The sequence below is a fragment of the Mobula hypostoma genome, chromosome 27 (assembly GCF_963921235.1).
Source record: "Mobula hypostoma chromosome 27, sMobHyp1.1, whole genome shotgun sequence".
NCBI classification, from domain to species: domain Eukaryota; kingdom Metazoa; phylum Chordata; class Chondrichthyes; order Myliobatiformes; family Myliobatidae; genus Mobula; species Mobula hypostoma.
The window spans coordinates 3,533,582-3,779,447 of record NC_086123.1 but is presented as its reverse complement, the minus strand read 5'-3'; the positions used below and the strand labels follow the sequence as shown (position 1 = coordinate 3,779,447).

At 44.2% G+C, this 245,866-nt stretch overlaps 3 protein-coding genes across 13 annotated transcripts; 2 read left to right on the top strand and 1 right to left on the bottom strand.

The window, feature by feature from the left end:
• The first annotated feature begins 17,326 nt into the window (after positions 1–17,326).
• On the top strand, positions 17,327–99,393 carry LOC134338511 (solute carrier family 2, facilitated glucose transporter member 11-like). 7 transcript variants are annotated; one of them, XM_063034382.1, is made up of 12 exons: positions 17,333–17,413; positions 52,499–52,597; positions 59,445–59,605; positions 64,951–65,075; positions 66,796–66,925; positions 73,745–73,893; positions 75,178–75,365; positions 82,652–82,762; positions 84,972–85,073; positions 88,698–88,773; positions 95,336–95,463; positions 95,942–99,393. In XM_063034382.1, exons 2-12 carry the CDS (start codon positions 52,541–52,543, stop codon positions 96,161–96,163), a joined length of 1,449 nt encoding a protein of 482 aa, XP_062890452.1. In that variant the 5' UTR covers positions 17,333–17,413; positions 52,499–52,540; the 3' UTR covers positions 96,164–99,393. The 7 variants fall into 7 exon arrangements, with proteins under 7 accessions (XP_062890454.1, XP_062890452.1, XP_062890453.1 ...); XM_063034381.1 differs by lacking the exon at positions 17,333–17,413 and adding an exon at positions 29,597–29,829; XM_063034384.1 differs by lacking the exon at positions 59,445–59,605 and having other exon boundaries at positions 17,327–17,413.
• A 16,646-nt stretch (positions 99,394–116,039) lies between these two features.
• Positions 116,040–160,394, top strand: LOC134338510 (solute carrier family 2, facilitated glucose transporter member 11-like). Of its 5 annotated transcripts, none has more exons than XM_063034376.1 (13): positions 116,052–116,138; positions 121,742–122,000; positions 129,287–129,385; positions 132,976–133,136; positions 136,105–136,229; positions 138,177–138,306; positions 141,988–142,136; positions 145,843–146,030; positions 148,657–148,767; positions 150,064–150,165; positions 151,100–151,175; positions 156,800–156,927; positions 159,955–160,394. In XM_063034376.1, exons 2-13 carry the CDS (start codon positions 121,938–121,940, stop codon positions 160,168–160,170), a joined length of 1,548 nt encoding a protein of 515 aa, XP_062890446.1. In that variant the 5' UTR covers positions 116,052–116,138; positions 121,742–121,937; the 3' UTR covers positions 160,171–160,394. The 5 variants fall into 5 exon arrangements, with proteins under 5 accessions (XP_062890449.1, XP_062890446.1, XP_062890447.1 ...); XM_063034377.1 differs by lacking the exon at positions 116,052–116,138 and adding an exon at positions 116,153–116,323; XM_063034378.1 differs by lacking the exon at positions 116,052–116,138 and adding an exon at positions 116,370–116,388.
• A 7,445-nt stretch (positions 160,395–167,839) lies between these two features.
• slc2a11b (solute carrier family 2 member 11b) lies at positions 167,840–245,588 on the bottom strand. The gene is made up of 12 exons (XM_063034152.1): positions 245,547–245,588; positions 221,242–221,340; positions 220,285–220,445; positions 214,084–214,208; positions 210,280–210,409; positions 207,952–208,100; positions 206,654–206,841; positions 201,865–201,975; positions 192,155–192,256; positions 179,262–179,337; positions 169,346–169,473; positions 167,840–168,476 (listed from the first exon to the last, which is right to left on the bottom strand). Exons 1-12 carry the CDS (start codon positions 245,586–245,588, stop codon positions 168,273–168,275), a joined length of 1,515 nt encoding a protein of 504 aa, XP_062890222.1. The 3' UTR covers positions 167,840–168,272.
• Positions 245,589–245,866: the final 278 nt, after the last annotated feature.

The window sequence follows — 245,866 nt, the reverse complement described above, 5'->3', positions numbered from 1 at the left end:
CAGGGCGCCGGGTGGGTAATTACCAATTATTATTGGCACCCAACTAAGAAACAAAGGTTATATGTGTGAAAAAAGTACATGATAATTGTGAACTCCTTATCCAAATAAAAATAAAATTTAAAAGAAAAGAAAAACACTGCACCAAACATTTTTATTTAGAGTTATAGTATGGAGTAGGCCCTCCTTGCCATTCGAGCCACACCACCCCAGCAACCCCCGATTCAACCCTGGCCTAATCACAGGAAAATTTACGTATAATGACTAATTAACCTACCGACCGGAACATCTTTAGACTATACTGTGAAAACTGGAGCGCCCACAGAAAACCTGCGCATTCCACTGGAAGGATGTACAGATGACATCGGAATGGAACTCTGACACCCTGAGCTGAATAGCATCACGCTAACTGCTACGCTGTTGTGATACCCCATTTTACCATTCACTGTAATTTACAGACAATGCCTTTATTTCCTGTGGAGCATCAAGAAAGCTCACCTCTGTCCCAGGATACTGACGGACTTTTGCCGCTGTACCATTGAGAGCATACTCACCAACTGCGTCTCGGTGTGGTGTGGCAATTGTCCCGTATCAGACTGCAAAGCACTCCAGCGTGTGGTGAAAACTGCCCAGCAGATTATTGGCACCCAATTGCCCACCAGTATCTACTTTAAACACTGCCTGGGCAGGGCTAAAAGCATTATCAAGGATGCATCTCACCTTAACTATTGACTTTTCACTCTCCTCCCATCCGGTAGGCGCTACAGGAGCCTCCGCTCCCGCACCAGCAGGCACAGGAAGAGCTTCTTCCCTGAGGCTGTGACACTGCTGAACCTCACATCTCAGCGCCAAGCAGCATTGCATCCATATTGTACTGTCTCAGTACTTTTATATTTGTGTACTGTAGCGCTTACTTTTTATTCACAGTTATTTTATAAATAATGGTATTCTTTTGCACTTCTGGTTAGATGCTAACTGCATTTCATTGGCTTTGTATCTGTACTCAGCACAATGCCAATAAAGTTGAATCTAATTTAATCTAATCTAATTAACCCATGACCTCTGGTTATAGTCCCACCCAACCCCAGTGGAAAAACTCTGCTTGTATTTACCCTATCTATACCCCTCATAATTTTGTATCAAATCTCCTCTCAATCTTCTACGTTCTAAGGAATAAAATCATGACCTATTCCATTTTTCCTTATAACTCAGGTCCTCCAGACCCAGCATCGTCCTCATTTTCTCTGTGCTCTTTCAACCTCATTTACATCTTTCCTGTGGGTAGGTGACCAAAACGGCACACAGTACACCAAATTAGGCCTCACCGATGTCTTCTACAACTTCAACGCAGACATCCCAACCTGCAAAAACTCATTTCAGGGAGGTAGCAGCCTCTGCCCCCCCCTCCGCAACCCCATATCCCCCCACCCCCACGGGCACCATGGGCAATAGAAAAGTCACTGTTGCAAACAGTGCAGTGAGCAACACTATCATTATTTTTGACCCCTATTAGGCAGGGTTTAATGTAGTCTGGGGTGACGTACACTTTATATTTTCTTTTTTTGGAACACTCTGACACTCTTGACTTTTTTTGGAACTCTCTTGCTCTCGCGCGCACGTTCTCTCGCTCGTGGTCGCTGTCACTTTTGGATATTAAACACAGCGCATATTTTCCCCGTATGAACATATAAAATCATTGCAACACACCAATATCGCTGAATCAGTGGGAGCCCTGGTCTTGTTTTCCTGCAACAACACGGTCCTATCGAGGGGTGATGGGAGACAGCGATACTCGAAGGGGGTTCCTTATGTCCAGTCTATTCCACAATTTAGTTTTCATTGCATTCATTGCAGAAAACTCCGCTTCACAGAGATATGTTGGAAATGCAGACATCCCACCTCTCCCGGAAGTTCCGGGAGTCTCCCGCATATCGATAGTGGCTCCCTGATGCCAGAAATTATATACAATATCCCGGAAATAGAGTTTTTTGAGAGGGAGAGCGAGCATCCTGATTGGTCTCTCTTCGTGCTAAGAGTGGTTCCCAACCACCGGGCAGCGAGGAAACAATATGATTTGGTGATATGAAATTATATGAGTCGGCTGCACCTTTCCTCATTCCCTGAAACGCACTGTTGAATTTTAATGCACGCAAGGTCATCAGTGACCCGAGACGTGCAAAGGAATGGGTCCGTGACCCATTTGTGAATGTCTGGTGAATCATCCATGTCAGCGCGGGAAAAAGATCAACTCCTCGAGCTTGCAAGTGACGGTGGGCTGAAAAGTATATTTGACATAACATCTCTGCCGGCATTCTGGATCAAAGACAAGGCTAAATCTCCTGAGACAGCCATGGAGGCACTGAAAACGTTGCTTCCATTTCCAACATATCTCTGTGAAGCGGAGTTTTCTGTAATGAATGCAACGAAAACTAAATTGAGAAATAGACTGGACATAAGGAACCCCCTTCGAGTATCACTGTCTCCCATCACCCCTCGATAGGACCGAGTTGTTGCAGGAAAATAACCCCAGGGCTCCCACTGATTCAGCGATATTGGTGTGTTGCAATGATTTTATATGTTCATACGGGGAAAATATGCGCTGTGTGTTTAATATCCAAACATTACTTAAAATGTTATGATGCGATTGACTTATCACCTATATTCTGGTGGTGATTAACACTCCACCCCCAGTCGGCCGGTCCACCAGAATATTGTCAATATTAAACTGGTCTGCGGTGCAAAAACGATTGCGGACCCCTGCTAAGTAGACCTATCAGTTCTCTCTGTGGACGGGCTTTACAGCCGACCTCAAAAATGATGACGGTGTTGCTCACTGCACTGTTTGCAACAGTGACTTTTCTATTGCCCATGGTGAGTTAAAATGTAAAAGACAGGTTGAGGTGAGTTTAACAGGTGTCATTTGTTTATTAGCGTAGCTAACGTTATTTAAACTAGCTGGCTGGCTGCCAAGGAGCTACTCTATTGATGTCCTATGTGATGAGGCCAAACTCCCCGTAGACTTGCTTAAAGTTGTAATAGAATAAACATGATAATATAATATAATATAAGTACATATTTTAATGTCACATTTTCTGCATATACCCAACTTGGTTTACAGATTAGACAAAATCACTAAACAAAGTATTACATACACCCTTGGAAGTCGACCTTGGTGGGGTGGGGGGATATGGGGTTGCGGGGGACGGGGATGCTACCTCCCTGAAATGAGTTTTTGCAGGGTGGGATGTCTGGAAATGGAAGCAACGTTTTCAGTGCCTCCATGGCTGTCTCAGGATATTTAGCCTTGTCTTTGATCCAGAATGCCGGCAGAGATGTTATGTCAAATATACTTTTCAGCCCACCGTCATTTGCAAGCTCGAGGAGTTGATCTTTTTCCCGCGCTGACATGGATGATTCACCAGACATTCACAAATGGGTCACGGACCCATTCCTTTGCACGTCTCGGGTCACTGATGACCTTGCGTGCATTAAAATTCAACAGTGCGTTTCAGGGAATGAGGAAAGGTGCAGCTGACTCATATAATTTCATATCACCAAATCATATTGTTTCCTCGCCGCCCGGTGGTTGGGAACCACTCTTAGCACGAAGAGAGACCAATCAGGATGCTCGCTCTCCCTCTCAAAAAAATCTATTTCCGGGATATTGTATATAATTTCCGGGCGTCAGGGAGCCACCATCGATATGTGGGAGACTCCCGGAATTTCCGGGAGAGGTGGGATGTCTGCATTTCCAACATATCGCTGCAAAGCGGAGTTTTCTGCAATGAATGCAATGAAAACTAAATTGTGGAATAGACTGGACATAAGGAACCCCCTTCGAGTATCGCTGTCTCCCATCACCCCTCGATAGGACCATGTTGTTGCAGGAAAACAAGACCAGGGCTCCCACTGATTCAGCGATATGCAGGAGACTCCCGGAACTTTCAGGAGAGGTGGATGGCTGGCAACATAACATCCCATTCCTGTGCCGAGTACTTCGATTTATGAAGGCCAATGTGCCAAGAGCTTTCTCTGCAACCCTGTCTACGTATGACGCTACTTTCCATGAATTGTGGACTTGTATTCCCAGGTCCCTTTGTTCTACCACACTCCTCAGTGCCCAGCTCTTCACTGCGTAAGACCTGTCCTGGTTCTTCCTACCGATATGCAACACCTCGCACATGTCTGCATTAAATTCCACCTGCCACCTCTCAGCCCATTTTTCCAGCTGATCCAGATCCCTCTGCAAGCCATAATAGCCTTCCTCACTCTCCACTACACCCCCAGTCTTGGTGTCATCTGCACATTTGCTGATCCAGTTAACCACATATCACCGAAATAGATGACAAACAACAATGGGCACAGCACCGATCCCTACGGCTCACCACTAGTCACAGGCTTCCAGTCAGAGAGCAAACCATATACTACATCCCTCTGGCTTTTCCCACGAAGCCAATGTCTAATCCAATTGACTAGCTTACCTTGAATGTCAAGCGTCTGAATATTCTTGACCAACCTCTCATGCGAGACCTTGTCAAATGCTTTGATAAAGTCCATGTAGGCAACATCCGCTTTCTTGGTAACTTCCTCAAAAATCTCTATAAGATTGGTTAGACATAACCCAGCACAACAAAACCATGCTGACTCTCCTTAATCAGTCCATGTCCGTCCAAATATTTATATATCTGGTCCTTAGAATACTTCCCAATAACTTTCCCACAACAGATGTCAGGCTCACTGGCCTATAATTTCCTAGTTTATGTTTAGACCCTTTCTTCAGCAGTGGAACAACATTAGCTATTCTCTAATCCTCTGGTACTTCTCCTGTTGCTAAGGATGATTTAAATATCTCTGCTAGGGCCCCAGCAATTTCTGCATTTGCCTCACATAGGGTCTGAGGGAACAGCTTGTCAGACCCCGGGGATTTATCCACCCTGATTTGCCTCAGGACAGCAAACACCCCACCCTCTGTAATCTGCATCGGGTCCATGTAGTTGATGCCACTTTGCCTCGACAGACTCGGTGTTGTCTCCTGAGTAAATATGGATGTAACTAATTTATTTAAGATCTCCCCCATCTGTTTTGCCTCCACACATGGATTTACTGTTCAGATCTTACAGAAGACCAATTTTGTCCCTTACAATCCTTTTACTCTTAACATATGTGGAGAATCCCTTAGCAATCTGCTTCACCTTGTCTGCCAGGGCAATTTCATGCCATCTTTTAGTCCTCTTGATTGATTTTTTAAGTTTTCTCTTGCATTTCTTATACTCTATAAGCACCTCATTTGTTCCTATCTGCCTACACCTGCTCAGCACCTCCTTTTTTCCTCTTAACTAGGGCCTCAATATCTTTTGAAAACGAAGGTTCCCAACACATGATCCTTATCTTTTATTTTTATAATTGCAGACAAGCTTTGTACTCTCAAAATTTCACGTTTGAAGGCCTCCCACTTGCCAAGTACATCTATGCCAGAAATCAGCCCGTCCCAATCCACACTTGCCAAATCATTTCTGACACTCTCAAAATTGGCCTTTCTCCGATTTATAATCTCAACCTGTGGACCAGACCCATCTCTTTGGATACTTACTTTGAAACTAATGGCATTGTGTTTACTAGATGCAAAGTGTTTCCCTACACAAACTTCTGTCACCTGCTCTGTCTCATTCCCTAACAGTAGATCAAGTATCTCTCACTGGGACTTCAACGTACCAATTAACGAAACATTCCTGGACTCATTTGACAAACTTGATCCCATCTAGTGCTTTTACAGTATGGGAAAAAGCCAGGAGGAGCATGAAAAGGCCTTGGCAAGTAGGATTAAAGAGAATCCAAAGGCATTTTATACATACATCAAAAGCACAAGGATAACTGGGGAGAGGGTAGGATCATTCAACAATAAATGCTTAGATGTGGAGGATGTGGGTGAGGTCATTAATGAGTACTTTATATCAATATTTACCAAGGAGAAGGACGTGGAGGATGGGGTGCTCAATGCTGAGTGTATTGATATGCTAGGGCACTTTGACGTAAAGGAAGAGGTAGTGCTAGGGCTCTTAAAGAGTATTAAGATGGATAAGTCCTCAGGACCTGATGGGATGTACCCCAGGTTATTGAGAAAGGCAAGTGAAGAGATTGCTGGGGCTTGACCAATATCTTCATTTCCTCTCTCGCCTGAGGCAAAGGTCACGGAAGGCTGGCAAGTAGCTATTATTGTTCCATTTTTCAAGAAGCAATCCAGGGATGATCCTGGAAACTGTAACAAGTGAGTCTCACATCAGTGGTAGGGAAGTTATGAGAGAGAATTATTAGGGATAGAATTTATGAGCATTTGGAGAACCATGGCCCAATGAGGGAGAGCCAGCAAGGCTTTATGTAGGAAAGATGTGTCTTCCTAACTTGATTGAGTTCTTTGACACGGGTGATTGATGAAGGTAGAGCTGTGGATGTCTATATGGATTTTAGTAAGGCATTTAATAAAGCTATTCATGGGAGGCTCATCCAGAAGATTAAGATGCATGGGATCCATGGTGAATTTGCCATTTGGACTTGGAATTTGTTTACCCAAAGAAGACAGAGGGTAGTGGTTGAAGGAACCTATTCTAGCTGGAGGACTGTGAAACTGGCTGATTAGTGATAGCCAGCATGGTTTCATTTATGGGAGATCATGTCTCAAAAATTTAATATAATTTCTTGAGGAGATATGATGAGAACAGGGCAGTGAATATAGGACTTCAGTAAGGCTTTAGACAGGGTCGTGCTTGGTAGGCTGATCCATATACGATTTGGGGTGAGGTAGAAAATTGGAAACAAAATTAGCTTTAGTTGACTAAAGTCTGTAACAGATTGTAAACTGCAGGGATTGGTAGTGGGTCTCCTGTTGTTCACCATGAGGTGGAAGAGAATGAAGGCAGCATGATGAGTTAGTTTGCAGGTGATACCAAGACTGGTGATGTAGTGAACGGTGAAGGAGGTAGTCAGAGTTTGTAGTAGGATTTAGATTGACTGGGAAGGTGAACAAGGAAATGAATTTCAGACTTTATCTCAAGCAGGATGCATTTTGGATGGATGAATCACCCCAGGTTACTAGGGAGCAGCAAGGCTCTGGGGAGAGTTAATGAATAACGAAACTATAAAGTACAAAATCTCCATCACGGGTTCCAATCACACGCAGCTTCGTAGCAGAATCATATTTGAAAGAAGTAAAGAAGTAGAGTTGTGAACAGTCTGAGGGACATCGTCTTTGATCGCGTTGGTTGCTGACGCCATCTTCTTCTCTAGATTAATGTGACAGAGCAAGTAATACCATGATGGAACCAGGACCAGTGGAATGAGCTGGGATTACCAAGCCACCTTAGTTAGCTCCATCGCTGATTTAGTTAAAATAATGGATCATTTTAATGAAACAGTTTGGGAAATGTTTGATACAACATTCAGCGTGACTGCATGGAGATTTGTGAAACACTTCACCGTGCAGTTTTTTTCTTTGCTCTTCACAGTGACTGTATGATCATTTATTTCAGTAGAGGAGCATCTAAAACCCTCAAAATGAGTTAAACATGAGAGTATGGCCCCTGAGAGCTGTGAAACCAAAGTTCCTGGCCAAGAAAATTTGGATGAAGGGAGTTGCCAGTGTTCCTGAAATTGACCTTTCGATGGCCCACCCCCAAGAGTTAGGAGACCACGTCCCTTCCTGTGATGAATATTTTTGTGTTGAGAATGGAAGCTGTAATAGGCTCCTGACTGCTGTGTGTGAATGAGACCCAAAATGTCTGCCCAGTAGGGATCAGCATGGTTGCATTGTGGTTAGTACAACACTTTGCAGTACAGGTGTCACAGGTTCAATTCCTGCCACTGACTGTAAGGAGTTTGTACGTTCTCCCTGTGGCCGTGTGGGTTTCCTCAGGGTGCTCTGGTTTCCTCCCACAGTCCAAAGACATACCAGTTGGTAGGCTAATTGGTCATTTGGGCTAAAATGTGTATTCAGCTCTGTCCTCTCTAATCCCACCACCAGAATACCACTTTATATTCAGTTCCGTCCTCTCTATTTTCTCCACCGGAATTCCACTTTGTATTCAGTCCCATCCTCTCTAATCCCTCCACTGGAATACCACTTTATATTCGGCCCCATTGTCTCTAATCCCACCACCGGAATTCCACTTTGTATTCAGTCCCATCCTCTCTAATCCCACCACCGGAATACCACTTCATATTCAGCCCCGTCCTCTCTATTTTCACCACCGGAATTCCACTTTGTATTCAGTCCCATCCTCTCTAATCCCACCACCGGAATTCCACTTCATATTCAGCCCCGTCCTCTCTATTTTCACCACCGGAATACCACTTTCTATGGTTGTATCTATTTAAAGCATTTCTACTTCTGCTTAACAGTTTTAGTAGATGGAGTTAGTTGGGTGACTTCCAATGTTATGGAAACCATTGCTTTTTCCATATCTACACAAAATAAAAACAAAGTAATTCCCAGTGGAAAGCCTATTTTTGTCCTGTCTGTAATGATGAGAATAGGTGGGAAGGATGGAGCACGTGGAAGTGGCAGACCTTTGATCTATTTGTTCATGAGTTGTGAACATCTCTGGCAGTACTGGCATCTAATGTCCTGGAAGGGTAAATTGAATTAAAATAGCTGCCAAGTTTTTGACTAAACTTTTAATTTCTAAAGAGGACAGATGACTATTTCCCGTATGACGGAGCAACTGATGTGATAGATAAAGTGGGGCTGGAGCTTCTGATGTGATAGGTAAAGTGGGACTGGAGCTTCTGATGTGATAGATAAAGTGGGACTGGAGCTTCTGATGTGATAGATAAAGTGGGGCTGGAGCTTCTGATGTGATAGATAAAGTGAGGCTGGAGCTTCTGATGTGATAGATAAAGTGGGGCTGGAGCTTCTGATGTGATAGATAAAGTGGGACTGGAGCTTCTGATGTGATAGATAAAGTGGGGCTGGAGCTTCTGATGTGATAGATAAAGTGGGGCTGGAGCTTCTGATGTGATAGGTAAAGTGGGGCTGGAGCTTCTGATGTGATAGATAAAGTGGGACTGGAGCTTCTGATGTGATAGATAAAGTGGGGCTGGAGCTTCTGATGTGATAGGTAAAGTGGGGCTGGAGCTTCTGATGTGATAGATAAAGTGGGACTGGAGCTTCTGATGTGATAGATAAAGTGGGACTGGAGCTTCTGATGTGATAGGTAAAGTGGGGCTGGAGCTTCTGATGTGATAGATAAAGTGGGGCTGGAGCTTCTGATGTGATAGGTAAAGTGGGGCTGGAGCTTCTGATGTGATAGATAAAGTGGAGCTGGAGCTTCTGATGTGATAGATAAAGTGGAGCTGGAGCTTCTGATGTGATAGATAAAGTGGGGCTGGAACTTCCGGTTGTAACAAGAGCAGCACCGAGATGATTCAGGTTCACGTTCACGTTCACATTTATTTATCACACGCACTTGGAAACGTATGGCAAAATCTGTCACTTACGTTAACAAGGGTGTGCAGGGGTGTTGCCACACATTCTAGCGCCAACATAGGATGCCCAGCCTGCTCGGCAGAGTAACAAAGAACCTACCAATCCAAAAAACAACCAGAGCAAAATAAGGCCCATTCCTCCCTCCCAATGCACCTCCTCAGTGGGCATATGTGTGTGAACAGAGTCCCAGAAAAAGAAGCTCGAATCTATTTTCTGATGCAAATATCTCAGTTCATTCCTGCTTAATACAAGAATACTGGCTTGTCCCATTAAGCAAGGATTTGTGGCACCAAGTTTTCGTTTTCTGTTGTTGTTTGTCATCTGCTGTCTACCAGCCAGTCTGGATGGTAATGTGGTAAACTGGATGAGCACATTAGCAAATGACACTACGTTTGGGGGCATAGTGGACAGCGAGGAAGGCTAGTTCAAAGCTTGCAGTGGGATGTGGACCAGCTGTAAAAATGGTGGGTGGAATTTAATGCAGACAAGTGTGCGATGTAACAACTTTGGGAGGAAGGACAAACCTGGGTAGGACTTACACAGTGAGTGGCAGGACATCCTTCACCAGCTTGAAAGGTTGCAGCAGCATCTCTGGGTCCAAAAAATGGTGCGTATGTTTGTCCTAAATGTTTTTCTTGTTGGACATTAGTAATACAAAATACTGCAAGTCTGATTCATTAGTTCATTTGCAACAGATGGTGGGGTAGCTGCCTGGCCTCGGTTGTTATGTAGACCAGGCCCTGATGCCGCGGAGTTGCCTGTTACAGTCACCCAGGGGAGGAAACACCAGTTATATGGGTTATCATATGAGGAGCAGCTGATGGCTCTGGCCCGTACCCACTGGAATTCAGAAAAATGGTGGGGAATCTCATTGGAACCCATTGAATGTTGAAAGGCCTAGACAGAGGGGATGTGAATGTTTCCTATGGCAGGGAGCCTTGGACCAGAGGGCACTGCCTCAGAGTAGAGGAATATCGCTCTAGAACAGAGATGAGGAGGAATTTCTTTAGCCAGAGGGCGGTGGATCTGTGGAATTTATTGCCACAGGCGGCTGTGGAGGCCAGGTCATTGGGTGTATTTAAGGCAGAGATTGATAGGTTTTTGATTAGACAGGGCATGAAATGTGACGGGGGGAAGGTGGGAGAATGTGGTTGAGAAGGAAACTGGATCAGATGTGATAAATAGCGGAATCAGAAACGAGAGAATCTGCAGATGCTGGAAATCCGAGCAACCCACACAAAATGCTGAAGGAACTCAGCAGGCCAGACAGCATCTATGGAAAAGAGTACGGTCGACGTTTCGGGCCGAGACCCTTTTCCATCGATGCTCCATGGCCTGCTGAGTTCCTCCAGCATTCAGTGTGCGTCGCATGAAATAGCAGAGCAGACCTGATGGGCCGAATCTGCTCCTATCTCTTATGATCTTAAGAGATAAATGATAATTTGGCAGGGTCTAGATGGGCCAAAAGGCCTATTGCTGTGCTGTAATGGTCTATAACTTTGTAACAATTTGAATTTTGATACCAGCCTTAATTTCATAATTTCTTCCTTTTAATGGCATCTGTGGTCCTTCTGCCCAGTTGTAATCCTGACCCCCCGAGGGCAGTCAGAATGCTCTGGTTCTAATAGTTAGAAACAGTGAGAGCACCAGCTCCCAGAGAGTTTGCACTGTGGAGCAGCTTGTCCAAGGCATCAGGAACATGCTTTTCCTCCCACTGGTGCATCTTCCGTCAGTGCAAGGAGGCAGAATGCTCTTCACTAGGGAGAGGTGGAGTACTGAGTATGAATCACATGACATATGTATGGTGATAGTCAGAGGACTTTTCTTTGTCAATGTTATGTTTCTGCTTTGCCAAGACATCATTTTGATGTGAGAATAACTAGTCCAACCTTTTCAGTACTTGGCCATGAAGTCAGAGTTGATGCCGACTACGAAATGAAGGCTATCTTTTCTCTTTGCGTGGTTTCTATTTTAAACAACTTTGAGACAGTGTCACAATTCAGCTTGAAAACAGTTATGAGGCCTGGCTGAGTCATGTATACTTTCTAAAAAAAGAATCTCAGATTGCTGCAAGCAAGTTGGAAGCTATTTGCCCGGCCCTAGAGTGCTACTATTGATTTAAAAATAAAGCCATTTAAATGGGATTAGCATGTTTCTATTTGTAGGAGAGCAGGAAATCTTATAACTACCTAGAGTTATGACACATAAAAAGGTCATTTGACTCAAATGGTCAGAGCCGGGATCAGAGGGCACAGCCGCAGAATAAAGGAGCCTAAATGAGGAGGGATTTCTTCAGCCCAGAGGATAGTGAGTCAATGGAACTCTTTTCCATGGATGGCAGTGGAGTGTCATTGATGGCGATTGATAGGTTCTTGATTGGTAAGGGGGTTACGTGTTAGAGAGTGAAGGCAGGAGAATGTTGAGAAAATAAACAAACCGTGAGTGAATGATGGATTAGGCTCGATGGGCTGAATGGCCTAATTTGCTCCTATACCTTGTGGTCTTACGATCACAGTGCAGCATTCTGCAGTACTTTATACTTTATACTTTATTGTCGCCAAACAATTGATACTAGAGCGTATAATCATCGCAGCGATATTTGATTCTGTGCTTCCCACTCCCTGGAGTACAAATCGATAGTAAATATTAAAAATTTAAATTATAAATCATAAATAGAAAATAGAAAAATAGAAAGTAAGGTAGTGCAAAAAAACCGAGAGGCAGGTCCGGATATTTGGAGGGTACGGCCCAGATCCAGGTCAGGATCCATTCAGCAGTCTTATCACAGTTGGAAAGAAGCTGTTCCCAAATCTGGCTGTATAAGTCTTCAAGCTCCTGAGCCTTGTCCCGGAGGGAAGTATGTTTCCATAGACATGTGACAGATAAAATTACTCATCCCAGCACTGCAGGACTTTCTACAGCATTGCAGAAAGTAATTTAACCCCTTGACCTGAGCTGGTTACTTCCTGTGCAATCCTGTCAGTAACATCTCCAGTGCCTAGCGATTGTTCTTCACTTCATACAATTCCTTTCTGAAAGCCAAAATTAAATCTGCTTCCTCAACACAGTGAATTCCAGATCATAATCACTAAGCGTGAGAATACTCGGTTCACACAGTCATAGAAACGTGGAGCAGGGAAATAGGCTGTCGAGAGGGCTGAGTCTACATTGATCATCCTGCTCCCATCCTCACCCATCGCCCACTGTCACTGACACACTCCCATCAGCCCCTCCATGGCTCGTCTGCACACTTGCGGAAATTGGCAGCACACGGTTAACCCACTGACTGGCACACCTTTGGAACTCAGAGCACCCGGAGGAAACCCCGAGGGCGGCAGAGAGAACAGGCTGACTCTACACAGACAGCACTGGAGCTGTGAAACAGCAGAGCTAATACCTGTGCCATTCTACTGCCCAGCTCCAGCATTTCCTAATCTCTCTGAATTTGTTTCTTCCAGTTCTTAACCCCTCAGCTAGTAGGAGCAATTTCTCCTCATGCATCTTACCAAATACCGTCATGAATCTTCATTTCTCAACTCTGTCTGTTCCAGGGAAACTAACCAAAATTTTCTGGTCTAGTTTCATTACTAAAACCCCTGAACCATTCCGATCAATTTCCCCTCTTGTTAATAATAAGTACTTAATTGATCCCGAGTGGGCAGATATTTTGTTACAGCACCAATATTTAAAAACACACTTAGTAATAATAATGATTATAATAACAATAAATGTAATAATAATAATATTAACTAATAATAAAGTACGGCTAAGTAATTCTTTATTCTTCTCCGCCTACCACAAACACTTACTGCCTAATTACTTCCTGGCATTGTGGTTGTTTCATTAAAACTGGTTCTGTCTCGTTAAAACTTAACACAGAAATGTATAACGTTAACGCACATTTATCAATTACGTTCTATCCTGCTGCTCATTCTAATTGAAGGAACTGCACTTTTTTTTAGTGCTATAAAAGATACATTTTGAAAGATTGAGATTAGTTTGAATTTTAGACTGCGACGATTGGAAAAATCTAGGCTTCCACCAGGTGTCTTGTCATGAAGCCATTGTCCTCCAGGCAGCTTCTGTGGGTTGTGGGAAACGCTGCCATTTGCTCAGGTTGAGTGGTTCCATGCTACTCCTTAAAGCAGCACAGTGGAGGTAACTTGTGACAGATGCCACGGAAGCTTTTACAACAGCGTGTTCCACGGTCAGCGGACTGTACGGTTCACGCCACAGTATCAAGGCCGCCTCTGTCTTAAAACCTGTGGACTTCAGAAACATCCGGTGATCTAAAAAGTCATTGTGGTCATCGAACTGAATTGCGAGAAGCAATTTCAGATGATGAGTGCAGGATGTGTTTACAGAAGGTACACAGTGTCCGGCCTTCGAGCTGCCAGGTGTCCAGACGTGCCAATGTCCATTTGGCACAGGGAGAGCTTATATCTGAAGTGAAGTGATTTTTCAGTGAACCAACAATCTTAAAAACTGCTGAATGATTTTGTATTTTTGCAAAAGCAGTATTACAGATTTAAGTGCCTATGTAATAGGTCTGATGAGCTAAATAAACTCATACTGTAAATTGCAGGATAAATATGTTGTATAAACTGAATATTTATTACTTGCAAAACATATCCATTGTCTGTACAACACAGAAGTAAAGCAGAAGATGCTGGAAATAATTATTTGGCACGTTTGCAAAGCAAGAGGCCTAATCTGTACCTTGCTCTTGTATTTATAAACTGTTTGTTCTTTGGAATATAGAAGTCATGGTAGCAGCTACTGCGATAAAAGAAAGGCTGAAATCAGTCCTGGTTGAATTATGATTCATTACCTCATGAAGTAAATGTCATTGTTTTGCAAACTATGCCCAGGATAATTAAATGACAAAAAGGATCACAGGAAATAAAATAATTTATGGCTCTGATGAATGTTGTTTCCATGGTTGAGCAGGGGCTTTGATTAGGGCATGGGCCTGGAAGTCAACTCAATTGTGTTGTTCAATCTAGACAAAAGGAGTGATAGTTGAGTGGACAGATGGACTGTTAGACAGAATGGTGATTGTATTATAAACACAAGATAGCCTGCAGATGCTGGAAATGGTATGGAAATGGGTCGAAACATCTTGAAAGGAAAGAAAATTACTTAAGGAGACAGCATAAGAAATAGGAGTAGATATAGGCCATCAATCCCCTTAAAGCCTGTTCTGCCAAGCTGACTTTCTACCGCAGCTCGGCTTTCATATTTAATCCCTAAATCCATCAATGTCTTTAACATCTAGAAACTATCAATCTCTGTTTTGAGTAAGCTCAGTGGGCTTCCATAGCCCTTTGTGGCAGAGAGTTACGTGGATTCAGCCCCCTCTGGGTGTGGAAAATCCACCTCATCTCTGTACTAACTAGTCTGCTCCTTATTCAGAGGATATAACCTATAGTTCCAGACTCCTTCACCAGGGAAAACAGCTTCACTGAATCCTCATTGAGTGAACTTTGTAAATTTCAGTGGGTTCTTCTTCCAAACTTGAAAGAACATATGTCTCGTCTTCATCGTGACTTGGTATGGTATCAGCTCTTCCCATGTCCGGAGAGTTGTGGACAGAGTTCAGTACATCACAGAAACCAGCCTCCCCTCCACGGATCCTGTCCACATTTCTCATTGCCTCGGTAAAACAGCCGGTAGATTCTGTCATTGCCTCTTTTCACACTTCCCATCAGGCAGGAGATTCAAAAGCATGAAAGCACATACCAGCAGTCTCAAGAGTAGCTTCTGTCCTGCTGTTATACGACTATCAAAGGATTCCCTAGTATGACAAGATGGACTCTTGGTCTCACAAACTACTTTGTTATGACTTTAAACGCAAACAACAGGAATTCTGCAGATGCTGGAAATTCAAGCAACACACATCAAAGTTGCTGGTGAACGCAGCAGGCCAGGCAGCATCTATAGGAAGAGGCGCAGTCGACGTTTCAGGCCGAGACCCTTCGTCAGGACTAATTGAAGGAAGAGTGAGTAAGGGATTTGAAAGCTGGAAGGGGAGGCCTCCCCCTCCAGCTTTCAAATCCCTTACTCACTCTTCCTTCAGTTAGTCCTGACGAAGGGTCTCGGCCTGAAACGTCGACTGCGCCTCTTCCTATAGATGCTGCCTGGCCTGCTGCGTTCACCAGCAACTTTGATGTGTGTTGCTTGTTATGACTTTGTACCTTATAAGACCAGAAGACGTAGGAGCAAAAATTAGGCCATTCAGCCCATCGAGTCTACTTTGCCATTCAATCATGGCTGATTTATTATCCCTCTCAACCCCATTCTCCTGCCTTCTTCCTGTAAACCGTGACAACCTTATTAATCAAGAAACTATCAACCTCTACTTTAGATATACCCAATGACTTGGCCTCCATAGCCATCTGCGGCAATGAATTCACACTCTGCCTAAAAATATTCCTTCTCATCTTTGCCCTTGCATTCTGAGGCTGTGTCTTGTGGTCCTGGACTTTGAAACTATTAAAAACATCCTCTCCATGTCCACCCTGTCTAGGTCTTTCAATGAGATCTCCCTCATTCTTCTAAACTCCAGTAATTACAGGCTAAGAGCCATCAAATGCTCCCCATGTGTTAACTCTTTCATTCCCAGGATTATTCTCGTGAATGTCCTCTGGATTCTCTCCAATGCCAGCACATCTTTTGGGGCCCGAAATTACTCACAATACTCTATGAGCCCTTTAAAGCCTCAACATTACATCCTTGCTTTTATATTCAGCTCCCCTTGAAATAAATGCTAATATTGCATTTGCCTTCCTTGCTACTGACACAACTAGCAGGCAGGTTAACCTTTAGAGAATCCTGCATTAGGACTCCCTAATTAAGACCCGACTACACCAGTATTTCTTCTACCAAAGTGCATGACCACACACTTCCCTACACCGTATTCCATCTGCCACTTCTTCCCCATTCTCCCAATCTGTCTAAGTCCTTCTGCAGACTCCCTGTTCCCTGAACACTGACTGCCCCCCTGCCTAACCTTGTATTGTCCACAACCTTGGCAGCTTTAAAGCTTCACCGTGCTCGGCGCATGAACACATTACACATTTGGACCCAATTGCAGACAACTCTTCTGACAATCACTGACATTCTGACAATGGCAGTGCTGATAATAAAAAGCAGGATAAAGGCTGTAGAGAACAGAACAGGACTCAGAAAATCAAGAAGCAAAGTCGATTTAAGCGGAGCAAAGAAACAATGAGGGTCAGCAAACATCAGGCTCTTTGCTTCTGAGCGGTTTTCGTAACGTAAGGTAGAGAATAAATCTAGACCCTACAGTATACACATTTAATGTCTTGTTATTCTATTACCTACCATAGAATATGATAAAATTAGGTCTTTCATTTACATCTAATCTGGGCAAATCAGATTAACAGTAATAATGTGGAGGTTAAATTTATTGAGTACTTTAGAGATGGTTTCCTAAATTAGTATATTAAGGAATGAACCAGGGTTATATTAGATCTCGAAACTGTGAGAAAGGGTAATCAGTACAGTCAACGTTTTGGGCCGAGACCCTTCGTCAGGACTAACTGAAGGAAGAGCTAGTAAGAGCTCTTACTAGCTCTTCCTTCAATTAGTCCTGACGAAGGGTCTCAGCCCGAAACGTCGACTGGACCTCTTCCTAGAGATGCTGCCTGGCCTGCTGCGTTCTCCAGCAACTTTGATGTGTGTTGCTTGAATTTCCAGCATCTGCAGAATTCCTCGTGTCTACGTATTAAAGGGTAATCAGTAATCTTTTTGCTAATTGGCCCTTGGAGGTCAGTAATCATTAAATGACAGTTTTATTGAAACTGATTTAGTTTAATCAGAAATCAAGGTTTTACAAGAGGAATAGATAGAGTGGATAGCCAGTGCCTCTTCCCCAGGGCACCACTGCTCAATACAAGAGGACATGGCTTTAAGGTAAGGGGTGGGAAGTTTAAGGGGGATATTAGAGGAAGATTTTTTACTCAGAGAGTGGTTGGTGCGTGGAATGCACTGCCTGAGTCAGTGGTGGAGGCAGATACACTGGTGAAGTTTAAGAGACTACTGGACAGGTATATGGAGGAATTTAAGGTGGGGGCTTATATGGGAGGCAGAGTTTGAGGGTTAGCACAACATTGTGGGCTGAAGGGCCTGTACTGTGCTGTACTATTCTATGTTCTATGTACATCTAAGTTCAGGTATCCATGAAGTATGAGTTGTACATGATAGCATAGGAAACCGATTAAAAGCCGTAATAGGAGTTGGTACAGAAAACTCCCAAAGAATTAATACCTAGTTTATCAGAAACACATAAAAAACAGCAGGACATGTGGTCCATCTGTGATGAAGAAGAGAAATCAAAGGAAAAACCTAAAAGGAACCAGTGCATGTAAGGAATGGGAAAATTTCAGTGAAGTTAGACCAAGCAATGGATAAGAAAATGGGAAAGCAGAATGTGAGGGATATCTACTGATTAAAGATAATGCAGTTAGCATGGATATACTGTATGAAAGGGAACTAATGTTTGACAAACTGATTAGAGTTTTATGTAAATAGCGGTAAAGATAATGACAACCAGCGAACATGGTGCATTTGCTTTATCTAAAGGTCTTTAACAAGATATCACACGGGGTTAATAAATACCATTGAAGCAGATAGAATTAGCTGGTGTGGATCTGGGCTTGTTAGTGGATAGAAAACAGAGAGCAGAAATAAGTAAGATAGCTTTGGGTTGGGAGGCTGTGACCAGTGAGGTTCACAAGTGGGATACTGAGTTTGTGGATGAAATGGTTAATTGTGATCATTTACAGTGGTGAAACATGCTGCTTCCTTCTGTTTCTTATGCTGATTGTGGTCTCCAGTAGTTTTCCAGTGATACTATGTCAGACATCCCACCCTGCAAAAACTCATTTCAGGGAGGTAGCACCCCAGCCCCCCGCCCCCCGCAACCCCATATCCCCCCACCCCACCCTGTCGATCTCCAAGGGTGTATGTAATACTTTGTTTAGTGATTTTGTCTAATCTGTAAACCAAATTGGGTATATGCAGAAAATGTGACATTAAAATATGTACTTACATTATATTATCATGTTTATTCTATTACAACTTTAAGCAAGTCTACAGGGAGTTTGGCCTCATCACATAGGACATCAATAGAGTAGCTCCTTAGCAGCTAGCCAGCTAGTTTAAATAACGTTAGCTACGCTAATAAACAAATAACACCTGTTAAACTCACCTCAACCTGTTTTTTACATTTTAACCCACCATGGGCAATAGAAAAGTCACTGTTGCAAACAGTGCAGCGAGCAACACTGTCATCATTTTTGAGGTCGGCTGTAAAGCCCGCCCACAGAGAGAACTGATAGGTCTACTTAGCAGGGGTCCGCAATCGTTTTTGCACCGCAGACCAGTTTAATACTGACAATATTCTTGCGGACCGGCCGACCAGGGGCGGGGGTGTTAATCACAACCAGAATATAGGTGATAAATCAATAGTATCATAACATTTTAAGTAACGTTTGGATATTAAACACACAGCGCATATTTTCCCCGTATGAACATATAGAATCATTGCAACACACCGATATCGCTGAATCAGTGGGAGCCCTGGGCTTGTTTTCCTGCAACAAGACGGTCCTATCGAGGGGTGATGGGAGACAGCGATACTCGAAGGGGGTTCCTTATGTCCAGTCTATTCCGCAATTTAGTTTTCGTTGCATTCATTACAGAAAACTCCGCTTCACAGAGATATGTTGGAAATGGAAGCAACGTTTTCAGTGCTTTTGTGGCTATCTCAGGATATTCAGCCTTGACTTTGATCCAGAATGCCAGCAGAGATGTTATGTCAAACGTACTTTTCAGCCCACCATCATTTGCAAGCTCGAGGAGTTGATCTTTTTCCCGCGCTGACATGGGAGATTCACCGGGGACATTCACAAATGGGTCACGGACCCATTCCTTTGCACGTCTCAGGTCACTGATGACCTCACGTGCGTTAAAATTCAACAGTGCGTGACAGGGAATGAGGAAAGGTGCAGCTGACTCATACCGTTTCATATCGCCGAATCATATCATTTCCTCGTGGCCCGGTGGTTGGGAACCACTCTTAGCACGAACAGAGACCAATCAGGATGCTCTCTCTCCCTCTCAAAAAAATCTATTTCCGGGATATTGTATATAATTTCCGGGCGTCAGGGAGCCACTATCGATATGCGGGAGACTCCCGGAACTTCCGGGAGAGGTGGGATGTCTGACAAATGACGGTGGGCTGAAAAGTATGTTTGATATAACATCTCTGCTGGCATTCTGGATCAAAGTCAAGGCTGAATATCCTGAGATAGCCACGAAAGCACTGAAAACGTTGCTTCCATTTCCAACATATCTCTGCAAAGCGGAGTTTTCTGTAATGAATGCAACGAGAACGAAATTGCGGAATAGACTGGAGAAAAGGAACCCCCTTCGAGTATCGTTGTCTCCCATCACCCCTCGATAGGACCATCTTGTTGCAGGAAAACAAGCCCAGGGCTCCCACTGATTCAGCGATATTGGTGTGTTGCAATGATTCTATATGTTCATACGGGGAAAATATGCACTGTGTGTTTAATATCCAAACGTTACTTAAAATGTTATGATGCGATTGACTTACCACCTATATTCCGGTTGTGATTAACACACCCTCGCCCCCGGTCGGCCGGTCCGCAAGAATATTGTCAATATTAAACCGGTCTGCGGTGCAAAAACGATTGCGGACCCCTGCTAAGTAGACCTATCAGTTCTCTCTGTGGGCGGGCTTTACAGTCGACCTCAAAAATGATGACAGTGTTGCTCACTGCACTGTTTGCAACAGTGACTTTTCTATTGCCCATGGTGGGTTAAAATGTAAGAGACAGGTTGAGGTGAGTTTAACAGGTGTTATTTGTTTATTAGCGTAGCTAACGTTATTTAAACTAGCTGGCTGGCTACTCTATTGATGTCCTGTGTGATGAGACCAAACACCCTGTAGACTTGCTTAAAGTTGTAATAGAATAAACATGATAATATAATTACATATTTTAATGTCACATTTTCTGCATATACCCAACTTGGTTTACAGATTAGACAAAATCACTAAACAAAGTATTACATACACCCTTGGCAGTCGACCCTGGGGAGGGGGGAATATGGGGTTGCGGGGGGCAGGGGCTGCTACCTCCCTGAAATGAGTTTTTGCAGGGTGGGATGGCCGTCATTTGCAAGCTCGAGGAGTTGATCTTTTTCCTGCGCTGACATGGATGATTTGCCGGGGACATTCACCAATGGGTCACGGACCCATTCCTTTGCACGTCTCGGGTCACTGATGACCTCGCGTGTGTTAAAATTCAACAGTGCGTGACAGGGAATGAGGAAAGGTGCCGCTGACTCTTACCATTTCATATCGCCAAATCATATCATTTCCTCGTGGCCTGGTGGTTGGGAACCACTCTTAGCACAAAGAGAGACCAATCAAGATGCTCGCTCTCCCTCTCAAAAAAAATCTATTTCTGGGATATTGTATATAATTTCCTGGCATCAGGGAGCCACTATCCATATGCAGGAGACTCCCGGAACTTCCGGGAGAGGTGGGATGTCTGCTATGTTAACCCAAACTGATGGGCAGCATGCAATATAGTACTACTAGTATAGATATCATCTTGTTTATTTTAATACCCTAACTCTAGGAATTCCAAGGAGGTTAGTTCAGTAGGTGTTTAGTGGAGAAGTGATGCTCGACCTTCACTCAGTTGAACCAGATGCAGATTTTGAATTAGAACACAGAACATGGTACCTAGAAAATCTACCACAAATTACAGGCCCTTCGTCCCACAATGTTGTGCCGACCATGTAACCTACTCTAGAAGCTGTCTAGAATTTCCCTACTGCATAGCTTCTATTTTTCTAAGCTCCATGTACCTATCTAAGAGTTTCTTAAAAGATCCTATTGTATCCGCCTCTACCACCTTCACTGGCAGCACATTCCACACACCCATGACTCGCTGTGTGAAAAACTTACCTCTAACATCCTTCTTGTATCTACTTCCAAGCACCTTAAAACTGTGCCCTCTCGTATTAGCCATTTCAGCCCCGGGAAAAAGCCTCTGACTATCCACATGATCAATGCCTCTCGTCATCTTATACACCTCTATTAGGTCACCGCTCATCCTCTGTCGCTCCAAGGAGAAAAGGCCAAGTTCACTCAACCTACTCTCATAAGGCATGCTCCCCAATCCAGGCAGCGTCCTTGTAAATCTCCTCTGCAATCTCTCTATAGCATCCATGAACACAGTACTCCAAGTGGGGTCTAACTGTCTTCTATAGCGGTAACATAACCTCATGGTTCTTGAACTCAATCCCACGGTTGATGAAGGCCATCACACCATACGCCTTCTTGACAACACTGAGTTGGAGAAAGCCCAACTTTGATGGTATCAGAAATGATCTGCCAAATATGAACTGGGACAGGCTGTTCTCCAGCAAATGTGTACTTGGAAAGTGGGAGGCCTTCAAAGACAAAATTTGAATACAAACCTTGTATGTGTGTGTCAGAATAAAAGATAAAGATAACCTGCGTTTTCAGGAGATATTGAGGCCCTGGTTAAGAGGAAAAAAAAGAGGTGCATAGCAGGTATACAAGAGAAATGAGGAAAGCTAAAAGAAGGCATGGAGTTGCTCTAGCAGACAGAGTGATGGAGAATCCTAAGGATATGTTAAGAGCAAAAGGTTGGCGAGGGGCAAAATTGGACCTCTGGAAGATCAGAATGGTAACCTATGTGTGGAACCAAAACAGGTGGGGGAGATCTTAAATGCATCTGTATTTACTCAGGAGGTCAATGCGGAGTCTATAGAAGTGGGGCAAAGTGGACCCTGTACAGAATACAGAGGAGCAGGTATTTGCTATCCTGAGGCAAATCAGGGTGGATAAATCCCCAGGGTCTGACAAGGTGTTCACCCGACCCTACGGGAGGCAAGTGCAGAAATTGCAGTAGAGATGTATAGAACATCCTTAGCAACAGGAGAGGTATCGGGATTGGTGGATAGCCAATGTTGTTCTTCTGTTTAAAAGAAGTCTCTAAACAGAATCCAGGAAATTATAGGCCAGTGAGTCTGACATCAGTTATGGGAAAGTTATTGGAAAGTAGTCTAAGGGACCAGATATATAAGCATTTGGTTAGACATGGACTGATTTAAGGTAGTCAGCATGGCTTCATGCATGGTAGGTCATATCTAACTAATCTTAGAGTTTTTTTGAGGAAGTCACCAGGAAAGTGGATGAAGTCAAGGCTGTGAATGTTATCTGCATGGACTTTAGCAAGACCTTTGATAAGGTCCTGCATAGGAGGCTGGTCAAGAGGGTTCAGTTGCTCGGCATTCAGGATCAGGAAGTAAATTGGATTAGACATTGGTTTTGTGGGAGAAGTCAGAGAGTGGTAGTAGATGGTTGCCTCTCTGACTGGAGACCTGTGGCTAGCGGTCTGCCACAGGGTCAGTGCTGGGTCCATTGTTATTTGTCATCTCTATCAACAACATGGATGATAATATAGTTCACTGGATCAGTAAATTTGCAGATGACACCAAGACTGGGGGTGAAGTGGACAGTGAGGAAGGCTATCATAGTTTGCAGAGGAATATCCATTAGCTGGAAATCTGGGCTGAAAAATGGTGGATGGTATTTAATGCAGACAAGAGCCAGATTTTGGACTTTAGTAGGAGCAACTAGAGTAGCCTTACACAGTGAACGGTAGGGCACTGAGGAGTGTGGTAGAACAAAGGGGTCTGGGGATAATAATTCATTGAAAGTGCCACATTCCCTAGTAGCAGATCCAGTATCACACGCTCTCTTGTTGGGACTTCCATGTACTGACGAAGGCAACTTTCCTGAACACATTTGACAAACTCTATCCCACCTAGTCCTTTTACAGTATGGGATTCCCAGCCAATAGGTGAAAAATTAAAATCAACTACTATAAACAAGAGAAAATCTGCAGATGCTGGACATCCAAGCAAAACACACACAATGCTGGAGGAACTCAGCAGGCCAGGCAGCATCTGTGGAAGAAAATACAGTCGGTGCTTCAAGTCGAGACCTTTCGGCAGAACTGGAGGAAAAAAAGCTGAGGAGTAGATTTAAAAGGTGGGGGAGGGGAGAGAGAAATGCCAGGTGATAGGTGAAACTTGGAGGGCGAGGGATGAAGCAAAGAGTGGGGAAATTGATTGGTGAAAGAGACAGAAGGCCATGGAAGAAAGAAGGAAAGCGGGCTGGGGTGGGGGAAGGAGCACCAGGGGGAGGGGATGGGCGGGCTAGAGGACAACATGAGAGGGACAAGGGGATGGGAAATGGTGAAGATGGGCATGTAGGGCATTACCAGAAGGCTGAGAAATTGATGTTCATGCCATCGTGTTGGAGGCTACCCAAACAGAATATAAGGTGTTGTTCCTCCAAACTAAGTGTGACCTTATCCCAACAGTGGAGGAGGCCATGGATGGACATATGGGAATGGGAAGTGGAATTAAAATTGGCGGCCACTAGGGGATCCGGCTTGTTCTGGTGGGCAGGGTGTAGATGCTCAGCGAAATGGTCTCCCAATCTACGTTGGGTCTCAACGATATACAAGAGGCCACACCAGAAGCACCGAACATAGTATATGACCCCAGCGGACTCACAGGTGAAGTGTCGGCTCACCTAGGGTCCTGAATGGTAGTGAGGGAGGAGGTGTAGGGGCAGGTATAGCACTTGTCCCGCTTGCAAGGATAAGTGCCAGGAGGGAGATCAGTGGGGAGGGACAAATGGACAAGGGAGTTGTGTAGGGAACGATCCCTGTGGAAAGCAGAAAGTGGGGGGGGGGGGGCAGGGAGGGAAAGATGTGTTTGGTGGTGGGATCCAGTTGGAAATGGCGGAAGTTTCAGAGAATTATGTGCTGAACGCAGAGGCTGGTGGGTGAGGACAAGAGGAATCTTATCCCTGGTAGGGTGGCGGGAGAATGGGGTAAGAGCAGACGTGCTTGAAATGGAAAAGGGGCAGTTGAGGATGGTGTTGATGGTGGAGGAAGGGAAGCCCCTTTCTTTGAAAAAGGAGGACATATCCTTCAGTCTGGAATGAAAAACTTCATCCTGAGAGCAAATGTGGCAGAGACAGAGGAACTGAAAGAAGGGGATGGTGTTTTTACAAGTAGCAGGGTGGGACAAAGCATAGTCCAGGTAGCTGTGAGGGTCCATTGGTTTATTAGACCAATGGTGGATAAGCTGTCTCCGTAGATAGGGACAGTGAAATCGAGGAAGGGAAGGAAACTTCCTATATCAACGACTATAACAACCTTGTGTTTCTTGCAACAGTCTGTGATCTCTTTACAAATTTATTCCTCTAAATCCCTTGGACGGTTGGGTGGTCTGTAATGTCTGGTAGCCCCATTAACGTGGTCTTACCTTTCTTATTTCTCAGTTCCACTCATAACACCTTACTGGTCAAGTTCTCCAGTCAGACCTGACAGAGTATTGCCATGATATTTTCCTTGACAAGTAATATCACCCTTCCTCCTTTAATCTCTCTCGCTCTGTCATGTTCAAAACAATGGAACCCCGGAATATTGAGCTGCCAGTCCTGCCCCTCCTGCAACCAAGTCTCACTAATGGCCACAATGTCTTAATTCCAGGAGTTGATCCATGCCCTGAGTTTGTCCGCCTTTCCTATGATACCTCTTGCATTGAGATATAAGCAGCTCAGGACACTAGTCGCACCATGCTCAACCTCTTGATTCCTGACTTTGTCTGAGGTCTTAACAACATCTGTCTCCACAACCTCTCCATTAACTATTCTGGCATTCAGGTTCTCATCCCCCTGCATCTCTAGTTTAAATCCCACCGTTCAGCATTAACAAACTATATCCACGAGGATATTAGTCCCCCTCCAGTTAATTTGAAGAAAATTTTGTGTCAACCTGTACTAGGCAATTATGAATACAATTATAATGTATGCAATGACTATAACACACGATCCTTGATAACTTACACGCTCTATCACTGCTAGGCCATGTCTAACCAATCTAATAAAGTCTTTTTTGAGGAGGTTACCAGGTAAGCTGATGAAGGAAAGACAGAGAATGTTGTATACATGGACTTTAGCAAAGGCCTTTGACGAAGTCCTGCGGGAGAGGCAGGTCAAGAAGGTTCAGTTGCTTTCAATCCATCCAACATTGGCCCTGTGGGAGAAACCGGAATGTGGGATGAGATGGCTTCCTCTCTGACCGGAGGCCTGTAACTAGTCCATTGTTGTTTGTCATCTACAGTACATCAATGATCTGGATGATAGTGTGTTTGACTAGGTCAGCTAATTTGCACAAGATATCAAGACTGGGTGTATAATGGACAGCGGGGAAGACTATCAAAGCCTGCAGTGGGATCAGGACCATTTGGAAAAATGGGCTGGAAAATGGAAAATGGAATTTAATATACAGAAGCGTGAGGTGTTGCACTTTAGGAGGACAAACCAGGGTCGGTCTTATATGCTGAGCGGTAGGGCACTGAGGAGTGTGGTAGAACAAAGGAACCTGGGAATACAAATGCATAATTCCTTAAACGTTACACCACCGGTAGAGAGGGCCGTAAAGATATTTTTGGCACATTGGCGTTCATAAATCAATTTTTTGAATACAGGAGTTGGGATGTTATGTTGAAGTTGTATAAGACATTGGGGAGGACTAATTTGGAGCACTGAGTGCAGTTCTCGTCACCTACCTACAGGAAAGATTGAAAGGATACAAGTTTTTACCAGTAGCAGGGTGGGATGTAGCACAGTCCAGGTAGTTTTATAAGGACTTGAGGACCAATATTTGGAAAGCGGTGAAATGATCAGACAAAGTCAGCATGGATTTGTGAAAGGAAAATCATGTCTGACGAATCTCATAGAATTTTTTGAGGATGTAACTAGTAGAGTGGATAGGGGAGAACCAGTGGATGTGGTATATTTGGATTTTCAAAAGGCTTTTGACAAGGTCCCACACAGGAGATTAGTGTGCAAACTTAAAGCACATGGTATTGGGGGTAAGGTATTGATGTGGATGGAGAATTGGTTAGCAGACAGGAAGCAAAGAGTGGGAATAAACGGGACCTTTTCAGAATGGCAGGCAGTGACTACTGGGGTACCGCAAGGCTCAGTGCTGGGACCCCAGTTGTTTACAATATATATTAATGACTTGGATGAGGGAATTAAATGCAGCATCTCCAAGTTTGCGGATGACACGAAGCTGGGTGGCAGTGTTAGCTGTGAGGAGGATGCTAAGAGGATGCAGGGTGACTTGGATAGGTTGGGTGAGTGGGCAAATTCATGGCAGATGCAATTTAATGTGGATAAATGTGAAGTTATCCACTTTGGTGGCAAAAATAGGAAAGCAGATTATTATCTGAATGGTGGCCGATTAGGAAAAGGGGAGGTGCAACGAGACCTGGGTGTCATTATACACCAGTCATTGAAAGTGGGCATGCAGGTACAGCAGGCGGTGAAAAAGGCGAATGGTATGCTGGCATTTATAGCGAGAGGATTCGAGTACAGGAGCAGGGATGTACTACTGCAGTTGTACAAGGCCTTGGTGAGACCACACCTGGAGTATTGTGTGCAGTTTTGGTCCCCTAATCTGAGGAAAGACATCCTTGCCATAGAGGGAGTACAAAGAAGGTTCACCAGATTGATTCCTGGGATGGCAGGACTTTCATATGAAGAAAGACTGGATGAACTGGGCTTGTACTCGTTGGAATTTAGAAGATTGAGGGGGGATCTGATTGAAACGTATAAGATCCTAAAGGGATTGGACAGGCTAGATGCAGGAAGATTGTTCCCGATGTTGGGGAAGTCCAGAACGAGGGGCCACAGTTTGAGGATAGAGGGGAAGCCTTTTAGGACCGAGATTAGGAAAAACTTCTTCACACAGAGAGTGGTGAATCTGTGGAATTCTCTGCCACAGGAAACAGTTGAGGCCAGTTCATTGGCTATATTTAAGAGGGAGTTAGATATGGCCCTTGTGGCTGCGGGGGTCAGTGGGTATGGAGGGAAGGCTGGGGCAGGGTTCTGAGTTGGATGATCAGCCATGATCATAATAAATGGCGGTGCAGGCTCGAAGGGCCGAATGGCCTACTCCTGCACCTATTTTCTATGTTTCTATGTTAATATTACTGGGAAAGGTTAAATGTGTTATGTCTTTATTCCTTGGGGCATAGGAGATTGAGGGGAGATTAGATCGAGGTATACAAAATTATGAGGGACACTTCCATGGAGATTGGGTGAGACTCGAACGAGAGCTCATGGGTTAAAGGTTAAAGGTGAAATGTTTATTTAAGGGGGACCTGAATGGGAACTTGCTCACTGAGGGGATGGTGAGAGTGCGGAATGAGCTGCCAGCAGAAATGGTGAATGTGGGTTTGGTTTCAACATTTAAAAGAAGTTTGGGTAACTTTAAAAGGGCTAAACTGAGGGAACACTCACCATTTCTCAGGGGGATCAGAAGTGGAAAGAGTAAGCAATTTTAAGCTCCTGGGTGTCAGAATCTCTGCGGATCTATCCTGGGCCCAACACGTAGATGCAGCTACAAAGAAGGCACGACAGCAGCTATATTTCAATAGAAGGTTGAGGAAATTTGGTATGTCACCAAAGACGCTTGCAAATTTCTACCGATGTGTCTGGTATTGGGGAGGGGGCGCACTGCACAGGATGGAAATAAGCTGCAGAGGGCTGCAAACTCCCAGCTCCATCATGGGCTCTAGCCTTCCCAGCATCCAGGACATCTTCAAGGAGCAGTGCCTCAAAAAGTGATGTCCATCATTAACAGCCCCAGTCACCCAGGACATGCCCTCTTCTCAGTGCTACCACCAGGGAGCCTAATGGCACACACTCAACAGTTCAGGAATAGCTCCTTCCCCTCTGCCATCGGATTTCTGATTGGACATTGAACCCATGAACACTACTTAAATATATATATACTGTAATTCACAGTTTTATGTTTTTGTATTGCAATGTACTGCGGCCACATAACAACAAATCACATGACATATGCCAGTGATATTAACCTGATTCTGATTCTGACGCGTGAATGGGAGATATGTGGATGTCTACGGTCTAAATGCAGGTCAGTGAGGCTAGGCAGAATAAGAATAGTTCAGCACAGATTATTTCAGCTGAAAGGGCGGTTTCTGTGCTGTACTGCTCTCTATAACTATCCCTCGATGTAGATTCTTGCCTTTATGAAGACATTTCAAAAACCTTTCTATTCAGATGAAGTATGTGCAAACTAACAAGCTGGCTGATGGAGAATAAATCATGAATGAAAATGGTACAACTTCTTCCACAATTCAGTGTGAGTACATGCAGTGGACCTCATTGGGATGGTTGGGTGCATGGAGATTTGCAGGAGTTTGACAGTGACATTTTGCGTGCTGGCTACTGAGATGTGTAGCAGCCCCACTTTGATGCCTTCCATGGCAGTTCTGTGGGTGCGGATGAGAGGCTTCTGTTTAAATGTTCTGAAGTTGCGTCCCTTGCCCACAGATTGAAGCGTCATGAACAGTCTCTGCCCGAAATGTTGACTGTTCGTATCCCTCTATAAATGCTGCCTGACCTGCTGAGTTCCTTCGGCACTTTGTGTGTGTTGCTCAAGAATTACAGCATCTTCGGAATCTCTCGTGCCTTCATTTATACATGACCGAACTGCACAAGATCACCTGCGACGTTGCAGTACTTTCTGAGCACAATGCTGGATATGGTGATCAAATCTGAACAACCGCCTCTCTCAGACGTGAGGGTGTTTTGATCCATAGCGGACACATTTTACGTCCATCTTCCCTCTACTTTACACTCTAAAGCCAAGGCTAGGGACTCATCGTCTGGGGGAATTTAGATCAGTACGTTGACTTTGTGGCTGTGGATAGGACTTGCTGCAGTGCCGTGTCACTCTGCTGCCTCTGATACCGAGTCCGTGTGTGGGGCCAAAAATGGAACTTGAAGGCACTGGTTGTACTTGTAGAGTACTTGGATCGATTGCGACATCACACTCACCTGCGCAATGGAAGAGTCTGGTTCTTCTAAAGGTTAATGGGTATTCTTATCGCAATATGAAGAAAGTGCAACTTAGGTATTTTTAAGATAATTAACAGAGCATGAAAAGAGATTCTGGAACAATCTGCTCATGCACAGACTATATATAAGACCCATGTTGGAACTTAACGCTGGCCATCCGATCCTTCTTTTTCCCTTTGGTGCTTTCATTTAAACTTGCAGCTTTTGTAACTTTTTCCTTACCTGCAGAAATTGGGAGTGGCTTAGGATCAAAGATCTAATGGAAAATATCCTGAAGGAGCTGGTATGAACCATATTATTTTAATCATGCGTGTGTACAGATTGGGTGTTATTATTGACAATCTGTTTTGTGATTGGATGATGTTGTTTCTTCAGCAATGCTTTGATTCATGAAAATGGAGTTGCAGGGCAAACACTGGGACAATTCACCAAGCAATGCTTCTCCTGGGACTCCAGAGGTCCTCATCCAGGAGCAGGGTCCCCAGGAGGCCTGCTTTGCAAGCAGAGGGGCAACACTTTGGCAGCACAGACTCATGGACTGAATCCTTCAATATGCACTGAAAGATAAAGCTTTCACCTTCTTCTCAACTTCTTGTCGTGTTTGACTTGCTCAGTAAAGTACATGGGTACAGAAAGTCTTGGTCTCCATTGGTAATGGGCACAGACCTTCAAACACCGTCAACCATTTACGCTTAGGGAGAGATTGAAACTGTTTAACAGCAGAAGCACAACCAGGAAACCTTCTTGCTATGATGCTTAAATAGAATTATAGTTAGCTACTTTCCATTTTCTGAATACTATTTTCTTAAATCTGTATTTTTAACACACAAGATTTAGTGGAATAGAAATGGTCTTATTACAAGTTAACAGTGCAGGGAGCTGAAATTAAACTAGCTGTTGACCAGTATATTTCAGTGCAGAGAGTTTGTAATGGAGAAGTTATCAGCATGTGAACTCTAATATTTCAACTTCCTGATTGTAAGCACTTTTCTGACTTCTTTAAGATTTTATATTTTTGGATTTTGTGGTTTATTTTGTTAACTACGTCGGAGGAGATCGGGGAGAATGGAGTTATATTGCACTAGGATGCATGCAGTTCAAGAAATTGCTTACACTGTGTTGGGAAATTCTTTTTGAACAATGCAAGAGAGGAGAATAGAATGAAAGAGAGCATGTAGGATGGAGCTTACAACAAATAACGAGAAGGAGAGTGCAGGGAGAACAGAGGAACGTAGACAAAAAGGAAATGCAGGGAGGAAGACAGTTATTGGAAGTGTAGGAACAGGGACAAAGAACAAGTGAAACAATGGACTATTTGTCAGGCAAGTGGGTATATCTCTCCATTAATGTACAGACATTTTCAAGGGCTGGTTTTCAAAAGGAAAAGTGTATTGAGTAATGAAAATGAAAAAGGAATGTACAAAGACTGAGGAACTTAAAGTCAATGAAGAGAAAAATAAAACATAATAAAAAGATACATATAGCAGAAAAAAGCATACTATTCTAATGGTGAGAGATTAGGATGTCTTAACGTACGATTTTCCAAAGACTAGTAAGCAAAGGAGAAAGCTAACAGGATGTAATTGCTTATTTACTGACTTACTGCCTGTTACACCGCTGGTGTTTAGGGCAGCAGTGAAGGTCCCCCATCTCTGGTGGTGTTCAGGGCTTCTCTCATTGTGTCAGCAGCTTCCCCTCAGTTTCCACTACTGTCAATCATGCAGATCCTGGGTGCATACTGTCACACTCAGTTGCAGAAGGATTCTTCATTGTTTCTGTACCAATTTTGTTTGACCAGTCAAGGTTGTAGCCCTGATCTGACCCCCCAAACCTGGAGGACCAGTGGACCACTCCTAGTCCGACTCTAGCCTTTGACCTGTTTGGCGTGGGTGATCCTACCAACAGCCAAAGCATGAAGTCCTGACATAGCTCTGCAGATCATTAAGGCAAGCAAACCTCCAAACCATCGCAAGGTTATGGTCCTCTATAGGAGCTGCTTATTGTGGGAGGAATGATGACAAAGATAAAGAGGTTATTCTTCAGTTATATAGGTCTTGATGAGATCCTGTCCTCAGTTCTGTGTAAGGCATTGATGTCACGACTTAAGAAAGGATGTAAATGCATTGGAAGCAATTCAGAAATTCACTAGTCTAATTCAAGTCATGGACAGGAATCTTGTGAGGCATGGTTGGATGGCCAGAGCTTGTATCCTCTGGATTTCAGTAGAGAGAGAGAGAAGTGAATTAGATATTGAGTAATTTTGACAGGATGAATATAGAGAGGATGCTTCCTTTCATGGGAGAATCGAGAACTTGGGGTGGAGGTCATCTTATTTTAACAAGGGGTTGCCAAACTCAGAGAGATGAGGAGAAATTGTTTTCTCTCAGCTTTGTCAATGTTTGAAATTCTCTTCCTTGAAGAGACAGAGTTCTGGATTTTTTTAGAAGTTGGAGGGGTCAGCAGCTTGGTAATGAAGGGAAAGAGAGGCATCAGTGGATAGATGTAAATGTCTAGTTGAGATTCAGATCAGATTAGCTATGAATTTATTAAATGGTGCGGCAAGCCTGGGGCCGAATGATTGGATTTCAAAGCACATTGTGTGAATGTCAATAAAGTACTTACGAATTTTCAGTGCACAGAGTGCAAGTAGAGTATGGTGGCAAAATTACATAAACTTCAGGGAAGAAAATTATATCGAAATGCAAGGGAATGTCATCAAAACTATTTAGTCATTTTGTACAAAGTCAGAATGTACTCGAAATACTGGAAATACTCAGCAGGTTAGTGGAGAGGAAAAGAGTTTTAGTGTTACTTACCAATAACCGCTCATCAGCACTAGATAACAAATAAGCAAAAATAAATCAAAGCTGAAATTTAAAAAATATGTAATAAGCAATATTCATTTCTACTGGAAAAGTAGTCCTATCTTGTGGCTTTTTCACGCAGACTCGAATGCGGGCATGTAACTTCATGCGGACAGCTTCGATTGTTCAGAGATGTTTTGGAGGGATATAGAGAAGAGTTAAATTGGAACATGGGAGGACTTAATTGGAAAGCCTTTAACAATAGGTTGGCAACTAAATGTATGATTGACCCGTCCTTGTGGTTTCCAACACAGGAGAGACACTGACTTGTGCTGCTTGCTTATTTACATTATTACTGCTAGCAGCTTGTACAAATTCATTGTTTCATTAGTTACACACTTCTGCCACGGACACAAAACTATAGCTGGTTATCACCACTTGTTACTTGTTAGAAGAGACTGGGCCATTATAGACCTGGACCTGCTTGAGTTTGTTCCTCCAAGGCTACCTCCGATGAGTCAACAGCCTTCCACCAGTCATACTGCAGCCATTACAATCATGTTACATAAGACACTGGAGCAGGAAGATACATGCGAAAGACATTCACAAAGGTCAGTAGTTGACCTGTCATAGGAAGGTGCTAACTTTGTGTTGTCTTTTATTTTGGCATTATGGCCCAAATCGTCACTGTGATCAGAAAGTGAGGCAAGGAAGTTGCCCGTATGGTGAATTGTGGTTGAATCTACTGGCATTGCTATTGGAATTGTAGTTTGTAGATAATCTGATCAAAAGAGCTTGTCAAGGTTACCTCTTGCTTTGGCTCCTGCTGCAACTCCCCCTTCTGCTCCTGCACCTCGTCTACCCTCTACAAATCTGCTAGCTGGGGGTAAGACCTGTTGACAGAGCTTTCCCAGAGTCTATTAACAAGTTATAAAGAACCGTGTTTGCAGATTGGAGTAAGTTTCTCAACATGTCAGGGATCAGTTTATTTGACTGTCTCTTTTCTGATTATGGGGCTTACAGTGGATACTGAGGCAACGGGAAACCATTTCCAGAACTATTCAGCACATCGCAGAAACCAGCCTTCCTTCTACACTTCCAGTTGCCTTGGCAAAGCAGCCAGCATAATCAAAGATCCTGTCCATCCTGGACTTTCTCTCTTCTCCTTCCTCACAATGGGTAAATCTACTGACTCTCGCTGCTACTTTGACTATACCTCTTCCCACCCTGTCACTTGTAAAAATGCTATTCCCTTTTTCATTCCTCCACCTCCACCCTATCTGTTCTCAGGATGAAGCTTTCCATTGCAGGACATCTGAGATATCCTCCTTCTTCAAAGAACGGGGTTTTCCCTTCTCTACCATTGATACTGTCCTCACCTGTATCTCCTCCATTTCCTGGACACCACCCTCATCCCATCTTCCCACTGCCAGAACGGGGATAGAGTTCCTCTTGCCCTTAACTACCACCCCACGAGCCTCCATATCCAGCACATCATTCCCTGCAACTGCTGCCATCTTCAATGGGATCCTACCACCAAGCACAACTTTCCCTTTCCCCCATTCTCAGTTTTCCACAGGGATCGCTTTCTCCATTCACCCCTTCCTACTGATCTCCCACTTCTCCTCGCAAGCAGAAGTGTTACACCTGTGCCTTCACCTCCTCCCTGACCACCATTCAGGGCCCCAAGCCCTCCTTCTTGGAGAGGCAACACTTCCCCTGCAAGTCTGTTGGGGTCATCTACCGTATCTGGTGCAGCTGGTGTGGTGAGACCCGATGCTTTGTTGAGCTCCTTTGCTCTGTCTGCATCAGGCAGGATTTCCCAGTGGCCATACATTTTAATTCCGCTCCCTATTCCCATTTTGACGTGTCAGTCTGCGGCCTCCTTTAGTGGCATGATGAGACCACTCTCAGGTTGGAGGAGCAACAATTCATATTTCATCTGGGTACCGTCCAACCTGGTGACATGATCTTCAATTTCTCTGACTGGTAATTTCTCCCCTGCCCCTTTTCTCTTTTTCCATTCCGGCTCCCCTCTTACCCGTTCTCTTCTTACTTGCTTATTATCTCCCTCTGGTGCCCCTCCTCCTTCCCCTTCATGGTTCACTCTCCCCTCCTTTCAGATTCCTTTTTCTTCATCCCGTTACCTTTTTCACCTCTCACCTTCCTTTCCAGTCCTGATAAATGGTCTCAACCTGAAATGTCGACTGTTTATTCCTCTCCATAGATACTAGGCTCCTCCAGCATTGTGTGTGCGTGTTACTCTAGATTTCCAGCATCTGCAGAATCTCTGTTTATCAGTTTCTGTCCTGGTGTTCTAAACTTACTGAAAGGCACTATTGTATGATAGAAACATGGAAATCTACAGCACATTACAGGCCCTTTGGCCCACAATGTTGTATCGACCATGTAACCTATTCTAGAAACTGCTGCCCAGAATTTCCCTACCGCATAGCCCTTGTGTTTCTAAGCTCCATGTACTTATCTAGGAGTCTCTTAAAAGACCCTATTGTGCCTGCCCCGATCACCATCACTGGCAGTGCATTCCACGCACCCACCACTCTCTGTGTGAAAACTTACCCCTGACATCCCCTCTATACCTACTTCCAAGCACCTTAAAACTATGCCCCCAGCCATTTCAGCCCTGGGAAAAAGCCTCTGTCTATCCACACGATCAATGCCTCTCATCATCTTTTACACTTCTATCAGGTCACCCCTCATCCTCCATCGCTCCAAGGAGAAAAGGCCAAGTTCACTCAACCTACTCTCATAAGGCATGCTCCCCAATCCAGGCAACGTCCTTGTAAATCTCCTCTGCACCCTTTCTATAATTTCCACATCCTTCCTGTAGTGAGGTAACCAAAACTGAGCACAGTACTCCAAGTGGGGTCTATCTAAGATCTTATACAGCTGTAACAGTACCTCACGGCTCTGGAGCCCAGACCCCATCACACCATACATCTTCCTAACAACACTGTCAACCCTGTCAATGGACTCTTGACCTCATAATCTACCTCGTTATGACCTCCACTATACTTTCCCTGTACTGCAACACTTTATTCTGCACTCTGTTATTGTTTTATCTTACAATGCTCAGTTGTAAAAATTGATCTGTACAAACATTACGCACGACATGTCTTTCACCTAATTACATATGACAATAATAAACCAATTTACCAACCTGCCACTCCTTCAGTCAGAAATCTTTTAGGATTGCACTAGAGACTTCGAGGGTTAATGTTCTGCATTTCAACGAACTAGCGAGAAAAATAATTTTGATGTTGAACAAAGTTGAACACCTTCATAGTTTCTCAATATTGCAAACAATGTGGCTGGGCTGCCTCCTGAATTGGGCTCTGTAGTAATCGGGGTTAGAGCAGGTTCAACACAAAGATTAGAATTGGAAGTAAAAGTGAACACGGCCACTCTAGGCAGTGTTATCAAATTACAGCTGGAGATGATTTCAAGGGTTAAGGATTAACCTTATTCATGATATACAGTCACATGGATTAGGAGTTTGTTGTGGTGTGTTGGTGTGACATGTAACAGAAAAAACAACATTCAACAATCAGAAGGAATCATTAATTCTATAAAAAATTAGAGGCTAAACACAGATATGGAATAAAATGTACATAAATACAAACACCAGCATGTATTTATAATGTAAACAATTTTTTAAAATGCGGTTTAAAGTGTTTATCGTGCAGTGACTGAGATAATAGACAGAGGAGGGTGTGATGGGCTAATTAGAATGGTTAATCAGATCATCTGTCTGAGGAAAGAAACTTTTAAAATGCCATGAATTTTTTGTTTTACTAAGCCCCATAGAGCTTTCCAGATGGGAGCTTTTGGAACAGGCAGTTTGCAGGGTGGGTGGTGTCTGCAATGATTTTGCAGGGATGGTAGACTGCAGACAATGGCCTTTCCTGCTGAAAATCTGGCGAGAGATCCAAATGTTTTGGAAGAGCTCTCACTTACAGAGGGAGCAAGGTGGAGAATCAGTTCAGAACAGAGAGTGACACCTGTATAATAAATCTCATTATCCTTTTTATCTTCGGGAGCACCCGGCTCAGTCTTCCATCAGCTTTATTGTAATTGCCATGAAATTTTTGTTATGATGCACACCGACTGCACCAGCTTCTGGGGTTTATACGCTCTGACTCTCCGGAATATCAGTAACTGGCACGGACCCTTTAAAGATTCAAGCCCATCCGCTAACTGGCGCCCATGTTTTGGCACCTGGATTTTAATATTTAAAGAGTATCTGAAGTGAGCTTCGGTGCTCAGCTGTCAGCTGTACTTTGGATTCTTGTCTAGTGTCTAGTTTTAAACCTGTCCTCGTTTCAGTCTCGTATCCTGTCTCAATTCTAATTTCGGGTGCTCCCACGCTTGGATCCTTGCCATTCTTGTATGATTGAGCCAGGACCCAGTAGGGGATTGGAGCCTCTTGTCAGCTGTGGCCAGCCATGGCGAGAAGTTTTCTAGACAGAGCCTGGAGATACACGACCTCCAGGTCGCCATGCACCGACTGCCGCAAGGAGGATGCCAGAGTCAATCAAGTGAGGCTGTCGGTAGCATTGTGGAGTCGGTCCATCTGCTGACCCCAGAGAGACTCGGCAGTGACCCGGGTACTTGCCAGGGCTTCCTCACTCAGTGTTCATCGGTGTTTGAACTCCAGCCCTCCCAGTCTCACGTGGAGCGCAGAAAGGTGGCCTTCATGATCTCCCTTTTGACTGGGAGGACCCTGGCCTGGGCCACTGCGCAGTGGGAATGGAGGTGGAAGATCAGCTCTGACTCGGCAGAATTCATGAATGCCATGGAGAGGGTGTTCCACCATCCCACCGGAACCAGCTAGGGGACAACCCGTCAACTGAAAATCCCTCTGCAGGAGCTGAGCCAGCATGTGATCACAACTGCCTTGGATAGTCACCCTCTCGGATCTGGGCAGATCATAAAGGAGATGCCGGTTTTACAAATGAGGACAGGGGAACATGCAGAGGACATTAGTTTCCATATCATAGACTCTCCTCACATACCTCTGATCCTCAGGCACCCTTGGCTGTCCAAACATAACTCTTCCATGAACTGGGAGGAAGGGAGGACCATCGGATAGTCAAGTCTGGGCAAGAGGGAATGTTTTCAGTTTGGTGAGCCTTTCGATTCTCCCAAGACCAGGAGGCCAACTTTTGCTTGGACTAACCTGAAGCCATTAGGAGATTCAGTCCTGCGTCTAAGGGCAGGCAAGCCGGCTCCAGTCATAAGGACCATGTGAGTCCCAACCCTGTCTAGTCAGAGGTGCACTGGAACTGGAAAGAAAGGGTCTCTAATTCAGGAGCAAGCCAAGAAAGCCACCAAGGAGATGCCAAAGAATTCTGGTGGCTTAGCAGCCAAGCCTAAGGGAAACAGTCACCAGGTCCTGTACAAGGGAAAGGCTCCTAGGCATTGATCCTTGAAACCTAGTCTCTAGTCCCAGGAGAACAAAGACTATTTGTAGCGCCTCATTGTCATTGTCTGAGGATACAGATGACAATTTGCCCTCTGATTTGGTCAAGGTTCTGGAGATGGATAAGTACTCTGATTTGGACTCTGTTTCGACAAAAGATTCTAGTGAAACTATGAAGGAGACTCTGAGGTCTGCCGAATTCCCCTGCCACCTAAGGAGCCTCAGGAGGCACCCTTGGAGGGATGTTCGGAGGCAGTTTCGGCACTCAAGCTGGTCAAAGTTCCCTGTGCCTACAAGGATTTGGAGAAGGTCTTCAGCGAGGGAGGGGCTTTGACTGTTCCACCACGTCAACCCTACGACTCATGTCACTGGTGACTTCGATAACCTTGTCAGTCTCGTGACACAAACCTGACTGGAGTGATTCCAGGAAAGGTGGGCACGACTTTGCAGGGATTAATACTTCCAAGGACTTTGAAGAAGAAAGGGAGGTTTGGATAAGGCAGCAGGTTTTCAGGGATTGCGGGATTTCGGGTGTTTTTTTGTTTAGGAGGGTCATAATGGCGGGGTGCTGATCGCGCCTGAGGGGAAAGTATATCAGGCTGGGAGGGGAAGTGGGATGGATAGTGCTGGAGTGGGAATCAGATGAAAGACAATGCACGATTGCATGCATGCACAGGTGCAATGAAAAGCCTGCATACAGCAGCGTCGCAGGCAACGGCATGAGATAAGCAGCATTCACAGAAACATGAATTATACGCATTTTTACAAGCAAGAACGCCATTACAGCAAAAAAAAAGGGGAAGTCCATCTTAGTGCGAGGTGACCAAAGTGGACATAGCGTTGCTAAAGTGTAGTGATTAGGGCTGTGCCAGTTGGTTCAAACACCTCCTACAGATACTAATGATGGTGGGGAGGGATGTGTTCCTGAGGTACTGGGCTGAGTTTTCTGCTCTCTCCAGCTTCTTATGTTCCTGCACATTTGAACTGACATATCAGACCATGATGTAGCTAGTCAGGATAGTTTCAAAGGTACATCTGTTTCTCAGGGTATTCAACGCTTACTTAACCTCCTTTGAAGGTAGAAATGCGGACACACCTTTCACGTGATTGCATCTATGTGTTGGACTTTGGGCAGATCATTGCCCGGGAATCTGAAGCTGCTGATTGAAGGGTGCACGGTATGAGTGTCAGGCACTTCCTTAGCTCAACGTGTCCTTAAAGAGAGGAACTAGAGAAAGATGTGACAATCTAGAGAAAGATGTGACTATGTGTGGATAGTCAGAGTCAGACACCTTTTCCCAGGGCTGGAATGGCTATCACGAGAGGGCGCAGTTTTAAGGTGCTTGGAAGTAGGTACAGAGGAGATGTCAGGGGTAGGTTTTTTATACGGAGAGTGGTGAGTGCGTGGAATGGGCTGCCAGCAACGACAGTGGAGGCAGATACAATGGGGTCTTTTAAGAGACTCCTGGATAGGTACATGGAACTTAGAAAAATAGAGGCTATGGGTAACCTGAAGTAATTTCTAAACTAAGGACATGCTGGGCACAGCATTGTGGGCTGAAAGGCCTGTATTGTGCTGTAGATTTTCTATGTTTCTATCTTTCCGAAGTGGAAACGTCAAACACTAGACAACGTAGAGTAGCTTAGGGTGAGAGAGTGAAAGTTTAACGGAGGTGTGTGAGGTAAGTTTGTTTTACACAGACAGCGACAGGTAGCTGGAATGTGTTGCCAAGGGAGGGAACAGAAACAGCTAAAACTATAAATTTCAAGAGGCGTTGAGACAGATGTATGAACAGAGAATGGAAGGATATAGACCATATGCAGAAAGAAGGGGTTAGCTTCATTCGGTGTCATGGAGAGCACAGACATGTTGGGCCGAAAGGCCTGCTCCTGTTCTGTATGTCTAGGTTTCCATGTAATGCTATGACAGGGGCAATATGACCTGGGGCTTGGGTAGTGTTCCTCAAACCAGGGGCTGCAATATTTTGCTCATGGTTGGTGGGGGGAGTTTTATCCTGGAGGCATCACACTCCTCAACTGGTTAGCAATGACTTTGACTCATTCTCATCACTTCCCATACCAGGCCAACTGGTGATAATGCCGGGAGAGGCAGGAAATCCAACTCAACTTGCAACACTTAAACCAGCAAGTAACACACACACAATGCTGGAGGAACTCAGCAGGCCAGACAGCATCCGTGGAGAGGAATAAAGAGGCTGAAACATCTACTCTTTATTCCTCTCCATGGGTGCTGCCTGATCTCCGAGTTCTTTTGTGTGTGTTGCTCTGAATTTCCAGCATCTGCAGAATCTTTTGTGTTTAAATGAGCACCTCCTTGCAATACTTGGCAATCAAGCTCACACCATCCCACGAGGAAAACTTGGATCAGAGCTTCACTGTAGAACATAGAACATAGTATGGTACAGAAAATTGAGATAGTAAATTGGATTAGACATTGAAGAACCCAGAAAGTGGTAGTAGATGGTTGCCTCTCTTACTGCAGGCCTGTGACTAGTGTTGTGCCACAGGGATCGACACTGAGTCTTGTTGTTTGTCATCTATATCAATGATCTGGATGACAGTGTGATTAACTCGATTAGAAAATTTACAGATAACTCCAAGATTTGGGGTGTAGTGGACAACGAGGAAGGCTAACAAAGCTTACAGTGGGATGAAGGCCAGTTGGAAAAAACGGCAGATGGAATTTAATGCATTGGATAGTTTACAATGACCAGTTAACCTACCCACTACGTCTTTGGTCTCCGGAAGAAACTGGAGGACCCGGAGAAAACCCACACATTCCACAGGGAGAACATAAAGAAACTTCTTACAGAGGACGCCAGGACTGAATTCCTAACTCCGACACCCCAAGCTGTAATAATGTCATTCTAACTGTACGCTACAGTGGCGTAAGATGTTAGTGAGGCCTAATTGTAGTGCTGTGTGCAGTTCTGGTTACCTACCTACAGGAAAGATATCAATAAGATAGAATGAGTGCAGGGAAAATTTACAAGGATGTTGCCAGGACTTGAGTTACAGGAAAAGGTTGAAAAGGATAAAACTTTATTCCCTGGCGCATAGGAGACTGAGGGGAGATTTGGTAGAAGTATGCAAAAATATGAGGGGTAAATGCAAACAGGCTTTCTTTTCACTGAGGTTGGGTGAGACTAGAAATCGAGGTCATGGGTTAAGGGTGAAATGTGAAATATATAATGGAACCTGAGGGGGGACTTCTTCACTGAGAATGCGCTGTGGGTGTAGAATGAGCCTCCAGCAGAAGCGATGGATGTGGATTTGATTTTAACATTTGGGAAATTCCAATAAGTACATGGGTGCGAGGGCTCTGGAGGTCCAAATGAAGGTCGATTGGACCAGGCAGCATAATAGTTCACCATGGGCTAGATGGGCCAAAGGGCCTGTTTCTGTGCTGTAGTGATTTATGACTATACAACAGGCCCTCTGCCCACAATTTTACGCTGAGTTCAAGGTGGTAGTTAAACACCTAGCTAAATTAATCCCTTCTGCTTAAACAATGTCTGTATCCCTCCATTCTCTGCACAATCATGTGCCTACTTCAGAACCTCTTAAACACAATGATCAGATTTGCCTCCTGTGTCACCCCGGCAACACATTCCCAGGCACCCACCATTGTCTGTGTGAAAATACTTGCTCACACACCTCTTCTGAAATTTCTTCCTCCTCCCTTATCCACATGCCCTCTAATATCCAGACATTTCAACCCTGGGAGCAATACTAGCTGTGCATCTATTATTTTTTGGATTAGAAGTGTTTTTATATCTTAATATCTCTCTCACTGTAAACCATCCACTTCAAGGTTGATAATTATCACCTCAATACCTCAAAACATGTCCTCAACTTTGTTTGTGACTGTGACAATGAAAAGGCCCCGTTGAAACCAGCAACAATATTGGTGCTTCTGTCTATTAATCAGTTTACCATGTTGAGAATATACATAAAAATAAATTATTTGAAGCAGTCGCCTAGGATATCGGAATAAAAATCTACCTGTGAAGGCCTGTCCGTGTGTGGGAGATTATCTCTCTCTCCATTCTAGTCATCCCAGCGCACAAGGTTACTGGGTATCATACTTTTGTTGCTGGAAATGCTTTGACAAAATGTCTCTTGTCATTTTTCATTTCATTTTAAAATCTTTTTATTAATATAATCTTCTACAGCTATAAAATAGAGATTCAGCAAATTAGTATATATATAATTAATAAAACTGAAGAAAAAACCCATATATATGCTAATGGAAAAAAAATTATAAAAGAAAAAGAAGGAAAAAAGAAAACCCCAGCTAACTAAAAAAAAACCCACTAACTATAAAACAAAAGAAAGAGGAAAAAAACCCATTAGGAACCAACTCCTGGAGTGATACATCTTACAATCATTTATTTATATAAAGAAAAAGAAATCAACCACCACCAAATCACATTTATATAACATAAAATTGGAAGGAAACCACGTAAATTGATTCAAATTAAATGATAATATTTCACAAAAGAGCCCCACCTTCTCTCAAAATCAAATTGGGGATCAAAAGTTCTACTGATTTTTTTCCAAACTAAGACATAACATTACTTGTCTACGCCCACCTGGACAAGCCAGCGAGCACTGTGAAGGTCATGTTTTTTGACTTCTCCGGTGCGTTCAACACCATCCGCCCTGCTCTGCTGAGGGAGAAGCTGACAGCGATGCAGGTGGATGCTTCCCTGGTATCATGGATTCTTGATTACCTGACTGGCAGACCACAGTACGTGTACTTGCAACACTGTGTGTCTGACAGAGTGATCAGCAGCACTGAGGCTCCACAGGGGACTGTCTTGTCTCTCTTTCTCTTCACTATTTACACCTCGGACTTCAACTACTGCACGGAGTCTTGTCATCTTCAGAAGTTTTCGGATGACTCTGCCATAGTTGGATGCATCAGCAAGGGAGATGAGGCTGAGTACAGGGCTATGGTAGGAAACTTTGTCACATGGTGTGAGCAGAATTATCTGCAGTTTAATGTGAAAAAGACTAAGGAGCTGGTGGTAGACCTGAGGAGAGCTAAGGTACCGGTGACCCCTGTTTTGATCCAGGGGTCAGTGTGGACATGGTGGAGGATTACAAATACCTGGGGATACGTATTGACAATAAACTGGACTGGTCAAAGAACACTGAGGCTGTCTACAAGAAGGGTCAGAGCCGTCTCTATTTCCTGAGGAGACTGAGGTCCTTTAACATCTGCTGGACGATGCTGAGGATATTCTACGAGCCTGTGGTGGCCAGTGCTATCATGTTTGCTGTTGTGTGCTGGGGCAGCAGGCTGAGGGTAGCAGACACCAACAGAATCAACAAAGTCATTCGTAAGGCCAGTGATGTTGTGGGGATGGAAGTGGACTCTCTCACGGCAGTGTCTGAAAAGAGGATGCTGTCTAAGTTGCATGCCATCTTGGTCAGTGTCTCCCATCCACTACATAATGTACTGGGTGGGCACAGGAGTACTTTCAGCCAGAGACTCATTCCATCGAGATGCAGCACAGAGCGTCATAGGAAGTCATTCCTGCCTGTGGCCATCAAACTTTACAACTCCTCCCTTGGAGGGCCAGACACCCTGTGCCAATAGGCTGGTCCTGGACTTATTTCATAATTTACTGGCATAATTTATATATTACTATTTAACTATTTATGGTTCTATTACTATTTATTATTTATGGTGCAACTGTAACGAAAACCAATTTCCCCCTGGGATCAATAAAGTATGACTATGACTATGACTATGAAAACCATTGAGTTAGTGTAGGAGCAGAGGTATCTTTCCACTTCAGTAAAATAGCTCTTCTTGCCAACAATGTGACGAATGCAATTATATTTCTTGCAATATTTACAGGTCAGACATTTTACAAAAATATATTTCTACGTTTCCATATATGCAAGAATCTGATTTGTTGGACACTATTTTGAATATGAATCCCTTAGTGAGAGGTTCCATTGGTAGAATTTATAATTTATTTTTACTACAGAAAGATAACCTCTCACTAAAGATTAAATAAGATTGGGAGAGAGAACTTAATATGACTTCTGTTAATGAAGACTGGTCACGAGTTTTGAAAATGGTTAGTTCTTCTTCAATATGTGCCAATCATTGTTTAATTCAGTTTAAAATTGTTCACCGCTATTATTTAACAAAGGAAAGGCTATCCAAAATATTTCCTAGTAAAGATAATTACTGTGATAGGTGCAAAAATGAAGTAGATACTTTGTCACATATGTTCTGGTCATGTCCCTCGTTGAAATCTTTTTGGAAATCTTTATTTTCTACAATTTTTAAAGCTTTGAAAATTAATTTACAACCTAATACATTGACTGTTCTATTTGGAATAGTTCCGCATCATATTCAGGGTATTTCATTTTCAAACCAACATGTAATTGCATTTGTCTCTTGTGATTTTTAATTAACCATGGTAAAAATAATATTGTATCGAGCTTCAGTGTGGCAGTGGCAGCTGCTCTCTCAACATTTAAGACATATCTAAATGAACCAAATACACATCTCATTAGCCGACACAAAACTTCATCCAAAATCTTACTTCCTTAACTCCTTAACTGCCACGGATTCCTATTCATCCAAACATCCCCATCAGTTCCATTGGATGTTTTTATATTGAGTTGTTGAAGGAAAAAAAAACCCTAAATCCCCCAATCCCAAAGCAAAGGAATTAATGGACTAAGTGCTATAGGAAATGGGTTTTGTGGAGATAAATGCTTGATGGTAGAGGGCCAGAGAGCCTGGAGTCTGATCAATACAGAACATCAGAACAACGTAGACAGAGAGATTCTGCAGATGCTAAAGATCACACAAAAATTACTGGAGGAACTCAGCAGGTCAGGCAGCACCTATGGAGGGAATTAAACAGAGTCATCCTGATGAACGGTCTCAGCTGGAAAGGTTGACTAATTACTCCCTTCCATAGATGCTGCCTGACTTGAGTTCTTCCAGCATTTTGTGTATGTTGGCAAGATGTGATTGGTTCATGTGTTTGTTGTGGAAGTTTGTTGTATTTGTTTCATCTCCTCTTACAATGGCAGTAACACTTTGGGATATCTTTGTGACATAAATACCATGTAAATTCAAATGTCTTTTTCTCCTATAGTACTTTGAATCTTTTATGGCATGCTCATTGGCATAAATCAGTCTCGCTCCAAAAGAAATGAGTTCAGATTACTGAGTGCAAGTAAACAGACAGAGGGTAATGTTGGGAGAAGCATAATTAAAATCACTGGATTGTACTCCAAAGTGTCAAGAGCTGAATGTTCAAAGTATAAGGTTGAATCGTGATCTTAATAAAAGCTCCGCTTAACTAGTTCCTTTACTATTCAACTTTGTTTACCACTTCCTCATAAGTATTAACTCGCAAAGTGTGTTTATGTAATTTCCAGTCCATCTGTTCTTGTTATTGAAAACAAGCTAACTGCTTAGGTGGTCACGCTTCCCACGGACAACAGCACAAAGGATTTGTTCATTTCCATCCACCCACCATTCAGCTGATCATTCCATAGTCACTTATGAAAGTGGACTAGGACATTAAATCTGCCAAATCAAAGGCAATCACCTTACAGTCCAAAACACCTGTAAAGGAATTATTAATTGAAATAGCTAACTGGTTTTATGTCAGTCTTTCCCTGCCCGTGTAGCAATGGGATGAACGAGCAGGGACCAGCATGTGGTGACACCCCCTCACCCACCTACCCAGGGATTACTTATTCATGCACTGACCTCGGCTTCATCTCTCATCGTATCTGTGTGATATAAATTCAGAGAACTACACTGAATACACTATGTTATAAAATACACTATATCATAAAAGTCACTTCGTGGGAAAAGAAAGCACTTCCAATGTTTTCCACACCTGTGCGTTCCATTGTTATTTCTCGAAGCTGATTGTTTCTTTCTTATTCACGCACAGTATGCACTAGTTTTAATCTCTTCTAATTAAACTTGGAGCGTGTAGAATATTGAAAATTCAATCTGTATTGCAGCTGGATTCCCAGAAGCACACTTGGTGGCCTCTTTATTAGGTACAGGTGTGGTCCCCTGCTGCTTTAGTCTGTCCATTCCAAGGTTTGACAGGTTGTGGTTTCAGAGACACTCTTCTGCACACCACTGTTGTAATGTGTGGTTATTTCAGTTACTGTCGCCTTCCTATCAGCCCACAGAAATGCTGCTCACTGGATTTTTTTTGTAATTCACACAATTCTCTGTAAACTCTAGAGACTTTTGAGCATGAAAATCCCAGAAAGTCAACAGTTTCTGCAATACTCAGACCACCCCATCTGGCACCAACAATCATTCCACAGTCACAATCACTTAGATCACAGTTATTCCTCCGTCTAATGTTTTGTCTGAACAAGAACTGAACCTCTTGACCACGTCTGCATTCTTATATGCTTTGACTTGCTGCCACATGTTTGACTGATTAGATATTTACATTAACAAGCAGATACACAGGTGTACCTAGTAGAGTGTGTAACTACAATTTGAGAGGGAATTTGGCCCATTATACTTGTACTGTACTGGCTATCTAACAATCACTCCTCTGACCTTTCCCATTGTCCTATACTTGTTTTTCCCTTTTGTCCCACACTAAAGCATTTCTTATGGAGAATCCATGAAAAATGGGACTATCGGTAAAAAAGCAATGCCATTAATCTAGCTCCTGCACTTACCACATATTGTCCAAAGGAAGGTGAATATGTGTATGGAGAAAGATCCAGAGGAGATACATCTGTAGTCTCTTATCTGAATTGGGATTTTGGACATGTGCTGAGAAGTAGCAAGTAATATCCAAACTACCCTGATGTCGGACAACAGCCAACCATGACACAATGGAGGTCGACCCCGAGTTACCCACCTTCAGTACCCTGGCGTCACCACTGACCAGAATCTCAACCAGTGCAGCCACATTAATCCTGTGGCGACAAGAGCAGGTCAGAGGTTGGGTATCCTGTGGTGAGTGACACTTCTTTACACCTCAGAGCCTTTCCGCCATCTGTGAGACGCAAGGCAGGGAAATGTCGGAATATTCTCCACTTGTAGGATAAGGGCAGTGCAGGCCTGGAGCTCTCTCAACCATTCCCTCCCTCCACCAGCATCGCACAGCGTCTGCAGAGTGCGCCGTCTAAAATGCACCCCCTGCTCAGCAAATCCGTTAAAGTCCACCGTTGTATACCAAACCACACGTGCCTTCTCCCAGCCACCCACAAGCCACTCTTTAGGAAGGGAGACTCTCTCTTCATTGCCGTCTTCCCATTAACAATTTGCTCCAGGGCTTCCAAAGTCTGGCTGTCAAGTGCTTGCAGTTTAGCTTATTGTCAGTATGAAATATTGAAACATGTCAATCAAAGCTGTGTGTGCAAATGGGGTGATCCTGATAGGTATTATGGTTGTCATGGGTGAGGTAGGCTCGTAGGGTTTGCTTCTGTGCTGACAATTCTGTGATTCTATCATTTAATCAACTGGTGGTTTGGACATTTGCATAGCATTTGACATAGTGTGCACCCTCTTGGCACTTTCTGAACATCTCAGCTGTATTTTGTACACTGCCTGGTGTTTTGACATGTTCTCTTCATATTCCTCACAATATTCCTGCATTTTGACCATGATTGGTATGTTGATAAAAAAAATAGTAACACTGCTAATTGCATCATCAGGAAGGCAACTTTCATCATAGGATAGAACATTGACTGTGGAAGTGTGGCTGAGCTGAGCTGTTTTTTTATGAAGGTGCAATGGAATTTTGCTAATGTTGAGTTCACATGTTCATTCCTGGTCTGTGGGTGGCATTGCTCAGGTTGCCATTTATTGCCCATCATCTCTTCACATGGGCTGCTTGGCTACCTAAGGGGGAAGTCCAGAGAAAACTTTTCTGGTGTGGAGCTCTGCGCGTGGTGTGAACCACTATAATAACCATGGCATTCCTTAAAAGAAATCCCAGCACCAGTTCAGTTTGGATTCAGATTCGGATTCGGATTCAGATTCAGATCGAGCTTCAGATTAGGATTCAGCTTTGCTTTGGATTCAGATTCGGCTTTGAATTCAGTTTCAGATTCAGCTTTGGATTCAGATTCGGCTTTGAATTCAGTTTCAGATTCAGCTTTGGATTCAAATTCAGCTTCAGATTCGGATTCAGCTTCAGATTTAGATTCAGATTCACATTCACATTCTCGAAATGAATTCTAGCATTGGATTTGCCTTCCTTACCACCACCTCAACTGCAGGTTAACCTTTAGGGGATCCTGCATGAGGACTCCCAAGTCCTTTTTCACCTCTGATTTTTGATGTTTTTCCCCATTGAGAAAATATTTCTTCTACCAAAGTGCATGACCATACACTTCCTTACACAATATTCTATCTGCCACTTCATTACCCGTTCTCTCAATCTGTCTAAGTCTTTCTGCAAACTCCCTGCTTCCTCAACACTACCTGTCCCTCCACCTATCTTTGTAATGTCCGGAAACTTGGTAACAATTCTGTCATCCAAATTATTGAGATACAAAGTGAGAAGAAATGGTCCCAGTACCGACCCCTGCAGAACACCACTACTCACATACAGCCAACCAGAATAGGCTCCCTTCATTCCCAATCTTTGCCTCCTGCCAGTCAGCCAATCTTTCTATCCATGCTAGTATCTTTCTTGTAATATTATGGGCCCTTAACTTGTTAAGCACATCATATGCGACACCTTGTCAATAAGCAGCATCATATGTGACCACCTTGTCTGAAAATCCAGGTAAACAACATCTACTGACTCTCCTTTGTCTATCCTGCATATTTACTCACAGAATTCCAACAGATTTGTCAGTTAAGATTTTCCCTGAAGGAAATCATTTTGATTTTGGCTTAGTTTATCACGTGCCTCCAAGTACCCTGAAACCTCATCCTTACTAATGGACTCCAACAACTTCCCAACCACTGAAGTTAGGCTAACTTGCCTATAATTTCCTCCCTTTTGCCTCCCTCCCTTCTTAAAGTGTGGAGTGACATTTGCAATTTTCCAGTCCTCCAGAACCATTCCAGAATCTAGAGATTCTTGAAAGACAATTAACAATGACTCCACAAGCTCTTCAGCTACCTCTTTCAGAACCCTGAAGGTAGTCCATTTGGTACAGGTGACCTATCTACCTTCAGACCTCCCAGCTTCCCAAGCACTTCCTCCCTACTAGTAGCAACACTCACTTCTGCCCCCTGTCACTCTTGAAATTCTGGCATACTGCTGGTGTCTTCCACAGTGAAAACTGATGCAAAATACTTATTATGTTCATCTGCCATTTCTTTGTCCACTATTACTACCTGTCCAGCTTCATTTTCCAGCAGTCTGATATCTACTCTAACCTCTCTTTTACTCTTTATACATCTGAATAAACTTTAGGTATCCTTTTTATATTATTGGCTATCTTAACTTCATAGTTCATCTTTTCTCTCATGACATTTAAGTTGCCTTTTGTTATTTTTTTAAAACTTCTCAATTCTAAAACTTCTCACTAGCTTTTGCTATATTATATGCTCTCTCTTTTGCTTTTATGCTGATATTGACTTCCCATGCCAGTCACGGTTGCTCCACCTTCCCTATAGAATACTCCTTCATCTTTGAGATGCATCTATCCTGCATCCACCGAGTTGCTCCCAGAAACTCCAGCCACCGCTGTTCTGCCATCATTCCTGATAGCGTCCCCTTCCTGTCAACTTTGGCCTGTTCCTCTCCATGCCTCTGCAATTCCCTTTACTCCATTGTGATACAGATACACCTGACTTTATTTTCTCCCTCCCAAAATGGAGGAGAATTCTGTCATTCTATGATCACTGTCCCCTAAAAGTTCCTTTTCCTGAAGCTCCTTAATCCAAGCTGGTTCATTATAGATCATCCATTCCAGAATTGCCATTCCCCTAGTGCTCTCAACCATAAGCTGCTCTTAAAAAAACATCTCTTATGCGTTCTACAAATTCCCTGTCTTGGGATCCGGCTGATTTCCCAATTCACCTGCATACTGAAATCCCCCATGACTATCATAACATTGTCTTTATTGCATGCCTTTTCTATCTCCCATGGTAATTCACATCCCACATCTAGGCTACTTTTTGGAGGTTTGTATATACAAGTCAGAAGATGCAAGATACAGGTCAGAAGATTGGATGAAGGCTCCAGCAGTTTCTGCTTGCAGTCTGTCACTGCTATATGCTGTTCTACTTTGGGACTTACTAACTGGAAAGTTCTTCAGTTTATGATTCTGTCCTCCAAAATCAACCGTGCTTCTAGCCAGTCTGTTCTACTGCACAACATGGAAAATAGCCCAAACATGCGCTGTTGTCCAAAAACAGAACAAATCTAGTGAAGTTCACCAGCACCCGATCAGTCTTCTCTTAATCATCTGCAATCTGATAGAAACTGCCATGACCAGTTCTCTTGAATGGTCATTACTCATCTTGGCTGGATCGCTGATGCCCTGCTGGACTTTCACACAGACCATTCGGCTGCTGACTATCACAGTCGTGGACCAGGTGTCAACCAAAGCGATGACTTACTGAGGTGAGACTGGAGTAACAGCTCTTGATGCCAACATACCATCTGACAAGTGTGGCACTAAGGTGCCTCAGCAGAACCACTCCAGCGACTGGAGTTGTACTCTTCATGGAGTCAGTTGGCTGCGTTGTCAGAGATCATTTATCACAACCCAGAAGGCAGTGTCCTGCGATTAACCATTTCAGCTCTTCTGCAATGATCAGAAGGTCAGGAGAAAGCTGGAGATTGCATAATATTTATTTCCATTCTGAATTCCTCAGCAAATGAAGCAGAACATGCTTTCATGCATCTAGACAGTGGTTAGGCTTGGACTGCTAAATTACACCTTATGGCACTACAGCACAGTACAGGCCCTTTGGCCCATTATACTGTGCTGACCTTTTAACCTACCCCACCCTTCCCTCCATTTTTCTATCATCCATATTCATGTGCCTACCACCTAGAATTTCTTAAATGTCCCTAGTGTATCTGCCTCTGCCATCACTCCTGACAGGGCATTCCACACACATGCCACTCTTTGTATAAAAAGCATACCACTGATATCCCCCCTATACTTTCCTCTAATCACCTTAAAATTATGCCCCTTATATTAGCTATTTTTGCCCTGGGAAAAAAGTTTCTGACCATCCATTTGATCTATGCTTCTATTATCATCTCGTACATCTGGATCAAGTCACCAACTTTATTCCAGAAAGAAAATCCCTAGCCCACTCAATTTATGCTCATAAGACATGCTTTCCAGTCTTGACAGCATCCTGGTAGATCTCCTCTGCACCTTCTCTAAATCTGCATAGCCCAGAGGCACCATCTCTGACAGAACTGATCTTAATCATCTACCCTTAACATTCAATCCATTGCCATTGTCAATGACCAGGAGGTAAACTGGCCAAATCACACGATACTCCAAGAACAGGTCAGGGGCTGAGTAATTTGTTCCCTGGTGCCTCATGTCCAAAATGTGGACTGTGATAGATTGTACTCCGGCTACCTGGATGAAAGCACCCTCAGCTACTCCTGAGAACCTCCACACCACTCAGGATGGGACATCATGCTCAACTGGTGCCTTATCAATCACTCTAAACATTAACTTCCCCCACCACCAGGGTAGAGTGGTAGAGGTACAGGGCTGAAGGAGGGGTGGGGAAGAAATTAATGGAATCGACGTCCATGCCAACAAGTCAGAGACTACCCAGATGGAATATGAGGTGTAGCTCCTCCAACCTGAGAGTGGTCTCATCATGGCATTTGAGGATTTTATCTCACAAATAACCTGTCCCGCTCCTAACTAGAAGCATGGATTATAATGATAAAAACTGTAATATTCTGTATACCAACAATGATGTTCCTCATTTTTATTTCTAATGGGCAAAAGAGGGATCAAAGGACAAAGGGAAGGGGTTTCTGAAGACTTATACATAGAGGGGTGAACCACTCTTTGCAACTTAGATAATCATTTCTTGCTCAGGCTGAACATTAACCAGAAGTGAAACACGAATAACCTATAATCACCTTCATATAAAACTGACAAATCTTAAAATTAGAGATGGTCTTTGAAATGAAACCAGAAAGCAGTTCCACCAGATATAATTTCACAGGAATTTGTAATTCTCTTCCCAATAAAAGCTGTGGATGCTGTGCCCATGGGGTCTTTCAGACTTGAGAGGATGTTTTGTTTTCCAGAGTAGGGTCATCAAGGGATAAGGAACTAAGGCAGAAAAATGGAATGGAGATACTGATCAGTCACAGCGTAGGTTTAAGGATCCGAATGAGACTCTTGCTTTTATTATTCCCAAGCGAATTTTTCAAGATCCAGATGTTCATATAGCAGAGAGCTTGTGTAAGAGATGGTAAAATGATCTCAGGTACTTAACATCATCAGTAAGTTAAATCTGGGCCTTTGCTGGGAAACAAATCCTGATCAGCATCTAAAATGTGTTGCCAAGAAATATAAAGAAGGGCAAGACCAAAGACCCATGGCATCATAGAAGATGCTCTAATAGAAATCGGTCACGGTTGGTATTATAGAAATATGAGATCAAATGAGCTCAGTATCTTTCAGCAAGTATGAATGTTAATTCCTACAATGGCTACGTTTATGAATAATGATACTTTCTCCACATATAGTTCCATCTGAAGGTTCTCCTGCTGCTGATCATTGCTACAGGGATGGGAGGAACATTTCAGCATGGTCTCAATATGTCCCTCATTAACGCACCATCAATTGTGAGTAGACCTGCCTTATTATTGCTTATTAGTAAGGGACAATGCAATGGCATTGACTCATTGGTAAGATGCAGTTTATTAAGGACCTGGTCCACTCTTAGAGCATAGAACATCAAACGTTACAGCACAGTTCAGCCCATGACCTTTTCAACCTACGCTAACTTCAATCTAACCCTTTCCTCCTACACAGCCCTTTATTTTCTATCATTCATGCACCTGTCTAATAGTTTCTTAAAAACCCCTAAAGTATCTGCCTCTACCATCAAGGCCCCTCTATGCACTCACCGCTCTTTGTGTAAGAAGCGTCACTCTAACACTCCCCCCTATACTTTCTTCCAATCACTTTAAAATGATGCCCTCTCATTTCCACCCTGGGAAAGCCTCTGGATAGCCACTTGATTTATGCTTCTTATCATCTCATACACTTCCATCAAGTCAGCTCACATCGTCCTTTGCTCCACAGAGAAAGGTTCTAGCTCACTCAATCTTTCCTCATAAGACATGCCCTCCAATCCAGGCAACATCCTGATGAACTGTCTCTGCACCCCCTCTAATGCTTCCACAGCATCCCTATTATGAGGCAACAAGAATTGAACACACCGGGCTGTATAGAGTCACAACACTACCTCTTGGCTCTTGAACTCAATCCACTGACTTAACAAAGGCCAACACACTATAGGCCTATCAAATTGCACAGCATCTTTGGACGTGGACCCGAAGATCCCTCTGTTCAACATTGCTAAGAATCATGCCATTCACCCTGTACTATGCCTTTAAATTTGACCTTCCAAAGTGAACCACTTCACACTTTCCTGGATTGAACTCCATCTGCCACTTCTCAGCCCAGCTCTGCACCCTGTCAATGTTTCGTTGCAACCTATGACAACCTTCAGTGCAATCCACAACTCCACCAACCTTTGTGTCATCTGCAAACTTACTAACCCATCCTCCCATTTCCTCATCCAAGTCATTTATAAAAATCACAAAAAGAATCACATCTCCTTTGCCAGTCCCTAGGCTTTAAAGACAACTGCTTGCATGGAGTGGCAGGTCCGTGTTATTTCAATGTTGCAAGTGTGCAAAAATCTCTGCAAAATTCCAGGAATGTCAGGGCACAATTAATCAGAAGTTTCAGTGCTGTGATATTTATTTAAAATTTCCCTCCATTTATCTTAATACGTTGGAGGTGTTAAGGCACAGGAGGACAAGGGGAGGCCATTCAACCCTTTGGGATCCTGCAGGATAAATGGCTTGTTCCTGACATGAGGGCAGAGTTTGGAGAGGTTGGTAATTTGGTCAAATTCTCATTTTGTTGTACAATTAAAAGCCCTACCACTGAACCCACTGCTCTAGTTGTGATGATGATTTTCTCTTGACAATGTTAAAAAGGGGAATTTCTGGCAGTGATGAAAGAACAGTGACTGTGTCTAAGTCAGGATGCTGACTGATTTGGAGGGAATGTGAAGTGATGCTATTTAATTCATAATCCTTTCTTTATACTAATCATACCAGGGATCATTATCTCAATATACCCAGATAACAGCCTGTTATCTCTTGTGGAATTACATGAGCCAATCTTTCTGACGTAGCCGGCTATATCTGCATTTTTAATGATTATTATCACCTGGTACTCATTGTTTATGAACCCGTGAATTCTTCTGTTTTTTTAAACTCAATCGTTTCTTCCCTTCTGAAGAACACATGCTGGGCTGCTTTTATTTTTAACTCAACCATCTCTGCACGTGCTGCGCTGTATTATTTTTTAGTTCGAGCGTCTCGCTGCAGTTCAATAGGTCGGTAGTCGTCTCGGGTGTGCTTTAAAAATACCTCCTCGCCAGTGTTATGCTTTGTAGCTTCAGAATGTTAAACTGATTGAATGGAAGATATGGGAGTTAGAAATGAGAGTCTAATTTCGAATTCACTTTAAGCGAGACGTGTGCATATCACATGGTATGCAATTCACATACTTTTACATAAAATCCGCAATGAATTACAGTATATGGAAGATTTCTCAAATTTTACTGAAATATTAAATACACAACAGAAGGAATGACTATATACTGTATTGACAAGTCAGGGTGACCTGTGAGCCAGAGGAGAAATTATAGAATATACCTGTAACGTGCTCCTGGCACTCTTGGTGTTAGGGGAGAGAGACAGATCTAGGAGGTGTCAATGAACTAGCCTGGGCTGTCATAGAGGAATGCTGGAGTGGAGTCTATATTGTTATTTTTCTTGTAGTTTTTCTTTCTTTATGCTAGCTTGTGCTATATATTTGTATATGCTCAAGTAGATTTTCAGTAACTTGAAGCATAGCTAGTTCTGTCATCCTGTAGTTTCTTTGTAAGCATATGTCATGGCAGCATAAATCAAGACTGTCCTTGTTGTCTCACAGGCTCTTTGTTATGTTTTGAAACTCTAAGGCATAAAAACTAATTGAAAGTAAAAGGTAGCATGGAGATAACATGCCAAGTTTGATTTTTTTTAAGCAAGGCACACATGTATGGCATGACAGCATAATGAATCATGCCATTCACATATTGTTACAGATACTGTAACTCCTAAGGAAATATTTACGTAAAGGATCCTTAATTAAACAATATATTTACTATATTACTAACATATTAGACAATAGACAATAGGTGCAGAAGTAGACCATTCGGCCCTTCGAGCCTGCACCGCCATTCTGAGATCATAGCTGATCATCTACTATCAATACCCGGTTCTTGCCTTGTCCCCATAACCCTTGATTCCCCTATCCATAAGATACCTATCTAGCTCCTTCTTGAAAGCATCCAGAGAATTGGCCTCCACTGCCTTCTGAGGCAGCGCGTTCCACACCTCCACAACTCTCTGGGAGAAGAAGTTCCTCCTCAACTCTGTCCTAAATGACCTACCCCTTATTCTTAAACCATGCCCTCTGGTACTGGACTCTCCCAGCATCTGGAATATATTTCCTGCCCTATCTTGTACAATCCCTTAATAATCTTATATGTCTCAATCAGATCCCCCCTCAATCTCCTTAACTCCAGCGTGTACAAGCCCAGTCTCTCTAACCTCTCTACGTAAGACAGTCCGGACATCCCAGGAATTAACCTAGTGAACCTACGCTGCACCTCCTCCACAGCCAGGATGCCCTTCCTTAACCCTGGAGACCAAAACTGCACACAATACTCCAGGTGAAATACACAACAGTCCTCCCTGCTTAACTGTAAACTCCAACTCAATATAGAATGCATCTTAACTTATATAAATATATACTGTGTATACAATATACTATATAATACAACTATTATATAGACATCTTCTGCATAGTAATTTTAAGTTGTCCCATTCAGGCCTAAAGATTTAATCACTGTGAAGGCTTTCTTACTCTTGTGGATAATGTCTTTCCTGACGGGTGGTGGGGGGTGGGCTGAGGGTCACTTTGCTTGGCAGGAGAGACGTGGATGTGAAACATTCTCAGTTTCTGGGGCCTCCATGATGGTTGTAGGAGTTGACTCTGGACTGCAAGAAGTGGTTCTGGCAGCTCTGGGTACCTTTCTTCTGGAAGTGTTAGGATCCCAAACAGTTCATGGCAAGCTTCACTGGACGATGTGGATCATAATGTGTGAGTACAGTGTCTGACGTCACCATTTCTTACACCTTTTGGAAAGACACCTCACACTGCTTTGTCCATTGCCATTTTTTTCCTAATCTGTAATAAAGAGTTCAAGGAGTGGAACACAGAAGCCAGGTTTGGCAGGAACTTGTTATAGTGATTGACAAATCCAAACAACAACTGCAACTATGACGTATTCTTTCCCCTTAGGTCATCCACCACTGCTTAAATTTTCTCAGTACACTTGCGTAATGCTTGTGCATCAATGGTGTGACCCCAGGAAGTGATGCTTGGTTTAATAAATTCACACTTGCTGCCTCGTGCTCTGAGCGCATAATTTTCTTATCTTTTTAACACTCTCTTGAAATGTCGGAGATTTTCCTTGTCATCCTGACTAGTAACAACAACGTGATTCAGGTAGCACAGTACCTGAACAGCCTTGCATCACCTGGTCCATAGTCAGAGTGCAGGTGCAAATTCTACTCCACAAGTAAGCCCTTTGTGACAGTTTATGATCAGAAACACTGTGGACCCTTCTTCCATCTCCATCAGTAGGTAAGCCTCAGCTAAGTCCACCTTGCTAAAGTGTTTTCCTCCAGAAAGGTTTGCAAAGATATCCTTTATCCTGGGCAGAGGGTATTGATCTGCCTTCAGTACTAGGTTGATGGTGACCTTAAGATCACCATAGATACTGACAAACCCATTCTTCTTGGCTGCTGGGACCACCAGCATTGCCCATGAGCTCCACTCAACCTTGGAAAGAATTCCTTCAACTTCCTCGAGATCTAGCTCACTAACTACTTTATCAAGGATAGTATAAGGAACTGGACAGGCTTTGCAAGACCTGGGTGTGGCATTTTCATTTAACACTATTTGACCCTTGATATGTTTGAATTTCCCAATTACCATCCCTGAACAGTGCAGTGTTATCATCCATCCAGTACCTTTCTTAATTCACTTTCAGTTGACTCTATTAAAGGATATGTGGCATAACAGTGGGAGATGGGACTCCAATCAAGTTGCAGTTGTCTCAGCCACTCATGCTCCCACAATGCTGGCCCTCCTGTTTTTACAAGTTCTATGTGGTGTGTTGGTTGTTTTACTTCACTGTTATGATTGTCGTTCCCACTGGAGTTATCTCTTCTCCTGCAGTTCTTAATTAGATATCTTCAATACCTTTTGAAATGTGTTTCAAACTCATTTTATGGAAAGACTGGAACAGCCAAGCCAGTGTCCATTTTAATGAATTGGCTGTTCACTTCTCATGAAATCATATTGCTTGTCTGTAGTTAATTTTCACATTGTAAGTCTCAACTCTAGTCTGTCCTGTGCCACTCCCATCTTTATCAGATTTTTCATCAACAACACGCTCTTTTTTAAAACTGCACCTTGAATTTTTATCTTTTTCTCTTCCCTGTGCAGTCCATTTATTTTTGTCTGCCAGACATGCTCTTTGTATGTGTCCTACTTTGTTGCATTTTCTGCAAGTGTTACCTTTAAATCTGCATTGATTTGGTGTATGTGAGCCTCTGCCACAACAGTAACACAAGTTGTTTGGCTAGGCTGATTTCTGTTTAGACATTGCAATTTTGTTCACATTCATTTTTATTCTTGACTGCAATTCAATTGCATCTCTGTCTGCTGTTACCATTGATACAGCTATTCCATTTGCTCTTTTAAATGTGAGTTGTGCCTCAGTTAGAAGCTGTTTTTGAATGCTTTCCTGTAAGATTTCAGACTAAAAGATCCCTCAGTGCATCATTAACCCCATTGTTGAATTAACAATGCTCAGACAATCTCTTAAATTAAGCCAAGTACAACAAAATGGGCTCCCTCTTCCTTTTGATTCTGCTTATGAAACCTAAAGTGTACTACAATCAACAATGGTTTTGGTTCCAAATGTTCTTACATTATGTTCACAATATCAGTAAATCTTATTTCAATTTTAAAACTGCAACTTAACTTTTTACCTTTTTCTCTTCCCTGTGTTCAGACCATTTATTTTTGTCTGTCTGTTTGAAACAATCAAACTTTTAAGCAAACTGTCTGCTCTTCCATCGATCGCACTCAACAAAACTGGCATTGGCTTCTTATTGGCTATTCCATTTGCTGTGAAATACTGTTCAATTCACTCATTATACATATTCCAGTTATCTTGTATGCAATCGAATGCTTCTATCTTTCTGATATAGATGGCCATTTCTGCTTTCTTTTATTTATGATTATTGTCAGCTGGTATTCATTGTTAATGAACCCACGAATGTCTCCATTTTCTGTCTTTTTTAAAACTCGACCATTTCTTGCAATGCTTTTCTTCAATTCAAATGCCTTGCTGTGCTTCAACAGGTAGGTAGTTGGTTCAGCAATGCACACAAAATGCTGGAGGAACTCAGCAGGCCAGGCAGTATCTATGGAAAAGAGTACAGTTGACATTTTGGGCTGGGACCCTTTAGCAGGACTGAAGAAATACAATCCTGCTGAACACAGTCATCTTTTTTTCTCATGTCGTCATGGTGAAGGGAGTGAATGTCTAGGATGATGGATAATGTACCAATCAAGTGGGATATTTCCTCATGGATGGTACTGGACATCTTGTAGGAGAAACACTCATCCAGGCAAGTGGAGCTTTCCATTTTGCCTTGTAGATGATTGGATATTCAAGAAAACAATTGCTTGCAGTAAGGTGGAAGTATTAAAAATAGAGAGGGACTCTCGCCCTCAGCACTAATGTGTGTTATGTGAGTTGGTGAGACCAGAGTTGAAGGCCCAGTGGTTGGTAAGTCTAGAGTTTGGTGTCCTCGTTCAGGATCCTCACTGGTGAGCCTGGGATCGATAACAAAGATCGAAACCCAAAGATTGATCGGAAGTTCTGAAGATGAGGTCCGATGGCCGGAGCCCTGAGTCTGTGAATCTGCTGGAGAAGTCCAAGCCCAATGTCTGCGAATCTGAGAGTCCATTGGAGGTGGAAGGCTAGATTCGGCTTGCCCTGGGGTTGGAGGGCTGTGTTTGTGTGTGGGTGGCTGGGTGAGTGGGAAGGAGGAACGGGGCTCGTTTTGCTATTGTTGCGTTTGCTGCTTGGTAGGCTCTGTTTTGCTGTGTTCTGTGTTATCCTGTCAAGTATTGTAGGCATGCTGTGTTGGTGCTGAAAGTGTGGTGGCTCTTGGGTGTAATGGTTGCTAAATGGAAATGACACATTTCACTGTACAAGTGCAATATTCATCTCAGCTCAATTCTTTCTAATTCCAGTACATTAAGTACTTTATCAATGAGACCTGGTTGGAACGATATGGCACTGTGATGGAAGAGCAGCTAATATTAACAATCTGGTCGGTCATTGTATCAATGTATCCAATCGGAGCTATTTTTGGAGCATTCATTGCCGGGCATCTGGCAGCAAGATACGGAAGGTAAGAGCAGACTCACTCAGAACTTGCCACCCTTGTCTGTGCTCGCCTGATTTTGTGCAGAAACATTGGACTAAAATTGTGAATTTCCCATTCCAGAGGCGCACTGGAAATATTTCAGATGCCAATGCCATCTCACACGGGTTTCCATTCTCCAGCCTGAGATGATCGTTGACTTCCTTGAATGTTTACATCTGGATGAGGGAGTGGATGGATGGTCAATGCAGAGGGTGAAGGGTTGCATGGAGGCAATGTGGGATTAAAATGGAGATCAGGTGGAGGAGTGAGTGTTGGATGGAGGAGTGGAGGGGTGAGGGAGAGGATGGAGGAGTGGAGGGGTGAGGGAGTGGATGGAAGAGTGAGGTGGTGAGAGAGAGGATGGAGGAGTGGAGGGGTGAAGGAGAGGATGGAGGGGTGAGAGAGTGGTTGGAGGAGTAGAGGAGTGAGGGAGAGGATGGAGGAGTGGAGGGGTGGAGGAGTGGAGAGGTGAGGGAGTGGATGGAGGAGTGGAGGGGTGAGGGAGTGGATGGAGGAGTGGAGGGGTGAGGGAGTGGATGGAGGAGTGGAGTGGTGAGGAGTGGATAGAGGAGTGGAGGGGTGAGGGAGAGGATGGAGGGGTGAGGGAGTGGACGGAGGAGTGGAGGGGTGTGGAGTGGACGGAGGAGTGGAGGGGTGTGGAGTGGATGGAGGAGTGGAGTGGTGTGGGAGTGGATAGAAGCTCACTCCATGGTATGAGTGTAAGGAGTTTGTACGTTATCCTGATGGGTTTTCTCTAGGGCTCTGGTTTCTTCCTATATTGCAAAGATATATGTGTTATGGCTAGTGATTGTGGACATGTTACATTGGCCCTGGAAGCATGACAACACTTGCAGGCTGCCCAGTACAATCCTCTCGGGTTTGATTTGACACAAATGATACAAACTGTATGTTTTGATGTTGCAATGTCCCCATGACAAATAAAGTTAAGCTTTAAAAGAGATCTTTATCTTCTACTCCCTGAGTATAGGCAGAGACTGAAGGCCACAGCACCAGTAGAGAGGACCAAGAAGGTACGGACAAGGGAGGCAGGGAAGCACTTCCAGGTCTGCTTTGAGTTGGTGGACCTGGACCGGACTATATTCGGGATACATCTTCCAGTTTGATTGAATATGCTACAATTGTCACTGACTTCTTCAAAACCTGTGTGTCTAAAAGAGCATACTCTGCACACCCGAATCAAAAGCCATGGATGAACCTAGAGATTCGTAGTCTGCTGAGCGCTCGATCTGTGGCATTCAAGTCTGGTGATGCAGCACGTATGACTTACGGGCGGTCTAGTTCAAGAGAAAAAGAACAATTCTGATTGAGCTTAGAGGCAGAATTGGATGCATGTCAGGGTTTGCAGGCAATTAGTACTTCCTACAAAGCAAAACCTAACATCATGAATGGCTGTGATGTTTCACTCCCAGATAAGCGCAATGCCATTTATGCTCGTTTTGAAAGGGAGAATGAAGCTACAGCTATGGGTATCCCTACAGCATCAGAGACCCTGTGATCTCTGTCTCGGAGGCCAACTTCAGAATGTCTTTCAGGAGGGTGCACCTTTCCGAGGTGACAGGCCCCAATGGAGTACCTGGTAACCCCCGCCAACAAACTGGGGGGTGTGTTCAAGGGTACTTCAATCTCTGATTGCTACAGTCAGAAGTTCCCACCTGCTTCAAGAGGGCAGAAGTAATTCCAGTGCCCAAGAAGATTGGAGTGAGCTGCCTCAGTGACTAATCACCCAGTGGCACTCACATCTATGGTGATGAAGTGCTTTGTTATGGCTAGAATTAACTCCTGCCTAAGCAGGGAACTGGACCAATGCAACTTGCCTATTGTCTCAATAGGTCTAGAGCAGGCGTGATCTCACTGGCTCTTCATGCGGTCTTGGATCACCCGGACAGCACTGATACTTACATCAGGCTGCTGTTTATTGACTACAGCTCATTGTTTAACACAAACATTCCTACAGGTTTGATCATAAAACTCCAAAACTTGGGCCCCCATACTTCCCTCTACAACTGGATCCTCGACTTCCTAACCGGAAGACCACAGTCTGTGCAGATTGGAACCTCGCTGACAATCAACACTGGCAAACCACAGGGGTATGTGTGTGGCCCACTGCTCTACTCTCTCTACATCCATGACTGTGCGGCTAGGCACAGCTCGAATGCTATCTATAAATTTGACGATGACACAACAGGACATCTTCAAGGAGCGATGCCTCAAAAAGGTGACATCCATCATTAAGGACCCCACATCACCCAGGACGTGCTCTTTTCTCATCGGGGAGGAGGTACAGGAGCCTGAGGAACCACACTCAACAATTTAGGAACGGCTTCCTCCCCTCTGCAATGAGATTTCCAAATGGACATGTAACGCATGAACACCACCTCACTACTTTTCTTTCTCTTTTTGCGCTATTTATTTAACTTTTTAATATATATTTACTTCTTACTGTAATTTACATTTTTACTATTATGTATTGCAATGTACTGTTGCAGCATAACAACAAATTTCACGAGATATGCCGATGATATTAAACCTGTTTCTAATTCCTTTTGCCTAAACCAAGGGCTTTGTCCACAGGGTCACACACAACAGGATCTCTCTCCGTACCATTACACCCAAGTCAAGAAACGTAAGCGGAGAAAAGTCACCATCCATACAATCAGACCCAGAGCATGGGCTGTACAGTATATACGCATTGCAAAAAGCACAGGGCACCCATTCATTCGATCATACTCGGGACAAGACCTCCATTACATGGATAGAGTCCTGGTGTAGGTGTATTAGTGTGGGCGCACTCCTTCCTCTAGATCTGAGTGTTCTTGCCCTGGGCATGATTGTGTGGTCAGAACCTTTTCTCTGAGTAGGATGCAGTGCAGGTTCTTGCAATGGGTCGGCTATAATGGGTGATGTCCTTTTACTGGGTCGACTATAGAGGGTGATGTCTTTGCAATGGGTCGGATGTTATGAGTGATGTCTTTGCAATGGGTCAGGTGTTATGAGTGATGTCTTTGCAATGGGTCGGATGTTATGGGTGGGGTCTGCAATGAGTTGGATGTTATGGGTGATGTCTTTGCAATGGATCAGATGTTATGAGTGATGTCTTTGCAATGGGTCGGATGTTATGGGTGATGTCTTTGCAATGGGTCGGATGTTATGGGTGATGTCTTCGCAATGGGTCGGATGTTATGGGTGGGGTCTTTGCAATGGGTCGGATGTTATGGGTGATGTCTTTGCAATGGGTCGGATGTTATGGGTGGGGTCTTTGCAATGGGTCGGATGTTATGGGTGATGTCTTTGCAATGGGTCGGATGTTATGGGTGGGTCTTTGCAATGGGTTGGATGTTATGGGTGATGTCTTTGCAATGGGTCGGATGTTATGGGTGGGGTCTTTGCAATGGGTCGGATGTTATGTGTGATTTCTTTGCAATGGGTCGGATGTTATGGGTGGGGTCTTTGCAATGGGTCGGATGTTATGGGTGGGGTCCTTGCTCTGGGTCGGATGTTATGGGTGGGGTCCTTTGCAATGGGTTGGATGTTATGGGTGGGGTCCTTTTCAATGGGTCGGATGTTATGGGTGGGGTCTTTTGCAATGGGTCAAAGCACCCCACCCATAACATGCGACCCATTGCAAAGGCATCACCCGGATATTATGGGTGATGCCTTTGCAATGGGTCGCATGTTATGGGTGGGGTGCTTTGCAATGGGTCGCATGTTATGGGTGATGTCTTCGCAATGGGTCGGATGTTATGGGTGGGGTCCTTTGCAATGGGTCGGATGTTATGGGTGATGTCTTCGCAATGGGTCGGATGTTATGGGTGGGGTCTTTGCAATGGGTCGGATGTTATGGGTGGGGTCCTTGCTCTGGGTCGGATGTTATGGGTGGGGTCCTTTGCAATGGGTTGGATGTTATGGGTGGGGTCCTTTTCAATGGGTCGGATGTTATGGGTGGGGTCTTTTGCAATGGGTCAAAGCACCCCACCCATAACATGCGACCCATTGCAAAGGCATCACCCGGATATTATGGGTGATGCCTTTGCAATGGGTTGCATGTTATGGGTGGGGTGCTTTGCAATGGGTCGCATGTTATGGGTGATGTCTTCGCAATGGGTCGGATGTTATGGGTGGGGTCCTTTGCAATGGGTCGGATGTTATGGGTGATGTCTTCGCAATGGGTCGGATGTTATGGGTGGGGTCTTTGCAATGGGTCGGATGTTATGGGTGATGTCTTCGCAATGGGTCGGATGTTATGGGTGGGGTCTTTGCAATGGGTCGGATGTTATGGGTGATGTCTTCGCAATGGGTCGGATGTTATGGGTGGGTCTTTGCAATGGGTTGGATGTTATGGGTGATGTCTTTGCAATGGGTCGGATGTTATGGGTGGGGTCTTTGCAATGGGTCGGATGTTATGGGTGATTTCTTTGCAATGGGTCGGATGTTATGGGTGGGGTCTGCAATGAGTTGGATGTTATGGGTGATGTCTTTGCAATGGATCAGATGTTATGAGTGATGTCTTTGCAATGGGTCGGATGTTATGGGTGATGTCTTTGCAATGGGTCGGATGTTATGGGTGGGGTCTTTGCAATGGGTCGGATGTTATGGGTGATGTCTTCGCAATGGGTCGGATGTTATGGGTGGGGTCTTTGCAATGGGTCGGATGTTATGGGTGATGTCTTTGCAATGGGTCGGATGTTATGGGTGGGGTCCTTTGCAATGGGTTGGATGTTATGGGTGGGGTCCTTTTCAATGGGTCGGATGTTATGGGTGGGGTGCTTTGCAATGGGTCGCATGTTATGGGTGATGTCTTCGCAATGGGTCGGATGTTATGGGTGGGGTCCTTTGCAATGGGTCGGATGTTATGGGTGATGTCTTTGAAATGGATCAAGTGTTATGGGTGGGGTCCTTTTCAATGGATCGGATGTTATGGGTGGGGTCCTATCCATGCGTGGGGTCCTTGCTCTGGGTCAGATGTAGGATCTTTGCTCTGGGCCAGATATTATGAGTGGGTTCTTTGCTCCAGAACTGATGTCTTCACGCTCTCTTACTACCGTACTTAGGCCTCTGCTGTTACTAATCAGCTCCTCAACAGTTATTTCCACTGTCTGCTCCTCCTGCTTGGGGGTAGGGGTTATTTATCAACAATGTATTATCCTCACTTTCTCTTCTGCACTTATACCTACTTTCCTGAGGTAGGTTTACCCATTTACTAACATCTGCCGCTGCGGTGATGTGCTTTGCGAGCGGTGGTCAATGTGAGAGGATTGTGATGTGTTTGGTCTGCTGCGTGATCTTTTCAAATCAAATGCATTGCATTGCAGGAAGAACAGTCTGATATTCAACAATGTTGTGGCAATAGTGGGAGCTGTAATAGTGGGTTTCAGCAGGATGGCAAAGTCCTTTGAGATGATCCTTGTGGCGAGATTCCTGTATGGAGTAAATGCAGGTACCAGAGATATCTCTTTAACCTTGTGGGAAGATTGTAAGTAATGATGTTTCTAATGCAATTGTATGTGCTTCATATTTAAACTCCATTGCAACTCCGATCCTGTTTTCCATGAGTAGGTTCCGAGCTCAGCTCTTTGCTATGTTTAGATTTTAACAATGGACCGTGAGTAACTGGAGGAAATGTGGACTGATATTAACGAGGAAGGAAAAAAACTGTTAGAAGAACATAGAACACTACAGCACAATACAGGGCCTTTGGCCCACAAGATGTTGTGCTGACCTTTGAAGCCATTCTAAGATCAATCTAACGCTTCCCTCTTACATAGCCCCCCATTTCTCCATCATCCGTGTGCCCATCCAAGAGTTCCTTAAGTGCTCCTAATGTATCTAACCCTGCTGCCACACCTGACCAAGCTAATACTGATGAGCCCTGACATAAAAATCTGTAAACCTATGCTGCTCATTACATATTCTTACACTGAACTCTCTGTATCAAAAGGTGGGCGGCAAAAGTCTGAAAATCTCCATTCTGAAGAAAAGACTCAACCTTCTCCCCTCCCATGACATTAAACCGTTCCTCATGTAACAATAAACTGCCCCTTCCATGGTATTAAACCATCTTCTTCTATGACCAGGCCATTGAACCTTCCATTACTTACCTTAAATTCCTCCCACTTCTAGTGACATTGAAACCTTCCCTCCCTCTCACACAAGATTAACATCTCACTTCTGACAAAAACCTTGTCCCTTTCCTCTGATTTAATTTCCCCTCCTCTGGCTGTTCGGTCCTGTGAAAGTGCCTCTGCTAAGAACTAAATCCTTCTGTGAAAGGTTACATGGAGAGTTAAGTTGGCAGGTTAGATTGATCTTTGAGTAGTTTAGCAAGTTAGCTCAACAACGTGGGCTGAAGGGACTGTACTGTGTGGTAAAGTTCTGTGTTCTGTAAATGTGCCCTAATTCCTCTCAGTTATTGCAACTATTGCCTTCGAGGCATTGACGAGAAGCATAAATTATAGAACAATGTTCCAAAGGTCAGTTCCTTTCTCACCTGAGACTACTTCCCTTCTTTCCCAGAGAGAGTTCCTTTGTGGACGGGGAAACCCAATGATCCAAGTCACTGACCCAAACCTTTAATTCTCTTTCTTTCTCCATGGATACTGCCTTGCACACATCTTCCTGTTCTTCTTTCTTTTGTTTCCTTTTGTTTCTCATGTCAAACAATCTACTCTCCTTTGATCTTGTGACAGTGCTTTCTTCCTTGTCCAGGGTCACTCCTTTCCTGTTCTGGCATTCTTCTTGTCCAGGGTCACTTTCTCCTTGATGTCGCTATCTTCTTGTGCTTAGGTCTTTCTTCCACTTGACGAGTCCCACATTCCCCGTTCAGGATAACCTGCCGTGTCAAATAATCAGAATTTCAGCACCACTAGATCTTGCCGGTTGAGCTGATGGAGACTTGCATCTTAAGCACAAGAGACTCTGCAGGTGCTGGAAGTCCAGAGAAACGCACACAAACTGCAGGAGGAACTCAGCAGGTCAGGCATCATCTATTGATAGAACCCTGTTGAAGGGTCTCCGTCCGAAATGTTGACTGTTCATTTCTCTCCACAGATGCTGCCTGACCTGACGAGTTCTTCCAGCACTTTATGTAATTTACATCTTAAGTTCCTTCAGCTCGCCAATAATGGGTCTGACTAACATTATTTCCTTTCTATCTGAAGGGAATGGTATGAATATTCATTGTATGTACCTTATGGAATGTTCTCCAAAGAAGTTACGAGGCCTTGTGACCATCACCACAGCAATATTCATTTCCCTGGGTAAATGCATAGGACAGATCATTGGACTCAGGTCAGTCCCTTTCCGATGCTCCAGCGCGTTCTTACACCGGTGGGATTACATGGCCACCAGGTTATTGTTGGTGTGGGAGGAGAGTTCACTCAGAGACTAAGGGACTTCAGGAAACTCTACATTCAGAGTGGCAATTCTGCACATTAAGATGTAACAGTAAGAGAGGTCTGAGATGCTTCAAGAGAGTGTTCCGACATTTGGGATTGCACGGTAACTCCAGGGCTTGAAGTCCCTGCTGCTTTTTGGAGTTCACTGCTCTTTTCTACTCTGCCCCATCTCAGGTTGCCATTGGAGGGTGCCTTGGTCGTATATCTGCTCAGTCTGAGTAGATTGCAGATCAAATCCTCACCATGCCTCCTCTTCCACGGTGGCAAGTTATTTGCCTTCTATCTGATAGCCGATCCCTGAGCACTGGTGTTTTATAAGAATATTTTCCCAGTTTGTCCAGCATGTTCCTTCCCTCTCTGTTCACTGGAGATGGTGATAGGGTCATGAATGGTGACAAGTTACCGGACATCATGACCTCGCTTAGTCTTGCCCGTGGTCCTACAACCAAACCCATGCTGCAGGGCTCACTGGTAAAACATAAAACTTTTCTGGCTGGTAACATTGTCCCTAGACTGCTTCACTGGCGTGGCAGTTCGCCACTGAACGAGCTGTGCACCAGCGAATGAATAGTCTGCTTTACGGCAACACTTTGTCCTCTGCACCAATGGCGCCCCATGTCCAAATCCCTACATTGGTCAACCTGTACACAGTGTCTGCTGGCACTTCACCGTCTTTCATTTCGAGGGGACAGACCTTTGCTCATGTTCTTTATGAAATAAATGGTTATGGCTGCTTGTGAACCAGAGTAATTTCAGAGGTAAAATATATAAATGAAAGCAAGACGGTTAGAAAGAGGCTGAACGTGGCTGCAGATGTGAAGGAAATGTTTGACAGCTGGACAACCAGACCATCCAGGGGCTGGTAAGCATCTCTGATGGGTGAAGAAACTGGACACAGAACAAGGATGCGGCCACATTTATAGAGATTTAACAAGCTATCTTAAAAAAAGAAAATGTTGTTATGGTGAGTAACAAAATTGGTACGTGAAATTTGTAACCTTTAGTTTCTTTGCTACATCTCTGGTAAGTTTAGAGGAAGCAAGTTGCAGTAATAATGTTTTAATCTGCTCTTGCGTAATTTTTAATTGTTATTGTAAATCAATAATTGTGTTGGGTAAATGACAGCTTGAGGTAAATCAACTTTTAATAATGCTGTATACTTTGCTGGAATATTTACAGATTAGTGACAGATTTCTAAGGAATCTAAAAGGAAGGTCTGGACTGGCGTGTTAGTTATGGCTCCATGTGACGTTGTGCTGAGTATGAGTTCGGTCACACACAGAGGGCTGAGTGATAGGTGTAGAGGAGGTGTGGGAGTGTTTGGCTTTTTACAAGCAGAGAGATCATTTCCGTAGTCAGGGGCCATGCTGCTGTAACAAAGACACCTGGAAAAATGAATCTCGCCTTTGCTCTGTGAATCGACTGTGGCAGTTTAACAGTGAGCTGGATAGATCTCATGAGTTATTCTCATCCAAGATGAATTGTTTTCTGATCCTGTTGGCACCACCCACACTTGGGACACAGTCTACTATCTAAGATAGATTCTCTGAACAGACTGGGTACACTAAAGGCTGGAGACTTACTGGTGAGGATTTTTGGAAGGGCAATAAGAGCCCTTCTGGGACAAATGGCCTTGATTGAAGAAGAGGTTCCATGGATGAAACATTTTTGTTGGATGAAAGAAAATCAAAGGGAGACACACCCCAACTATTAATCAGATATTCATAAATCTGTACCTATTGGTCACACTTCAGATTAGCTGCCCATTGTGGAATTCATCAATGAGGCAGGAGGGAGTGAGGGGATTGATGAACTTGCTGCCATCTTCACAGGTCTCACAGAGTAAGCTTAATGGTATATTTGTGAAATGGAGAACTGTGCTTCGCTCTTAGATGTAAGCCAGTGGTCTTGTTGCAGAAGAACAAGATATATGAAATGACATTGATGGAATGCAGGATACATACTAATACCATTTTCACTGAATACCAACCCATGCTTCATATAAAAATTAAGGACTTAATGGTTCTAGCATCACTGGAACCCTGACTCTGTAGAAAAGTGGTGAAGATGAAGAAAGTACAGTTCTACAGCATTGATCATGACCATGGATTATCTTTGTAGTTACTGTGGTACTTTATTGTAGTAGTCAGTATCACGATGCACAGAAAGAGACAATTACTTCAGTTTATTCATCAATGTGGCTGGAGGGATAAAAAGGTAACAAGGGCAATGGTGAGAATATCTCGGTTCTTTTTCAAAAAAATATCGTGCATTCAGCCTGCAGTCCTTGTCAACAAGGGGATGCCTGATTGTGGAACAAGCCCCTATATTTCAGGCACATAGACGTTCTTCTGTCACTTCCAATAAATGGACAATGGCAATGACATCAGCCTTGTGCGGAAGATTATGAGTGTATGCTACACGCATCATGATAAGGCATCGAGCAATGCTTGGGAAAAATACTTGGAAAAGTTTCAATAAAAGACATTGCTACTACATGCCATGTTGAGTTGTTTCGTTGTGAAGCACGTCTCAGGTATTGAAATTGACCAACCTGCAGAAAAGACTACAATAAGAACCAGACCATGACACCAGCCCTCCTTACTGTGACGTTTATGGAGAGGAATGCGGAATGAACAGTCGACGTTTCAGGCTGAGACCCTTCATCAGGACTGGAAAGGAAGGGGAAGAAGCCGGAATAAGGAAGTTATGGGGGCAGCAGAAGAGGAAGGAATACAAACTGACAAGTAATAGGTGAGACCAGGTGATGCGGAAGGCAGGTGGGTGGGAGAAGGAATGAAGTGAGAAGCTGGGAGGTGATAGCTGGAGAGAAAAGAATCTAAGAGGAGAGGAGAGTGGTCCACGGGATTAAGGGAAGGAGAAGGAGCACCATACAGTGGTAAGAGAAGAGGTGGGGATGAAAAGGTAAACAGATTGAGGAATAGAAAAAGAATGAAGGGCCCTTCTAGCTTCCTATCCATCACATTGGATGCCTCAGTGCTTGATTGGAATTCAGCATGTTTGGCAGATCCATTGAGAGGTAAAAACAATTAGATATTGAAGATGAAGGGATGAGTGAGCTCATGGTTATGCTATTTGTATCTATCAAGCTGGTGATATCCAGCTACACCCCAGAGGTTGGATAACTCCAGGCGTAAGGCTGTCCAAGTATAGCTTGTATATGGTTGAAGGACGGTCACTAAAACCCCGGTGGGAAAAGGAAACATCAAACTCAGCCTGAAGAAATTCAACATTACATCTAAAAACTGGGAAGACATTGCACTCACTAGACACACCTGGAGGAAATCTGTTCAAGAGGGAGCTGTGATACATGAGAACAAACTCCGCTGTGCCGCAGATAACAAGCGGTGGCTCTGGAAGGAGAGACTGACGAACCAAAAGACCCAGCCACTGACCACAGACACTACTTACTCATGTTCACACTGCAGCAGAATCTGTGGGTCCCGGATCAGCCTGAGGACCCATCAATAGACAATCTCTCAGGAGAACATCTTACTCAACTTCCGTGATCACATTAGTACTACAACTAGTACTTTACACTAATGACTGTGTGGCCAAGCACAACTCCAATGCCATATTTAAGTTTTCTGACAACACCATTGTCGTGGGTGGAATCAAACGTCAGCATCTGGAAATGGACAGGCCAATTTTGGGTTCATACTTTTCACCTGGTCTCGACCCAAAGCGCAATAAAGTGGACTAAAGTATAAAAGCCATTTTAGTGCAAAGTGGTCATCTTGCTGAACTGAAGTGATTAGGGTTGTGCACAGAATCTGGAAGATTGAAGAGAAGTAGCTGTTCTGACTTCTGGACCTCTTGCCTGATGATAGCTGCAAAAAGATAGTGGTGGAAATATTTGCTGTTGCCTGACTCCTGAGTTCCTCCAGCGCTTTGCATACTGACCTCCAGTGCTGTTTGTGTGGAGTTCACATGACCTTCCAGTAACTTTGGGTTCCTCCCTCAGTCTTGCTGTTAGGTTAATGGACATTGCCCCCAATGCGTAGGTGAGCGATATCTTCTCCAAGGGTCGTCACCTTGCCTCGGTGGAGAGGCTTGTGAGTTCCTGAGATCCCAAGAGCAATGCCTTCTGGGGATTTGCCATCCTGGTGCTCAGCTCTTGGTAGGGTTACCCATGGCGATAAGGTCAAGGGGGAAGTTCCAGACAAAGAGTGATCCAACTAAGACCTCGACAGTGGAGCTGGCGGAAGATGATGACACATCACAAAAGGAGGAAGGCTGCAGCAGTGAATGGTTGGTTCATCTTGCACTCCATGCCACCGCACCCTGACCCTCACCTGTTAAGGACCATGTGGTAGCAGCCCGTGCATCAGCCTGGGCACATTAAACAGAGTTATGCAGAGTTCTCTATTAAGGAAATCCTCCCTAGTATCCAGGTATGTGGATCCTAGATCAGCCTCTACAGCCTCCTGAGGACCCAGCATTTTACAATCCCTGAGGAGAACATCATACTCAACTCCAGTGATCATACTACTGCTGGATGAGTGGCTAAAATTTGGGAAGGCAAAGGCAAGTGTGAAGAGAATAAAGGAACAATGGGATTAACTAAGCTTGGAGCTTGGCGATTGGTGTGCATTCAGTAGGCCCAAGGGTCTGTTTCTGTGCTCTTTGTCTCTACAACACCACAAGCTGCTCTACAGGGTCCTGCAAGGCACTGGAATGTCATTCCAGGGCAGCTTGTTAGTCTATTGGTGACAGTATGGCTACATTGTGGGTGCAGCCTCTCGTCGGTGGATTCAGCACAGAGGTTGGACTTTGTCCCCAGCTACTCACCTCTGGTTTAACATGATGACTGAGACAAAGGACTTAACACCCTGTCAGACTGGCATGTGGTGACTATTCTCAGGTGTTTGCAATTTCCTCCTTCTTTGCTTAACTATCTCAGAATATGTATCGAATGTTCTCAAAGCACTGTGCGCAGTCTGTGGCTCCCAGCTCTGGGAGATGAGTTATCCAGGCAACACCATGTACTCTGGTTGTTTAGCATCAAAAAATAATGCAAATACTGGAACTCCGAATTAAAAACTAGAAATGCTGGAAACACCCAGCAAGCCAGGCAGCATATGGTGGAGTGAGAAGTAGGTGAATGATCCTTCAGTAGAAAGGTTCTGATTGAGAGGTTAATGGCCTGAAATGGTAACCCCGTCACTCTCTCCACAGATGCTGCCTGACCTGCTGAGTTTTTCTGGGATTTCCTATGACTTTAATTTTTACTTTATTTTACTTAGGAGTACAGTACAGCCCACCAGGCTGTGCTGACCAGCAACCCATCGATTTTAACTCTAGCCTAATCACAGGGAAATCACAATGACCAATTAACCTACCAACCAGTACATCTTCAGCCTGTGGGAGGAAACCAGCACACACGGGAAGTGGCATCAGATTTGAACTTCGAACTCCGCTACCCCAAGGAGAAATAGCATCGTGCTAACTTCTACGCTGCCACTGCAGTTGGTTCATCTTGGTTGGTTCCTGCTCACTGTTGAAGCGGAAGGAAAAGAGTTTGGCTGTTTTGGAGAAGCAAGGCCCCCTGCGATCTCTGTATTGCATCAGTGTGCACAAGTCATAAGCTGGTGCTGTCCACTGCACGTCTGATGACTGTTGTGACCATTGTTGTCACTGGTTTCCCTCTGACCCTGAAGCTGTGACAGAACCACGTAACAAACCTGCGCCACCACCTCCTGGAGAAGTTCATTTTTCTCTGGCATTCCTGTTCTGAGGAGCATGCGATATTAACAAAACCTCTTTGTTGTATTGCCTCCTGCTCTTGGGCTGTGCCTTCTCCTGTTTCTTTGCCCAGCAACCATCCAAACTCTACAAGCTTTCTCCTCACTCTCCCGTCATGCAAGAGGAACAACATCGTCTGTCCTAGGCGTTAGGAGCGATCCTAAATTTTACCCACACTTTGGACATTAGGGATTGTGGGATTTTCAAAGGCAGCATCAAACCTTGCTGCAGCTAGCTCTTCCACAAAAAAATTGCCAACAAAGCTGAAAGTGGTCTGAAAGATCATGGGTTAAGGGTGAAAGGTGAAATGTTTAAGGGGAACCTGAGGGAGAACTTCTTTGCTCAGAGGGTGGTGAGAGTGTGGAATGAGCTGCCAGTGGCAGTGGTGGATGTGGGTTCAATTACAACATTTAAGAGAAGTTTAGATAGGTTCATGGATGGGACGGGTATGGAGGGCTATGGTCCGGGTGATGGTCAATGGAACTAGACAGAATAACAGTTCAGCACGGACTGGATGGGAGGAAGTTTTTGCGCTATAGTGTTCTATGACTCTATTCTTTTAAGTACTGGAGTTGAGTGAAATACTGGAATCTCTGCATAAGCATGGCTTTGACCACGTCATACAGCTGCAGTTTGACAGTGATGGTAGGGAATCAGTACTTTGATCTGATTAATGCAGCAATTTGGCCTTTTCTGCGAGACCGATGTCCAAATATGGTGGTTGTTAAAGGTAACTGAAGAGTGTGCATGCTAGGTAATTTAAAGAAAATAGCACCTGCAGCACAAAAGCCGTGCAGTCAGTTTCACAGGCTTCATGCTTCATGTCTTTTATAATGTCAATTTCACTAGAACAATAAAATCTTTTGTAGATAGAAATGTCTGAAAACCTTTTAGAACCGTTAAATATATCTCAACCTTGTGTTATGTGCTCTTTTTGTTTCTCCAGAGAGATTTTAGGCAGTGAAAGTGTATGGCCTTTATTGATGGCCTTCAATGCCATACCTGCCTTTATACAGCTTGTTATCCTGCCCTGGTTTCCAGAGAGCCCCAGATACCTCCTGATTGACAAAGGAAACAGGGCTTTGTCCATAAATGGCAAGTGACAACACTTTATCTCCTGGGTGATACCTCTCAGTCCATTTCTGTAGCTGTAAAGAGCCAATCATTTGTAACTCTCAGCATTGTCATTGAATTCGTGGTTGCGAGAAGGGTTAAGTAGAATTTCAACTCTTGCAATTCACTGTTTCACCTGCTATTATTATTGTGAATAGACAGTATTGGAACATGGAGCACTTGCATTTCCAGCCCCACTCTAACCTTTTGTTATAGACTGAGTATCCAAGCACTTATCTGGAGAAATAGTGGTCTCATTGATCACCTACTCAATTTGGGCTGACCGGTTTAAATTGGCATATGGGCCTTTGCATTGATAGGATGAAAGGGCGACTGTCGAAAGAGGTAAAGAGCAGTAATGTGAGTCATAGTTAATCATGTTCCTTCTGCTTTTTGTGACAGAGATTTTTTATCATATTGGGCCATTGAACTGTAGGGGGACTGTTGAGTAGGTTAGGTGACTCATCTTGGAATAAGTCTTTGTTATCAAACTTTGATATAAATTTGATAACAAATGCTTATTCCAAGCCCTGATAATCTAGAGACTACTGAAAAACCAATATCACACCTGCTGCCTTCCTTCAAAATGCTGGAGGAGGCTTTATTTTACAAAACACACTCTTTCAGTACAAATTTCTCACTGTGCTGTCCGGAAAATTTGTAATTAAATATTATATTTATTTAATTAAAAAAAAAATATATATATCCTCTGCCAATGATTTTGCCCTAAAATCTGTTGGCTTTGAGTTTGCTTAACAACAGGAAAGCCTTGAACAGGAGAGGCTCTCAGTACTAATGCACTTAGCTTGCATGGGGTAGAGACTGATAAACCAGTATACGATTCTGCTCTGGTCATGTTGAAGGTCCCATTAAAATTTTTCTGCTAGTGCATTCAAATAAGCTATACATTAGTACGATTAGACCAGCTGCCCACCTCGCCTCTCAAGCCTGTCCCACCTTTCAGTGTGATTTGTCCCAAGCCTCAACCCCTCTGATGTACCAATTCCCCACAGCCCTCAGCCTCCTGGTCTTTGAGGTATTTATCCATCCCCGCTTGCGGCAATTCCAGTCATCCAGCCTCTGTAGCTCTCTGGGGCAGAGAATTCCAGGGGTTCTGCAATCTCTATGAAAAGAAATTTTTATGGCAGGATACTTCTGTCTCCCTTCAAGAGCTCATACACACTGAGTGCCTTTCTGCAATAGGTGACCAGTGCAGTCATGACACCGGACTTATGTTGGCCCTCCTTCCGTCTGTTATACCTGCAGCACTTCAAAGACTATGGGGCAAACGTGACTTTGGTCAAGAGCTTGAAGAAATGCAAGCTGAACAGACTGCGATAAAGGGTGGAAGATCAAGAAGTGTGTGGGAGCTCTGCAGGGATCCCGCCGTTCGAACCCAACTGATTATCAACACAATGTTGTCATTTTTTATGCAGCTCAGTGGCATTAATGCTGTAAGTACTCAGGATAAAAGGGGGTAGCTTATAGATTGGTGCCCACACAGCCCTCCAATGTTCACCTACTGTCTCGCAGTTCCTCCAAGAGGGCCTCAACCTTGTCATGGTTTGGAGACTTGTGGAGAGCTATGCTGGCTGGCTTTATGCTTTGGCTCTTGGTGGGGTCACCCATGCCAAACAGGTCAAAGAGTAGAGGCCTGACTAAAAATGGTCCACTGGTCCTCCGGGGTCTAGCTCAGAGCTAACAACCCTGGAAAGAGCAATGAAGAATCCTTCTACATCTGAGTGCGACGGTATTCCTGAGTCTCCACCCGGGACTTGGGTGACTGACAGTAGTGAAAACCGACATGATGAAGGAAGCTCTGCACATCGTCAGAGACGGAGGGCCGTCATTGCTGCCCTAAACACCAGCGGTGAAATGGACAGTCAGTAAGTCTCTCCCTAGTCAAGGGGTACATCACAATTTCCAAAGTCAGGAGGGCAAAGACAGCTGATTAGAGGCTGACAGCTTTAGCACTGCTTCAGGACTTACAGAGAGGAACCTGAATGAGTTTTGCAGAGTCACTGACTGGGTTCTATCCTGGCCTCCGGTTTGGTTTTCCCTATGACTGCATGGGTTTTCCCTGGAAGTTCTGGTTTCCACCCACATCCCCAAGACGTGCGGGTCGGTGGGTTAATTTCCATAGCAACTGCCCACAGTGTGTAGGTGAGAGGGTGACTCGGGGGGAGGGGGGTTAAATGAGTTGATGGGAATGTGGGGTGAATGTATCAATGGAATTAATGACTGTTTGATGCTTATTTTTGACCGGGGAGGGGGGGAGGGCAGAAGACTTTTTCTATGCTCTGTCTCTCTGTGACTCTATAACCCAAAGGTAAAATACTATTTCTATTATAAACTAAAATACATACTGGAGTGAAAAGGCAGGGGAAAGGGTGTACAAGCTGATATAAAAGTAGGTGCAGTGTGTAGTGAGACTGTGAAGAAGGACAGGCAGACGATAAGGCAAAATTACAGTCATGCCTTTAAACTGAATAAAAGGTTCAACACTTCAACAATTTGGAAAAGTGAGGACAAAGTGAAAGGGGAAAAGAGTGCAGGAGAGGTTACGAAAGTCTCCAGAATAAATTTTTTAAAAGTTTAGAAAGGAATAAAAATGTAACTTCCAGTAACATAGAGATAAGATTGAAAAGGGTGATGATTACAGGACTGAAGGTGTTACAGAATATTTGAATGCACGCAGTATACAGAATAAGATAGATGATCTTAAAAGCACAGTTAGAGATTGACAAGTATGACGTTGTGAGCATCACTGGGTTGTTGCTGAAAGAAGATCATAGTTGGGAGCTTAACATCCAAGGATATACCTTGTATCGAAAGGACAGGCAGGTAGGCAGAGAGGGTGGGTGACTCTGTTAGTAAAAACTGAAATCAAGTCCTTAGAAAGAGGTGACATATGATGGAAGATGTAGAATCCTTGTGGGTAGAGTTAAGAAACTGCAAGGATTGAAAAAAACCCTGATGGTAGTTATATACAGGCCTCTGAACAGTAGCAAGGATGATGGTACAAATTACAATGGGAGATAGAAAAGCCATGTAAAATGGGCAAAGTTATGATAGTCATGGGAGATTTCAATATGCATGAAAATCGGGAAAATCAGATTGGTGCTGAATCTCAAGAGAAGGAATTTGTAGAATGCCAATAAGATGCCTTTTTGGAGTACGTTGTGGTTGAGCCTACTAGAGGAAAGGCTATTCTGGATTTGGTGTTGTGTAATGATCTAGATTTGATTAGGGAGCTTAGCGTAAAGGAACCTTTAGGAGGCAGTGATCATAATACATTAGTATTCACCCGACAGTTTGAGAGGGAGGGGATAAAGTCAGATGTATCACTATTATAGTGGAGTAAAGGGCATTATCGAGGCATGAGAGAGGAGCTGGTCAAAGTTGATTGGAAGGTAATACTAGCAGGGATGAGGGCAGAGCAGCAATAACTGGAGTTTCTCGGAGCAATTTGGAAGACACAGAATAGATACATCCCAAAAAGAAGTATTTTAAAGGGAGGATGAGGCAACCACGGCTGACAAGGGAAGTCAAAGGCAGCATAAAAGCAAAGAGCAGGGTATAATGAGACAACTATGCTGCTCCAAAGCATGCCATAAGAGATCAATCTTACCCTTGGCCATTAGGCTCTATAATGAGCCAACCTATAGCTGCGGAAATGATGACTGTTAGACTGTTTGAGATAACTTTATTTTTATTTTTATTCTTTCTTACTTCTCTTCTAATATTTGTATATTCTGTGCACTTGTAATGCTACTGTGACTCTGTAATCTCCTTTGGGAATCAATAATCTATTTACCCACAGGATAGCAAAAACCAGTGGGAAGCTAGAGGATTTTAAAAACCAGCAGAAGTCATCCTCAAACAAACAGGGAGAGAAAAGATGGAGTATGGAGGTAGGCTAGCCAAACGTATCAAAGAAGATACCAGAAGTTTTTCAGATACAGTATATAAAGAGTAAAAGAAAGGTGAGAGTGAATATTGGACTGCTGGAAAATGACCGCTAGTAATGTGGGACAAAGAAATGGCGCACCAGCTCAGTAAGCATTCTGTCAATGTCTCTCTGCAATCTTCGACAATCCTCTACACTATCCACAACACCAGGAGATAAGTGCTAAGTTTAGAAGAGCATTAGGGCATTTAGAGGGCAAGGAGGAGGAAGTGTTGGGCCTCCTGATGAGTGATGATAGTGATGACTGGTTGCCAAGATCAGGAGGGAAGAGGAGTCCTCAGGGGCGACTGTTGGGCAGGTCTGGATCTGCAGACTCTGGAGCAGGAGGGACACGGGAACAGCTGGAATGTGGGCGCTTGGGTTGTAGGATTCTTCCTGCGTCTCCTCTCCTCTTCCGTCATCGCTCTTTTGGATCCCTCAGGATTCTTGGCTGTTCCATGGATCAGTGTTCTCCAGCGGTCTCTGTCACAAGCCGGCTGCTGCCACTCGATGACCTCGATGTTTGCCTGAGAGAGCTGTTGCTTAAATTTGTTTTTGTACCTCTTGTGTGGGGCGCCATGATGTCTCTTGGCCCGAGAGGTTCTCTGCAGAGTGCTGCTCTGGGTGATGTGGCGTTGTCCATGTGCGACACGTGGCTGGGCCAGCAGAGCTGCCTGAGCTGCTTGAGCTGCTTCAGTGCTCGGGAGCCGAGCCTTCTCCAGGACCCCGTTGTTGGCGACACGATCCTGCCAGCTGATACTCAAGGCGGAGAGGAGGCAGCGCTGATGGAAGCGCTCGAGCAACCGGATTTGCTTGCGGTACAAGTCCCAGGCTTCGGAGTCAGATAGCAGCCATGTGATGACGGCAGCCCTGTACACCAGGATTTTTGTGGACAGACGCAGCTGGTGGTTCATCCACACTCGTTTCTGGAGGCACCCGAAGACACTGCTAGTTCTGGCGAATCGAGTGTCAACGTACCTTACTACGGTGGCGTCGCTGGAGATGACACTGCCCAGGCAGGTGACCTGCTCAACTGTGGTGAGAGGGTGGTCGTGAATGATGATCTGAGGTAAGTTGTAAACACCACCAGGGGCTTCTAATGGAGGATCATTATTTTCTTCGGACTGACCGTTAACCCGAAAGCCCTTGCAGCCCGGGCGAACTTAGAGACTGCAGCCTGTAGCGCGACCTCTGTGTGCGTGAGAAGAGCCAGGTCGTCCGCACATAGTAGCTCAAGAATGGTCTTTTGCGTGGTTTTTGTTCGAGCAAGAAGGCAGCAGAGGTGGAAGATATTTCCGTCAGTGCAGGACCTAATGTAGATGCTCTCCGAGGTGGTCTCTTTTGCTGCCAGTAGACTCATATGAGCAACTGGAAACACACGGCCTAGTTAGGGAGAGCCTGCATGGCTTTGGGCAGGGCAGGTCACGCCTTACCAACTTGAGTTAGTTGTTTGACGAGACAGATTGATATGGGCAGGGAATTGGATGTTGTTGACATGGATTTAGTAAGGCGTTTGACAAAGTCCCTCATGGGAGGCTAATCCAGTAGATTAAGACGCATGGGATCTGTGGCGAATTGGCTGTTTGGATTCAGAACTAACTTGTGCATGGAAGACAGAGGGTAGTGGTTGAAGGCACTCATTTGAGCTGGAGGTCTGTGAGTAGCAGAATTCCACAGGGGTCTGTGCTGGGCCCTCTGTTGTTTGTGATGTATACAAAAGACCTAGATGAAAACCTAGATGGGTGGATTAATAAATTTGCGGATGATACAAAGGTTGGTGGAGTTGTGGATAGTGTAGAAGACTGGCAAAGAATACAGCACAATATAGATCGGATCCTTGCAGATAAGGGCTGAGAAATGGCAGATCAAGTTTAACCCAGATAAATGTGAGGTGTTGCACCTCGGTGAGGCAAGCGTAAAGAGACTGTACACTGTGAAGGGCAAGGTCCTTAACCGTGTTGCTGAGCAGAGGGATCTTGGGATCCAAGTTCATAGCTCCTTGAAAGTGGCTACACGGCTCGATAAAAGTGGTTAAGAAGGCTTAGGGAATGCTTGCTTTTATTAGTTGAGGCTATGTTGCAACTTTATAAAACTCTGGTTGGACCACATCTGGAGTATTGCCTACAGTTCTAGTTGACCCAGAAGGTAAGCACTGAAGGTGAGAGGGGGTAGGTTCAAGGGGGATGTGAGGGGTAATTTTTTTTTTTAACTCAGTGTCGTGGAGCCTGGAATATGCTGCCTGGTATGGTGGTAAAGGCAAATACATTAGAGGCTTTCAAGAGACACTTGGATAGGCAGATGAATGTAAGGAAAATGGAGGGATATGGACATTGTGTAGATAAGAAGGATTAGTGTTTGGGTGTTTTTGATTTGCTTTTCAGTTGGTTCAGCACAGTGTTGTGAGCCAAGTGGTCTGTTACTGTGCTGTACTCTTCTATGTTTCTGTGTAAACATGGGCCAACCTTCCTCCCAAAATTTTACCCCTTTTTTTTATTTTGATCTATTTTACAGAGACGCAGAATTCTATAGAATGTGGTTGCTTCATCCTTTTAACTTTATCTAATTCCCTAGAGAAACATCTTGCACATATACAGTCACAGAATACTTCCTGTACATTTCACAGTGAGTGAAGCATAAAGCAATAATAAAGGGTTAAATGAAACAAAATGGAGCCTTTATCATTCGAACAGTGGAGATGCAATATAAATCCATAACATGATTGGACATAAGGGCTGCATTTTGTAGAATGTTTTTAGCTGCAGATTGTCAGTAATACACTCACAGTGTTTCCTCTGTTCATTTTATTTTAAGTGGATTAGTGTCACATTAAGACTGGGAGGTAGGAATTTGATTACATTGATCTCTATTCAAACCACTTGGCATTCTCCCTACTTTTAAATTTGTATAAAATAACCTAGTAAAACCTCTCAGTCAATGATGGTCACACTTCCATTTTGTTCCTCATGTAATGGTGTTCTGTCTGCTGCCTGGTATTTTTTCTGTCCATTGGATTGAGAAGGAATTGAGATTTTAGAAACTCACTCCACAGCACCACCAACAGGTAATGGTGTGAAACTACAGCAGATACAGGTTATATTTTGGTTAACCATTGACACACAAGTAGAGTAAACATCATAATAGAGCACGTGAGCTTACAAAAGATAGGCAACATAACCACTGATTCTTCTGATAAAAATAGCAATGCTTTAATCACACCACGTGGGCAGGTTCCACCCGCTCATGTAATGCAATTCTTCCTAAATCTCTCTATTTGATTGGTTAACATTTCCTTGTACTTAGCGCAGCCCATGAAACCTCTTAATAGTTTTATAGACTCTCTTTTATGTGTCCTCTTCTATTGTTTTCTTTTTCACGATAGAGTCATTGAACGCTCGGTCTTTCTTGAAAACTGCATGCTCTCAGTTCCGATAATCTTCTTGCAAATCTTGTCTGCACTTCTCCCAGTAGCTGTCTACAGCACGAGCACCTTGAATGCATGCAACATCCTGTTGTAATCTGTTCAAGGGTCAATGCCAAGGTGCATGAGCCCTGATCCATTAAGTTATGATGCTAAGGAGACATAGGAGCTTCTGCAGACGCTGGAGATATGGAGCCACACACACAAAATGCTGGAGGTATTCAGCAGGTCAGGCAGCATCCGTGGAGGAAAATAATCAGTCAACATTTTGGGCCAAGGAAGAGAAATGTCGACTGTTTCCATCCTTTCATAGATGCTGCCTGACCTGCTGATCTCCGCCTCCATTTTTTGTGTGATGTTTTGGTTCTCAATTCTCCGATTGAAGGAAACTTTGTGCAATTGCTCAATGAGTGAGATTCCTTAAACCTCTTCTGATCCTTACGTCCATTATAATCAATGAAGTAACCGCAGCCAGCCTTTCCATTCATTTTGCACCAATACTCAAACTGGATGCCATTTTTTAACAATATCTGTATCCATACTATCGGGTTTCTTTGTTCTCCTACCCAACATCATGTTTTATATTCAAGCAAGGAGTAAGCTCTTTATTCCACCTCTCGTCTTGCTTTCCTATAGTTGGAGTGCAGACTCATACTTTTAGCTAAACACCACCATGTTCTTTAGTCAATATAATTTATATGCATGAAAACCAAAGGCCTTCATTCCCTGGAGCATAGGAGAATGAGCAGAAATTTGATAGAGGTATACAGAATTATGAAGGGGTACAGATAGGGTAAATGCAAGCAGGTTTTCTCCACTGAGGCTGGGAGAGACTAGAACTAGAGGTCATAGATTAAGGGTGAAAAGGGAACAAGCTGCCAGCAGATGTAGTGGATGCAGGTTCAGTTTCAGCATAAGATATAGGAGTAGAACTAAGCCATTCAGCCCATCATGTCTGCTCTGTATAAAGAGACATTGGATAAGAACATAAGTAAGAAGGGTATGGAGAGATGTGGTCCAGCTGTGGGTCGATGGCACTAGTCAGAATAAGGGTCCTGCATGGACTAGATGGGATGAATGGCCTGTTTCTGTGCTGTAGTGTTCTATAACTGTGACTATGACGATGGAGACACAGGAGAATGATGCTAAACATTAGAAAGAAAAACATTTGAAGGTCTGTGAGCTGAGGGTTAGCGAGTCAGAGCACAGAGGAGCTGAATTGCTGTCTAAGCTTCCGTGACAGTGATTGCTTAAGAAGGTGATTTTTTTAAATACATCAATACATCGTTGGATAATGAGGCACCTTAAAAAAAACAATTTCAATTTAAAAAAAACTTTTCTCCAAGAAACTTAGTACAGTTTTTGTTTTCCAGATCTATTCATACGCCTTTGAGATTTTCTATGCGACAGGAATTTCCAGGAATATGATCCCGTACGTGTCCATCGGAACCGGGCTGATTGAAACCCTCATGTTGATGATCTGTGTAGGTACAATGTCCGTCTAAGTGGCTGGTGATGGAGGAGGCTCGTAGCTTTGGTTGGTTGGTTATATCGGGTGTGGAAGCCGCTTTCTCTGGACTGGCCTCCTCTTTGGGATTTGGCTGTGCCCTCTTGGATTGACTGAGATCATGAACAGAATCAACCGAACACGGAGACCTGCAGGTCCCTTACACCCACACCTTCTAACAACACAGCTCGGCCGTGAGCACTTTCATCATCCTCACAATACCCTTCATTATTTCCCAGTACACCTGCAACTTATCCTCTCTCATACGTCCCATCATTTCCATAAGACCATAAGACATAGGAGCAGAATCGGATCCATCGAGTCTGCCCCACCATTTCATCATGGCTGATTTATGACCCCTCTCACCCACATTCTCCTGCCTCTCCCTGTAAATTTTGACAGGCTTACTACTCGAGAACTTATCCAACCTCCACTTTAAGTCACCCAGTGACCTGGCCACTACAGATGTCTGTGCCAATGAATTCCATAGATTCACAACCCTTTGGCTAAGGGAATGCCTTCTCGTCTCCGTTCTAAGTGGCCATTCTTCTGTTCTGAGGCTGTGTCCTCTGGCCCTAGATTCACCCACTATAGGAAGCATCCTCTCCACGTCTACTCCTTCCAGGCTGTTCAGTATTTGACAGGTTTCAATGAGATTCCCCCCCGGTTCTTCTAAACTCCAGTGAATACAGGCCTGGAGTCTTCAAATGCTCCTCATACATTAACCCTCTCATTCCTGGGACCATTCCCCTTTGTGTCTTTAAACAACAAAGGAGATTGTGAGCGGAAGCCAGTTAACCGGCCGACACTGCTTTGGGATACGGGAAACCAGAGTGCCCAGAGGAAATTTACCTGTTAAAACACTTCACAGGCAGAGTCTGCGCTCAGGATCAAGGCCAGGCCTCTGAAGCTGTGAAGCAACGGCACCAGACCAGCGTTGCTGTCGAGTTCAGAGTAGGTCCCATGTGGCAGGCAGCCTGAGCCATCACACAGTTGTCACTGTTGAGGTTGCTCTCAGAGATTTGAAAATGATGATCCACTTAACTAGAAGTGCATGGAATATGTCTGAAATTATTGCATTTATAAACCTAAATCACTGCACAATGTAAGAGGCTTAAGCTACGTTAGGACATAGAACAGTACAGGCCCTTCGGCCCACAGTGTCGTGCCGACCTTTTAACTTACTCTGCGATCAGTCTGACCCTTCCTTTCTACACAGCCCTCCATATTTCTTTCATCCATGTACCTGGCTAAGAGTCTCTTAAATGCCTCCAAAGTATCAGCCTCTACTACTACCCCTGGCAGTCTATACCAGGAACTGACCTCTCTGTGTAAATAACCTGCCTCCGACATCTCCCCTAAACTTTCCTCCACTCTCCTTAAAAGGACGTCCTCTGGGATTGGCCTTTGCCTCCCTGGGAAAAAGGTGAGGGTAGTCCATTCTATCTCTGCCTCTTATTAACTTAAACACCTCTACTAAGTCACCTCTCATCCTGCTTCACTCCAAAGAGAAAAGATCTAGTTCACTCAGTCTTTCCCAATAAGACCTGCTCTTTAATGCAGGCATCTCCTCTACCCCTTCTCTAAAACTTCCACATTCTTCCTATAATGAAGCAACTAGGACTAAACACAGAACTCTGGTCTGACCAGAGTTTTACAGAGCATTGTGGAAGTCTTTCTGCCCTAGTAAAATATAAAGTGAAAATATTGGAGTCAGTTTCTATCTTGATGTGTGAATCTTCACATCCGAAGTACTCAGCTTCTTCTGAATTTGATAACAGTACGATGATCCATGGATTGTTCAGCTTTATACTGAAGCAGATTTCTGTTGGATTTGCCAAATTAAGGAATAATTTTAGTTCATTAATGCCCCATTAGAGAGAGTGGCTGAAGAGTGTAGAACTACCCATGTTACGTACCTGACCATCCCCAGCACAGATGAATCGGTGCTGATATAGCCTGAAACTTAATGATGCTCCGACAACACCAACAGTACAAATGGGTCCAGGGCCTGCTCTCCCAGGACTGAAAACCGAAAAGCAGCATCAGAGTTCCATGAGATCAGGGAATAAACCTTTCAATCCAAATTTATTAACACTAAATATCTCCCAAGGCCAAGAAAAAGGTAACCACAGTCAGAGCTTCACTGTAACTCTGTGTTTTATTCTGTGAATCTTAATGTACAGGGTTTCTTCGTTGAACGAACTGGAAGAAAATCCCTCTTCTGTGGGGGATTAGGCTTCATGGGCCTATGGACAGCACTTTTGACGATCTCCTTTGCTCTGCAGGTGAGCAACAATGGGTGGAGCCAGAAGGAAAGAGCGAGCCCTTAAATTAGCATTCATAACTATTCAGGTTTGTGATCTGTGGACATTAACAACAGAGATAAAAGACAGTTACAGGCCTCAGGGGGACAGAGGGGGACAAAAAAGGAGACAATGAGAGAAAATATACTTTTTGGATGAAACAACACAGATTACCTAGGGACATAAGAGAAACTGCAGATGCTGGGTATCTGGACAAACACATAAAGGAACTCAGTACGCCTGGCAGCATCTTGGGGGGGAAAACGGGCAGCTTGCATTCTGAGTCATCAGCCAGTCCTCTTTCGAGTCCAGGTGAAGGGTTAGGACCCGAAATGTCAACTGTCCATTTACCAGCTTGGATTACCTTGAGTTTAATAGAATAAAGAGAATGTATTTGTCCTAGTGGAAATAAGACAAAATATGACAAAAAAAACTTCACCCACAGTCCCCTCATCTCACATTCCCTCATTTCACCACACATTCATCATATTATACAGTGTTCCTGCTATTAAAGCAACTGTGTTTTTTTTGGGGGGGGCGGGGAGATGGAAAAGAGGAAGAGGCATTGCAATATTGATTAATGAGTTCATTACAACAGTAATGGGAGAGGATATCTGAGAAAGCTTTTCAAATGAAGTCATATGCACAGAATTTATAAAAAATAGAAGGGGACAATCACTTTGCTGAGGATATACTATTGGTCTAACACAGGGGTCCCCAACCTTTTTTATGCCATGGACCCTATCATTAAGTGAGAGTCTGTGGGTCCCAGGCTGCGAACCCCTGTTCTAACAGAAGTAGGAGATAGAAGACCAGATATGTCAGCAATCACAGAGGAACGTGAGAACACTAGGGTAAAAGTAATGGGAGATTTCAACTTTGATGCTAAAGATATTGGGTGAAATTTTTGAAGCACACCCAGTGCCAGTGTGTGGATGTTCCTACAGCAGCTTGGACGATACTGGAACTATCCTTAGAGAATGTAGCTGAGCAAGTGGTTGAAGTGTCAGTGGGAGATTTTTTATCGAGATAGTGACCCCACTCTGTAAGTTTCAATGGAGTTACGGAAAGAGTTAAAGATGGACCGGAAATTGAGATCCTGGATTGGAGAAGGCCAATTTCAGTATCATCATGCAGGCAAAAATAGACTGGCGAAGAGTCTTGGTCAAAGCGTCAACTGTTTATTCCTCTCCATAGATGCTGACCAACCTGTTGAGTTCCTCCAGTATTTTGTGTGTGTTGCTGTGAACAGCTACTTGTAGATGGGTCAACATCTGATCAATGTAGGAGTTCAGGGCCAACAGGTGAATGATAAGGCTAACACGTCCGAGAAACCAGTAAGTCTCGGGATATTGAGGGCTGAATTAAAAAGAGAAGTGTAGAAAGTATGACGAAATGGAGACGAGGAGGCCTGACAGGAACTGTTTCAGGGTACAGAGCAGCAGAGCTTTGGGGCTTCTGCCCATCAGTTCCTGTTACATTGGTTCAGTCCTGCCCTCTGGAACTGCTTGTGTAGAGTCCGCACATTCTCCCCGTGACCACACAGCTTCCTCCCCCTTGCTCTGGCTTCTTCCCATATTCTTAGGCACGCGAGTCGGTCAGTATGTTGGATGCCCTAGGCAGTAGGTGAGAGGCAGAACTTTGGGGGATTGAATGGAAGTCAAGGGGACTGAAATGGGATGAGTGTAGGATGAGTATAAAAGGATGCTTCTTGTCCTCTTAGCAGGTCAGAGGGCATGTGCCCAGGCTGTAAGATTCTCCAGAGATCGTCACCTTGTCATGGTGGAGAGGCTTGTGAGTGCCTAAGATCCCAAGAGAGATGCCGTCTGGAGTTCAGTCATCTGGTGCTTAGCTCCTGGTAGGGTTACCATGGTGGTGAGGTCAAGAGGGACATACCAGGCAAAGAGTGATCCAACCAAGACCTCAGCAGCAGAGCTGAGGGAAGGCAATGACACATCACAACAGCAGAGAAGGTGAAAGGTGAAAGGTGAAGGAAGGCCTTGCATTCCATGCCACTGGACCCTGGTTCTGATCTGTCACGATACCGTGCGGTGGCTGTGCCTCCCCACGTTAAACGAAGTCACGTCTGTCCTGTCTGTGGTGAGGAAGGCAAATGCAACGTTAGCATTCAATTCAACAGGACTAGAATATAAAAGCAAGGATGTAATGTTGACACTTTATAAAGTGGAGTATTGTGAGCTTTTTTGGGCCCTTTATCTTAGACAGGATGTGCTGAAACTGGAGAGGATTCAAAGGAGGTTCACAAAAATGATTCCAGGATTGAATGGCTTGTGATATGAAGAGCGTTTGATGGCTCTGGGTCCGTACTCACTGGAATTCAGAAGAACGACGGGTGACCTAATTGAAGCCTATCGAATGCTGGAAAGGCCTTGCTGGAGTGGATGTGGAGAGGTTGCTTCCTGTAGTGGGAAAGTCTTAGACCAGAGGACACAGCCTCAGATTAGAAGGGTGTCCTTTTAGAATGGAGATGAAGAGGTATTTCTTTAGGCAGAGAGTGGTGAATTTGGGGAATTCTTTGCTCTAGGCAGCTGTGGAGGCCAAGTCTTTATGTATATTTAAGGCAGAAGCAGAGTTTGATAGATTCTTGATTGGTCAGGGCATGAAGGGATATGGGAAGGCAGGAGATTGGGGCTAAAAGGAAAATTGGATCAGCCATGATGAAATGGTGGAGGAGACTCGATGGGCCAAATGGCCTAATTCTGCTCCTGTATCTTATGGTAATATCTGAAAAAAAAAGTAAATCAATTACACTAAGGATATATATGCGTATTAAATACACCAAGGGCAATCTTTTCCAATTGCCGTTAAGGACTGAAACTACTCATACCAGTGTGTTGGGGTTTTGGCAAGAGAAGGGAATTGTCTGTATTTATCACTGTGATTATTCTTGCAGAAAACTAATGTAAGATTTACACATTATCCATACCATGAGTTATAAAAGGAAAGTTATTTGTATGGTACCAGCATCAAAGGACTCCATTTATAGGCAGGAAGTGAAGGAGATTTAATAGATATGTTCAAAACATAAACATATTATTGAGTTAAGAGGGAGTCATCATTTCAACTGGCAGGAGGCCTATAACCACAGACTTAAGGAAAAGTGCCAAAGGGAGGAGGGTTTTTAATGCAGAGAGATGGTATGTTTGGTTTTATTTGAAGATCGTTAAGAGGAAGATCTGTTAATAACTTTCAAGGTACTTTGATCTTTAGGAAAGATAACACCAGCAAGTCAATAGCTTGGAATTACAGGATAGGACAAATCGGACAAGTTTTTTGCAAAAGTTCCGCAGGCAAAGTGGACTATTGGCCCCTGTCTGTACTGTATGATCTTGTAGTTACTAATATCTGGTCTACTTTGCAAAGTAACGGGGGATGAGCTAACAATAAATTTCACTGGCACAGTACCGTGACTCGTGAGGATGGATGAGGGGCTAACTGGACGTCATGTTTGCTATTCTTGTACCTTCACGGTGGTCCTTGGTGAGATGGAGTGAATGAGGCAGAACAAAGGTGAGGGATGGGGGAGGTGAGGAGGTGTGCATTTTTTCCCCACAGCTGATACGTTGTCTTGCCTTTCCTCTGCAGAGTCTTGTCAGCTGGATGCCGTACTGCAGCCTTGTCTTTATTTTCGCTTACGTTCTCAGCTACGGACTTGGTCCAGGTGAGCCAAGTTGTGCAGGTGCTCCTCTTTTCCCAGTCAACCTCCCTGGTCTTGAAAGCCACCACCTACAGCAGCACCACACATTAAAATAGGCAAGTGCCACCCTCAAAGGCACAGGTTCACATTCAAGTTGACATTTGTGGATTCCCGGTGGCGATCTACTCACTCTAATAGTGAATGTGTAGAAATTAAGGAAGCTGTAGCTGCCGAGCCTAATTCAAATGGAATGCTGACTTGTGATTGCAATGAGAATGTTTTGTTTAAACTGATTGTAACCTGAGAAACTTTGCCACTCACACACCGACAGACTACTCTCTGAAACAAAATCAAGCAGTACAAACTCATACCTCAGCTTGGACTGGGCCATGGGACGGAGCTGAGGTTGCCGTGACACTTATGTCAAATACAGTGGGCATGTTGTATCTTGTACATGTAAAATGAGCAGATAATGAAGCTCCTTCTCTTCTGCGCAATGATCCCAGGGCATTCCATGAGTACACTGCATATCCTATTGGCTTGAACTAATCCAGCAGATTTAACTTTGCAATTTCATCAGCTTTGTGAGGTATGGGATTGGGAATAGGAGGAGGCCATTTGGCCCTTCCGGTGGGGCCTATTATTCAATAAAATCACAACTGATCCAATCTTGGCCTCAATACCACTTTGCTTTCCCTCTCCCTGTTGTTTTAAATGACTGCAGGTTCAACAGCAGCTTAGTCACCACCGCCATCAGGTTCCTGAACCAAAATGAAAGACACTAATTCTACCTCAGACTATATTTTTCTCAAGTTGCACTTATGTTGTCAATTTATTTGTTCTTATTTTTTTTATCCTGTAAACTGTGAGATTTACTGTATGGTAATTTAAATCAATCTAATTAATGTTTGTCCTGTCCTGTGTTCCGGTGCAAAACAGAAGCCAATTTTCAGGGTATTTATACCCTTGCCCATGGACTTGAACTTTTGCCCTCAGCATTGAAGAGGAGGCAAGGATTGTGTTATATACGAGTAGGAGTATTGGCCAGATACCAGAGATGGTGCAGTAAGATCTCACTATGCCACCTCAGTGACAGTCTGAAGGAGCAGTTGCAGTATGGAATTACCAGTGCTTATTTTCCAGTGGATTAAATGGAGTGGAAGTCAGGTACGGAGGTTCAATAATGACTCTGGAGCAGTTTACTGGACTGAAGATGAAGATGCATTCTCCCATAAAAAGGCTCAAAAGTTGCTTCGTATCAATGACAGTCATTCATATTGATTTTTTTTGTCCCTATGGAAGAGCTTTGAGACAAATAAATGTGGATTTGTATAAGCTCATCATCAGGGAACACAAAACATGTTCAAGATTCAATACTCAAGATTGTTTAACGTCACTTCCAGTACACAAGTGTAAGGGAGAACAAAATAATAGATCTTGATTCACTGCAGCACAAAGAAACACAATATGGTAAAGAACATAATAACAATAAAAACACAAATACATAAAATAGCTTATATACATTGATTGATTGTATGTCCATAAAGTGATGCTAGGCACAGGGGTGTCTCCACACAAGGTGACTGACACGAAATGATAAAGTCGTTGAGGGTGTGGAGGGGTTGATCAGCCTTACTGCTTGGGGAAAGTAACTGTTTTTGAGTCTGATGGTCCTGGTGTGGATGCTATGTAGCCTCGTCCCTGATGGGAGTGGGACAAACAGTCCATGAGCAGGGTGGGTGGGACCCTTTGCGATGTTACTGGCCATTTCAGGCACCTTTTTGCATAGACGTCCTTGATGGCAGGTCGTTGGTGCTGGTGATGCATTGAGCAGATTTGACAACCCGTAGCAGAGCCTTCCTCTCTGCCTCCGTGCAATTTCTGTACTATGCAGTGACGCAACATGTTAGGATGCTCTCTACTCTGCATCTGTAGAACAACAGATTGAATGTTGTTGGCTGGGTTCTTTTACCCTTTTATTGAGTCAATAATATAGCATTTGTAGAGTCTGGACTGCTCAAATTAATATTGAAAGTTACAATAAATTCAATGTAACTTGTCATTGTCGAACTCTAAACACAAGAGACCATGGAAATGCAGAGCAATACACAACCAGTTGGAGAACCTCAGCACGTCAGGCAGCATCTGTGGAGGGGAATAAACTGTCGACCTTTTGGGTCCAAAGCCTTCATCAGGACTGGAAAAGGGGGGGGGGGGGGAAGAACTCAGAACAAGAAGTTGGGGGAAAGGGAAGGTGTGAAGTTGGCAGATGATAGGGAAGTGGGGTGTGCAGGGTTTAGGGGGATGAAGCTAGAAGTTGGGAGATAATAAACATGGGAGATTCTGTAGATGCTGGAAATCCAGAGCAACACAAATGCTGGAGGAACTCGGCAGGTCAGGCAGCGTATAAGATAATGAACAAACAGCGGACATTTCAGGCTAAGACCCTATATCAGGGCAGTGATGAAGGGTCTCTGCCTGAAATGGGAAGTGACAGGTGGAAAAGGTAAAGGGCTGAAGAAGTAGGAATCTGATAGGAGAGGAGAGTGGATCAGGGGAGAAAGGGAAGGAGGAGGGGCACCAGAGGGAGGTGAAAGGCATATGAGAAGGGAAGGGGTAGGAAGGGAGCCAGAAAAGATAATCAAACGCTGCTCCAGATTTTTCTTCTCTAATCTCTTCAACCACTTAATCTCAGTCTTTGATGCTGGGAGGACCTTCCCCCTAGTGTTCGTATCTAGAAATAAGAGGCATTGTTCCATACCAAAAGGTTTACCAATTTTTGACAGCAATGCTAACGAGTTTCTTCTCTCAGCTAGCTGCAAATCTCCTGGGGAGCCACTGAAAAAGAATAATTAAATGTATTCAAGGCATAGGCTGATGAACAGCTAAACTACAAGGAAGTGGAGGGGCGTGGGGACAAAAGGAATGAATGGTGTGAGGCCAAAGTTGGATCTGCCACACCCCTACTGAATGTCAGAGCAAGACTCTGAACAGCTGTCGGCCTGGTCTTCATGTGGAAAACACCAGGCTCCTCATGTGCCCTGCCCCAATGAATTGTTTTTTGTATTGCTTCAGGTTTTACTTGCAATTTCACTGTCCACACGGTCGAGATTTGCTTCATCTAAGTTCTAAGAAAGGGAGAGCTTCTCCTTCTCATGGCTGTCAGGGGACACCAGACACCAAAAATGGAAGTGGCAGTGATGAGCACTGGACTTTCAGAATCCAACTATAACAGCACCAGAACAGACAAGGCGTAAATGCCTTGACTTTATCAATCCATCAGTTTGAGGAGACACCACTGTCATTGGACTAATCACCAGAGGCAACAAATCCAAGTACCACCAGAAAGTTACCGCCCACAAACTAGTGCCCCGGTGCAATCACAACAACTTGGAGAAGAATGCCTTCAAAACCACGAGGACGCATATCAGCTTCAGGAGAGATGTCACTCTTCACCACTCACTCATCGTCAACAATTCTGCTGTTAGTACCATTTCACACGCTGGTTTCTGACCATCATTATTTTGCCGGACGTCATGTGGGCAAACCATTAAAAAAAAATTGTCTTGGCAGACAATGTGTTTCCTGTGGCAGGTGGTAAAATTCTTTCTTGCCCAGAACACACTGGTGCAATTCTGCAGTCCCATCATAGAGAGCACCCACACATCAACCACTACTGTCCGGTTTTGAGCAGTCTCCTCTCCTAATATACGAGAACTACAGAAAATTGTCAGGACAACAGAAAAGGTAATTAGCTGCAGTCTACCAGTAACAATCATTGTGGACACTACCCACCCTGCAAACCGTCTTCTCCCAAAGCTCCCTTCTGGGAAACACGATAGGGCTATGAAAACAAAAACTTCACACCATCTTAAGAATTTCTTCTCCCAAAGAGTTAATCAGATCAACCATTTTAGTTAGTCACTGTAAACACTTTAAACCACTTTTTATAAGGCTGATTACATTGTAAATACAAGCTAATATCTGTATTTCTGCATATTTTAGTTCTTATCTGTATTTTAAGCTCTAACTTTAGTTTTTATAATTCTTTATTCCTTATCGTTGTTGAATGTTGTTCTGTTGCTTGTCACACCACCACACCACAGCAAATTCCTAACACATGTTAACGTGCACTCAGGGCCACTCTATTAGATGCCTCCTGTACCTAATGGAGTGGCCACTGACTGTATGTTCATGGTCTTCTGCTGCTGCAGCCAATCCACTTCAAGGTTCAATGTGTGTTCAGATGCTCCTCTGCACACCCCTCTTGTAACACATGGTTATTCCAGTCACTGTCACCTTGAACCAGTCTGGCCATTCTCCCCAGACCTCTCTCATCAACAAGGCATTTTCACCCACAGAACTAGATGTTTCTTTTTCTCACCATTCTCTGTAAACTCTAGAGACTGTGGTGCGTGAAGATCCCAGGAAGCCAACAGTTTCTGAGATGCTCAAATCACCCCGTTTGGCACCAACAATCATTCCACAGTCAAGGTCATTTAGATCACATTTCTTCTTTATTCTGAGGTTTGATCTGGGCAACAACAGAACCTCTTAACCACATCTGCATGTTTTTATGCTTTAAGTTGCTGCCACATGATTGACTGATAAGACATTTGCATTAACAAGCAGGCGTACAGGTGTACCTAATAAAGTGGCCACTGAGTGTATTTGGCAAAGCTCCCTTGCCGCAGTTATGCTGGCTAGAAGCTGCTTACCATATCTAGAATTCTTGTTCCTTCTGATGGTTGTTTTAAATTGAATTAGAACCAGAATCAAGTTTATTATCACCGGCATGTGATGTGAAATTTGTTAACTTAGCAGCAGCAGTTCAATGCAATACATAATCTAGCAGAGAAAAAAAAATGATAATAAATAAAATAAAAATAAATAGACAAGTAAATCAATTATGTATATCGAATAGATTTTTAAAATGTGCAAAAACAGAAATACTGCATATTTTAAAAAATGTGATGTGGTGTCCAAAGAGTAAACATAGAACATAGAACAGTACAGCACAGTACAGGCCCTTCAGCCCACAATGTTGTGCCAACCCTCAAACCCTGCCTCCCATATAATCCCCCCCACCTTAAATTCCTCCATATACCTGTCTAGTAGTCTCTTAAACTTCACTAGTGTATCTGCCTCCACCACTGACTCAGGCAGTGCATTCCACGCACCAACCACTCTCTGAGTAAAAAACTTTCCTCTAATATCTCCCTTGATCTTCCCACCCCTTATCTTAAAGCCATGTCCTCTTGTATTGAGCAGTGGTGCCCTGGGGAAGAGGCGCTGGCTATCCACTCTATCTATTCCTGTTATTATCTTGTACACCTCTATCATGTCTCCTCTCATCCTCCTCCTCTCCAAAGAGTAAAGCCCTAGCTCCCTTAATCTCTGATCATAATGCATACTCTCTAAACCAGGCAGCATTCTGGTAGATCTCCTCTGTACCCTTTCCAATGCTTCCACATCCTTCCCATAGTGAGGCGACCAGAACTGGACACAGTACTCCAAGTGTGGCCTAACCAGAGTTTTATAGACCTGCATCATTACATCGCAACTCTTAAACTCTATCCCTCGACTTATGATAGCTAACACCCCAGAAGCTTTCTTAACTACCCTATCCACCTGTGAGGCAACTTTCAGGGATGTGTGGACATGTATCCCTAGATCCCTCTGCTCCTGCACACTACCAAGTATCCTGCCATTTACTTTGTACTCTGCCTTGGAGTTTGTCCTTCCAAAGTGTACCACCCCACACTTCTCTGGGTTGAACTCCATCTGCCACTTCTCAGCCCACTTCTGCATCTTATCAATGTCTCTCTGCAATCTTTGACAATCCTCTACACTATCTACAACACCACCAATCTTTGTGTCGTCTGCAAACTTGCCAACCCACCCTTCTACCCCCACATCCAGGTCGTTAATAAAAATCACGAAAAGTAGAGGTCCCAGAGCCGATCCTTGTGGGACACCACTAGTCACAATCCTCCAATCTGAATGTACTCCCTCCACCACGACCCTCTGCCTTCTGCAGGCAAGCCAGTTCTGAATCCACCTGGCTAAATGTCCATTTACAAATCGGATGGCAGAGGGGAAGAAGCTGTTCCTGAATCACTGAGTATGTGCCTTCAGGCTTCTATATGTCCTACCTGATGGTAACAGTGAGAAAAGGACATGCCCTGGGTGCTGGAGGTCCTTAATAATGGACGCTGCCTTTCTAAGACACCGCTCCCTGAAGATGTCCTGGATACTTTGTAGGCCAGTGCCCAAGATAAAGCTGACTAAATTTACAGCCTTACTCATGCTAATGCTTCTCTAAACTGGGACTCTGTAGTAATTGAGGGTTTTGTCACAGACCCCATTTCCTGCTCACTAGTGAACAGCAGCCCACCGCACTGTCTCGACACACTGCCACAGGATGTCCTTCTCCAGCTTCTACCATTCTGACTGACTCTCGGATAGTTCCTAGTTCCAATTTTTGTTTGCTTCGCAACGTTTCTGTTTCCCACTGCGGAACATTCTGAAAAAGCAAAGGCATTGGCTCTTTGAAGCTATGTGCAACATAAACAATATTTTCCAGGTGGAGTGGCTCTCATCTTACCCTCGGAAATATTCCTGCAGTCGGATCGGCCGGCTGGCTTTGTCATCAACGGCTTTCTCAACTGGCTTGGCCTTTTCCTTCTCACGATGTTGTTCTCCTTCCTGGTTGTAAGTATCCATTGCCAGTCTTCAAGTGGTCAGTTCCAAACTTCTATCAGACACTTCACAGAGTGAGTCCCTCCCTACCATCACACCTGTCCTAACTCCTCCAGTTTCCACTTCACTGGCCTGTCCAACATCTCACCTAACCACTCATGCTCTCTTGCTCATAATTCCTTAGTCTCAGTCACTAAGTAATCCACACACAAGATTTCTCCTGGTTTCACCCCCCTGACCCTTAGTCTGTTTCACTGACCCTTTCTCACTCATTGACCCTCTCCCGGCCTCAATCCCTGAACCTCGTTTCACTGACCCTCTCTCATTCACTTACCTTCTGCCAGTCTCTCTCCAAAATCTTTACACTGACACACTTTCTTAATCTCAGTCCCTTGCTGTATTCAAATCTCACTCACTGACCTCCCTGTGTTTGACCTAAGGGGACCTCATTCAGCAAGTATTTGTTTGTCCTTATCCCCTTCTGTTTCAGGACCGTCTGGGCTACTTCTGCTTCCTGATTTTCAGTGGAGTCTGCTTGATGCTCACTTTCCTGGGCTACTACATCATAATCGAAACAAGGGGCAAGACACCACTCGAAATCACTGAAGAATTCAAGAACAGAAAGTTCTTCCAAAATGCAATGCTCCAGGTGTCACCCAATGGTTCACTCCCACAAAGCACTGTGGAGATTATCATGTCAACTGCATTCTAATCTCTGGAAAATGTCCTTCAAGAGAAGCGGAACTGAGCAGCAAAGTTGTACATTGTATCGTGTGATAAACCCTGTGCTCCTGACAAAGGAAGAGTTTTTATTTAGTCAAAAATTATACTGGTTGCCTATAGTGCCGAATGGTGGACAACAGGCCAAGGCTGTCACCTGGATGAAGTGCCCCTTTCGTCCAACTGCAGGCACGCACCCTACCTGCGCAATTATCCATGTTATAATGTTATATTTATAATTGTTTTTTTAAGACAGATTTTTATATCAAAAGAAATCAGGTAGTCACTCAAAAGTCTTTAATAGAATAGTTCTAGCAGTATGTGTAAGGTCTGTTTCCATGGTAACTTCAGTCTTCTGCTAAATTTTATCAACAAGCACCTGATTGGATGTTGTTGCAATACCCTCATTATTGATGAATTTAAACTGCTAGCGTGAGAAACTGACATACTCATTGGGAGTTGCTTTATATCTTTTTATCGAAATGGAAATGGGCTATGTACATCTTACTGGGGTCATTCTTAGTTTTAAAATACATGTAGCACTTTCACTTCAGTTTTCTTTCTGCTATAGCAGTGCTGGGATCCAAATCTTGCTGGTTCAGTACATCATAACTTAACATTTCCTTTTCTCTTTGTGTAAGATCAGCATTTTATTATTCGCTGACAGGCGACAACTCACCTGGTAAAAAACTAAACCCGGGCAGTCTCCAGCATCCGGGTCCACATCCACACGAAACAGAAACGTTCCTTCTTCAGCGGCAGCTACCCCCAGCCTTCTGTCCCAGAAGGATGGTGGTGACACTTGTAGTCCCCCCACTGTCATGCTCCATGTAGACCATGGGAGATGCATAATGCTGCTTTAATATACTGGAACCCCTGCTGACAGCCCCGAGGCAGAGCCTTCATTTGATAATTACCCACCATCTATACAGGCCAGATAGGGACTGCAGACTTTGCTGGAAAGGGTGAAATAAAATAACATTCCCACCAGTAGGTGTCAGGTGGTAACCATTCCAAGCAAGGAAAGTCCTACCGAAATTCAAAGTAAATTTTATTATCAAAGTACGTATATGTCACCATATACAATCCTGAGATAACTATAACAGGATCAATTAAAAAAAAAATCAACTCGAGTGCAGAAGACAACAAACTGTGCAAATGCAAATATAAATAAATAGCAATAAATAACGAGAACATGAGATAATGAGGTGAAGAGTTCTTAACATTGAGGTCATTGGTTGTGGGAGCATTTCCATGATGGGGCAAGTGAAGTTGAGTGTGGTTATCCCCTTTTGCTTAAGAGTCTGATGGTTGAGGGGCAGTAACCATTCTCGAACCTGGTGGTGTGAATCCTGAGGCTCTTGTACCTTCTACCTGATGGCAGCAGCGAGAAGGGAGCATGGTCTGGGTGGTGGGGATCTCTGACGATGGATGCTGCCTGCCTTAGTTGCATTGAGTTGCTACAACTTCGTACCACATACCCTGCCTCTGCTTTGTTCCCTATCAATTTTTTCAAATGTTGGCAATGACCAGAAACCTAAGTAGATGAGTGATATCTACAAGAGCAGGGCAGAACTATGGTTCTTTATAATGAAAGGCTCATCTTCTGGTCCCTGACAGACTCTCCACCTTTTCACAGGCACTTGCCAGGAATGTATTAATATTCATCATTCATATAGCTAGGGCAACAGTACTGGCAATCAACAAAACCAAAGCCACCAAACGTCCCATTTGATGAGAGTCTGTACTTGTGAACAGAATCTCCACTGCACAGATATGCACTCCGGAATGCAATCTAGAGTTTACAAATTCAAATCTTCTCATGACACAACAGGGGTAATATATACTTAGTGCCACTTTATCACGGACACCTCAATAATGCAAATATTTAATCAGCCAATCATTGGCAGCAACTCAATGCGTAGAAGCATGCAGACATGGTCATGAGGTTCAGATGTTCAGACCAACTGCCTTGTTAAAGAGAGGTCCTGTTACCTTCCTGTCTGCTTGAAACAGTCTGACCATTCTCCTCTGACCTCTCTCATTAAGAAGGCCTTTTCAACCACAGAATTGCCACTCATTGGATATTTTTCATTTTTCATACCATTCTGTATAAACTCTACCGTTGTGCATGAAAATCACAGGGGATCTGCAGTTTCTGAGATACCCAAACCACCCTGCCTGGCAATCATTTCACAGTCAAAGTCACTCAGGTCACATTTCTTCCCAATTCTGATCAACAACTGAATATCTTGACCAAATCCATACATTTTTATGCATTGAGTTGCTGCCACAAGATCAGCTGATTAGATATCTGCATTAACAAGCAAGTGTACCTAATCAAGTGACCACAGAGTGTATAGGAAAGTACATGTAAAACACAACATGAAGGTTAGCTGCTTATTCTGGCATGGTCTAGATGTGACTGCAACTCAAAGTCACAATGTTGACTCCAATTTTTTTCCCCCACACAGAGGGTGGAGGATATATACAACAAGCTGCCAGAGGAGGCTATGATTACAACAGTTAAAAGATATTTGGGCAGCTTAATGGATAAGAGAGGGTCAGAGGGATATGGGCCATATGCTGGGAGATCAGACTGGCACAGCAAGGCACCTTAATCAGCAGGACAAGTTGGGCCAAAGGGCTTGTTTTCCTGCTTCTTAACTCTGACTCCATGACCCCACATCATAACGCAGTTTGGGTGGAGACAAGGAACAGTAAGGCAATGAAACCACTGGTGGGAAAAGGTACGGACTCCCAGTCACTGAGCTGTAGGGCAGAGCAGTCATTAAGTAGTACTGGAGTTGGCAGGAACCGTGGTGCACGAACTGTGGGTAAATTTAATCTTAACATAAAGCCATTTCATGTTGATTGACCAACATTTCCCCATCACACAAAGCCTGCAAGTCTCTGTCAGTCTGCTGAGGAAGTTGAATCCCAATATCTGCGAATGCAGGAGTCTGCTAGAGGCCGAAGGTGACCTGCCCTGGGGCTGGAGGACTGCATATGTGCATTGTGGACATGCTATGTTGCCATCGGAATGTGTGGCAACACTTACAGGCTGTCCCCAGCACATTGTTGGTTGTTAACACAAATGATGATTTTCACTGTATGTTTTGGTGTATTTGTCATAAATAAATGAATTCTGAATCTGAATTTGAGTCACATGGGATTAGAAGTGGAATTCAAAGTGGCTTTCTAATAAGCACTTTATGTCCTTCCAAGTCATCCTTCCTAATGTGCATAGTCTATAATTGCACACAAATATCCATCTCAGATCTAGTTTTGAGGAATAAGTAGCAAAGGTAGCTTCAAGGATAAATTCATTGTGTGAATTCAGGGCAGTTACTTAAAACATGATGTTATGAGCCCATCAGGGAATCATTTATTTTATGGTTATGCATAGTAAGGCTGGATTAATTGATTAATTTTCTCAGAGTGGGAAGAGAGAGCACAACAGGAAAATCATGTCTGACGAATCTCATAGAATTTTTTGAGGACGTAACTAGTAGAGTGGATAGGGGAGAACCAGTGGATGTGGTATATTTGGATTTTCAAAAGGCTTTTGACAAGGTCCCACACAGGAGATTAGTGTGCAAACTTAAAGCACACGGTATTGGGGGTAAGGTATTGGTGTGGGTGGAGAATTGGTTAGCAGACAGGAAGCAAAGAGTGGGAATAAACGGGACCTTTTCAGAATGGCAGGCGGTGACTAGTGGGGTACCGCAAGGCTCAGTGCTGGGACCCCAGTTGTTTACAATATATATTAATGACTTGGATGAGGGAATTAAATGCAGCATCTCCAAGTTTGCAGATGACACGAAGCTGGGTGGCAGTGTTAGCTGTGAGGAGGATGCTAAGAGGATGCAGGGTGACTTGGATAGGTTGGGTGAGTGGGCAAATTCATGGCAGATGCAATTTAATGTGGATAAATGTGAAGTTATCCACTTTGGTGGCAAAAATAGGAAAACAGATTATTATCTGAATGGTGGCCGATTAGGAAAAGGGGAGGTGCAACGAAACCTGGGTGTCATTATACACCAGTCATTGAAAGTGGGCATGCAGGTACAGCAGGCGGTGAACAAGGCGAATGGTATGCTGGCATTTATAGCGAGAGGATTCAAGTACAGGAGCAGGGAGGTACTACTGTAGTTGTACAAGGCCTTGGTGAGACCACACCTGGAGTATTGTGTGCAGTTTTGGTCCCCTAATCTGAGGAAAGACATCCTTGCCATAGAGGGAGTACAAAGAAGGTTCACCAGATTGATTCCTGGGATGGCAGGACTTTCATATGAAGACAGACTGGATGAACTGGGCTTGTACTCGTTGGAATTTAGAAGATTGAGGGGGGATCTGATTGAAACGTATAAGATCCTAAAGGGATTGGACAGGCTAGATGCGGGAAGATTGTTCCCGATGTTGGGGGAAGTCCAAAACGAGGGGCCACAGTTTGAGGATAGAGGGGAAGCCTTTTAGGACCGAGATTAAGAAAAACTTCTTCACAGAGGGTGGTGAATCTGTGGAATTCTCTGCCACAGGAAACAGTTGAGGCCAGTTCATTGGCTATATTTAAGAGGGAGTTAGATATGGCCCTTGTGGCTACGGGGATCAGGGGGTATGGAGGGAAGGCTGGGGCGGGGTTCTGAGTTGGAGGATCAGCCATGATCATAATAAATGGTCGTGGAGGCTCGAAGGGCAGAATGGCCTACTCCTGCACCTATTTTCTATGTTTCTATGTTTAATGACAACAAACACTAACAAAGGATTGAAGGTAGAGTTGGTTTAAGTGGACTGGGGAAAGAGATTACAAGACATTTAAGGAGATAATTCATGGAGAAATAGAGATTAAAAAAAGACAAGGATAGTAACATCTTTTATTTTAATTTTTTTAAATGTAGAGATACAGTGCAGAACAGGCTCTTCTGATCCAATGGGCTGCAGCGTTCAGCAACCAGTTAATTAACACTCGTCTGATCACAGGACAGTTTACAAAGACCAGTTAAGCTACTAACCATACATTGTGTAGTAAATGGACAGCCAGGACAGAGTAGCCCTGTGACCGTTCCCCTCAGTAGTAAGTAGAGTACTGCATGCTGTTGAACGGGAGGACCCTCCGGGGCAGGGCGGGGAGCTGCAGCGGCCAGCTCTCCTACACTGGGGGTCTGACGCTGCTGCTCAGAAGGGAAGGAGAGAGAAGAGGACTGCAGTGGTGACAGGGGATTCCATAGCAAGAGGAGTAGACAAGATTCTGTGGACGTGAAAGAGACATCTGGGTGATATGTTACTCAGGTGCCAGGGTCAGGGATATCTCAGATTGGGTCCACAGCACTCTAAAGGGGGAGGGTGAGCAGCCAGAAGTCTTGGAACAAATTGGTACCAATGACATAGGTAGGAAAAGGGAGGAGGTCCTGAAGGGAGAACCTAGGGAGCTGAAAAGCAGGATGTCCAGGGTGGTAACCTTTGGATTGCTGCTTGCGTCCCGTGCCAGTGAGGGTAAGGATGGGATGATTTGGCAGATGAATACATGGCTGAGGAAGTGCTGCGGGGGGGGGGGGGGCGGAGAGAGGGGGTTCAGATTTCTGAATCATTGGGATTTCTTCTGGAGAAGGTATGACCCGTACAAAAATGAAGGGTTACCCCTGAACCTGAGGGGGCCAATATCCTCTTGGACAGGTTTATTCAGAAGGAGTTAAACTAAATTGGCAGGGAGATGATAACCAGTGTGACAGGGCTGAGAATGGGGCAGTTGGTATTCAACCAGATGCAGCGTGCAGTGAGACTGTCAGGAAGGACAGGCCGACGATAGGGCAAAATTACATTCAATTGGATGAGTCGCAATGTACCATGGGGACAAAATCAAAAAGGTTGATGAATACAGGACTGAGTGTTACATCTGAATGCATGCAGTATATGGAATAAAGTAGATGATCTTGTAGCACTTCTAGAGATTGACAGGTATAACATTGTGGACATCTGAGTTGTGGCTGAAAGAAGATCATAATTGGGAGTTTAACATCCAAGGGTGTGGACATGTGGCCAAGTGGTTAAGGCATTGGACTAGCAACCTGAAGGTCGTGAGTTCGAGCCCCAGCCGAGGCAACGTGTTGTGTCCTTGAGCAAGGCACTTAATCACTTGCTCTGCGACGACACTGGTGCCAAGCTGGATGGGTCCTAATGCCCTTCCCTTGGACAACATTGGCGTCATGGAGAGGGGAGACTTGCAGCATGGGCAGCTGCTGGTCTTCCATACAACCTTGCCCAGGCCTGCGCCCTGGAGAGTGAAGACTTTCCAGGTGCAGATCCATGGTCTCGCAAGACTAACGGATGTCTTTACATTACATTAACATCCAAGGATACATCTTGTATGGAAAGAACAGGCAGGTAGGCAGGGGGTGGGATGGCTCTATTGGTAAAAAAAGAAATCAAATCCTTATAAAGAGGCGAGATAGGATTGGAGGAAGTAGAATCCTTGTAGGTAGAGTTGAGGGTAAAATGACCCTGATGGGAGTTATCTACAGGCCTCTCAACAGTAGCTAGGATGTGGGCTACAAATTACAACAGGAAATAGAAATCGTATGTCAAAAGGGCAATATTACAATAGTGATGAGGGAATTTCAATATGTAGATAGATTGGGAAATTCATGTTGTTGCTGGATACCAAGAGAAAGAAATTGTAGAATGCCCACAAGATGGTGTTCTAGAGCAGCTTGTGGTTGAGCCCACGAGGGGAAAGGCTATTCTGGATTGGGTGTTGATTAGGGAGCTTAAACAAAAGGAACCTTTAGGAGCCAGTGGTCATAATATGGAAGAATTCACCCTGTAATTTGAGTGGGAGAAGCTGAGGTCAGATGTATCAGTATAACAGTGGAATAAAGGGGATTATAGAGACATGAGGGAGCAGTTGGAGAAAATTCATTGGAAGGGGACGCAAGGGGGCATGGTGGCGGAACAGCAATGGTTGGAGTTTCTGGGAGAAATTCAGAAGGATCAGGATAGATACATCCCAAAGAAAAGGAAGTATTCTAAAGGCAGGATGACACAACCATGGCTGACAAGTCAAAAACCTAAAAGTAAGAGAGCATATAATAGAACAAAAAGTGAAAAGTTAGAGGATTGGGAAACTTCTAAAAACAGCTGAAAGCAACTACAAAAGCCAAAAAGAGTGAAAAGATGAACTATGAAGGTAAGCTAGCCAATAGTATCAAAGAAGATACAAAAAGATATTAAGAGCAAAAGAGGCGAGAGTAGATATCGGACTCCCAGAAAGTGATATGAGAGGTTATAATGTGGGACAAGGAAATGGCAGAAAACTAAGTAAGAATTTCACTGTGAAAGACACTAGCTGTATACTGGAAGTTTGAGACTGTCAGGGCAGAAGAGAGTGGAATTGCTATTACTAGGGAGAAGGCGGTTGGGAAGCTGAAAGGTAAGGCAGATAAGTCAGCTGCACCAGATGGTCTACACCCCAGGGTTCAGAAAGTGGTGGCGGAGAGATTGTGGAGGCATTGGTAATTATGTTACAAGGATCAACTGATTCTGGCATGGTTCCAGAGGAATGGTAAATTACAAATGTCACTCCACTCTTCAAGGAGGGAGGGAGGCAGAAGAAAGGAAAGTATAGGCCAGTTAGCCTGACCTCGGTGGAGAGGAAGATGTTGGAGTTGATTGTGAAGAATGAGTTCTCAGGGTACTTGAGGGCACATGACAAAATAACCCAACATCAGCAAGGTTTTCTTAAGGGAAAATTTTACATGACAAATCGGTTGGAATTCTTTGAAGAAAAGCAAGCAGGTTAGACAAAGGAGAATTGGTGGATTTTGTGTACTTGGATTTTCAGAAGGTCTTTGACATGCACCTTCGGGGTACGGCCCTGTAGATGAACCGATTCCATGCCGTTGTGACTGACTGAAGCATCACAGGAGATCCGAACATCGAGACAGCAGATGCAGTTGATGGAGGCCTCTCCACTTCAGCGATTTCTCTCACTCTCACTCGATAGGGGGGTAGAATCAGCTGGTTCCCGAGTCAGGTGAGCTCGAATAAGTGACGCTGCAGACCGTAACATCAAATCAGCGAGCTGTTGGTCTCCCCTCTCATTGTGGGAGGAGTAATATGTCTCTCTCCCATGTTAGTGAGAGAGAAAGCACCCGTGGTATGTCAAGGTGCTGGGTTATGGACGGTCATTTTTCATTGATTCTAGGTCATGGTCTGTCTGGGAGCTTTGCTATTGCCTGTATGGTGGGTGATGGGGCTAATGTTAGAACAAGTGGGGTGAGGGTGAGGGAGAAGGGGTTTGCTGCTGCTCGTGTGGGAGAGGGAAGGGGCTCTGGGGTTCCAACATTTTTCTCTCATTCATTCTTTGCTAGTTTTCCTTTTGTTTCGTGGATGTCTGCAGAGTGTAAGAATTTCAGGTTGTATACTTCATACATTCTCTGATATGAAATGGAACCATTGAACAAGGTGCGACACACGAGGCTGATTAACCAGGTAAGAACCATGGTATTACAGGACAGAAACTGGCATGGATAGAGGATTGGCTGATTGACAGGAGGCAAAGGATGGGAATAAAGGGGGCCTTCCATGTTGGCTACCAGTGACTAGTGGTGTTCTGCAGGGGCCCATGTTGGGGCTGCTTCATTTTACATTGCAAGTCAGTGATTTGGATGACGGTACCAATGGCTTTGTGGCCAGGTTTGTGGATGACACACAGACAGGTGCAGGGGCAGTTCGTGCTGAGGAAGCAGGGAGTCTGCAGAAGGAGAATGGGCATAGAAGTGGCAGATGGAATACAGTGTCGGGAAAGTGTGTGGTCATGCACTTTGGTCAATGAAAATCAGCAGTCATAACCCAGCACTTTGACATACCACGGGTGCTTTCTCTCTCACTAACAAGGGAGAGAGACATATTACTCCTCCCACAGTGAGAGGGGAGACCAACAGCTCGCTGATTTGATGTTACGGTCTGCAGCGTCACTTATTCGAGCTCACCTGACTCAGGAACCAGCTGATTCTACCCCCCTATCGAGTGAGAGAAATCACTGAAGTGGGGAGGCCTCCATCAACTGCATCTGCTGTCTTGATGTTCGGATCTCCTGTGATGCTTCAGTCAGTCACAACAGCATGGAATCGGTTCATCTACAGGGCCGTACCCCAAAGGTGCATATCAAAGACCTTCTGAAAATCCAAGTACGCAAAATCCACCAATTCTCCTGTATCTATCCTGCTTGCTTTTCTTCAAAGAATTCCAACAGATTTGTCATGTGAAATTTTCCCTGAAGGAAACCATGCTGATATTGGGCTATCTTGTCATGTGCCCCCAAGTACCCTGAGAACTCATTCTTCACAATCAACTCCAACATCTTCCCAGCCACTGAGGTCAGACCTATATGTTTCAAAACATATGCGACAAATGAAGCTAATTTTTAATTTTACCTTGTTGGGGAAAAAAAAACACTTAGCAAATGGAGTACGATTTGAAAAGATGTGAGGTGCCCATTTTGGTAGGAAAAATTGAAAAGCAGCCCACCGTGTACATGGAGGGTGACCAGCACCGGAGGATCTGGTTATCCTTGTACATGGGGCACAAAGTTAGCATGCAGATATTGCACGTATTCTGTAAAGTGGATGGAATGTTGGCTTCCGTTGTAAATGGATAGATTGGAAAGGTGGGACAGTCTTGCCACTGCTGTATGATCTATCACTTAGTCTTCTTCCCAAACACGAAGGTTCATTGCAGTCAGCTCAGAGACAGTTCACTGGGTTGGTTAGTGGGATGATGGTTGACTCATAAAGAATGGTTGAGCAAGTTTGAGCTCTGCTCATTGGAGTTGCAAAGCAATGTGCAATCGAAAGGAGGGTCATAGGTCACAGACGTCCGGCAGGAAAGTGGAACTGAGGCAAATGTCAGCACGGCAGACCAGGCTCAGGGGGTGAAACGTCCTCCACCTTCTCATAGTCATACTTTATTGATCCCGGGGGAAACTGGTTTTATGTTACAGTTGCACCATAAATAGTAATAAAACCATAAATAGATAAATATAATATGTAAATTATTTATGCAGGAAATAAGTCTAGGACCAGCCTATTGGCTCAGGGTGTCTGACCCTCCAAGGGAAGAGTTGTAAAGTTTGATGGCCACAGGCAGGGTTGACTTCCTATGATGCTCTGTGTTGCATCTCGGTGGAATGAGTCTCTGGCTGAATGTACTCCTGTGTCCAACCAGTACATTATGTAGTGGATGGGAGACATTGACCAAGATGGCATGCAACTTGGACAGCATCCTCTTTTCGTTTTGCTCCCATGTGGAAACATGGCTTGATGCACAGCAATATTCCACAGTAGTCGAATAATAGTTGTTTTGCAAGATAGATTGTGGGCAGGACAGCATTGCTTTGTCATCTGTAAAAGTCATTCAGGGTCTCAATCGCCTGTTTCTGTCCAAACATAGCTCCTTCAACAATGTGGTGGTTTGTATTGTAATGTTGGTCCAAGATTAAGTAATGAAATCTCAAAAATTACATTTAAACCCATTGACTCAAGGACAAATAGATAGAGCATTTTTTTTCCATTTAGAAGTTAAGGTGGAAACCCATGCATTTACAGGGAGAATAGAAACAGAGAACCTACAGCACAATACAGGCCCTTCGGCCCACAAAGCTGTGCCGAACATGACCCTAACTTAGGAATTATCTCTGGTTACCCGTAGCCCTCTATTTTACTAAGCTCCATGTATCTATCCAGGAGTCTCTTAAAATACCCTATTGTATCCGCCTCCACCACCATCACTGGCAGCCCATTCCACACACTCACCACTCTCTGCGTAAAAAACTTACCCGACATCTCTTCTGTACCTACTTCCAAGCACCTTAAAACTGTGCCCTCTCGTGCTAGACATTTCAGCCCTGGGAAAAAGCCTTTGACTATCCATATGATCAATGCCTCTCATCATCTTATACACCTCTATCAGGTTACCTCTCATCCTCCGCGCTCCAAGGAGAAAAGGCCTGACCAGGGTCCTATATAGCTGCAGCATTACCTCTCTGCTCCTAAACGCCATCCCACAATTAATGAAGGCCAATGCACCATATGCTTTCTTAACCACAGAGTCAACCTGTGCAGCAGCTTTGAGTGTCCTATAGACTCAGACCCCAAGATCCCTCTGATCCTCCACACTGCCAGCTGTCTTACCATTACTACTATATTCTGCCATCATATTTGACCTATCAAAATGAACCACCTCACACTTATCTGGGTTGAACTCCATCTGCCACTTCTCAGCCCAGTTTTGCATCCTATTGATGTCCCGCTGTAACCTCTGACAGCCCTCCACACTATCCACAACACCTCCAACCTTTGTGTCATCAGAAAATTTACTAACCCATCCCTCTACTTCCTCATCCAGGTCATTTATAAAAATCACAGAGTAGGGGTCCCAAAACAGATCTGAGGCACACCACTGGTCACCGACCTCCATGCAGAATATGACCCATCCGCAGCCACTCTTTGCCTTCTGTGGGCAAGCCAGTTCTGAATACACAAAGCAATGTCCCCTTGGATCCCATGCCTCCTTACTTTCTCAATAAACCTTGCATGGGGTACCTTATCAAGTGCCTTGATGAAATCCATATACACTACATCTGTGGCTCTACCTTCATCAATGTGTTTAGTCACATCCTCAAAAAAATTCAATCAGGCTGGTAAGGCACGACCTGCTTTTGAATGTACAGACAGCAGCAGGAACTGAACCGTGATCTTACTGCTGGCAACTGGAAAGTGTTGTGCTACTTCAGTTTAATTTTTGGCCTTTCCCGAAAGAATATTTTGCCAGTCAGCAACAGCTCCCAGCCTCATCAGTTTTGTAGAGCGCAGGAAATAGTTAACTGCACGAACCTGAAGGCACAAGTTAATCGGTTGACAAACCTTGCTGCATGTCAGCTTCTTCAACGTGCTTGCCAATTGACGGCTTTTGAATGTCAAAGTTCAGAAGTAACTCTGTTGACCTTAGCCGGTATGTGCATTGACTGGGAAGCTAGTTGGCATGAAGCCAGACCTTGTGACTTTGCTCTGTTGCACTTTCAGGTGCCAGGGAGCATCAGTAAAGCCCAACTACTCCATAATGTAGAGTAAAGGTTCCATTCTCCTTCCACGACTGGCAGTCATGAACTGTCAGCCCCCAAGTGGACGCTGCTTTCTTGTAGAGCTCTACGCAAAACAGTGACTCTCACCACCAATAGAGACTCTAAGGCCATGTGAAACACACACCTGAACAGAGAGCAGCTCGATTCTTGATCCTAAACAAGGCAGATTAGATAAGCTTGTGAGTGTAATGAGAACAGAAGGAAATGGGCCATGTGCACACAGAAAGGATTCATTATAGGAAGGATGTGCAAGCTTTAGAGAGGGTGTAGAGGAGATTTGCCAGGATGCTGCCTGGATTAGAGAGCGTGTCTTGTGAGGACAGACTGAGGAAGCTAGAGCTTCCTTTACTCCAAAGAGAAAAGATAAGTGGCAACTTGAAAGAGTTGTAGGAGGTTATAAGAGGCATAGATCTGAGGAGACTGAGGCCCTTTCAAGTATGCAGGCCTCTCTTTCACGTGTTCTACCTGTCTTCTGTCAGTAGTACAATCTTCAATGTGGTGGTGTGCTGGGGCAATGGCATCAACATGGGTGATGCATAAGGCTAAATAAACTGATTAGAAAGACTGGCTCGGTTATAGGAGTCAAATTGGACACACTGGAGGCTGTGTAGAACAAAGGATACATCTCCAGACCCAAAGGCAAGGTGCTTGTGTTAGTGACGGGCTGTTGCTAGGCCGGTGACGTTGTGGCATCTGCACCCGAACTTCGGAACAAGAGGTACCAGGTTTGAATCTGGCCGCCTCCTTGCAGGCTTTCCATCCGTGCTGCGTTGAACATCAAGCTAGCAACTCAGACTTGTACGCAGACAAACACTAAAGAAATGGCAAGTTTGTCACCCGATGGCACCAAACAGGGCAGGAACTTTTCCTTTTTCACCACATGAGGAAAGGTTAAACCAGGCAGGATCTTTTTGTTTGGAACAAAGGAGGATGAGAGGTGACTTGAAAGATGTAGGAGGATAGGAGGCATGGAATGAGCAGATAGCCAGAAACTTTTCCTTGATCAGAAATGGCTGATATGAGGGGATATAATTCTAAGGTGATCGGAGGAAAGTATGGAGGTGATGTCAGTGGTAAATCCTTTTACACAGAGTGGTGGGTGCATGGAGCACCAGGGGTCGTGGTAGAGGCAGACATATTAAAGACACAAGAACCTCTTAGATAAGCACATGCATGATAGGAAAATGTAGGGAGGGGTTAGATTGATCTTCGTGTAGGATTAAAGGTTGGCACAACATTGTTGGACAAAAGACCCATTGTGCTGTAGGCATCCTTGAAAGAAAGTCAGCAAGCCCCTGGTGGCCAAAGCAAACATTTAAAAAAAACACATCAAAATCAGCCTGAATAAGTTCAATGTTATATCTAAAAACGGGGAGGACATTGCTCCCAATATATATAGGCATCCATTAGTCTCGTGAGACCATGGATTTGCGCCTCAGAAGGTTTCCAGGGCGCAGGCCTGGGCGAGGTTGTATGGAAGACCAGCAGTTACCCATGCTGCAAGTCTGCCCTCTCCATGCCACCGATATTGTCCAAGGGAAGGGCACTAGGGCTGATACAGCTTGGCACCGGTGTCGTCACAGAGCAACGTGTGGTTAAGTGCCTTGCTCAAGGACACAACACACTGCCTCAGCTGAGGCTCGAACTAGTGACCTTCAGATCACTAGACCAACATCTTAACCATTTGGCCACACGCCAACACACCCAATCGATACACCTGGAGGAAACCTGGTCAAGAAGGAGCTGCGCTACATGGAACCAAGCGGCGGCTGTGAAAGGAGACACGAAACTATCAAAAGACCCAGCCACTAATGACAGCCACCACTTACTCTTGCCCACACTGCACCAGGATACACGGATCTGGGATCAGCCTCTGCAGACACCTGAGGACCCACCAATAGACAACCCCTGAGGAAAACATCATACTCATCTCAAGCGATCGCACTACTGCGACCGGGCAGCAGTGCTCTTTGTTCAGTGTCATTAGCTCTGTTAGGTTGGCATTAGGTGGGCTGAAGGGCCTGATCAGGTACTAAACAGATTGACTGTATGTTTTATGTTCTTATGGATGAAGAAGGTAAGTAATCAGGAAGAACAACAGCTAAGGAGAGAAGCAGTAGCAGGTCAGCTGACAACTCTAGCCTGCCCTGATGAAGACTGAACTACCCTAGGCTTTAATTTCTCTTCTGTATCAGCTCCTCATCGTGCTAGATTCCCTGATCTTTACAAAACAAAGTTATCTGCTCTTTATATTACCCCAGTGATCTAGCCTCTGGAAAGCTCTGAGGTAGAGTATTTCCAGAGGCTGGCCACCCTCTGGGAATGCTCTGTTTGGATCTGGTGATGGTGAAATGACGTTGGAAAAAGAGCAGCCTCATAAACATGACAATGAAAGAATCTCTCCAGTTTATCTTCACTGCTGTGTTATTGTTGGATCTGGGTACTTCTGGGATCTAAAGGTTCTTTGGGAGTAAAGAATGAGGCATAAAACTTGCTGCTTATGTGTGTTTTATTTAGTATTACAATAATGAAGAACAAACAAATGGACAGTTGAGAGAACAAAGAAAACAAGAGGAAAAAGAGTTGTGGTCATCTCACACTCAGACAAGAGATTACAAAATACCTGTGATTAAAAATTAACCTATAAAATAGCCAGATTCAAATAGCATGACACATACTACAGAAAACTTAGATTTTTCTAGAAAAATGCTGCATCATGATTACTGAAATTTTCTGAACAATTACATGTACATATAGGAGTGATTATATAAAAATGCAAGTATAGGAATGTTAAACTACAAGTAAGATAACATTTCTACATCCCTATCCAACAGTGCCTCTCAGACACTACCTCGGTAGAGAGAAAAGTGGGAGTGTGTCATGAAGCAACACACACAAAACGCTGGAGGAACTCAGCAGGCCAGATAGCATCTCTGGAAAAGAGTAAACAGTCAACGTTTCGGGCCGAGATCCTTCAGCAGGGCTACTGAAGGGCCTCGGCCCGAAGCATCGACAGTACCCTTTTCCATAGATGCTGCCTGTCCTGCTGAGTTCCTCCAGCGTTTTGTGTGTGTTGCTCAGATTTCCAGCATCTGCAGATTTCCCCTTGGGTGTAATGGGAACAGGTGAGGCTGGGGTTGTTTCCCTTCGAGCCTGGAAGGGGAAAGGTAGGTGCATTTGACGCTCCAAAAAGCACTAAGCATGCTGAAATGTGACCCCTGTTTTCATCCAGGGGGTCAGTGTGGACATGGTGGAGGATTACAAATACCTGGGGATACGAATTGACAATAAACTGGACAGGTCAAAGAACACTGAGGCTGTCTACAAGAAGGGTCAGAGCCGTCTCTATTTCCTGAGGAGACTGAGGTCCTTTAACATCTGCCGGACGACACTGAGGATGTTCTACGAGTCTGTGGTGGCCAGTGCTATCATGTTTGCTGTTGTGTGCTGGGGCAGCAGGCTGAGGGTAGCAGACACCAACAGAATCAACAAACTCATTCGTAAGGCCAGTGATGTTGTGGGGATGGAACTGGACTCTCTGACGGTGGTGTCTGAAAAGAGGATGCTGTCTAAGTTGCATGCCATCTTGGACAATGTCTCCCATCCACTACATAATGTACTGGGTGGGTACAGGAGCACATTCAGCCAGAGACTCATTCCACCGAGATACAACACAGAGCGTCATAGGAAGTCATTCCTGCCTGTGGCCATCAAACTTTACAACTCCTCCCTTGGAGGGCCAGACACCCTGTGCCAATAGGCTGGTCCTGGACTTATTTCATAATTTACATATTACTATTTAACTATTTATGGTTCTATTACTATTTATTAGTGCAACTGTAACAAAAACCAATTTCCCCCTGGGATCAATAAAGTATGACTATGAAAGAATGAATAAGTGGAAACTCTTCTGCTAACGGAAGGATGACAGCCAACGCACATAGCGTTAAGACTAAAAGCAAAAGTGACAAAGATTTATTTTATACAAGTAATTATCTGACATAGCAGAGTAACAGACCCTTTGGCCCATGACCTTTTAACATACTCCATGATCAGTCTAACCCTTCTCTCCTACATAACCCATAATCCTCCATTTTATATTCTGGAATGCCCAGGCTAAAAGAGCAATGGATGAAACAATAATAACAGTCAAAGGAACTGCAGGAGTAGCTGAGGTAAAGAAAATATCACAGCTGCAAAGGAAGAATACAAAGTGTTGGAGGAACTCAGCAGGTCAGGCAGCATCTGCAGATGAAGAGTCTCAACCTGAAACATCAATTGTCCATTTCCCTCCACAGATGTTGCTTACATTGTGAAATGTAGAAAAATACTGTGCTTCTGTGAAGTTCAGTAACAGTTCCAGATTTCACATCTTCAGTCTCTGGCATCTCTTATGGGAAAGTCTAGACAACCTCCCAAGAATAGGCAGTACATGGCAGGGTAAGCAGCTCCCTTCAGTTGTTCTGTGACCTTGGGATGACTTCAGCTAGATGGTACCACATAAAATATAGAGAAAAAAAATATAGAAATTGGTCAAGAAAATTGTAGGAAAACTTTAACTGAGTCAGGGAGTTGTTGGCAGATTCTAGCAGGGGTTCAATCATTGTCCTAATGATTCCTCCAGTTTGTCAAGCCTTGAGGCTTGCAATGGAAAACCAGCCTGAATAAAGCTGAAACCCCTAACAGAGGGGAACTTCACTTGGAGTCTTCAATATTCTGGCACCCAGGTTGATGGCATGTTGCTGGGATGTCAGATTTACTAACAGAATCAGAATAATTATCACTGACATACACCATGAATTTTGTTGTTTGGCAGTGATATACATATACTATATAACCAACATATATTGGCCATTGAAACAGTTTGGCAATTCTTCCCCCACCTCTCTCATTAACAAGGTGTTTTTGATCACACAGCTACTACTCACCAAATGATCTTTGTTTTCCACACCATTCTCCATAAACATTCAAGACTTGTACTTGTAAACCCCAGATCAGCAATTCCTGAGTTACTCAAGCCACCCTCTTTAGCACCAACAGCCATTCTCAGTCAAAGCAACATAAACCACATTTCTTCCCCCATTCTAACCCAACCATGTCTATGGTTTTATGCAGTGAGTTACCCCACATAATTGGCTGATTGGAAATTTGCATTAATGAGCAGGTGTACAGGTGTGTCTAATGAAGTGCTCACAGAGTATATATCCAGTGGGAAAAAAAGGAACAGAGATTGTGAGGTAGTTTCTGCATACCTCAACACTGGTTTATCCCCCCTTGCTCAATCCCTTCCTACCTATGTTCGTGACACTTCTCACACTCTGAATCTTTTCAATAATCTTAAGTTCCCTGGCCCCCACCACCTTATTTTCACCATGGATGTTCAGTCCCTATATAGCTCCGTCTCCCACCAGGAAGGCCTCAAAGCTCTCTGCTTCTTCTTGGATTCCAGATCTAACCAGTTCCCCTCTACTTTTACTCTGTTCCGTCTAGCAGAATTAGTCCTTACTCTTAATAATTTCTCCTTTGGCTCCTCCCACTTCCTCCAAATTAAACGAGTAGCCATGGGCACCCGTATGGGTCCTAGCTATGCCTGCCTTTTTGTTGGTTTTGTGGAACAATCTATGTTCCGTGCCTATTCTGGTATCTGTCCCCCACTTTTCCTTCGCTACATCGACGACTGCATTGGCGCTGCTTCCTGCACGCATGCAGAACTCGTTGACTTTATTAACTTTGCCTCCAACTTTCACCCTGCCCTCAAGTTTACCTGGTCTATTTCTGATACCTCCCTCCCCTTTCTATCTCTGGAGACAGCCTATCTACTGATGCCTACTATAAGCCTACTGACTCTCACAGCTATCTGAACTATTCCTCTTCTCGCCCTGTCTCTTGCAAAAACGCCATCCCCTTCTCACAATTCCTCCGTCTCCGCTGCATCTGCTCTCAGGATGAGGCTTTTCATTCCAGGATGAGGGAGATGTCCTCCACCATCAACTGTGCTCTCAAACGCATCTCTCCCATTTCACGCACATCTGCTCTCACCCCATCCTCCCACCACCCCACTAGGAATAGGGTTCCCCTGGTCCTCACCTACCACCCCACCAGCCTCCGGGTCCAACATATAATTCTCCGTAACTTCCGTCACCTCCAACGGGATCCCACCACTAAGCACATCTTTCCCTCCCCCCCCCACCGCTTTCCGCAGGGATCGCTCCTTACGCGACTCCCTTGTCCATCCGTCCCCCCCCATCCCTTCCCATTGATCTCTCTCCCGGCACTTATCCTTGTAAGCAGAACAAGTGCTACACATGCCCTTACACTTCCTCCCTTACCACCATTCAGGGCCCCAAACAGTCCTTCCAGGTGAGGCGACTCTTCACCTGTGAGTTGGCTGGGGTAATATACTGCGTCTGGTTCTCTCGATGCGGCCTTCTATATATTGGCGAGACCCGACGCAGACTGGGAGACCGCTTTGCTGAACACCTACGCTCTGTCTGCCAGAGAAAGCAGGATCTCCCAGCGGCCACACATTTTAATTCCAACATCCCATTCCCATTCTGATATGTCTATCCACAGCCTCCTCTACTGTAAAGATGAAGCCACACTCAGGTTGGAGGAACAACCTTATATTCTGTCTGGGTCGCCTCCAACCTGATGGCATGAACATCGACTTCTCTAACTTCCGCTAATGCCCCACCTCCCCCTCGTACCCCATCTGTTACTTATTTTTATGCACACATTCTTTCTCTCACTCTCCTTTTTCTCCCTCTGTCCCTCTGAATATACCTCTTGCCCATCCTCTGGGTTCCCCCCCCCCTTGTCTTTCTTCCCGGACCTCCCGTCCCATGATCCCCTCATATCCCTTTTGCCAAACAACTGTCCAGCTCCTGGCTCCATCCCTCCCTCTCCTGTCTTCTCCTATCATTTTGGATCTCCCCCTCCCCCTCCCACTTGCAAATCTCTTACTAGCTCTTCTTTCAGTTAGTCCTGACGAAGGGTCTCGGCCCAAAACGTCGACTGTACCTCTTCCTAGAGATGCTGCCTGGCCTGCTGCGTTCACCAGCAATTGTTATGTGTGTTGTGAGGTAGTGTTCATTGGTTCACGGACCCTTCAGAAGGCCGATGGTGGAGGAGAAGAAACTGTTCCTAAAACACTGAGTGTGTGTCTTCAGACTCTTGCACCTTCTCCCTGATGATAGCAATGAGATTCCCCCATCCAACCAATTTAACTTTCCCGACTAATTTCAGCCTCCACCCACCCAAGGGAAAGAGTGAGTCAGTCTTTAGGAGGTAAGACATGAAATGTAGGAGCAGAATTAGGCCATTTGGCCATTCAAGTCTGCTCTATCATGGTTGATTTTTTCCCTTTCAACCACACCCTCCTGCCTTCTACCCCCAACCTTTGATGCCTTTACTAAGGAAGAGCCTATCTATCTAGACCACCCTGTCTAGGTCTTTCAATATTCAGTAGGTTTCAATGAGATCCCCCTTCATTCTTCTAAACTCCAGCGGGTATAGGCCCAGAGTCATCAAATGGACCTCATACATTAACCCTTTCATTACTGGGATCATTCTCATGAACCCTCTTCAATTCAAGCACATACCTTCAAAGATAAAGGGCCTTCTTTAAAGAAGGCAGCAGAGCATATAACGTATTGCCTGTTATTCCTTTGCATAGGTAACGTATTACATCTGGGGCAAATTTCTCAATTGAGCTCTTAAGTTACTGACAGCAGCTTACATATTAAAAGCCGAGCAGGAAGCGTTGCTGTTGCACACGGCACCAGGTGACTGAGCGTGGAAATCGGACTGCAGCATGCTGAAGAAGCTGGTACGACTTGATTACTATGTGACTCTACAGTCCGGTTGTATTTAATGTGCCGCAGGCGCAGGTCAAGGGGAATCTTAACTCTTATTTAGCTCACAGCCATTGGACGATGTTAAGATTAACAAAACCAAGTCAAACATGCGGCGATCTGAACAGCACTTTTCCTTCCCGGAGATCTCTTTCAGCAGGTTTGATACCATTACAGATTTGAAGAGAGTGGCTAACTAGGAGTAAAGAGATGAGCTAATGAGAAGTAATTGTTGCAATTTTGCATTTATTTACTGTTTGCCTAAAACTGAAAAGGTAATTGAAGTGAGAAATTTCTTATCTCAGAGATCATTGGATCACTGTAGAAATGATCAAGTGGAAGTCATGAGAAAGCTGTTCTTCTCGGTTTCTCAATATGCATCAATGTTTATTTAATATCATGCTAAAAATTTGTTTTGATTGACAAACCTGGTAGAAAATATCTTCAGGTAAATGTTGTGTTTTTTGTTGTCTTAACTAGTGGATGTATATTTGAAGGCCATATACAATGTGAAGTAGGTTACACCATCTCCATGGAGACTTATGACTTAATGTTATTTTCTTCACAATAGTAAACTATTGACTTCTCTGTTTCCAGCCATGGGAATTCCAGAAATTTGTCAGTCAGAGAACATGGAAACAAGTTCTTCAGCCCAACTCATCCATGCTGCTCAAGATGCCTACCTGAGCTGGTCCTATTTGGTCCTTATCCTCTAAACCTTTCCTCTCCGTGTGCCCATCTAATAAATATTGTAATTGTACTCACCTCTACCATATTCCCTGACAACTCATTCAATATGTCCTCAAACCTCTGTATGAAAATAGTGTCCCTCAGACACCCTTTAAATCTTTCCCCTCTCAACTTAAATCTGCACCCTCTAGTTTTAGACTCTTTTCCCTCAGGAAAATGACTGTCACCATCCATCTTACACCGCTCATAATTTTATAAACTTCCATGAGGTCATCCCAAAGCCTCCTATGCTCCAGGGATGAAAGTCCCAGCATATCCAGCCCAAGAATAACTAGAGGATATAAACTTTCAGTTACAACCCTAAAACTTGTTTGCTTAACAATGGAGTAAACTGCAGAACAAGCGACGCTGGTTATCTAAATGCAAATTAATCCAGCAACCGGCAAACTAGCATAGAGTAAAAAAAAAGTCAAAGAGTTGAAGCGTGGTGAAAACTGATGAGGTGTTGGAACCAGCGAAGGGGAAAGGACTAGGAAGCTGTACTATAAGGAAACCTTGCATTCAGACCACACAGAAACCAGTGCTATGGTGAGCCACACAACTCCGAAAGCAGAGTGGATTTCAAACTAAAGAGTGGGAGCAAGGAATGAAAGTTAGGAAGATACAATCAATCAAAGATTGGAGAGAAACTCCACAGGAAACCATAGAAATGGTGCAGAGGAGATTTACAAGGATGTTGCCTGGATTGGGGAGCATGTCTTATAGGTTGAATGAACTTGGCCTTTTTTCCTTGGAGAAATCGGCAGTAGCTGAACATTGCATTCACAATGGCCATAGGATTGATTGTGACGGCACAAAGCTTCTGTGCCGCACCAGTGGCTTTTGGGACTGCCTGGTGAAGGAAACCATTGAAACAAAACTAGACTAAAAGAATTTTAACAAAGGCAAAGGCCTCGCTCTAAGTAAGAACTGGAATTAAATTGTAAACAAGGTGGGAGAGCAGAAACCTGATTGGATAAGCACTAACCAATCAGGAGGGATGGATGACGGGAGTATATATACCAGCGGTCTAAACATGCCCAGGTATCATCCCTGATGAAGATAACAGAGTTTATCATTGAAACGTTGGCTAAAATCGATACTTGCAGCTGTCTGGAAGCCTGAGAAGAGTTTATTCATCATATTGAATCTTCGTAAATTCCTAAGGAAGTAAAGATGCCACTGTGCTTTCTTTGTGATTGCTCTTTTGTGCTGGGCTCAGGACAGATCCTCCGAAATGAAAACTCAGAGGAATTTGAAGCTGCTGTACGTCTCTGATCCTCCAATGAGCACTGGCTCATGGACTTCTGCTTTCCTCCTCCTGAAGTCAATAAGCAGCTGCTTGGTCTTACTGACATTGAGTGAGAGGTTGTTGTTGTGACGCCACTCTGCCAGATTTTCAATTTCCTCCTTTCTGCTGAGTCATCACCATCTTTGATTCAGCCTACAACAGCAAACATGTATCTGGCATTAGAGCTGTGCTTAGCCTCACAGTCATGAGTGTAAAGCAGGTAGAGCAGAGGGATAAACAAACAGCCTTGTGGTGCTCCTGTGCTGATGGAGATTGTGGAGATGTTGTTGCCAATCCCAATTGACTGGAGTCTGCATGAGGAAATCCTGGACCCAATTGCACAAAGGGACACTGAGGCCAAGGTCTTGCAGCTTATGGATTAGTTTTGAGAAGGTGGAGCCGAGCTGTAGTCAATAAAGAATGTCTTGATGCATGCTTCTTTGCAGTTCAGATGTTCCAGGGTTGAGTGAAGAGCCAGTGAGATGGCATCTGCTGTGGACCTGTGGAAGGCAAATTGGAGCAGATCCAAGTCACTTCTCAGGCAGGAGTTATGTTTCATCACCAGCTTCTCAAAACACTTCATCACTATGAATAACAGTACAACAACTAATGAGATTGTGGATGGGCTGCTTCATAAAGGATGTCTTTATGAGACTCGACTTTGTTCTGAAGTAAGTGTGTTCAATGCCCACACAACAATCTGGGAGTGTATTTCTGGATTCTCTGGAGCTTCCCATGATCTGCAGAGATAAATATCCCAACAGACAGTCCCACCAGGGCTTGTCATTCAGAGAGCATATCTAACAGGTTTGACGGAAAGAACAATGTCATAAAGGACTGAACGCCCATGTGGATGATAATCACACCACTCTGTAAGGGCCGCAGATTATTAATCAGCCTAAGAGCATTGAAGATCCTATCCCATTTCATCGGACCCTTTTATGTGGAGCTCCACTCTGGATCTTGAGGGATATTCCGTGGGATTGATTGGCTCCTGTCCTGATACCTTTAGTGGCCAATTTTCCACCTGCAATAGGTTGGATTCAAATTGAACCTAGTGGACAGTTAAGTTATATACATTCACCAGGGCCAGCTAGTCAGTGTTTGAATATTTACACTGGCTTAGAGTAAACGTATGCTTTTCCTGGTATTGTAGGATTTTGTGAAAAAAATACGTGAGTCATTTTTTTTGTGCTTCACAAAATCTGCAGTCCTTTACTTCCACTGCATCAGACACTGTATGGTAAAGTGAACTCAACAAGTCAATGACAGTGCTTGTGAACGATGTAGAAGATTCTATTCTGAACAACACACATGGTATTACATCACCCTACAGTAACACACTTCAGCAAGAGTTTGGAACAGGCTAATAAACTGCAGAAAATCATAGATGCAAGAGATTCAGATGGTGGAAATCTTCAGCAGCATGCACAAAATGCTAGAGGAACTCAGCAGGTCAGACAGCAAATATGATTGGGAATAAACAGTCTATGTTTCAGGCTAAGATCCGTCGTCTGTCCTGATGTAATGTCTCAGCCTGAAGCATCAATTATTTATCATTTTCATAGATGCTACCTGACATGTTGTATTCCTCCAACATTTTGTGCGTGTTAGTAGGTTACAGTAAATGCCGAGTATACTGTATGTACTTGTGATGGGCTAAAATGCAGGAGGGGTTTACTTTCATTTTATTTAGGTGATATGACCTCATCAGGATGGCAGACTGCTTGTGCTCCTGCACCAGCTGGTGGGCTGACTTGTGCACTCCAGATAAAGATTAGACATTGGATGTTTCATATTCCCTAAAACCTTAACAATGATAAGACCCATCTGAGTCTGCAGTTTTAGGTCGAAGCTCAGATCACACTGCAAATCCTTAAAGCCAGTGGAATTTCTTGGCAGAACTTCCACCAAGTTGTCTTCCCCTGCCCACTGAGCTGTGCTGAGCTCAGATCTAAGCTGGAGAGGAGGGGTGGAGCAGGCACTTTCCACATTGACCAAATCTTAGATCGATCCACAGGAACATGTTTGATAAACAAAGCTGAACCAGGTTTAGTATCACTGACATGTTGTGAAATCAGTTGTTTTATGGCCACAGCACAATGATATATATAAAATATACTCTAAATTACAATGAGCTATATACGCACACTCAGTGGCCACTTTATTAGGTACACCTGTACTCCTGCTTGTCGATGCCAATATCTAATCGGCCAAACATGTGGCAGCAACTCAATGCATAAAAGAGGTCAAGAGGCTCAGTTGTTGTTCAGACCAAACGTCAGAATGGGGAAGAAATGTGATCTAAGTGACTTTCACCATACAATGGTTTGAGTATCTCTGAAACTGCTGATCTCCTGGGATTTCCATGCACTCATCGCTAGAGTTTAGAAAGGATGCTGTAAAAATCAAGTTAAATAAATATTGCAAACAGAGCAAAAATGAGTGTGATAGTGTCCATGGGTTCATAGACTGTTCAGAAATCTGATATCAGTCCTGACGAAGGGTCTCGGCCTGAAACGTCGACTGCACCTCTTCCTATAGATGCTGCTCGGCCTGCTGCGTTCACCAGCAACTTTGATGTATGTTGCTCAGAGGGGAAAAGCTGTTCCAAAAATGTTCCGTGTGTGTTTTTAGGGTCTTGTACAACTTTCTTTCTTTTCAAATCTTTTTATTATTATTATTATCCAAAATTAACAAGAGTACATTGAAGTAGGCAACACTTACAGTGTCTCAAGAGAAAAAAAAACATTGTTTTAAGGTTTGAAAAAAATTTTGGTGACAAAAAAAAAGAAAAATAAACCCTAATAAACCAAAGAAAAGTGAGGGAAAAGAAAACCATTAGGTGTTCAACCCCAGAGCCACGCGTCATACAAAAAGCTTCTAAAGATAAACATCAACTGCCAGCAAGAAGAAAAAAGTACCAAAAATTTACAATTAGATCGTAGAGGAAATCTATCAATTAACTCAAATGATAATAACGAGCAAATGAACCCCATCTTTTCTCAACATCAAACATAGGTTCAAAGGTTCGACTTCTAGTTTTCTCCAAACTAAGACATAGCATCACTTGAGCTATACGTCTTCCCTAATGGCAGCAATGAGAAGACGGCATGTCCTGGGTAGTGAGAGTTCTTAATGATGGATGCTGCCTTGTTGAGACGTCGCCCTTTCAGGATAATCATCAAAGGATCACAAAAGAATCCGTTGGCCGCACAGTTTAGTTTCAAGCTGCCTGTCATTTGGCTTCTACCCAGAGTAATGCTGAAGCCCCTTTCACAATGTCTCAAGATGAGCTAGGGTTATCTGCTCTGTGAGTGTAGGCAGAGTCTGTTACAGACTGTTTGGAGAATCTCAACCCAGGTACCCCCTCATCAGCAAGCACTAAGATGTTGTAGGAAGACATCAAAGGAAATACTGCAATGATTCAGCTCTCGTGTGCTGTGTTCAGTGCAGATGGATGTGAGGGGATTTCTTGCATCTTCTGGCCTCTCCTGGGTGATTACTGATGCTGTTAAGAATTGATGTTGGTTTACAATGTTGAATTTTATTTTGAAGGGTCTTTATCCAAATTGTTGTTCTGCGAGAGTGTCTGATGCTCTCTGAGGGCAGTGTCCAAAAACATGGCTCAGTGGGCATATGAGGCTGAGCAAGAATTGTCACTTGATGATATTGAAGATCGAAACCTGAAGGTGATCAGAAGTACATAATTTGAAGCCCGAAGGTCAATCAGAAATCCAGAAGTTGAAGCCCAATGGCCAGAGACGGAGACCAGAAGGTCTGCCCTGCAGTTGGAGAATGGTCTGTGTGTGTGTGGGTAAGTAGGAAGGAGGGTAGAAGGGAGGAACAGGGCTTGCTTTTTGCTTTGCTTGCTGTGTTCTGTATTGTTCTACCAGGCATTGTGAGCATGTTATGTTGGCACCAGAATGTGTGGCAACCCTTGCGGGCTGCCTCCAGCATGTCCCTAGCTGTGTTAGCTGTTATTGTAAATGATACTTTCCACTCTATGTTTCCATGCACATATGATAAATAAATCTGAATCTGAAAATCGGAAAAGCAGGCTGCACTATACATCATACATTTCTCCTCAATGAAGTCTCCAAGATGCACACAGGAATGCAGCCAAAGTCCATTATGTCCCTGTGGCAAGGACCTCAGAACACCTGAACCTGTTTAGTGAAGAGGGAAAGGTGGAATGGGCCTTGGAAGAGGGAGAGGCCTCTAATGCTCCTTTTTCAGAATGTGCGTCAGCTTCCTGCACACTTACAGGAATTACTGTGGACAATGGTCATGGGGTTGGAGTGAAGTTCTTTGAGTCATGGACTATGCTCTGGGCAGCGTAAGCATGGCCGCAGAACATCAGCCTGGAGATGTCATGAAGAACCATCCGTGTCCCTAGTCTTACTATATACCAGGCCCTGAAGCAGGAGAAGCAGGCTCCTCCAGAGAATCTCCAGGTTACAACAAGTCCTAACAACACTGCCAGGACAGGATCCCTCCAAACCTTCTTGTCTGTCACCTCCTCTGCCTGTTTGTCTTCCATCTCCAGGAGCCTTATGACCCACACCACCAGCTTCAGCAATAGTTACTACGCTACACCCACCAGGCTCCTGAACCAATGTGGATAACTTCACTCAACTCATCTCTGAACTGGTTGCACAACCTATGGACTCACTTTGAAGGCCTCCACGGCTCGTGTTCTCAGTATCATTTATTTGCTTCTTTTTTAATTTGTACAGTTTGTCTTCGTTCGCTCATTGATTGTCAGTCTTTATGTGCACTTTTTCATTGATTCCATTGTATTTCTCTGTTCTACTGTGAACGCCTGCAAGAAAATTAATCTTCGGGTAGTATATAGTAACATTTACGTGGCTTGACGATAAATTTGTTTTGGTAATCTGATCTCCTGCTACATTTGTAATAGAGCCCACAACCAACTACACAACATCCAGATCCCTCTGGAGAGTCGCAGAACACCAGGGCAGTGCAGACACCAGAACATCACACACAGGAGCTCCTGATACCATTCTCCAGGATGTTTCTTGTGGTCCCACAGTGAAGGGGAAATGCCTTTTGATGTCCAGAATCAGCTGTTATGGTGATGGGGTGGCTGGCATGTCAGGACCACTGCAGCTTGCCTGAGAGTAACGGAGCTCCCCGAAGACATCGACCATGAGAAAGCTCCCCGCAGTGCTGACGGGGCAGTGGGACGTTCGAGGGTAGGTCCCTTGGCTCCTCAAGCCTGCCCTCCCTTCACTATGATCACGGCTGAGTGATGCCATACGTAACTCATTGTCTGTATCGGTCCACCACAGCCCTCAATTCCTCAAGCTTTCAAAAACGTGCCTATTGTCACCTTAAGTATAAAGATCTGACTCCACCTCCTTCCAGGGAAGAAAACTCCAGAGAGTCCCAGCCCTCTGTGAGAAAAGATGTCTGCTCACCTCAGTTTTAAACCACCAGTCATTTATTTGGTAGTTCTGTTCCTGACTTTACTACTGGAGAAAACATCTCAACATCCACCTTGTCAAACCCATATAGGATGTCAGGACGAAGGGTCTCAGCCCAAAACGTCGACTGTACCTCTTCCTATAGATGCTGCCTGGCCTGCTGCGTTCACCAGCACTTTTTGTGTGTGTTGCTTGAATTTCCAGCATCTGCAGATTTCCTCGTGTTTAGGATGTGATATGTTTGATAAAGTTCCCCTCATTCTTCTAAATTCAGGAATACAGACCCAAGCTCTTTTGAAAGGATCACCAGTTACACAACCTTGAGCAGACAGAATTGATGACCTCCATGCTGCAGTGAGCTGCTAGCTAGAAGGTCAGGACTTTTGCCTCTCGGGAAGTGGAATAGAGTCCTTGAGAAAATGGTGCAGTAACCCAGTGGTCCGTCCATCAAGTTAATGGGCATCACAGACTCAGCACGAAATGTTACAAGGTGCTGAATACATTGTGTAGATCTGTGCTCTTGACAGGGATGATCAGAGCAGGAGCTCAGGATGAGAGCTCAGCCCACAGCAGGTCACACTGCCCTAGAAGTCCTCCACCTTGGGTGTGCTGCTGTGTGGAAGACTGGAGATCTCTGGAGTAGTAGAAACAACCTATTTACTGAACACCCTCAGAGGTTATATTGCATAGGAACGAGTTCTTCTCTCTTCCTTCAGAACCCCCAGGCCTAGTATTGCCTCTGGCGCCTGTAATATAGCTCGTAAGTGAACGGGCTTGTAAATGAGAAAAAGACTCTCCTCGCTCAGAGTCCAAGGAAATTTTTCAACAAGGAACCTTTTCAACTTGCCTCCAAAGTCCAGCAGAGCAAACTCACAGGAGTACAGTAAATGGAAAGTAACTGAGTAACTCTTTAACTTTCGCAGCTGCTCCGAATGGTTGAGTAGTACTATGAGGTAAGCAGGGCCCGCTGCACTGGACCAGAAAAAGCTCAGCCAGTTCCATCACTGGCACCAGGCTCCCCACCACCAAGGTCAGCTTTAAAGCCAATGCCTCAAAAAGGCGTCATCCATCATTAAAGAACTCCAACACCCAGGACATGCCCTCTTCTCATTGCTACCATCAGGGAGGAAGTACAGGAGCCTAAAGGCAAACACACAACATTAGAGGAACAGCTTCTTCTTCCCTCCACCATCAGATTTCTGAATGATCCAGGAACCCATGAACATTATCTCACTATTTCTGCTCTCATTTGGCATATATATATATTTCTTATTCTAACTTACAGTAGATTTATGTCGTGAACTATACTGCTGCTGAAAAACAACAATTTTACAAAATAAATCAGTGTTAATAAACTTGATTTTGATGAGTTTGCTTGTCTGCTTTCCATTCTGCTCAGAGGTTCTGTGCAATGCAAATGGATTCCTTCATCTTTCTTTCTTCTGTACCAGCCTATGGAATGGGTGAGGTAGAAGTGCCTGGTTTCACAGGAGGAGCTGTTAAAGGTTACAGACTCACCTTGGAAGGGAGATGCGTTAATCAACACGGGCGTCACTCTAGTGAAGTCTCAGCTTTAGTAATTCCCTTGGACTGGAGTCTTCTCAAGAACTTATTAGTTACTTCTTAAATGAAAAGTAGCAAACTATTGACAGAAATGGATTGGAGGAAGTTAACACAGATCTGATGTTTTTGAAACTGTTTGAAATTTAAATTTAAATAATGGTAGAGTGATGCAGCTGGAAACCAGCCCTTTGGCCTACCAAGACCATGCTAACAACCGAGTACCCATTTTTACACACATCATAGCCTAACCCATTTTATCCAACAGAACTTCCCCTATTTGTGCCCCTCAATTTAACTGGAGCCTTTTTGGAGTTCACTGTGTTTGAAGCAGGGGAGGAAAAGACATCAGCCTACAACTATTTTGTTGGGCCTAGCGACAACCCATCCCTAAACACAAGCATCTTGCCTTTGAGCCTGGAGACATATCCTCACTGGCCTGCTCTTCAATTACTGCTCAACCAGCCTCAGTCACCCTACAGAAACCCACCACTTAACTCATTCCTTTGAGGAATTTGGGGAGTTCCTTTCTGGAAGAAGACTTGCTGATGAGAATCCTGCTTTAGATGAGACCCTAGAGGTGATTAAGCTGGTGTACAATGTAACCTTTAGAATGTATAACATAGAACATTACAGTGCCGTACAGGCCCTTCGGCCTATGATCTTGTGCTGACCTTGTAACCTACCCTTAGATCAATCTAACCCTTCCCTCCTACATAGGCCTCCATTTTTCTATCATCCATGTACCTATCTAAGGGTTTCTTCAATGTCCCTAATGTATCTGTGTCCACCACCACCCTTAGCTGGGTGTTCCACACACCCACCATTCTCAGTGTAAAGAACATCGCCCTGCACTTCCCTCTGATCATCTTAAAATTATAACCCCTTGAATTTCGACCCTGTGAGAAAGTCTCTGCCTATCGACTTGATCTATGCTTCCTGTACTCTTCTATATCTCTATCAAGTGAGCTCTTATTTTCCTTCGCTCCAAAGAGAAACGCTTAGCTTGCGCATCCTCTCCTCTCTAATCCAGGCAGCATCCTGGGGAATCTCTTCTGGGCGGCAGTGTTAGCTGTGAGGAGGATGCTAAGAGAATGCAGGGTGACTTGGATAGGTTGGGTGAGTGGGCAAATTCATGGCAGATGCAATTTAACGTGGATAAATGTGAGGTTATCCACTTTGGTGGCAAGAACAGGAAAACAGATTATTATCTTAATGGTGGCCGATTAGGAAAAGGGGAGGTGCAACGAGACCTGGGTGTCATTATACACCAGTCATTGAAAGTGGGCATGCAGGTACAGCAGGCGGTGAAAAAGGCGAATGGTATGCTGGCATTCATAGCAAGAGGATTCGAGTATAGGAGCAGGGAGGTTCTACTGCAGTTGTACAAGGCCTTAGTGAGACCACACCTGGAGTATTGTGTGCAGTTTTGGTCCCCTGATCTGAGGAAAGACATTCTTGTCATAGAGGGAGTACAAAGAAGGTTCACCAGATTGATTCCTGGGATGGCAGGACTTTCATATGATGAAAAACTGGATCGACTAGGCTATGAATAGGTTAGGACTTTATTCCCTGGAGCGTAGAAGAATGAGGGGAGATTTGATAGAGGTATATAAAATTATGATGGGTATAGATAGAGTAAATGCAAGCAGGCTTTTTCCACTGAGGCAAGGGGAGAAAAAAACCAGAGGACATGGGTTAAGGGTGGGGGGGGGGGAAGTTTAAAGGGAACATTAAGGGGGGCTTCTTCACACAGAGAATGGTGGGAGTATGGAATGAGCTGCCAGATGAGGTGGTAAATGTGAGTTCTTTTTTAACATTTAAGAATAAATTGGACAGATAGATGGATGGGAGGTGTATGGAGGGATATGGTCCGTGTGCAGGTCAGTGGGACTAGGCAGAAAATGGTTCGGCACAGCCAAGAAGGGCCAAAAGGCCTGTTTCTGTGCTGTAGTTTTTCTATGGTTTCTATGGTTTCTATACTCTCTGGAATTTAGAAGATTGAGGGGGGATCTTATTGAAACGTATAAAATTCTAAAGGGATTGGACAGGCTAGATGCAGGAAGATTGTTCCCGATGTTGGGGAAGTCCAGAACAAGGGGTCGCAGTTTAAGGATAAAGGGGAAGCCTTTTAGGACCGAGATGAGGAAAAACTTCTTCACACAGAGAGTGGTGAATCTGTGGAATTCTCTGCCACAGGAAACAGTTGAGGCCAGTTCATTGGCTATATTTAAGAGGGAGTTAGATATGGCCCTTGTGGCTAAAGGGATCAGGGGGTATGGACAGAAGGCTGGTACAGGGTTCTGAGTTGGATGATCAGCCATGATCATACTGAATGGCGGTGCAGGCTCGAAGGGCCAAATGGCCTACTCCTGCACCTATTGTCTACGGTTCCGTGTTTCTGCACCCTCTCAAAAGCTTCTACATCCTTCCTATCACGAGGCTTCAGACTTGTCATGTTTTAGTCTTGGGATTGATGTTGTTTTGAAAAATCTTATTTAAGTGCAGCAGATGCCGTGAGATAATACAATGACTCTTGAATTAGATGACACAGAAAGAGCCCACTCAATTCAATCCTTTGATAAAGCTTTCCCATAAGTGACAATTCCCTGCTCTATGGTCAAGTATATTTTTTAATGCATTTTTGTTTCTCTTGTCTATATTTTTGAAGTTAAATCTACTCTGTTTTTTCCTTCAAGTCATTTATTTTAGATCTCAGTATTTTATACTGGAGGAAAGCGATGACGAGAGAGCTACTACAGGGATCAGAGTATTCACTGTCTGGATCAATGATCTGGACCAATGATCATATTTCCAGGTTTAATAATGACAATAAACCAGGTGGGATTGTGAGTGCAGAGCACAATTAAAGATTTCAAGAGGATATACGTAGATAAGCTGTCTGTGGTTAAATGGCAAGGGATTGAATAGTTATGATATTCAAAGAGACCTAGACATGATTGTACTCGACACTACAGTCAAAATGTAGGTCCATATGTGATTAGAAGGGCAAATAGTTTGCTAGCCTTTATTGGGAAAGCATTTGATTACAGGAATGAAGAACTATCTTTGTATTTGTCTGTACTTGTAAAGAGCCCTGTGTAAAACCAAGTACAGTTTTGTTCTTACTTCAGAAAGAATTACCTGCCACAGAGAAACACACACAAAATGTTGGTGGAACACAGCAGGCCAGGCAGCATCCATAGGAAGAAGCACAGTCGACTTTTCAGGCCGAGACCCTTCGTCAGACCTGCCATAGAGGGAGTGTGGCAAATTTTCATTGGACTGGCTGTAGGGACAGGAGTCTGTATGAGGAGAGAATGAGTAGATTGGGACTGTACTCTAGAATTTAGAAGGAAGAGAGATTGCTTCAAAATTTACAAATTCATAAAATGACTGACAAGTATCTGATGCAGGTAAGATGTTTCCCAGACTACAGAATGTAGGATACACTTTGAGGATAAGGGAACAAAGATGAGTGAAATGTCTTCACCCAGCAAATCATGAATCTTTATAATTCTGAGGCATTATATCTTTTTTAAATTAGAGATTCATGGACATTAATCAAATTAAGTTCAAAGTTTAAAGTACATTTATCATCGAAGTATGTATACTGTATACAATCTTGAGATTTGTCTTCTTGCAGGCAGCCACAAAACACAGAAACTGCATAGAAACCATTAAAAGCCCCACACATCAAAGACAGTCAAAGACCCAATGTGTGAAAAAAAGAGCAAATTGTGCAGACAATAAAGAAGTAAACAAATAACACACAGAAGATGAACTGCAAAGTGGGTGCAGAGCCACAGAACCAGTTCAGTGCTGAGGCGAGTGGGGTCAGTCCAGGAGTCCAATGTGTGCAGGCTATGGCCACGGATGATTATAAACAGCTTCTTCCCCTCTGCTGTCAGATTCCCGAACGGTCCATGAACCCAAGAACACAACCTCGCTGTTAGGGGTATGAGGAGAGTAATAAGATGGAAGATTTACTGTAACGTTGATGGCTCAATGTGACTAGTTTCAGTGTGTAATTAAGCTTGTATCTTCTTATTTAGTTTTCAGCAATAATCACAACTACTTTTTAAATTCACAGTTTCTGCGAAGCAAGTTTTTCTTGTTCATCTTCGTGGTAGGAATTGGAGGGAGTTTCCAATTTGGATTCAACATATCTGCCATAAATACACCATCAGAGGTAATTTACTGACTCAGTCCGTCCTACGTGCACTCTTACCAACACACCCCACTGCTGCTTACACTACTAATGGTAGGCAACTAAGGAAGGCAACTTTCTGGTTACAATCCAGAGACTCAGAGGTGTTGTGTTCAATCCACCCAAAACACAGGGCTGTTTCCTCACATACTATCAGCAGCAGAAGCTATTGAATTACTGTGATGTCATTAAAAAACAGAGTCAGAATCAGACTTATTGTCAATGGCATATGTCATGACATCTGTTGTTTTGTGGCTGCAGTACAGTGCGAGATATACAAAGTGCAGTAAGTTACAAAAATAAATTAATAATGCAAAAGGGGAATAGTGTGGTGGTCTTGGGTTCGCGGTACCCCGGGTCCATAATGACGGATGCTGCCTTCTTGAGGCCCCACTGTTTGAAGGTGTCCTCAATGGTGGGTATAGTTGGGCCTGAAATGGAAATAGTTGAGTCTACAACAGTCTGCAGCCTCTTTCCATCCCGTGCACTGGAGCTTCCGTACTAGGCAGTCATGCAACCAGTCTGGATGCTCTCCACTGTACGTCTGTAGAAATTTGCTGACAAACCAAACCTCCTCAAACTCCTAATGAACTATAGCTGCCAGTGTACCTTCTACATGTTTTCATCAATATGTTGGGCCCAGGATAGATTCTTTGAGATGTTGCCACCCAGGAACCGGAAGCTGCTCACCTTTTCCACTGTTGGCCCCTCGATGAGGACGGATGGGTGTTCTCCCAATTTCCCCTTCCTGGAGGCCATAATCAGTTCCTTGAGCTTGCTGACGTTGAGCACAAAGTTGCTATTGCAACACTCCTCAAGCAGCTGACCTATCATGCTCCTGTGCCATCCTTGTCACCATCACAGTGGTGTCAATGGCATTTGAGATGGCATGCGGCCTGGCCACATAGTCATGAGTATAGAGAGCGTAAGAGCAGTGGGCTAAGCACAGGTCCACAAGGAGTGCCCACACTGATTGTCAGTATGACTGAAGATGGACTTTGCTTTCTTGAGCCAAGTGTAAAAGGCTACAGAATGTCCTGAATGGGTGGGCATCACCAAGTGCGTCTCGGCAGTGAAAGTCAAGATCAAAGAGAAGCTTATTGTCATGTAGCTCTGAGTGAAATGAAAAACTTACTCACAGCAATATCATAGACACATAGCATCATTTACACTACACTCATAAGAAACACATAAATTACTCACGGAGTTTACAAGAAAGAACACAATCAGAAGTGATAAAACAATGAAATCTGTTGTTGTGCAAAGTGATCCAGGTGGGCATATTGATGTTATACTGAGGCCATGGTTAGGGTTTTGGAAGTCAGTTCAGGATTTAAATGATTGGAGGGAAGTAGGTGTTCTTGAAGCTGATGGTGTGGAACCTCAGGCTTCTGTGTCTCCTGCCCAATAATAGCTGTAAGAAGATGGTATGGGCCAGATGGAGGGGATCCTTGATGGATGCTACCTTCCTGAGACCCTGTAGGTCCTGCTGATGATGGGCAGGGATGTGCCCATGGTGTATTCGTCAGTCTCCCACTCTCTGCTACTTCTTATACATTGGAATTGCCGTACCAAGCTGGGATATAATCAGTCAGGGTACATTGATCTGTACATCTGTAGAAATTTGATGAGAGTGTGTGGTGACACACTGAACCTTGTTAACCTTTTAACGAAGTCAAGACGCTGGCATTTAGGTACTGGGCCCAGGGCAAGGTAGCTCTGGGGACTGAGCTAACCTGCTAGTCCTTTCCAGAAAGAGACAGTGAGAAAACCAACACAAAGAGATAATCACTCCTGATCTTATCGCCTCTGATCTACCTACTGCAGATGCATCTGATCAATACATGATTGCTAGGAGTGACCGGTTTGCTGTGCTTGTGGAAGGATGGTCTTGCCCTCACGCTGAGCTGACCCATCACATCATTGTGCTTTATGGCACCTTCACCAGACGAAATGCCGGGTAACAGTGGAAGGGACAGCTCAGGATGAATGTTCCCATGGCATTGAACTGCAGCAGTTTTGTTCCACCAGGATTTTATTTCCCAGAGGCCATGCAACATTCTCTCTCTCTCTCACACACACACCTTTTGCCATGACTTAACACTAAAGAGCAAATTAAAAACCACTACTCAGCCCCATAATGTGTAGGGAGATTAAATCTCTGAGTCTTACATCAGAGTAGGGATCACTGCTGCTCAGTAACTCATCAGCTTTGTACCAGGTCTGAGGTCTTCATCATCGATCAGATGAAGATTTACCTGGCATATTGAATTTCAATGTCTGTCTTCACTGGTACATGCCTCCTGAGATTCAGGAAGTGGTTCACATATTTCAGGATTGTACCATAACCGTTGTTTGGCCAGAGGTGGTGAATCTGTGGAATTCATTGCCACATACAGCAGTGGAGGCCAAGTCATTGGGTATACTTAAAGCAGAGGTTAAAAAGTTCTTGGTTATTAAGGGTGTCAAAGGTTATGGGGAGAAGATGGTTGAGTGAACTCGGCCTTTTCTCCTTGGAGCGACGGAGGATGAGAGGTGACCTGATAGAGGTGTATAAGATGATGAGAGGCATTGATCGTGTGGATAGTCAGAGGCTTTTTCCCAGGGCTGAAATGGCTAACACAAGAGGACACAGTTTTAAAGTGCTTGGAAGTAGGTACAGAAGAGATGTCAGGGGTAAGTTTTTTATGCAGAGTGGTGAGTGTGTGGAATGGGCTGCCGGCAACGGTGGAGGAGGCAGATACAATAGGGTCTTTTAAGAGACTCCTGGATAGGTACATGGAGCTTAGAAAAATAGAGGGCTATGGGTAACCCTAGGTAATTTCTAAGGTAAGGGCATGTTTGGCACAGCTTTGTGGGCCGAAGGACCTGTATTGTGCAGTAAGTTTTCTATGTTTCTATGTTTCTAAGATAGAAGAATAGTGTTGAAAAGGATAATAAATTAGCCATGATGGAATGGTGGAGCAGAGTCAATGGGCCAAATAGCTTAATTCTGCTCCTATGTCTTATATAATCTTACGAAATTATTCTCAGAAGTCAGTGTGATATAACAGAAGCTGGGTGGTAGAGATCTTTGTCAAGAAGATATTGAAATTCAGTGACATTTGCTGTCAGAATGATCTTATGTACAGACATTCCTGTACCTAGCATCTCTCCGTGTACACACAATCAATCGATGTATGTAAGCTACCTTATGTAATTATATTTATCGTGTAATTTTATTATTGCATTCTTTATATCAGTGTGTTTTATATATGCTGCATCGGCTCCGGAGTATCAAATATTTCATTCCCCTTTACACGTGTGTACCGGAAATCACATGAAGCAATCCTGAATTTAATTTAGTAAATGCAAATAAAATGTTACAGATGCTGGAAATCTGAAATAAGAACTGGAAATGTTGGAAATGCCCAGCAGGTCAGGCAGCATCTGTTTTTAACCTGAGACATAAACTTCACTTCTGCTACTATTACACTTTCTCTTTGTAACACTCTCACCAATAATCATTGTATCTGTAATTGTACTGATGCCTGACACTGAGTGTGATTTTCTGTGTTAATCCATTCCTCCAGTTTATTAAGAGCTTCACCAATGAAACTTGGATTCATCGGTATGAAACTCCTCTGCAGGAATACTCACTGATGCTCCTTTGGTCTTTCATTGTATCCGTGTACCCGGTTGGAGGGCTGGTCGGAAGCCAAGTTGCTGCAGTTTTAACTGTGAAGTTTGGAAGGTGGGAACAGCGGCAAAGTGCCTATGTAACATAGAACATAGAATATTATAGTACAGTGCAGCCTACAATGTATCGCTGACCTTTTAACCCACTCCAACGTCAATCTAACCCCTCCCTCCCACACAGCCTTCCATTTTTCTATCATCCATGTTCCTGTCCAAGAGTTTCTTAAATACCTCTAAAGCCTCTGTCTGTAGCACCACCCTTGGGAGAGTGTTCCATGCACCCACCACACTCTGTATAAAATACTTACCTCTGACATCCCCCCCCCCATACTTTCTGCCAATCACTTTACAATTATATACCCAGGTATCAGCCATTTGCACCCTGGGGAAAAGTCTCTAACTGTCCGCTCGGTCTGTGCCTCTTATCATCTTGTACACCCCTATCGAGTCATCTCTCATCCTCCTTCGCTCCAAAGAGAAAATCCCTAGCTAGCTCAGACTTTCCTTATCGAGCATGCTCTTCAATCCAGGCAGCGTCCTGGTAAGTCTCCTCCGTACCTTCTCTAAAGCTTCCACCTCAATCCTATACTGTAATGAGGTGATCAGAAAGTGTGGTCTAACCAGGGTTTTATAGAGCTGAAACATTACCTTTCGGCACTTGAACTCAACCCCCCAACTAATGATGGACAACACACCATACACCCTCTTAACCACCCTATCAACTTGCATGGAAACTTTGAGGGATTTATGAACATGGACCCTAAGATCCACATGTAGTTAGCTGTGAAACTATGCACACTGAATTTGTCTCATTTTACAACCTACTCTAAACAGAAAATAATTACTTTTAATAGGGGTGCACTCTGTATTTGCGAACTTGAGGATAAAACACAGAAAGTTAAGTGGCAATAACTCAGGGGAGCAAATGAAGTCAAATTAATAGCGCTGATAGGATAGACATTGAAACTTGGAGGGACCGATTACAATCTGTGATTGGGATGGAGACGTTGAGTGTTTGGAACTGAAGAAATTGATGTACTGGATTGAATTGGAGGAGTAGATTTTATAAGGATTATACAACACATACACACACAGACGTGTGTGTGTGTGTGTGTGTGTGTGTGTGTGTGTGTGTGTGTGTGTGTGTGTTTGTGTATATACAGTATACATACTCAATGGCCACTTTATTAGATACACCTGTACACCTGCTCGTCACTGCAAATATCAAATCAGCCAATCATGTGGCCGCAACTCGATGCATAAAAGCATACAGACATGGTCAAGAGGTTCAGTTGTTGTTCAGACCAAGCACCAGAGTGGTGAAGAAATGTGATCTAAGTGACTAGACTGTGGAAAGATTGTTGGCGCCAGACAGGGTGGTTTGAGTATCTCAGAAACTGTTGACCTTCCCGGACTTTCATGCGCAACGGTCTCTAGTGTTTACAAAGAACGGCGTGATAAACAAGTCACCCACTGAGCAGAAGTTGTGTGAGAAAGTCAGAGGTTCCAGCTGACAGGAAGGTGACAGTAGCCCAACATTATCACCTGTTACAACAGTGGTGTACAGAAGAGCATCTCTGAATGCACAACACATCACGCCTTGGAGTGGATGGGACACAGCAGCAGAAGGCCACAAACAGACACTCGATAGCCACTTATTGTGGTCCAGGAGGAACCACTGAGTGTCTATACTTTTGGAGGGCAGAAATCACTGACGAATCTCTGTGTGAACAGTCCGTTTGACGGAGTGTATGTGGGGTGGCTTGATAAATAGAGATTGGAGGTGATAGGAAGGATACACCAAGGGGCTGGAGATGAAGAGAGATAAGAGTTAGATTGTCATAACATCTGAGGAATTGGTGAGACAGTGACAGGCTGAATACAGAACATAGAAGATTACAGCACAGGAATAGGCCACTTGGCCCAGAATGTTGTGCCAAACTGGCAAAAAAACAAATTAAAAACACCCAAGCACTAACCCCTCCTCCCTACACAATGTCCATATCACTCCACCTATCCAAACATCTCTTAAAAGCCTCTAATGTATTTGCCTCTACCACCAGACCAGGCAGCGCCTTCCAAGAGTCCATGACTCTCTGAGAAAAAAAACTTATCCCCTTGAACCTACCCCCTCACCTTCAATGCATGCCCTCTGGTAATAGACGCTTCAATTCTGGGGAACAGATACTCCCTGTCCACTCTATCTATGCCTCTCATAATCTTGTAAACCCTCTATCAGATCTCCCCTCAGTTTCCGGCGCTCCAGAGAAAACAACCCAAGTTTGTCCAGCCTCTCGTGATAACATATGCCCTCTAAAACCGGACAGCATCTTAGTAAACTCCTTCAACACCCTCTCCATCATTCTTCCCAGAGCCGGGCACCCAGAACTCCATACAATACTCCAGATGGAGCCTAACCAGGGTTCCATAAAGTTGCACCATACCCTCCTGACTTTTGAATTCAGTGCCTTGATTAATAAAAGCAAGTATTCCATAAGCCCTCTTCACCACCCTATCGACTGGGACAAGCAGTCATTTTCACAATGGGCATGAATATCTGGAGGAGGTGTGTCAGAGCGAGGTATTCTAAACTGATGGTAGATACAACAGCTATCTCGATCCGTCTCTAAGTTAACCAAAGGTGAACAATAATATTGTTGGAGGTCTGTGGGTTTGCAGAAAATTACTGCCACTGGTTAACCAGGTGAATCTGGCTTTCAAGTAAATTTGCCTGATAATGAATGATTTTAATTAATCTCTTAGGCTTAACAAAGATGAAGGCATTAAGTAGCATTTACTCCAAATGGAATAATTGAAGTGGTGACTGATATCAGCTGTTTATGAGTGACACTTGTCCATTGCTCTCTGTTTTAATTGCTCCTTAATGGTTCAATGCATAGAGCATACACCTGGGATAATCCTGCCTTTTAAAGTGAAGGAGATAATTTGCCTTTTGCTATTACTTTGGACATCTTGTAATTATTTCGTATATATTTACATAAGCTCATTCATTTGTGTTTCAGGAAGAAATGCCTGCTGTGTAATAATGTTGTGGCAATTGGTTCTGCACTAATAATGGCATTTAGCAGGACGTCAAGGTCATTTGAGATGATTGTGGTGGGAAGATTCCTGTATGGAATTAGCACAGGTAATGCTAATATATATTGTTTACAGTTCTAAAGTACATTATCTTCAGAAAGTAAAATAATAGCCATCAAATGTTGGGCAATTCAGTTTCAACCATCACCGAAGACCTCAGAGCCACACTGCTGGATTGCAACATAGTGAGAAATGGCACTTCAACCTTTCTGAATAAAGAATCTTTTAAATGGATTTAGGGAGCACATTGAATGGGCATCAGGGGTTTTGGTGGGGAGAAGGTACTCACATAATCACATAGGATCTCAAGGGTGGACTTTCAAACATGACAATGATTTGGATGATGGAATTGATGGCTTTGTTGTGAAGTTTGCAGGTGATATGAAGATAGGTGGAGGGGCAGGTAGTTTTGAGGAAGTAGAGAGGCTACAGAAGGACTTAGATTAGGAAAATGAGCAAAGAAATGGCAGATGAAAGAAAGTGTCATGGTCATGCACTTTGGTAGAAGAAATGAAAGGGTTGACTATTTTCTAAATGGAGAGAAAATACAAAAAACTAAGGTGCAAAGGGATGTGGAAGTCCTTGTGCAAGATTCCCTTTGTAGGTTGAGTCTGTGGTGAGAAAGGCAAATACAATGTTAGCATTCATTGGAAGAGGACTAGAACATAAAAGCAAGGATGTAATGTTGAGACTTTATAAAGCACTGTTGGGGCCTCACTTGGAAAATTGTGAGCTGTTTTGGGCCCCTTATCTTACAAAGGAAGTGGTGAAACTGGAGAGGATTCAAAGGAGATTCATGACAATGATTCCAGGGTTAAACGACTTGTCATAGGTGGAGTGATTGATGGCTTGGGGCCTGTATTCTTAGGAATTCAGAAGAATGAGGGGCGACCTCATAGAAACCTATCAAATGTTGAAAGGCCTTGATAGAGTGGATGTGGAGAGGATGTTTCCTATGGTGGGAGAGACTAAAACCAGAGCACACAGCCTCAGATTAGAGGGACATCCTTTTAGATGGAGATGATGAGGAATTTCTTTAGCCACAGGGTGGTGAATCCGTGGAATTCTTTTCCATAGGCAGGTGTGGAGGCCAAGTTTGTATGTATATTTAAGCCAGAGGTTGATATATTCTTGATTGGTCAGGGCATGAAGGGATACGGGGAGAAGGCAGGAGATTGGGGCTGAGAGGGAAATTGGATCAGCCCTGATGAAATGGCAGAGCAGACTCAATGGGCCGAATGACCTAATTCTGCTGTCATAGAAACATAGAAAATAGGTGCAGGAGTAGGCCATTCGGCCCTTCGAGCCTGCACGTCCATTCAGTATGATCATGGCTGATCATCCAACTCAGAACCCAGCCTTCCCTCCATACCCCCTGACCCCTGTAGCCACAAGGGCCGTATCTAACTCCCTCTTAAATATAGCCAATGAACTGGCCTCAACTGTTTCCAGTGGCAGAGAATTCCACAGATTCACCACTCTCTGTGTGAAGAAGTTTTTCCTCATCTCGGTCCTAAAAGGCTTCCCCTTTATCCTCAAACTGTGACCCCTCGTTCTGGACCTCCCCAACATCGCGAACAATCTTCCTGCATCTAGCCTGTCCAATCCCTTTAGGATCTTATACGTTTCAACCAGATCCCCCCTCAATCTTCTAAATTCCAACGAGTACAAGCCCAGTTCATCCAGTCTTTCTTCATATGTCTTTCTTCTTTCTCTCATATCTTATGGTTTTATGACCGCAGGATTTTCAAACTGAACCTCTGGACAAGGAGTCATTTTCATTCTGGGCATGAAATTGCAGAGACTGGTCAATTTCCCTGGTGGGTGTTCACCTCCATAGGCCAGTTTGATGCTTGATTGGAAAAACAACAATCTACCCCTTTCAGCACATTTAACAATATCAAATTCCTCTTGAACCCTTAAACACCAATGAACTGGTGGCACTGTCACTCATCAATGCTGATCTACCCTTCGCTCTTCTGTCTCTTTTTATAAGGCCTTGGAGTGGTTGCTCACGGCTTGTACCTGGGAGAAACAGCACCAAAAGAAATGCGAGGAGCTGTGTGTCTGACCCGCGCCGTATTTAATGCCATTGGGAAGTCGATGGGATTGATAGTCGGGCTCAGGTATGATTACATTAGCTAACCATCCACTATAATCTTGCTTGACTTGTTCACTTGCAAATCAAGCAATGCAGACCTTCATCACGGACCGAGCGCTTGCAATTCCTAAGGCCGAATACGATTAGCGTTCACGTGTTGGGGGCAGAGGTGGCAATGCAGAAGCTAAGAAGAGTAGAGTTGATTAGGTAATTCCATATTAGTCATACATGCACACGTATGAATGGCTGGCAGTGATCTTATGCTCTTCTTTAAGCTATAAGTTTGGGGAAGTGAATGAGGTGTCCAGAGAGGGGCAACACCTCTGGTGAAGGGGCTTGTCATGTCCATTCTGGGGCAGCTCACTCACCTTTGGCCCCCACCAGACACTCATCTCTCTCCTGTGGCTCCAAGTAGCTGTTTGCATGTGACAGCAGCCACATCCCAGTACATTGCTTCAACAGGCAAGCTGAACCAGGTAAGGGAAGCCAGCAGGCCTCAGGTTCTGGTGAGACAGGGACATACCTGTCCTATCACGTGAAATCAGCTCCGGCAAACTGTGTGGATTAGATCAACAGTGATTTCCTATGGCCAGGAAGGTGATTCTGCAGTGCTCCGTGGAGAGAGAAGGACACGACAAGGCATAGAAGAAGTCATGGTCGTCTACTGCAGCCGAGGAAGAGCCCGGTTTTTGATGACTACTCATACCACTAGGCCCAGACTTCCGAAGGAGTGGAACTGTTCCAGTGCAACGGCTTATCCTCTTAAAAACTGTCCCGCACAGCTCTCCCATGTTGTTGGATATGATGGACACTCAACAGAATTGTTTTTGAGAAATTGTTCTTTTTGATTGGACAGGTTTTTATCATTTCTATTTCCTCCACTCTTTACTGTTGGATTAGGGGGTAGAATTATTATTTTCCTTTTATTTTTCTTGTAGTTTAACTTTCCTATGCTTATATTTTTATATAATTATCTGCCCTATATACATGAATTGTTCAGTGATTTTTTTTTCCCAGTAATTACAATTGCTGCTTCTGTATTTTTCTAGAAACTTCCTAGTTTTCAGTAGCAGGTGGCATGCTTCTTGAATCTGGCTATTTTATAGGTTAATTGTTAACAATGAAATTTTGTTATCTCTTGTCTGAAGTTGAGATGCCCACGGCTGCTTTCTCCTTGGTTCTCTCAGCTCCTCTTTCTTGTTCATTTTCCACTCTTGTAACACTTCATAAAGTGATCCATAAAGAATAAGCTTTATGCCTCATTCTTGTCTTCTGGAAAGCATCAGGATCGAACATTACCTGGACTCTGTTTCCTGATGCTGTCGGTGGTATGGTAGGTGTTGCAAGGAATCATTCTGTCCTGCTTGTTCTCATTGCCTGTTGTGGAGTTGTCAGTAAGTATCGTGATGGTACAGACCCGTACCGGAGGAAAAGGAAAACTTTGCGCCAGCTCACCTTGTCGTGGTGGAGAGGCTTGTGGGTTCCTGAGATCCCGAGATCGATGCAGTCTGAAGTTTAGGCATCTGGTGCGTGGTCCTGGTAGGGTCACACATGGCAGTAGGGTCAAGGCAGAGGTTCCAGACATAGTGATCCAGCCATGATCTCAGTGGTGGAGCTGGTGGGAGATGATGACACATCACAATGGCAGTGAACGGTCCCCAACCGACTCGCAATCCATGCCACTTGACCCCGATCTGTCAAGGACCGTATGGTGCTGCCCGTGCATCAGCCTCCCCATGTTAAACAAATTCACGCACAGTTGTCCTCCATTAAGTGATACTTGTATATCCCATCCCATAGAATACCTTCTAATAACTTTCCCACTACTGATGACAGACTCGCCAGCCTTACTCAGAGAGTGTAGTTGTGTGGAATGAGCTTCCAGCAGAAGTGGTTGAGGCAGGTTTGATGTTGCCATTTAAAGTTAAATTGGATAGATACATGGACAGGAAAGGAATGGAGGGTTATGGGCTGAGTGCAGGTCGGTGGGACTAGGGTAAGAGTTCGGCATGGACTAGAAGGGCCGAGATGGCCTGTTTCCGTGCTGTAATTGTTATATGGTTATAATTTCCTGGTTTCTGTTTAGAGCCTTTCTTAAACAGCAGAACAACATTGGCTCTCCTCCAATCTTCTGGTACCTCTCCTGTCACTAAGAATGATTTAAATATCTGTACTGGGTCCACGGCAATTTATGCACTTGCCTCCAGTAGGGCCTGAGGGAACACCTGGTCAGACTCTGGGGATTTATCCACCCTGATCTGCCTCAGGACAGCAAACACCTCCTCCTCTGTAATCCGTACAGGGTCCATGAAGTTGATACCACCTTGCCTCACTTCTGTAGACTCTGTGTCCGTCTCCTGAGTAAATACAGATGTAAAAAAGTATTTAAGATTCCCCCCAACTCTTTTGGCTCCACACATGGATAACCATTCTGATTTTCCAGAGCAAAATTTAGAAGGCCTCCCACTTACAAGGTACACATTTGCCAGAAATCAGCCTGTCCCAATCCTCGCTTATCAGATTATTTCTGATACCATCAGATTTAGCCTTTCTCCAATTTAGAATCTCAGCCCTCAGACCAGACATTTCTTTTTGCATATTTACCTTGAAATTAATGGCATTATGATCTCTAGATGCAAAGTGTTCCCCTACACAAGCTTTTGTCACCGGCCCTGTCTCATTCCCTAATAGCACACTCTCTCGTTGGGACTCCTACGAACTGATTAAGGAAACTTTCCTGAACATGTGGCAAGCTCTATCCTATCTATTCGTTTTACAGTATAGCATTGTTCTGATTGAAATTTTCTTCAATGTGACTACAGATGAGAGTTTGCCGGGAGACGTTAGACTGTCTCTGCCCCAAACGCTAATGAGTGAAGGACATAGCAGTCATGTTTAATAGGAAGCCATTCTTCATGTTGTGCTTTCCTATCATGTAGAATGAAAGTACCAGGGCAACGGTTATGATTTAGGTGAGGTTCACTAACTTATCAAATGGCAAACGTTACCAAGAACAACGGTGTGACTGAACAGGAGATTGGTCCCTCCTCTGCAATGCCCTTTGAACAGCAGTGGGCCAAGTGAGGTGACCATCATAGAATCGCAGAGCACTACAGTTCTGAAACAGTCCCTTTGGCCCATCGAATCTGTGCTGAAACAGCTGGGTACTCGAGTAGCCATTTGCTGGTTGTGGTGCAGAGGATCCAAGTCCAAGTGTGCGTGATGCTGGCACTCTGTGTTGGTCTGTTCGAGCTTCTGTTGACTTGGCCTGGATTTTTCCTCCTTCCCCTGTAGGGGCTTTGTGCTCTGCCAACCCACCCCACCTACAATAGCTGACCTTTAATACAAAGAGGCTGTGGGCACATGGAGTTTGAGGATTCCACAGCATGCGGATAAATGTAGAATGTGTGTATGTATTGCTGTTGGCTTCCCTGTATAACTGTGTGCTGGAATTGCTTAATAGGTGTGACTTGTGTTCATTTAACATGACATTCCAAAACTGGTCTAAGTTTTGAGGTGCTAGCCAATCATTACTCTTCATTCTTAGCTATGGGAGCTTGGAGTACACAAATTGGCAGCTGGTTTTCCTATATTCCAAACTGAGACAATAATTCTTTAGCTGTAAAGTGTTTCAGGTTGCAAAAGATACTATGCTATGGAGTTTTGGATCAGTACAGAGCTAATCCCCTCTTATATTCTGTCCCAGGGAACTTCTAGGTGATGAAAACAAGTGGCATTTATTATTGGCCTTCAGTGGGTTGCCTGCTTTAATTCAGCTCATCACCCTCCCCTGGTTTCCAGAGAGTCCCAGGTATCTACTCATAGAGAAAGGAAGCAGAGCTCTCTGCATTGATGGTAAGTGAAGAGCATGTTGGCCAGGCCTACACGATGACCAATCTTCCATTGGTTACTCTCCTTCAATTAGTGCTGTGATGTTTCCCCATCTACTATGAGGGTGCAGTGATGTAAGCTAATTCAGACTATAAGACAGTAAGACACAGGAGCAGAATTAGCCATTCAGCCCACCGATTCTGCTCCACCATTCAATCATGGAACATTCTCTTGCCTTCTCCCCATAGCTTTGATCAAGAACCTAGAACAACACTGGAGGAACTCAGCAAATCAGGCAGTATGTAGGTGGGAAAGGAGCTCATCACAGGCTCAAAGCATCAAACCTGCCAGCCCAGATATCCAAGTGCATGACTTCTGATGGTGGGTTACAGTTCCCAGAGTAAAGGTTGAGATTAGGGTGATTTTCACTGTCAGGCATAGGAATATCTCTCTATGATGCTCAATTAACAAGTGTTTTTGCCATACTCTCAAGGTCAAAGAAATGGATGCAGGATAAATGTTCAGCTGGGGGATTAAAGCAACTCACGTGTTTCTAAAGATAATGTGGGTAAAGGCAGACTGTGGTCTATTCCAGGAGGTGTATATAAGTAGATTGTTGCCTTCTCTAGGAGGGGGTGATTTTTGACATGACATACTTCAGTCACAGACTTCCTCATTGAGGCTGAGTCATCTCACACCCTGCGTCCTCTATCAGGACCAAGAACACAAATCTGTTGCTGCTAACACTCATCTTGTTGTTTCGTTGCTTTGCTTGTTGTGTTCTGTGTTGTTCCACCAAAGGATTGTGGAGATGCCACGTTGGCATCAGAATGTGTGGTCACACTTAGCACATCCCCAGGTTGTATTGGTGGTTAATGCAAATGACACATTTCACTGTATGTCTCAATAAATCAATCTAAATCTGAGCCTGAATCAGGAGTACTTTGCAACCCCCATACACTGCAGGAGTGCCTTCTCTGCTCTATTTTCAGCAGCTGCTATACTAAAATCCAGAATTGTGCTCGGTCTAAATTATGGGGATGATTCGACAGACACAAAATCTTCACCGGTTAATCCTTTGTTTCAATAGAACAACAAGCTTTCCCTCAAAGTCAGCAAAACAAAAAGGCTGGTTACTTACTTCAGGAAGGGGGTGATGCACCATCAATTACTCCAAAAGACTGGAAGTAGAGTAAATACTGAAAGGCTTTTATAGCAGTAAAATGTGACCTCCACCATGCTGAGTATCTGCCCCTGGACTGAGAGGAGGAGCATGGCACAATCGCCTTTATTCAGGGGTCTGTAGGAGGAGCCACAGGGGCAGTCAGCAGAGGGGTGTGTCCAGACAGTTAACCCAGTTACAACATATATATAACATATATAACATGCTCCTGTTTACATCAAAGGTGCTGAGGTGGAGATAGCTGAGTTCCTAGGTGTACATGCTAGGCTTAGCTAGTCATGATCCAGCGGCATGCACTCCACCAGCTCCTCTAGCTCCTCAGGTTTTATAATGCACCATAGAAAGCATCCTACCTGATGCACGTGGCAACTGCTCTGCCCAAGACAGCAAGAAACTGTGGACATGTAAAGGCAAGAGATTCTGCAGATGCTGGAATCCAGATTAACACACACAATGTGCTGGAGGAACTCAGCAGGCCAGGCAGCATCTATAGAGAGAAACAAAAGTTGATCTTGTTTCAGGCCAAGACCTGATGAAGGGTCTCAGCCTGAAACGCTGACATTTTATTCCTTTCCATTGATGTTGCCTGACCTGTTGAGTTCCTCCAGCATTTTGTGTGTGTTACTGGAGAAACTGTGATCATAACTTAATGAATCATAAAAAGCATGCTCCTCCCCAGTGACTCTGTCTACAATTCTCACTTCCTCAGTAAAACAGCCAAAAATATTCAAAGTTTGCACACCTGCCCCAAATATTCTCTCATCTTCTCTGTCCCCCACCACCAAATCAACTTAATGATCTAGATGGATGACATGCAAGACAGAGCTTCCCTCTCTAGCTCAGTACATGTCACAATAATGGACCAATTACCCAATTACTAAGATTTTTGTCAGACCTGGATATAAATAACTCAAAGTCACTTTGCCAAATTTGACAAGTGTTTTTGTATTTTTAAAACAAAGAATTAATTAGGTGCCGCAGTAGTGTAGCGGTTAGCGCAACGCCATCACTGCTTGGAGGTCAGGGTTCAAAGTTAATTTCTGACACTGTCTGTTAAAGAGTTTGCAAGTCCTTCCTGTGAGCGTGTGGGTTATCTTTGGGTGCTCCTGTTTCCTCCCATGTTCCAAAGACATACTGGTTAGTAGGTTAATTGGTTATTGTAAATTGTCCTGTGAGTAGGCCAGGGTTAAACAGGTGGGTTGCTGGGTGGTGTGGTTCATTGGTCATTGTAAATTGTCCTGTGATCAGGCTAGGGTTAAACAGGCGGGTTTCTGGGTGGTGCACTAGAAGAGCCTGGTCTGCTCTGTATCGCTAAATAAATTAAAATAACAAGGTCTGGCTTTTCCTATCAATTCCTGTCAAACCTACCAGTAGAAAGTCAGTGACCAGATTATAAACAATTGTCAAATCAATGAGGAGGTAGTTAGTCATTCAGGAATGTCTTACTCACTGTGTGAAAGGACGTCATTTTAGCATAAGGAGCAGAAGTCCACTTCATGCCATAAACTATTGAGACTAGGGTTTACACTTAAAGAAGAAAGCTTCTAGACCATTGAGGGAGAGTGAAGAGGTGAACTAATTGGAGGGAACCTATAAAGAGTCAGTATTACAACAGCCATAGTGGGCTGTGTTGTAAACTTCAGTAATCCCTCATAACAAGCCTTTGTTTGGACAATATACCATGCAGATGTACGGAAAAAGATCACCGCACTTGGCTTGTGTCACTCCATCGTTCACTCCCACCCACCTCAGCACTGGCTTTGCAAACATTGGAGAAGTTGGCCTTTTATGGTTAAAGCCTCTCACTCAAAATGCATTCCGCACAGAGGAGACTTCACCGTCTCTGTTTCAAGGCTTTAATCTCACTGGTGGATTGTTACACCCATCGGGTGACAAGTTAGTCAAAAGTTTCACTGTTGCGTACTAGTTCACAAGTCCTTGTATTCCACTGATGGAGTTTTGTCCCTTTGAATAAGATGGCTAGTATTCCAAATGTAAATGTGGGTGTGGTAAATAGACTAGCAGCAATAATGTAGATAATTCAACTGTGTTTTATAACTGCAAAATGCTAACAATTCTTAAAACTGCTCTGTTGCAGTTCCAATGTCTGTCGAAGTCTCAACATGAATTCCCCCCTCTCCCCATTTTGTAAATACTGTTTTTCTCCTCTACGTCGTGGAGGTCTCACGGGAGGGATTTCACTGCAAGGTGGAGAATATGTGTGAGGTGGGATGTCCATTTGCTACTCCATTTAACCAACCTGGTTTCTGAGACTAATAGGCTGACCAATGATTTTAGCCCGAGTGCACAGTAGCCTCTTGTATTTTACACTTACTTGCTAAAATGATTTGCCAAGTTTCTGCCCAAATTAGATGGACACTAAAGCCATTCACCAGGGCAGTAAATACTGAAGGATACCGCATCGTTTCTCATTATAGTCTCATGTTTTATTCACTTATCGAACTAGATTATTATTCAATATCCAGTATGTATTGTTGATAAGCATTTGATCCAGTTATTTGACTCTATGCTCTCTGTTCCTCGAAGCTCTGCAGAGACTGTGGGGTCCAGGTGATTTCACAGAAGAGGTCGATGAAATGATGGCAGAACGAGCTCAAGTGCAAGGGGCTACCAAAATCAATATTATACAGCTGTTCAGTGACAAAACGATACGCTGCCAGTTTTTAACCGGCGTGGCTGTCAGTGCAGGCATGCAGCTCAGCGGTGTCAACATTGTAAGTATCTTGTCAGTTACAAGCAACAGCTCCTACTCCTTACAGTGTCGCCACACTTCCGTTGCCAACGCAGCATGCCCACAGCTCACTAACTCTAACCTTGCGTCTTCTGTTTTGGAATGTGCAAGGAAATTGGAGCACCTGGAGGAAACCCATGTGGTAACAAGGAGAACGTACAAGCTCCTTACAGACACCAGTGGGGATCAAACCCTGGTCATAAAGCTGCTGCTGTACAGCATAATGCTAACCACTACACTACCACGTATACCAGCTAAAACCATTGTTCAGTCCACTAATCCGAGAAAACAGGTTGGACTTAAACTGGGTAGCAGATAGACATCTCACCTCAGCACATCCTCTCCACCTTGCGGTGAAACTCCGCCAGTGGGACCTCCAGTTTCTGTATCAAGCCCAGTAGTAGGATTCTTCAAAGTCATGTGTTGTGTGCTTAATATTTCAGTTATATTTGAGTAATCGTATATATACGTATTGTTTGATCAAGCATTCTTGTTCATTTAAATAATTAATTATGGGTCATATGTACAAACACATTAACAGCATACGTCATCACACTATCACATGTTACGTCCATGCCTCGCTTAAAGAAAATATGAAGTTAGACCCATATTTCGGATTCCTGTGTCTTCCTTTGAATTAGGTTAATGCTTAGAAGTTACAAAGTGTAACATCATGTTTGCCCAATTTTACATCGTAAGCAATGAAAGTACAGGCCAAAGAAAGGTCTTTTTGTATGTAAGGATCTTTTCCTCAATAGTTTAAGATTGCAAGATATGCACTTTGTAGCCTTAATTGATTTAGACGTCAAAGCAATGATCCATTTTACATTGTATCATGATTCTAAATCATGGTAAAATGGGGCACCATTGGATTATCGGTCATGGAAATCATGTGTAACCTCATGACAGCTGAGATTTCCTTGGTATGACTGTTCATCGCTTCAGCTTCTAAGGAAACGCCTTTTGTCACTGACAGCCAAATACAAGTTCTCTAAAGAGTTTTCTAAACCCATATTAGGCCCCAAAATTTTTTTCTTTGTATTGCTTTTTGAACCCTGTTTGTTTATCAGTCCAGAAGGCAAGATAGAACATGATAGCACAGTACAGGCCCTTCAGCCTTTGAACCTACTCCAAGATTAGTATAACCCTTCCCTCACATATAGCTCTTCATTTTTCTTTTACCCAGGCACCTAAGAGTCTCTTAAATGTCCCTTATGTACTTGCCTCCACCACCAGTCTTGGTAGTGCATTCCATGCACCTACCATTCTCTGTGTTTTTAAAAAAAAACCTTCTGACATTCCCCCCGCCTATATTTTCCTTCAAGCACCTTAACAATAATGCCCCTTCGCACTGACCGTTGTAACCTGGGAAAAGAAGGCACTGACTGTCCACTCTGTGCCTCTTTCATCTTGTACACTTCTACCAAGTTGCCTCTCATCTTCCTTCACTCCGAAGAGAAAAGCCCTAGCTGGCTTAACCTTTTCTCATGACACATTCTCTAATCCAGGCAGCATCTGCACACTGTTGTGATGGTGAAATGAGCGTCAGGAATGAGGTCTTACAGAGTTGAAACATCCTTGTAACGACGAGGCAGGAGGATGGATGCATTCTGCTGCTGAGAAGCTGGAGGGAAAATAGAACTAGAGCAAGAAGGGATTGGGTGGAGCTTTAAATTCCCAATCAGGAATTCTGGTTAATTAGCTGGGTGAAAACTATCTCCGAATATTGAGATACAACATGTCTCACCGAGTACAGGGCCCTGATTTGTGAACTGCTCGCAAAAGCAGCATCCATTCTCATCACCAGTAAGTCACACACTGAAGCCAGTCACATCTAAAGACAGGCTACTTAGGGAAGGTGGAATCACCTTTCATAGCCCTGGACAATCAGATATCACTAGATCAGAAGGTCAGTTTGAAGAAGAGAGGGTTGATCGGAAGCTTCGAACAGAGAAAAAAAAATTAGTGGGCACACCCCAGCCCATCGCAGGCAAAGTCCTCACCACCATGGATCACATCTACAAAGATTGCTATGCCACAAAAAAAGCAGTATTTGTCATCAAGGACCCCTATCATCCAGGCCATGCACTTGCTGCTGCCATCAGGAAGGAGGTACAGGAGCCCTAGGTCCCACACCACCAAGTTCAGGAACAGGTATTACCCTGCAACCATCAAGCTGCTGAACCAGCACGTACAACTTCACTCACCTCAGCTCTGAATTGATTCCATAACCTACGGACTCACTTTCAAGGATTCTACACCTCATCTTCTCAGTATTATTTATTCACTTATCTGTTTTTTTGTTGGCACAATTTGCTACCTTTTTGCAGATTAGCTGTTTCTCAGTTATTGTTTGGGTGTAGATTTTCACTGATTCTATTGTATTTCTTTGTCTTACTGTAAAGGCCGGCAAGAAAATGCATCTCAATGTCATATACAGCATAGTGACGTATATGTACTTTGATAATAAACTAACTTTGAACTCTGAACAAGTTAAGAAATTAACCAACGTGCATGTTCTTGCTCAGAAAGGGAGGACTGAAACTAATTTTTTTCAAATAGTTCTAGTTTGTGAACAAAGTGTATTTATCTATTTTCCTGTTCTCCAGATCTATTTTTATGCAAACGATGTTTACCAGCAGTTGGGATTTGCCAAGGACAAGGTTCTGTACTTGGGAATAGGAGCAAGTGGAATTGAAATATTCACTTCAGTGATCTGTGTAAGTCCAGCCTCGAGATCATGGTGGTCCGCCGACGATTGAAGGGTAACAGTAACTTTATTTTTATAACCCTTGCTCTCCAGAAGGAGTTCCAAGGACTCAGCCTGAATAGAATCTGGAAAGTGAGCAGCCTCAAGCAGTTTCACCTCCCTCTCATATAAGCTGGTCGGGATCCCACCTTTAGATCCATTGATTCATAAGACGATAGGAGCAGGTGTAGGCCACTCAGCCCTTCAAGTGTGCTGTACTATTCACTATGATCATGACTGTCTTGAGTTCTCTTCTGTCCCAGTTCCCTAAGACCCTCAATTCCTCAAATCTCAGATTCAGATTCAGATTTATTTATGACATGTGCATCAAAACATGCACTGAGCTGTGACATTTGTGTAAACAACCAACACACCCAAGGATGTTCTGGGGGCCAGCCCCAAATTGTTGACACACATTCTGACACCAATACAGCATGCCCACAATGTTCACAAGAAACAACAACAAAACCACAATGGCAAAACAGGGCTCTTTTCCAATTGCCTCCCTCTAACTCTCACATCTCCAGTCTTTGGCCCAGTGCTCCCTGGTTCACAGATATCGGACCTCCAACTTCAGACTTCACCCCAGGACTTGCTGATCATGGGTTTGCCATTCAGACCTCCGTAGGAAACAGCATGTGCCCAAAAGCATGGGGAGTGGGGAGCGGGGAGGAGGCCAGACCTGCAGCTGGGGTCGTGCCTCTGGGCTTTGGCTTGGAGAAGTTAAACGTGCCAAGTGTCTGTAAGTCCCCTGACTGAACCATGAAGAGAATAATACCAGCCTTCCTGAAGGAAATGGGAGATGGATATGGGTTTTATTTATTCTGAAGCTCTGAGTAACCACCAAAGTCCTAATCTTTATCAGATTTAAAATATCATCTATGATCTTTATAAAACGGTGGAGGAGGCATAAGGGACCAATTGGGTTATCCTATGTAACACACACACACAAAATGCTGGAGGATTTCTGTAAACCAGGCGGCATCTATGGAAAGGGATAAAGAGCTGACATTTCAGGCTGAGATCCTTCTTCAATACCCTTCCTGAGGAAGGGTTTTGGCCTAAAATGTTGGCTCTTTCTTCCTCTCCATATATGTTGCCTGACTTGCTGAGTTCCTCCAAATGTGTGAGATCTCCAGCTTTATATTGAGAACCTCACAAAATGTTGAGAATTCACACAAACGGTGTGTTTAATAGAAATCTGAACTGATAGTTCTGGTACGGGGAAATGAAGCTTAATCTCTAAAAAAAAAATCCTTTTGCACAGGGATTCATTATTGATCGAGCTGGCAGAAAGGTCCTGCTCTGGAGAGGCTACTCCTTCATGGCACTATGGATGTTACTACTGATTATTACACTCTCTCTGAAGGTGAGCTTCTTAGAAGCCCTGTCCAACGTATGTATGATCACACAGAGGTAATGATTCCAATCTGCTCTCTCTGGTGGGTGTGGATGCCTATGTGGGAAATTACTAATGGCTAATGAATGCAAGAGCTTGTGATACAGCAGGCTCCTATCCCAGTCCACCTCCTATTGCCCTACAGGAGACCTAAGAATTTGCTCCTGGAGCAGCTAATGAGATCCCAGTTGGAGTGCCATCTAACATTGATAGGCTCTATGTGGAGCCTATCTATGTGGGCTCTATGATGGAGATTTAGACATTACTGTAACTCAGCTCAATACAAAGAATTACAAACAGGAGGGAGCCATGGACAATTAGCTGTTCTTTCATTAGACTTACACAGTTTGATATGGTAGAAATCTTTAAAGGCATAGATAGAAGATTAGTTCCTGTAGTCTAAAGGTATCGAACGTGGTGTTGAAAATCCAAGCAATCAAGAACAGAGGCAGGAGAAACAAAAGGAACTGAAACCTTGTCAAAGTGGGTCTTGGTTGGATAAATGTAGCTTGTCTTTTCCAGGGCTCCCGCCTGACCACGTCTCATGTAAGACTTAAACCACATTGCTCTTCCTATCTTCCCTCAGAGGCAGAGAAAGAGAGACCATTCAGCCCATTGTTCTGTGCTGTTGGTTTTAACAAATCCCAAGTGGCCTTGATAAGTGAACACAAAAGATTAAAACCCTACATTTATGTTTGGTTGAAAGTAAAAAGTTATCACTTTCAAGGTAACTGGAGTAACCTAGTGACTCTGAGCTGCAAAAGTTGGGAAGGAAACCCACGTTAAATATGTACTGGCCATCGGTCCTGTGATGGAAACTATGAGTTGTGTTTAGCCAATGCCTCAGGACGTGTGTTACCTCATCAACAGCCAACTCACACATCTCTTGTGTCTCCTCTTTCAGGAATATTTCACCTGGATTCCGTATTGTAGCCTGGTCTTGATCTTTGCTTACATCTTCACTTTTGGGATGGGTCCAGGTGGGTACACGCTCTATGGGTTCACATTAAACCCTTGCAGCCACTACAGGTTGGACGCAGGTCATGAATTTCCTTCGTACTGCTGAGATTTATGTTGCTGAGGAACAATTTGTTCTTGCATCAACAGTTTCACAAGCACTTAAGAGTCAACTTCTCTTGGTCCAGGGATGGATTTTTCTAACATTCTGTCTGCATCTGGTCACAGAGCAGTCCTCTAGGTGCTGGGTGCTGGTGTGAATATCTAAATATTATTTAGAGACAGGGCACGGTAACAGGCCCTTCTGGCCCATGTGATTTATTAGCCTACTATTTGGTACGTCTTTGGAATGTGGGAGGAAACCTGAGCACCCAGAGGAAACCCACGCGGTCACAGGAGAAGTTACCAACTCCTTACAGACAACGGCGGCATGTTGCTGGCACAGAAATAGTGTTATAATAACCGCTACACCACCGTGTTACCCGCTTAGTGTGGAAACATAATGTGGGTGGGATATTACACCATCTCTCGGTCAGCCAGAGGGAGTCTTCACTCAGCTGAAATGCTGAAGTAGCTATTTTTCAGAGTGATCAATCACAACAAACCCCACAAGCTGGGTTGGCTAAATGCGGTATTTTGCAGAAACTCCCAAAGGATGAGATGTATGTACATTTAGAAAGAAGGGGCTGAACAGGGTTAATCAGCATTGCTTTGTGAAGGGGAGAACTTGCTTCACTAATTTGATTTTTTTTGTATGTAACTAAGATTGCTGAAGGCAAGGTTGCAGAGGTTAGACTATAAGACCATAGGTCACAGGAGCAGAATTAGGCCATTTGGTCCATCGAGTCGGCTCCACGATTTCATCATGGCTGATCCACTTCCCTCTTAACCCCGTTCTCCTTCCTTCTCCCCGTAACCTTTCCTACTCTGACTAATGGAGAACCCATCAACCTCCACCTAAAGGCACCCAGTGACCTGGCCTCCACATTTCCAGTATCATTCTCATGAACCTCCTCTGAACCCTCTCCAATGTCAGCCATTCCTTTCTTAACTAAGGGGCCAAATACTCCAAGTGAGGCCTCACCAGCATCTTGTACAGGCTCAGCATTAAACCCTTGCTTTTATATTCCAATCCCCTCGAAATGAATGCTAATATTGCACTCGTCTTCCTCGCCACCAATTCAACCTGCAAATTATCCTTTAGGGAATTCTTCATGAGGATTCCCTCGTCCATTTGTACCTCACTTTTTTGAATTTTCTCCCCATTTTAAAAAACAGTTTATGCTTTCACTCCTTCTACCAAAGTGCACGACCACACACTTCCCGACACTGTATTCCATCTGCCACTTCTTTGCTCATTCTCCTAATCTGTCTACATCCTTCTGTAGCCTCTCTGTTTCCTCAGAACTACTTGCGCCTCTACCTATCTTAGTATTGTTCACAAACTTGGCTGCAAAGCCATCAATTTCATCATTCAAATCATTGACATATAGCGTAAAAAGAATCGGACCCCAACACCGACTCCTGTGGTGGACCACTACTCACCAGAGCCAATCTGAACCGGATCTCTTTATTCCCACTCTTTGCCTCCTGCCAATCAGTCAATGCTCTGTCCCTGGTAGTATCTTTCCTGTAATACCCTGGGCTCTTAATTTGTTTCACAGCCTCATGCATGGCACCTTGTCAAAAGCCTTCTGAAAGTACAACTACACAGCATCCACCAATTCTACTTTGTCTATCCTGTTTGTTATTTCTTCAAAGAATTCCCACAGATTTGTCAGGCAAGAATTTTCCTTAAGGAAGCTGACTTTGGTCTATTTTATCATGTGCCTCCAATCACCTTGAGACCTTATACTTAATAAACAACTCCAGCATCTTCCCAATCACTGAGGTCAGGCTAACTGGCCTATAGTTTCCTTTCTTCTGACTCCCTCTCTTCTTGAACAGTAGAGTGACATTTGCAATTTTCCAATCCTTCAGAACCATGCCAGACTTTAGTGATTCCTGAAAGATCGTTGCTAATGCCTCCACAATCTCTTCAGCCACCTCTTTCAGAAACCTTGGGGATAGACCATCTGGCCCTGCCTTCAGACCTTCCAGTTTCCCAAGTACTAATCATCTCCTTAGTAACAGAAACCACTCTCCCTTCTGCCCCGTGACACTCTCGAATTTCTGGCATACTGCTAGTGTCTTCCACAGGGAAGACTGACGCAAAATACTTATTCAGTCCATCCGGCATTTCCTTTTCCACATTACTGTCTCTCCAAACTCATTTTCCAGTGGTCCAATATCTACTCTCATCTCTCTTTTACTCTTTATAAATTTGAGAAAACTTTTGGTATCCTCTTTGATATTATTGGCTAGCTTACCTTCATAATTCATTTTTTTCACCCCTGAGTTTTTTTAGCTGCCTCCTGATTATTTTTTAAAATTCCCCAATCTTTAAAAACTTCCAACTAATTTTTGCTCTATTATGTGCTCTCTCTTTGGCTTTTATGTTGGCTTTGACTTCTTTTGTCAGCCATGGTTACACAGTCCTGTCTTAAGAATACTTCGGGATGTATCTATCCTGCAGCTTCCGAATTGCTCCCAGAAAGTCCAGCTATTGCTGACCCACTGTCATCCTGCCAGTATTCTTTTCCAATCAATTTTGGCCAGCTCCTCTCTCATGCCTCTGTAATTCCCTTTAGTCCACTGTAATGCTGGTATACCTGACTTTAAGCTTCACCTTCTGTGATTGCAGGGTGAATTTCATCACATTATGATCACTGTTACCTAAGGGTTCATTACCTCAAGCTCCCTGATCATATCCGGTTCATTACACAACACCCAATCCAGAATTGCTGATCCCCTTGTGGGCTCAACCACAAGATGCTCCTAAAGGTCATCTCAGAGGCATTCCACAAATTCTCTCTCTTGGGTTTCAGTATCAAATTGATTTTCCCAATGTATCTCCATATTGAAATCCCCCACAACTAATGTAACATTGCCTTTCTGACATGCTTTTGCTATCTCTTGCTGTACTTTGTAGACCACATCCTGACTGCTATTCGAAGGCCTGTAAATAAACTCCATCAGGGTCTCCTTACTCCAGCAGTTCCTTCACTCTAGCCACAAGGATTCTACATCTTCTGATCCTATGACACCTCGGACTAAAGATATGATTTCATTTTTTGCCTGCAGAGCCATTCCTCCTTTGCTTTCCTGCCTGTCCTTTCAATAGACTGTGTATCCTTGTATATTAAGCTCTCAATTAAAATTGTCTTTCAGCCTTGACTCTGTGATATCTGCAACGTCGTACCTGTTACACATTTTAATTGTGTCCTCGTTACACTGCAGCCCCTCCCACTGACTGCAATTTTGCCCTATCATCTGCCTGTCCTTCATAGCTGTCTTACTACACAATCTCTGGCTTGTAGAGCAACATCCTATCCTCAGCCCTATCACTCCAGTTCCTATCTCCCTGCCAAATTAGCTTAAACCCTTTCCAGCAGCTCCAGCAAACATCCCACAAGGATACTGGTCCCCCCTGTGTTCAGGTGTATCCCATCCCCTTTGTACAGGTCACACCTTCCACAGAAGAGATCCCAATGATCCATAAATCTGAAGCCCTGCCTCCTCCACCAGTTCCTCAGCCGCTCATTCATCTGCCAAATCATCCTATTCTTGCCCTCAGTGGTGTCTGGTGCAGGGAGCAATCCAGAGATAGTTACCCCAGAGGTCCTGCTTTTCAGCTTTCTACCTAGCTCTATGAATTTTCCTCTCTTTTCCTTCCTGTGTCATTGTTACCAAGATATCTGGCTGCTCACCCTCCCCCTTTCCAATGTTGTGGACACGATCTGAAACATCTCTGATCCTGGAACCAGGGAGGCAACATACCATCTGGGTCTTCCTATCACGCCCTTAAACTCTCCCATCTACTCTTCCAGTTATGGAATCTCCAATCACCACTGCATTCCTCCCCTGCACCCTTCCCTTCTGAACTACAGGACCAGAATAAGTGCCAGAGGGCTGGTCACTGTGGCTCTCCACTCCTCCCCGGGAGGACTTCTCCCCCAACAGCATCCAAAACTGTACACTTGTTATTGAGGGGAAGGGCCACAGGAGTATTTTCCCTTCCCTTCCCATTCACCTGCCTCCTGCAACCTAGGGATGACCAGCTCCCTGTCACTCCTTTCTATCAGCTCCTCAGTTTCCCTTATGAACCGAAGGTCATCGAGGTGCAGCTCCAGTTCTTAAACCTCAGCAAGGCGTTCGGTAGCATGGTTCTTGGGATTCAAGGTGAGCTGTCTGATTGGATCCAAATTTGCCTAAAAGATTTATAGATTAGCTTTATTTATCACATGTACATCAAAACACGCAGCGAAATGTGCAAGGATCAGCGAGGATTGTGCCGAGAGGCCACAAGTGTCGCCATGTAGCATGCCATCAACTTATTAACTCTAACCTTATGTCTTTGTAACATCGGAGGAAGCTGAAACACCCGGATTAAACCCACACAGTCATGGAGAAAACATACAAGCTCCTTACAGACAGCAATGGGAATCGAACCCTGATCTGCCGTAAAGCATTGTGTGAACCCGCTGTGCTTCCCTGCTTTGCTGGCAGGAGGCATAGACCGGGGCGGAAGGTGCCATTCTGATTAGAAATCTGTGACCAGTGGTATCCTGCAGGGATCGGTGCTTTTGATCTATATTAACACTTGGATGTAAATGTAGAAGGTATGATTAGTAACTTTATGATGTTGCGGATTGTAAGAACAGCTATCTATGGCGATAGGAGTGGAGCATATTCAGTATGTGGACGGATACTAAGGAATGTTGATGGTTTAGAGTCTGGTCCTTAGTTGCCTTAAAGTGGCAACACAGATAGTCAGGATGGTGAAGAAGACTATGCTTTCTTCCACAGGCTGGGACACACAATATAAAAGTGAAATGTTTGGTTCTATTATCTGAGAAAGGAGCCAAACTACAAAGTACAGATGCAGGTACTTTGCAGATATAGTTGATAGTTAATTGTTAATTTTTGAGACGCAAGGTAAAATTTCCATCATAATAACTGTAAATGAGAAAGTGTGACGGATAGACCTTGATCTCCAGAAGGAGTCAATCCACGCAAAGTGCAAATAGCTGCGGCTAAGATTTGTTTTGTACTTTGCCGCAGCAGATACGATCGTTATGTCATTCCATTCTAGAGAGAAATAGTTCATTTAAAGTAGAATGTAAAATTTATTCAACCAGTTACCAATTTATGTTTGTCAATAACGGGCTAACTTGTCACCTACATTAACTTGAAAGTTGCAATTAAATCTTACCTGTGGTAACCAGGCAGTCTGATTGTCAGCCAATCTCCCAAGTTTCCCTAGGTCTCCCTGTACGGCTGCAGTACCTTTAATTGTACAAGTCTTCTGAGATGCAGGCAAAACAAAACCACCTCTGCAGGGCCGCACACACTGCAAAGCAAACGACTGCAGATACCGAGTGGAACATGTGGAAATCCTCAGCAGACTGGCAATGAAAAACAACACAGCTAAAGTTTAAGGCCAACTTGGTGCATGTCGCCATTGCTTCCGTTCAAAGCCCATCCAAGTGTTCTGAGCTGTAACACGTGAACTATGTTGACTAATGGCACTTTGTTCTTCGTACAGGCAGTGTGAGTGGAGTCTTGCCTTTGGAAATATTTACGCAGTCTGACCGAAGCATTGCCTTGGTGGCAGCCAACTCACTGCAGTGGCTGTCTCTCTTCGTCCTGGGACTAGTGTTCCCTTTTGTCGTTGTAAGTCCATTTAAAACCTTAATTGTAAGTTGGTCTGAGTGGGACTGAGGTGTGGAGAGCAGGGAACATGAGGTTCAGTGACTTCATCTGGTATACTTGGCAATTACTCCTGCACGTGGTTACATCAACTGGGGTCTAACAAACTCAGATGTCCAGCTTAACTATCCTACACGAGCCAATGACAATCACGACATTATCAACAAATAAGGAACCTGCCAATGGTGATGGATTTTCACCTTGCCTATCAGTAAATCCTTCTTCCTTCAACCGGTCTGTGCATAGCTTATCACAGCTCACACAACTCATCTGTCATTAGTGTTCTGTTTTAATTTCTACCGAAGACCATAGGACATAGGAGCAGAATTACACCATTCAGCCTATCTCTGTCATTGTGGAATGCACTGCCGGTGACGGTGGTGGAGGCAGATACAACAGGGTCTTTCAATAGACTCTCAGATAGGTACATGGAGCTTAGCAAAGCACAGGGCTATGTGGTAGGGTAATTCTAGGCAGTTTCCAGAGTAGGTTACATGGTCGGCACAACATTGTGGGCTAAAGGGCCTATAGATTTCTGTGTTTCTATGTTTCTATTAAATCTGCTCTGCCATTCATTCATGGCAGATTTATTATCCCTCTCAACCCCATTCTCCTGCCTTCTTCCCGTAATCTTTGACACCCTGACTAATCAAGAACCTATCAGCCTCTGCTTTAAATATACCCAATGACTTGGCCTCCACTAGAGGTTAGTGATTACCAACACACAGCATCAATGAAAATGGGAAATGTGGGGTTCCAATCTGCTTTCACACAAGGATTGCACTTCCTGCAATTTCCCTGACACAGACGGACAACAGAGAGGAACCTGGTACCAGACCACTCCTGCAGGCTCCAACTCTCCAATTCTATGATGAATTGAAAAAGAAATGTCTCCCTTATCTAGCAGAGTGGCACTTGAAGGAGAAATCTCCAAAGTATTCTGGTGCTCCCAGTGCAGCCTCCTCTACAGTGGTGATACCCATCGTAAATTGGGGGACTGCTTCATCGAACACCTCCGCTCCATCTGCCAAATGCGGAATTTCCCAGTGGTCAAGCATGTTAATTCCCATTCTCATTTCCTTTCCAACATGTCGGTCCATAGCCTCTTCTTGTGCTACGATGAGGCCAAACCAATTTCCCCCGAGATCAATAAAGTATGACTATTATATTCCGTATGGGTAGCCTCCAACCTGATGGCATGAATTTTGATTTCTCTTCCAATTAAAAAAGAATCCCTCCCTTTCCCCTCTTCTTCCATTCCCTACTCTGGCTTCTTACCTCTTCTCGCCTGTCTATCAGCTCCCCCTGGATCCCCAGCTCCTTCCTTTTCTGCCATGGTCCACTATCCTCTCCTGTCCAGATCCCTTCTCCTCAGTGTTTTGTCTTACCAACCCGGCTGGCTTCACCTGCCCCCTTCTAGCTGCCCCCCCTTCCCTTCCCTCCGCCTTTTTATACTGCCATCTTTCCCCACCCCCTTACCTTTCCAGTCCTGAAGAAGTTTCTTGGCCCGAAACATCAACTGTTTCTTCATTTCCATAGATGCTGCCTGACCTATTGAGTTCCTCCGGCACTTCGTGTGCGTTGCTTTGGATTTCCAGAGTCCGCAGGCTTTCTTGTGTTATTGATGGTTTATAAACTTGTTGGATTATTGACCAGCAGGAAAACACATGTTCCATTGGACAGTGTCTTCTTGTTGGCTTACAGTTTATGAAAAAAACAAACATTAAGCGACAGAATCAAGTCCAGAAATAACATGCAATGAGTTCTTAACCTCAGCTAAACTTTCTCAAGAATCTAGACTGTAGGAAAGCAAACAGTTTAAATCTCATGCTCTCCAGCAGCAGAGAACAGGAGTCATGTCATCTACCTATGAGATCATTCCTGTAGCTCAAGTCAGAATTACAATCAAAATCAGAATCAGAATCAGGGTTATTGTCACAGATATGTCGTGAAATTTGTTGTTTTGTGGCAGCAGTACACTACAATACATAAAATACTATAAATTACAATAAGAAACGTATATTAAAAATTCTGTTGTGTTGGAGGTGGACAGGAAAAAGATAGGAAAAAGGTGTATTCAGGAGTCTGTGATCTGAGAGGGTAAACTTTAAATTATTGCATTAAATGCACTGGTGCTGGAACAAAAAAAATCACAATAAAAGAAACCAATGGCTACTGTGTCTTATGAATCCAATACGAACATGAATGATAACTGTGGTTTTATCTCACCCCGCCTGCAGTCCCATTCCCAACACAACATCTGACTAATGCTTAAACAGCCCGTACTTTTTCAACAGGTTCTCCATGTACTCAAAGTTCTAACGTTCAAAGTAAACTTATTTTCACCATATACTATTGTGAGGTTCATCTGCTTGCAGGCATTCACAGTAAAAAAAAATACAGTAGAACCAATGAAAAAGTACACACAAACAAACACTATGCAAAACATGACTAACTGTGCAAATTAAAAAATAAAATAAATAAATAATACTTAGGTGTAAGCCCTTGCAAGTGAGTCCAGAGGTTGTGGAATCAGTTCAGATTTGAGGTGAGTGAAGTTACCTACACTGGTACAGGAGCCTGATATTTCAAGGGTGATAACTATTCCTGAATCTGGTGGTGTGGGTCATAAGGCTCCTAGATCTCCTTCCCGATGCCAGCAGCAAGAAGCATAGCCTGGATGGTGGGAGATCCTTGATGATGGATGTTGTTTTCTTGTGACAGCGTTCGATGGTTAGGAGAGCTTTGCTGTGATGCACTGGGCTCGTGTCTACCATTTTCTGTAGGCTTTTCTTTACATGGGCATTGGTGCAACCAGTCAGGATACTCTCCACTGTACATCTATTAAAGTTTGTCAAAGTTTTAGATGACAATCTGAATCTACATAAAATTCTAAGACTGTAGAAGCATACTCTCATTCTAATGCTCAATTTTTTGAAATGTATTTAAAATATGCACTAACTTCCCACAATCTGACTTCTTCCCTCATAGGATGTATTGGGTCCATTCTCCTTCTTCCTGTTCTTTGGAAGCTGCACCTTTGCTTCACTTTTCATGTTTTACATCCTCCCTGAGACAAAAGGGAAAACACTTCTTCAAATCAATGAGGAGTTTCGCAACCTGCGCGAGGCGAAGAGAACAATGTGCCCAAGTCTCTGTAAGGAACCTGTTCCAAACCAGACAGTGGTCATATCTACAATACTGTGACCAAATGGGAGGTGGCATCTGAACAAAAGCTTCTTCTGGAGTGGACCTACACTCAATGCCACAGAGACATCCCTCACATTTAGCTTGTCTCCTGTTAAGGTGAGACTCAGTAAAAGGGTCCTCTTCAATATTACAGGTTAAATGTTCAGCTTAAGGTCATAACTACGTGGTCTTCATCGAAGGTAATAAATAAAAATAACTCGTATTTACTGAAGTGTGACCCGTATTTATTTTGAGTCATGATATCTATCGGTGGTGCGAGTGTAGAATGACCTGCCACTGGAAAAGATGGAAGTGGATTCAATTCAAAGTTTAAGATTGGATAGGTACATCAATGGGAGAGGTGTGAAGGTCTATCAGAGTAGGCAGAAAACCTGGACTGTTTGGACTAGATGGGCCAAAGGGCCTGTTATGCTACTACAGTGCAGTATATCATTGGTTCCAATGCTTCCCTCTATGACTGACCAATAGAAACAAGGAGGGAACTGAGCCATTAAAAGCTACTTCCAGAAGCCAGCAGTTCTCACCCCATTTTATTAACACTCTGCAGCAGGGAGAACTTCTCTGTGTCTCGAATCTTGTGGGATGTTCACAAAGCCAGGACAGGACTTCAATTCTGATTTTGGTGTGCACCATCCCTAACCAAGTAGTGCCTGTTGATTAGAACCCAGGGAGATAATATCACAGAGTACAAATCTTTAATGTTATTCTCACTGTTGCTTCAAATTGGAATTGGTTTATTATTGTCACGTGTACCAAGATACAGCAAAGAGTTTGTCTTGCGTACTGTTCATGCAGATCAGATCATTACAGAGTGGACTGAGGGAGAATAAAGTGTAACTTGAGACGGCCACACACAAGCTTGTCTCACTTTAAAAACTAGCTGTAGGAGATAATTGAACTCTCTGCCAGAATGGGTTACAGTAAGATATACCCAACATTGGATCTTGAAGCAAGCTGGTTTAGAGGAACACCCTTTCTGGTGTGCTCCCTAGGTGGGACTCGGCAGAGGTCTGGGGATGGGTGAGAAGGCGAGTAGCAATGAGGCAAGGAGGAGAAAGGTGTCAATCGAGTATTGGGAAGAGGCCAGTACAGTAATGGGCAGTACTGGCAAAGAAGAAAACAATTGATGGCGAGATAAATTGGTCTTCTGTTCAGATTAGTTTAATTCAACTGATGACAAAAACATCTTGGGAATCTTGAGGGTTTTCCTGGAACCTCTATATTTTCTGTGGGAGATCACACAACCCACAATAGACGCCAAAAAGCACTGAAAAGGATGTTGACTCATTTCAAATCTGCAGTAGGAAGCCTCCGCAGAATTTCACAGCCAACGTTCCAGTAATTATAGCTTTTTGGTATCAATGAATTTCCTCAAATCTTTCCCACATATGTAACTGCTTCCCTCTCTCTCTGTCCATCCTTACAACGGAAACGGAATAAAAATCTTTCTGAGGCCAATGGGAGTGAAATGTTCTTCTGTTCTCCAGACAAGGAATTTGGAACTTCATTAGATTCTGAATGAAATTTGAATGCTGAACATCACTGGTTTAATTTAACTCTCCTGACGTTCCTCACATTCCCATCAACACCCACCCCGCCACCCCAGATTTTATTACTCACCGACACAAGGAACAATTTATAGTAGCCATTTACGTTTGGACCTGCATGTCTTTGGGATGTGGGAGGAAGCCAGAACACCCAAAGGAAACTCCCATGGTCATAGGGAGAAAGTGTCAACTCCACAAAGATAGCACCGCAGCTTCAGATCGAGCACAGATCACTGAGGCTGTGAGGCAGAAACTCCACTAAATCTCCTTGTCATTGAGAAATGGCAACAAGCAGAGCTTGCTACATATGGTCTTGTCCAACCAAAGCTACATCAGCCCTCTGAAGATATTGGTGCGGTGTAAGCAATAGAGATCGTTTCCCTGTCTGGACATCCAAAGTTATATTCTAAAGTAATAAATGACAAACATTTTCCAGGTATTCGATTACAACAGGGGGCATTTGAGAACTTTGAATTAATTTCCATTTTCTCATCAAATATATTTATTATTCTCATATTATTTTATAATTTTTATGTTCTATATGAGAATTCTGTAGTGTTCTACAGGACACTCATAATATTTACTATTGAGACAGCAGCATTGCTAACAAGGCTGAGATGTTTGAAGAGGAAGTGGCTTTCTGCCTTTTCACGTCACTGTAACCTATGATAAAGATGCTCCCACAATCCTGTTGAATGGACAACTCCAAAGCTTTGACCCAGCAGTACATAATGGTGTAATATTTCCAGGATTGGAGGGTGGCTAATGTAACCCTGCTTTTTAAAAAAGGAGGGAGAGAGAAATTGGGGAATTATAGACCGGTTAGCCTAACGTCGGTGGTGGGGAAAATGCTAGAGTCAGTTATCAAAGATGTGATAACAGCACATTTGGAAAGCGGTGAAGTCATCGGACAAAGTCAGCATGGATTTGTGAAAGGAAAATCATGTGTGACGAATCTCATAGAATTTTTTGAGGATGTAACTAGTCGAGTGGATAGGGGAGAACCAGTGGATGTGGTATATTTGGATTTTCAAAAGGTCCTACACAGGAGATTAGTGTGCAAACTTAAAGCACACGGTATTGGGGGTAAGGTATTGATGTGGATAGAGAATTGGTTGGCAGACAGGAAGCAAAGAGTGGGAATAAACGGGACCTTTTCAGAATGGCAGGCAGTGACTAGTGGGGTACCGCAAGACTCAGTGCTGGGACCCCAGTTGTTTACAATATATATCAATGACTTAGACAAGGGAATTAAATGCAGCATCTCCAAGTTTGCGGATGACACGAAGCTGGGTGGCAGTGTTAGCTGTGAGGAGGATGCTAAGAGGATGCACGGTGACTTGGATAGGTTAGGTGAGTGGGCAAATTCATGGCAGATGCAATTTAATGTGGATAAATATGAGGTTATCCACTTTGTTGGCAAGAACAGGAAAACAGATTATTATCTGAATGGTGGCCGATTAGGAAAAGGGGACGTGCAACGAGACCTGGGTGTCATTATACACCAGTCATTGAAAGTGGGCATGCAGGTACAGCAGGCGGTGAAAAAAGCGAATGGTATGCTGGCATTCATAGCAAGAGGATTCGAGTACAAGAGCAGGGAGGTTCTACTGCAGTTGTACAAGGCCTTAGTGAGACCACACCTGGAGTATTGTGTGCAGTTTTGGTCCCCTGATCTGAGGAAAGACATTCTTGCCATAGAGGGAGTACAAAGAAGGTTCACCAGATTGATTCCTGGGATGGCAGGACTTTCATATGATGAAAGACTGGATAAACTAGGCTTATACTCTCTGGAATTTATAAGATTGAGGGGGGATCTTATTGAAACGTATAAAATCCTAAAGGGATTGGACAGGCTAGATGCAGGAAGATTGTTCCCGATGTTGGGGAAGTCCAGAACGAGGGGTCACAGTTTGAGGATAAAGGGGAAGCCTTTTAGGACCGAGATGAGGAAAAACTTCTTCACACACAGAGTGGTGAATCTGTGGCATTCTCTGCCACAGGAAACAGTTGAGGCCAACATTGGCTATATTTAAAAAGGAGTTAGATATGGCCCTTGTGGCTAAAGAGATCAGGGGGTATGGAGAGAAGGCAGGTACAGGGTTCTGAGTCGGATGATCAGCCATGATCATACTGAATGGTGGTGCAGGCTCAAAGGGCCGAATGGCCTACTCCTGCACCTATTTTCTATGTTTCTATGTTTCCAAACCAGGCTTGGATACGAGTTGGAATGAAACATGGATGTGGTGATGCCAAAGAAGAACTTGGCAACTAGTTGGTAGTGAATACAGTCGATGTTTGGTTAATGAAGTGACAATCAGGAAAACTACTTCGTCCTACATGGTCTAGTGCTTCTTGGGTTTTGTTGTAGTTGGACCCATCTGTGCCTTTCTATCCTTTCCATTGAATAGTGACTAGAGGAGTCGAGTGTAATCTAATAAAGGGTTGGTACCGATTTGGAACAACACACAAAGTACCAGAGGAACTCAGAGGTCAGATAACATTCTACGGATGGAAATGAACAGTCGATATTTTGGGTTAAGACCCATCATCTGGACTACTTGTCTATTTCCCTTCACAGAAGTTGACTGACCTTCTGAGTTAGTCTAGTTTTTTGTAAGTTGCTCTGGATTCCAGCATCTGCAGTCCCTTGATACAGATTTAGCATAGCTTCCCCATTCGCCAGATCAGTCCCTCTCTAACTGACCTTCTGGGACTGGTGCTCGCTTTGCTTTTATTTATGTCCTCGCAACCTGTGGCATCACATTTAGTGAATGCTGTGTTCTAAACTCACCTTATACCTATCTGGACTTGCTTCTTCCATCTGACCTCCATACTCCTTCTTGCCAAATTTTCATACCTTGCATTTATTTGTACTGAACTTAGCATCAACAAGTCATCCAACAGTCGACCTTCTGGGGAGAGGGGCACCATGGACCAGGAAGTCAACTGGGCCAGTTCTTTATGTACAGTGGCTACAGGAACAGGTCAGAGGTCGAGTATCCTGCTGCAGCCCCACACAGTGCAAGAGCACAATGGAGTTCTCGCCGCTAGCTTAGATAAGTTCAGTTCCAACCACTGTAATTGAAACAATCCAGGACAAAGCAGTCTGCTTTATCACACCTCTTTCACCACCCTAAGTAGTTGTACTCACCAAAATTAGCATCCAGTGACTACAACATTACCAGCATCATCATCGTGAGCTGTGTCACATGAAGTGGGCAATCATGGTCTCATGACCATGATTGTTCTTGGCAAATCTTTCCTACAGAAGTGGTTCGCCATTGCCTTCTTCTGGGCAGTGTCTTTATCAATACTCTTCAGAGATTGTCTGCCTGGTATCAGTGGTCATATAATCAGGGTTTGTGATGTGCACCGGCTGCTCGTACAACCATCCACCAACCGCTCCCATGGCTTCACGTAACCCAGCGTTTTGTTTGGGTGGGGGGGGAGGCTATACCTCGCCTGAGGGTGACCTGCAGTCAGCGGAGGGCGGGAGCGCCTTAGCTCCTTTGGGAGAGACGTATTTCCACCCTGCCACCCAGGACTACAAATTACACTGCAGATACTCACCAATGTTGTTTGAGCAGCACTTCCAAAAATCCTACTCAGCGGTAAGGAGGACTAAGGGTTGCAGATGCTTGGGAACACAAACTGGCCACAGGGCCTCTCCAAATCACATATTTCTATTCTCAAAAATACATAAACACAAGAGATTCTGCAGATGAAATCCAGAGTACCACACACAAAATGCTGCAGGAATACAGCATGTCAGGCAGTGTCTATGGAGAGGAGCAAAGAGTCAACATTTCCGGCTGAGACCCTTCATCAGGACTGATATAGAGATATATTGCTAGTTTCCCTTTTTAGATCTCTCTCTCGTTGGCCAGAAAGAACAACAATATGCAAATCATTAAACTCAAATGACTCAAGGACAGTGGAAATAGACAAAACAATTGTCTTTGTTCTTGCCACGTGATTGAAGGAATGGGAGGCGGTTGCAATTTTGTGAAGCTGCCCTGTAGCCTCCATCTTGTGAGCAGTCTCATGAACTGGTTTTGCTCAGGAATAGCTGTATCAAAGTGCTGCTTATATTCTGCTGAATTAAAGGTCATTTCCGAGTAAAACGTTATTTGTGAGGTGTTCTTTGGTAATGTAGAAGATGCATGTTTATGAACAGGGGAGCCTGTGTCTGACCTGAATAGCTCAAACCTAGTCACTAGCGGGTTTGCTCCGATTCAGAACAAAAAGAGATTAATTAGAAGTTGTCACTTGCAAGGAGTGCAATAGATTGATGGTGGCTGGAGCAGAGCTGACGCACGCGAGCAAGATAGGCCAGAGCCAATAGGGAGCTGATACATGCAAGCAAGATAGACCAGAGCCAATGGGGGGCTGACACATTGCGAGCAAGATAGACCAGAGCCAATGGGGAGCTGACGCACATGAGCAAGATAGACCAGAGCCAATGGGGAGCTGACACATGTGAGCAAGATAGGCCAGAGCCAGTGGGGAGCTGACACACGAGGGCAAGATAGGCCAGAGCCAATTGGGAGCTGACACACAGGAGCAAGATGGGCCAGAGCCAGTAAGATTGAAACACAGCATTTGAGCTGATGAGTGTATAAAAGGGAAAGTCTTCGAATGCAAATCAGTGACAACTCCCGAGACTGAGTATGGCATATACAGATGACCCAAGTTAGACATGTGAAGATTAGATCAGGACCATGAGGAGTGGCTGGCCGGCGTTGACTCTTTTTCCCAGGTATTAGCTTTTCTATTCTTTGACTATTCATGGAGGGTCATGGAAGCTGTGCACACTGTTAGTTTGTCGATTCACATACTATGTTGTTGAGACAATGAAGATACTTGTCAGCAGATACAGGATTCTCTCTGTGCCTAACTGATCATTATTACCGAGGGGTAATCCTTGTAACACTCCTTAACAGCATTGCAGGAGCACCATCAGCAGCAGTGTAGAGGCTTCGCACCAGCTTCTCAAGGTGATCAGAGATAGGCAACAAATGCAGAATTTACACAGACTCCCAACCCTGTAAGTAGATAAATATAAAACATATGTAACCGGGTGACCATCGAATCTTATTCAGTATTATTAAACGTGTACTCAGGCATCCATCCGGGTAATGCAGAATAGTTGTCTGTGCCTTTAAGGGAGGCAGTGATGTCATTACGCAAGCGCGGGATAGTGAGGAGACCATTTTGTTTTCTGCTGAAGAAGCTGGTGGGGCGGTGGAATTGACTTCCTCCCAGAGATATTGGGCATAGTGAGGAAAGGTGAGCATTAATTTATAATATCCATGTGAATTCATTTATGCTTGTTGGCGAATCGAGAATATCGGTAATTTGACGTTTTACATGTGGATGCTTTAGATTTTCACGATTGAAAGCATCGACGCTGGATCGCGTGGCTTGTGCAAAGTTCCTCACCATCCAAATAGGTCAGTCTTCCTGTAATTTAACTACCAGGCAATACCTTGTAAAAGTTGTACCAAAGTGTACCTTTTCTCTAACTTTATTGTATCAGGACTGATTGTGCATGTAACCGCGTAACGTGAATGTTTAGTCTCTGTTCGGAAGTTCAGCGCGTGTGTACGTTTTAGATGAGATGTATTCGCTTACATTTTTCGCTGTTATGTATAAGATGCAGGGTGGGTGGGATTCTAATGTTGCTTGTATTGTGTTTCTTCAGGATTGCCACTACCGTATTAGCTCTGTATTAGTTTTGGGCGGTTTGCTTTATGTATTTTTATACTGCATACACAATTTTCCGCTACACAAGGGTGTGAATCAAAAGTTAAATTGAGATTGTAATGGCAAGAACTGGTTGTAAATTCGTTCGTTTTATTTTGCAACCCTCTACTGACACTTAAACATCTAAAACAGATAAAGGAATTAAAACCCGAAAAAGTATTTGTTGTCCTGAGTGTGTGCTTTTCCCCAGGCTACAAGATATATTTGGAAGAATCTAATGCAGACACAGTGGTGGAAAGTTTTGCGGTATAATTATGTACATTAACAAGGATTTGGTGTTCATTATGCTGAGCAAATCCCACAGGGGCAGGATTCCATCATTTGCTTCAAAATGCTGCTAAGTTTGGAAGTACTTCAGCACCCAGTACCTGGGTACTAGCTCAAACCAAGTATTTCAGAGTTAGCTTGTTATAAACAACTAGAATCAGTTCAGAAAGTGGTGCGTGTAAAATAATACTCTGTGCTAGAGATATGAGAAACGCTTTTTATTTTACCAGGGTTATTATCTGTTTTATTTTGACTAGAAGTTTAAATGGTGCTGGAATAAAATAAAAGCAGAAAGTACCGGAAACACTCAGCAAGTTAAGTTATATTCTTTAGCATAACGTCCTGTAATTTAATATTCCATCATCAGCAAAGCAAATCCAGTAAGACTCCAAGTTGCACAACACCAGACACCAGGTGTTTGCTGGAAGAAAGTGGCATTAACTGTGCGTGATACCAGGGCATTTTAACCCCCACAGCTGGACTGAGGCAAACATTGCCACCTGCACATCAAGGTTTTCAGAAATTTGACATCTGCATATCTCTGAGGGTACCATCTGCTGTTACGGTTGACAACACGCCCCTGAAATTCCGAGTTCGAAATTCCTGCTCGATTTCCACAAAGGACTTGTTTTTAGTTTCCGGCAGGACAACGTAGATGAAGAGTGTGATCAGCAGGCACTCGACGAGGAAGACGAGGAAACAAAAATGCTGCATGCTCTCCTGGCACCAAACACAGACAGGAGAAAGCTGAGGTTAAATGTGGTAGAAGCATCCCTATCCTCAAAACACAGTGAGGATCGTGTTGAGATGGGGTAATGAAGGATGAGGTGCACTGGGATAATCAGAGGGTGGAATGATTAAAAAAAGAAAGTTTGGCTTTATTTGTCACATGTACATCGAAGCTAAGTGTGGAATTTTTTATCAGTGGGGACTGCGCTGGGTGGCCAGCAACGTGTGCATGTCTCCAGCACCACTATAGCATGCCTACTACTCACTAACCCTAACCATGGATTGTCGGAATGTGGCAGGAAACTGGAGCACCCAGGGTCAAGTGGAGGGCCTACACACTCTTGAGGGACAGCAGCAGGAATTGAACACCAATCTCACAGTTGGCATAAACACAAGAGATTCTGCAGATGCTGGAAATCCAGAGCAGCGCACACAAAAACACAGCAGGTCAGGCAGCATCTGTAGAGGCGAATGAACAGTCGACGTTTTGCACTGGCACCCTTCATAAGGACCGTTTGTGTGTCTGATAGTGGCACTAACTGCTATGCCACCTCAGTGGTGTCCCACACTGTACGGGACCCCCACATTAATATTTTTCCATCTTTTCCCTTTTACCTTCTGTCTGGACGTTGCAAGTGTGATGGGAGAACAGCTGAGAGAACCAAGTGGGTGGGGTTGAGTGGAGTGGAGATCGGGGGCTGTAGAGTGCAACATAAACACATCACTGGAGGAACTCATCGGGTCAGGCAACTTCTGTGGTGAGAAATGGACAGTCGGGCCAAGTCTCATTTTGCTGAACTCTATGGGTTTCTAGGGGCCATGAGATACCACGAGCTCATGAGATAAACACTGGTACTTACCACAATAAATGGGAATGTGATGCTGATGAGAAAGAAGCTGAGCCAGTTCATGGCTCCACTGGCCATGTAGGCAGCTGGACGTGCTGTCTGTGTGAACAACTCCCCTGTCACCGTGTTGGTAATACCCCCTGGTGAAAGACAAGGAACTCATTAAAACACAAAGAGCAACCAGACTGAGTCAATGGCATAACATCCTTCCACTGAACCCTGTTAGGTTAGCATTGAGCTTACAAAGTCAATTCCATCTCAAATCTCAGATCTATCACTCCTCCATTTACGGTGGAAATGTACAGAAAGTTTGCCAGCGACCAGCTCTGTATATCCACAACACATTGATAAGTATGTTAGAGTCCCTGCAATAACATAATAAAAAAGAGATTTGGCTATTTGCCCATTTTACCCTGCTGCACCATCTTGCAATATCAGGGTGGGAAAACACCACTTCCAATGACTTGCCCCAAATCCCTGGATTCTCTCAAAACCCTATTGATATCTACCTTGAATAAAATCAGCAACTGAGCCGCCACAAACTTCTTACATTAAAAAAATCCCAAAGACTCATTTCCCTCTGGGTAAAGAAATTTCTTCTTTTGGTTTTGATTGGTTGAGCCCTTACTTCAAGATAGTTACCTCTGCGCTGAGACACCCATCCCAGAAAACTTCATTCCTGGATCTATCGTCCACATGTTTAAATAAGATCACCTCTCATTCTTCTCAGGCCCAGCCTGCTTACTTTCCCTTTGTCGGACAATCTCCCAATCCCAATAGTTAATCCAGTGAACCTTTGTTAAACTCTCTCTGGCACAAGGAACCAACTTCCTTGGTTAAGAAGACTAGACCTGGACACAGTATTCCAGTGTGGAGACTGTGGAAATATGTATTGGACTTTGAATTTTTTGTAACCATTTGATGTGACAAAATGGAGTTGTATAAATCCCAGAGTGCTAAGTTAACATGTTGCAATATATGTATGTGGCTAAAGTAACAGGAAGAAACTACAAGAAATGTGCTTATTAAAGGAATACATGACGGCAAACATGAAATGCACTGAACATTGTGCAAAAGTAAGGAGTAGCAGGGATGAGTCAACCGCAGATGGCAGGCTGCAACAAATGTATCAGAAGGACTGGGCTTGCTGGAAATAGTAACCTCATCTCGTTCTTATGTTTAAAAAGAACACTATGTAAATACTGTGTTGGAAGTCCCCTACCATCCATGGTTAGAGTGGAGGTGAACTTTCCTCTTGTAAGTAATATAGAATGAAAGTGCTTGATAAAGATCCATTCAGTGTTGGTATTGTGTTTTGTGAGACTTAGCGGAGAGATACTCAACATGACAAAATGCAGCAAATGCTGGAATCTGTAGAAAACGAAACAGTCTTGATACGAGGTATGAACCCAAACTTTTGACAATTCTGTTTTCCCTCGTAGATGCTGCTCATTTCACTGAGTCCCCTGGCTGACTTTTTTTTTGCTCCAGTATTCCTGTGTGGTCTCCTGTAAAACTGTAGCAAGAAGTCTTTACTCATGTGCACAAAGTTTCATTGCTTTCATAATTGTTGTACATTAATTCTTAATCTTTTTATCATTACAAATACACTGATGTTCTACTTTTGTACCTCATGTTTTTCACCCAGCTTAGTATCATAATAATATTTGGATATAATGCACTGAGTCCTGCCATCTAAATCATTGAAACTGTCTGAGTATCTGGGATCCTAGCAGCAAATTCTGTGGCAACCTACTGCTTCTCAACTCAGGAATGGCCTGTTTACTCCAGCTCACTGCTTTCTGCCTATTAACCATCCTTCTTTCTCACCAGTATGTTATTTCCAATCACAAGTGGTTTAATTTATTTAATATCTCATCATAGGCCATATCACATCTACTGGTTTTCCTTTATCTATTCTGTTTTTTTTGTGCACTCCAAGAAATGTTAAACATGATTTCTCTGCCATAGATCCATGCTGACTCTGTCCAAAGATTTTTTAAAAATTTTTTAAAGCCATGTTACTATATACTTAATGACCGAGTCCAACAACTTCCCTACTTTTGGCATCAAACTATTTGGTTTGCAGTTCCGGAATTTTTCTCTCTCTCTCCTTTTAGCACTGAGGGTACACTTGCTACTTTCCAACCAATCTTTAAATGAGCATTAGGTAAAATAATCGTCTTGAGTAATTAATGGGACAGAAAGCTAATTTCTTTTAGCTACCAATTCATTCTGGACCTATTTTTCTTAACAATTTGCAGAAGGATCTTTGGTGTCATTGATATTAAATTCTTTTGCCATTTCCTTACTCCCCCTATAAATTTTCCTGTCTCAGTCTGCAAGGAACCCAGATTAACTTTTGTAAATCTTTTCCTTTTTAAATAACTATAGATGCTTACAGTCTATTCTAATATTTCTCGCCTGTTTACTGTCTTGCTCTACTTTCATTTTCTTCATTATTGACTTCATTTAATTCATGGATCTCAAATCTTACCAATCCTCAGGCTTGTAGTTTCCAAATTAAACTAAATCTCTTTAAATCATAGTCCAAAATTGAATGATTTTATGATCACTATTCACAAAAGATTCCTTAGCTCTCACATCATTAATTAACCTTTTCTCAAGGCATATTTCCAGATTGAAATTAGCCAAATTGTAACACCTTTTTGATTGTTGTGTATTTAATATTTCAGTAATATTTTTAAAATGTATTGTTTAATTAAGCATTCTTTGTTGTTTACATAGTGTATTGTGAGTTACTTGTAAAAGTACGTAAAGGGCATATGCAGTACAGCGCCACATCATATGTGTGTGCCTCACTTAAAGTAAAAACAAAGTTGGATTCGCATTTCAACTCCTCTGTTTTTCCTTTCAATTAGTTGTATGTTTTACAGTTGCAGGACATAGCAGTGACAGTGAGGAAGTTCTGAACAGATCCAAGATGCCTACCTACCTGATGAAACGCAGTGAGTCACTCGAGATTTAAAAAAATGCAGTGAGAAATGGTTAAGTAAAAAACTAACAGCTTTCAAATCCCTTACTCACTCTTCCTTCAGTTAGTCCTGACGAAGGGTCTCGGCCTGAAACGTCGACTGCGCCTCTTCCTATAGATGCTGCTTGGCCTGCTGCGTTCACCAGCAACTTTGATGTATGTAGCACAAAACATGCTTCTTTGGGAAATGACAGAATCATTCAACTTTTTAAAAAAGGCAGGAAAATGGACAAATTCACGTGTTCATAAAAGGTAAGTTCTGGGTGATAATAATTATCAATAAAATAAAAGAGCAGAAGTGGCCGGCTACATTTGATAGATGCACTTGATTGTACAAGAGATAACTCGGTCACATATGCACAACAAATTGAACAGTATTCTGAAGCAAATGAAATCACCAATGAAAAGTGAGTGCTAGTTTTCATGAGTGCATTCGATGGAAGAGTGTGTTAGGTTAGATTGCTCCAACGAAGCCAGCTGAAATAAGCGTTGCTGATGTCATGAAAGTAATGCAGGAACATTAAGAACTAAAATCATTGCTGACTGCAGAATGCTTTAGGTTTCATATGCAGAATCAAAAGGAAGGGGAATCCACTTCAGCATACAGTACATGGCCGAATTGACAAGATTGTCTGAGCATTGTCAGTTTAGACAATGATGCACTGAGGATTGTTTGGTCTGTGGAATCTTACAAGAAAGCATTCAAAAACGGCTCATAACTGAAGCACAACTTACATTTAAAAGAGCAGTTGAAATAGCTGTATCAATGGAAACAGCAGACAGAGACACAGTTGAGTTGCAGTCAGGAACGAAAGTGAATGCAAACAAAATTGCAAAGTCCAAGCAGAAACCAGCCTGGCTGAACAAATTCTATTAGCTTTGTGGCAGGATGCACATACAGAAGACCAACGCCGATTTAAAGGTGAAATTTGCAGAAGATGCAACAAAGTAGCATGTCGGGCAGACAACAATAAATGGACTGCACAGGGAAGAGAAAAAGATAAAAAGTCAAGTTGCAGTTTCAAAATGAGCACTAATCTGCATGAGGGTGACTCTGGACTGTGTAGCCTTTAGATTTCCAGTGTGAAAACTAACAATAGAAAAGCAATATGGATTATACCAGGTGAACAGCAAATTAATTAAAATAGAATGGACGCTTGCTAGTCTGTTTCAGTCATTCCACAAAATGAGTTTGAGTGACATCTCAAAGATGCCGAACTGAAAGCTCAGATATTCGACTAAAAACTGATACTGGAGAAAGGATAATTCCTGTGGGAATGACATTTGTAACAGTGAGGTACAACAAATAACAAGCCACATTGGCTTGTATGTGATGGGGACAAGAGGGCGAGCATTGTGAGGGTGTGATTGGCTGAGGCAGCTGTAGCTTGAATGGTGCTTGATCGATCCACCACTTGTATGCAATAGAATCAACTGCAAGTGAATTAAGAAAGGTACTGGATGATACCACAACTGTCTCCATGCTGTACACCATGAACCAATACTCAACAGAGGACAAACAGGTGTTGGTGCCAACCTCTGTCCCTCTGATTGGAAAGCACATTGGACCAAGAAAAACCATGCTGCTCAGAGGAATTGTGAAAGTGGTGAAAGCAGTGGTCTTGACTACAACAGTTTTTGTAGGCAACGTGTCTAAGAAAACTTCTGATATGTTAATCAGGCAGTTTCTTGCAAAATGTGGCTTGGTTTTAAACTGCAAGAGAGTTCAAGGAGCTTCAGGAAAGTTGCAAACATTCAGCTTTTGTGGGTATAAAGAACCAAAATCTACTCTGCGTGCATTAAGGTTATTGCATGAACTTCAAGAGGGATACAAAACGTTGTTTGTAAAAGTAGATGCAAAGACCAAAGCCCAGCTGGATGAATGAAAGGCTATAAAGAAAGAAATCGATGGAGGCATGAAAACAAAGGGTTGGTCTGATGATGTTGTGGATGAGGAAACCAAGAGGCGAGATCAGTTTCTAAAGGGAGCAAGGAAAGGGTTAATAAGAGAATACTCCAGTGAACTAAATGGATCTTCCCAAGATCAAAATGCACAAACGAGAAGAAGAAAAAGGAAGGTGTGAATGAGAGAAGGAATGGGAGAAAGAAAAAATAGTGGAAACAAGAGCGTGTGTTCGGGACCAAGACTGTGATAGGAATCATGAGAGAACAAATAATAGGAAAGGGAGACTGACCAGCTCTGCAGTACTGCATCTAACTGCCCCTTAGACATCATGTCAAGGTACCTGTTCCCCTTCCTGATGTATTACAGTAGCTAAATCTCCAAATCGTCAAAACTGATCCAAACTTCTTCAGGGGTGATTGCCATGGATCACATTACTGTCTATTAACTCCCATGTAGGGTGGTTGCCACATATCCCTTGTACTACATGAGCTGTCTTAACTGAAATAATGGTTTTTTAAAATATGCATTTGCTCTTCTTTCACTGAAATCCGTTACTCCATAATGATCCAGAGTCAGACTGAGATTTATTTATCACGTGTACATTGTAACAGGGGCTCTGGATAGAGGATGTAGTTTTATGTCTGGCAGCTGCACTCTATCTCGTAGGGTGGACGGCCATCGCTGGTCCTCATCCATCTCCTAAATCTCTCACGCCTGCCTCCAAGTGGCACACCCCGGTACACCGCTTCAGCTGGCGGGCTAAACGGCGTGAGGGGGTGGAAGTAACTCGGCACCTCTGGGTGAAGGACCTTGTTGACGAAGTCACCAGCCGTGGTGAATGAGTTCCCCGAAGAAGATATACAACGGCCACGTGTTGGAGACCAGGGTGAGCCACTGAGTTGGAGGACGTCGGCTGTGGTCTGGCCTGGAGAGGGATGAGTGTCACAAGGCCTTGCTAGCCCAGGACACGCGAAAGCACCCCTACGACCCATGAAAAGGGTTGCAGTATCCAAACTGAACATTGAAACATACTGCGAAATGTGTCGTTTGCGTTAACAAGCAACACGCCCAAGGATGTGCTGGGGGCAGCCTGCAAATGTCGCCACTCATTCCGCGCCAAAATATATACCCGTCCACAATACTCGGCAGAACAAAACGCAACATGCATACCAAGCAACAAAGCAAGCCCCATTCCTCCCTCCCTCTCACCTCCTCGTCACCCCACACCTCCCCACCCATCCGCAAACACAGTTGTCTAACCCCAGTCTTTGGCTTCCAGCCTCCAGTGGACTCTTCCTTTCACTGGGCAATTTGAGGCCGACTCTGGATCCCAACTTCCCCAGTGAATTCACTTGGGACACTGGCTGTCAGGCCTCAACTTCTGGGCTTCTGATCGATCTTCGGGCTTCGATTTTCTGTTTCGACCCAGGACTTACAAATGGTGAGAAACTAGGACACAGCTGACTAATGCTCACCCTCCACAGACACTGGCCTCAGTAGGCACTGTATACCACAGTGCCTGAGCAGGGTCCAGAGGTTTATTTTCATGGACATCACAAGCTGAGGCAGCTGATAATAACTGCATCCAATTTCAGTTTGTTACGTAATTAACTGCGAGTATGGTTTATCCCCACTAATCTAAAATAGAAGATTAATGAAATCTCATTAATATTTCAAATTAAATTTGTGCACAACTATTTTTTCTTGAGGGCTCCGGCACAAGTTGACGTATAAAAGCTGGATTTGCAACTGTTCATACAGTTGAATTGTTAACCGAGGGTAATTCAGTGTAGGGGGGTAGTATTCACTCCACTGTATCCTGATCCCTCTACTGCAATCCCTCCAACCACATTCTTACTGACTCTATTACTCTCTCCCATCCCGATTCACTCCCACAGACTTGGTGAATTATTTCAGAATTCCATCATTCACCCTCCCCATTGAGCACAACTACGTGGAGATCGTCACAGGAGAACAACATCCTTCATCATAGATCTCCACCACGCAGGCAACACTGTCTTCTCACTGCCTCCATCGGGAAGAAGGTACAGCAGCCTCACTCCCAGGTTCAGGGAATAACTTCACTCAACTTCACTCGTCCCATCACTGAATTGTTTATACAATCTACAGACTCACTTTCAAGAACTCTTCAGCTCATGTGCTCCCGATGTGGCCTTTTATATATTGGCGAGACCCAACGCAGACTGGGAGACCGCTTTACTGAACACCTACGCTCTGTCCACCAGAGAAAGCAGGATCTCCCAGTGGCCACACATTTTAATTCCACATCCCATTCCCATTCTGACATGTCTATCCACGGCCTCCTCTACCGTAAAGATGAAGCCACACTCAGGTTGGAGGAACAACACCTTATATTCCGTCTGGGTAGCCTCCAACCTGATGGCATGAACATCGACTTCTCTAACTTCCGCTAATGCCCCACCTCCCCCTCGTACCCCATCTGTTACTTATTTTTATACACACATTCTTTCTCTCACTCTCCTTTTTCTCCCTCTGTCCCTCTGAATATACCCCTTGCCCATCCTCTGGGTCCCCCCCCCTTGTCTTTCTTCCTGGACCTCCTGTCCCATGATCCTCTCGTATCCCTTTTGCCAATCACCTGTCTAGCTCTTGGCTCCATCCCTCCCCCTCCTGTCTTCTCCTATCATTTTGGATCTCCCCCTCCCCCTCCAACTTTCAAATCCCTTACTCACTCTTCCTTCAGTTAGTCCTGACGAAGGGTCTCGGCCTGAAACGTCGACTGCACCTCTTCCTACAGATGCTGCCTGGCCTGCTGCGTTCACCAGCAACTTTTATGTGTGTTGCTTGAATTTCCAGCATCTGCAGAATTCCTGTTGTTCTCTGTTTATTTATTTACTTATTTATTATTGTTATTATTTTGCTTGCTTTTTTGTTATTTCTTTCTATTTACTATGAATGCCCACAAGAAAATGAATCCCAGGGCTGTATATGGTGACACATATGTTCTTTGATAATAAATTTATTTTGAACTTTACTTTGAACTTGAATTGATTATTCATTTATTGATTATTTATAATAAATAGACCAGTCAATGTAACATAGAAATACACAGCTGATCAGCATGAGTTAATCAGTTTGATGGCCTGGTGGAAGAATCTGTCCCGGAGCCTGTTGGTCCTGGCTTTTATGCTGCGGTACTGTTTCCCGGATGGTAGCAGCTGGAACAGTTTGTGGTTGAGGTGACTTGGGTCCCCAATAATCCTTCAGGCCCTTTTTACACATCTGTCTTTGTAAATGTCCTGAATCATGGGAAGTTCACAACTACAGATGCGCTGGGCTGTCCGCACCACTCTCTGCAGAATCCTGTGATTAAAGAAGGAACAGTTCCCGTAGCAGGCAGTGATGCAGCCAGTCACGATGCTCTCAATTGTGCCCCTGTGGAAAGTTCTTAGGATTTGGGGGCCCATACCAAACTTCCTCAACCGTCTGAGGTGAAAGAGGCACTGTTGTGCCTTTTTCACCACACAGCTGGTGTGTACAGACCACGTGAGGTCCTCAGTGATGTGGATGCCGAGGAACTTAAAGCTGTTTACGCTCTCAACCCCAGATCCATTGATGTCAATAGGGGTTAGCCCTTCTCCATTCCTCCTGTAGTCCACAACCAGCCCCTTTGTCTTGGTGACATTGAGAGAGAGGTTGTTTTCTTCACACCACTGTGTCAGAGAGATGATTTCTTCCCTGTAGGCTGCCTCATTTTTGTTTTGAACTATGTAGCTCAAACAACCTTAGACTTCCACTGATCCCTGCTAATCTGCTCCAAGTCTCAACACTTGCCTCTGCTTGACACAAACCCTGGAACGCTTGGCAGGCAACTGGGCTAGAATCTACATCCAGCAGTGACACAGCACTACAAATACTCAGCGTGGTCTCCTCCAACACATTCCACTATTGTGGTTGTGGATGCGTACTGGACTTGTTGTTTGCTAAACATTTCCACCTAACACATCTCCTGCCGCATTATCGCTGAGCTCATTCTACACTTTTCCATATCTCTCCCCAGCTAGATTTTGTGATTGCTAAACTTCTGCAACCAATATGTCAACCAAGAAATTCTTGAATTTGTTCTGTATCATCCTGTTACTTTATCTTCCTCTCCCACAGTTTTATCTGCCATTGAAGCAACTGGGATATTCTCATTTTAATCAGTAGTTAAATGAAATATTCAATTAATTCAATTTCTGCACTCCAAATGCAGTACTGGAAATGTAGTGGACAATTATCCCTCACATGGAACAAATCACTAGTTCATAATCTGCTTTGGAACGGCCAAGAAAGCAGTTAATAATGACTTGGCTACATGCTTATTGGGGTTGGAATCTGTTTATAGAACTCCATTCTCTCCTGGAACAAGGACAATGTTTGGAGAGAGCGATGCTTGGAGTGATTCTTTGGGTAGATTTCCTGCTCAGTCCTCGCACTTCTTTCTGATTCAGATTCAGCTTTATTTATCAATTGCCAATCGAAAAATTTAGTGTAATGTGTCACCTGTGTTAACAACCAACACACCCAATTATGTGCCGGGGACAGCCAACAAGAACCAAGAGGAATCCAGGGATGGACCAGATTACATTCAATTCCAGAATCCATCATGTATTTGGAAACCAAATCCTGCGCAACATGTTGTTTCTAAATTTGAAATGTCAGTTCCAATGGGATTAGAAAATTAGTGGCAAGCCTGACTGTGGACTGATAGACCCCAACATTCTTGTCATAGCTGGTCTGATAATACAATGCAAATCATTGAAGTACCATATTGGTTTTATAACATGACAGGTTTTAAAACTGCATTCAGAGATACAAGGACATTTTTACAATGGGTAAAAACATCAAATAGATTGCAGAATGTCCTGTGGAAAGCAATACAGCACCAGATAAAGTGAGTATACTGACAGAAAATAAAAACTTGCTGACCCCAAGGTATCAGAAGGAAAGCAGCTACCTGTTACATCACTTTTTAATTTAAGGGTAAATACAAGTATACCCACCTGGTCCCAGGCCAAAGCTCAGAATAAACGCAAACAAAAAGATTATGGTCATGTAGGGCACCCAGAAATAAGAAGCCTGCAAACACAAAAGTCAAAGGACAAAGTTACAGAACAAAACAGTGGAGACAATTCATGACCTCACACTCATTCGGGTCGAGGACCTCAATCCATATTAGAGATCACCATCTTTGAATTGTTGATGTCTGTGGGTCATGGGATGGTTTGATTCTTAACACTGAAGATAGAGAATGCAGTGACTGTGGCCATGTTGTGTGACTGTTACATCGATTCATTTACTGGTTTATTTTTGATCACATCTATCCAACACTTGATGTAAGTTCAATGGTCAAGAAAGAAGCTTCCCCAAAGTCAGACTTTGAACTAGATTTCAATATTCATTACAAATCATAAGTAATTAATTGAAAACAAATGTTCATTTTCCCCAGAGGATGTTCTGGATAGAACATACGTTCATGCAGTGTCTGTCAGAGTTTTAGTGCAAAATGTGATCATTTGTCAACCATCTGTAAACAGATTGGAGTTTCATTGATGAATTACATCAGTTAATATAACATTTTATAGGATCTTATTCACGCAATATATCATTATGTCCCATGTCGCATGTCATGGGCGATCATGGTCTTCTGTCTGTCTTTAATCCGGGAGTTTCTAATAAACTTTTGTCTGTCCATCCCTTGATGTAACTCATGATTGCCATGTTCTGTTAATTGCAACTTCTTCTTCCATCATCTTTTACCATCACTGCAAGATGATGGAACTTCTCTTTCCTCAGTACAAGTCCCTGAAATTCCAGCGCCATTTCCTGATCGATGATATCACCTCTCTTCTTATTCCAGCTTTTTGCAACACTTCCTCATTTGTTACCCTGTCCTTGCATGATATTTTCATCATTCTTCTCAAAAACCACATTTCTCAAACTTCGAGCCTTCCCTCATCTTGCTTTGATATTCATTACAAATCATTGTCTGAAGACGCATATAACGAGGATAGGGTGTAACTATAAACATACGATAGCTTATATACTGTACATAAATGGATTGTATGTCCATAAAGAGACACCAGGCACAGGAGTGTCTCAGGTGACTGACAGGAAATGATAAAGTAGTGATGGTTGGGGGTGTGGAGGGGTGAGTTAGTAGGTGGACGTGTTGATCAGCCTTACTGCTTGGGGAAAGTAAAATGTTTCTGAGTCGGATGGTCCTGGTGTGGATGCTATGTCACCTCTTCCCTAACGGAGTACAACAAACAGTCCATGAGCAGGATCCTTCACGATGTTACTGGCCTGTTTCCAGCACCTTTCTGTATATGTATATACAGAATACATATTGTACTCTGGAGGGAGGAGAAGATGGCAGCGTGATGCAGCTCGCTGCGGCCGCTGTGGAGGAGATATCCGTTATCTGTCAAGTAGGGTGCCGTACACAATCCTGATTTGATGGAGACAGATGCGAGAGCACAGAGGAACATCTGCTGAAATTTCTGAAATACCTGCTTCGCTGCTGCTGCTACTGTGTGATCCAGAATCTCCGGAGGGGAAGGCCCCAAGTCCTCGGCTTTGCTTGTTGCTCGGCGGCCGGGGCGGGGTCGAAGTGCTCGGCAGAGATGGTGCTCGGTGCTCGGTGTCGGAGGGATGGTCGGAGGCTCGAAGTTTTCGGACAGACTCAGAGTCGGACTGTGGTCGGGTGCTTCCAGGGTGCTGCATCGGCAAGTTTGTGATGCTTGGAGGTTCATGGCAGGGAGAGTTTTTCTTCCTTTCACCATCTGCGTGAGATGATGGGACTTTCGGGACTTGAGACTTTTTTTTACTATGCCCATGGTCTGCTCTTTATCAAATTACGGTATTGCTTTGCACTGTTGTAACTATATGTTATAATTATGTGGTTTTGTCAGTTTTAGTCTTGGTTTGTCCTGTGTTTCTGTGATATCTTTCTGGAGGAACATTGTATCATTTTTTAATGCATGCATTTCTAAATGACAATAAATGAGGACTGAGTGTCCTCATAATCTAATCTAATGTGTCCTTGATAACAGGAAAGGTGGTATCAGTAAAGCATTGGGCAGTTTTGACTATCTGTGGTAGAGTTTTCCTGTCTGCCACAGTGCAGCTTCCATACCATGCAATAATGCAACTTGTTAGGATGCTCTATACTACACATCTGTAGAATGGTATGTAAAGTCCAGCTCTCTTCAGCATTCTCAGAAATTAGAGGCGGTGATAGATTTTCCTGACTGTGTAGGATGTGTTCTTGGACCAGGAGAGGTTGTGTGTGGTGTGCGCTCCCGGGAGTTTGAAACTGCTTGTAGTTTTCACTGCTGTGCTGCCGATGTCTCCTGAAGCCGATAACCATCTTCGTCTTGCTGACATTAAGGAAGAGGCTATTTGCCTGGCACCAGACCTCTAACTCATCCACCTTCTCTCTGTAGGCCGCCTCGTCGTTGTTGGTGATATTGGCAAACCTGACGAAATGATTGCTCGGTGTTTTTCCTGTGCAGTCATGTGTGAGCAGAGCATACAGCAATAGCCTCATCACACGGTCCTGGGAGCGCCCGTGCTGGGGTGATAGGGAGGGAGGAGCGGTTGTGATCCTGACTATTTGAGGTCAGGCTGAGGACAGTTCACGGGAACAGAGCTTTTATATAACCTGTTTGCTTCACACTCAACTGAGGTGACAGATTCACACAGCGTTTGAGCATCTAGCCATTCTCTACTGGTTAGGGCAGAAATTAACACTCACACTCCTAATGAGCAAGATTTCAAACACACAGCATTTCTCTGTAAAGGTTTCTCAGTATCTTAAGACCGATGTGCATTTTCAAAAGAAAGTTCAGCAATATCAACTCTGCAAATCTTTGATCAAGGTGCTTGATTCTCTATACAAGCAGAACTCCGGTCAATTATTTAATTTATCTAAATAAATATTAAATTCTATTGCCTACTGCAACTCCAAAACATAAAAACTAATTGAAAGAAAATATGGAGCCGGGAGATAACTTTGGTGTGTTTAGTTTCGTTTTAACTTCTAAGCGAGGTGCACATGTATGATGTGATGGCATGATGACGTGTGCCATTCACATACTTCATACATATTACCATAATTAATTAACTAAGCAGGAAAGAATGCTTAATCAAACAATGCATATACAGTATTACTGAAATATTACTGATATATTAAATACACAGCACTTCTTCCTGCTTACTATAAACTCCAACTCTGTATAGAATACATCTCAACTTATATATACTATATATAGAGTATACTATATAATACAACTACTATATAGACATCCACAGCATAGTAAATTTTACATTGTCCCATTCGGGCCTAACAATTTTATCGCAATGGAGGATTTCTTACTCTTGTGGGATAATGATTTCCTGACAAGTGGGATCACTCTGCTTGACAGGTGAGACTTGTGGCTGTGGAACAATCTCAGGTTCTGCAGTCTCCACCGTGGTGGTTGTAGGAGTTGATTCTAAGACTGCAGGAAGTGGTTCTGACAGCTTTGGACATCTTTCTTCTCCTTATCTCAGTTTTTCTCTCTGGGTCTACTTTGATCCTTGCTTCTCTCCCAATCCCGGCTTCGTTCTCTCCCTTTATCCAACTCTCAATCCCTTTCTCGATCATGCTCCCTTTCCTTATCCTTGGTTATCTTACAATCCCTAACACGGTCTCATTCATGGTCTCAATCCCACTCATACTCTCATTCCCGACATTTTTCTTTCTCACTTTCCTTCTGTCTTTCACACCTTTCTCTTTTTCTTCTTCTAGTTTCTGGTGATTATCTCTGAACTTGTTAATTTCTCAAGAAATTAGGTCTTGTTTATCCTCTTCCATTTCCATAGCAATTATGTCATCCTCCTCTTTCTTTCCCTTTTTCTTCTTTCTAGGATGTACAAGTTCATCTTGGGAAGGTGAATTTAGTTCACTGGAGCGCTGTCTTATTAATCCTTCGAATGTCCCCTTTACAATCTGATCTCTCCTCTTGGTTTCTTTATCCACAACATCATCTGACAAATCCTTGGTTTTTGTATCTCCATTGACTCCTTTCTTTCTGGCCTTCTATTCATCCAGGTAGGCTTTGGTCTTTGCATCCACTTTTACAAGCAGTTTTTTGTCTCCCATTTGAAGTTCATACAATTACCTTAATGCATGCAGAGTAGATTCTGGTTCTTTATATTCACAAAAGCTGAATGCTTGCAACTTTCTGGAAGCTCCTTGAGCTCTCTTCCAGCTTGCTTTTGGCACTTTCTTGATTCCTCTGATCATGCTCCTTCTTTGGTCCAACTACAGGCAGAGGTTGGCACCAACATCTGTTTGACCTCTGTTGGCCAAGTGTTCATGGTGTACAGCATGGAGACAGTCACTTGGTCTATCTCGGACACTTCTCTCCCCTTTCTCGATCTCTCGGTCTCCATCTCTGGAGACAGACTGTCCACTGACATCTTCTACAAGCCCACCGACTCTCATAACTACCTCGACTATACCTCTTCCCACCCCGCCACATGCAAAAATGCCATTCCCTATTCCCAGTTCCTCCGTCTCCGCCGCATCTGCTCCGAGGATGAGGTTTTCCATTCCAAGACATCTCAAATGTCCTCTTTCTTTAAGGATCGTGGTTTCCCTTCTGCTGTCATCAATGATGCCCTCACCCGCATCTCCTCCATTTCCCGCACTTCAGCCCTCACCCCATCCTCCTGCAACCACAACAGGGACAGAGTTCCCCTTGTCCTCACCTACCACCCCACCAGCCTCCGGATCCAGCACATTATCCTCCACAACTTCCGCCACCTTCAACAGGACCCCACCACTAAGCACATCTTTCCCTCTCCGCCCCTCTCCGCTTTCCACAGGGATCGGTCCCTCTGCGGCTCCCTGATCCACAAGTCCCTCCCCACAGATCTTCCACCTGGCACTTATCCCTGTAAGCGCAAGTGCTGCACCTGTCCCTACACCTCCTCTCTTGCCACCATTCAGGACCCCAAACAGTCCTTCCAGGTGAGGCAACACTTTACTTGTGAGTCATTTGGGGTCATCTATTGCATCCGGAGCTCCCGGTGCGGCCTCCTCTACATCGGTGAAACCCGACGCAGATTGGGGGACCACTTCGTCGAGCGCCTCCGCTCTGTCTGCCACAACAGGCAGGATCTCCCAGTAGCCACCCACTTCAACTCTGCTTCCCACTCCCATTCAGATATGTCCATACATGGCCTCCTCTACTGCCACAATGAGGGTAAACTCAGGTTGGAGGAGCAACACCTCATATACTGTCTAGGTAGTCTCCAGCCCCTTGGTATGAACATAGAATTCTCCAAATTCCTGTAATTCCTTCCCCCTCCCTTCTTCTATCCCTATGTCACTCTGCCCCCTCCCCCAGCTGCCTATCACCTCCCTCATGGTTCCATCTCCTTCTACTACCCATTGTGTTTTCCCCTATTCCTTCTTCACCCTTCCTGCCTATCACCTCTCTGCTTTCCTTCCCCCACCCCTTTATCTTTCCCCTTCCTGGTTTTTCACCTGGAACCTACCGGCCTTCTCCTTCCCACCCTCCCCCACCTTCTTTATAGGGCCTCTGCCCCTTCCCTCTACAGTCCTGACCAAGGGTTCCGGCCTGAAACGTTGACTGATCGTTTTCACGGATACTGCCCGACCTGCTGAGTTTCTCCAGCGTGTTGTGAGTGTTGCTTTGACCCCAGCATCTGCAGACTATTTTGTATAGTAGGGGTATCATCCAGTGCCTTTCTTAATTTGCTTTCAGTTGACTCTATTACAAGGAATGTGGCGTGCAAACGGTGGATGGATCTCCAACCAAGTTGCAGTCAAATACTTAAGCAAACAATGCTCTTCCACCAATATCACCCAGCAGAATTGGCATTCACATTTCATTGGCTATTTCATTTGCTTTAAAATGCTATTCGATTTGCTCAGTATATTGCATCCATTTATGAGTTGTGCAATCAAACCATTTATCATTCCTAGGTAGCCAGCCATTTCTGCTTTTTTAAAATTTATAAATATTGTCCCCGGTACTCTCTGTTTATGAACATGTGAATTTGTCTTTTTTCTGCCTCATTTTTAAATCCATCGTCTCCTTTTCCCATGAAGCACATGCTGCATTGTTGTTTTTTTACTTGACGTTTTGTCATTGCATTTTGCTTTTTAACTCGAATGTCTCACTGCACTTCTACAGCTGGGTAACTACCCTGGGTCTTGGGTCCGTTTACAAACGTACTCATTGCCCCTGTCATGCTTTGTAACTCCAAATCATAAAAACTAATTAAAAGAAAAACATGGAGCTGAGAGATAACTTGTGTACGTTTAATTGTTTTTGCTTTTAAGCAAGGCACGTACATATGACATGGTGCTGTGATTACGTATGCCATTCATGTATTTTGTACAAATAACCATAATGAATTAAACAAACAACAATGAATGCCTAATCAAACAATATATTTACAATAATACTCAAATACTACTGATATATTAAATACATGACACCTACTTTTAAAATGCTGGAAGACTGAGAACTGCCCCCCATCACTACATCACAGGGTCAGACATGAGAAACACTGAGTCTGACTCCATCAGATGCATTCCATCAAAGACTCCGAGCTGAGTTGGAACCTGGACTTACTCAAAAAGAAATTTCTTAACTGTGTTCTTTCAGCTGCTCACCAGTCCTGGATAGTAGAGGGTTAGACACTAGGCAACATCTACCCTTGGGTAAAATTGATGTTGTCCATCTCCTCTAGCCTACTTTTGCCAAGTTCTCTCAGGTCAGGTACAGTAATGATTTCTCCATCACACACCATCAAGTAATTCTATATCCAGCATTATTTAATTTTTACATTAATCACAATGCCTACTTCAACTTAGCATCCATTTAATTAGATTTTAAAGATTTTTAAAGATCATCTTTTATTGGTCGAAGCATATAGTGAAATGTGTCATTTTGCGTCAACGACTAACACAGTCTGAGAGTGTGCTGGGGTAGCCCCCTAGTGTCGCCACACCTCTGATGCCTACATACATACATGTTCACAACTCACTAACCTTAATCCGAACCCATACATACATGCTCACAACTCACTAACCCTAAACCTAACCCATACATACATGCTCACAACTCACTAACCCTAATCCTAACCCATACATACATGATCACAACTCACTAACCCTAATCCGAACCCATACATACATGATCACAACTCACTAACCCTAATCCTAACCCATACATACATGATCACAACTCACTAACCCTAAACCTAACCCATACATACATGCTCACAACTCACTAACCCTAATCCTAACCCATACATACATGATCACAACTCACTAACCTTAATCCGAACCCATACATACATGCTCACAACTCACTAACCCTAAACCTAACCCATACATACATGCTCACAACTCACTAACCCTAAACCTAACCCATACATACATGCTCACAACTCACTAACCCTAATCCTAACCCATACATACATGATCACAACTCACTAACCTTAATCCGAACCCATACATACATGCTCACAACTCACTAACCCTAAACCTAACCCATACATACATGCTCACAACTCACTAACCCTAAACCTAACCCATACATACATGCTCACAACTCACTAACCCTAATCCTAACCCATACATACATGATCACAACTCACTAACCTTAATCCGAACCCATACATACATGCTCACAACTCACTAACCCTAAACCTAACCCATACATACATGCTCACAACTCACTAACCCTAATCCTAACCCATACATACATGATCACAACTCACTAACCCTAATCCTAACCCATACATACATGATCACAACTCACTAACCCTAATCCTAACCCATACATACATGTTCACAACTCACTAACCCTAATCCTAACCCATACATACATGCTCACAACTCACTAACCCTAAACCTAACCCATACATACATGCTCACAACTCACTAACCCTAAACCTAACCCATACATACATGCTCACAACTCACTAACCCTAATCCTAACCCATACATACATGATCACAACTCACTAACCTTAATCCTAACCCATACATACATGCTCACAACTCACTAACCCTAAACCTAACCCATACATACATGCTCACAACTCACTAACCCTAATCCTAACCCATACATACATGATCACAACTCACTAACCTTAATCCGAACCCATACATACATGCTCACAACTCACTAACCCTAAACCTAACCCATACATACATGCTCACAACTCACTAACCCTAAACCTAACCCATACATACATGCTCACAACTCACTAACCCTAATCCTAACCCATACATACATGATCACAACTCACTAACCTTAATCCGAACCCATACATACATGCTCACAACTCACTAACCCTAAACCTAACCCATACATACATGCTCACAACTCACTAACCCTAAACCTAACCCATACATACATGCTCACAACTCACTAACCCTAATCCTAACCCATACATACATGATCACAACTCACTAACCTTAATCCGAACCCATACATACATGCTCACAACTCACTAACCCTAAACCTAACCCATACATACATGCTCACAACTCACTAACCCTAAACCTAACCCATACATACATGCTCACAACTCACTAACCCTAATCCTAACCCATACATACAGGATCACAACTCACTAACCTTAATCCGAACCCATACATACATGCTCACAACTCACTAACCCTAAACCTAACCCATACATACATGCTCACAACTCACTAACCCTAATCCTAACCCATACATACATGATCACAACTCACTAACCCTAAACCTAACCCATACATACATGATCACAACTCACTAACCCTAATCCTAACCCATACATACATGATCACAACTCACTAACCTTAATCCGAACCCATACATACATGCTCACAACTCACTAACCCTAAACCTAACCCATACATACATGCTCACAACTCACTAACCCTAATCCTAACCCATACATACATGATCACAACTCACTAACCCTAATCCTAACCCATACATACATGTTCACAACTCACTAACCCTAATCCTAACCCATACATACATGCTCACAACTCACTAACCCTAAACCTAACCCATACATACATGCTCACAACTCACTAACCCTAATCCTAACCCATACATACATGATCACAACTCACTAACCCTAATCCTAACCCATACATACATGTTCACAACTCACTAACCCTAATCCTAACCCATACATACATGCTCACAACTCACTAACCCTAAACCTAACCCATACATACATGATCACAACTCACTATAACCCTAACCCTAACCCATATATACATGCTCACACAACACACATCAAAGTTGCTGGTGAACGCAGCAGGCCAGGCAGCATCTCTAGGAAGAGGTACAGTCGACGTTTCAGGTCAAGACCCTTCGTCAGGACTAACTGAAGGAAGAGCTAGTAAGAGATTTGAAAGTGGGAGGGGGAGGGGGTGATCCAAAATAATAGGAGAAGACAGGAGGGGGAGGGATGGAGCCAAGAGCTGGACAGGTGATTGGCAAAGGGGATATGACAGGATCATGGGACAGGAGGTCCGGGGAGAAAGACAAGGGGGGGGGGACCCAGAGGATGGGGAAGGGGTATAGTGAGGGGGACAGAGGGAGAAAAAGGAGAGAGAGAGAGAAAGAATGTGTGTATATTAATAAATAACGGATGGGGTACGAGGGGAAGGTGGAGCATTAGTGGAAGTTAGAGAAGTCGGTGTTCATGCCCCACCTCCCCCTCGTACCCCATCCGTTATTTATTTTTATACACACATTCTTTCTCTCACTCTCCTTTTTCTCCCTCTGTCCCTCTGAATATACCCCTTGCCCATCCTCTGGGTTCTCCCCCCCTGCCTTTCTCCCCGGACCTCCTGTCCCATGATCCTCTCATATCCCTTTTGCCAATCACCTGTCCAGCTCTTGGCTCCATCCCTCCCCCTCCAGTCTTCTCCTATCATTTTGGATCTCCCTCTCCCCCTCCCACTTTCAAATCTCTTACTAACTCTTCCTTCAGTTAGTCCTGACGAAGGGTCTCGGCCTGAAACGTCGACTGTACCTCTTCCTAGAGATGCTGCCTGGCCTGCTGCGTTCACCAGCAACTTTGATGTATGTTGCTTGAATTTCCAGCATCTGCAGAATTCCTGTTGTTTGCATACATGCTCACAACTCACTAACCCTAACCTTAACCCATACATCTTTGGAATGTGGGAGGAAACAAGAACACCCATAGGAAACCCATTCCATCATAGGGAAAATACATAATCTCCTTTTAGACGGCAGTGGGAATCAAACTTCAATCAGTGATCACTGGCACTGTAAAGCATTGCACAAACTGCTATGCCACCGTGCCACACTGTTTGCCAGATTTTATTAACGTGCAGATCAGGAAAACTAAGGGGTAGAATCAGACATGTCACTTTTAACCCTCTTTGTCCTGAGAAATAGTCCCTGCCTGAATCCCATTTCTGGCTTAATGCTGCAGTCTTCCTTTCCAGCAACACTGGGTTATTACCATCCCTGGAAACAGGCAAGTCCTCCTCTAAATCTCAGTGTCACAACGTCGCAGTGACATCAGCATCGGCAATGCATTTTAACTCCTGACATGGAGTATTTCAGTTTTAAGAAGAGACTGGATAGGTTGGGTTTGTTGACCTGGGGTGGAGGAGACCAGGAGATGACCTGATGGAGGTAGATAGTATTATGAGGGGAATAGACCGGGTAGATAGCAAAAATACTTTTTGCCATGGTTGAGCTGTCGAAGACAAGCAGGCATAGATTCAAGGTGAGAAGAAGGTATAGAATGGATCAGTTAAGAAAAATAATATTTAGAATGGAAATTGAAAAATCACATACTTTTGATTTTATTTATTAATTGAATGGTATGAAATACAGTACAACAAAGAAAATCTTCAACATTTCCTAAACTTTTAAACTCAGACAGCGCTAACATTCAGCAATTTATTAACAATAAGCTATCAACTTCTATTCTATGTTTATTGTTACAATTTCTAACAATGATGTAACTTGAAACACTGAAATGTAAATGCACTGAAGCTCTAAAAAGTTTCAAAGTAAAGGTTGTGGTATGGTTATTATTTAGAAAATTTATGGATTATATTCATTAACACATAATTAGGGTATTGAACAATTATATTAAAATAGATTTCAACATTATATTAGTATAATTTCAAAGTTATGTTAACATTATAAAAAAGGAAGTTCCAGCTGCATGGCAACAAAGGCTATGTGCACAGGAGCATTTCGGTTAACACGCAGCCACGCACCCTCGCAGCTTTGGGGCAGCAGTATACCTGACTATGTTCCTTCAGATCCTTTCATCCATTTCTTCCTAGGCAGTTTATTAATATTGGCAAAGTTATGAGAAGAATGACAAAATTAATGTGAAAACCCAGAACAAATTTATCTTTGGAAACTATGAGCTGCATTTGAAACTTTTTTATGCAAACTGATCTAACCCACATCATTAGGGGAATCAGATTAACTGGTTCTCGACACTCCCGGTCCTGTCTTTCAAATTATCAGACTGGTTGACACTGAGGAGTTCCAATACTAGTACATGATTCCTCTTTGCAAAGCAAGTAAGTGCCTGTGTCATAAAATACTGATATTTGGCATAGGTACTACAGTAACACTTTTATTTTGGGAATTAGGGATCTCTAAAGAGGCACCATTAAATATGGGAGCTGACATATCTGGAAATCAGCATACCTCGACCTGAGGACATTTGGTATGTCACCAAGGACTCTTGCAACTTTTTACAGATGTACGGTAGAGAACATTCTGGATGGTTGCATCACAGCTGGTATGGACGCTCCAACACGTAAAACATAAGAGGCTGTAGAGTGTTGTAGATTCCATCACAGGCAGGCACAAACCTGCCCAATGTCAACGATTTCTTCGAGGGGCAGTGCCTCAAGGAAGTGGTGTCCATCACTAAGGACCAGACCCCACCATCCAGGAATTGCCCTCTACTCATCACTATCAGAATCAGGTTTAATATCACCGACATACGTCGTCAAGTTTGTTGTCTGCGGCATCAGTACATTGCAATACATAATAACAAAAACTGTGATATACACGAGTATATGTGGTTATCTATATATATTAAAAAGTTAGGTAAGTAGTGCAAATAACTAGTGAGGTAGTGTTCATGGGTTGAATGTCTGTTCATAAATCTGATGTTGGCGCATGGCCAAGTGGTTAAGGTGTCGTCTAGTGATCTGAAGGTCGCTAGTTCGAGCCTTGGCTGAGGCAGCGTGTTGTGTCCTTGAGCAAGGCACTTAACCACACATTGCTCTGCGACGACACTAGTGCCAACACTAGTGCCCATCCCTTGGACAACATCGGTGGCATGGAGAGGGGAGACATGCAGCATGGGCAACTGCTGGTCTTCCATACAACCTTGCGCCGTGGAGAGTGAAGACTTTCCAGGCGCAGATCCATGGTCTCACAAGACTAACGGATGCCTACTCTATTATAAATCTGATGGCAGAGCTGTTATCAGCGAGGAGATACAAGAAACCTCAACATTTTCAGAACAGCTTCCTCCCTTCCACCATCAGACTTCTGAAAAGTTCCTGGACTTTCACTCCTTTTTTGCACAAATTATTTATTTTTGTAATTTTTAGTGATTTTATATCTTGCACTGTACTGCTGCCACAAAACAACTTCTCTGTAACACAAGGAGGTGATAATAACCCCGACTCTGATTCTGTACTGAACAGATGCAAAAATCTCCGTCTGTGAACGTTCAGTGCGACAGAGTGGAATGGAATATCCCATCCTTTAAACGTGAATATTGAAGTGAATAATGATAAGTAATGGCAGTAAATGACAATACAGGAGGCCTCTTACCTGATAGGTTAGTGTAATGGTTATCAATGTGCAGCACAGAGCCATAAGTAAATAACTGCCAAGGATAAGAGCTCGCCTGCCAAGGCATTCAATCAAAAGGCCCTGGAAAAGAAGACTATCGTTAGCATAATCTAACACAGGAGAAAGACTCAATGTCTGAGTGAACAATCTGTAATCGGCAGCAGTAAGTGATGCCTCAGGGCATCATACACTGCGTCTGTTCAATGCTACAGCACTGGTGTGGAGGTTGCTGGTCTGGTGCATCGTCCAGCTGCCTCTGTGAAGTTGGGGATGTTTCTGAGATGATGCGGCCTTTCTGAAGAGGGCACTCCCTCTATACTAGGAGTCTCAGGTTGTGTGAAGATCATAAACATCTGCAGATGCTGAACATTTAGAGGGTGAATGAATCACGCCCCCCTCCTTCTCTTCAGCTTAACCACTGTCTTTTGTCTCCTTCCCTGTCCCAATGAAGGGTCCCTGGTGAAAGGTAATTCTCATTTCTCTTCCCGTGGCCTGGCCTGCTGAGAGTGCGTCCAGCCCTCCCTGTTTTTATTTCAATCTCACGTTTTACCACAGTGAAAATGAGGGAAGGGCAAAGTGCCCCCAAACCAGGATGGTGGATAACTCAGGGGGGGTCTTGCAGTTTCTGTACACTAACTGCAATTGTCCATCTACAGCCAAAGAGAGACATAACACACATCAGCCACCAAATCCACACTGACCAACAGCCACCCATTTCAATTCTCATTCTCCCCACAGTCCCATCAACTGACCCCAGATTCTACCACTCACCTTCACACCCAGGTCAGCTTACAGTGGCCAATTAACCTGATCAGCCTGGTAACTGGGAGCATTCACTCCTGACTGCTGAGTAAATGGTGGAAGTACTTTCGGGGCTCAGGAGGTGAATTATTTGCCATTCAGAATCCAGCCACTGACCTGCTCTTCCAGACACAGCTCCTACATAGATGGTCCAGACCCAGGTAAGGTTCTGGTCAATGTTGCCACCCCTGGCCCCCCCCCATGAATTCCCATTTCCAAACACTTTCCGTATGTTGGTGGGTGAATTCCCTGATGGTAATACCAGTGAAGACGAAAGGAGGAGGTTCAAACCCTTACTTGTTAGAGATGGTCACTGCCTGGCACTGGTACAGATATTACTCATGGTTAATCACCCACACCTAAAGACAGGTCAACCTTAGCTTCCAGTGATACAAAATAAACTGAATTATCTCGCACATTTGAAATTTGCAGGCATTGTGTCATTGACCACCTTTGATGTTAATCTACCTTTTACAACCAGTGAGTCTTAACTTCACCCAACCAGTACCTTGTATCAGCAATAGCTTGAACTTTCTCCCCTTTGTCTCAAGATTAGCATTTCTACCTGTGATGCATCTCGGCACTTCGTCAGGTGTGCCCCGGGGCTGCTCGTTCTTGGGTGGGTATGGGACATCCTTCTAAAGGGCCCTCGTTGCCACTTGGACCTTACATGCTAACAAAGGTCCATGTAAATGGTGAAATGTTAAAGTCTATCTTTCCAATGTCTTGGTAATAAATTATAATAAACAAGTGATGGATGGGCTGAAATGACAAAGATGTAGATAGCCTGAAGTTAGTTTTAAGAGATACTTTGGAGCAGATTTTATTGGTTAGATCTTAATCTGTGAGTGCAAAGAGCTGGATATTCCCTGTGATACAAGATGGAGAGAGACAAGTGGGCATTACTGTGCTCGCTATTCTAACAATAAACAGTACACTATACAGTGGTATTGGAGAAGAACATAATCCCTGTCCTATCTCCAATGATTTTCATTCCCATCTCAATTGTACAGGTTACCTAGACTTGTGTAGGTCCCAGCAAAGTCAAATCAAAGTCAAAGTACATTTATTATCAAAGTATGTACAGACCACCAGATACTACTTTGATATTCATGTTCTTGCGGGCATTTTGGGTGGCGGGGTGGAGATACATCTCTACCAAAGGAGGTGTAGCCGCCCCTTCCCTCCGCTAGCCTGTAAGTCACCCTTAGGCAAGGTGTAGCACCTGCTTAGCCCCCCGATCAGGGTCATGTTAAGCCACAGGAGGAAGTGGTCAACTGGGCAGCTGGTGCACATCACAAGTCCTGATTATGAGGCCACTGATGCCAGGCAGACAATCTCTGAAAAGTACTGGTAATAGCTGGGGTCACCCGTCTTGTAAAGACACTGCCCGGAAGGCGACAATGGCAAACCACTTCCGTAGAAACATTTGCCAAGAACATGAATGGTCATGGAAAGATCATGATCACCCCCATCATATGACGTGGCACACGATGATGATGATGTTGGCATTTACAGGAAAGTAAAGAAACACAAAGAATATGTGAAAAATTATACATAAATAAAGACTGACGAACAACCAATGTGCAATGTGCAAGACAAACTGCAAATGAAAAATAAATAATACTGAGAACTTGAGCTGGAGAGTCCTTGAAAGCAGAATCAGTTCAGAATTGGAGAGAGTGAAGACATAACACCCACGCTGGCTCATAATCCTGATGGTAATAACATTGTAGGGTAATAACTGTTCTTGAACCTGCTGGTGCGGGACCTGAGGCTCCTGTGCCTCCTGCTGAATGGTCGTAGCAAGAGAGCATGGCCTGGGTGATTGGGGTCCTTGATGACAGATGCTGCTTTCTTGTGGCAGTGCTTCCTGCAGATGTACTCAGTAGTGGTAGGGCTATTCCTGTGATGGACAGGGCTATATTCAGTTTGTTAAAGTTTAATTATTATTTGACCATATATGAATACCTATGGATACAGCCAAACAAAATATCATTACTCCAGGGCCAAGGAACAAAACGCAGAACCAACAGTCACACACAGCACAAGACACGTGTAACAAGTATAAGAAAGCAAGCACATACAAGATATCAGTAAAATAGAGTCACACAAAAAAAACATAGTCCAAAACCTTGAGTCCATGAATGCTGCAACAGCCTGCAGTTGAACACAATACAGCTTGTCTTCTGCCGAGTGAACACTGGGGGGCAGCACTGCCCCAGCACTCCAGTGGAGCACCCCGACTCTAACGCCTCTCTCCTGGGCAGCTGTAAAACAGGCGACACCGTGGCTTGGGGCTGTAGGGTGGCTCCTGGAAGAGGCAGCAGGGCACCCAACTTAGTGCCTGCTCCGTACCCGGCAATCAGAGGTGTCTTCCCACAAGCTGAGCCACGCCTTGAACTCCTGTGCAAATCAGCTCCCTTCATCGGCAGATGACCACCTGGCTGAGAAACTCATCAACTTGCCCACACCACTTTTTCAGACAAGTCAGAAATTCAGCTTCTGTGGGATGTTAGTGAGTGACGAACGTTTACCATGAGATTGGACTCCCAAAGATGCTGGGAGCAGATTGTGCATAGGGGCACTGGGCACTGCTACCCCTTGCATTTAATTCCCTGAGCTTTCCGAATGGGCAGATACAGAATATTCATACCTGCTGCCTCCTGCATTTAATTCCCTGAGTTTTCCAAATGGGCAGATATGGAATATTCATACCTGCTGCAAGGAATTTTCCTTATCTACAAAATCATTAGGGGCTGTCATGATGTCTTGGTTCCTAGGAATTTAGAGCTCTTGATGTCCACGCACACCAATGAACTGAACACATGGCCTTTAGCCAGTCACCTGTTCTTTGGATTGTGACTAGAAGCTATGAAACACAATGAGCAATTGGTTATGTCAAAGTATTCTTGGAAACTTGAAGATATGCTTCCACTGAACAGAGCAAAAAGGGCTCTGCAATCTTCTCCCAGATGTAAATCATGTAGTTTTTCTCAGATCTGCCCAGCACAATACCCCCCACCCACCCATCCACAAAAATCTGAACACAGATCTCCCTGCAAGGTTACTTTATGGACTTTCATCAGGGCCACGTCTTGAAGGGTGAGTCAGCACGGGGAATAAATGGATCTCCTCAGTGAAATATCCACCTTTGTTTTGCTGTCTCAAAGTTCAAAGTAAATTTATTATCGCAGTAAATATCCATCCCCGTATACAATCCTGAGATGAATTTTCATGCAGACATACACAGTATATCTAAGAAGCACAATAGAATCACGGAAAGCTGGCACCCAACAGGATGTGAAAAAGACAACTAACAGGGCAAACACAAAAGAAAAAAAGTATATAATAATAATAAATAAATAAGCAATAAATATCAAGAACCTCAGATGAAGAATCCTTGAAAGTGAGTCCTTGAGGGAACAGTTCAGTGATGGAGCATGAAGTTGAGTTACGTTATCCCCACTGGTTCAGGAGCCTGATGGATGAGGAGTAATAACTGTTCCTGAACCAGGTGGTGTGAGTCCTGAGGCTCCTGTACCTCCTTCCTGATGGCAGCAGTGGGAAGAGAGCATGTCCCGAGTGCTGGTGGTCCCTGGTGATGGATGCTGGATGCTGCTTTCCTCTGACAGTGCTTCATGTAGATATGCTCAATGGTGGAAGGGCTTTACCCATGATGGACTGGGCTGTATCAGGATTTTCCATTCAAAGGCATTTGTGCTTCCAAATGTAAAGCAATCAATTGATATACTCTATAACATAACATCTATAATATACAGATATATTCTATATATAGATATAGATAACATCTGTAGAAGTATGTCAAACATTTACATGACATGCTGAATCTTTGGAAACATCTAAGTCAGTAGAGGCACTGCCGTGTTTACTTTGTAATTGCACTTACGTGCTGGGCCCAGGACAGATCCCCTGAAACGGTAACAGCGAGGAATTTAAACTTGCTGATCCTCTGATCTCCTGACGAGGGCTGGCTCATGGACCTCTGATTTCCTCCTTCTGAAGACAATAACCTGCTCCTCAGTCTTGCTGACACTGAGTGAGAGGTTGTGATTGTGGTACCACTCGGGCAGATTTTCAATCTCCCTGCTTTGCGCTGAATCATCACCACCTTTGATTTGGCCTGTGGCAGTGGTGACATCAGCAAATGTGAATATAACATTGGGTTTGTGCTTAGCCTCACAGTTGTAAGTATAAAGCAACTAGAGCAGGGGCTGAGCACACAGCCTTGTGGTGTATCTGTGCTGATGGAGATTGTGGAGGAGATGTTGTTGCCAATCCAAACTGACCGGGGTCTGCAAGTAAAGAAATCGAGGGTCCAATTGCTCAAGGTGGTGCCTCTTTTTCATTCCATTCTTCCAAGCTAACCCTGAAATTCCTGATCTAATTTGAAGGAGCAGTTTATTTCTTGAAATGCACATCTTGAGGATCAGCAGCATTGCTGCAGGTTATGCTTCTGGCATGCAGAGGGTCCCTGTATCGGAAAACAGTCCAGAACTACAATCAACTAAACCCTTGTGTGATGCTACAAAGGTAGGCTGCATTTTCTAGAGTGACATCTACCATCTGGCGCACATCATGTTGCTTAGTGTTTTTAGATAGCACTGTTCTAGCAACATCTTGGAGACTGGAGTCCCAGGGCTAGCTAGACGTCCTTTTCACAATGGCACTGCATCAATGAGGTCAGCAACACTGAGCAGAGTTGGAAATAGCTCGGAAAATGTGTAGTTCAGGTGGATGGTGGTTGGGTTGAGTTGTTCTCCGATCTTGGTAATCTATTTGCAAACATTTCGTCACCGTATGAGGTGATACCATCATCACCAATACTGTCTCCTGGTATGGTGACGAAATGTTTGCAAGTGGATTGCCAAGAATGGGGAACAACTCAACCCAACCACTGAGCAGAGTGACATTGGACCATTTTTAGGCATCCTTACAAAGTTCAAAGTTCATAGTACAATTATTATCAAAGTACATGTCAGCATATCACTATATACAGTGCTACCTTGACATTACAACAAAATCAATGAAAAACTGCACATAAAGACTGACAAACAACCAATGTGAAAATAAAAACAAATAAATTAAATAACTAACCTTGAGAACATGAGTTGTAAGGTCCTTGACAGTGGGTCCACAGATTGTAGAATCAGTTTAGTGAGGTGAGTGAGTATCCACATTGTTTTAGGAGTCTGATGGTCGTAGGATAATAACTGTTCCTGAACCTGGTGGTGTGACACCCAAGACTCCTATACCTCCAGGTACAGCATGTCCAGCTGGAAGTTCTGATAGGAGTTTTATTAGCAGAAGAAACTTGTTCACAATTTCATCTATCCCCAAAGGACAACAGGAATAGTCTGATACCCAATATTTATCCCCAGCTCAATCTCATTGGTGTGAAAACTAACCAACCTTCTATGCCACACTCCTGCTATCCAAAGGACAGACACTTAGCCTTTTGGCAGGAGCTCTACAGAGTGAACTGGCCTTGTACTTCCAATGACTTTACTACAATCAAAAACCTACTTCAGCTGTGGATGTGTCAACCTCAAACACCACCACTGACTCAGAAATCAAGATAAATACTCATGAGGTCCTGGTGGGAGGAGGCATTAAAAGACAATCAGATTCAAAATACCCTTAGCTCACCCAGGGTTAACAAGGTCCAATGCTCAGAGCTAGACATCTCCATGAATGCCTACACAGACTAGGCTTCTCTGAGACAGTAAATGAAAATATTTTTTAAAAAACTGCAGATGACATAAGTTGGCAACAAGAACAGAGCTGTTCGGCAGGTCAGAGAGTGTGTGTAGAAAGAGAAACAAGTTGCAGGCCCTTTGTCAAAACATCTGTAGCTGGAGGAGTGCAGCAGTGTGCATGTCCCTTTAAGAGCTGAGTCCTGAGATTTGCCATTACCAGATCTTACAATAATCTCACTACAATTGGCACAGTTCCCTGCATCTCTGCAAAACTGTTCTGAGAAACATGCTTTAGGCCCCAGCCTCTTACTATATAGAAACATAGAAACATAGAAAATAGGTGCAGGAGTAGGCCATTCGGCCCTTCAAGCCTGCACCGCCATTTATTATGATCATGGCTGATCATCCAACTCAGAACCCCGCCCCAGCCTTCCCTCCATACCCCTGACCCCCGTAGCCACAAGGGCCATATCTAACTCCCTCTTAAATATAGCCAATGAACTGGCCTCAACTGTTTCCTGTGGCAGAGAATTCCACAGATTCACCACTCTCTGTGTGAAGAAGTTTTTCCTAATCTCGGTCCTAAAAGGCTTCCCCTCTATCCTCAAACTGTGACCCCTCGTTCTGGACTTCCCCAACATCGGGAACAATCTTCCTGCATCTAGCCTGTCCAATCCCTTTAGGATCTTATACGTTTCAATTTCAGATCCCCCCTCAATCTTCTAAATTCCAACAAGTACAAGCCCAGTTCATCCAGTCTTTCTTCATATGAAAGTCCTGCCATCCCAGGAATCAATCTGGTGAACCTTCTTTGTACTCCCTCTATGGCAAAGATGTCTTTCCTCAGATTAGGGGACCAAAACTGCACACAATACTCCAGGTGTGGTCTCACCAAGGCCTTGTACATGTAGACTGGGTGAACCAAATTGGTAAAGGTGCTGAGGAAGAGGATTTCTTGGAATGTATGCGGGATGGTTTTTTGAACCAACATGTCGAGGAACCAACTAGAGAGCAGGCTATTCTGGACTGGGTTTTGAGCAATGTGGAAGGGTTAATTAGCGATCTTGTCGTGAGAGGCCCCTTGGGTAAGAGTGACCATAATATGGTGGAATTCTTCATTAAGATGGAGAGTGACATAGTTAATTCAGAAACAAAGGTTCTGAACTTAAAGAGGGGTAACTTTGAAGGTATGAGACGTGAATTAGCTAAGATAGACTGGCAAATGACACTTAAAGGATTGACGGTGGATATGCAGTGGGAAGCATTTAAAGGTTGCATGGATGAACTACAACAATTGTTCATCCCAGTTTGGCAAAAGAATAAATCAAGGAAGGTAGTGCACCCGTGGCTGACAAGAGAAATTAGGGATAGTATCAATTCCAAAGAAGAAGCATACAAATTAGCCAGAGAAAGTGGCTCACCTGAGGACTGGGAGAAATTCAGAGTTCAGCAGAGGAGGACAAAGGGCTTAATTAGGAAGGGGAAAAAAGATTATGAGAGAAAACTGGCAGGGAACATAAAAACGGACTGTAAAAGCTTTTATAGATATGTAAAAAGGAAAAGACTGGTAAAGACAAATGTAGGTCCCCTGCAGACAGAAACAGGTGAATTGATTATGGGGAGCAAGGACATGGCAGACCAATTGAATAATTACTTTGGTTCTGTCTTCACTAAGGAGGACATAAATAATCTTCCAGAAACAGTAAGGGACAGAGGGTCCAGTGAGATGGAGGAACTGAGCGAAATACAAGTTAGTAGGGAAGTGGTGTTAGGTAAATTGAAGGGATTGAAGGCAGATAAATCCCCAGGGCCAGATGGTCTGCATCCTAGAGTGCTTAAGGAAGTAGCCGAAGAAATAGTGGATGCATTAGTGATAATTTTTCAAAACTCGTTAGATTCTGGACTAGTTCCTGAGGATTGGAGGGTGGCTAATGTAACCCCACTTTTTAAAAAAGGAGGGAGAGAGAAACTGGGGAATTATAGACCGGTTAGCCTAACGTCGGTGGTGGGGAAACTGCTGGAGTCAGTTATCAAGGATGTGATAACAGCACATTTGGAAAGCGGTGAAATGATCGGACAAAGTCAGCATGGATTTGTGAAAGGAAAATCATGTCTGACGAATCTCATAGAATTTTTTGAGGATGTAACTAGTAGAGTGGATAGGGGAGAACCAGTGGATGTGGTATATTTGGATTTTCAAAAGGCTTTTGACAAGGTCCCACACAGGAGATTAGTGTGCAGACTTAAAGCACACGGTATTGGGGGTAAGGTATTGGTGTGGGTGGAGAATTGGTTAGCAGACAGGAAGCAAAGAGTGGGAATAAACGGGACCTTTTCAGAATGGCAGGCGGTGACGAGTGGGGTACCGCAAGGCTCAGTGCTGGGACCCCAGTTGTTTACAATATATATTAATGACTTGGATGAGGGAATTAAATGCAGCATCTCCAAGTTTGCGGATGACACGAAGCTGGGTGGCAGTGTTAGCAGTGAGGAGGATATATTGCTGGCCTTTTCACTGGTTCAATGTCACAATTTCACTTACCTTTACTACTTTCTTCTTGGTTGAAAAGTATTGCATATGTTTCCCTTGTTCTTCACCCTTGCAGTTATTCGGTTCCAGATTATACCCACACTAAGAAAAGGTATCCCACACACCTGGTGTCCTTCTCTCACACTTACCTGTCCATCCAGTGTTCTTCTCCCTATGACCACCTCCTGCTCCCCCTGGCTCCATCTGCCCAGATGGTTCCACTCATCATCTACCAGCCTCTATCCCCCCCTCCCCCTGCATTGCGATTACCTTACAATCTGTCCTGTTCCCTCTCAGTCCCACACCCTGACCTAAAATGTCAACTCCACCTTTTGCCTCCTCACTGGGATTTTCCAGTGTTCTGTTTTAGTTCCAGATTCCAGCACCTGCAGTCTCTTTTGCCTTATATTAAAATCATCTCTCTTCCGCGTTCTTTTGACATTTACTTTAAACCTATGTTCGAGTCTGGTTGAATTTAGCCAAAGTCTCAAATGAAAGTACAGCATTCAGCTCCACTGATATCCTCGAAGTTATTCCTTTCTCTACAAGGAGGATATCAACCTGACAATGAAAGCAGTCTCACCAGCTGCTGATAAAATGCTTGGCTGTTGATGGGCTTGCAGATATCTTCTACTTACACAGCATAAGGCTGAGAAAAACTCACAGACCCCCGTTCCCATAGTAACATATGGGATGTATGCCTGGCCAATTCCAGCTGTCTCGAATACGTAAGTGGCATAGAAGTAAATCTGAAAAATACAGAACATTTTAAACATTAGAACTATTTAAGCACATCATTTCCTGACTGATAAATAACTGGAAAAGTAAACGTAGACTGCTGCACTTGCTTCTTGTCCACTTGGCTTCCGTTTCAGATTCAGAATCAGATTTATTTATTGCACTGTTGGCCAGGCTCCCTCTGAACACCAGAACTGCTCATGGTTGGCTATACTGTACATTTTTACCAGGATGCTGCCTGGCTTAGAAGGCATGAGCTACGAGAAGAGACGGATCAAACTGTCATTGTTTCCTTTGGAGTGCTGGATACTGAGGGGAGTTCTGATGAGTACATAGAGTTATGAGGGGCATAGAGGAAACAGAGTCTTTTTACCCAGGGTAGGAATGTCAAATACCAGAGGAGCTGTGTTTAAGGTGAGAGGGGAAAGTCTAAAAGAGATGAACAGGGCAAGAACCTAGAATGGACAGTCAAGGCTGGTGTTTATGAGATCATAAGAGATAAGAGCAGAATTAGGCCATTCGCCCATGGCGTCTGTCCCATCACTTCATCAAGGCTGATCCATTTCACTCTCAACCCCATTCTGCAGCCTTCTCCTCATGCCTGACTAATCAGGAACCTATCAACCTCTGCCTTAAATACACACAATGACCTGGCCCTCAAGGCCGCCTGTGGCAACGAATTCCACAGATTCACCACCCTCTGGCTAAAGAAATTCTTCCTCACCTCCATTCTAAACGGACATCCACCTATTCTGTTGCTGTGCCCTCTGATCCTAGATTTCCCCTCACAGGAAACATCCTTTCCACATTCACCTTTCAACAGGTTTCAATAAGATCCTTCCCTCATTCTTTTAAATTCCAGCGAGTAAAGGCCAGAGCCATCAACCACTCCTCATACAATAAGCCGTTCATTCCTGGAATCAGTCTCACGAACCTCCTCTGAACTCTCTCCAACATCAGCACATCCATTCTTCTTTACAGGGCTCAGCGCTGCTCACCATACTCTAACTGAGGCCTCACCAGAGCCTTAAAAACTTCAACATTACATCCTTGCTGTTATATTCTCATCCTCGTGAAATGAATGCTAACATTGCATTTGCCTTCCTCACCACAAACTCAACCTTCAAATTAACCTTTAGGAAATCCTGCACGAATAGTCCCAAGTCCCTTTGCTCCTCAGATGTTTTGAATTTTCTCCATTTAGAAAATAGTCTATGCTTTTATTTCTTCTACCAAAGTGCATGACGACACACTTCTCAACACTGTTCTCCATCTGCCACTCCTTTGCCTATTCTCCTAATCTGACCAAATCCTTCTGCAGCCTCAGCTCTACCTGCCCTTCCACCTGTCTTTGTATCATCCACAAACTTGGCTGCAAAGCTACCAATTCCGTCATGCAAATCATTCAGATACAACGTAAAAAGAACACTGACCCCTGTGGAACACTGGCCACCAGCAGCCAACCAGATAAGGTTTCCTTTATTCCCACTCTTTATCTCCTGCCAATGAGCCAATGCTCTATCCATCTTAATATCTTTCCTGTAATACTATGGGCTCTGATCTTGTTAAGCTGCCTCATGTGTAGCACCTTGTCAAAGGCCTTCTGAAAATCCAAGTATGTACACAACATTCACGTACTCTCCTTTGTCTATCCTGCTTATTTCCTCAAAGAATTCCAACAGATTTGACTGGCTAGATTTTCCTTTAATAAAACCTAGCTGACTTTGGTCTATTTCATCATGTGCCTCCAAGTACCCCAAAACCACATCCTTAACAGTTGACTCCAACATCTTCCCAACCACTGACCACTGAGGTCAGGTTAACTGGTCTATAATTCCTTTCTTTTGCCTGCCTACTTCCCTATGGAAGAGTGGAGTGACATTTGCAATTTTCCAGTCCTCTGGAACCATTCCAAATCCAGTGATTCTTGAAAGATCATTACTAACGCCTCCACAGTCTCTTCAGCTACCTCTTTCAGAACCCTGGAATGTAGTCCATCTGGACTATGTGACTTAGCTACCTTCAGACCTTTCAGCTTCTCAGGTATCTTCTCCCTAATAACAGCAACGGCACACACTTTTGTCCACTGACACTCTCGAACTTCCAGCACACTGCTCGTGCCTTCCACAGTGAAGGCTGATGCAAAATCCTTCGTTCAAGGGTTCAAATGTTCCGTTTATTATCAAAGTATAAATGCAAAATACAACTCTAAGATTTGTCTTCTTCAGATAGCCATAAAATACAAAATAAAATAGTAGTTGAAAGAAAAGACATCAATCACCAACCACCCCTGCTCAAAAGAAAAGGAAACAAAAATTCACAAACCCCAAACCCGCGACCTCTCCCTCGCACAACAACTAACAGGTCACCCACACGGAGAAACAGAAACAAGACCATCAAACCCCAAACCCCCCAGCCTGCCAATCAGTAGAATGAAAAAAAAACAAAGAACTGAAAGTGGCCAATATGACCTACAGTTAGTTTCAGCTACACTCCAATCCACAAATCTCAGGTTCTCAATAACATTTCCAGCAGCATCGCGGATGGCAACCGTTCAAACCCAGCAGCCCCACCAAGGGGAGCGACCATTCCGTCTACGCTGGCTCCAGGAACAGCTCCATCAATCCCTTTTCCCCACCTCTTGCCCGACAACTTAATCTCCCTCACAAGCCCAGCAGCTCTGCCCCAAACCTTCCACCACCCATACTGAAGGTAATTTATATTCATTTGCTTGTCTTTGGGATGTGGGAGTACCCGGGGAGGCCCACAGGGTTACAGAGAGAGTATGTTAGTTCCACGCAAAGGACACTGGAGACCAGGATTAAATTTGGGCCTGTGGAGCTGTGAAACAGTAGCACTATTTACTGATTACCTTGAACCCCAGACAGTCTAATTATCCATTCCAAGCAGCCTTATTAAGCCGATTTGCATTTATTTCACCATTTTCTTCCAAGGCACCTAAAAAAAGTGACCTTAATAATCTATGGTTTTACATGTGCCTTTAATCTATTTTGTATTGTTATGCTGGCAATGCATTTTGAGCATCATCCGTCTGGCTAGAGACAATGTTCATGGAAAGAAGCAGCGGGATTTTGGTCTGAACGACTGCATAGAGATGGGAACATTTGGCACAAGTATCTCACTCCCTGTACAAAAGCCCCCTGGACCTTAATGAGAGAAATAAACACAGAATGTGCTGGGAGCACTCAGCAGGTCAGGCAGCATGTACAGAAAAAGAAAGTCTCCTGAAAGAGAAGCACTGCTTCCATCTCCACAGATGCTGTCCTACCTGCTGAGTATTCCAAGATTTCCAGGAGGATGTATTATCAATTAGCATGTGATCCTCAGCAGCAGAACTTTCCCTTTGCCAGATGCAAAGGCAATAATGTAAAATACCCATTCACACAGCAAGGTTGCAGTGTGGTTAAGAAGCCATATGAGGAGCGTTTACACTGCAGGTCACAGAGTATTTCTGACTGCTAACCAATGGAAAGATCTAGAAGTCTGGTGCACTGACACAGGTAGATCATCTGCTCCAACCTCCACAAACTTCAGATCAGAATCCTCTTCAGTCATTTAAAACCCAGCCTGAGAACCAGATCTGTTCAAAGAATTTGGAGTTCGATTTTAACTTTGTTCAATACTTTTAAACAAGCCAAAAGGGAGAAGGCTGGAGACCGCAGGCCCAGAGGCCCGGTCGGAAGTTGGAGGGGTGTCCACGTGTGTGAATGGGTGGGAGGGAGGAAGAGGGTTTGTTGTTTTCTTTCGTTGCTTGTTGTGTTCTGTCGTTCTGCTGAGCGTGGAGACCATGCAATGTTGGCGCTGGATTGTCTGGTGACACTTGTGGACTGCCCCCAGCACATCCGTAGCTGGTTTGCACTAACACATGGCTGTTACTGCAGATGAAACATTTCACTGCGTGTTTCAATGTACATGTGACAAATAAATCTGAATCTGATAAGTTTTCAGTTCCGATTGGAGCTAAAAATGGGGTCTGCCCACTTGCTGCCATGCATTTTGTACAATCTGTGGTTTCACTGAAAAATCCTCTCCTGAATCTCCGTTGTGACCTCAACTATGTCTGTGTGCAGGGGTAAGTGCAAGTGTTGTCCCTGTTCCACTGACTTTTGCAGGAACCTTCACTGAACTCAGTAAAAAAAAGAAAAGCATAATTATTGGTTTTAATGTGTAATGTTTTTGGATTTTGGCACTGTGCTGATCATTGGAACAAATCCAGAAATTCACAGAGCACAAACTGAAGTGCTGAGTCATAACTGCCAATGGCCAAACGCAGACAAAACCTCCGGGGAGCCTGCAGAGTCCTCCCATGGGAGCGTACGATCTCCAGCTTCTGCATCTATTCCTAAGTATCGTATCTGAGACCAGGCTGCATCGAAGCACAGTGTAATGGCTGGTTTGCTCATGTTCGTGAAGAAATGGACAGTTAACATCCCTGCAAGCAAAACTGACATAAAGATATTCATTGACAGATGTTGAGTGATTACAGCCCAAGTCAGTTACACACTGCACGTAATATAATTAAAACATTTCCGGAATTCTGTCTTATCATTTGCTAAGGAACAAACAAAGGGGATCATAGAATCGTAGATCAAAGAAGATGCATAGACCGCATCCATGAAAATGTCAACACTTGTAAGAAGATGCACGTGACCCGACCTGTATACTTACAGCATTGATGCCACTGAGCTGCTGACCGATGTTAATCAAGATGACAGTGATCAACTGCCGTCGAGTTAAGCCATCTGTGAGAAGCTCCCATAGCCTCTTTGATCGTTGTAGCTGTATCACCACCCTCTCCTTCTCTATATCCTCCAATTCACACAAGTAGGAACGAGCACCATGCAATTGCCTGAGACCTGAGAGAGAGAAAACAGTTTTCGGGGACCCAATAGGTTAAACATCTTATAAAATGGGCAAGTTCCTTCCTCATCAAAGGGACATGGCAGGTAGTTCATTACGACAGGACTTCCTGCTGAAGACAAGCAGAGGTGAACCTAAACTACGATGGGTCAGTACAATGAGCCAGTTTGGAAGTGGAAATGTAAACGATACAAAAGGTTTCATCAGTAGTGTTAGAGAAAGAACTGTGTCAACAAAATACTTCAGTTACTTTTACCTCTGAAGAAACTCACATACACTCAGTATCGGGGTACGGTACAGTGAGCTGTGCTGACAAACACTGAAGTACATTTAAACAACAGTTCGTAGTAGTGTGAGAAACTCTGCAGTCAGTTTACCCGTTGCGAGGTTCCACAATAACTGAGACATGGAGCAGATCACATGAACCTAGAGGGATGTTTGGCCAGTATTCCAGTGGAATCCTCTCTCCTTCTTCAACATAATACTCATGATCACTGGTCTGATCAGAGAAACGGCAGCTGTGGATGTGAACTTCCCTCCATTGAGGACATTTATAGCAGCAGGTGCTGAAAGAAGGCCTGGAAGATCGTCAGGGATACCAGTCACCCCAACCATGAACTGTTTCAGCTGCTTCTGCCTGGCAAACAGTGCCACTGCATCAAAGCCAGGACCAACAGGCTACAGGACAATTTCTTTCTACAAGCCATTAGACTTTTAAATTCATGTGTCTGGACATTGCGACAGGATCATAATGCAAAGATTTTTACTCCCTCACGTTATGGGATGGATGTAAGATTAAAAATAATTCTAAATTCTAAGAACTGTCCTACACACCTGGACAGCTCTGCCCCAGAGTGTCTGCCTGGATCATGTGCTCAACTTTCCACCATACACATTGAACCCACAGGGAGGTGAGGTGCAAGAGGGGTCCTGAACGGGTGTCCCGCCACTATAGAGGTCATAGGTTTAGGGTGAAAGGTGAATGTTTAAGAGGAATCTGAGGAGAAACTTTTGAATCGTACACACTGTATAAAGCGGGTTTACACTATGGTGCTCAAAGCTGAACTAGTCTTCCAAGGAATTCTACAGACAATTGCAATACGTACTCTGGAGGGCTTTTCTTTCCAGTCCTTTGTCAATCAAGAGGTATCTGGGGCTCTCGGGACACCACGGCAACAGCAGAAGCTGCAGAAGAGCTGGGACGCAGATGGTGGACAGCAGGATGTGCCAGTATTTCTCCCTGCCCAGCAACTCCCTGCAAGCATCAGAGACAACTATAAAAAGCAGCTCGACACAGAAACGTTAACCCCGGTGCCTCTAATTCAAGGACTGCTAAGCAAAGAGCTTTCCTCAGGTTCAATGTTGTGAGCTGTACAGGTAGTGTTGGATTGGGGTGTAGAATTGTCATTTTCCTTGTAGTTTAACTTTCCTGTGCCTGCTTCTATTTTAATATAAATCACCTATATACATGGAATTGTTCAGTGAATTTTCCAGTAGTTACGGTACAGTTGCTTCTGTATTTTTCTAGAAACTTATTAGTTTTCAATAGCAGGAGTCACACCACTTGAAATGTCTATTTTATAGGTTGATTATTATTAATGGAAAATTAGTTATTTTTGGTCTGAGTCTGAGATAACCACAACTGCTTTCTCCTTTGTCTTTTCTTTGTTCTCCCAGCCCCTCTATCTTGTACATTTTCCAGCTGTAAACTACAAGTTTTATGCCCCATTCCCCATTCTTGACTTCGATTGCAAAAGCTTTAGGAACTGATAATAGGGCAAATGCGTGCACACTTTTCCCCTCAGGTTGGATGAGGCTAGAACTCGAGGTTGTAGGTTTAGGGAGAAAGGTGAAATAGTCAAGGGGAATCTGAGGGGAGTCTTGTTCACCCAGAGGGTGTTACAAGTGTGGAATGAGCTGTCAGTGGAAGAGATAGATACAGGCTCAATTGTAACATTTAAGACAAGGTTGGACAGACACATGAATGGTCGTGGTTCAGAGGAAAATGGTCTTGGTGTAGGTAGACAGGACAAGGAAGAAGATCAGTTTAATATGGACCAGAGGCCAAAAGGCCTGATTATTTGCTTCAGTGTGTGATAACCATGACTCAATAACACTATCATTTATAAATCAGGGTTTCTATACAAGATGTATTGTATTCATGTTCAACATAACAGTTCATCTCATCTCCTTAGCACCTATTCAAAGACAATATCTTAGAGGTTTAAACTAAAAAGTCTTGACTCTAAACACAAGTGAGTCTGTAAATGCTGGAAAACTTGAGCAGCAAACACAAAATACTGAAGGAACTCAGCAAGTCAGGCAATATCAATGTTCATTTATTTTAAATTTAAGTGCAATCGTGAACAATAGCCAGATCAGAAATGCTGATCAAGTCAATTAGTTCCCAAAGAGAACTCTGATAGGCCAGTCAGGTGGTTCACAGCTGCTCAGTGATAGAACATAACAAAATCATGTGTACAATTAAGAAACATTAAAGAATAGTAGAAATACTATTTACAAATGATGATCATGATGAGGTCTGCTGGAGAGAGATATTTATACACATGCCGTCCTCCATAATTCAAAGAGATTGAAGAATAAGGTTGCAGGGTGACAAAACGTGGCAGGAGCACTTGGATCTAAAAACTAATCCCTACCGGGAGAAAACAGCACCCGTTCTTTCTGCACTGTTCTCCAGCAGTTTAAGGACTAAGTCCAGCCGGAACATAACTCACAAGTGCTCTTGAAAGTCGGGTATTAACCCTACCTACCAACAACCAAGCATTGCCATCCTGGTCCCCTTCATGATAGCTTATGAAGAAGTGTGTGACTTCCCTCCCAGAGATGATAGGTGTTTGTGCACTCGACTCTTGAAGGCTTGGACCCCATCGTCGCAGATGTTTCCAACCACAGCTTCTGGAAGGCTGTTCCAAATTCTGACAGCACAGTGAAGGAAGCTTCTATCCATAGAAACCATAGAAACTACAGCACAGAAACAGGCCCTTTGGCCCTTCTTGGCTGTGCCGAACCATTTTCTGCCTAGTCCCACTGACCTGCACACGGACCATATCCCTCCATACACTTCCCATCCGTGTATCTGTCCAATTTATTCTTAAATGTTACAAAAGAACCCGCATTTATCACCTCGTCTGGCAGCTCATTCCATACTCTCACCACTCTCTGTGTGAAGAAGCCCCCTCTAATGTTCCCTTTAAACTTTTCCCCCCTCACCCTTAACCCATGTCCTCTGGTTTTTTTCTCCCCTTGCCTCAGTGGAAAAAGCCTGCTTGCATTCACTCTATCTACACCCATCATAATTTTATATACCTCTATCAAATCGAGCAGGTGTACGGGTGTACCTAATAAAGTGGCCACTGACTGTAAACTTCCTAATAAAATTAATCATGAGTGCCAAATGTTCACTGCCTTACCTTTGTCCCATCACCTGGCCAATTAGAATTCCTAACGATAGGGATATTGAGGTTCCCATAGATATGGCTCCTCTCCGGGCCTTGGGAGCGATTTCTCCCAGGTACATAGGCTGCACACACAGGCTGACTCCTGCAAGCAGGTGAATGGAAAAGTAACAGTCAGCATTCGTTCCGCAAGTCCATGTGTGCCTCTCTCAGTACTCAGTGTTATAAACCTGCCAATGGTCAGTGTTTCCTGATGTAAAGTTTGCCCAACCTCAACGGGCAGGATTCAAATTATTGGGATCTGAATTCAGTATGAGATTATGCGCATAAGAAAGGAGTTTCGGGGAATGAATTTATGATCTCTGATGCACAGGATCTCTCCTGACAGCAGCCTGGAACTCTGAATAACTTCCTCCTACTTCACTTCCGTGAGCACTGTTTAAGCTGATGAGGCCATGAAGGTCTTACACAGATGAAGCTGGAGGTACCTGTTAGTGTGTGCAGTTTATAAAGTGGTGTGCCCTTGCCCAGCTTGCGCAGTCACTGCCTTCTCCTGATGCAAGGCCTCCAGCTTGGAAATACCATCCCAAATACTCCTTCTCCACTGGGCTAGCAATACCCAGGAGACAGTAGGCATGGTGCACTTGTTTTTTTAAAGATACCCTGAGCACATCTTTGAATCCTTTTTCCTGTTTGCCTGGTAGGGTAGGGGAGCATGGTGATCCTGGTTGCCTGATAGGGCAGCACGGTGAGCATAAGCTATAACAGCACTAGCAACCTGGGTTCAACTCCCACTGCTGTCTGCAAAGAGTTTGCACGTTCTCCCCATGACCGCATGGGTTTCCTCTGGATGCTCCGGTTTCCTCCCACATTCCAAAGACCATATGCTAAAGGAGCAGAATTAGGCCATTTGGCCCATCAAGTCTGCTCTGTCATTTCACCCTGGTGGATCCAGTTCCCTTTCAGCCCCAATCTCCTGCCTTCTCCCTGCATCCCTTCATGCCCTGAGCAATCAAGAATCTATCAACCTCTGCCTTAAATATATCCAGTGATTTGGCCTCCACAGCTGCCCGTGGGAACAAATTCCACAGGTTCACTACACACTGGCTAAAGAAATTCCATCTCGTCTCCATTGTAAATGGATACCCGTCTATTCTGAGTCTGTGTCCTCTGGTCTTAGACCCTCCCAACATAGGAAGCATCCTCTCCACATCCACTTTGTTGAGGCCTTTCACCATTCCAGAGGTTTCAATGAGATCCACTCCCCTGTTCTTCTGAATTCCAGTGAGTACAGGCCCAGGGCCATCAAACACTCTTCATATGATAAGCCTTTCAATCCGGCTATCATTTTTGTGAACCTCATTTGGACTCTCTCCAATGTCAGCACATCCTTAAGGGGCTTAGAACTGCTCACAATACTCCAAGTGAGGCCTCACCAGTGCCTTATATGCCTCAATATTGCATCCTTGCTTTTATATTCAAGTCCTCTTGAAATGAATGCTAATATCACATTTGTCTTCCTCACTACTGACTCAACCTGCAAATTAACCTTGAGGGAATCCTCTCTACGATTCCCAAGTCCCTTTGCACCTCAGATTTTTAAATATTCTCTCCAATTAGAAGGTAGTCTATGCTTTCATTTCTTCTACCGAAGAGCATGACCGTACGTCTCCAGGCACTACACCCCATCTGCCACTGTCAGAGTATGTTTTTGTTACACAGGAAGTGGCGGGTATGTGGATCACCCTGCCAGGGCTAGTGGTAGAGGCAAATATATTAGAGACATTTAAGAGACTTTCAGACAGGCACAGGGATAATTAAAAAAAAGGAGAGCCATGTGGGGCAAAGGGTGAGGTTGAAAGGTTGGCACAACATCATGGACCAAACGGCCTGTACTGTGCTGTAGAGTTCTATGTTGGAACATGCTTTAAGAGTTGGCAAATGATAGATGGATCTAGAGGAGGCAGACAGAGGAGGGAAGAGTGGGAATAGTGACAAAGACTGGGAGGTGACACGAGGCAACAAAGGCTGAAGAGGATGGAGTCTGATATGAGAAGAAGTGGAGCATGAAACGAAATACAGGAGATGGGGAGGGCAGATGGGAACAGTAGTGGGAGGGGACCCAGTGATGGCAGATGGAGTAGTTGGAAGAGGGGAAAGAAACAGGTACAAAAGGGGGGGTGGGTATGGGTGTGTGTGGCTCCCTGAGGTATTGGAAGTGGTCAACAATTTCTCGTGTTTCACTTTATTACCGGTGGACCGTGTGGTGCAGCAGGGTATCCTGGTTACAACTCTCCATCTTGTGGGTGTTTGTAAGGCCCACGGGCTCATATGCTGCAGTGAACACACTGACAATGGTTCTGGGCTTGGCTTCCTGCTGTACACAAATGCATTCACCTTGGTCCGACACCAGTCTTCACCGAGATCGGATCTGTTGTAAACCCTTTGCTGAGTATCATGCCTTGCTTTCTGCTTTGGCGATGGATTTCCATCGGTGGCTATTTGCAAATCTTAACTGACAGAGCCAAAGAATTTAAAAAGATTGAAAAGGCCATTTACAGACCCTACCCCTACTACTTTTCTCGAAGTTGTTGAGCAATGAAAATAGTGTTGACTGTGCCCCTCCAGGAACGCACCCTCACCTTGGGGAGCATTCCAGAGCAGACAGGGAAACCACTCTGTCTCTCACCAAGGTCTTTTTTGCTTTGTTGAAGATGTTCTGTGCTCCCCTGGAACAATCTCCTCTTTCTTCACTCAGATGGTGGTAGAAGTGTGGAATGAGCTTCTGGCAGAAATTTCAACATTTAAGAGAAACTTAGATAAGTACATGGATGGGAGGGGTTTGGAGGGCTATGGTCCGGGTGTGGGTCGATGGAACTAGACACAATAATAATTCAGCATGGACGAGATAATCTGAAGAACCCGCTTCTGTGCTATAGTGTTCTGTGACTCTATGAAATTCAGGAAGGAACCGCAACCCATCCATCAGGGTATGTAGAGAGAATGCAAAGCTTTCTTTTTCTGAAATCTAAAGGAGAATAAAGACTGGTCTGGTCAAATGGGCTATGACAGGTCATTGTAACTCAATGCAGTAATGGGAGTCTACCCGATTAGTGCCTCATGGCTGGGGTTTCACAATACAGCTAGGGCTTTACTCTTTGGAGAGAAAGAGGGTGAGAGGAGACATGATAGAGGTGTACAAGGTAATAAGAGGAATAGATAGAGTGGATAGCCAGCGCGTCTTCCCCAGGGCACCACTGCTCAGTACAAGAGGACATGGCTTTAAGGTAAGGGGTGGGAAGTTCAAAGGGGATATCAGAGGAAGGTTTTTTACTCAGAGAGTGGTTGATGCATGGAATGCACTGCCTGAGTCAGTGGTGGAGGCAGATACACTAGTGAAGTTTAAGAGACTACTAGACAGGTATATGGAGGAATTTGAGGTGGGGGCTTATATGGGAGGCAGGGTTTGAGGGTCGGCACCACATTGTGGGCCGAAGGGCCTGTACTGTGCTGTACTGTTCTATGTTCTATGTTCTAAACCTCTGAAGAGGCTTCACAGAAATTTGTGCCCAATTATTTCTTCCAGAACCAAATATTTACAACTCAGAAACCAGCTGCTTTACAACAATTAGCTTCTGCCTTAATTCACTGGGAGCAGTAAATAAGTAGAAAATCTTAAACCACTAGTCAGCAGCAGATAATGTTACACATTGCTAAGCGATAATGGTGAAACGGATTCACATGAAAAGTCTGATTCAGCTGCCACTTGGGGGCAAGTTTTCCTGAATGTATGGAAGAGTTAACACAGTGTTCCCATACCTGAATGTAGTCCCACAAGAAACCTGCCCACTATTAAAAATTCGAAAATGCCAACAAGTTTACTTGCTCCCATCAAGGTGGATCCGGCCAGGGTAAGGATGTTGATAATCAAGAGCGTCCCTTTGCTGAAACACACAAATACAATGGTTAATGCACACAAAGGCAAAGGTAGTCAGCACTACTCTGTTCGTCACTGACACCAGCCTACCCACCAAGGACATAGGTATCTACAGAAAGGTGCCGGAAAAGGGCCAGTAACTTCACGAAGGATCCCAGACACCCCACTCATCAATTGCTTATCCCACTCCCACCAGAGTGGAGGCTACATCGCACCTACACCAGGACCACCAGACTCAAAACCGGCAGCTTTCCCCAAGCAGCAAGACTGATCAACACCTCCACCCACTAACCCACCACTCCTTTTTTATTTCCTGTCAGTCACCTTATGTACAGCCTTGTGTCACTTTATGGGCATACAATCAATCTACACTACATAGGCTCTCTCATTCATTTATATTAATTGTGTGTTTTCCTTTATTATTATGTTCTTTATCTTTGGTGGGTCCAGAGTAACAATTATTTTGCTCTCCTTACACATATGTACATGAAATGAGATTAAACAGCCTTGAATATGTTGGTCTCTAATGAGCTAACAGACCCAACTTGATCCGTTCCACAATGAGCGCTGGACCATAGAGCATACAGACAGAAAGTATTCAGGTTTGATAGCTGGCTGAGTAAATGAACCTCCGTGCCTACAGCAGCGGTCCCCAACCACCGGACCGCAAAGCATGTGCTACCGGGCCGCGAGGAAACGATATGAGTCAGCTGCACCTTCCCTCATTCCCTGTCATGCACTGTTGAACTTGACCATAGGGTTTCCAACTGTCCCTTATTTGCCAGGACATATATTGGGGTAAATTAGTTTGTCCCATACGGAACCAGCCTTGTCCCATATTTCCCCCGCTAAGGTAGAGTGTTCCTATGAAACCGTTTGTAAGCCAAAATGGCGTGAAGTGAAGAAACAATTACCATTAATTTATATGGGAAAAATTTTTGAGCGTTCCCAGACCCAAAAAATAACCTAACAAATCATACCAAATAACACATAAAACCGAAAATAAATAACACTAACATATAGTGAAAGCAGAAATAATATGATAAATACACAACCTATATAAAGTAGAAATAATGCATAGTCGAGAAGAAGAAGGTAAAACCGATTGGTGGGGGAAAAAATCGGCACGTACACGTATGCGCACACAGGTGCAAGGCTTCATGGTCTTGGTAGTCTTTCCTGGGGTAAAGTGTCCCGGGATTTGACTGCTACTTTTGTCCCTTATTTGGGAGTGAGAAAATTGGCAACCCTAACTGTAAAAGACATTTTGAGGTGAGTTTAACCCTACTTGAACACTACCCCCCCCCCCCCACGGTCGGCCGGTCCGCAAGAATATTGTCAATATTAAACCGGTTCACGGTGCAAAAAGGGTTGGGGACCCCTGACCTACAGCACTGACAGTTCCTGATTCCATTTATGTTTACTTGACGAAGTATCTGTTTACAGGGATGGGCAAGAGGCGAGCAGCCACACTTGACCTGTTCTTGGGTTCCATGAGGAAGTTGACAGAGACCTTCTCTTGGAACTGGCCTTTCCCTTTACTGTAAGATGTGAATCAGAGCCCTCGATGATGCCACGTGAGAAACTTCAGAAAACGTAGCGTAAGGAGCTGCTGGTTCCCCCCTTGAGCTCCGTGTTGGCTCTATTCTCCACCTCAGTGGTCCTTAACCTTTCTGAATGAAGGCCCCACGTGTTTACATCATTCTGAGAGCTAGGGCTGCCCTGGGAGTTCTGAGGAATGCAAGTAGACCCAAATGGGGGTAGCTTTTGCACCCGATATACTTTGCTTCTCCACAGGGATCTGGTCTGAGACCACGGCTCTTTGTGAACTTTATCAATGACTTGGATGAGGAATTGGAAGGGTGGGTTTGTGAGCCTGCAGATGACACGAAGGTTGATGGTGCTGTGGATTGTGTAGAAGGTTGCCGTGGTTACAATGGGACATTGAGAATATGGAGCTAGGCTGGGAAATGGTAGAAGGAGCTCAATCCAGAAAAGTGTGAAGTGATTCACTTTGGAAGGTCGAGCATGAAGGCAGCATGTAGGGTTTTATCAAGATTCTCAACAGTGTGGAAGAACAGAAGGATCTTGGAGCCCACGTCCAGGGTTCCCTCAAAGTTGCAGCACAAGTTGATAGAGTGGTTAAAAAAGCGTTTGGTGTGTTGGCCTTCATTAGTCAGGGGATTGAGTTCAAAAGCCACGAGGTAATGTTGCAGCTCTACAAAAAGTGTGGCTAGACCACACTTGGAGTATTGTGTTCAGTTCTGAACACCTCATTTTAGGAAGGATGTGGAAGCTTTAGAGAGGGTACAGTGGGATTGATCAGGATGTTGTCTGGATTAGAGAGCATGTCTGATGCAGATAGGTAGGGTTTTCCTCACTGGAGCTGGGGAGGATGAGAGGTGACTTGATATGTATGTACAAGTAGATAAGAGGCATAGATTGAGTGGACAGCCAGGTGGAAATAACTAGTACGAGGTGGCATAATTTTAAGGTGATTGGAGGAAAGTACAGAGCAGCTGTTAGAGTTAAGTTGTTTTTTTTTACAGAGACTGATAAGTGTGTGGAGTGTGCTGCCGGGGTGGTGTAGGAACAGATATATTACGGACATTTAAGAAATTTCTAGACAGGCACATGGGTAGTAGAAAAATGGAGGTCTATGTAGGAGGAAAGGATTAGATTGATCTTAGAGTAGGTTAAAGTGTTAGCACAATGTCATGGGTCAAAGGGCTTGTACCGTGTTGTAATGATCTAGCAGTATTAGATTTACACCTAAAAAAAAGCACATCCTGGCCTGTAGAGACTTCACAAAGCGTCAGTTTGAAGACACTGTAAAGATCTGGAAGAAGGTCCTGTAGTTGGATGAGATTAAAGTGGAATTTTTTGGCCTCTACACTAAGTAGTACCTTTGCTATAAATCTAATACTGCGCATCAGCCAGGTAAGTCACCCCTACTGTAAAGAATGGTGTGGGTAGCATCATGTTATGGGGTACTTTTCAGCAGCAGGGACTGAAAATTTGGTCAGGATTGAAGACAAGATAAATGCAGCTAAATACAGAAAGATCCTAGATTTTTTGAAAAAAACTGCTGGCCTCTATCAGAAAGCTTAAGCTGGGGAGGAAGTTCATCTTTAAGCAGGCCAACAACCCTAAGAACACTTCCAAACAACCACGGAGCAGCTTCAAATGAAGAAAATTGATGCCCTTGAGTGGCCCAGTCAGAATCCTGACGTGAAGCCGATAGAACGTGCCTGGCAAGGCCTCAAGTTCCTGTCCACCGTCGCTCCGCAACATGTCTGGCACAGCTTGAGAAATTTTGGGCAAATCTTGCTCCACCGTGTTGTACAAAGCTAATAGAGGCTTATCCAGAATGACTACTGGCTGTATTAGCTGCAGGATGCAGGAGATGATTCAGCTAAGCACAGAGCAAAAGAGATGAATACTTTTGAACTGCTGGCATTTCGGTTTCTGAATGTTTAGTCTTCATATTTTTCCCTGTTTTTGGGCTCTACTGAAAAAAAAAGCACGTGATTCACAAATAAAAATTCTCAGTTAAATTGATCAAAATCCCTGGTTGTAATACTCATTTATATGAACAAAGGTTTGGGGCCTGAATAATTTTTCAAGGCAGGAAAATGGTAAGAATGAAACTTCTTAAATGACATACTTTTGCTTTTTTAATTGAAAGATATAATGAAACGCAGTGCAACAAAGTTTCATAAACTTTTTCTAGCTGCGCCCAGTTCCGGCTGCAGAGCAACAAAGGCTACGTGCACGGGAGCATTTCAGTCATCACGCGGCCACGCAACCACGCAGCTCAGAGGGAACAGTGCCCCACAGTCATGCAGACATTCTCACAGACAGCACCCAAGGACAGGATTGAACCTGGGTCCCTGGAGCTGTGATCTACCTGCCCCACCTGCAGTGACACTGTGCACATTTGCTACTTGCTTACTGAAGCAAACCATTCCACAGCACAAAGTTCACTGGAAGTTCTTTGACCGGAAATATTAATTCTGTTTCTCCTTACACGGGCGCTGCCTGATCTGCTCAGTGTTTCCAACATTTTCTGCTTTCATTTTCAGATTTGCATCATCTAGAGTCTCTTTCCCCCCACACACTTCGTTGGAAATCATTGAACAAAAATCCAAATCTTGCAGCTCTGTAAAACTCAGGTTAGGCCAATCTTGGAATATTGTGTTCAATTCTGGTCGCCTCGTTATAGGAAGGATGTGAAGCTTCAGACAGGCTGCAGAGGTGATTTACCGGAACACTGCCTGGATTAGGGAGCATATCTTATGATGATAGGTGGAGCAGGCTATAGGGTTTTTCCCTTTGCAGAAAAGGGAGGTGAGAGCTGATTTGATAGAGGCCTACAAGATAATACGAAACATAGACTGAGTGGATAACCAGAGAAATTCTCCCGGGGTGGAAATGGCTAATACGAGGGGGCATAATTTTAAGCTGATTGGAGGAAAGTATAAGGGGATGGCAGAGGTAAGTTTTTATTGTAACTCAGAGATTGGTGAGTTTGTGGAACATGCTGCCGGGGCTGTTGTAGAGGCAGATACATAAGGGCATTAAAAACACACACACGGATGATAGAAAAATGGAGAGCTACGAGGGGTGATTGATAAGTTTGTGGCCTAAGGTAGAAGTAGTCAATTTTAGAAAACCTAGCACATTTGTTTTTCCTACATTTACACACTTAGTCCAGCGGTGGTGGGGCATACGGATCCCTTCTTTGTAGAAGTCGGCGCCTTGGACCTCCAGAAGTGGTCCACAGCAGGGGTGATTGATAAGTTTGTGGCCTAAGGTAGAAGCAGCTGAGTTATTAACTTCAAACTTTCTGCATAATCACTCAAAGAGCTGAACTGCACGTGCGTGTAATGAGAGCTGTGTAACTCATCTCCTCCTACCTTAGGGCACGAACTTATCAATCACCCCTGCTGTGGACCACCTGGAGGTCCAAGACACTCTCATTACATGTACGCGCAGTTCAACTGTTTGAGTGATAATCCAGAAAGTTTAAAGTTAATAACAACTCCTTCTACCGTAGGCCACGAACTTATCAATCACCCCTCATAAGTGGGAGGGAAGGGTTAAATTGATCTTGGAGTAGGTTAAAAGGACAGCACAACATCATGGGCAGAAGGGCCTGTACTGTGCTGTAATGTTCTTGTTCAGGGGTCTGAGCCTCATGAAGCGATATTAGGACAGATGACCAAAAGCCTGGCCAAGGGAATATTCTAGAAGGGGAGAGGGGCAGAGTGGCCCTGAAAGGGAGTTCTATGCTTTTCAGCTTTGGAACTGACAGTAAAAGAGGACTGATTAAATTTTAGTGGACTCAACAAGATGAGTACAGAAACTTCCAAAGCTTTAGATGTAGAGATAGGGACATTTCAAAATAGAGGTATACTGTATGTACTTGGAACTGAAGCTGTTCAATAAAGGATAACGGGTGAAAGGTTTCTCAATGCAAGTTAGTGAGGAGGGGAGTAGTGTTCACACACTACTGAGCTGCAGAAAATAGGTAATAATGGACATAAAGAGGATGTGGTGGAGTCTAGGACCAGAAGGCACAGCCTCAGAAAAGAAGGATGTCCCTTTAGAACAGAGATGAGAAGGAATTTCTTCAGCCAGAAAGTGGCGAATCTGGGGAATTCATTTCCACAGATGGCCGTGGAGGCCAAATCATTGGGTATATTTAAAGTGGAGGTTCTTGATTACACCAGGAACAATACATTAATTAGATTAGATTAGATTAGATTAGGTTTGCATGCTATGGTGGCAACATCTTACAACGTCAGCTGCAAGATTGGTGTTCAATTTCCAGCGCCGTCTCTAAGGAGTTCATTCGTTCTCCCTGTGACCATGTAGGTTTCCTCCGGGTACCCTGGTTTCCTCCCACACTCTAAAGATGTACAGTTAAGGTTCGTGAGTTGTAAGCTTGCTAAGGTGGCACTGAAAGCATGGTTTGATTTAATGTAAATGACACATTTTGCCGTACCTTTTGATGTATATGTGATAAATAAAGCTAATCTTTAAAATCAAATCTTTACATTAAAAAAGTGCAGACTTACCGACCAAATTTGATGGCTAGGTGCACTCCCAACCATGCCCCAAGAAGTCCACCAAGTGTAAAAATTGAAACAATGATAGACCACAGAAGCTTCAGGAGACTACTATCCAGACTAGTACCGGTCCGAACAAACCAAGTCTCATTAATGAAAGCCTGCACATCCTGGAGAGTGGATACAAGGTAGACACTGAGAACAAGATCACCACTAGATTCCAAACACTGCAAACCTGTAACGTTACAAACACACACATCAGGAGCAGGATTTAGTCAGTAAGATCATTGGCTAATATGACTGTGACCTCATCTCCACATGAAAGAAAGATTAGCTTTACTTACAACACGGACATCAAAACATACAGTGAAACTCGCCAGTTGCATCAAATCAGACCAGCAGCTTGCAAGTGTCGCCATGCTTCCGGCTCTAACAGAGCACGCCACGGCCCTCGAACGCTAATCGTATGTCTTCGGAACGTGAGGGGAAATGGAACACTCAGAGAAAACCCACGTGGTCACAGGGAAAACATGTAAACTCCTCACAGACAGCAACAGGGAACTAACCGTTACACTTCCATCCCGCACCCGTTTATCAAGAATCCATCTGCTCTGAGTGTGCAGCATTATCTCGGTGCTGGTCATGTCCTCTGGTATTTAATGTGGGGCTTAAACTTTTCAGTTCATGTTACAACAGGCATCCACGTCTAAACCGGCAATCAGAACAGAGAATCTCTCCATACGGGGGACAACATGCACTAGACAGTTAGTCCACCAGCCCAGGCGTTTCTAGAACTGGGAGGAAACCAAAGTACTTGGGCGATACCCACACGGTCACAGGGAGAACATGCAAACTCTGTGCAGACAGCACCCGAGATCAATTTTGAATCCAGGTCAGTGGAGGTGCGAGCCACACACATGCGGTTTTAACGTCTCCAGGGGAAAGGAAACGAAAGCCAGCACTCACCCTGGTCGGAGCGTTAATGATGGAAAGATTATATCCATACTGAAAAGTTCCTCCGATGCCTGCAGAAAACACTGCCAAAGCGATGTTAGCGCACGGAAGCTGTAAAACAAATATCAGTAACTGGTGGTTGGTTTATCCTTGTCATGAGTGCCAAGATAGAGTGAAAACATTGTTTTACATTGCCGCTTATCCAACTCACTGCAAAACTTTTTTTTATTCATTCATTTATTGAGATACAGCGTGTTTCGGGTCTTTCTGGTCCTTCAAGCCGTGCCACCCAGCAATCCCCCCGTTTTTCACCATAGTCTAATCACAGGCCAATTTACAAGGTCCAATTAACCCCCCAACCAGTGCGTCTTTGGGATGTGGGAGGAAAGGGAGGCACTCAGAGGAAACCCACGTGGTCAACTCCTGAGTACATCGAGGTCGTAGACAATAACAGAACGCAGGATACAGCGTCACGGCTACATTCACAGAGAAGTGGCAGGTAAAGAACCATGCTGAAAGAGCCATGACGAGACAGATTGAGAGATAAAGAGTTTGTCTTCCTTTTCAAGGTGGCAATGAGCTGTGGTCGGCGTTGAGGTTACTGCTCTCAGGGCTTTTTTTTTAAGGTTCGTAGGGATGGTTTGGGGGACAGTGAAGAGAGTTAGGGGTCAGGTTAGGGCTTACGGATAGTGATGTGGGGAATTGTAGGACACGCTGGAGTCTGTCTAAATCCAAGTCTAAGCCTCCACTCAAGCTTAAAGGCCAGCAGCACAGGCTGGCTAGAGTTTGAGGCCTAGTTTTTGGGGTCCCACTATTGGCGAGTCTGGCATTCAAAGCATTGAGTGCAGGCCCTCATCCAGGCTCTTCATTCGTCGGTGTCTGCGAGTCCTGGGCCAATGCCAAAGATCAAAGTTGGAAGGTCAGAGGCCCAGATTGAAGCCCAAAGGTCCACTGGAATTTCAGAGGAACCCTAAATTTGTGAATCCACTGTGGAAGTCGGAGCCCAATGTTTGTGAATCCAATGTCTGCTTGAGGTTGTGTGGGAGGAAGGGAGGAACAGGGCTTGTTTCACTGTCTTTGCTTTGTTGCTTGCTATGCTCTATTTTGTTGTGTTTTGTGTAGTTCACCGAAAATGGTGAGCATGCGATGTTGGCGCTGGAATCTATGTCAGCACTTGCAGGCTGCCCTCAGCACACCCTTGGGTGTGTTGGTTGTTAACGCAAATGACACGTTTTATTGTGCGTTTCAATGTCGATGTGATAATAAATTAACCTGAATCTGAGTTTTCATTGTACGGCAGGTTCATTCAAGAGTCTCGTAACAGTTGAATAGAAGCAACCCAGGGCCTGGCGGTGAACATCTTCTGCCTGGCGGGAGAAGGAAGACGAGAGAATGAGCTGGGTGGGTGGGCACTCGGAATGCATTGACTGCTTTCCTGAGGCAGCAAGTGTGGAGGTAGGCCACGGAGGGGGTAATATCTTTCAACGCACATAGAAGTGATGTCTGGAACTGATTTCAATAATTTTCAAGATTTCAGATTGATTGTCAAATGATCTAATTGCACCATTGCACCTGTGTCTTGGATTTGGAGCACCTTTATAGATTGTGACCCACAATGCAGATGAATGGTCTCAACACAAAATATTAACTGTCCATTCCCCCTGTGAGTGCCACCTGACCCAATTAGCTCCCCAGCTATTAGTTTTTTGCAGCCTGACGGTAACGTTTAAATTAAATTCTGCATAGATTAAAACTCTGATTAATATTCTTGCTGAAATCCTGAGATAGAATGGAAAGACATTAAAATAATTTGACTCCTGTTCCTTGTGTGCGGTCTTTCATTGATTCTATTGTGTGTCTTTGTATTTACTATGGATGCCCACAAGAAAATGAATCCCATGGTAGTATATGGTGACACGTACAGAGTGTACTTTGATAATGAACTTATTTTGAACTTTGAAATTTCATTGCCCTCAGCTTTACACTGCACTCCAAACCCAGGCTATACTTGCTCAGTCTGTCTTGAATGAAGAACAATAAGGATATTCTTTGGAGAGAGTGAGAAGGCCACAGATTGGCTCTTGATGGAAGAGCTCAGAAAGGCTGAAATGGAGATCATTGGGGTTGTGCCAAACAAAGAGTTTCCAGATTAATTCTCAAGTTTGCAAAAGGGAGAGAGTATGAAAAGGAATGGTCATATGTCTGTACTCAATCCAGTACTTGAAGGTGGTGGCTTGAGAGCTTGTGGATGGCTTATTAGGCTTTCCACCCCTGAAGAGTCTAAACATCCTGTAATATTGGCAGAGGATCTTCGTATCTCAGACGTTCTCTGAAGCATGTACATCAAGAAGGAGGAACAGGGGAGAGATTGATCGGGTCTTTGCGAAACATCCACCTTGAAGGTACAGAATGTCGATGAAGAGGGTTTCCATACAGTCCTTTGCAAAGTAGATGCGATTAAGGAGGATGCTGTCTAAGTTGCATGCCATCTTGGTCAATGTCTCCCATCCACTACATAATGTACTGGGTGGGCACAGGAGTACATTCAGCCAGAGACTCATTCCACCGAGATGCAGCACAGAGCGTCATAGGAAGTCATTCCTGCCTGTGGCCATCAAACTTTACAACTCCTCCCTTGGAGGGTCAGACACCCTGAGCCAATAGGCTGGTCCTGGACTTATTTAATAATTTACTGGCATAATTCACATCTTACTATTTAACTACTTATGGTTCTATTACTATTTATTATTTATGGTGCAACTGTAATGAAAACCAATTTCCCCCAGGATCAATAAAGTATGACTATGACTATTATCAATGGTCATCAAATGACTATGGCAGCCTCCGATCCCAATGATCTGGAAGCAATAACAGCCAACCATCTGTTGCTTCTGAAGACCTCACCATCCTTGCCACCATGAGAGTTCCAAAAGGAAAACATTTATGCTCACCGTAGATGGAAGCAAGTCTAATACATGACGAACTTGTTCGGTATACCGTAGGTCAAGGAGTACTTAGCACAGTCATAGGAACGTCAGACATGGGCAAATCTAAAACACAATTTCCTCTCAGTAGACAGCGCCTCAAAACTCATGGGCCATGGGAAGAGTCATTCAAGTCTTTCCAGACAGAAGAGGATGTGTGTGGCAAGTGCACATCAAGACCAAGACCAGGTATCTGGACAGGCCGATAACCAAAATCTGTCTTCTACAGGAGGCCAAGGTTTGAGAAGCTACAGCTCTGGAAGCTTCATGACTTTGACTTGACAGAGAGTGGTGGTAAAGATCACTCTGCACTGGCCCAAGGGCTGGTAACCTCTGGCCTGGATGACTGTTACGTGACTTGTTGGAAGCAGAAAGAAGAAAGAGAACCTTTGCCTAAATGGTAAGATGTTTATCCTTAAAGATTTCAAGTCTCCTGCTTTTTGTAGTATGTAGTTGTAATTATTATAGTGTAATAATTAGGGGCTGGAATGTAGGGCCATGTATGTATTTTCTGTGTGTTTTATATTTTGTCTTCCATTCTTATTATGGGTTTCAGTAATTTGTCACATGGTTGAGGTGTGGTAGAAGTAAATGAGTATAGTTACATATTGACGCTTTGTCTTGGTTAGTTAGTTTAGTTGAGAAGGAGTGAGTCAGGGGTGATATTTTTTGTTGACTGCATAGTTACTCTAATTTGAATGCAGTTACTCTTATTTTTACCATATTGCTAATTTAGTTTTGTTAGTTTTTTAATTGCTATAAGATTGTTCGTCTTGCTGGTTTCATGATAAAGGATCGAACACACTTTTTTCAGCTTGGAACTCAGCTATTTGGAAGCGCGTCACACAGTGTCAATTCCCTTACTCCATCTCTCGGTGGTTTTGGTTTGTTTTCAAGTCAACGCAGCAATGCCAGCATTTATCCATCTCGCTTTACAACTTCTCAACTTCCCAGCGCATAACTCACCTCCTAAAAGACATTTTTGAATTTCAGTCACCAGTGCTTCGTAAGAAATTAGCAGTGATAATAACCATGTAATTTTGCTTTCTACAGTTAGACGAGCTGGGTAGACTTACTCTTTGAATGAACGATACTAAGATTGCTCTCTGGAAAGGTTATCTTCCCGAGATAAAGCCGGTTCAAATGTTGTAACCAGTTTAAAATCAACGTTATTGTAACAATCCTACTTCACTGACGGTACAGACGGAATCACTGTTCTGCTCTTCACTATGTTCTTCTCAAACACCTCTTCCACTTTCTCAATTAACACTCACTGTACAGAAGAGCAAACCTTGGCTCTGGCAGCAATAATATTCAAAACAGTTTTTTACAAATCCAGCCATTAATGAATAGAAATAGATCTGGTCTTGGCTTAACGTAAGTTTATTAAACAGAGGCTCATGATGTTAATCACATCTTATGATGTAAAAAACTTGAATTATTCGCATTATTGTAAATACTTGGAAGAGACACCTCATGACAGTCTCATGATAATTAAGGGAGTTTTATTTGCTCCATGACTTCAAAGCAGTTGTGGCATCTGCACATAGAACATGAGTTTTCTCAGCTCTTTCAGTCTGACCCACGAGGGATGGTCACAGACAATCACAGACTGAGAGGGAAGGCCATCTGACATGCAGAGAGCTCATTCCAAGGCTTGAGGCTATACATCAGGAATGTCACAAGACACACGTAAACCTCACAGGTTTAGATAGATGGTGTATACCTGAACTTATGGTGTAGTGCTATGTTGTGGAATTTTAAGAAATGAACTAGACAAATCTATACTCCATGACTGCAGAATTCTTTGATAGAATTATGGTCACTGGCACGAAAATGGTCTCACAATGGCATATTGACCACTTGCCCAGACTCAGTCATAGAGCACTACAGCTGAGAAACAGGCTACTCTGCCCATCTAGTCCATGCTGACATAGTCTTCTGTCTAGTCCCATCTGCACCCAGACCATATCCTTTCAAACTCCACACCCTCATCTATGTACCTATTCAAACTTCTCTTAAATGTTACACATGAATCCGTATCCACCACTCCTGCTGGCAGCTCGTTCCACATTTACTCCACCCTCAGAGTAAGGAAGATCTCCCTCAGATTCCCCTTATATATTTCATCTTTCACCCTAAACCCATGACACCTATTTCTAGTGTCACCCAACCTGAGGGGAAAAAGCCTGCAAGCATTGACCCTGTCTATACCCCTCATAATTTACCTCTATAAGAGCTTTCCTCATTCTCGGGCACTCCAGGGAATAACAACCTAACCAATTCAACCTTATAACTCATCCTCAGGTCCTTCACAACATTCTTGTAGATGTTCTCAGCACTCTTTCAAGCTTATTGAGATCTTTCCTGCAGGTAGATGACAAAAACTGTACATAATACTCGAAATAATGTCTCATCAATGTCTTGTACAACTTCAACATAACATCCCAACTCCTGTACTTAATGTCCTGATTTATGAAGGTCAAAATATACTAAACACTCTCCTTCCAACCCTACCTACAGGAGATGTCTAAGAGAAGATTGGTGTAGCTCTCGATGAACTTAGAACATGGACCGGCACATAGGATTGTGACATTATAGACAGTACGGAAACGTGGTTGAGGAGTGGGAAGCTGGCTGGCACATTGATGCCTCTGGAATGGCAGGGGTGACAGGGAGGGAGGCAAGAGAGGAGGGGTAAATTACACTAGTCACTAATGAGAGCATCATAGCTGTACTTGGAGACAATATTCTGGGGGGAAGTGTCTAGCAAGGTTATATGACTAGAACTTGGGTTTAAGTAAAGTGCGATGATTTTGATGGTAATACACCATAGGGCCCCAAGCAGTCAGCAGGAATTAGAGGAGCAGCTATGTAGGGAAATCACAGTTAGATGCAACAATGATAGGGCTGTGACCGGTGATGGTTAGGTTCCCTGATATCGACTGGGTTCTGAGGGATTAGGTGGGGAAGATTTTGTTGAACATTTTATGAAGCAAAAGGTAGATGGTCCGACGAGAAAGGGAGCTTTCTCACATTTAGGAAGTGAAGCTGGTCTAGTTGTTGAGGTAACAGTGTGGGACCACTCCAGAACAAGTGACCATAATTCTATTAAGACACACACTGCAGCCGTAGGGTGAGGACTTGTTCAGTTATAGAGATGTGGAGTCACAGAGTAACAGAACATGGGAACTGACCCCTCGTCCCAACTCATCCATAGTAACATGGTGCCCACCACGCTGGTCCCACTTGTCTGTCATTGGCCCATATCCCTCTAAACCCACCTACCCAAGTACTTACTCAAATGTCTTTCAAAAGTTGTTATTGTACCTGACTCAGCACCTTTCTCTCAAAGCTCATTCCAGATACGCAGCACCCTCTGTGCAAAGTAGCCCCTTAGATCACTTTTAAATCTTTTGCATCTCAGTTTAAACCTATGCCCCCTAATTTTGAGTTCCCCTTTCCTGGAGAAAAAGACTCTGTGCATTCATCCTACCTATACCCTTCCCAATTTTATACACCTCAGTGAGGTCATCCATCAATCTGCTACTGTCCAAGGAATAAAGTCTGAATCTACAAAAGCTCTCCCTGTTACCTGGCTTTGAGTCCTGGCTGTGTCCTCATAAATCTTCTCTGTGCTCTTTCCAGTTTAATGATGCTTTTCTTATATAGGGCAACCACAGCTGTACACAATACTCCAATTACAGTCTCACCAATGCCTTGTACAACTGCAAAACAACATCCCAGCTCCCATATTCAGTGTCCTGAATGATGAAGGCCAGCATGTCAAATGCCTTCAACCTATGACCTATGATGCCACTTTCAGCAGCCAACGTACATGAACTCCTAGATCCCTCTGCTCCACAGCACTGCCCAGGGCCTGACTATTCACTGTACAAGTCCTGCTCCAGTTTGATTTCCCAAATGCAACACTTATCCAAGTTAAAAGTTGGTGGGAGGAGAAGGTGGCGGCGCGACACAGATCACAGCAGCACTCTGGTGGCGATATCTGTTATCTGTCAAGTAGGGTGCCGTACACAATCCTGATTCGATGGAGACGGATGCGAGAGCACAGAGGAACATCTGCTGAAACTTCTGAAATGCCTGTTTTGCTGCCGCTGCTACTTTGTGGTCCGGAATCTCCGGAGGGGAAGGCCGCGAGTCCTCGGCTTTGCTCGTTGCTTGGCAGCCAGGGCGGGGTTGAAGTGCTCAGAGAGGCTGTGTCGAAGGGCTGGTCAGTGGCTCGAAGTTTTCGGACAGACTCAGAGTCGGCTGTGGTTGGGTGCTTCCAATGCATCAGCAAGTTTGCAACGCTTTGAGTTCATGGCAAGAAGAGTTTCTCCCTTCTGCCGTCTGCATGAGATGATGGGGCTATCAGGTCTTGGGACTTTTTTTTTTACCGTGCCCATGGTCTGCTCTTTATCAAATTACGGTATTGCTTTGCACTGTTGTAACTATATCTTATAATTACGTGGTTTTGTCAGTTTTAGTCTTGGTTTGTCCTGTGTTTCTGTGATTCTTTCTGGAGGAACATTGTATCATTTTTTAATGCATGCATTTCTAAATGACAATAAATGAGGACTGAGTGTCCTCATAAACTAATCTGAAAAAAAAGTCATTTTCCAGTCCTTGGCCCACTTACCGAGGTGATCAATATCCCTCTTTGATTTTTTTATATATAACCTTCACTTTCTACGATCCCATCTATTCTGGCACCATCCAGAAATTTACTATTGACAGAAATTCCAAATCATAGCATTGTACCACAAGTTGAAATGATTGAACTGCACACCTTGATTATTGAAGTCAGTAGATTATGAAACCTATCCAACATCTTGTTAAGGTCTAAATCTGGGAGGAGATTTATCTATGTCTTTTAATATTTCTGAAGAATAGCCTCAAGATTTGGAATGAACTCTTTATAGGTCAGATGGTCTCCCTATGAGTCTATGATTATTTCCAACCATCATTCATGAATCAGATAGGCAAGTTGTAAATACGAATCTCCCACTTGCAGAAGCCACAGTGGCTTTGAAGTTTCAGAGCTGATAAAACTCCCTTATATGTCATGAGGCTATCATGAGGTGTCTCTTAGACATATTTACAATAGTACAAATAACTTAACCTTTTATTTCAACATAATGTGTGATTAACATAATGTGCCTCTTTCATGAATTAATATTAAGTGAAGATCTGATAGTTTTACTCATGGACAGCTAGACTTGCAAAAAGTGTTTTAATTTTGTGGCGAGTGTTCGGTCTATGACGACCGAGGAGAGAAGCTCGTTTATCTCAACTGCCGGTTTTATTGCGACAGTGAGAAAAACAGACCGGGCGCTAAGTCCCAGGCAGAGAACAAACTCAGTCACATACAGATGGGGGAGGTGATTATTACACACCCTGGTGACAGTCAGGGTGACCCACACCACAGACAGAGGTGTGAACAACTGTATAACCCCAGCTAAAATGGAAAATAGAAACATAGAAACATAGAAAATAGGTGCAGGAGTAGGCCATTCGGCCCTTTGAGCCTGCACCGCCATTTATTATAATCATGGCTGATCATCCAACTCAGAACCCCGCCCCAGCCTTCCCTCCATACCCCCTGATCCCCGTAGCCACAAGGGCCATATCTAACTCCCTCTTAAATATAGCCAATGAACTGGCCTCAACTGTTTCCTGTGGCAGAGAATCCACAGATTCACCACTCTCTGTGTGAAGAAGTTTTTCCTCATCTTGGTCCTAAAAGGCTTCCCCCTTATCCTCAAACTGTGACCCCTCGTTCTGGACTTCCCCAACATCGGGAACAATCTTCCTGCATCTAGCCTGTCCAATCCCTTTAGGATTTTATACGTTTCAATCAGATCCCCCCTCAATCTTCTAAATTCCAACGAGTACAAGCCCAGTTCATCCAGTCTTTCATCATATGAAAGTCCTGCCATCCCAGGAATCAATCTGGTGAACCTTCTTTGTATTCCAAACAATAAATGAAATGGAACATCCCACCAGAATCCCACAAAAGCATTTTAAAACAAGAACAATAAATAATGCTGGCCACTAGGAATGGGCTTTTGACCACGCTCCCCCCAGGGTACCACACTGCCCCCACCGCGCAGGGTGTGGGGTGTGTGCACTGTAGCAACCCCAGAGTCCATGAAAAAGTCCAAAAGTCCCGGTAGGGGTCGACACTGCCACCTGCTTGTGTGAGGCAAGAGGCAGGGCACTCGGAGTGTCACCTCCTTGCTTCAGCCGCGCTGGGTCAGTGAAGGCCAAGGGCTGACACGGTGCCAGCCGGTCCTGGTGCAGCACGACGGCCTTCCGCCGCTCAGGCAGCAGTACCTGGTATACCACATCAGAGGTGCAGTCAAGCACCTCTCCCGGCCCCTTCCAGTGGCTTCCAAGCCTGGGGGATAGTCCGGGAGGGGCAGTAGACCCATACTGGGGCCCCCACCATGACCTGCTGCATTGCCACCCTAGACTGGCGGCCCAGCCCCTCTGGGACTTGCAGGTATCGCAGCCGTGCTCGAACAGCTCCACATTCTGCCAGTAGAAGCGTTCACTCAGCCTGCCCAACGTCTTTGCAACTCCGAAATGGCCTGTGGACTGACTGTGGCGCAGAGCCCATGGGGAACCACCGGCTGCAGGCGATATCTGTCATCGTTGGGCAACTGCCACCACCTGGTCAACAACCCGCCACACGCCACCAGCTTTCCCCTCTGCCAGTATGGGGCTTCCTTATGATCCAGGGCACAGACCCTGCGCCCACCCCGGCCGCCGCCCCACACGCAGCCACCCTGGCACAGGATCGCTCGGGGGCTCGATGCTCAGCTGCTCCTGGTCCATCGCGCGGAGGGTGTTGCTGGCCGTCACTGTAACCGGTCCCTGGGGAGGGTGTTGCTGGCCGTCACTGTAACCGGTCCCTGGGGAGGGTGTTACTGGCCGTCACTGTAACCGGTCCCTGGGGAGGGTGCTGCTGGCCGTCACTGTAACTGGTCCCTGGGGAGGGTGCTGCTGGCCGTCACTGTAACCGGTCCCTGGGGAGGGTGTTGCGTTGGGTCTGTCACTGTAACCGGTCCCTGGGGAGGGTGTTGCTGGCCGTCACTGTAACCGGTCCCTGGGGAGGGTGCTGCTGGCCGTCACTGTAACCGGTCCCTGGGGAGGGTGTTGCGTTGGGTCCGTCGCTGTAACCGGTCCCTGGGGAGGGTGTTGCGTTGGGTCTGTCACTGTAACCGGTCCCTGGGGAGGGTGTCGCATTGGGTCTGTCACTGTAATCAGTCCCTGGGGAGGGTGTTGCGTTGCGTCCGTCACTGTAACCGGTCCCTGGGGAGGGTGTTGCGTTGGGTCTGTCACTGTAACCGGTCCCTGGGGAGGGTGCTGCCGGCCGTCACTGTAACCGGTCCCTGGGGAGGGTGTCGCATTGGGTCTGTCACTGTAACCGGTCCCTGGGGAGGGTGTTGCGTTGGGTCTGTCACTGTAACCGGTCCCTGGGGAGGGTGTTGCGTTGGGTCCGTCACTGTAACCAGTCCCTGGGGAGGGTGCTGCCGGCCGTCACTGTAACCGGTCCCTGGGGAGGGTGTTGCGTTGGGTCCGTCACTGTAACCGGGCCCTGGGGAGGGTGTTGCGTTGGGTCTGTCACTGTAACCGGTCCCTGGGGAGGGTGCTGCTGGCCGTCACTGTAACCGGTCCCTGGGGAGGGTGTTGCGTTGGGTCCGTCACTGTAACCGGTCCCTGGGGAGGGTGTTGCGTTGGGTCTGTCACTGTAACCGGTCCCTGGGGAGGGTGTTGCCGGCCGTCACTGTAACCGGTCCCTGGGGAGGGTGTTGCGTTGGGTCCGTCACTGTAACCGGGCCCTGGGGAGGGTGTTGCGTTGGGTCCGTCACTGTAACCGGTCCCTGGGGAGGGTGTTGCGTTGGGTCTGTCACTGTAACCGGTCCCTGGGGAGGGTGTTGCTGGCCGTCACTGTAACCGGTCCCTGGGGAGGGTGTTGCTGGCCGTCACTGTAACCGGTCCCTGGGGAGGGTGTTGCGTTGGGTCCGTCACTGTAACCGGTCCCTGGGGAGGGTGTTGCTGGCCGTCGCTGTAACCGGTCCCTGGGGAGGGTGCTGCTGGCCGTCACTGTAACCGGTCCCTGGGGAGGGTGTTGCGTTGGGTCTGTCACTGTAACCGGTCCCTGGGGAGGGTGTTGCGTTGGGTCCGTCACTGTAACCGGTCCCTGGGGAGGGTGTTGCTGGCTGTCACTGTAACCGGTCCCTGGGGAGGGTGCTGCTGGCCGTCACTGTAACCGGTCCCTGGGGAGGGTGTTGCGTTGGGTCCGTCGCTGTAACCGGTCCCTGGGGAGGGTGTTGCGTTGGGTCTGTCACTGTAACCGGTCCCTGGGGAGGGTGTCGCATTGGGTCTGTCACTGTAATCAGTCCCTGGGGAGGGTGTTGCGTTGGGTCCGTCACTGTAACCGGTCCCTGGGGAGGGTGTTGCGTTGCGTCCGTCACTGTAACCGGTCCCTGGGGAGGGTGTTGCGTTGGGTCTGTCACTGTAACCGGTCCCTGGGGAGGGTGCTGCCGGCCGTCACTGTAACCGGTCCCTGGGGAGGGTGTCGCATTGGGTCTGTCACTGTAACCGGTCCCTGGGGAGGGTGTTGCGTTGGGTCTGTCACTGTAACCGGTCCCTGGGGAGGGTGTCGCATTGGGTCTGTCACTGTAATCAGTCCCTGGGGAGGGTGTTGCGTTGGGTCCGTCACTGTAACCGGTCCCTGGGGAGGGTGTTGCGTTGCGTCCGTCACTGTAACCGGTCCCTGGGGAGGGTGTTGCGTTGGGTCTGTCACTGTAACCGGTCCCTGGGGAGGGTGCTGCCGGCCGTCACTGTAACCGGTCCCTGGGGAGGGTGTCGCATTGGGTCTGTCACTGTAACCGGTCCCTGGGGAGGGTGTTGCGTTGGGTCTGTCACTGTAACCGGTCCCTGGGGAGGGTGTTGCGTTGGGTCCGTCACTGTAACCAGTCCCTGGGGAGGGTGCTGCCGGCCGTCACTGTAACTGGTCCCTGGGGAGGGTGTTGCGTTGGGTCCGTCACTGTAACCGGGCCCTGGGGAGGGTGTTGCGTTGGGTCCGTCACTGTAACCGGGCCCTGGGGAGGGTGTTGCGTTGGGTCCGTCACTGTAACCGGGCCCTGGGGAGGGTGTTGCGTTGGGTCTGTCACTGTAACCGGTCCCTGGGGAGGGTGCTGCTGGCCGTCACTGTAACCGGTCCCTGGGGAGGGTGTTGCGTTGGGTCCGTCACTGTAACCGGTCCCTGGGGAGGGTGTTGCGTTGGGTCTGTCACTGTAACCGGTCCCTGGGGAGGGTGTTGCCGGCCGTCACTGTAACCGGTCCCTGGGGAGGGTGTTGCGTTGGGTCCGTCACTGTAACCGGGCCCTGGGGAGGGTGTTGCGTTGGGTCCGTCACTGTAACCGGTCCCTGGGGAGGGTGTTGCGTTGGGTCTGTCACTGTAACCGGTCCCTGGGGAGGGTGTTGCTGGCCGTCACTGTAACCGGTCCCTGGGGAGGGTGTTGCTGGCCGTCACTGTAACCGGTCCCTGGGGAGGGTGTTGCGTTGGGTCCGTCACTGTAACCGGTCCCTGGGGAGGGTGTTGCTGGCCGTCGCTGTAACCGGTCCCTGGGGAGGGTGCTGCTGGCCGTCACTGTAACCGGTCCCTGGGGAGGGTGTTGCGTTGGGTCTGTCACTGTAACCGGTCCCTGGGGAGGGTGTTGCGTTGGGTCCGTCACTGTAACCGGTCCCTGGGGAGGGTGTTGCTGGCTGTCACTGTAACCGGTCCCTGGGGAGGGTGTTGCGTTGGGTCTGTCACTGTAACCGGTCCCTGGGGAGGGTGTTGCGTTGGGTCCGTCACTGTAACCGGTCCCTGGGGAGGGTGTTGCTGGCTGTCACTGTAACCGGTCCCTGGGGAGGGTGTTGCGTTGGGTCTGTCACTGTAACCGGTCCCTGGGGAGGGTGCTGCGTTGGGTCTGTGGGGGGTGTGCACACTGCGGCAGCCGCTGTGAGGCCAGCGGTGGTTGTTGCTGCCCCGGATGGGTCCGTCTTCCGGATCCGCTCTGCCGGAGACCCCCGGCTTCATTGCCGGGGTGGAGTGTGGCCCCCGTCACATCCACACGGGCCCCCCAGCAGGACAGCAGGTCCAGGCCGATGATGTCGGTGAGCCGCACCTCGTGTCCACTGTGTTTTCCCCCAGTGCCATGTGCAGCCTCCTCGCCCCTCTCATCACGTAGCCAGCTGGACCGCTGTCTCGTCCACCCAGACCCATGATGGCGGTAGTTGACCCTGCTTCTGCCAGCACCTCGTCCAGCGATCATGACGACGTCAGGCGAACACGCTGCTGAAGATGCTCTGGTGTCAGCGCCTTTACAAAGACGTGGAGGGCAAGCCCTTCCTGGGTCGCGGGAGGGAACTGGGGGCGGCCATGCTGAGCACGGTGGCAGAGATCTGCCGCAAAGACCCTCAGGTTTTCTCCCACACGGCACCGTCTGCTGCCCTGTTCTTCCCGCATTGCTTCCTCCAATGCCCTCTGCCCGAAATGCTGCTCCCGTGCTGTTCTGAGGGCCCTGCAGTCACACTGCTGATCTGGCGTTAGGTCGAGGGAATGCTCCCTTCTAGCACCAGGGCAAGGTGCACCACCGTCTCGCTGTGGCGTGCGATAAGTCTGACTGCCAGAGAAGGCCCCAGGCGGTCGGTGCCATTGTATCTGGGGAGCTTCAGGGTGGGCCTTGTGGCGGCAATTGCTGAGGCTCGTTGGCCTTCCTGTGATGCCCGCCATGTTGCCCATCCTCGCATGGCTGCGGTATCTTGCCCTCCCCAGAGAGGACCATGAGGAAGGTGGGTGATGCTCTCCGCCGTGTTCCCTGGGTTGGGAACTTGCCCCCTTGGAGATTCCGGGAAGGCACGATGCTCGGTTCCCAGGTTTTCCTCCAGGTCGGTGTTCCGTATTAGGGATCCCGGCCCAGCGGTGCACGGGAAGCATACTACTCAGTCCCTTGACTTAAGGTGCCCCGTCTGATGTCGTAGCTCTTTAATCTCACCGCCAATTTCTAATCCCACTCCTGACACCAACGTGACGAGCATTCGGTCCATGATGACAGACGAGAGAAGCTCGTTAAGCTGAACTGCCAGTTTTATAGTGACCAGCATGAAAACAGACGGGACGCTATGACCCAGGGAGAGAACCCAGTCACACACAGATGGGGAAGGTGATTATTACACACCCAGGGTGACACACAAACAATCAAGTGAATAACTGTACACGCCAATCTAAAATGTAACAAGAAATGAACTTGAACATCCCACCATAATCCCACAAAAACATTTTAACACAAGAATAGTAAATAGTGCTGGGCACTGGGGAATGCTGGGGTGTCGACACCGCACCTCGCCAGAACACTACGATATTATTGTGGCCAGAGCCAAGCTTTGCTCTTTGAGAGTGGTGGGAGCGTTAACTGAGAAAGTGGAAGAGGTTTATGATGAGGAGAACATTCTGAAGAGTAGAACAGTGATTCTGAACTGCAGTGGTCTGTACCCTAAGTGAAGAAGGACTTTTTACAGTAACATTGATGAAACCAAATTTCCCTCGGGATTAATAAAGTATATCTATCTATCTATGTATCTTAGACTGGATACAGCATTTGAACCTGTTTTATCCCCAGAAGATCAGAGTTAGCCACTCCAGAGAGCCATCTCAGTGCCATGTATTCAAGGAGCAAGTTAACACAGCATGAATCCAACTGTATGAGAAAAAATTACCTGTTTTTTGCACACTACTGGGACCAGCACACAAGTGCCATCGTAAAGAACACACGACAGTCTGTACTTTCTTACAAGTTTGCCTAGATCTGGCATGTCACCAAAACTTTTGATGAACTTCTATAGATGCACAGTGGAGAGCGTCCTGACTGTTTGCATCATGGCTAATGCCCAGGAATGGGAATGTTTCCAGAAAGTGGTGGATACGGCCCAGTCCATCGGAGGCAAAACCCTCCCCACCATTAAGCATATTTACATGCAGCACTGCTTCAAGCAAGCAGCATCCATCATCAAGGACCCCCACCATCCAGACCACGCTCTTGTCTCACTACTATCATCAGACAGGAGGTACAGGAGCCACCAGGTCCAGGAACAGTTATTACTCTACAAACATCGGGCTACTAATACTTCACTCTCCCCAACACTGAACTGACAAGCACCACAAGCTACAGACTCACTTTCACGGACTCTGGAACTCATGGATCAGTATTATTTTTGCTCAGTTTGTCTGTTTTTGCACATTGGTTGTTCATTAGTCCTTATGTTATAGATTTTTCATAAATTCTATTCTATTTCTTTATTTTCTTGTAAATACCTGAAAGAAAATGAAGTTTAAGGTAGTGCAGTATATGGTGATATATATATAGATGCTTTGATAATTATTTTCTTTGATTTTGACTGAACTTCAAAAATACCTTATTGCCTCTGAACTTTGTGCTGGGCTATCTCAAGTTTGTGAAAGGAGATATGTAAATACCGTCTGTGTATAAAACTCAGGATCCCGTGTGGCACTTTCCTCACAGAACAATGCAACTAACTGTCAATGGTAGGTGCTTAGACATCTGCAGATTTCTCTTTTGCACTTCTTTAAAAGCAAGGAGCAATGCAGCAGTCACTGTCCGTTACATGAGTGAGAGACAGCAAGGCTGTCTGCTTCACTCATGTCAAGCCAGACACTGGGTACACTGAGACTGACTATTGATTAACCTGCACTGCTATATCAATCAGCCTGGCCCCAAAATAGTAGAGGCAACAGAAAAATGGTTTCAGTGAAATCAATGTGAAAAGTGCATGGATAGTTCACTCAGGTAATGACCAGACTGCACCTGACAACTCCCATTTGACAGCAGAACTTCGACTGGCTTTTCTCTTTGGAGAGAAGGAGGATGAGAGGTGACTTGACAGGAGTGTACAAGACAATAAGAGGCATAGATTGAGTGGATTGCCAGAGACATTTTCCCCAGGGCAGAAATGGCTAATGTGACAGTGATTGGAAGAAAGTGTCGGAGTGATGCTTTTTACACAGAGAGTGGTGGGTGCGTAGAATGCAGGGGTGGTGGTAGAAGCAGACTCATTATGGATATTTAAAAGACTCTTAGATGGGCACAGGCATGCAAGAAAAATGCAGGGCTATGTCAGAGGGAAGGGCTAGCTTGTTCTGAGAGTAGGTTATAAGATGTGTGCAGCATCGTGAGCCTAAACGCCTGGACTGCTGTATTCTACGTGCTATACACTGCCCTGAAGTCTGGCAAAATAAGCAGCAGTGGAGGGGTTCATTGTCTCTCTATGGAACTCCGGAGTGACTAGGAATGCAATGCCACTATGAAGCTTCTCTCTGACAAATTAGAGGCGTTCAGCTGGGAGCTCGCCTTGCTGCAGCGATGGATATTCACTTTCCAGAGCCCAGAATCAGAATCGGGTTTATTATCACCGGCATGTGACATGAAATCTAATGGGATGATTGTAAGCCTCAGCCTTTCAGCACAGCTGCATGATCTTTCCAAAGGGCCAGAGGTGTTCCTGGCAAAGTTCAACTTCTAACTAAAATCCCATGCTCAGCCTCATGTCGTAAACAAGTAAATAATGAACTACTTGTAGGCCATATTTAAGCAAAAGAAACAATGGGCTCCACATTATCTCATTAAACACTGCACTCACCTGGCCTGATAAAGGTAAATGAAAACTATCTCAGCAGATGATAGCAAAACAGCATAAATGTTAGAAAACAGTTGAGATTGTTAGGAATGACAAGGAGGATGATAGAAAGAAGAACTAGAATTCACGTGCTGTAGTATTCTATGTTCTATGTTAAGTGCAAGGACCAGGCAATAGACAGTTAAATTCCAACAATCCACTCTCCACATTCAGAAATCCAGGTGTTCCAGCATCTAACTCAATGGTGCTGTTTCTCATCCTCCCCGAATCTCACCAAGTGTCTGTACTCCCCTGAGATACCACAACTCCTCGGGCAGTGCATTTAATATTTCACTAATATTTGAGTTGGGTGTCAGGGTGGAGATAATCTCTATGAAAAGAAGTGTAAGGTGCTCCTTCTCTCCACTCGCCTGCAGGTCACCCTCGGGCAAGGTGTAGCACCTGCTTAGCCCCCCGATCAGGGTCACGCGAAGCCATGGAAGTGGGTGGTGGATGGTCGTATGAGCAGCTGGTGCATATCACAATTCCCGGTTATGCCAGGCAGACAACCTCTGAAGAGTATTGATAAAGGCTGGGGTCACGCTTCTTGTAAAGACACTGACCAGAGTAAAGCAATGGCAAACCACATCTGTAGAAAAATTTGTCAAGAACAATCTTGGTCATGAGACCATGACTGCATCTGTCATACAACACAGCACATAGTGACGCTGATGAATATTTGAGTAATATTGTAAATATATTGTTTGACTAAGTATTCTTTGTTAGTATACATAATTCAGTACGGGTTACTTGTACGAAGATGTGAATGGCATACGTCATTAATCCACCATGTGAGCACCTCACTAAATTTGTGGATAAAACATCCCGGCTCCTAGGTTTTTCTTTCGATTTAGTTTCTGGAATTATGAAATCTAACAGTGGTGATCAGGAAGTTTTAACACAAACCTGAGGCGACCTCCTACCTGTTGAAGTGCAGCACATTGTTTCTTTGGAAGGAGGAGAGAGACACTCGAGTTGTTAAAAAAAAAAGCAGCATGTGTTTCTTTGGAAAATGAGAGAGAAATGGTTGAGTTAAAAAAATGTAGAAAATGAATGAAATTCATGGGTTCAGAAACAGCAAGTCCCAGGTGATAATAGTAATTGAAAAAGCAGAAATGGCTGGCTACATTGGAAAGATAGATACGTTTAATCGCACAAGAACTGGATGATATTTATTGAATGAATTGAGCAGTATTTTGATGCAAATGAAATAGCCAATGAAAAGCCAGTCCCAGTGTTACTGAGAACAGTGAGTAGAAAAGCATACAGTTTGCTAAGAGGTTTAACTGCTACCACCAAATCATCTGAAGTGAGCTTTGCTGAAATTGTGAATGTAATGCAGGAACATTTAGAACTGAAACCAGTATTGATTGCAGAACTCTTTAGGTTTCATAAGTGGAATCAAAAGGAAGGGAGTTCATTTTAGCTTATGTAGCTGAACTGGAGAAATTGTCCCAGCATTGTCAGTTCAGGGATGCACTTAATGATGCACTAAGAGATTGTTTAGTGTGTGGAATCTTACAAGAAAGTACTCAAAACTGAACTGAAGCAAAACTCCCATTTAAAAGAGCAGTTGAAATTGCTGTATCAATGGAAACAGCACCCAGAAATGTAAATAAATTGCAGTCAGGAATGAGGGTGAACATGAACAATATTACTACGTCTAAAAAGAAACCCGCCTGGTAGAACAAATTGTGTTACCATTGTAGCAGAGACACACACATACGCCGGACCAATGCAGGTTTAAAGGTGAAACTTGCAGAAAATGCAACAAAGTAGGACACATACAAAGAGCATTTCAGGTAGACAAAAATAGACAGTGCAAGGAAGAGAAAAAAATAGAAGGTCATGTTGCAGTTTCAAAAAGAGCACCAATCTGCATGCTGTTGATGAAAAATCTGATCATGATGAAAGTGACACTGGACTGTGTAGTCTTGATATTTACACTGTGAAAATTAATAATAGACAAGCAATATGGCTTACACCAGAAGTGAACAGCAAATTAATTAAAATGGAATTGGACATTGGCTCAGCTGTTTCAGTCATTCCATAAACTGAGTTTGAACAAGAGGTTATACTGGAGAAAAGGTAACTCCTGTGGGAATCACACACATAGCAATGAAGTACAATAATCCACATTGGGCTTTTATGTGGTATAACAGGAGGGTCAGCATTAAGGGGCCATGAGTGGCTGAGACAACTACAACTTGATTGGAGATGCATCCACCACTTACATGCCACATCCCCTGCAAAAGAGTCAATTGAAAGCAAATTAAGAAAGGTGTTCAAGGATGGCATTGGAAAACTCAAATATATTAAGAGTAAAATAGTGTTAAATGAAAATTCCGCACCCAAGCTTTACAAAGCCCGTCCTGTTCCTTATACCATCTGTGACAAAGTAGCCAGTGAGCTGGATCGCATGGAGGCTGAAGGAATTCTTTCCAAGGTTGAGTGGAGCCCATAGTCAATGCCAATGGTCCCAGCAGCCAAGAAGAATGGATCTGTCAGGATCTGTGGTGATTTTCAGATCACTATCAACCCAGTACTGAAAGTAGATAAGTACTTTCTGCCCAGGATAGAGGATACCTTTGCAAACCCCTCTGGAGGGAAACGCTTCAGCAAAGTGGACTTAGCTAAGGTCTACCTACAGATGGAAATGGAAGAAAAGTGCAAAATATTTCTCGCCATAAACACTCATAACAGCTTTATCACTATAATAGGCATATTTCTGCAGTATCTTCTGCACCTGCACTCTGGCAGAAACCTGTGGACCAGGTGTTGCAAGGCTGCTCAGGCACTCGATATTACCTGTTGACATCATTGTCGCCAGTGAGGATGATAAGAAAATCCTCCAAAACCACAAGACAGTGTTGAAAAGATTAGAAAATTATGGGCTCAGAGCCTGACACAGTAACTATGAATTCTTTAAACCAAGCATCACTTACTGTGGTCACACCATTGACGCACAAGTATTACACAAGTGTGCTGAGAAAATTCAAGCAGAGGTGGATGCCCCAAGACCAAAGGGCTTGTCTGAGCTGCAGTCCCTTTTAGGAGTTGTCTATCACTATGACCGGTTCCTGCCAAAGCTGGCTATTGTGCTCCACTCCTTGAACTCTTCACTACTGATCAGGAAATAACGGCAATGGGTAAAGCAGTGTGTATTGGCTTTCAAAATGGCAAAGAAAATGGTGACGCCAGACACAGTACTCACACATTATAATCCTCATTTGAAGCCTCTGAGCTTGCACTCATTGGAAATTAGAAGAATGAAGGGAGATCTCATGCAAACCCATCAAATATTGAAAGCCCTAGATAGAGCTCAATGTTCAAAATTTCAAAGTAAATTTATTATGAAAATACGTGCTGTATATGTCACCATATACTACTCTCGAGATTCATTTTCTCACAGGCAATCACAGTAGAACAAATAAATACAATAGAATCAATGAAAAACTACACACAACAACTGACAAACAACCAATGTGCAAAAGACAAACTGTAAATACAAATAATAATAATAATAATAAGAGCAGACTTGATGTCAACAAGGAAACATCGAATGCCTGGCACAAATTTGGAGACATCTTCCCAGAAATGGGGGGTTCATTTTGGCAATAGAGGACCAGATAGCTAACACAAAAAAAACAAAAATATATAATAAAAAACCAACAAATTCACAATGCTATATGCAGAAAAGGTCAAAAGAAACAAGAAACAAATCGAAGTCATTACGGGATTCTGCAGCAGTTAAACTCGATCCAATTACCTACACCAGCAGAATTAAATGGCAAACATCATTCACCAGAATCTTGCTTTAACTCATAAAAGACACCACACCTTTCTATAAATAAAAACCTGATCCAGTTTTAGAGTTAGTGTCCCACAAATTACATTATGACTGATTACATTACAGGTGGACAATTCATAATAATCATCTGGATATAATATTATAGGATAAACAAGCAACTTATTTCATAGATACAGTATACCATTCCAAACACACTTAGTTTACTGAAATCAATAAGAGAAAAAACACCAGAAATATCCTGAATTAAAAATGGATATTGGAAGACTATAGAACATGAACAGGGTAATCATTCCAAAGGCACGACACAATAGCATTAAAACATTGGTCCTACACAGCAATATTTATGTAAGCCTTCAGAAACCCACAATATCAAACACCACTCGAATAGTCCGAAAGTCCCTAGCAATTGAGAAATGTGTGTGTTTGGCTATGCCTGTGCCTTAGGTTTGACCAGCTTCAGCTGAGAAAAACTAAAAATATAATCATGATAATAATAATAAATAAATAAATAATACAGAGAACACAAGTTGTAGGGTCCTTGGAAGTGAGTCAATTGGTTGAAGAATCAGTTCAGAGTTTAGGTGAGTGAAGATCCATGCTGAATCAGAGCTGAAACTGTGAGGCTGTACAACCGCTTCTTTCTCCAGGCTGTTAGACTTTCCAACACCCTGAGCCACCCTGCTGGACAACACCACCAATCCACCCCCCACAACTCCCCAACTCACTAACACACCCTCATCCTGGACTTTTCATCCTTTATTGTTGACGTTCCACATTTTATACAACTGCTTGTTTTATTATAATAGTGTCAGTAACATTATACTGTTTACCTAAACATGCACCTTGCACTTTTTGCCAAGCTGTCAACCATCACACCCTGCCACTCAGGGTCTCATGGTGATATTATTTTGTGACAGTATGTGCTGGATCATAACTCTATGTGATGTGTGTGAAATGTGTACTGTGTTTTGCACCTTGGCCCCAGAGGAACAATGTTTCATTTAGCTGTATACATGTGAAGGGTTGAATGCCAACAGATTTGAACCTGAACTTGGTCCGGGAGCCTGGAGAGTAATAACTGTTCATGAGTCTGTGGAGTGAGACCTAAAGCTCCTGCACTTCCTTCCCGATGACAGCAGTGAGAAGTGATCACGGCCTGGGTGGTGGGTATCCTTGATAATGGAGGCTGCTTTCTTGAGGCCCGTCTAGTAGATGTGCTTTAAGGTGGGGAGAGTTTTTCCTGTGATGGGCTGGGCTGCACCCGCTACCTTTTTGTAGGTTTTCCCATTCGTGACCATTGGTACTTCCACCGGATACTATCCGCTGTGCATTTATGGAAGTTTGTCAGAGTTTTAGATGACACGCCATATCTGCAGAATCAAAGGCACTTAAATGCCGGTCCCAGAACAGATCCTCCAAACTGATAACGCCAATGATTTAAAGTTAACAACGCCCTCAATCTCCAACTTACAAATAGAGACTGGCTCCTTCCTGGAGATCTGGTTTCTTTTTCTTGTGGTCAATGATCAGCTCTGGTTTTGCTGAAGCTGAGTGAGAGGTTGTAGTCGTGGCACCATTCAACCTCCCTACTATATGTCGATTTGTCATCTCCTTTGATTCGGCCAACAACAGTGGTGTTGTCAGCAAACCTTAATGGAGCTGTACTTCCTCTCGCAGTCGTCACTTTAAAGCGAGTAGAGCAGGGGACTAAGCACCAGTGCTGATGGTGATTGTGGAGTAGTGAGTGGACTTTGAGAGTTTGTTTCCTATAGTGGGGTGAGTCCAGGACGAGACGGCACAGCCTCAGAGTACAGGAACGTCCCTTTAAAACGGATACTGGGTGAAATTCTTCAGCTAGAGGGTAGTGGATCTGTGGAGTTAATTAGCACAGACGGCTGGGGAGGTCATGTTATTGAGTACATTTCAAGCAGAGGTCGGTAGATTCTTCATTAATGAGAGTGTCAAAGGTTACGGGGAGAAGGCAGGAGAATGGGAATGAATCAGCCATGATTTAAAGACGAAACACACTCTACTGGCCGATTGACCAAACTCTGCTCCTTTGTCTAATAGCCGAACACTCACCTGTGGGGGTCACTAGTGAATTCAAGAGTGGGAATCAAGGAGACTTAGGGAATTCAAATAAAACTAATGATGTACGTGTTACAAGAATTATTTACGAAGACTAACAAGAGCTCGGGCAAACAGTACTGAATCTGGATGAACCAAAATCACTGAAGAGTTCGGTCTGAGTTTCAGCCGACCAGGGGCCACAGCGACCCAGCAGAAAGAGGTTAGCATCACCCTTTGTAGTCCACCCTGGAGCACGTTGCAATTCCCAACATTGAAAATAATATGCTAATTAAATTATCCCAAGTTAATGAAAAGTGATAAATACAAAGAGTTTAACTATATCCGTTACCCCAAAATAATTTTTTAAAAAACAGAGCTAGTGCAAAGACAATTAAACACAAAAGATACACAATCCAAAGACAGCCTATATCCACAAGTTGACATTGTGTATATACAAACCACATAGTAACTGACAAAAAAACCCTGTTGACATCATCCTCCGGCAATCACCTTCTCCTGTCCTCCTGAAGTACAGTGACCCCCCAACACCAACCCCGCCGTTTCTCAGGACCACTTGTCAGGGAAGACAGATACTGATGAGAGAGTTCACCACTACCTTTCAGCCGATGGGTATCTGAGGGAAAGTGCTTGAAAACCAAGCCTTGAATCCAACACAAAACCTTTGGTCAGCTGGACCGCAGTGATCGCGTCCTAAACACTCAGACGTGGCTACCTCGCGTATCTGTCTCCGAGCACTGGAGGGACGTCCATCAACGCTATCAATGCAAAACACTCCTCATCCAGTGGGATGAGTAAAATGCGCCAGCGTCCTCTCCTCGACCAACAGCCCCGGTTACCGTGCCATTCACAATCCTTGCACCAGACCTCCGCAGCCAGATACTGCTCCGACGCGCGGAGGTTAGCAGGCAGACGGGAAGTAACTCCAGGCCAGTGAGTGTAACATCTCCACCGGGGAGCTGCTGCCCCCTCGCCCCGGCCGCGATCGGAGTGCCCGGAGATGCGCGTTCTGCAGCTCTGGAATTTAACTCAAACTTCTTGCCTTGGGCTGAGAGATGGACAGATGAGTGCATGGCATCTATGGCAGGAAACGAACCAGCTTTTCTTGTTAGGCCTTGGGACAGCGAACAACCCCCCCACCCCCCCCACTTCCTAATTCAAAGCCACCCACGGCGAGGACCGTTGCCCTGCTTCTCGAAACCTGACCCGGTTCTGTACACCTCCACCATCGCTTTGACTGCTCCCCAAACGCTCCCTTTTTGGACATTAGCTGGGGCCATCAAGCCAAAATCTCCAATCGCAAGTCCCACCTTACCCTGTGTCCTACCTTGCCCCGTTGCTCTTTACTTTTCTTCAACAGACTCTCTAATTCCATAATGATCCGTACTGCAGTCGGCACAACGCTGATTGCGAAGTCCCTCTCACCTTCGGGTGTGCGCCCGAAATCATGCTGTGACAATCCCTCTCTCTGACTTTCTATTTATTAAAAAAAAACTACTTCTGTATTTTGTCTTTTCATCGCTCTACGTCAGGAGATAATTAGATGAAGAATTGTTAGATTTGGATTTCGATTCGGGTGAAATATTAAATTCCCAGTTTTACTGCCAAGCATCGTTAATGCGATATTCGTGACTGCTCCCATGGCTCGTTACTAACACACGTCAATTCAGTTTTACATTTACCTTTCTCCTGCAGGGGTTCTCTGCTCTTTCCGAAGCATCCATTGCTAATGGGATTGCTTCGTACATCTGAAGGCTGGCTTCAGGTTACAGTAAGGCTCAGGACCTTTTTGTTCTGAACTTTTTGATAGAAAAACAATGTCCAGCCCACTGATTGGACCCTGGCTCAAACTCTCTTCTACCAATTACTGTTAGTAATCAGCGCTTGACAGACAGGTTAGGGAAGGAGTTGCCCTTTTCTATGCAGATTTTGGAGAATAATTTTGCATTAACAAGGGGCTTTTCACAGCCTCGTGTTCAAATCGCGTGGCACTGGCAGGTGA

Excerpts from the sequence above, each read along its gene's own strand:
- LOC134338511 (XM_063034381.1), top strand. The coding sequence starts at position 29,806 with ATGGAAAATATCCTGAAGGAGCTG. Across the intron at positions 29,830-52,498 it reads AAAATATCCTGAAGGAGCTG|TTCCATCTGAAGGTTCTCCT; the intron begins GTATGAACCATA and ends CTCCACATATAG. Across the intron at positions 73,894-75,177 it reads CAGGGCTTTGTCCATAAATG|CACTTCAAAGACTATGGGGC; the intron begins GCAAGTGACAAC and ends TTATACCTGCAG.
- LOC134338510 (XM_063034376.1), top strand. The coding sequence starts at position 121,938 with ATGGCCAGAGACGGAGACCAGAAGGTCTGCCCTGCAGTTGGAGAATGG. Across the intron at positions 136,230-138,176 it reads CCTGTATGGAATTAGCACAG|GCCTTGGAGTGGTTGCTCAC; the intron begins GTAATGCTAATA and ends TCTTTTTATAAG. Across the intron at positions 146,031-148,656 it reads AGCTCAGCGGTGTCAACATT|ATCTATTTTTATGCAAACGA; the intron begins GTAAGTATCTTG and ends CCTGTTCTCCAG.
- slc2a11b (XM_063034152.1), bottom strand. The coding sequence starts at position 245,588 with ATGGATGCTTCGGAAAGAGCAGAGAACCCCTGCAGGAGAAAG. Across the intron at positions 221,341-245,546 it reads AGAACCCCTGCAGGAGAAAG|CTTCCGTGCGCTAACATCGC; the intron begins GTAAATGTAAAA and ends TTTGTTTTACAG. Across the intron at positions 206,842-207,951 it reads GGAAAGAAAAGCCCTCCAGA|GTCTCAGGCAATTGCATGGT; the intron begins GTACGTATTGCA and ends TCTCTCTCTCAG.